At 38.0% G+C, this 282,498-nt stretch overlaps 22 protein-coding genes, 1 long non-coding RNA gene, 2 other non-coding genes and 10 pseudogenes across 45 annotated transcripts; 22 read left to right on the top strand and 13 right to left on the bottom strand.

Annotated features, from left to right (window-relative positions):
- Positions 1-4,592: 4,592 nt before the first annotated feature.
- Positions 4,593-8,234, top strand: LOC125194442 (uncharacterized). 5 transcript variants are annotated; one of them, XM_048092659.2, is made up of 4 exons: positions 4,597-4,891; positions 5,224-5,267; positions 6,478-7,506; positions 7,629-8,234. In XM_048092659.2, the coding sequence occupies exons 3-4, from the start codon at positions 6,988-6,990 to the stop codon at positions 7,839-7,841; spliced, it is 732 nt and encodes a 243-aa protein (XP_047948616.1). In that variant the 5' UTR covers positions 4,597-4,891; positions 5,224-5,267; positions 6,478-6,987; the 3' UTR covers positions 7,842-8,234. The 5 variants fall into 5 exon arrangements, 3 of the variants coding, with proteins under 3 accessions (XP_088913743.1, XP_047948616.1, XP_047948614.1); XM_048092657.2 differs by having other exon boundaries at positions 4,600-4,891; positions 6,467-7,506; XR_007171757.2 differs by having other exon boundaries at positions 4,608-4,891; positions 6,467-7,315.
- A 3,285-nt stretch (positions 8,235-11,519) lies between these two features.
- On the top strand, positions 11,520-13,815 carry LOC125194440 (uncharacterized). Its single transcript, XM_048092655.2, has 5 exons — positions 11,520-11,922; positions 11,991-12,028; positions 12,352-12,613; positions 13,005-13,180; positions 13,248-13,815. Exons 1-5 carry the CDS (start codon positions 11,602-11,604, stop codon positions 13,594-13,596), a joined length of 1,146 nt encoding a protein of 381 aa, XP_047948612.1. The 5' UTR covers positions 11,520-11,601; the 3' UTR covers positions 13,597-13,815.
- A 13,752-nt stretch (positions 13,816-27,567) lies between these two features.
- Positions 27,568-27,674, top strand: LOC148927145 (small nucleolar RNA R71). Its single transcript, XR_016129717.1, has one exon. It is a non-coding gene; the product is annotated as a small nucleolar RNA R71 (small nucleolar RNA).
- A 14,416-nt stretch (positions 27,675-42,090) lies between these two features.
- Positions 42,091-42,197, bottom strand: LOC148927146 (small nucleolar RNA R71). Its single transcript, XR_016129718.1, has one exon. It is a non-coding gene; the product is annotated as a small nucleolar RNA R71 (small nucleolar RNA).
- A 14,705-nt stretch (positions 42,198-56,902) lies between these two features.
- On the top strand, positions 56,903-64,656 carry LOC148927147 (lysine-specific demethylase JMJ27-like). 2 transcript variants are annotated; one of them, XM_089057615.1, is made up of 13 exons: positions 56,903-57,747; positions 57,880-57,992; positions 58,240-58,339; positions 58,428-58,581; positions 58,856-58,919; positions 58,999-59,722; positions 60,022-60,360; positions 60,961-61,536; positions 62,459-62,531; positions 62,623-62,708; positions 63,643-63,762; positions 63,998-64,133; positions 64,388-64,656. In XM_089057615.1, exons 1-13 carry the CDS (start codon positions 57,037-57,039, stop codon positions 64,393-64,395), a joined length of 3,204 nt encoding a protein of 1,067 aa, XP_088913741.1. In that variant the 5' UTR covers positions 56,903-57,036; the 3' UTR covers positions 64,396-64,656. The 2 variants fall into 2 exon arrangements, with proteins under 2 accessions (XP_088913741.1, XP_088913742.1); XM_089057616.1 differs by having other exon boundaries at positions 56,904-57,747; positions 64,010-64,133.
- Positions 64,657-65,659: 1,003 nt separating this feature from the next.
- LOC125194439 (protein arginine N-methyltransferase 1.6) lies at positions 65,660-72,568 on the bottom strand. 3 transcript variants are annotated; one of them, XM_048092652.2, is made up of 14 exons: positions 72,262-72,568; positions 71,802-72,036; positions 70,725-70,850; positions 70,349-70,513; positions 70,141-70,259; positions 69,928-70,031; positions 69,450-69,721; positions 68,568-68,804; positions 68,352-68,425; positions 66,783-66,876; positions 66,545-66,694; positions 66,401-66,475; positions 66,221-66,317; positions 65,660-66,078 (listed from the first exon to the last, which is right to left on the bottom strand). In XM_048092652.2, the coding sequence occupies exons 1-14, from the start codon at positions 72,546-72,548 to the stop codon at positions 65,921-65,923; spliced, it is 2,193 nt and encodes a 730-aa protein (XP_047948609.2). In that variant the 5' UTR covers positions 72,549-72,568; the 3' UTR covers positions 65,660-65,920. The 3 variants fall into 3 exon arrangements, with proteins under 3 accessions (XP_047948609.2, XP_047948610.2, XP_047948611.2); XM_048092653.2 differs by having other exon boundaries at positions 71,802-72,031; positions 72,262-72,535; XM_048092654.2 differs by lacking the exon at positions 65,660-66,078 and having other exon boundaries at positions 66,556-66,694.
- Positions 72,569-74,748: 2,180 nt separating this feature from the next.
- On the top strand, positions 74,749-78,626 carry LOC125194443 (putative E3 ubiquitin-protein ligase RF4). Its single transcript, XM_048092663.2, has 4 exons — positions 74,749-74,848; positions 75,091-75,138; positions 76,455-77,592; positions 77,822-78,626. Exons 3-4 carry the CDS (start codon positions 77,164-77,166, stop codon positions 77,840-77,842), a joined length of 450 nt encoding a protein of 149 aa, XP_047948620.1. The 5' UTR covers positions 74,749-74,848; positions 75,091-75,138; positions 76,455-77,163; the 3' UTR covers positions 77,843-78,626.
- Positions 78,627-86,334: 7,708 nt separating this feature from the next.
- Positions 86,335-90,105, top strand: LOC125192853 (putative E3 ubiquitin-protein ligase RF298). Of its 4 annotated transcripts, none has more exons than XM_089069963.1 (4): positions 86,335-86,475; positions 86,700-86,762; positions 87,889-89,230; positions 89,461-90,105. In XM_089069963.1, exon 3 carries the CDS (start codon positions 88,137-88,139, stop codon positions 89,016-89,018), a length of 882 nt encoding a protein of 293 aa, XP_088926089.1. In that variant the 5' UTR covers positions 86,335-86,475; positions 86,700-86,762; positions 87,889-88,136; the 3' UTR covers positions 89,019-89,230; positions 89,461-90,105. The 4 variants fall into 4 exon arrangements, with proteins under 4 accessions (XP_088926089.1, XP_088926087.1, XP_088926088.1 ...); XM_089069961.1 differs by having other exon boundaries at positions 86,335-86,438; XM_089069962.1 differs by having other exon boundaries at positions 86,337-86,438; positions 86,719-86,762.
- A 1,520-nt stretch (positions 90,106-91,625) lies between these two features.
- On the bottom strand, positions 91,626-94,024 carry LOC148927148 (uncharacterized). 3 transcript variants are annotated; one of them, XM_089070273.1, is made up of 5 exons: positions 93,787-94,024; positions 92,805-93,042; positions 92,614-92,734; positions 92,247-92,540; positions 91,626-92,121 (listed from the first exon to the last, which is right to left on the bottom strand). In XM_089070273.1, the coding sequence occupies exons 2-5, from the start codon at positions 93,038-93,040 to the stop codon at positions 91,705-91,707; spliced, it is 1,068 nt and encodes a 355-aa protein (XP_088926399.1). In that variant the 5' UTR covers positions 93,041-93,042; positions 93,787-94,024; the 3' UTR covers positions 91,626-91,704. The 3 variants fall into 3 exon arrangements, with proteins under 3 accessions (XP_088926399.1, XP_088926401.1, XP_088926400.1); XM_089070275.1 differs by having other exon boundaries at positions 91,626-92,118; positions 92,283-92,540; positions 93,787-94,017; XM_089070274.1 differs by having other exon boundaries at positions 92,283-92,540; positions 93,787-94,016.
- A 4,350-nt stretch (positions 94,025-98,374) lies between these two features.
- LOC148927149 (F-box/FBD/LRR-repeat protein At1g51370-like) lies at positions 98,375-99,067 on the top strand. The gene has a single exon (XM_089056501.1). It carries the CDS (start codon positions 98,375-98,377, stop codon positions 99,065-99,067), a length of 693 nt encoding a protein of 230 aa, XP_088912627.1.
- Positions 99,068-99,637: 570 nt separating this feature from the next.
- On the top strand, positions 99,638-102,895 carry LOC148927150 (uncharacterized). Its single transcript, XM_089056502.1, has one exon. It carries the CDS (start codon positions 99,638-99,640, stop codon positions 102,893-102,895), a length of 3,258 nt encoding a protein of 1,085 aa, XP_088912628.1.
- Positions 102,896-109,104: 6,209 nt separating this feature from the next.
- Positions 109,105-111,256, top strand: LOC125196784 (MYB-like transcription factor EOBI). The gene is made up of 3 exons (XM_048095408.2): positions 109,105-109,282; positions 109,832-109,961; positions 110,770-111,256. Exons 1-3 carry the CDS (start codon positions 109,171-109,173, stop codon positions 111,212-111,214), a joined length of 687 nt encoding a protein of 228 aa, XP_047951365.1. The 5' UTR covers positions 109,105-109,170; the 3' UTR covers positions 111,215-111,256.
- A 1,142-nt stretch (positions 111,257-112,398) lies between these two features.
- On the bottom strand, positions 112,399-113,110 carry LOC125193239 (major allergen Pru ar 1 pseudogene; annotated as a pseudogene).
- A 5,359-nt stretch (positions 113,111-118,469) lies between these two features.
- LOC125193234 (putative folate-biopterin transporter 9, chloroplastic) lies at positions 118,470-121,605 on the bottom strand. 2 transcript variants are annotated; one of them, XM_048090996.2, is made up of 2 exons: positions 120,869-121,605; positions 118,470-120,171 (listed from the first exon to the last, which is right to left on the bottom strand). In XM_048090996.2, the coding sequence occupies exons 1-2, from the start codon at positions 121,353-121,355 to the stop codon at positions 119,015-119,017; spliced, it is 1,644 nt and encodes a 547-aa protein (XP_047946953.1). In that variant the 5' UTR covers positions 121,356-121,605; the 3' UTR covers positions 118,470-119,014. The 2 variants fall into 2 exon arrangements, with proteins under 2 accessions (XP_047946953.1, XP_047946954.2); XM_048090997.2 differs by having other exon boundaries at positions 118,470-120,160; positions 120,869-121,059.
- A 1,701-nt stretch (positions 121,606-123,306) lies between these two features.
- LOC125193232 (P-loop containing nucleoside triphosphate hydrolases superfamily protein) lies at positions 123,307-130,772 on the top strand. Its single transcript, XM_048090994.2, has 15 exons — positions 123,307-123,579; positions 123,937-124,248; positions 124,923-125,101; positions 125,182-125,376; positions 125,549-125,725; positions 126,229-126,608; positions 126,767-126,947; positions 127,839-127,961; positions 128,047-128,163; positions 128,659-128,763; positions 129,036-129,176; positions 129,312-129,377; positions 129,898-130,056; positions 130,155-130,236; positions 130,337-130,772. Exons 1-15 carry the CDS (start codon positions 123,396-123,398, stop codon positions 130,390-130,392), a joined length of 2,457 nt encoding a protein of 818 aa, XP_047946951.1. The 5' UTR covers positions 123,307-123,395; the 3' UTR covers positions 130,393-130,772.
- Positions 130,773-131,229: 457 nt separating this feature from the next.
- On the bottom strand, positions 131,230-133,733 carry LOC125193233 (pectinesterase-like). The gene is made up of 2 exons (XM_048090995.2): positions 132,649-133,733; positions 131,230-132,183 (listed from the first exon to the last, which is right to left on the bottom strand). Exons 1-2 carry the CDS (start codon positions 133,691-133,693, stop codon positions 131,489-131,491), a joined length of 1,740 nt encoding a protein of 579 aa, XP_047946952.1. The 5' UTR covers positions 133,694-133,733; the 3' UTR covers positions 131,230-131,488.
- Positions 133,734-135,925: 2,192 nt separating this feature from the next.
- On the top strand, positions 135,926-136,774 carry LOC125194541 (zeatin O-glucosyltransferase-like). Its single transcript, XM_089056503.1, has one exon. It carries the CDS (start codon positions 135,926-135,928, stop codon positions 136,772-136,774), a length of 849 nt encoding a protein of 282 aa, XP_088912629.1.
- Positions 136,238-137,365, top strand: LOC148927151 (zeatin O-xylosyltransferase-like). Its single transcript, XM_089057803.1, has one exon. It carries the CDS (start codon positions 136,774-136,776, stop codon positions 137,278-137,280), a length of 507 nt encoding a protein of 168 aa, XP_088913929.1. The 5' UTR covers positions 136,238-136,773; the 3' UTR covers positions 137,281-137,365.
- Positions 137,366-142,584: 5,219 nt separating this feature from the next.
- LOC125194542 (putative disease resistance protein At1g58390) lies at positions 142,585-143,208 on the bottom strand. The gene has a single exon (XM_048092802.1). It carries the CDS (start codon positions 143,206-143,208, stop codon positions 142,585-142,587), a length of 624 nt encoding a protein of 207 aa, XP_047948759.1.
- A 6,452-nt stretch (positions 143,209-149,660) lies between these two features.
- Positions 149,661-150,379, top strand: LOC125193236 (major allergen Pru ar 1 pseudogene; annotated as a pseudogene).
- A 2,274-nt stretch (positions 150,380-152,653) lies between these two features.
- Positions 152,654-153,395, top strand: LOC125193235 (major allergen Pru ar 1 pseudogene; annotated as a pseudogene).
- Positions 153,396-156,566: 3,171 nt separating this feature from the next.
- On the bottom strand, positions 156,567-160,547 carry LOC125193231 (putative late blight resistance protein homolog R1A-10). Of its 5 annotated transcripts, none has more exons than XM_089057336.1 (4): positions 157,992-160,547; positions 157,771-157,882; positions 157,583-157,643; positions 156,567-157,486 (listed from the first exon to the last, which is right to left on the bottom strand). In XM_089057336.1, exon 1 carries the CDS (start codon positions 160,538-160,540, stop codon positions 157,994-157,996), a length of 2,547 nt encoding a protein of 848 aa, XP_088913462.1. In that variant the 5' UTR covers positions 160,541-160,547; the 3' UTR covers positions 156,567-157,486; positions 157,583-157,643; positions 157,771-157,882; positions 157,992-157,993. The 5 variants fall into 5 exon arrangements, with proteins under 5 accessions (XP_088913462.1, XP_088913459.1, XP_047946950.1 ...); XM_089057333.1 differs by having other exon boundaries at positions 156,567-157,497; XM_048090993.2 differs by lacking the exon at positions 157,583-157,643 and having other exon boundaries at positions 156,567-157,232.
- Positions 156,874-157,514, top strand: LOC125193238 (major allergen Pru ar 1 pseudogene; annotated as a pseudogene).
- A 7,320-nt stretch (positions 160,548-167,867) lies between the features above and the next one.
- LOC125191883 (major allergen Pru ar 1 pseudogene) lies at positions 167,868-168,546 on the top strand (annotated as a pseudogene).
- A 4,903-nt stretch (positions 168,547-173,449) lies between these two features.
- Positions 173,450-174,146, top strand: LOC125191882 (major allergen Pru ar 1-like). Its single transcript, XM_048089309.2, has one exon. The coding sequence runs from the start codon at positions 173,521-173,523 to the stop codon at positions 173,995-173,997; it is 477 nt and encodes a 158-aa protein (XP_047945266.1). The 5' UTR covers positions 173,450-173,520; the 3' UTR covers positions 173,998-174,146.
- Positions 174,147-174,663: 517 nt separating this feature from the next.
- Positions 174,664-191,617, bottom strand: LOC148927152 (uncharacterized; annotated as a pseudogene).
- A 7,467-nt stretch (positions 191,618-199,084) lies between these two features.
- Positions 199,085-199,780, top strand: LOC125196478 (major allergen Pru ar 1 pseudogene; annotated as a pseudogene).
- Positions 199,781-201,560: 1,780 nt separating this feature from the next.
- On the top strand, positions 201,561-202,226 carry LOC125196436 (major allergen Pru ar 1 pseudogene; annotated as a pseudogene).
- Positions 202,227-205,754: 3,528 nt separating this feature from the next.
- Positions 205,755-206,406, top strand: LOC125193453 (major allergen Pru ar 1 pseudogene; annotated as a pseudogene).
- Positions 206,407-216,640: 10,234 nt separating this feature from the next.
- On the bottom strand, positions 216,641-237,718 carry LOC125193533 (uncharacterized). 2 transcript variants are annotated; one of them, XR_016128844.1, is made up of 6 exons: positions 237,495-237,718; positions 235,627-235,694; positions 225,271-228,511; positions 221,780-225,195; positions 219,143-219,224; positions 216,641-216,878 (listed from the first exon to the last, which is right to left on the bottom strand). XR_016128844.1 is itself a non-coding variant. In XM_048091354.2 (5 exons), the coding sequence occupies exons 3-4, from the start codon at positions 228,498-228,500 to the stop codon at positions 221,796-221,798; spliced, it is 6,630 nt and encodes a 2,209-aa protein (XP_047947311.2). In that variant the 5' UTR covers positions 228,501-228,511; positions 235,627-235,694; positions 237,495-237,718; the 3' UTR covers positions 218,985-219,224; positions 221,780-221,795. The 2 variants fall into 2 exon arrangements, 1 of the variants encoding a protein (XP_047947311.2); XM_048091354.2 differs by lacking the exon at positions 216,641-216,878 and having other exon boundaries at positions 218,985-219,224.
- On the bottom strand, positions 229,790-230,366 carry LOC125194544 (uncharacterized). Its single transcript, XM_048092804.1, has 2 exons — positions 230,349-230,366; positions 229,790-230,248 (listed from the first exon to the last, which is right to left on the bottom strand). The coding sequence occupies exons 1-2, from the start codon at positions 230,364-230,366 to the stop codon at positions 229,790-229,792; spliced, it is 477 nt and encodes a 158-aa protein (XP_047948761.1).
- Positions 237,719-248,693: 10,975 nt separating the features above from the next.
- On the top strand, positions 248,694-258,880 carry LOC125193428 (uncharacterized). 2 transcript variants are annotated; one of them, XM_089056414.1, is made up of 4 exons: positions 248,730-249,015; positions 249,092-249,164; positions 250,182-250,244; positions 250,702-258,880. In XM_089056414.1, the coding sequence occupies exon 4, from the start codon at positions 251,200-251,202 to the stop codon at positions 253,306-253,308; it is 2,109 nt and encodes a 702-aa protein (XP_088912540.1). In that variant the 5' UTR covers positions 248,730-249,015; positions 249,092-249,164; positions 250,182-250,244; positions 250,702-251,199; the 3' UTR covers positions 253,309-258,880. The 2 variants fall into 2 exon arrangements, with proteins under 2 accessions (XP_088912541.1, XP_088912540.1); XM_089056415.1 differs by lacking the exon at positions 250,182-250,244 and having other exon boundaries at positions 248,694-249,015.
- On the bottom strand, positions 248,814-249,816 carry LOC148927153 (uncharacterized). Its single transcript, XR_016128863.1, has 2 exons — positions 249,438-249,816; positions 248,814-249,356 (listed from the first exon to the last, which is right to left on the bottom strand). It is a non-coding gene; the product is annotated as an uncharacterized LOC148927153 (long non-coding RNA).
- A 14,512-nt stretch (positions 258,881-273,392) lies between the features above and the next one.
- On the bottom strand, positions 273,393-279,334 carry LOC125191682 (putative disease resistance protein RGA4). 2 transcript variants are annotated; one of them, XM_048089086.2, is made up of 3 exons: positions 279,175-279,334; positions 274,955-278,360; positions 273,393-273,879 (listed from the first exon to the last, which is right to left on the bottom strand). In XM_048089086.2, the coding sequence occupies exon 2, from the start codon at positions 278,351-278,353 to the stop codon at positions 274,973-274,975; it is 3,381 nt and encodes a 1,126-aa protein (XP_047945043.1). In that variant the 5' UTR covers positions 278,354-278,360; positions 279,175-279,334; the 3' UTR covers positions 273,393-273,879; positions 274,955-274,972. The 2 variants fall into 2 exon arrangements, with proteins under 2 accessions (XP_047945043.1, XP_047945042.1); XM_048089085.2 differs by lacking the exon at positions 273,393-273,879 and having other exon boundaries at positions 274,757-278,360.
- On the top strand, positions 273,521-273,943 carry LOC125194545 (major allergen Pru ar 1 pseudogene; annotated as a pseudogene).
- Positions 279,335-282,498: the final 3,164 nt, after the last annotated feature.

Here is a 282,498-nt window from a genome sequence, read left to right on the forward strand (position 1 = left end):
TTTTAGTGCTGATGACGTGGCAGGGAGAGAGAGTGGCTGGCCTAAGAGCATCCGCAACGGTACATAGGCCAGCAATAGGCTAGCCATTCTCTCCCCTGCCACGTCAGCAACACTAAAAAATCCACCTGCCACATCAGATTTAGGCCAGCCATAGGCCAGCCGCAATAAAAATAATTCAAAATATACTACATTTACGGAATTAAAATTACGATTAAATTATGGAATTAAATTTACGAGACATATACATTCATTAATTGCATTTAAAAAAGGTACATAGATAAAAAAAAAATTACATTTAAAAAGGTACATAATAAAGAAAAAAAACTATCGCCGTGCAATCCTCCGTGCCCACAACTCTTCAATTATATCCTTTTGGAGTTGAATATGAGCATCCACTTGGCGCATGTTGGCAAATTCCTTGAGGCGGCCGGCTTCATCGAGAGGTACCCCCTGTCGTACACTAGGGGTGGCCGTTCCGTGGCTTGGACCGGCTTCATCGTCATTGACCCAACTAGTCAGTTGTACGCCTTCGTCTTCGACGATCATGTTGTGCAGGATAATGCAGGCGTACATTATCTGGGAAACGCATCCGACATCCCACAAACGCGTTGGACCCTTAATTGCCGCCCATCGAGACTGGAGCACACCAAATGCGCGCTCCACGTCCTTGCGCGCCGACTCCTGTCGTTCCGCAAAGTAGGCCTTCTTTTCATCACTTGTTTGTCTGATCGTCTTCACAAAGACCGGCCACCGAGGGTATATCCCATCCGCCAAGTAGTAGCCCATATCATGCCGGTTGCCGTTGACCACAAATGAGACGGCTGGACCGACGCCCTGGTACTTCTCGTTGAAGAGGGGAGACGAGTTCAGGACGTTGAGGTCGTTGTTCGACCCGGCTACCCCAAAATACGCATGCCAGATCCACAGCCGGTAATCAGCTACGGCCTCGAGGATTATCGTGGGATTCTTTGACTTGTAGCCGGTCGTGTAGGCCCCCTTCCAGCCAGTCGGACAGTTATTCCACTCCCAATGCATACAATCTATGCTGCCTAACATCCCGGGGAACCCATGCTTCTCCCCGTGCATCTGCATCAAATTCTGACAATCTTCGGGAGTAGGGCTTTGAAGGTACTGCTCACCGAAAACGTTTATCACGCCCCCACAGAAATTCTTCAGACATTTCAGGGCTGTCGACTCACCGATGTGGAGGTACTCATCCCACATGTCTGCCGCGCCTCCGTAGGCCAACTGCCTGATTGCCGTCGTGCACTTTTGAATAGGGGTGTGGCCGGGTCTGCCAGCCGCATCGTGCCTGAAGCGGAAACACAGATATTGACGCTCTAATGCCCCAACGATGCGCATAAACAACTCCCTGCGCATTCTAAAACGCCGCTGGAACATGTTGGCGGGAAACCGCGGGTTCTCTGAAAAGTAGTCGTCGTAGCTGATGTGCAGCTACGTGATCCCGATCAATCACTGCTCGGCGGTGGACAACTCGTGGAGGGCGAGGTATCGCCTGCTGTTCCACCCTACGCATGTACCGCTCCATCTCGCGGTTCATGTAGGCATTCATAGCCTCGTTCATCCTCCGTTCGTACTCCTCAGCATCCCCACCACTACCACCACTACCACCACCACTACCACCACCGCTACCACCCGCGTTACTCATCGCGCGATGATGCTCTTGTACAGAAAGTTAGAGAGAGAGAAAACTCGTTAAAACAAGTGGTGCAAATGAAAATAAAACGAAAATCGCGTTTATATAGGTTTGTAAAAAAAAAACACAAAAATCGGCGCTGGCCGATCGGCTAGCGCATCGGCCAGCGCCCACCAATCGGCCAGCCCACGCCGATCGGCCAGCCCACGTCGATCGGCTCGCCGGTTAGCCGCTTGCCGCCTCTAATGGTTCGGCCAGCCGATCGGCTAGCGCGAAAAATCGACTAGCCGGTCGTTAGCCGACCATTGCGGATGCTCTAAAGCCATTGGAGATGCTTAAAAAACTCATAAATAATTTATATGTATATATAAATGAATTTAATCCAAAACGATAAAAACATTACGTAATTTAGATCTATAAATTCATATAGAATGAGTACAAATAAAACATGGGATGATTTAGTGCTGTTGGGCCCACATAATTCAAATTCTAAGCAACTGTTCAATAATAAAGAAATTAAGCCGCGTTTTCACTGTTGAGCAATTTTGTTTTAAGTAATTATTTTTCTTTTCGTTATGAGGCGACTAAAATGGCCCAACAAACTTGGGGGAATTATAATGAGAGGGGTACTATTAATGGCTTATTGCCTTCAATTCCGGGTTTGAGAATCGATGCAGTTACAAATACCAAAAAATTTGGAAGAAAATATTAAAGCCTAGTCTTGCGTTGAGCAGGGCCCAACATTACCTCCAGGGCTACCAAGAATTATATCTTGTACACTAATCATCGATAAGGGGAGATTAGTCGATAAGGGGAGTGTTATATTGCTAATTTAATACTTAATTGCTAACTACGACTAAATAATAATCATTAGATATTTAAATTAAGGGCCTAGATCATCAACCACGAAATTTCAATACGATCAACAAAAAATGTCAATAAAACCATTGGATTAATTCCATAAAATATCAATATGGGTATTAATGTCAATTAACTACATGTTTAGTTATAACTAACTTTTAAAAGAAATCTCAAAACGTTAAATTCATATAACATATATCAAATTAAAGATAATTTTATAAGGATTCCAACGATATCATACATGCATATGTTCCGACGTCAAAATTTGGAAAAAAATTCAAAATTTTTTCAATTTTTTCGAAAGCAGAAATGTCAACATACTATATAAAATATGTCAATATAATACATGTAGAATGTGAATATAAGCAATGGGTTAACATTCTTAAAGCATTGTGTTGACATTCTCAAAGCATTGTGTTGATATTTCCGAAACACTATATTGACATTTTCATCTAAAACCCTAATTTGGCGTTTTTTTTTATCTTTTTTGATTTTATTAATAAAAACGAAAATTACACGTAGCAAATTGTAGACCACACGTTTTCTAAAATCTTATGGCCTTAAATTAGTTGTAGTTAGCAATTAAGTGATGAGTTAGCAACTGATCACTCCCCTCATTCATAAATACTCATAAATTACTTTAAATCTTGCCATAACCTGAAAGAAAAGCAGGTTCTAATAATTAAACAAACTATACGATGTGACAAATGTAACAATTTGAACCAAACATCAAACACAATTCCAAGAATCAAAGAAAAATCCACCACTAAATACAAATTCACCACACACTGCACACTTCTTCGTGGAAAATTTTGAATAAATGAAAAGCATGAAATTCCATATTTAATTTCAACGACCTGATACTTGTGGCATGTGATGTGTGACGTACGCCGTGGGACGTTGAATGTGTGCGTGTGGATATGCATTATGGACTTAAATTTTGACAATTGGTCTTTGGATATTCATTTGGCTTTATTTGTATCCAACTTAATCTTTTGGACCACAATAATTGATCAATTAAAAATGACGCAATTTATGCATTGAGGCCATACATGCACGAATGGTTGTCTTGGTGCATCTTTCCGGAACGACCAACAACGTCACCATCAGTCCATGTATGTCACCCCAAAGTATGTTACATTAGTTACGAAGAGGGGACATTATTTATACTGGTAACTCCTACATTTTTTAAATCTGCATCACTACACACTATTTTCGGCATGCTCTTCCTATAATGAACTACACCTATAAATATTGTAGTCATTTCATGCATTCATCACAACAGATATTGCATAACATACGAAAACTCGACATCCATTTCATAATCAAAGGCGTGATTCTGGTTCATCCAAATAGCCAGAGCTCGTTTGGTCAGCGATGTTGCTGCAAATGAAATGAAAGTTATTTCATCTCTGGAGATGACACACCTGAGCCGAGAGCACTACATAGGCGTATCTCATCTTGTAGAAAGATAACTCCTTGTCTCAGCTAATTTTACAATTATTTATTTTTACTTTGTTTATAGTAATTTTTAATATAGTAGCTGTTTAATTTTACCTTTGTTGTCTTCTAATTTCTTTCGAGGTTGTAGTGCGCTCAATAGTTTTTATTTCTATATTGAGTTTTTCAACCATCTTCATTAATCGAGTTTACATTATGTGAATATGCTCTGAGATTGATTTAGTATGCAATGCAGGATGGGGTAAGATTAAGACTAATTAATATTGAATTTTATGTTTTTATTTGGTTTATAAGGTTATGTCCGAGATAATTTTAGTTGTTTTTTTTACTCCAATATAAGAGGTTGGATTGATAAGATTAATTATATTTATTTTGCAAAAATTAAAAAATAATTAAAATTGATTAATTTTAATTATGTACGTGTGACCAAAATATTACACTACTCTATCAATCAATTGGATAGCATAACTATTATACTATATTGCTTGGTTAACATGTATCGATAACCATTAGACTTTTTTAAAGAGTTTATCTTCATTTTTTTAATATTGAAAATTGAATAAAAACAGAAAGTTTTTAGGCAAATTGAAATTACGCTCTTCAATTAACAAAAACAACTCGTCGCAGATGCAAAAACCAAAATTTCACTCCATAAATTCCCCAGATTCCACACCCCAAAAATTCCCCAACCCCAAATGCAAACACCAAAATTTCCCAACCCCAAGAACAAAATGTCGACATCATCCACATCCACAACGGCAGTTAGCAAAGGTAGGAGAAGCCAGACAAGTTTAGTCGCAGGCACCGCTTCTTCTCTGCTTCTTCAGATAGATTCTTCAGAGAGAGAGAGAAGAAACTGACAGCTCAGAAAAGAATGCGTTTGATCCACCACTTTGCAATTCACACCATTTTGTGCGTGGCCGTTTCAACTTATTAGCATTTCAATTTGATGTTCATTGCACCGACTTTATTAATTATCGTATTCGTAAATTCTTGAAAAATAGTCAGATTCCTAAACCCTAATTATTGTCTTCATTCATGTTGTTCTTGTTGTTGTTCATGCGGGTTTTCGAGCTTTCACATTTTTTCCCTTCTGTGTGTTCTTGTTTTGAGTTGGTTTTGGTATGCTTTGTTGATGATTTTGCTTAATTAAGTGAGCTTCTGTTTGATTAAGAATCATTTTATTTTTTGTCTCTTGTTTAATTTCAGCGTGTTTCTGACTTTGGTTTGTTCGACTATTTCAGTGAAGGGAGTTTATGAAAAGGTTCAGTTCGTCGAAGCTTTGCAGGTAGCTTCATTCTTGATGGTCATTAAAGATTTTATTTGGTAATTTATGTGTGGAAAAATTATGAATATTTGTTGTTGCTGTTGGTTCTATTAAAAAGTTATGTCATATCTTGTTTCAACTTTGACCTGGATGATGAAGTCATCATGGTTTTTTGAATTAAGTAGAGAACAATTTTCATTTACACATTCCTCTTATGTTTGATTTTCCTTTTTTAAAACTTATTTGGATGTCGTACAACCGTTACATAGATACACATTTGCCGTGTTGCGTGGATACAAATTAGTCAGTTTTTGGCAGGGTTTCATAGATATACATTTGTCATGCTGCTTGGTTACAAGTTAGTCGGGTTTTGGGGTTGAATAGATATACATTTGTCATGTTCTGGTGGTACAAATTAGTCAGTTATTTGGTGGGCTTACATAGATATGCATTTGTCGTGTTGCCTGGATACAAATTAGTTGGTTTTTTTGGTGTGGTAACATAGATACACATTTGATCCTTACTTCCGTAGCGTGGATAAAAGTTAGTTGTGATTTTTGGTGGGGTTTTATAGTTACACATTTGGCATGATGCATTAACACATTTGTTTCTTTTGGACGTGGACATACATCGGTCGTGTTGCAGAGATACAACTGATTTGTTCTTTTGTTTTTGGCTAGGGGAAGGAGTGCATAAATGCACATTTGAGTTGTTGTGCAGATATAGATAGATGTTCTTTTTTTTTTTTGAACGACTTATTTAATCCAGGGAATATGACAAATGGTGCCTCCAAACAAAAGAAGGAATGACTAATCTCTATCTTTGCAACACGACAAATGTGTATTGAAGTCATGGTTGTATTGTATTCAAGAATTTGTTTGACACGCTGTTCATCTTCTTTTAATCTTGCTAACTAAGCGACACGTCTATTAGTTTTGTCCCAGCATCAATTTGTGAAATCTAATTCGATCTAACCCCAGTTACTGTAATTCAGAATAAATTTGAATAGGTTCAGTTTACTGGCATGTTCAATTCATCATTTATTGCTAAATCTAACCTGGATTTAATGATGGTTTTGCCATAATATTTTCTATATTGATCAAGATAGATAGGAATTTGCTTCCTAGATTAAATAGAATACCTTGTTTTTATAATAAACTTTCTTATAAGTATTTTTCATATGCCCCTATTACTGTTATTACATTGACCATTCACATCAGGAAACTTTAAGGTGTTGGACCTGACGGATGTTGTCGTGCGAGTAAGCCTCACGAGTCAAAATTGAAGTGGTAGTAACAGCAGTGGTGTCTGTGCAATGGCAGAGTCTCAGCTCTTTTGGTTAAAGAGAAGGGTAGAAATAGAAGGAATTTTGTATCCGATGTCACAAATTAATTGGGTTCAATAATGGAGTGGTCTGAAGACACTATGAAGGATCAGGACAAAGAAGAACTACAAGGGTCCGATTGGGATAATCTTGTGGCCTGTCATATTGAAGAACTATTGACAAAAAATTTAAGTGCAACATTGTGCAGTGCAGTGAAGAAGATTGTTGAAAGTGGGTACACTAAAGAAGTTGCAGAGAGGGCCATTTTATATAGCAGCCTGTTCAATGGTAGTAAAGACACTGTATTCAATGTTGCCGACAGTGCTTTGACTATACTAAGGAGGGAAAAGGAGATGAGGATTGCAATGAAGTTTCCTGTATTTGAGAGGTTGCAGAGCCTAGTATACACTACTGAAGATGATTTGTGTGCTTCGAGAGGTTAGGCCTTCCTTGAGTGTAAAAGAAGCGATGTGGCGCCTATTAATAAGTGATTTGAACCTCGTGAATGCATGTGTAGCTTCCAATGGGAATACCATGGATGAGAAAGCAGTGGGTAATAGGAAAGGCTTATCAGTTACTTCCAAGAAAGATATGCTTCGACTGAAGCCGTTTCCAAGTGAGAAGAATTATGTATGTCATATGTCAAAGGCAGATTTTATGGCCAAATTTACTAACATTGCGATGAAGGGAGTAGTTCATTCCAAATCACCGACTCGTGCTGGAACTAGTACCTCTGCTTCAGAAGGTATACAACATTCTTCTTGCAATTCGCCTTACCCTTTACCTCCCGATGGTGGTTTGAAGGGCGGAGCCGATGTTTCTGATGCTCCTGATGCTAACGATTATTACTCTCCAATCCGGTTCGACGAAACTGTTTTTTTTTCTGTATCAATTAGTTTAGCAGTGTATAAACATCTTGCCCCTAATGGAATTAAAGTAAGTTCAGTTTCCAAACTACGCACACACACGCACATTCTTATGTCTGTGTTTGTGTTTACATTAATAAAATCATAATCCGGGATTGATGTACACAAGTTTTTACTTTTTTACCATTTCAGGCTTTGTGGAAGCAGGAGGAGAAGGAGAAAACAAAAGCTCAAAATAAAATTGATTCCTTGAGGAGGAAGCTAGAGGAAGAAGAGGCTGCGATGAAAATAGAAGCAGAAAACATAAAGCAAGCAGCTGAAAAGGAGATGCAGAAATGCGCAGAAGACGTTAAGAGGCTTCAGGAAATGGTCATGGAGCTGTGGAGTCTGAAAATTCGAAGATAGCAGCTTTCAACATGGGCTTCCCGGAATCACAGCTTCCTAATGCGACGAAAAGGTTGGCCGTCTTTCACGACAACTTCAGTGAGGCTCCAGATGTGAAACCAGAGAGGGAGTGTGTCATGTGCTTGTCAAACGAGATCGTTGTGGTTTTCATCCCATGTGCACATCAGGTTCTTTGCGCTCAGTGCAACATGATCCATGAGAAGCAAGGGATGGCAGACTGCTCTTCTTGCAGGACGGCCATCAAAAAGCGTGTCTCTGTTAGTTATCGGCCTGATTAGCACCTCAATTGGTTGCAGTTGATGCCCATTTTTTGCGTTTAATACAAACTACAGTTTGAAAGAGTTTAACTCAGAAAAAGGTTTAGAATTCATGGATCAGAGAAAGGTTTACCAAGTAATTTGCACACAGGGGCACTAAAATGCGCATCCAGGCACTAAAACGCACACCAGCACTTATTCTTCTTCTTCTTCTTTTTTTATTTTTTTTTTATTTTTTAATTTGTGTCTCAAATCTGTATGAAAATCACACCTTAAAAGAATTAATACTAAAATGGGATAAGAGGTGTTTCAACTTTTAAAGTTTGTTCATTTTCATATATTTATAAATAACAAACTGCACAATATTTTCATTTATTGCCTTCAATTATATTTATGCTTAAAAAACTCCCAGATAAAATTTCAAAATAGATTCTACTAAAACACAAAACGACGTCGTGGCACAACAGCTCCCACTCCCTTTAAATAGTAGCCACCCTTCTTCTCTTTCTTCAGAGAGACTGGGTCGTGGCACAACAACTCCCACTCCCTTTAAATAGGACCCACCCTTCTTCTCTTCTTCAAAGAAATTCTTTAGAGAGACTGACAGCTTAGAAATCTCAAAAGGGGTCCGTTTGATCCATTACTTTGCAATTCACACCATTTTGTGAGTGCAATTTTTAGATTATTAGCATTTCAATTTTAATGTTCATTGCACCAACTTTATTAATTAGCACCTCAATTGGTTGCAGCGTTTAATACAAACCGCAGTTTAGAATTCAAGAATAAAAAAAAGGTTCAGAATTCATGAATGAAATTAGGGGAGATGATTTAACAAGTATTATGCACACGCAAGCACTAATACGCACACACAAGCATTGCACATGCAAGCACGTGCACACGCAGGCACAAATACGCATACACAGGTTGAAAGGGTTTTAGAATTCATGAATCAGAGAAAGGTTTAGGATTCTGGTATGTGAAAAGTTTTAGAATTCATGAATCATTGAAAGGTTTACCAAGTAATTTGCACATAGGGGCACTAAAAACGCACACGCTGGCACTTTTTTTTTTTTTTTTTTTATTGTCTCAAATCTGTATGAAAATCGCACCTTTAAAAGAATTATACTGAAATGGGATAAGAGGTTTTTCAACTTTTAAAGTTTGTTCATTTTCATATATTTATAAATAACAAACTGCACAATAATTTCATTTATTGCCTTCAGTTAAATTTATGCGTAAAAAACTCCCAAATAAAATTTCAAAATAGATTCTATAATATAATAAAAAGCAGAACGACGTCGTGTATTGACACAGCTCCAATCCCACTTAAATAGCAGACATCGTTGCTTCTCTTCTTCTTCTTCTTCTTCTTCAGAGAGAGAGTGAGAAGGTACTGAAAGCTCAGAAAATAGGGTGCGTTCGATCCATCACTTGGCAATTCACACCATTTTGTGAGTTCCCGTTTCAACTCATTAGCATTTTAATTTTGATGTTCATTGCACCAACTTTATTAATTAGCACTTCAATTGGTTGCAGTTAATGCCCCTTCTTTAGTATAAACTGCAATTTAGAATTTATGAATAAAAAAAGGTCCAGAATTCTTGAATGAAATTAGGGGAGATGGTTTACCAATTACCAAGTAATATGCACACGCAAGCACTAATACGCGCACACAAGCACTAATATGCTCACGTAGGCACAAATACGCACACACAAGCACTAATATGCACACGCAGGCACAAATACGCATACACAAGCACATGCACACACAGACACAAATACGCAGACGCTGGCACTTCTTGATTTTTTGTATGTCAAAGCAGTATAAAAATCTCTCCTTTAAAACTTATTGTCTTTAGTACAAACTGCAGTTTAGAATTTATGAATAAAAAAAGGTTCAGAATTCATGAATGAAATTAGGGGAGATGGTTTATAATATCATGTGATAAACTGAAAAAACATTAATTTTTAATAAAGAAAATACCCCCTCTGCCCCATAAAAGATGTCACACTTTACTTTTTAGTTTGTCCCACTAAAAATGTCATATTTCCATTTTTAAAAAAAGTTCTCACATTAATATAAATATTAAACTTTCTCTCTCCACTTAACTTACAAAACAAAACCTTCTAAAATTTTGAAGGCGTTAATGGTAGCCTAGTTCTTGCTTTTTATCTTCATTTTTCATTTACCATGTCAGTATTTTATCGTCTAGCCTATACACCTGTAATAGTCTGGACTATAGCTCAGACTATACACCCGCCCTATCCCCAATTTTCCACTACACTATTTTTATCTTTTAAAAATATTAATGTTGTTAAATAAAATAAAATATCAAAATAACACAAATTAAGAATGATATGTATAATGACTTTTAGAGACAAATTGAGTTATACGGTAAAAGTGAAAATGAGTTAGTGGAATAGTGAGGTCTCATTATCAAAAATAGTAAAAGTGCAAGGTAACAAATTTTTAGAGACAAACAAAAATAGAAATAACTGACAAATTTTCAGGGATAGTAATAATTAGACCTATAAACCTTCTCGTGGCGCAAATCCTGGTTGAATTATATAGTACTCCTAATTTTAGATAGAATGAACTACAAAAATGGACCTTGGACTATGGGTTTATCTCGCCCAAGTCCTTGGACTTTAAAAATATTATCAGATATCCCTGTGCTAATGGTTTATTTCGCAATTGGTCCTTTTAGCTATTTTTCATCCGAAAATGCCATTTTGAGCATTTAGACAATTTCGTCTTTTCACATTTTAACTGTTTCAATATGATATTATTTCAATGATATACTAAATCTGATATTATTTCAAAATGATGATCTTCTTCTCTTTGCCATTCTTCACTTTTTTTATTTATTTTAATATTAGATTTAATTTTATAAAATTAAATTATAATAAAATTATTTTTAATTTAAATTATTAATTTATGTCTTATCTATTTACAACCCCCGAAATCTATGATATTGTCATTTTGAATCTATTTTCTATATTTCATACCTCAAATTAAAGCTTTTGTTGGGATATTTAAAACAAGATGTATAACGAAGACAAGAAAATAAAATAGAAAGATAAAAACGAGATGAGAGAGAAGTGACAGATAAAACGGTTTGCCACAACATCATTCCGATCCGCTTGGCTCTCCCAATTCAACCACATTTTTCTCCTATTTCCAATTCATTTCCACAACATCATTAATTTTGCTTTAAATTTGTAGCACTTTTATATTTAATATATTATTAATTTAATTAAATTAAATCTAAAAAAATTATAATACATGAAATAAATTTTAATTTCTCTCAATATATGACAACTTATCAATTAATTAACTAAATAAAAACCTAAATTAGCCCATCTCAAATATATTGGCCCATAAATTTATAGTCCTTCTATTTAATAGGGTTAAGCTTCCTCACGACATTCTTCTTCTACATCCACCTATCTTCGTCACTCTCAATCTGTTTAAGCAAAAAGGAAAAAAAAGAAAAAAAAAAATGAAGAACATACCACAATGGAGGGCCGATCGACGCCCCATTTGGACGTCCCGTTTCCTGCTATGGTGGGGCGATGGAGGCCGATGGGGAAGGTCCTCCCATCGGCCCTCCGTTGCTAATGCTCTCATTTCTTCCCGACCGAGAGAGATGCTCCATAGCTCTGTGGCGATTACATTCCCAAAATTAACACGTTCTTTCCAATCTACTTCCACTTTCGATTTCAATAGGTTGAAGATGGATGATAACCACGCCCAATTGCAAACCGCTCTTCTCACCTACCACAAGAAGTTCCCCTTCTCCATTTTTCAACCCTTTCTCCGAGTATAATTTTTTTTTTTCACCCCCAATCAATCGCGCCTTTTATTCATAGCTGTTTTTTTGCTCTGTAGGTTGATCTGGTCTCCACGTTTCATATTGCTGATAAGGAGTAAGTTTTTTTGAATTTCAATTAAATTTTCAGTGCACAGTTGTTCAAATTTCAAGCCTGCCTTTTAACTCAATTGTCAAATATGAGCATGAGGCTTCACCATTTTCTTCCACTTTATTGAACTATTCTACATTGTTTTGTGTTTGCAGTTTAATTTTATTAGTACCTAAATGTAAACCCATTTCTGGAGATAAATTTTGGGCGTGTTTATGTAATCATTGAATCTAATTCTGAAATTGGGGATTTAAATATGATGTATGAAAGGGATGAATGAGTAAAATCAGATATGCACATAAGAAACTCTAGACTAAATGTTTTTGTAGGTACTTTGCAACCCTACAGAAAGAACTCGAGGGATATGATTGTGTTCTTTATGAGATGGTTGCTAGCAGAAGTTGTCTAAAAAACAGCCCTGGACCTGGGAAGCAACTTAGGAGCTCGAAACCGGGATTTTGCATTACTGGATTCATTCAACGCCTAATAGCAAAGTTGCTTAGGCTTCACTGTCAATTTGATTGTCTTGACTACCAGGCAGATAATTGGTATCATGCTGATCTTGACAATGAAACTTTTGAATTGCTTCAGGTATAATTCTATCCTAATATCATCCTCAAGTAAATTGTATTGCTCGCAACCTTCATCATTCAATACAATAATAGCAATAGCTACTTGTTGCCAATAATTTTTCGAGTAAATTATTACTGCCGGAGTGTGGAAGTAGGTTTCGTTGTACGCTGAAAGAGTTTAGTAAATTGTATTGCTTTTGCTATGCATTTTTTCGTTTGGCTTTTCTGACGAGAACAGAATGATAACCCTTTGTTCTTCTACAATAAGATCAGATTTTGCAAGACATTGTTTCAGCACTTGGGAAAATACTTCCTTAAAACACTTAAATAGACATTTTCTTTGTTGTCTTTCCTATTTATCATAAAAGTATTCATGTAGTGATTTGTAGTCTTTTACCTGACTGAATCAGCTTGAAAAAGGTGAAACCTTGTTCACAGTGGCCAGAGATGAGTACAAAAAAGCTAAGGTGCAGCCTGTTTGTGCAGATATCAGAAACCAATCAGAATATCCAGAATCAGAAGGCTTGTCCAGGCTCGATTTCTGTGCAGCAATGAAATTATACATAGCAAAGATGCAGACATCTGAGTAATCCTAATTGAACACTAATCATAATTAATATACAAGTTTTTGCATCTAAGTCTTCTGTTTATAGGTTTGCACAGGTAACAACTGATGTGAAAGACACATCTGTGCTCGTCGGCGAGAGGAACAGAGCTGCAACAGAGGCGCTACGGAGAGCCATTGATGGAGGCAACAAGAAGATTGCGATCCTGTACGGTGTAGGGCACATGCCGGACTTGGGACGAAGGCTGCGGGAGGAGTTCGATCTCGTCCCTTCACAGTTGCAGTGGATAACGGCGTGGTCCATAAAGAATAGGAATCTCACAAGCAGCTCCTTTCAGTGGCCCTTAAATAGATACTCCCTCCGTTTTTTTATAGTTGAGGCAAAACTTTTCGGCGCTGAGTTTAAGAAAATGATGTTGAGTGTGTTAAATAAATAGATAAAAAAAAAAATAAGAGAGAGAATAAAGTAAGAGAGAGTAACGTAGAAAGTGGGTAAAGTAGAGAGAATAAAGGAAGAGAGAGTAAAGTAAGAAAGAGAAAAAAGTTACTTAATATGTCCAACTACCCACTAACACTACGGTAACTACTATTTTAATCTTTTCTTACTGTACCATATCATTCTTCTCATTTATCCTACTTTACTAATTTTGTCTTAATTCACGTGTTATACCCATTGTCCATATTTTATTGGGACAGGGGGAGTATTAGTTACTATCTTGGTATAGTTTTGTTTTCTCATTTGATCCGTCTATTAAAATTAGACTTTATTAATTCATGGGAAATAAATCGTTCTAATGAGGTGAATTTTGTTTTCATTATATATATTTCAATCACATGATGCATAATATGGTCATAAATGACATAAACAACCCTTATTCAAAAAGCAGCTACACGTGTATCTCTCCTACCATCGTGTATACCCTTCCTCTCTATGGCGGTTGACTCATCTGGCTAATCAAGGTTGTCTTCTCATTTAATTGTATGCGTGTGTTTGATTATCCAAAAAATCCTTTGCTATTAACAAGTATGTATGTGTCTAATTTTCAGACCTCTTTATATAGACCTCGTTGATTTTCTAATAATTTTCCTATCTAGGCATTTGTGTACTTGATTTTCAGTTATCTTTGTATAGAAGTTGTTGTTGGTTTTCTAATAATGCTCCCATCTAGGCAATTTTTTTACGCTAAATTGGTTATGTTTGTGTGTAATTTTGACCGCGTGAGATTGAATTAAATTGTTTGTCTAACAGGCAGTATATTGTAATATTTTCACACTGATGTTTTTAATGATGTTTTTAATGTATTTGTATTATTCTAAGTTGTGTAATTTTATATTTACTATATAGTATAAATGTTATATATAATTATATTAATTAATAAATCTTACTTATTATATTATTTATTTTAATTTAAGCTATTGGCAAAGTGTTGTGAGGTTATTGTGTAATTTAAAATAAATATATAGGAATCATAAAAAAATATAAAACGTAAGTGAGTGGAGAGTAAGAGCATCCGCAATGGTCGGCTAGCGACCGGCTAGCCGATTCGTAGCGCTAGCCGATTCGTAGCGCTAGCCGATCGGCTAGCCGAACCATTGCAATCGGCGAGCGGATCGGCGTGGGCTGGCCGATCGCTCGTCGCTGGCCGAAGCGCTAGCCGATCGGCTAGCCGCCATTGTGGAGGCCCGATCGGCCAGCGCCGATTTTCGATTTTTTTTTATTTTAAAAAATCATATATAAACGCGATTTTCGTTTCATTTTCATTTGCACCACTTGTTTTAACGAGTTTTCTCTCTCTCTAACTTTCTGTACAAGAGCATCATCGAGCGATGGATCACAACAACGAGTCCAGTCCGGTGGGATCTGGACAGGGGGCAGATGGGCACGGGGTTTAACATCCCTTGGAATCAGATGATGGGGATGATGGCTGGTGCGCCGGGGGGGGGGCGATGGGGGGGAACCAGGGGGGTATGCCGGGGGTATGCCGTGGGGGATGCCGGGCGGCGGGCAGTCAGCGCCCGGGTGGGGGGGTATGCCCCAGATGCAGCAGCAGATGATGGGGATGATGTGGCAGGGGGGGATGCCGCACGGTATGCATCCCGGGATGCCGGGGGGGGGGGGGGGGGGTGCAGGGGTCACCGGGAGGGGACGCGGTATATCGGCCCTCGCTTGATTTTTTGACGGCTTCGTCTCACACGTCGACCCCGGTGGAGACGCAATTCTCTGGCGATGACCTTCTGTCATTGCATGATATGGGGATCGATCTCGGGGACGATGATACTCCCGTTCCAGCAACGCCGGCCGCGCCGAAGAAGAAGACGAGGGGAAAGGGGAAGGGCAAGGCGGTCGGCGAGTCATCGCAGCCCGCTGCCACTGGCCGAAGGAAGTGGACGGAGGATGAGTAAACCGGGGTGGCCAAGGGGTGGTTGGAGGTGTGCGACGATCCGCTGGTTGCGAACAACCAGCGGGTCGTCAACATGTGGGCGAAGATCAGAGCTGCCTATAAGGGGCACTGCCCGCACGGGAAGGACTTCAGCAACGAGGAGGTCCGGAAGGGGTGGGAGCGCACCAGGGCCGTGGTGGGCCGTTTTGCGAATTTGTACGCCAACGCCCTCCGTCAGCTCAGAAGTGGGCAGACTGAGGACGACGCCCGGAGGATAGCCGCGAGTCAGTTCCCCTTGGAGGGGAAGTATAAGGAGTTCACCTTCTGGGAGTGCTTCTTGTTGTTGAAGGACTCCGAGAAGTTCCGGGCGGGGTGCGACGCTGGGTGGCCGAAAAAGCAGCGACTGAACTATAGCGGCGACTACAGCGGCAGCAGCGGCGGATCCCACGACCTCCCCCCGGATGCTGAGGAGTTTCCATCCCCTCCTTCATTTACTGGTCGCCCCCGCCCGGTTGGACAGAAGCGGGCTGCGAGGGGCGGATCCCCCCTATCGCCCCGTGAGGTCCAGTCCTCCGCCCTCCCAGCCGCCCCACTCGAGTACACTCTCCATTCGCGTAACCAAACGCGGGCTCAGATGCTACAGGTCTTCCGAGAGTGGAAGAACGCCACTGACCCCACGGAGAAGAGGTTTCTTCACGAGATGCTCGAGAGCATGCGTGCTGATTTAGAGATCGCGAGGTCACGGCTGGGGGGTTCCGACGTGGGCTCAGATACCACGGGTGGCGACAGCGGCGGCGGCGGCGACGACGAGGACGACGGCGACGGCGATGAGGAGTAGAGAGTGGCGGGGCTCGTGTGTTGAAGCCCTTTTTTTTAAAAAAAAAATCATGTACTTTTTTTAAAAAATCTTTGTACTTTTTTTTAATAGAATGGATTATTTTTCCCGTATATGTGTCGTAAATTTAATTCTGTATTTTAATCGTAATTTTAATTCCGTAAATGTAGTATATTTTGAATTATTTTTATTGCGGCTGGCCTATGGCTGGCCTAAATCTGATGTGGCAGGTGGTTTTTTTAGTGTTGCTGACGTGGCATGGGAGAGAATGGTTGGCCTATGGCTGGCCTAAGCACCATTGCGGATGCTCTAATGTTACTCTTTCGTGTGCCATTTACGTCCACATGAGTTTGAAGTATTATAAATACATGGAGCGAAATCATTTTTTGATATGACATTTACACCAAGTGGATTATGATTAGGCCTGCTTATTCGGCCGGTTCCGGTTCTAACCGGACCGGTTGACCGGTTAACCGGTTTTAAATTTTCATAAATTCAAGAATCGAAACCGGAACCGGAACCGATCGGTTCCGGTTTGGAACCGGCCGGTTAAGAACCGGTCGATTCCGGTTCTGAACCGGAACCGATGTGTAATTTTAATCCGAATTTATTTATAATTTTAAATAGTTCAATACTAAAAAAATAATAATCCAACATCTAGAATTATAACAAATAATACCTAAAAATTAAAATAAATACACAAAATACAAACCAACAATACAATAATATTCATATATGGATAAGAGTGATGCCAAGTGAGGTTGGGTCGAACTAGTTTATGTTAGCAATTTTTTACTAATACAAAAATAGGAGTTCTAAACTTTAGCAATTTTTTTTAAAAAAATGAGTTTTAAAATTGAATTTCATTTTCCCTTTTTTGGCTAAACATAGTATTCATTGGAATTTCCAATACTAATTGATATTGTTGTGACTATTTGGTTTATACCGGAACACTTAATAAATTATTCACAAATATGTTAAAATCGTATGTTAAATGAATTGTTACATAAATTTGTAATAAATATATCATATGAAATGATATTGTATTTGTATAAGTTCTTTTGAAAACTAAAAACAAACTTATGATGTTCTACTCATTGTAGTTAGTTCATAAAAAATGGATTAGGGAAATAATTATAGATTCAAAGTATCACAGATTAAACATTTAAATCTAAAAATCACTCAATGTTTCAAACTATTTTACTTTAATTCAAAATTAATTCAATAAATTAGATTTTTTAGTATATTAAATTATAAAAAAATAAAATTGAATTATAATCCGGTTCCCGGTTAGGAACCGGTCGGTTCCGGTTCCTCAATTAACCGGTCGGTTCCGGTTCCGATTCCAGTTAACCGAGAACCGGAGAACCGTTTAAGCACCCCTAATTATGATTCTATTATGATTCTATAAGTGGTTGGAGATCTCAAAATTTTTGAAAACAAAGTTTCCAACCAAACACCTAATTTTATTTTTTCACTTAATCTAAAATCAAATTTATAAAACAAAAGTACAAGAGCATCCACATTCGTGCTCTTTAGCAATAGCACGGATGTGGGCCCGGACCCACTTTTACTCCCTGCTCTTAGGTAGTACAGCATCTACATCCATGCTCTTCTGCAAGAACAAACTCAAGAGTCCCAACATTCTATTATTCAATTTAAATACTTCAATTACTAAAAACATTTCTACAATATAAAAATATATAAAAATATAATACATAATTAAATCCTAAAAAATAAAAATTACATAATTAAAATCCTAAAAAATAAAAATACATAATTAAAATCCTAGAAAATAAAAAAATACATAATTAAAATCCTACAAATTAAAAATTACATAATTAAAGACTAAAAAATAACCCGGTGGAAGACTAGTCCTTTATCCCCAATGTTCTTCGGAGATCCCATATCATTGCCACATGTGTTGCAAGTTGGCTGGGAGTCATGTTAGACCTATCGGCCGCATTGAGTTGACCCAAGAGGGTCCACAACGAGTTGGTCGGGGGTTGAGGTGGCACAAAGGGAGCGGGATCAGGGGCGGATGGAGTCGGGGTGCAACGGCGGTTGGCCGTCGCCTTCTTTCTTCTTTGCGATCGGCGGGAACTGCTTGGGCCAGCGTTGGGGCTACCCAAGTTAGTTCCGACAAGCTGGGTAGCCACCTCATCGGAGGCGTCCTCGGATAGGGCTACCGACCTCAACCGTTTGCTGGAGGAGGATACTACGCCTCCCTTATACTTCGGATGATGGCATGACTCTTGCCAACAACTGGGGTACTTGAACGGTTTCAAGTTCAAGGATTGGTAGGTCGCCAAGGCAGCACTGATGATGTCGAGCTCGCTCTTGCCGCTGCCCGCCATCCGCTCTTCCTGGAGGTAATACCCCTGGAACTTTTGGATTTCGTCGCTGGCTCTGATATGGCATTGCGCACCATACTCTCATTGCGCATGATGGTTCCAGCCGGCCGATATTCATTGTACCGACGAGAGACGCGCCACCAAAAACTATCCCCGGTTTGGTTCGTGCCTACCTCGGGATCTTTGGAGATGATCAAATAGGCTTTGAATAACACATCCATCTCCGCCGGAGTGTACGGGGTTCGGGTGCCACAAGGAGGAGGAGTAGGAGTAGGAATATGAGCAGTTTAAGTGCTGCCCGATCCGGGTTCGGGTGTCCACCCGCATCGACGGAATCTTGGTCGTCCACCGGGTAAGGCCGGTAGCCACCCGAAACTTGAGAACCTTGGGTTTGAGGAGGGGCCGAGAATTGCGTTTCTGGACTAGGGAATGGCTCGGAGCCGAACCAATCATGGTTCCAACCGCGGGAGCCGGAGGGGTGCCGAACATTTTTTTTATAGAGTGAAAGATTGAGAATTGATGAGAGAATTTAGATGAGAATTGTGTAGTGTGGTATGACATTTTTGGTGTGGAAGTGGGGGTATTTATAGATGAAAAATGTGAATTTTGGGGAAAAAAATTGAAAAATATTAAAAGTGGGAAGAAAACGGATATAATTTTTTGGGAAGTGGGAAAATATTTTTTTTAAGAGTAAAGGTCCATTTTGGTCCTTAACATATGACGATTTTTTGATTTTGGTCCATAACATTATCTTTTGAATTATTTGGTCCTTAACAAATAAAAATCGATCACATTTGGTCCGAAATGGACGGAAATGGTTAAATCTAACGGTCAATGAATATTACTTGAATTTTGACCTGATTAATATTCAATTAACTATTTTTTTTATTTTTACAAATCAATTAATATTCAGCAATAGAGAGGAGAGCGGTCAATCACGACGCCGATTTCAGGTTTTTGCACGATTGCATTTCCGATCTCTTCGCGGATCGGTTGAGATTGGACATGGAGATGTTGAAATTGGGGAAATTGAACTGAATTAGCCTCGCCGCAAAATGGTTCCCCTCTCTGTATTTGTCGTTTGACAGAATCACACTGCTGTGTGAGACCATAGCGAAGAAGGTGTTTCCGGTGGCGGAGTTTCCGGCTTATGAAAGCGTGGAGGAGACGTATTATGCGTATAGAGTGAGGGATCGGCTGATGAAGGAGGTGCTTGTGCCACTACGGAAGGCGTTGCAGCTGTCGGAGGATGAACACGGCGGCGAAGTGGCGGAGCTGCAGTGGAGGAGAATGTGTGCCGGAGATTGTGTTTTGGAATCTCAGGGATTCGAGGGCGCGGTGCCGGCGAACCAGAAAGGGGTGGTGTACTGCCGTAGTTGATTGAATATTAATAAATAAACAGTTAATTGAATATTAATCCGGTCAAAATTCAATTAATATTAGTTGACCGTTAGATTTAACCATTTCCATCCAATTCGGACCAAATGTGATCGATTTTTATTTGTTAAAGACCAAATAATTCAAAAGATAATGTTATGGACCAAAATCAAAAAATCGACATATGTTAAGGACCAAAAAGGACCTTTACTCTTTTTTTAATTATTTTTGATTTTTTAAATTAAAAACGAATTAAAAAAAATGCTGAAAATGCCAACGGCTATGCCGTTGGCCAATCCTGTCGCGCCACATCAGTGTGCTCGCTGGCACGGACGTGCTCGATGCATCGAGCAGCGCCGTGCCAGCGGCGAGAGTGCAGAAGAAGAACCCTCACCCACTCTTCAACGTTTGTCTTTCATTTTCATCATCATCGATTTCTCTCTCCTCACCCACTTTTGCTTCCCTTTGATTCAACCAGCAGAAGAAGAACCCTCACCCACTCTCTCAACCTTTTCGATTCAACCTAGTAGAAAGAAAAAATCCTCACCCAATTTCTCGTCTCTGCAGTTCAATCCAGCAGAAAGAAGAACAAAACCTCACCGACTTTCTCATTCATTTGATTCAACCCAGAAGAAGAAGAACTTAGATTCAATTGATTCCGGTGAAATTGATATCCCCAAAAATAAGAGGCTAATAATTTCTTCTTTTTTTATTGTTTTCAGTTTTTGTTAACTTTCTTTTAACCATTCACAAATTTGTCTTCATTGAATTCACTTGACGAAAAGAACTTGGATTCAAATGAATTCTGGCAAATTTTATCTTCATTGTTGCTTAAATCAATATTTCTGCCATTGAAGCGAATTTGTTTTTTCTTCTCTTTTTATCTGAATCAATTCTCGACGATGGTATAAAAAATTTTAATTGCACCAATATCAATGGAAATAGGCAAGAGTGGGAATAAGAAATTTTTTGTGGGTTTTACTTCTCTGCAATTTTGAGATTTCTTCAATTTTAGGAGAACTGAGAAATTGGAAGTATGTTTTGTGGAATTTCAATTTAGAGTAAAAATTCATGGAGAGGGAACTGCAACAGATGTTGATGTAGAATTAGATTTGCGGAAGGAAGAACAAAAGAAGGAAGAAAAAGAAGGAGAGAGAGAGAGAGAATTAGTAGTGTCGCTCACGCTGGCGCTCAAATTGAGCGGAACATTTCTCTTAAACTAAAAATCAAACGCAATTCCAAAAATTAAACAAAAATCCCACCATTGAATACAAGTTCACTACATACTTCTTCGTGGCACAATTTTTGAACAAGAGCATCAAACAAAAGCATGAAATTCTTCATTTAATTTCAACAACATGATACTTGTGACACGTGATATGTGACGTATGTCCTGCGTTGTTGCCCATGGAACGTGGAATGTACGTCGTGTGACTGGAAACATGCATTGTGGACTTAGATTTTGACAATTAATCTTTGGGTTGTTCTTTGTTATTTGTTCGAACTCAACTTAATTCTATTGGACCACAATAACACACCGATTAGAAATGACATAATTTCTGCATTGGGCTCATGCATGCTGAAGAGGACACAACTAGTGTGTGGGTAGTTGATGCACTTTTTATTTGCACTATAAATACCTGCAAGTATACAGAGTAGGTATAGTATAGCAAAAGGTTAGTACCGGGTATCGAACACGGGGAAGATGTACACAAAGTGTCTATCTTCTACTAGAACTCAATTACTATCTGGAGAAGCAAGAATTATTGGAAACTTTTTGAAAACAGTAAATATTAAAAACAGTAAACAACTAAGAACAAGCAAATCACGGAGAGGAAAGTATAGAGATAAGGGGAATTCCAGGGATGTGCTTTCACTTTTATGGTTATACAAATTCCAAACTACAATACCCTAGCACAGTTAATACTTTGAAAGGACGAGTCACCTAGCTTATGCTCATGCGATACAAACGTTGATTACTAACATTAGGGTTGTCAATCCTAACACGTAACTCCAAAAAGCTCCTAAGACCCTTGAAAAGTCCTCACTCTCAATTAACAGTGCCGTTTTAAAGGAAGCTAACTGTAGTGTCTACTAAGTGGATCTAACTCGCTAGAACTCTGTCACAGTTATGAAGCAAGTTGTATTGAATCATACATAATTGTGTCACTCAATTATGAAGCATCCTGATTGACTTAGGAAGAAACAAAGTAAAAACAAAACGGATATTAAATAGAAAACGGAATTGTATAACCAAAGTTGCTACTAACACATCCCTAGAATCCTATGAGTTTAGTTACACATGACTGAATAAACTAAAAACATAGATTGAAGGGAAAGCAATTTGAACATAAAACTAAAGCAAATAAAACCCGTAGGTTGAATCCTTGTCGTTCTTGATGTTCTTGAAATCCTTCTTCAACTCCTTGCACAATTGAAGTACTCTAGCTTTTGATCTCTATGAATGTGTTCTTGTTGTGTGTCGGAAAAAAAAACTCTTTTTGATAAAGCTTGAGGTCCTATTTATAGGGGAAGATTATTCCTCATCATAGAAGGAAAAGATCTTCAAAATTTGGTAAATCTTGGAGCAAATCTAGGGCTGGTCGGATTCGCCGCCTTTCTCCGGCGGGCCGCCGCACCTTGGCCGGCGGTCGCCGCGTTGGAGTCCAGAGACTCTGACCCTTCGGTGGCGGACCGCCACATGTCCTCCGGCGGTCGCCGGGCGAGACTCTTCTCCTAGCGTAAATTTCCGAGGCGGGCCGCCACATAGCTCTGACCGCCGGGCGCCGGCGGTCACCGTACAACTTCGCGGCGGTCGCTGGTCGCCGTCTGACTCCAGATTTCCAGACTATGCGTTTTTACTCCCCCTTTTCAGCTCAAATATGCACATTTCTCACAAAACACGTCAAAATACCAAAATGTATAGAATATGCAAATAATGGACATGTATAGTGATTTTGATGACAAAAACGGACCAAATAATGGCCTTAAAACAGTGCAAAATCCGGGCGTATCAACTCCCCCAAACTTACATTTTTGTTTGTCCTCGAACAAAACACTAAAGACACAAGAATAGACGCACGGAATACACAAAGACTAGACGTCATAATTGCCTCAAAAGATGAAAGAATAGATTAAGCATGGATTAACACAATCAAATCAAGCAAGGCTTAATAGTGCACTTTCATTACTAACTCGTGGAACACCTTGAATTCAAGCACTCACATGTGGCAAACTTCCAAAGATGGGAAGTGTTCTTTCTCTCACTCTCAAAGTGTATAAGGGTAAAGTGTAAATCACTCAAATCATGCATCATGCAAAGTTTACCATAGGCTTGCTCAAAGTCTAATCCCTCCTCTACTCAATGTGATTAAGCATCAAAAGTCCGAAAGGTCTTTCTTTTCGGTTGTAACGTAGGCTCTTTGGTAGGTGAGGAATATTTGGCTAAAAAGTGACTCAAATATAAAAATATCCCAAGTAGAGTTAAGATGACTCCACTTTTCTAAAACTTAAGGCACTTCTAACACTTTATTTTTCTCCTTCAACTTACTTTCAATCCTTCGTTTTTTTTTTCACAACCTTTCACACATATTTTCTTTCTTTCTTCTTCTTTTCTTTCTTTTTTTTTTCTTTTACACATCCTTTCTTTTTTTTCCTAAGATCAAGCACATATTTGGAATTTTTCTCAAAATTTCACAACTTGTACTTTCTTAATATTAAGCACACTACTTTTTATACTTTCCTCCTTATCTCTCCAATTCCTTTACAAAAGAAGATAACAAAAACTATACTAACCCAAGGAATTGTCCCCCCATTTATTTTGGCTTCCAAAGAAAAGGCTTAAAGGCTCAAAATTGGCTCCAAAGGAAAAATTTGAGAGGGTCGAAAATTTTGGATATAAAAGTAGCTAAGAAAAGACGGCCTAACATCCTCTTAAATCAACTTAAACACTATGTAAACTTAGGCAGACTAGGAGCAAGTTGTAGAAACATATACATGCATACAGATAAATCACACAAGAAAGAATTTAAGGCTCAAATCTCACAAGGTAGAAGCACGATTCATATTCATTGTCCTCTTCGGGGTTGGGGTCGAAGCAATGGAAGATCCCACTAAGCTCTTCCATGGTGAGCGAGTGCCAACGGTTCCCTAGGCGGAAATCGATGCTAAGTGGAAAATTTTGGCGGCGATCCTTAGTAACCCTTAGCGAGCTTAGGAACTCGAGAGTATACTTTCGAAACGATGGCCACTTCCTTTGGAACATGTAGACAAGGCCATTCCCATCACCCACGTCGCACAACTTCCAAAAATCCTCCATGATCCCCAAAGTTTGGAGAGGGAAATCGTGGGGATATCTAGAAGGTGCCGTTTCTCGGGCCGACACTTTCTTCCACATAGCCTTTTGCTCTTCCGTGGCAAGGCTAATGCCATAATTCTTCGCATTCTCCGGTTTCCCTTTTGATCCCATTATCCTACAAAAGAAATTACACTCTTAAAAGAGCATCAACAAGTGGGAGATCAAAAGTTCCCCCAAACTTGCATTCAACCAAGTAAAAATGAAGAGAAAAGAACTTATATGCAAGCTTGGGTACAATAGCATCCTAATTTCTAGCATAATAACATGTTAAGCAAAATCAACAAAATTAGGACACAAAAAATCATCCCCCAACGTGAATTCATCCCCCATGCAGAGACGTATCAACTAAATATCCATAAGAACCAACAATCTCTACAAAATCACAAATATTGCAATTCATGGAAATAATAATAGCCTCACAATGCTATGAACATGATTGCTACTTTTAAACTCTAAACCAAGAGAGAATCATCATTCACAACTTAATAATCACCAATCAAGCAAAATTTAAACCATAGAATTCAAAAATTCATACACATAGTCATCCCCCATCATGAATTAAGAGATTCTACCGAACAATTCACCCAAAATAAAGCACAATCCATGGAAGAAGTAAAGCAAAACTCAGAAATTGAGTTAGGATTCATACCTTTTTGTGGAGAGAATTTGTAGAAGAAGAGCTCTAAACTTGGAGAGAATTGAGAGAATGATAGTGTGGGTGTGTGAATTTGGTGATTTATATAAGTGGGGGTTGTGTGCAAGGAAGGAATTTGAGAAGGAATGTGAAAAGGAATGGAAAACATACCTTTTATGGCTCACTCCCGTCTCTGGACTGCGTGTGGCGACCGCCGCGTCTCTCGTGGTGGGCCGCCACACGGGCCTTCGTAAACAGCAATCCTGGCGGGCCGCCGCGGCCCATGCAGCGGTTACTCTGGCCCGCCCTAAGCCCGATCCTTCCTGCACATGTTAACACACGTGTGGCGACCGCCGTGCTTTAAGTGCGGCGACCGCCACCCGTAAATTTTTTTTTTTTTTTTTTTTAACATAAAAAAACGAGAAGAATAAAAAAAATAAAAAAATAAAAAGAAAATTGGGTTGCCTCCCAATAAGCGCTTTTGTTAAAGTCGTTAGCTCGACTTGAAGTGGCCCACTAGTTGGGCGGATCAATAACTCGAGTGTTGAAAATTGGCATAGGGAGCAACTTGGTCCCTAGCTTCTTCCACCATTTGTACTTCCCCTCTTTGGTTTTGATGACGTATATCTCGGGGTCCTCTTTGGGTGTTTTCTTTCTCTTCTGTTTCTTCTTCTGTGGAGCAGATGTAAAAGAATTAGCATCGCCCTTTTTAGAAGAGTGTCTTACCTCTTTGACAATGTAGATAGTGGAGGTAGAAGGATCCTCCGCTTCAAAGGGATCTTTGGGCTTGGTCAAGTCGGTAGCCATGACTGCTCTGCACTGTTGTTCCATTTTTGCCCGCTTTGCCTCCTCAAATTTTAGCATCTCGCGCTCGATCTTATAGGTGGATTGACTATGATTATCTCTGATTGTAATCTCGCCACGACCTACATCAATCAAAGCTTTGCAAGTGGCAAGAAAATCTCGCCCTAAGATTAGAGGGACGTTCTTGTCTACTTTCATGTCAAGCACAATAAAGTCGGCGGGAAAAATAAAATCATCAACCTTAACTAGGACATCCTCAATCATACCTACAGTCTTGATAGACGAGTTATCTGCCAACCTGAGTGTTACGTCTGAAGATTTGAGTGGCCCAATGTTGAGCTTTTCGTAGTACTTCAGTGGCATGAGATTGATGGACGATCCTAAGTCGCACAGTGCTTTGTCAACCTTCCCTTCTCCAATTCGGCACCTAATGATGAACTGGCCCGGATCTCTTTGCTTCACTGCCCGTTCCTTTTGGATGATCTCGCTGCAATGATGCGGTAGCTTAAGGTCGGCTTTAGTCGGCTTTTTCTTCCTCATTACCGCCTCCCTTAGTAGCTTTGCATACTTTGGTATTTCCTGCAACGATTCAACAAGAGGAATGTTAGTATGGACCTTGCAAAACATGTTAAGGAAATGCTTGAACTGCTCTTCAAGCTTGAACTTCCTCTTTGGCTGAAAAGGGAGTACAATCTCGTTGTGCCGCACAAGCTCCTGCTTAGTGGACGATTCTGCCTTCTCTGTGGCGGGCCGCTGCGGGGTGTGCGGCGGTCCGCCGGCGACTGGGCAGTCCTGCCTGGTTGGTGTCTCTGCCGTCTCAGTGGCGGGCCGCTGCGGGGTCTGCGGCGGTCCGCCGGCATCTGGGCAGTCCCCAGATTTCTGCTTTGCCACCCATTTCTTGTTAATATCATCCACTCTTGCTGCTGCCTTTGCTCTATCCTCATCTAACTTCTTCTGAATTTGCTCCATTTGAGTGGTAATATTGGTTACAGCTGCCGAGATTGTGTTCATTCCTTGCTCGAGGTTGTTTATCCTTGCTTCGACCACTCCGATCTTGGTGTCATTAATCTTCCTATCTTGCGTAATTACTTCCAAGATCTTCGTGATTCCTTGTTCATACTTGTCTTCCTTCTTCATCGGCTCAACCACTCCTCCTTTGCTAACATTAAATCCTGCAAGGGGTTGCAAGTAATTATTGTTAGAATAAGAAAGATTTGGGTGCGGACGGTTCCCATTATAATTATTGAAATTGCCGCCCCCCTGATTAGGGCGATAATTGTTATTGTAGTTTCTGGGACCGCCTCCTTGCACATAGTTTATTTCTTCCACAGTTGATATGGCAGTTTCGGGTGCATTGACTGCCACTATGGAAGTTGCCGGAATTGGATCTTCCTTCCTCGAGATGTCCATTTGATCAATCCTGACTCTAAGTTCTGCTAACTCCTTAGCAAAAGAACTTTCTTCGGCCTCTTCTATGGCTGCTACTCTTCTCGTGGCATGCCTTTCCTTAGACCACCCCCGACTGTTGGTGGCGAACTCCTCGATCACCGCCATGGCATCCTCTCCTGTCTTTCTTAGAAATCCCCCATTTGCCCCTGAATCAAGCATAGCACATATTTTCTCGTTAAATCCATTATAGAGGATTCCTACCTGATGGTCTATGGAAAAACCATGGTTTGGGCACTTTCGAAGAAGAGCTTTGAAACGAGCAAATGCCTCATAGAGGGGCTCGTCATGGCCTTGTGTGAACTGAAAGATCTCACTTTTGAGCTTCAAAATAGTGCCTGGCGGGTAGTATTTGTCGAGGAAGGTAGCTACGATGTCCTTCCATGTGGAGACCTTTTCTGGTGGCATACACTCAAACCACTCCTTAGCAGAATCAATCAATGAGAATGGAAAAAGTCTTACCCGTATGGCATCGTCGTCGACACCATTTAATTTCAGAGTGTTTGCGATTTCCACGAATTTGGAGAGATGGCGGTTAGCATCTTCAGTCGCCCTACCTGCAAAAGGAGTTTGCTCGACCCTTTGGATAAGGGGCATGCGTAACTCAAAATTGTTAGCATCAATACGAGGGCCGTTAGGAAAAGTGATCATATTCCCATGATTGAACATGTTCATCACAGGTAATGTTTCTCTGTTCTTCTTTTCCATGGCTTCTCGGGCTGCTCTCTCCGCATCTCTCTCATCCATCAGCAACTTCACCATCTCCTGCAGCTTCTCAATATCTGTTCGGTCACCCATTGTTCCTGATCCTTTTTCACTTCTTATTATTCTACGAGTTCTTTCAAGTTCTAAATCAAGCGGCTCTAAGATGTACTTCCCAGAACGCGTTCGCATACAAAACCTGCAAGACTCGAAATAAAAAAAATAAATAAATAAATAAAACAAAAAGCAATAAAAATCCAAAGTAGTAAAATTATCGTTTGAAGATATCACTCCAAAGTGAATTGTCTTCCCCGGCAACGGCGCCAAAAACTTGATGCACTTTTTATTTGCACTATAAATACCTGCAAGTATACAGAGTAGGTATAGTATAGCAAAAGGTTAGTACCGGGTATCGAACACGGGGAAGATGTACACAAAGTGTCTATCTTCTACTAGAACTCAATTACTATCTGGAGAAGCAAGAATTATTGGAAACTTTTTGAAAACAGTAAATATTAAAAACAGTAAACAACTAAGAACAAGCAAATCACGGAGAGGAAAGTATAGAGATAAGGGGAATTCCAGGGATGTGCTTTCACTTTTATGGTTATACAAATTCCAAACTACAATACCCTAGCACAGTTAATACTTTGAAAGGACGAGTCACCTAGCTTATGCTTATGCGATACAAACGTTGATTACTAACATTAGGGTTGTCAATCCTAACACGTAACTCCAAAAAGCTCCTAAGACCCTTGAAAAGTCCTCACTCTCAATTAACAGTGCCGTTTTAAAGGAAGCTAACTGTAGTGTCTACTAAGTGGATCTAACTCGCTAGAACTCTGTCACAGTTATGAAGCAAGTTGTATTGAATCATACATAATTGTGTCACTCAATTATGAAGCATCCTGATTGACTTAGGGAAGAAACAAAGTAAAAACAAAACGGATATTAAATAGAAAACGGAATTGTATAACCAAAGTTGCTACTAACACATCCCTAGAATCCTATGAGTTTAGTTACACATGACTGAATAAACTAAAAACATAGATTGAAGGGAAAGCAATTTGAACATAAAACTAAAGCAAATAAAACCCGTAGGTTGAATCCTTGTCGTTCTTGATGTTCTTGAAATCCTTCTTCAACTCCTTGCACAATTGAAGTACTCTAGCTTTTGATCTCTATGAATGTGTTCTTGTTGTGTGTCGGAAAAAAAAACTCTTTTTGATAAAGCTTGAGGTCCTATTTATAGGGGAAGATTATTCCTCATCATAGAAGGAAAAGATCTTCAAAATTTGGTAAATCTTGGAGCAAATCTAGGGCTGGTCGGATTCGCCGCCTTTCTCCGGCGGGCCGCCGCACCTTGGCCGGCGGTCGCCGCGTTGGAGTCCAGAGACTCTGACCCTTCGGTGGCGGACCGCCACATGTCCTCCGGCGGTCGCTTGGCGAGACTCTTCTCCTAGCGTAAATTTCCGAGGCGGGCCGCCACATAGCTCTGACCGCCGGGCGCCGGCGGTCGCCGTACAACTTCGCGGCGGTCGCTGGTCGCCGTCTGACTCCAGATTTCCAGACTATGCGTTTTTACTCCCCCTTTTCGGCTCAAATATGCACATTTCTCACAAAACACGTCAAAATACCAAAATGTATAGAATATGCAAATAATGGACATGTAGAGTGATTTTGATGACAAAAACGGACCAAATAATGGCCTTAAAACAGTGCAAAATCCGGGCGTATCAGTAGTCACTGTGTGCACAGAAAGAAATAACAGGTTTCCTAGGTCCAGCAAATCCGCTAGATCACACGGTCTAAGAACTCGCTGGTCGTTGGAAAATCCTGGTCGTCGGACACACAGAGCACTTCTTCAAAAAACCCTCAACCACTTTACTAAAACCTAGCACAGGGAAGTAGGGATCGATCCCACAGAGATGGATGTGTAATAATCATGATCAAGGATTTGGGAATTGTTTTTGGGTTGGCTGCTGCCACGCATTTTTTGGGTTGAGGAAATTAAACTTAAACTTGGGATTTTAAACTGCTATGCTAACAGCTAGATCTAGGCGAAACAACAAAAGCATGCACGTAAACTAGAACCGAAACAATAACTAGATCTGAGAAACTATCCTAATTACCTAGATCTGGGAAATAAACTGACGGTGGGGACCATAACTGAAAAAGCAGAGTACGGACGAAAAGCTGGAAAAACAACTAAGGTACTAACTAACAGCGACATCATCTTCTCCAACCAATTTTGCATAAAAACTCAGAAGAAACAGTATGAGCGAAATCGGAACAGAGCAGACTGGATTTCAACGATTAAATGAAGAACAATTAAGAACTAAACAGATCTACGGACGCTAGACGAAGTAAAAACAGAAAGTAATTAGAAAACTCAAGACCTATGCATAACTCGACTTTCCCTGTTCAAATCCAACCTCGGACGCTAAATCCACTCCGGATCCAAGCATCCGACACAAACTCCAGCCAAAAGAAAACATTCCATAACTTCAGATTCAACCAACAACCTCCGATCAACAACAACACCGCAGATCTACAGCCGACTTCCCAGATCGAGCACCAAAATGACAGAAACAGAGATCAACATGCAACTCACCGAAATAAAAACTCTTAACAGCAGGATCAACGTAGATCAACACGAAATAACACAAATATAACGAAAACTAAGAAATGCATAGATAATCAGTAACATCAACAGCCAATTCGACTTCCAAAAGTGAAGTTCGAACGAAATAGAGTGCAAAAGAACTGAAAGTAAATACTCCCTCCGTCCCAATAAATATGAAACATTTGGTTTCCAGCACGAGATTTTATGCAGTGTTGTTTTGTGAGTTAATGAAGAGAGAGTAAAGTAAGAGAGAGGGAAAAGTAGAGAGAGTGATGATTCCATTTTAGGAAACGTTTCATTTTAGTGGGACAACCCGAAAAGGAAAACGTTGCATTTGTAATGGGACAGAGGGAGTAGATTGTATCTTCGCCCTCACGCGGACGGTGTTACGACGGAATTTCTCTGAAGAATTGACCCCTTAGAACCTAAAACTACCCCAGAACTCCCATTTCCCAAGTGTGTGTGTTGTGTGTGAGCTAAGAGTGAAAAAGTGGTATCTCTTGTGTGTTGCATGCTCCTCTATTTATAGGCATTGAAGTGGGGCCCAGCGAGGTATAGATAGACTTTGTTGCCCTCAGCTATTGACTCCCTTCTTCTAGCCTTCTTTTCCTTGAGTTCTGCTCACTTCTCCTTCATTCCTTCGCTAGACTGTTTCCTCCAGCATCTCCTGGATCTAGCGATTCTGTCACACACCTGGCTTAGAAACTGTGTTAGACCCAGCAAAATATAGTGTTTTTCACTATATAACCGATGCATGAAATTAGTCTTATCAAACTGTTCACACTTAAACCATACTTGTCCTCAAGTATAAAGACAAGAAAAAGAATAAGGCGAATTTCAAGCAAGGTTATCCCCTGACCGACTCTTTAGACTCTAGACAGTCTCCTAGACCTAGACACAATTTGAAACTAAACACTTAAAGAAAAACATACAAACACATAAACACATAAACAAATATGCATGAGCTAGCTTCAACTTTTAGGCAACCGTCCCCACAAGATTAAGGTCAATCCAACAGACTGCATTCCTCCAAATAGGCCATTTCCCTTCCTCTACCTAGCCAATCTGTCAGTTCGTCAAGATAGCCTTTTACTTACCCAATTATTGGATTCACTCGATCACTCATTCCTCACCAGGGATGTTAGGATCGATTCTCTCTTAAGTTATTGTTACACCACTGAAGCGTCGGGTTATGAGAGTTTTCTCCTTTTTTCCTGGGTCAGGTTATTATTGTTCCTGCCCTTTAAACAACTTCCCCCTGGACTTCGTCCAGCTTATACCTCCTTTTTTTTCTCATATATATATTTTTTATTTTCTTCCCCTTTTTTTCCTCTTTTTTTTTTTTTTTTTTTTTTTTTTTTTTCTCTGGACTTCGTCCAGCTTATTCCTCCATTTTCCTCTTCCCTCTTCTGGACTTCGTCCAGCTTATAACACCTTACCCTGGACTTCGTCCAGCTTATACGTTCATAACCCAATCCCCCTATTTTTCTTTTTCACAACTCTTCTCCCTAAGCATTCAGTGGCGGCCCTTTAACATGTGTTAGCTCGAAGTTATTTAAGGCTTATAACTCGCTATTATAGTAGGGCTTCACAACTAAGTAAGTAAAGACATCCTCTATCGTTCTCGCTTCACTCAGATTGACTTGGCTTATTAAAGGAAAATACTTCTAAGTTGAAATACCTCTTATTTTCAATTACTTTCACTAAGGGGATCATGCCGTATTATATTTATACTCACTGGCTCATGCGACACAATAAAACTAGACCTAAAGACTCTTATTATGCGGACAAATACATGCATTGACTCCTCTCCCCCTCCCACTTCACTCAAGCTTGTCCCCAAGCCATCGTCGTGAAGGGGGGAAACAGAGAGATCAATGCAACAAACAACAACAGTTAATACATAAAAAAAACTTCTCACACTTAGACCAAACATTGGGCTAAGTGGGAGAAAACACAACAAAACAGAAATTACAAACTTCTCACACTTAGACCAAGCAGTGGGCTAAGTGGGAGAAAACACAGACAAATACATATCACAAATAGGCAACAAAAACAAAAACAGATAACTGAAAGCAAAAAAAAATAAAAGTTACTTGGTCATGGGGGGTGATTCACTTCTGGGGCTGGCTCCCTCGAGAGCCAGACTGGGGTGGGATTCCGGGTCGAGTCATCTTCACTTTTTTCTTCACCGGCTGCTCCGGCTCTTCTTCTTCCTGTTCTGGCTGGTCGGGTATTGGCTTCTTCATCAGAGACTTTGATTTTGTTGGGACTAACACTTGCTTGGGAACGGGTGGGGAGCTTGAGCGTTTGTTGTGATCGCTTGACGGAAGGACTGCTCTGGACGGGCTGCTTGACCTCGCTGCTGGACCCAGGAGTTACCTTCGACTGGGTCAAGGGGAGTGTCTTCTGCAACCACTTCAACATCTTCATTGAAAGCTCCACCGCCTCCGTCATCCGCTTATTTTGTTTGGCAGACTTTACCGGCAAATCTGCAATATTGCCCCTCAGGGTCTTCACTTCCTCCCGGCTTCCGTTCAATTCCTTCCTAATCCCCCCAAGTTCCTTCACCATTTCCTTCCTCATCAATTGCATCTCCTTTCTCGTATCCTGGACATCCTTACGCAGGTCTTCAACATCTTCACTTGGCATGGCCTCCTCAGCTTCTCCAGTCTCCGCTTTTACCTTGTCTCCTATCGAGTAGAAGAAGGTCTTGGCGCCATGAGCTTGGAGCAACCCCTTGTTGAAAAAATAATCAGCGCTGAAAATCTCCGGGGGTTCGCACATGACTACCAAAGGAGCGGTTTTGACAATCTTCATTTTGATGTTCCGTTGGAGGTAGGCGCCAAGGAGGTGGCAGGTATACATATGACGCGCAGGGTTGCTCGCCATTTAGTGGCATGCTTGAGCCAGCCAATAACCTAGGTGCACTTTCACGCCCTTCGCCATGCACCAAGTGAAGTAAAGGTCGGTAGTTGTAAGAGCTGAATTTGCGGTCCCATCAAGTTGTAGCTGATAAACGTCTGAGCAAAGCGGAGGATTCGGTCTTCGATGTGAGAGGCTTTGGAGTAGCTGGACTTAAACGTTCCTGCCTTGGAGTGGATGATCAGTTCCCATGCTGTTTGCACTTTGAAACCTGGCGTATTCTTCGGCACACCGATCATCCTATCATTCCATATCCCCTCATCATCCTCGGCTTGGGTGAACAACCTCATTTTCAAAGACCACTCCCGGATGCTCATCTCATGTTCTTCATTAAAAAGCCTGAAAGTTATGGAGTCCGCGTCAAGAGATCAGTGGTGTTTTTCAATCAAAAAGTGGAGAAAAACTCCCTTGCTAAGTCCACCGGCACCCTCTCCCGGCTGTGCTTCAGTAACCACTCAAATCCGATCGAATAGATACAAGCGCGGAAGTCCTCGTCACATGCAATCATTTTAAGCTCTCTGGGGCTATACTGCTTCCCAGGCTTAGCCATCTTCCCGGCGCTACATCTTTCCTTGTACACCGTGGTCCTTTTCTGATCGTCGAACTGCCTCTTCGCCTCTAGCAGCTCCTTAGTCAGCCAAACTTCCGGCCGTCCTGGAATAAACTCTTCTACAGCTTCTTCAGATTCATAGTCGGGTTCATTGGTAGGCTCGTCTTGTTCCTCGGCAGAGGGATCTTCGGTCACTGGGGAAAGGGTCTCCTCAACCTCCTTGGCGGAGGGAGCTTTCCTTGACCGGGTAGATGAGGTCGCCGCTGCCTTTCCTTTTCTCGCCCTCTCCATGGCCAGGCGACGTTCCTCTGCTTCCGTAGCATCAGGAACTAAGTCATCAACTTCGTCGAGCAGACTCCTCCTGGTTCGTCTCCTCTCTGCCCTCTTGTCTATCTGGGGTTCGTCTTCCTCCTGATCATCCACCAGGTCCAAAATCAAGTTCAGCCCTCCCTCAGCGGGCTCCGGTACTCCAGTCGCATGTAGATTTGTTTCTTCCATCATTTTTTCCGGGGTTTCCCCCTCATCATCCACCATCGGGGTTGCCCCCTCAATATAAATGGGGTTTTCCCCCCTGACATCACTTGGGGTTGCCCCCTCTTCCATGGGTTCAGGGGTCGCACCCCTGAAATCAGTTGGGGTCTCATCCCCAGTTTCCATAGCGGTTTCCCCCTCAGTTACCTCTTCCACAACAGGGGTTTCCCCCTCAACAGTACTCACCACAACAGGGGTTTCCCCCTCCACAACGTCATCTATAACAGGGGTTTCCCCCTCACCATCTTCCTTACCCTCAGAACTAGGGTTTTCGTCACCTTGCTGCTTGGTCTCCACCTCTGCTCCGCTGTTCGTCTACCCACCATCCTCCGGCCGTTCGTGCACTGGCTCTTCTTTTTTCGCCTCCCGTGAAGCGGTTTCTGCATGTTGAGATCCAGAGTCTCGAGGCCCCTCTTCATGGAGAACTGCCGGTTGTGCCGCCGAATCCGCCGAAATCGTCAGTGATGGTATGACCGCCACGGATGTCATTAGGCTACGGAGAACAGAGCGTATACTTCTTTTGCTTTCTCGACGCTCCCCAATTTCTGCGTCAATTCTGCCAACAGGGCTGCGTCGTACACCGTTTGCTGCGAACTTCCGGTGAGTTGGGTTGAATCCATTACTGCAGATCTGAAATTAGACAAAAACTGGGTCGAATTTTGGTTAGGGTTTGTGTTCTAGAGAGAGAACGAAAGTAGAGAGAAGAGAGAGTAATTTCGGGTTTTTTTTCGTCGATTGGGATTATTGGAGAGAGAGGCGACTGTTGCCTTTTCTGATGAAAAGATGGTGCGGTTGCAGGCGTGATGTAAGCAACCGTACAACTCCCACAAATATCGACCAGATTTTGAAATTCAAATTATCTCCATCCCTCCTTGACTTCTTCCTCCAGGTTTCCTTCCTCTAGCTGATTTCCCTGACCATGACCCTATAAAAAAAAATTTGAAGACGTCAAACTCCTAGGTCAAGGTTAGAATGTAAGGCATCAGTTCCCTTCGGAGTCTGGTGCTTTGAAAATATTTTTGGAAGATTTTAAATTGTATATACTCCATTTTTTTTGGATTTTCTTTAGTTAGCAAAGCAATTAAACTATTTACACATTCCCTTTGAGTATCCTTGAGATCCCTTGGTTCAGCACATATTTTCAAAAATGTCAACCATTTACCTGACCCAGGAATTCATCGAGAATACCTCCTCGTCCGTCTAGGCGATAGTAGAGAGTGCGTGTAGTGGAACTTCATCCACCACACACAGCTCAGAATTATCCCTATAGACTTTCACTCTATGACCATTAACAAGAAAAGGGACAGAGTTAGAGGCACTTCCCTGGATCTCCATTGCTCCGTTTGCGCGGCGGCCGACGATGGTATATGGGCCGATCCATTTAGACTTCAATTACTCTGGCATCAGCTTGAGCCGGGATTGGAAAAGGAGCACCTTCTGTCCCACATGAAGTTCCTTGACCCGGAGATTCTTGTCATGCCATAACTTAGTCCTTTCTTTGTACCACATGGCAGACTCAAATGACTCCAGCCTAAGTTCCTCCAGTTCTTGTAACTGTAACTTCCTCTCTTCTTCGCAAGCTGTAGGTTTCATGTTCAACTCTTTCACTGCCCAGTACGCCTTGTGCTCAATACCCACAGGTAAGTGGCACATCTTGCCAAATACAAGCCTGTAAGGCGACATTCCAATAGACGTTTTAAAAGCAGTTCTGTAGGCCCACAATGCGTCACCGAGCCTCTTGCTCCAGTCCTTCCTTGACGGATTAACTGTCATCTCCAATATCGCCTTGATCTCGCGATTAGAAATCTCTGCTTGGCCATTAGACTGAGGGTGGTACGGAGTCGACACTCTATGGTGAACACCATATTTCTTCATCAGAGGCTCGATGGTACGATTACAGAAATGAGTTCCTTGATCTGAGACGATGGCTCGGGGAACTCCATATCTGTTGAAAATGTTGGCCTTCAGAAATTTTGCCACCTCCTTTGATTCACATGTTGTGGTGGCCTTAGCTTCTATCCACTTAGACACATAGTCTACTGCAACCAATATATAAGTGTTTCCACAGGATGATGGGAACAGACCCATGAAGTCCATTCCCCATACATCGAAAATTTCGCACACGATCACCGGGACCTGAGGCATCTCGTCCCTCCTTGAAATTCTCCCTGTCTGTTGGCATCTCTCGCAACACTGGCAAAACTCAAAGGCATCCTTATTTAATGTCGGCCAATAAAAACCGCTGTCCAGAACCTTCCTTGCTGTCTTCCTTAGTCCAAAGTGACCTCCACATGCCAAAGTGTGGCAATGAATTATCACATCTTTTTGTTCCCATTCGGGAATGCAGCGTCTAATCACTTGATCTGAGCATATTTTCCACAGGTAGGGATCGTCCCAAAAGTAATATTTGGCTTCGCTTTTAATTTTTATCCTCTGGGCCCGGGAAACTTCGTCTGAGCTTGGCACCTCTCCCGTGACCAAGTAGTTGGCTAAGTCAGCAAACCACGGTTCTGCGTTAAGTGTGCGCTTCCCTTTATCAGATTCCCCTAGACCGGTTAAAGCCAAAATTGCTTCCCAGCCAATTGGTCTAGGAAATTTCTCCAGAAAGTACAAATGCTCTTCGGGGAAGACATCGGGTATGACCTCTTCTGTTTCCCCTTGATATATTATGCTCAAGTGATCGGCTACTCTATTCTCCGTTCCTCTTTTGTATTTCCCAATCAAACTCCTGCAAAAGCAACACCCAACGGATTAACATCGGCTTAGACTCTTTCTTAGTCAGTAAGTACTTTATTGTTGCGTGATCCGTGAAGACTATAACCCTCGACCCAAGAAGGTAGGGTCGGAATTTTTCAAATGAGTATACGACAACCAATATTTCCTTCTCCGTGGTGTCATAATTCTTCTGAGCCTGATTCAACGTCTTGGAAGCATAGAACATCACATAACTTTTTCCATCAATCTTCTATCCTAGGACAGCTCCCACAGCAAAATCACTCGCGTCGCACATTATCTCAAAAGGGTGATTCCAGTCTGGCGCCCTGATAATTAGTGCTGATACAAGTCTGTCCTTGAGCAACTGGAATGCCTTCTTGCATCCTTCGTCAAAGACGAATTCCACATCATTGTGCAACAAATGAGTGAGTGGTTGCGCGATTTTCGCGAAATCCTTGATAAACCTCCTATAAAACCCTGCGTGACCTAGGAAGCCTCTAACCTCTTTCTGGTTCGTAGGGAATGGTAGCTTTGATATCACATCTACCTTTGCTTTGTCTACTTGTATTCCTCTCTCAGAAACCACGTGACCCAGGACAATGCCTTCGGTCACCATGAAGTGACATTTTTCGAAATTCAATACTAAATGCTTCTCTTGGCATCTCTTAAACACTAGATCAAAAGGGAAACTGGAGAATGCAAAGAACTTTGGCATTAGCCTTGCCACGGAAGAGCAAAAGGCTATGTGGAAGAAAGTGTCGGCCCGAGAAACGGCACCTTCTAGATATCCCCACGATTTCCCTCTCCAAACTTTGGGGATCATGGAGGATTTTTGGAAGTTGTGCGACGTGGGTGATGGGAATGGCCTCGTCTACATGTTCCAAAGGAAGTGGCCATCGTTTCGAAAGTATACTCTCGAGTTCCTCAGCTCGCTAAAGGTTACTAAGGATCGCCGCCAAAATTATTGACGTGCCAAACTTTGAACGCTGGAAAGCATCTTTGACGTGCGGCGACCGCCGAACAGCTGCGGCGACCGCCGAACAGCTGCGGCGGACCGCCACCTGGGCACAATTTTCCAGCGCGATTTTTCGAAATTCTTCGAATTTTCGCCCTGCTCAACCTCTACGCGAAATTTTTCAGGGTACGTTTTTTTTTTTCAGTAGTATACTCACGTCCCTACCGACTCTACAAACTTATTTTACACTTTGTTGTAAATAAGTTTGGGGGGATGAAGTGGTGGACCGTGAGTTTAGGGTTTTCTTTTTGTTGTTAGTTTGTTTTTGCTTTAATTTTCCAAAAACCCGTAGGAGATTTTTTGTGTTCTAAAAATGTTTTCTTGAATCCATGTCATGAACATAACATGAAGAACTTAGAAACACGCATGCTTAGGGACACATTAGACCGAGTTGCCAATGATATTATATTCCATCTATGTTTAAGTGTGGCTTAACATTTTGATATGATGGTTAGGTGAAAAGGTGCATAATTAGTGAATTGCTTGTTCGCCTTGAATCGTGATTTTACCTTGTGAGATTTGAGCCTTAAATTCTTTCTTGTGTGATTTATCTGTATGCATGTATATGTTTCTAGAACTTGCTCCTAGTCTGCCTAAGTTTACATAGTGTTTAAGTTGATTTAGGAGGATGTTAGGCCGTCTTTTCTTAGCTACTTTTATATCCAAAATTTTCGACCCTCTCAAATTTTTCCTTTGGAGCCAATTTTGAGCCTTTAAGCCTTTTATTTGGAAGCCAAAATAAATGGGGGGACAATTCCTTGGGTTAGTATAGTTTTTGTTATCTTCTTTTGTAAAGGAATTGGAGAGATAAGGAGGAAAGTATAAAAAGTAGTGTGCTTAATATTAAGAAAGTACAAGTTGTGAAATTGAGAAAAACTCTAAATATGTGCTTGATCTTAGGAAAAAAAAAAAGAAAGGATGTGTAAAAAAAAAAAAAAAAAAAAAAAGAAGAAAAAAAAAAAAAAAAATGTGTGAAAGGTTGTGAAAAGAAAATAAAATCAAAGGATTGAAAGTAAATTGAAGGAGAAAAATAAAGTGTTAGAAGTGCCTTAAGTTTTAGAAAAGTGGAGTCATCTTAACTCTACTTGGGATATTTTTATATTTGAGTCACTTTTTAGCCAAATATTCCTCACCTACCAAAGAGCCTACGTTACAACCGAAAAGAAAGACCTTTCGGACTTTTGATGCTTAATCACATTGAGTAGAGGAGGGATTAGACTTTGAGCAAGCCTATGGTAAACTTTGCATGATGCATGATTTGAGTGATTTACACTTTACCTTTATACACTTTGAGAGTGAGAGAAAGAACACTTCCCATCTTTGGAAGTTTGCCACATGTGAGTGCTTGAATTCAAGGTGTTCCACGAGTTAGTAATGAAAGTGCACTATTAAGCCTTGCTTGATTTGATTGTGTTAATCCATGCTTAATCTATTCTTTCATCTTTTGAGGCAATTATGACGTCTAGTCCTTGTGCATTCCGTGCGTCTATTCTTGTGTCTTTAGTGTTTTGTTCGAGGACAAACAAAAATGTAAGTTTGGGGGAGTTGATACGCCCGGATTTTGCACTGTTTTAAGACCATTATTTGGTCCGTTTTTGTTATCAAAATCACTCTACATGTCCATTATTTGCATATTCTATACATTTTGGTATTTTGACGTGTTTTGTGAGAAATGTGCATATTTGAGCCGAAAAGGGGAGTAAAAACGCATAGTCTGCAAATCTGGAGTCAGACGGCGACCAGCGACCGCCGCGAAGTTGTACGGCGACCGCCGGCGCCCGGCGGTCAGAGCTATGTGGCGGCCCGCCTCGGAAATTTACGCTAGGAGAAGAGTCTCGCCCGGCGACCGCCGGAGGACATGTGGCGGTCCGCCACCGAAGGGTCAGAGTCTCTGGACTCCAACGCGGCGACCGCCGGCCAAGGTGCGGCGGCCCGCCGGAGAAAGGCGGCGAATCCGACCAACCCTAGATTTGCTCCAAGATTTACCAAACTTTGAAGATCTTTTCCTTCTAGGATGAGGAATAATCTTCCCCTATAAATAGGACCTCAAGCTTCATCAAAAGGAGTTTTCACACAACAAGAACATTCATAGAGAAAGAGAGTGACTACTTGCAACATTCATAGAGATCAAAAGCTAGAGTACTTCAATTGTGCAAGGAGTTGGAGAAGGATTTCAAGAACATCAAGAACGGCAAGGATTCAACCTACGGGTTTTATTTGCTTTAGTTTTATGTTCAAATTGTTTTCCCTTCAATCTATGTTTTTAGTTTATTCAGTCATGTGTAACTAAACTCATAGGATTCTAGGGATGTGTTAGTAGCAACTTTGGTTATACAATTCCGTTTTCTATTTAATATCCGTTTTGTTTTTACTTTGTTTCTTCCCTAAATTAATCATGATGCTTCATAATTGAGTGACACAATTATGTATGATTCAATACAACTTGCTTCATAACTGTGACAGAGTTCTAGCGAGTTAGATCCACTTAGTAGACACTACAGTTAGCTTCCTTTAAAACGGCACTGTTAATTGAGAGTGAGGACTTTTCAAGGGTCTTAGGAGCTTTTTGGAGTTACGTGTTAGGATTGACAACCCTAATGTTAGTAATCAATGTTTGTATCGCATGAGCATAAGCTAGGTGACTCGTCCTTTCAAAGTATTAACTGTGCTAGGGTATTGTAGTTTGGAATTTGTATAACCATAAAAGTGAAAGCACATCCCTGGAATTCCCCTTATCTCTATACTTTTCTCTCCGTGATTTGCTTGCATTTAGTTGTTTACTGTTTTTAATATTTACTGTTTTCAAAATTTTCCAAAAATTCTTGTTTCTCCAGATAGTAATTGAGTTCTAGTAGAAGATAGACACTTTGTGTATATCTTCCCCGTGTTCGATACCCGGTACTAACCTTTTGCTATACTATACCTACTCTGTATACTTGCAGGTATTTATAGTGCAAATAAAAAGTGCATCATGTTTTTGGCGCCGTTGCCGGGGAAGACAATTCACTTTGGAGTGATATCTTCAAACGATAATTTTACTACTTTGGATTTTTATTGCTTTTTGTTTTATTTATTTATTTTTTTTTTTTATTTCGAGTCTTGCAGGTTTTGTATGCGAACGCGTTCTGGGAAGTACATCTTAGAGCCGCTTGATTTAGAACTTGAAAGAACTCGTAGAATAATAAGAAGTGAAAAAGGATCAGGAACAATGGGTGACCGAACAGATATTGAGAAGCTGCAGGAGATGGTGAAGTTGCTGATGGATGAGAGAGATGCGGAGAGAGCAGCCCGAGAAGCCATGGAAAAGAAGAACAGAGAAACATTACCTGTGATGAACATGTTCAATCATGGGAATATGATCACTTTTCCTAACGGCCCTCGTATTGATGCTAACAATTTTGAGTTACGCATGCCCCTTATCCAAAGGGTCGAGCAAACTCCTTTTGCAGGTAGGGCGACTGAAGATGCTAACCGCCATCTCTCCAAATTCGTGGAAATCGCAAACACTTTGAAATTAAATGGTGTCGACGACGATGCCATACGGGTAAGACTTTTTCCATTCTCATTGATTGATTCTGCTAAGGAGTGGTTTGAGTGTATGCCACCAGAAAAGGTCTCCACATGGAAGGACATCGTAGCTACCTTCCTCGACAAATACTACCCGCCAGGCACTATTTTGAAGCTCAAAAGTGAGATCTTTCAGTTCACACAAGGCCATGACGAGCCCCTCTATGAGGCATTTGCTCGTTTCAAAGCTCTTCTTCGAAAGTGCCCAAACCATGGTTTTTCCATAGACCATCAGGTAGGAATCCTCTATAATGGATTTAACGAGAAAATATGTGCTATGCTTGATTCAGGGGCAAATGGGGGATTTCTAAGAAAGACAGGAGAGGATGCCATGGCGGTGATCGAGGAGTTCGCCACCAACAGTCGGGGGTGGTCTAAGGAAAGGCATGCCACGAGAAGAGTAGCAGCCATAGAAGAGGCCGAAGAAAGTTCTTTTGCTAAGGAGTTAGCAGAACTTAGAGTCAGGATTGATCAAATGGACATCTCGAGGAAGGAAGATCCAATTCCGGCAACTTCCATAGTGGCAGTCAATGCACCCGAAATTGCCATATCAACTGTGGAAGAAATAAACTACGTGCAAGGAGGCGGTCCCAGAAACTACAATAACAATTATCGCCCTAATCAGGGGGGCGGCAATTTCAATAATTATAATGGGAACCGTCCGCACCCAAATCTTTCTTATTCTAACAATAATTACTTGCAACCCCCTGCAGGATTTAATGTTAGCAAAGGAGGAGTGGTTGAGCCGATGAAGAAGGAAGACAAGTATGAACAAGGAATCACGAAGATCTTGGAAGTAATTACACAAGATAGGAAGATTAATGACACCAAGATCGGAGTGGTCGAAGCAAGGATAAACAACCTCGAGCAAGGAATGAACACAATCTCGGCAGCTGTAACCAATATTACCACTCAAATGGAGCAAATTCAGAAGAAGTTAGATGAGGATAGAGCAAAGGCAGCAGCAAGAGTGGATGATATTAACAAGAAATGGGTGGCAAAGCAGAAATCTGGGGACTGCCCAGATGCCGGCGGACCGCCGCAGACCCCGCAGCGGCCCGCCACTGAGACGGCAGAGACACCAACCAGGCAGGACTGCCCAGTCGCCGGCGGACCGCCGCACACCCCGCAGCGGCCCGCCACAGAGAAGGCAGAATCGTCCACTAAGCAGGAGCTTGTGCGGCACAACGGGATTGTACTCCCTTTTCAGCCAAAGAGGAAGTTCAAGCTTGAAGAGCAGTTCAAGCATTTCCTTAACATGTTTTGCAAGGTCCATACTAACATTCCTCTTGTTGAATCGTTGCAGGAAATACCAAAGTATGCAAAGCTACTAAGGGAGGCGGTAATGAGGAAGAAAAAGCCGACTAAAGCCGACCTTAAGCTACCGCATCATTGCAGCGAGATCATCCAAAAGGAACGGGCAGTGAAGCAAAGAGATCCGGGCCAGTTCATCATTAGGTGCCGAATTGGAGAAGGGAAGGTTGACAAAGCACTGTGCGACTTAGGATCGTCCATCAATCTCATGCCACTGAAGTACTACGAAAAGCTCAACATCGGGCCACTCAAATCTTCAGATGTAACACTCAGGTTGGCCGATAACTCGTCCATCAAGACTGTAGGTATGATTGAGGATGTCTTAGTTAAAGTTGATGATTTTATTTTTCCTGCCGACTTTATTGTGCTTGACATAAAGTAGACAAGAACGTCCCTCTAATCTTAGGGAGAGATTTTCTTGCCACTTGCAAAGCTTTGATTGATGTAGGTCGTGGCGAGATCACAATCAGTGATAATCATGGTCAATCCACCTATAAGATCGAGAGCGAGATGCTAAAGTTTGAGGAGGCAAAGCGGGCAAAAATGGAACAACAGTGCAGAGCAGTCATGGCTACCGACTTGACCAAGTCCAAAGATCCCTTTGAAGCGGAGGATCCTTCTACCTCCACTATCTACATTGTCAAAGAGGTAAGACACTCTTCTAAAAAGGGTGATGCTAATTCTTCTACATCTGCTCCACAGAAGAAGAAACAGAAAAGAAAGAAAACACCCAAAGAGGACCCCGAGATATACGTCATCAAAACCAAAGAGGGGAAGTACAAGTGGTGGAAGAAGCTAGGGACCAAATTGCTCCCTATGCCAATTTTCAACACTCGAGTTATTGATCCGCCCAACTAGTGGGCCACTTCAAGTCGAGCTAACGACTTTAACAAAAGCGCTTATTGGGAGGCAACCCAATTTTCTTTTATTTTTTTTATTTTCTCGTTTTTTTTTATGTTCTGTTAAAAAAAAAAAAAAAAAAAAAAAAAAAAAAAAAAAAAAAAAAATTGGTGGCGGTCGCCGCACTTAAAGCACGGCGGTCGCCACACGTGTGTTAACATGTGCAGGAAGAATCGGGCCTAGGGCAGGCTTAGGGCGGGCCAGAGTAACCGCTGCACGGGCCGCGGCGGCCCGCCAGGAGTGCTGTTTACGAAGGCCCATGTGGCGGCCCGCCACGAGAGACGCGGCGGTCGCCACACGCAGTCCAGAGACGGGATTTCCACCATAAAAGGTATGTTTTCCATTCCTTTTCACATTCCTTCTCAAATTCCTTCCTTGCACACAACCCCCACCTATATAAATCACCAAATTCACACACCCACACTATCATTCTCTCAATTCTCTCAAAGTCTAGAGCTCTTCTTCTACAAATTCTCTCCACAAAAAGGTATGAATCCTAACTCAATTTCTGGGTTTTTCTTTACTTCTTCCATGGATTGTGCTTTATTTTGGGTGAATTGTTCGGTAGAATCTCTTAATTCATGATGGGGGATGATTATGTGTATGAATTTTTGAATTCTATGGTTTAAAATTTGTTTGGTTGGTGATTATTAAGTTGTGAATGATGATTCTCTCTTGGTTTTTAGAGTTTAAAAATAGCAATCATGTTCATAGCATTGTGAGGCTATTATTACTTCCATGAATTGCAATATTTGTGATTTTGTAGAGATTGTTGGTTTTTATGGATATTTGGTTGATACGTCTCTGCATGGGGGATGAATTCACGTTGGGGGATGATTTTTGTGTCCTAATTTGGTTGTTTTTGCTTAAAATGTTATTATGCTAAAAATTGGGATGCTATTTTACCCAAGCTTGCATATAAGTTCTTATCTCTTGATTTTTACTTGGTTGAATGCAAGTTTGGGGGAACTTTTGATCTCTTACTTGTTGATGCTCTTTTAAGAGTGTAATTTCTTTTGTAGGATAATGGGATCAAAAGGGAAACCGGAGAATGCAAAGAACTTTGGCATTAGCCTTGCCACGGAAGAGCAAAAGGCTATGTGGAAGAAAGTGTCGGCCCGAGAAACGGCACCTTCTAGATATCCCCACGATTTCCCTCTCCAAACTTTGGGGATCATGGAGGATTTTTGGAAGTTGTGCGACGTGGGTGATGGGAATGGCCTCGTCTACATGTTCCAAAGGAAGTGGCCATCGTTTCGAAAGTATACTCTCGAGTTCCTCAGCTCGCTAAAGGTTACTAAGGATCGCCGCCAAAATTATTGACGTGCCAAACTTTGAACGCTGGAAAGCATCTTTGACGTGCGGCGACCGCCGAACAGCTGCGGCGGACCGCCACCTGGGCACAATTTTCCAGCGCGATTTTTCGAAATTCTTCGAATTTTCACCCCGCTCAACCTCTACGCGAAATTTTTCAGGGTACGTTTTTTTTTTTCAGTAGTATACTCACGTCCCTACCGACTCTACAAACTTATTTTACACTTTGTTGTAAATAAGTTTGGGGGGATGAAGTGGTGGACCGTGAGTTTAGGGTTTTCTTTTTGTTGTTAGTTTGTTTTTGCTTTAATTTTCCAAAAACCCGTAGGAGATTTTTTGTGTTCTAAAAATGTTTTCTTGAATCCATGTCATGAACATAACATGAAGAACTTAAAAACAAGCATGCTTAGGGACACATTAGACCGAGTTGCCAATGATATTATATTCCATCTATGTTTAAGTGTGCCTTAACATTTTGATATGATGGTTAGGTGAAAAGGTGCATAATTAGTGAATTGCTTGTTCGCCTTGAATCGTGATTTTACCTTGTGAGATTTGAGCCTTAAATTCTTTCTTGTGTGATTTATCTGTATGCATGTATATGTTTCTAGAACTTGCTCCTAGTCTGCCTAAGTTTACATAGTATTTAAGTTGATTTAGGAGGATGTTAGGCCGTCTTTTCTTAGCTACTTTTATATCCAAAATTTTCGACCCTCTCAAATTTTTCCTTTGGAGCCAATTTTGAGCCTTTAAGCCTTTTATTTGGAAGCCAAAATAAATGGGGGGACAATTCCTTGGGTTAGTATAGTTTTTGTTATCTTCTTTTGTAAAGGAATTGGAGAGATAAGGAGGAAAGTATAAAAAGTAGTGTGCTTAATATTAAGAAAGTACAAGTTGTGAAATTGAGAAAAACTCTAAATATGTGCTTGATCTTAGGAAAAAAAAAAGAAAGAATGTGTAAAAAAAAAAAAAAAAAAAAAAAGAAGAAAAAAAAAAAGAAAAAAAATGTGTGAAAGGTTGTGAAAAGAAAATAAAATCAAAGGATTGAAAGTAAATTGAAGGAGAAAAATAAAGTGTTAGAAGTGCCTTAAGTTTTAGAAAAGTGGAGTCATCTTAACTCTACTTGGGATATTTTTATATTTGAGTCACTTTTTAGCCAAATATTCCTCACCTACCAAAGAGCCTACGTTACAACCGAAAAGAAAGACCTTTCGGACTTTTGATGCTTAATCACATTGAGTAGAGGAGGGATTAGACTTTGAGCAAGCCTATGGTAAACTTTGCATGATGCATGATTTGAGTGATTTACACTTTACCTTTATACACTTTGAGAGTGAGAGAAAGAACACTTCCCATCTTTGGAAGTTTGCCACATGTGAGTGCTTGAATTCAAGGTGTTCCACGAGTTAGTAATGAAAGTGCACTATTAAGCCTTGCTTGATTTGATTGTGTTAATCCATGCTTAATCTATTCTTTCATCTTTTGAGGCAATTATGACGTCTAGTCCTTGTGCATTCCGTGCGTCTATTCTTGTGTCTTTAGTGTTTTGTTCGAGGACAAACAAAAATGTAAGTTTGGGGGAGTTGATACGCCCGGATTTTGCACTGTTTTAAGGCCATTATTTGGTCCGTTTTTGTTATCAAAATCACTCTACATGTCCATTATTTGCATATTCTATACATTTTGGTATTTTGACGTGTTTTGTGAGAAATGTGCATATTTGAGCCGAAAAGGGGAGTAAAAACGCATAGTCTGCAAATCTGGAGTCAGACGGCGACCAGCGACCGCCGCGAAGTTGTACGGCGACCGCCGGCGCCCGGCGGTCAGAGCTATGTGGCGGCCCGCCTCGGAAATTTACGCTAGGAGAAGAGTCTCGCCCGGCGACCGCCGGAGGACATGTGGCGGTCCGCCACCGAAGGGTCAGAGTCTCTGGACTCCAACGCGGCGACCGCCGGCCAAGGTGCGGCGGCCCGCCGGAGAAAGGCGGCGAATCCGACCAACCCTAGATTTGCTCCAAGATTTACCAAACTTTGAAGATCTTTTCCTTCTAGGATGAGGAATAATCTTCCCCTATAAATAGGACCTCAAGCTTCATCAAAAGGAGTTTTCACACAACAAGAACATTCATAGAGAAAGAGAGTGACTACTTGCAACATTCATAGAGATCAAAAGCTAGAGTACTTCAATTGTGCAAGGAGTTGGAGAAGGATTTCAAGAACATCAAGAACGACAAGGATTCAACCTACGGGTTTTATTTGCTTTAGTTTTATGTTCAAATTGTTTTCCCTTCAATCTATGTTTTTAGTTTATTCAGTCATGTGTAACTAAACTCATAGGATTCTAGGGATGTGTTAGTAGCAACTTTGGTTATACAATTCCGTTTTCTATTTAATATCCGTTTTGTTTTTACTTTGTTTCTTCCCTAAGTTAATCATGATGCTTCATAATTGAGTGACACAATTATGTATGATTCAATACAACTTGCTTCATAACTGTGACAGAGTTCTAGCGAGTTAGATCCACTTAGTAGACACTACAGTTAGCTTCCTTTAAAACGGCACTGTTAATTGAGAGTGAGGACTTTTCAAGGGTCTTAGGAGCTTTTTGGAGTTACGTGTTAGGATTGACAACCCTAATGTTAGTAATCAACGTTTGTATCGCATGAGCATAAGCTAGGTGACTCGTCCTTTCAAAGTATTAACTGTGCTAGGGTATTGTAGTTTGGAATTTGTATAACCATAAAAGTGAAAGCACATCCCTGGAATTCCCCTTATCTCTATACTTTTCTCTCCGTGATTTGCTTGCATTTAGTTGTTTACTGTTTTTAATATTTACTGTTTTCAAAATTTTCCAAAAATTCTTGTTTCTCCAGATAGTAATTGAGTTCTAGTAGAAGATAGACACTTTGTGTACATCTTCCCCGTGTTCGATACCCGGTACTAACCTTTTGCTATACTATACCTACTCTGTATACTTGCAGGTATTTATAGTGCAAATAAAAAGTGCATCATGTATCCATCAAGGATATAAAAATATTGCTTGCCAGCCAATCTTTCTAGCATCTGATCAATGAAAGGTAGGGGAAAGTGATCCTTCTTTGTGGCCTCGTTCAGCTTCCTGTAATCGATACACATCCTCCAACCCGTCACCAGCCTAGTGGGCACCAGCTCGTTCTTTTCATTCTTAACAACCTGTATTCCAGACTTTTTAGGTACCATATGGACAGGACTGACCCACTCGCGGTCCGGAATGGAGTAGATGATCCCTAAAGCAATCAATTTTAACACCTCCTTTAGGACTTCCTCTCGCATGTTCGGATTCAGTTTTCGTTGTGCATCTCGATGAGCTTTCGCACCTTCTTCTAGACGAATGTGGTGCATACAAAGATTTGGACTGATTCCTACCAAATCCGAGAGAGTCCACCCTATTGCTTTCTTGTTTCTTTTGATGACTTCCAACAACCCCTTCTCCTGCTCCTTGGTCAGGTTACTGTTGACTATTACTGGGAATGTCTCATTCTCCTCCAAGTAAGCATACTTGAGGCCTGGCGTAAGTGTCTTCAGTTCCTTCTTTGTTCCATTCGTCTCCTGGGGCAAGGGATTTTTTTCTGCAATATCTGGTAATGCCTCCTTCCCAGACCCAGGAGAATTCTCCAGACTAGCCACGTGAGCTGATCCCTTTGATTTGGCTGACTCGGGACTTCTGCAACACTCCATGATGGCCTCCGTGAGTTCCTCATCTGTCAACTTCGTTGTGTTCATTGCTGCACACCATCCTACAACTTCTCTGTCAATTGAATGGCTCAACTCCGAGTTGTCAATTTGTTCTTGTATCAATTCCGTCTCAAGATTTTCTTGGACCAGGGGGTTAATAACATCAATAGCATACAGATTCTCAACATCTAAAGGCCTTTTCATCCCCTCATCTATGCTAAAATTTAACTTTTTTTTACATTGCAATATGACTTATGAGACTTTAACAAAATTTGGAAGTAAATTACAACCTCTTCTATTGTGACAAAATTTTGAAGTAAATTTCAATTTCTTCTATTGGGACAAAATTTGAAAGTAAATTACAATTTCTTCTATTGTTAATTAAAAATATAATAAAAATTAAAATTATTTATGGTTTTAACTTTTAACTTGTTATCTATTTTATTATTATTATTATTATTATTATTATTATTATTATTATTATTATTATTATTATACTCATATTTACAAGTAATACATATATTTTTTAGGCTCTTTAATAGACTTAAACTTTAAATGATCTAAAATTTGAAAATCTTTCTCTAATAATAAGTGAAAGGTTATCTTATTTTTAAAATAGCAGTATTGCTTAAGCACTTGTTAACTTTGAGAGATCTTATTTATAAAAATATATTTAGAAAATTTATTGAATTTGAGATATTATAAATATAAGTAACTGATAGTACACATATTAAAATAGACTTTTTTGACATTACAAATTTGCAATATGAGACTTTGACAAAATTTGGAAGTAAATTACGGATTCTTCTATTGTGACAAAGTTTAAAAGTAAATTACAATTTCTTTTATTATTAATTAAAAATATAATTGAAATTAAAATTGTTTATGGTTTTAACTTTTAACTTTTCATATACTATTATAATAATAATAATAATAATACTACTACTAATAATAATAATAATAATAGTAATAATAATAATAATAATAATAATAATTATTATTATTATTATTATTATTGTTATTATTATTATTATTATTATTATTATTATTATTATTATTATTATTATTATTATTATTATTATTATACTCCTATTTACAAGTAATACATAAATTGTTTAGGCACTTTAAAAGACATAAACTTTACATGATCTATAATTTAAAAACTTTTCTCCAATAATAAGTGAAGGGTTATTCTATATTTAACATAGTAATGCTTAAGCACTTTATTGACCTCGAGATATAAATTTATAAGTATAATACTATAATTGCTAGTGACATAAATTAAAATGGATTTTTTTGACATTACAATACGAGACTTTGACAAAATTTAGATATAAATTACAAGTTCTTCCATTGTGACAAAGTTTGAAAGTAAATTATAATTTCTTCTAGTATTAAATAAACATATAATTGAAATTAAAATTGAATTTAATTCGGTTATTGGTTATAACCGACGGGTATCGGTTATAACCGATAACCGACTTAGAGCAAAAACGTATAACCGGTACCGAACCGACAACCGTAAATATCGGTTATTGGTTAACCGATAACCGACCGGTTTCAGTTCGTTTCTCGGTTAACCGATTAACCGAAAACCATTTACCCACCCCTAATTGAGATTGCTTTCATACAATGCAATGGAATATTGCGAATGTTTGAATGCCAAGAAACCCCGCCAAATACACGGCTTTTCTTGTCTTCCTAATTTTAATGATTTTACATTAATTTAAGAGTATGACTATTTTAACATTTTTGTTCAGAACATTATCTTTCAAATTATTTGATCCGAATAAATGAAAATTGATCGGATTTGGTCTATTTGAGATTAGCATTTCTAATTAATATATTAATTACTTTGTAAACAATAAGTCCAGCTTTTTTTAACCGCAAACGTCATCTTCTTCTTACATTTCTTAGATATGAAAATGAAACCTCACACTCCAAATTGAAATTTGCAAACATTGGAGATTCAAATACTTGGCAGCCACAGCAAAGGCTTGGCAGTGATTGCTCTGTATCCCTCCAATAGTAATAATGCAATCAGTACCCTGCGCCACCACCTCAGCCAGCAAGAATTCGAATTTCCTGACCTAGTTGCCATTCAATTGCATTCCTGAATGATCATCGCAGAACAACAAATTTCAAGCATCAGAAAACATACTCTAAATAATCTCATCTAGAATAAAAATCGCCAAACAAGAGCCAAGAGGTCAAATATATCCACCGCCAAATTGAAATCTGCAAATATTGGATTCTAATGTACAAACATTTGACGGAACCGGTCAAACTTCATCTTCTTCTTTCATTACCATGGTCACCCCATGGCTGCTGCCGCCATAACCACTGCCTCCGTAGCCACCGCCGCCTCCGCCACCGCTGCCGGAGGCTGAGCCTCGTTGACAGTGATGCTGCAGCCGTCCAATTCCTGGTTGTTTCAATTTGGAGTGTGAGATTTCAGATCTAAGAAATAGAAGAAAGAAGATGAAGTGTGCTGGAATTATTATTTACAATAATATGAAAAAATAAAGGTCAATTTTGGTCCTAAACATATGGTCAATATACGAATTTGGTTCAAAACATTCATTTTTTGAAAAAGGGTCCGTAATAAAGTGTTTTATTGACCGGATTAGCCATTTTTTATTACTGTAGCTAATTTTTTATTTTTTTAAAATATCTAAAATATTTGTAAAATAGAAAACCCTTAAATAAAAACATGAAAAACATGAACTTGGTCCAAAACCCGTCGGACTTGTCGGATTTGGAGAGGTCGCATTGTTGCAGGAGTTCCGGCGACAACGACGGCCCATCCACGAGACGAAGCTGTCACTGTCAATCTCAGTTGCTGTTTCCGATAAAGCAATTGAACTTCGATTTTGAATTTTGAAAATCTTGAATGTAAGCCCTTGAATCTATATTCTTGAATTCCGACAATGTTGAAATGCATATTAAAGTTCTGAAACTGGATTTGAAACATCTACATAGCATTATGAACTACAATTTCGTCAAAGATGAAGTAGAAAAATAGAACAATATACAGTCAAACTAGTCCAACATATTCATTATCAATATCAAATACGTCCTGAACATTTACAATAATTAGATGACTAATAATCCGATATTAAGCTAATCGAGTCAAAATTTTGCTAATTGACGGTGGACCATAAAAAATTGACGGAACCGCTAAAAATGGACTGTATCGACATAAATTTCATTTGTTATGGACCTATTTCTCAAAAAGTGAATGTCTTGGACCAAATTCATATATTGGTAATATGTTTAGGACCAAAATTGACCTTTACTCTATTAAATATAAAAGTACTAATCTAGTCAAATGTCATTTAATTGGAGTTAACTGTAAAAAGATAAACGGTGTAAAAAATGTACCAAATCCGGTCCGTTTTCATTTGTTTAGGACTCAATAATTCAAAAGATAATATTCTTGACCAAAATCGTAAAATCGTCATATGTTTATGATCACCTTTGACCTTTGCTCTTAATTTAAACAAATGTGAAAACATACCATCTTCACGAATGTACAAGTTGTTTTAGCCTTATCCATGAAGTCATATTTTTTTTATGGGTAGTGATTTGGAGACATAATGTTTTTATGCCATACTATTTTTATACATTTTTTTAGAGTAAAGGTCAATTTTGATACTAAACATATGACCAAAATAGGAACTTGGTTTAAAACATTCACTTTTTGAAAAACATGTCCATAACAAATGAAAATGTGGCTGAAGTAGTCCTTTTTATGACAGTTCTGTCAAAAAATTAATGGTCAACGCTAGTTGCACGGTGGCATGACCGTTAGTTTTTTAACAGAACCGTCAAAAAAGGATCACTGCGACAAGGATTTCATTTGTTATGAACATATTTTTCAAAAAGTGAATATTTTGGACAAAATTCATATTCTGGTCATATGTTATTGACCTTTACTTTTTTTTCAATTTTTATTTAATTTTATTAATATGCCCTAATATTGTTTTTATACACTTCTTTGGAAAGTGAGATCAAATCCAAGCTATTGCAAAAATTAGTTGTTTGCTTTGTGATTTAATTGTCTATAAATTTATATGTTTTATTTGACTCTCTTAACTAAGACCTTTGATCTTGATGATTTATTTGACTTTTTTTTTTACCTTTGATCTTGAATGGTTTCTTTATCATCTTACTGAGAGTACTAGAGCTTTAACGAGTGCAGTGCAGGTGCGGTATGATATCACGCGATCTAACAGGTCCAAAGGATTTGACTAGACTTCTAAGGCTAGAAAACCGTGGAACTATCAGAAAGGGGTCGTTGGATGCACTCTTTTCCCTCAAAACATAAACCCACTATACTACAACTAGCACAGGGAAGTAAAGGATCGATCCCACGAGGATGAAGGTGCTACGAAACTGCATTTGAGGATGTTTTGGAAAAAAGGGGTTGGCTGCTGCCACGCAAATTATGGGTTGAGTACTAAAACTATTGGGTTTGAGAGACTTAAACTACTTTACTCTACCTACTGGGTCTAAGAAACAAGAACGTACGGAACATGCATGACTTTAAGAAATAAAATATTTGAGAATTAAAAAAAAAACTGGAGTTAAGTAACTAGGCAGACTTTCCTAATTTAGACAAACAAAGGAGAAACAAACAGTGGGGACCAATTTCCTTAAACGACCAGGGTCTGGAAAAGCAGCTGAAAAGCAGAAGTACATGCAGAAAAGTAAAAGGTCTTGCAGAAAGGTGCTAGCATAAAGCAGATCTGATTCTAACTACCACCAAACATCATCTTCTTCAGGAATCAAATGAGAATAACAGAGAAAACAGAGCATTTAACATCATGAAAACAGAGTAGATTTCGGATCCAAACTAAAAACGAGAAATTAAAGTCGCAACTAACAGACCTACGCTACTGGACCTAAGAAATGGAGAAACAGAACGTAAATAGCCATGATCATGCAGAAACGTAAACAGAAACACCAGATCTGCCAAACTCCAACTCAAATCCAACATAACTCAACAAATCCAAACAACTCCATACAAAAATCCACAGCCTCCAGCAACCAATAAACAAATCTCAGCTCCGAATATTCCAACAATAATTCAACAACGCAAAATAAAAACAACCGAACAAGCTCGACCGAACAAAATCCAACAAAAGCAAAGGTAAACTTCCATAAATGCAGAGATAGGTTCAAATCCAGTAGATCCAAGTCAACAACTAAGAGTTACGAAACTAAAACGAACGAGTACTTAAAACCGAAAACAAACTAAACAAAGCAAAATAAATATTGTTTCTTCGCCTTCACAAGGCGGTGTTACACAACAGCAAAATAACGACGATGAACCACCACGGTAGCCGGAATCACCCCATCTCCAAGTGCGCAGCAAGTGAAATGAGAATTTTTGAAGTGTGGAGCTAAGGAAATGGAACTAGAGCCTTCAAAAGTGAGCGAGGAGCCTTTTTTGTTCTTCAAGGTTTAGCTCTTTATATAGGTGAGGCTCTGATCCCTAGGGCATCCTCTGGTAATTTGACGCTTTTGCCCTTGAATAAGACTCTTAAAAAGGAATCTGCTCATGCTCTATTCTGTTCCTGCCGCCAGCTTCTAATTCTCCCAGGTCCGGGCGACGACTTCTGATTTTCACTTCAATTCCATATCTTTTGCATTTGCCTGGTCAGGTAACAGCAACTCCTGGGTCCGGCAGATTTACTACGCACCTGAACTTATATAACGCACATTAGCGCCCCAAATGCACAGATTTTTACTCTAAACCGATGCATGAAACGAGCCTTATCACTTACTTTCCAAATTGTATTCACAAGTTAAATAAATTTTATTTTTAGATATTTAAGTAAACATGATCTACCAACATTTGAATCCTTCTATGGTTAACATGCTCAAGTCTTAGGTGCCATAAATATGTTTTATTCATCGAATCAGAAGGTGTTTTTCTTTTATGAGAAATATTCAATATTGCTTTTGTTCATCACAAAATTGAGCTTGAACTATTGATAGCTAGTCGTCAAACTCTGAAGGTCAATTGCTACTTGGGACTCGGGATAGATGGTTCCTCCCAAAACTATCTCATCATCTCGAGGACATGGTCCCTCACAGACGTGCCTTCTTTCATAACCTTAGTCATGATATTCGAAAGGCTAAAAACTTATCCCCTCAATTTCGAGTACCAGAAAGATTATTGAGATTGTTGATAGTATCTCGGTAGCGATGTTCATGCTCTATGTTGATATTGAATTATAGTTGACATAGAAGCCAACATGCAACAGTTCGATATTGTGATGGCCTTACACCACGCCCTATAATTTTCTTTATTTGTTGCAAAAGCATTTGCATCAGGCTCGGATGGACAATGAATAGTAAGCACATATTTGTACTCTTTAGCAGTTAAAACAATAGTTTCTAAACATGAGGAAAATATCATACTCCTTCCGTCCCACAAAAATATGGACAATTTAAAAAGCAGGGGCCTAATGCATAATTAGTAAAGTAAGTGAGAGGAGGGAAAGAGTAGTTAAAGTAGTGTTAGTAGATAATAAACTCACATTATTATTAGTGTTTAATGAGTTATAATGGTGAGTATAGTGGTATAAGTTGTAAATAAAATGATGTACTCCATATGAGTAATGATTTAGGACAACTTTCCATAAATGGAAATACATATATTTTCATAGGACGGACGAAAATGAAAAAAATGCACGTATGTTTATTGGACAAAGGGAATATTTAGTACTATTTGGGTGTAAAATCCAGGAAAATATCATACTCTTCTTTAATGAAGTATTTAATTAATAAATATTGATAGAGTCAAAAAATTTAATTGAAAGAATCATTATATTAACAAATCTTTTGCATATATCAACAAATCATTGTTTAAAGTCTGCGCTATTGATCATCACTATATATCCTATAAATATATTTTTAATATTTAATTGAATAAAATTAATGTATTAACAGATTTTTATCATGTTTCTCTGATAATATTCTTTGGGAAGAAAAATGTATCATTAATGCTAGCTTGCCCAACTCATCTCTCTTTCATAATTATATTTCAAATATTAATTAAGTAGAATTTTATTCAGAGATTTTTTTCCTTATATTCTGCTTTAGGAAGACAAATGTATCATTCATGCTAATTTGCCAACATATAAACAATAAATTAAATAGTTCATTACTTCATGGAGTAGCATATAGGAGTAGTATTCATTTGGGATTTTTGGTTCCGGTATTTCAGTATTAAACAAACATACGGCATTTAATAGAATTCATTATAATAATATTAAAAACATTTATTGAAATTATAAAATAGCTAAAATAAGAAATTAACAAATCTACGTAGGGAAGACGGGTATGATGCATTGGAAATATAATTATTGCCAATTGCAGCTTTTTCTTGGATGAAGCAGATTTCGTTTTTGTAAATCAATTTAAATAATGCTTTTCTATAGCTTCTAATCACAAAATATAGGTTCTGTTTTCCATGTTGGTATAAAATTTTTTTAGTATATGCTTGAAGTTAAGAAAATAATTATAGTGCATGCTCATAAAAGTACTAAGTCAAAGTTTTCGTGTATTTTATAACCGTTCCCGCCAAAACAGCAATTAGTGGCAATTTTATTATTTTTAAGACAACTCTCACTTTATATAATGATAGATAGATGATAGATTAATTTCTATTGTTGTCCTAGCCGCCTATAGTGAGTCGACTTGAGAAATTCCAGAGTTACTTTTAGGAGGGAAAACTCCCAACTCGTTTGGTTTCTCTCTATGGAGACTGTCTCCAGATATTAGAAATTTGTTGATCTTGTAATATGGAAAGCGACGAAGTGAAGGTTGAAGAAGCTCAAGTTTCAATGTCGAAAGACGAAGCGATTTTGGTCGAAATCAGCGGTGAAATCGATACCCTAAAAGAGGAGCAATCGCTTACTGAAAATTTCAATGTCAGGAAGCGAGGTCGGCTTGAAGATAAGAATCAAGGTTTTGGGGAAAGTGTCGTCAAAATTGGAGGATCAGAGCGACGGATGGTAACTCACGTGAGACGCGGTAGGGTGAAGAGAGAGAAAGGGCAAGAGGGTTTGGATATGAATGAGAATCGCTACGATGTTTCTTCTTCTTCTTATGCAGAGTGTAGTAGAGGGGAAAAGCTGGAATTAGGGGATAATGTAGCTGAAAAGGAAGAGGGGAATGATTCGGAGAAGGAAAGGAGCAAGGTAGAGGGTGAAGGGTGGTGCTTGGGGGTTAGACAGGCAAGGGTAAAGGCTATGGAGAAGATAACAACTGTGTTGAATGTCACTGATGATGGGTTATCAAATAGAGGGAAGAAGAAGGGGATTCACAGAAAGATGAATAACAATGGAACTTCACTTGAAGATAACGAAGTCGGAGCTGAAATAGCCCAAATGGAGGATGAGAAGACTAAGCCAAGAAGGAGTATGCGTTGTAAAGGCAAGGGGAAGGGTGAAGGAGAAGAGCTAAATGAGAGTGTTGCGAAGACCAGAGTTGGACGGAAAATGGATGATAATGTAGGCTGAGTTTTCCGAGTCCCTGTGTTAATTTCCCTTCAGTTGTGATTGGTGTGTGTACAAATGTCAAAGGCTTGTTTTGGCTATAAGGTTTTACTTTTAAGCAGTCATTTTGTTGCATTTCTGTTACAGGGGTTTCTGGAATCAACGATGTGTCACCAATGTCAGAGAAATGACAAAGGAGATATAGTTCGGTGCACTAGATGTAAGACGAAGCGGTATTGCATTCACTGTATAAAGACCTGGTATGCTGATGTTATTCTTATATAAGCATATACTGCTCCTTGCTGGCTTATTGCATTTGTTAAAGATTGCATCACCAAAGTTTACATATATCATTAATTGGAATACTATCATTTGGGTGAAGATAAATAGCATACTAATGCTATTTGACACAACTTTGGAACACTATCTTTTGAGAAAGGTAGTTAGCATACTATTTTTCTTTGATAAGAGGCCATTCTACAATCTTCATTTACCTTTGTTTCATAGGTACCCTGACATGCCAGCTGAAGCTTTTGCAGAGGCCTGTCCTGTTTGTCAACTGAACTGCAATTGCAAATCGTGTTTACGCATGGAAGTTCCTATTGAAGTTTGTGTCTAATTGTTCTCTGATATTTGTTTCTTTTATTCTTTCTTTTGTCATCTTTCTTATGCTTCAATGCACTTTCTGCTTGTAGACTGCTGCCAAGATTAAGGAGAAGTCGAACTTCACAGTTGGTGATGAGCAGAAGATTCAGTATTCTAAGTACATGATAAAAGTTCTCCTTCCATTTATTGAACAGATTAACAAAGAACAAATGATAGAGAGAGAACTCGAGGCTAAGATTCAAGGTTTTTAATCTTTATATTTTTCTTCCTTGAGATCTTTTAGATGCTGTAACTTTGTGAGGAATAAAAATTCCTGTTTCCTGAAGTATGTTGGATGCTCGTTGTATGAGCTCTTAGTGATAATATTTATCTGATGCTTTTTTGGAAGAATGGTGAGTTTTGTAGATTATATTCACAGGATATGCTCAAATTTGATATTGCTCTATTACATCATAAAGAAGGTAATTAAAGCTTGTAGTTGCTTCATACTAGATTTAACATTTTATTGGTTTTGCAGGAGTATCAGTTTCAGACACTAAAATCATTGAAACAGCAATGGGTGCAGATGAGCGAATTTATTGGTATGTTTTGGGAAGACTCTTAATCATGTTATAGCTTCCAATAATTTCTAAGTGGTTCAGTTTGTCCATGATGATGCAGTGACAACTGTCGAACTTCTATTGTTGACTACCACAGAAGCTGTCCACGGTGCTCCTATGACCTTTGCCTTACTTGTTGTCGAGAACTTAGGGATGGGCACTTGCAGGGAGGTGAAAAAGGACCATCTTTTAAATATGTCGACTATGGGTTTGATTATCTGCATGGTGGAGACAAGAGTGTTCAGGCTTCGACAATGGAGAATAAGTTGGATGATAATCCGTATTCTCCATCACAATGGAAATTAGAGGAAAATGATGTCATTTTGTGTCCCCCTAAAACCAAGGGAGGTTGTGGTGAAGAAATTTTGGTATTGAATTGCTTGTTACCTGATGATTATGTCTTAAAATTACTTGTGGAAGCCAAAAAAATATTTGATGCGCCCAAAATTGAATATGCCCCTGAATGTCTCGGGAGAAGCTGTTCCTGTTCAAAAAATGGAGATGATTTCATGACCCCAAAGACATGTAAAGCAGCCTCGCGAGAAGATTCTAGTGACAACTATTTATACACTCCGTCAGCTGTAGACATTGAGCATGGGGATCTAAAACATTTCCAGTGGCATTGGTCAAAGGGTGAGCCAGTAATAGTGAGCAATGTACTGGAAACCACCCTTGGCTTGAGTTGGGAACCTATGGTTATGTGGCGTGCCTTCCGACAGGTTAAAAACCTTGACCACGATACACTTCTCGATGTGACTGCTATTACATGCCTCGATTGGTGTGAGGTATGTTATGTCTTCTGCTGCAATTTAAAACAAGAATAATTTGATAATAACAGCATTGTTGATATAAATGCAGCATTTCTGTATGTTACTTCTGTCAGTTCCTTAATGTATGTTGATTTCATTTCAGTTTTTTTATCTGTATAATTTTCTACTATTAATTATTAAACCTTATCTATCTGTTTGGTGTGGGCTGGTATTTCTTAAAGTTGCTCTGAATGGCAATAAAATTATTATTTATGTGCTTTATTGATGGATGATTGAGTGGCTTGTCTTTTTTCTTTATTATTTGTTACTTGTAGGTGGATGTGAATGTTCGCCAATTTTTCAATGGGTATTCGGACGCATATAAGTCACAATTTGATGATAAGGGGTGGCCTCAAATACTAAAACTGAAAGACTGGCCTCCATCTACTTTATTTGAGAAGTTGTTGCCTCGCCATGGCCTTGAATTTATAAGCTGCTTACCGTTTAAAGAGTATACACATCCTGAAGATGGACACTTAAATCTTGTAACTAAGCTTCCTTCACAGTCTATTAAACCTGATATGGGGCCAAAAACCTACATAGCTTATGGATTTAGCGAAGAGCTAGGGCGTGGAGATTCTGTAACAAAGCTTCATTGTGATATGTCTGATGCGGTATGTGCTCACTTTTCTTATATCAGTAGCTTGAGTTTTCAGATCATAGTTTTGATCTTAGGCCTGTAGCTTATTCTCCTCTCTCCATTTTGCCCACTTGAGCAATTGTATAAATAGTTTTCTTTCTGTTTGCCTGCTATTATTCGGATCATCTTTTTCCTACTTCTGATTGACATTAAAGGCATGAATTTATGAGTCATACAGTGTTATTAAGAGTTACAATGATAGCACAACATACTCCCTCTGTCCCATAAAAATAGACTACTTTTGCCATTTTGGTCCATCCCATAAAAATAGGTAATTCTATTTTTAGTAACCTTTTCTCTCTAATGAGGTGCCCATTCTCCACTAATACTCCCATCACTTTTTCTTCCTATCTTTCTCCTACTTTACCAATTGTGCATAAAACACGTGCCATTCTAAGATGGGCTATTTTTATGGGACGGAAGGAGTAATATATAATTGACCTTGTTCAAAACAATTTAAATTGCTTCAAGATGTTTGTTGTTATGCTGTATACTTGATATTTGATGGAACACCTGATTATTCCATATTGTGCTAAACTTTGCCTACATCTGTGCTTAATTTCATGCACATTAGGTTAATGTCTTGACACATATAAAAGGAGTTTCAATTAAACCTAAGGATCTTGATAAAATCAAAAAAGTCAAAGCAGACCATGCCGCTCAAGATCAAATGGAGATTTTTGGAGTTGTTCATATGGAAATTGATGAAGAAGTGAAAGCCTTGAAAGAGTCTGATCTAGTCAATATGAACAATGTTGACTTGGATGTTGAGCTAGGAGTTTCAAGCATTGTCGAAAATGACATCAAGGATGACAAAGAGAAAAACCCTAAGGAGGTATTAAAGACAAAAGTTTTGAATGCTGACAATGACTGTGAGAAAAACATATATAAACAGAAGTGTGAAGGGAGAGAGTTTCTCACAAAGGATCATCATGTTGTACAACAATTTCACATGGATGTAAACAATCAGATACAACTTTCTGGAGGAAAAGTGGATGTTGGTCTCAATTTGTGTAGTGGTAGTCTTGATGATGCAGAAAGTGGAGCTCTTTGGGACATCTTTAGGAAACAAGATGTTCCTAAACTAGAGGAGTATCTCAAAAGGCACTTCAATGAGTTCAGGCATATCTATGGCAATCTGCTTCCAGAGGTAATTTAAGAAACAAACTTCAATCCAATTTTACTGTATAAAAGTTTGAGGTGATTGAACTAATGATTTTACATTACGTTGTAATGTACTGATTTGCTTCTGTTTAATGGTACTTGAGAAGTTTGATCATTCTGATAATATTTGTGGGGGCAATATTTTCATGTAATTAAAATGAAAGTCAAATTCATCCATGTTGATTATTATTTTTGGATGGATAAAAAGAAGTAATTACAATTGATTATTGCCTCGTCGACATTCTCTCCTTTCCCATGCACTGAGAAATAATATGTTGTAGCACCTTCTGATTGTTTTCAAGATGATGTTTCCTCTACAGTTAGAATTCCATCATATAGTAGTGATGGTTTTAAATTTGTATGTAACTTGTACTGCTCTTATTCCCTTTTTATTAAGTATTTCAAATTTATTGAATGGATGAATTTGTGTTTTCTGGCAATCTGTCTTAAGAACATAAGAAGGAGAGCTAATTTTGTTGCAAACTTGCAATTGCTTGTGGGAGATACTTAATTCTGTGAAAGAAGCAAACTTATGGCAGCGTATTCTCAAGAATTTCCTCCTAACAATGCTATCGCTTTTGTTTTATCAGTAGAATACTTTGGCAAATTGTTGTTTCATTGCTTATCCTCTGAGTAGGCCACTACAATTATGTTAAAATCACATTAATTCAGCTTGTTAGTTACTTGAGGTGGTAAGATAAAACAACTGCATGTATACCGTGTGGCAAGTATATATAAAATTTCTGGTAATGTGTTATGCTGAATGGGAGATAGGTTTGTCTTTAATAGTGTAAACTAAATTTGCTAGCTAGTAGCTTGTTTGTGAAAAATCTTTTGCCAATTCAGCACTTATAAGAATCCGATCGACCACTACGTGATAATCACCTGTGACTGCCTTGTACTTTCAGGTTATCCATCCAATTCATGACCAAACTATTTACTTGACTACAGAGCACAAAAAACGACTTAAGGAGGAATATGGTCTGCCTTTTCATTTTTGAACTTCTTTGCCTTTTTAAATCACCTTATATAGAGGTTTTCTTGGTGTGTTTTGTTTGTGTGTGCTTTATAGGAATTGAACCATGGACATTTATACAGAGGTTAGGAGATGCAGTCATTATACCAGCAGGCTGCCCTCATCAAGTCCGAAATTTAAAGGTACTCTAGTTATCTTTGGTATATTATTTCTTCTGTTGCTGTTTGTATGGTAGTCAAGAAGTCATTAATCTGCCTTGTGACCCTTAAGAAGATAGTTGTAGGTCAGATCCAGAAACTCTAGCTGTTTCAATAATCTTTCTTGTTGTATGAACTTGCTCAGTTGATGAAGTAGTGGAGTGATGAATGTATGGCTAGTTAATTGTATTTAATTTTTGTGATGGAGTACGACCTCACCTTTTTTGCTCGTTTACAAGCTTCCAAACTTTTCCCGTTAATCATATCGCTCATTCAGTGCAAGACCACATGTTTAATGTGCATCAGCACCTTTAATCTAAAGCCTACTATGCATCTTGTAGGGGTAATAGGGTAGTGAGTATAGGATAGGAGACGTGATCAGCTGTGGGAGCATAAAACCAACCCGGTCCTTAATTGACTAGAATGTCTTAGGAATGAGCTGATAAAATCCAAATCAAGTTAGGAGTAGCTCTTGTCATTTTTTTTATCTGTCTGTCCCTTTTTTAATGCTTTTATTTTATTAATTCTTGCTTCCCCATCTTACACCCACTTTTAGTGTTTCTCTTCTTAGGAGGTTTCCATCCAAACTGCCTCCCTTTGGGTTCAACCCCTAATTACTATTTCTGATGTTGTTCTATTGTAGTTTAGGAGTATTTATTATACTTGTTTGTGACTATCTGTGCTTATGTCTTGTACCCTAAAAAATCACATCTCATCTCCCTGCAAGATGCATATCAGCATTTTACAACTTTTAGTTTTGTGTGATGCTTTCTTAGTTTCTTATGTAAATATAATGTCTGTACACAGGATTTTGTGGTGTTATACTTGTAGTGTGTGCCTATGCAGAAGTGTACTTCTCAAATATAAATATACTGGAACTTCCAGAAATGAATTATTTTTCATGTTTTATCTTGTGCAGTCTTGCACTAAAGTCGCGCTTGATTTTGTGTCACCTGAAAATATTCCTTCGTGCTTTCAACTGACTGAAGAGTTTCGTCTGCTTCCCTCGGATCATAGGGCTAAGGAAGACAAGCTTGAGGTTTGATTTCTTTTTTTCCAATTCCCTCAAGTTGTTTTAGCTTCCTGCTTCGGTCTATATCCCATTTTCGGTGTCACTACATGCAAACTAAAATTTTAATTTTTAACACACGTAAATCTGATGCAAGGTAATTCTTTAAAGCAATACCATCTTCTAAGTAATCATGTACATGTGTTGGATCATAGTAGTTTTTCATTGTATTATAAATGATTTTAAGTTATTGATAAAAAGCTAGGCTCGTTTTCAGGTGAAGAAAATGTTAATTCATGCAATGAGGAGCGCTGTGAATGATGTAAACAGAGTCGAATCATCACAACCTGTAAAGAGAGTCAAGTCATCCCGTACTGGTAATAGTCGTCACAAACCTCGTCGTAAGTGTTTCTCTCTTCATCATGTTTGAATTTTTATTTCAATATCAAGAATTTTTGGACCGGCTTGGAAAAGATTCTGGGAATATGTTTGCTTTATACACTGTTTTGGTTATATATCTCTCATCTTTATGTTTCTAGTTTGTCATATTCCTGTATGGCCGCTATATTTTAAAAATGTTATACTGTGTTTATAAAAATTCTGCAACAGTTTGATAATATGTTGCATCTATTGATTTTTATATTGTTGATTTTAGGTAAATAAGTTTGGGAAGCGTATAGTATCCGAAGCGCTTAGTTGGATACTATATTGACCCAACATCCTTTTGTGTGGTGGAGGAAGACTCTTTTTTGGACTCATCAGTCATCAAAGTATATGCTGAGTTTCACTACTAATGTTACCCTTTTTTGTCCACGTTTAACATGGTATAAATTATGTTAGGTTTGCTGATGGAGTCTTCTCACTTGAATGATTGATGATGTTTTGGTATTTACTCATTTGGTTAAGTAATATTTTTGTATATTAGTTGGTGAATAACTGAATATACAGTAGGCAAACGAGTCAAGCCAACTACCCGCCTAATTCTGGGCCCAACTTGCATTGGGCTAAGGCCTGAATTTCCATTGGGCTGTGGGCTGTGGCCCAGCCCAAAACATGTATTATGCCCTAAAAACCTAACTGGCCAAACATATGCCCTAGAAACCGACGCCTCTAGTATCAGTTTAGTGGCAATTATACTATACATATAAAAATATTTGACTTTAGATTGGTGGAAAAAGTTTAGAGTTTTGCATAAATTATATTCCTATAAAAAAAATTTATTAGTATTTTAAATTAATATATTTAGTTTAAATATTTAAAATATAGTTAGTTTTTTTTAACAATCCAAATTTTCGGCAAAATCATAAATAATTAAAGAATTCTTTTCTAAGTCGAATTTCTTTTCGTGTTTTCACACACAACAGCTGAATTATTTCCTTTTTTGACATAAGGAAATACATTTATTCTCCTACTTTACTTTCTCGTATTTTATTTTCTTCATTTCTATATATTTTTCTTTTCTCTTATATTCTCTTTTAAACTTACTTAAAACAATATTTTTTAAATCCGTAAGGGACAGGGAGTACCAATTATGGACTTAAATCTTTTTTAAACTCACCAAATGTCAGCAAAGCAATTTATTTTGCTACTCAACACTGTTAGCTCATACGGAGTATTAAATAAAATATTTGACTCCGTACATCAAATCAAAATGAACGCACCCACTGTCTCATAAAAATGAAAACTTTTAGAATGACAATTATTTAAATACATAAATGATAAAATATGGAATACATAGAAAAGAAAAGAGCTTGAAGTATTATTAGTGGAAAATAAGATCCACCTGATTGCAGAGACAAAGTTATCAAACATAGAAGTAAACTAATTTTATACTAAGATGGACCAAAATAGAAAAGTAGAGAGTATACAAAACAAGACGCAGAAGTAACATAAAATACATTACATCTGAAATGGAAATTCAAGAGAATAGATATAAAGTGCACCATAATATTTCCTTCAATCGTCCATTTTACAATGTATGCAAAAAGGGTAATAGTGTTTGTTGTATGCTCAAAAGAGAGAACCCAATAACACCAATGTACACAACACGTGTAAACAGGCAAAGCAGCCAGTTAACCAGCCGTGTTTTTGAGCACTATGGATCGTATTAAGGTAGACGAACATATCAAAATAAGTCAAGTAAAAAAGGTGAAAATGGTGCTAAAGAGAATTCGAAACACAGCATAATTTAGTCATGCCTTTGATTCCTGAGAAAGGCATGTCTCAGAATGAGCTCACCATTTAAAGGATCAAAGGAAGCTTCAATTTCTGTTGAGGATAAGTCGCCATGCCCAACCTCAACTGGCTCATTCAAAAGCTTCACGCCTTGTTTCCAATGTCTTTTATCTGAAATTTTCAGATAAGCACAGTATAATTTAGTCATTTAATGAAAACTTGTGATTCCTTGACTTGACTATAATTAGCACACGTTGAAGAAACAATAAGATAGGTATAGTTTCATCGACAGTTTCCTCAAAAGAAAACCAACCTGGTCCTGTTGATAGAACAGTGTTGTTCTCCGTATCCATGACATAATCAATCCAGAGGACAAAGCCATGGCACATCCCAGATTCTCTAAATTGAACCTGTAAGAAAATCGATCAAATTGAAGCCCCTAAAACAGCTATGATGATAAATTTTGTCACTACTTCGACAAGTTGGGAAGTACCTTAGTTTTTCCAGAACAGGGGTTCATTGGTCTTGAAAAATCAAACTCCAAGACAGTGGCCATTTTGCTGAGAATCTGGGGTAAAAGTTACAAACAAATAAGGATGCTACTATCAAACTTCGGAAATGACAAACATGAGAATACCTTTGTCTCACCGCACTGCCAAATAAAATAGGGCAGAAAAGGACTGTCTTCTGTAACCGGTAGACCTCCACATGCCCCCAATGTGGTATTTGCGACTGAATTATCAAACCCTTCAATTTCCTTCAGGCAACAACGGCTTTTCCAAAGATCCTACAGAACAAGATGATTGATGGAATCAGCTATCGATATTCTTTGGTACTGAAATCATTCAAGTAAAGCACTCCCGTTACCAACTTACAGGAAGGTACATTGCACAAGCTTTCAACAACCCTCTACAAGGCATTATGAGCACATCTTTAGATAGAATTGGATCAAGTAAAGTTCTTTCCTTCCTACAAAGATCAGAGGTTAGTTATTAGCTCCAATTTTTTGGCCTGTAGAAAGGAAATAAGAATAGATTATTATTGCATTAGCGATTCATGGCATAGTTGCTAGCATAAAGCGCAATAAATTCTACCATTCAGAAATTTAAAAGAAGAAATAGAAAAAATGAGTATATTTCTACACAATTAACACTTGATCAAATACCCAAGCTTGGTTTACAAAGCAGCTCAAAACTGAGATCAAGTTTGATTTTCTATATATCTCTAAATCGGTTACTATTATAGAAGTGTCTTACAATATTTTGACAAACCTATAAAATCATTGCATATTTGATTTCCAATGAGTGTTGGTAACTTAATACTCCCTCTGTCCCAATTAATATGAAACATTTGGTTTCTAGTACGGGTTTTTATGCTGTGTTGTTTTGTGAGTTAATGAAGGGAGAGTATAGTATAAGAGATGTAAAGTAGAAATGTTGTTGCTTCCATTATAGAAACGTTTCATTTTTAATGGGACATCCTGTAAAGGAAAACGTTTCATTTTTTATGAGACAGATGGAGTATAAATTATATTCCTAATTGCATAATAAATCACAAACTTATACAAATTTACAATTTTGACCTCGGTTATCAAATCATTGCTAATAAATACAGTACTCCCGAAAGGGATGTTGGGTGTGTTAAGTAAATAGATAAAAAAAAGTAAGAGAGTGAAAAAGTAGAGAGAATAAAGTAGAAAGTGAATAAAGTAGAGAGAATAAAGTAAGAGAGAGTAAATTAAGAAAGAGAAAAAAGTTACTATGTATGAAAATGAATCAACTACGAGGGAACTTCCCAAAATGGAAAAATGACTCAACTATGAGTGGACAGAGGGAATACAAATATTTTTCATTTTTGCAACTAGGGCTTCTCCAATTTTTCCAGCAATTGGAAAGATGGCGCTGCTGCCAATGTGGACTATATTTTTGCATAATAGTAAATCACAAACTTATACTCCCCCCATCCCATAATAGATGTCACACTTTCCTTTGTATTTTGTCCTATAAAAGATGTCGCATTTCCTTTTTTGGAAAAAACTATCACCCACATTAATATAAATATACTATTTTATCTCACCGCCTAACACACAAAACAACATCTCCTAAAATCCCGTGCCATTACCCAAGTGTGCCATCTATTATGGGACTGAGGGAGTACAATTTGGAATTTCAACTTCACTTTTTAATATTTGAAATCAATTAATCAAACACAAATGTGCAATGTGCGGGATTCCCAAACCTCTAGAATCAACAAACTCAATTATTTTAACTACAACTACTACATGTATTTATTCTCAACAAATATATACAGTTTATAAGATACCTATTACTCTATTAGCAATATATATACTCCAGAAAAATAACTGAACTCGAAAGAAGTGCAGCGAATAAGATTAGAGTTTAGTGCGATCAAATCTATCAAATAAGCCAGATGCTAACACCTACCAAAATCGCAGATTTTGCCAGGGAAGGACATTGTCATTTCCATAATAGAATGGCTCCGCAATGAATAAGTCAATCTGCAGATCAATAGTTACAGCAATGCATCAAGAAAGAGATAAAGTTTACTTAATGTGCAAGATGAAATTGCAGGCACTATAATTAGATCAAGCAATTCTCAACTCCAAAGTGTTATGCCAATTTACAGATCAATAAATTTACCTTTCGATGAGGGGAACCTTGCAGACTCGATAGCAATTCCTTTCTTCTTAGGAACTCTATGCGGTCCATGGTGTAGCTATTAGCTATAGAAGCTTTTTGCAGATACTGCATGCCCTTGTTTCCAAGACCAGGGAATAATGGCATCACTTGTGAAGTCTTGGAAAGATGGGCAACGGCAACTGCCAAGAAGATGCTATCATCTGCAACTAAGCACAAGGGATCTACTTTCTGATGGATCTGAAAATAAAGAAGGGAAAAACAAACAAGAAATGAAAATTAAGGGTACGATAGATAAAACTATAACCAAAATTTGTTTTACCCCCTTCTAACACACTCCAAACAATTACTTCAGAAAACTTATTTTACCCCTTCGTTTGAATGAAACAATATCCATAAGCTACTATTTCTCACACCTATAATTCATATAAAAGAGAAAAAAAAGTTGTGGAGTAACTAAAGGGGGTCTTAATTATTTAGAAAAATAACTGGGTATCGATAAACCAAATATTAAGGATTTTTCAGTCAATAATCCTATATGAGAACTTAATGAAAAAGATAAGAATAAGAGGAAAAAAAGAATCCAGCTAACCATAGGACAACAAACTTGTTTGCTAAACTCATTTAATCTATTATATCATACAGGTAGTTTCCAGGATATCGTGTGTGCCTACTCAAGAAAAAAGAGTGACTACAATGAAGAGGAGAAATCATAGAACACATCGGAACTGAAAGTCTGAAACTAAGAAACAAGAGAACTTTGCTGCAGAATAAACTCGACATCAAACAACATTCACAAGGTAAGCTGTATTCTCTTTTTAGAGGCCGGATTAGGGGAAAACAGTCTTAAATAATATTGCTCCATAAGGAAACAAAAAATCTTACAGCGTTCTTAATGGCATTGAGCATCAAATCTCTCCAACAACTATTTCCATACAAAGCTATTCTTTCAGGCGATAGAAAAAGCTGACCATCTGGAGTATGGAGGTCAAGATCCGCATCTTCTTTCTCATTGCATGAAGTCTTGAAATCATATGAAATGCTGGTTTCAGTATGAGCAGCATGTAACCAAACCTCTTTGTCTTTCGATACAGGTAGACCTGAGCTCGGGATGAACCAAACACATTGTTTCCAATGATCACACCAATCTCCAGAACCTAGGACCGCACAATATACAAAAAATTGGTTCATAGCAGATTTTTCATTTCCTAAAAGTCAAGCGAAATGTATGACGTGTAAAGAAAACCCCTCTACTTCCTGAACTGGTTCCCGATGTTGAGCAAAACCACATTTTAAAGCAATCAAATAAATAATATAGTATCTCGCATGATAGACAGACTAACCGTGTATAGCATTCACTTACTGACAAAGGATGTTTTCAATTCTTTCACATCAGAAGTATATGGTATCCAGTTTGGGCCCGTAGAATAGAATGTTGTTCCTTCACTATCAAGCTGAAGCAACCACCTGAAGGAGGACGAGTTTTTCATAATTGGACCTAGATAATTCTGTTGTGAAAAAGGAAAAAAACATGATAGTATATCAACGACAATGACCTATGAGCTGAATCATGTACCATGAGATGATAGCATGAACTGTACCATCACCCTTAGCCTTTATGTGTAGGTCAGCTTCACGAAAACTATCTGGCCTCCTCCAAAAGTCAAAATCAAAAACTTTGAACGGCTCTGAGAGCTGGATCAGTGTACCAGATTTAGTTGGATGCTTGTCAACTCAAATCACACAGAATAACTAACAATTTATCAAAGAATAATCTTTATTACCAGTTTGATTTCGTCTTTAATTGCATTACAATGCATTGCAAACTGTTGCTTTTTTACAGCTAAAAGGTTGGGCATTCCACTTGGCAGAAGATGAATGCCATCTGATGCTTCTGCCTCTCCATGAACTAAATCATGCATCTCCCGTAAATATGTACACTCAACCAGCTGAACAAATAGAGGAGCTCACAAATGAAACGACTTCATCTAAACAGTTACATGGATCACGCTGTTAAATAAGAGACACAGCATATGAAATAAATAGCTGACATTGATTAGAAGAGAACTATCTTAGAAGAGTGAAACAAAGTCTAAATTAGAAAAATCAGTCAGTTAGGAAACATGTATATTGTTGGGCCAGAGTAGTGTAATCAACTACCTGGCCATAAGTAGTGGCCCGGTAAGGTACGGTTTGTGGATTTTCTACCAATAACTTGTCGTGCGCATGTTGTAAAGTTGGAATTAGCCCTTCACCCAATAATTCCGAGTCTAGGATCTCACTGACCTGCATTCAATGTTTAATATAATCACAGCAACAGGTTAGTGCTAAAAGTACACTCAGAAAATGCTTTTAAGAGTTCTTGCTACAAAGGCCTTTTTACCAACTGATGAGGGTGTAAACTCAAGCATTGTCAAAAAGCATTTTGAGCAAGCAGTATCAAGAAGACACTTAGACATTATTTCACATATGCAGTTCAGATACGAGGAATAAATGCAAGCAGGTCATCCCACATAATAAACTGCAAATGTAAGTACATATGTTGAACACTTCATTAATTTCATTCATTTCGTTAGAGAGGATGAATGCGCCGGTTATTACAATATTTACAAAGCTAAAGAAATGCAGCCAAGCCATTGTAAGTTAATATAATTGAAAAAATTCACATAAGAGATGATAAATGCTTCTTGTGCTTTTGTTTCTGAAGCAATTGCACCACAAACTAGATATGCCATCCTTCCTGCAATCACCATTTTCATCTCTCAAGTGATTGAATATCCTTCGAGAAAGAAATAACAATGTAACCAATCCATTTTTTTTTATCCAATGGTGTTAGCAAAGTTAATAAACTAAGCTCCATCATGTCCAAAAGGATGAAGCTTGCCAAGGTGGCAAGACCATTCAGCATCAGAAAGTAAAGTGAGTAAACAAACGACAGCTAATCCATATGGAGAAATAATGGATAAGTTTGTTAGCTAGTGTTTACATGTGTCTCTTTCTTAATGCTCTAGTAAAATTATTGGTGGGTTAACTAGCTGATTTCCTCCATTTAGGGTAATGTAGCTACTATAAATAGGGATCTTCTTGTTCACACTTCACAGTGTAATGCAAATGCAATGCAGCAACATTTTATTTCTTTTATGTTTCAATCCATCGTTTTAGCTCATTTTCTATCAAAAGTAAATAGCAGTATAATAACAAGATGAGCACACTCCAAATTTGGCAAAAGGTACTCACGAGAATATCAGCACGCGATGGGATATCCAAGCCAACTTCCAACTCATCGGACCTCTTATTTATGAGACGAATTTTCCCCTCCATGGCATTGGCTCGTAAAACCTTTCTCATTAACTTCACCATGGGAAGGTATGACTCGCAAGCTGTCACCATCCCTTTAGAAGTAGAGATCCCATTTGAATCAGAAAGCCCCATAGCTCGAGCTGCCATCATCGACAGCAAACCCGTCCCTGCCCTGATCAAACCACACAGTTACCTAACTCTCAATTACTCAATAATCAGCACAATCATAAAAATTACATGAATATGAAGATTGTTAGCATGGATACAGACTAAAAAAGAGGAAGATTCTGTTAAATTAGGTCAAATTAGGTGAGGCATTTGAAGCTAGAGATAGAGTATTAATGGAATTAGCGCAAGAAAGGTGAAGTTTCTGAGTTGTTGAGAGTAGAAGTAATACCCGATGTCGAGGACGTGGGAGGGTGTAGTGACGGTGTTATCGATGGCGAGACGGTAGGCGGCGTTGCGGCGGGAATCGTTGAGCATGTCGAGGTAAGACGTGGTTGCGAGAAGTGATTTGGGGGTTGTTTGGAGTTGATCATCTTCGTCTTGGATAACGAGCCACTCTGATTTGCCGGTGAGTGGGTCGGTTTGGAGCTGAAACATACGGCCGCAGGCGGCGGAGGTCATTCTTCTTCTGCTGCGGGGAAATGTAAAGAGTAGAGGTTTTAGGATGACTGATAGCATCACTTCATTTTCAAAATTCTTTTAATCCATTAATCAACCTTTTTAAAAGAGTTTCCTGAGTCATACCTACAAAGTCGTAGGAAAAAATAAGAGTTTGATTGACGCCTAAAAGAATCGGCAATGGGACGAATGATGCGGGGACACGCCCGATACTTAGTCGGGCGGTGGCCTTAAGGTCGGGACGATCATCGCAGGCGTTCGGACGATGGTTTTCAGATTTTATTTTACTACCTCTCCACAATAAGATTAAGAGTCACATTTTGTCATTTCGGTATGTCCCACAATAAGAGTCGTATTTCACTTTTACCAAAAATGTAAGTAAGTCTCACATTCCACTAACACATTTCACTCACATTCTATTATAAAACCAATATAAGGGCATCCGCAATGGGGCGTACGATGCATCGTCCGCCACTGCAGCATTGCGGACGATGGGTTACCCATCGTCCGCGCCCGATACATCGTCCGCGGACGATGCGCGGAGGATACCCATCGTCCGCCACTGTGGAGCGACGCGGACGATGGGTCACGGACGATGCGACGCGTTTCCCTTTTTTTTAAAAATTTTTATTAAATTTTCAAAATAGAAGTAAAATACTTAGGTGTCGCTTAGGGCGGGCTATAGTCCGCCCCACTGCAGGTGGAATAGGAGGAGGATAAAATGCTGACGTGGCGGTGCATAGGGCGTCGCTTAGGGCGTTCCATTGTGAATGCTCTAAAAAAGAGTAGTGATTTAGAGACATAATGTCTCTATGACATAATACCCTTATGTATATTTTGATATAATACATTTTATACTATGACTAATTTACTCTAATGCTATTTTAACATCAAATCAATTATCCTTGTCCAAATTCCTACTCTTCTACGCATGATTATGACTCATCAAATTAGGAAATTTAATTAAGTATCCTCAAAATGTCTCAACTTATTTCATGATATGGTAAATGCTTTAGAAAAATATACTACTAAACATTAACTATACAGATTTAAAATATTAAATGAATGAGTGAAAAATATGTAATTAACTAATTTTTTGTTTTTGAGGTTCAATCGTACGTTCTAAAAAAATTAAAGTTTGAAAAATAGAAAACTAAAATAAAAATTGAAATTCTTATAATGAAAATCATAAACTCAATTAGTACTATGATACTATATACTGTATCAAATTTAAATTTGTAACATGATATACTGGATTGAGTTAAGAATTCTAATATTTATTAATATAAAGATAAAATATTAAATATATTGTCCTAAAATACTGAATAGATTAGGGGTGGGTATTCGGTCGGTTCGGTTAACAACCGAACCGACATGTCGGTTAACCGACCCCAAAATTCCATCAAAAAACTAACCTGAACCGAACCGATCTTAATTAACCGACTCGGTTAGAACCGGTTGGTTATTGGTTATAACCGAACTAACCGAATCGGTTAAAATTTAAAATACTTTTTTTCAATAATAAGTGAAGATTATTCTATTTTTTACATACTAATTCTTAAGCACTTTATTAACTTTAAAAGATCTTATTTTTAAAATAATGTTTAGACACTTGACTTTGAGATATTTGATAGTGACACAAATTAAAATTTAACTTTTTTTTACATTGCAATATGACTTATGAGACTTTAACAAAATTTGGAAGTAAATTACAACTTCTTCTATTGTGACAAAATTTTGAAGTAAATTTCAATTTCTTCTATTGGGACAAAATTTGAAAGTAAATTACAATTTCTTCTATTGTTAATTAAAAATATAATAAAAATTAAAATTATTTATGGTTTTAACTTTTAACTTGTTATCTATTTATTTATTATTATTATTATTATTATTATTATTATTATTAATGAAAAGTGATATTAAGTCCAAATTACAAAATTAATCATAATAAAAATAATTTAATTTACAAAAATAATATCTTCTTTATTGAACTAATCAAAAAAATTAATCTTAATATTAGAGTTAAATTGTGTTTCATATTCAAAGTTTGTTCATTTTCATAGTATTTATAAATAACACACTGCACTACACTATATAATTTTATTTATTGTCTTCAATTAAATTTTATGAGTAAAAAATCCCAAATAATATTTCAAAATAGATTCTACTAAGATGCAGAACGACGTCGTGTATTGGCACAGTAGCGCCAACTCCCTTTAAATAGCAGACAGTACACCGCTTCTACTCTTCTTCTTCCGAAAGATTCTTCACAGAGAGAAAGTGAGAAGATACTTCACTTGGAAATTCACACAAACTTGGAATTAGGGTTCGATCTATCACTTTGCAATTCACACAATTTTGTGAGTGCCATTTTCAACTTGTTAGCATTTCAATTTGGATATTTATTGCGCCAACTTTATTAATCATCGTCTTGGTTAATTGTTGTTGTTCATGCGTGTTTTCGAGCTTTTAAATTTTTCCATTCCGTCTGCTCTTGTTTTGATTTGGTTTTGGTGTGCTTTGTTGATGATTTTGCTTGGTTAAGTGGGCTTCTGTTTGATTAAGAATCATTTTATTTAAAATCTGTGTATTTCTGATCTAGGCAGTGAAAGGAGTTTATGAAAAGGTGAAGTTCGTCGAAGCTTTGCAGGTAGCTTCATTCTTGATTGTCATTATAAATTTTATTTATCATGAACTGTTGGTAATTTATGTGTGGAAAAATTATGAATATTTGTTGCTTGTTGGTTCTATTAAAAAGTTATGTCATAGTACCTTGTTTTCAACTTTTCCTTGGATGATGAAGTAAGCATAATTGTTTTTTGAATTAAGTAGAGAACAATTTTATATATACATTCCTCTTATGTTTGATTTCGATTTTTCCTTTTTTTATAACTTATTTGGATGTCGTACAACCGTTACATAGATACACTTTTGTCGTGTTCCGTGGATACAGATTAGTCGTTTTTTTCCGGTGGGGATACATAGATAAACATTTGTTGTGTTGCGTAGATACAAATGGAGTACTTGGTTTTTGGTGGGGTTACATATACATACATTTGTCGTGTTGCCTGGATACAAATTAGTCGGGTTTTGGGGTTACATAGATATATATTTTTGTTCTGTGAGTACAAATTAGTAAGTTATTTGGCGGGGATACATAGATACACATTTGTCGCGTTGCATGGATACAAATTAGTCGGTTTTTTTGGTGAGGTAACATAGATACACATTTGTTCTGTATTTCCGTTGCGCGGATAAAACTTATGGCTGTTTTTTGGTGGGGTTAAATCGATACAAATTTATCATGAATTCATGATGCATTAACACACTTGTTGTGTTGCATGTATAAGGATTAGTCGTTCATCTTTTGGACGTGGACATCGGTCGTGTGCATAGATATAGATGAATTATTCTTTTGTTTTTGGCTGGGGGAGGGGTGCATAAATGCACATTTGACGTGTTTTACAAATACTGATAGATGTTGTTTTGTGAAGACTTAAATACTCAATGCAACACGAAAGATGGGGTCCTCCCAAACAAAAGAAGGAATGAAAAATCTCTATCTTTGCAACGCGACAAATATGTTTAAGTCATGGTGAATTGTATTTATGAATCTGTTTGACACACTGTTCATCTTCTTATAATCATGCTAACTAAACTGGCACTTCTATTAGTTCTGTCCCATCATCAATTGTGAAATTTAATGCGATATAACCCCAGTTACTGTAATTCAGAATAAATTTGAATAGCTTCTGTTGCTGGAATTGTCAATTGATCATTTATTGCTTAATCTGACCTAGATTTTATGATGATTGCTGATGATTTTTATCCATAATATTTTCTCTATTGATCAAGATAGATTGTAATTTGCTTCATGGATTAAATCGAATACCTTTTTTTTTTACAATAAACTTCCTTTTATATGTCATAAGCTCCTATTACTGATATTACAATGAACATCTACAGCAGGAAACTTTTAGATATCGGAGCTGACGGAACTTTTAGGTCTAAATTGAAGTGGCATTGACAGTAGTGGTGATTGTGCAGTGGTGGAGTCTCAGATCTTTTGTTAAACAAAAGGGTAGAAATTGAAGGAAATTTGTATCTGATTTCTCGCTGAAGCATCAATTGCGTCTCTGGCTGTATTAAGGAAATAGAAGGAATCTGTATCTGATTTTACAAATTATTTGGGTTCCATAATGGAGTGGTCTGAAGACACTATTAAGAAGCAGGACAAAGAAGAACTTCGAGGGTCCGGCTGGGATAATCCCGTGGCCTGTCATATTGAGGAACTTTTGACAAAAAGTTTAAGTTCAACATTGTGCAGTGCAACAAAGAAGATTGTTGAAAGTGGGTACACTAGAGGAGTTGCTGAGACGGCCATTTTATATACCAGCCTGTTCAATGGTAGTAAAGACACTGCATTCAATGTTGTCGACGGTGCTTTCACCATACTAAAGAGGGAAAAGGTGATGAGTTTTGCATTGAAGTTTACTGTATTTGAGAGGTTGCAGAGCCTAGTAGACTACACATTACTTGAGATGATTTGTGTGCTTCGGGTGGTTAGGCCTTCCTTGAGCGTATCAGAAGCAATGTGGCGCCTATTAATTAGTAATTTGAGCCTCGTGCATGCATGTGTAGCGGATGGAGGCACTGTGCGTGGTTCTTGTAGGTCATGCAAGTTGCACAGAGGCTTGGGAAGGACCGGGCAGAGTTGAAAATGTTTAGGAAAGAGAAAGAAGAGGAGAAATTGAAGAAGGAAAAACAAGCTTTGGTGGATAGTACCATAAAGCAGCTGTCGGAAATGGAGTACTCCATGACCAATGCTACGGGTCAGATTCAGGTGGATAATTGCACCATCGCTCGCCTTAAGGAGGAGAATGCTCTGTTGATGAATGACATGGAGGTTGCTAAGATGCAGGCGATGAGGGTGGCCGATAACCTGCATTCCGCTATGGAAAGAGAGCAGGAAACCCTCAGGAAAATGCAGTCATTGGATGCAGAAAAGCCCATTATCCAAGACCAACTCACGGATGTCAAACACCAGATAACTGCACTCAACAATCGACTAGAAAAAGCTAGAGGCCTCAAGGATCAGTTCAAGGTATGGCATAAATTGTTTTTTTTTTCTTTCTGTATCAATTTGTTTAGCAGTGTATAAACATCTTGCCTCTTATGTAGAGTGAGTTCAGTTTCCAAACTATGCACACACACGGCACACACACACACATGCACACACACTCACAATACTTATGTCTTTGTGTTTGTGTTGACATTAATAAATCATAATCCGGGATTAATGTACAAAAGTTTTTACCTTTCTACCATTTCAGGCTTTGTGGAAGCTGGAGTAGAAGGAGGAAACAAAAGCTCAAAATAAAATTGATTCCTTGTGGAGGAAACTAGAGGAAGAAGAGGTTGCGATGAAAATAGAAGCAGAAAACATAAAGCAAGCAGCCGAAAAGGAGATGTAGAAATGCACAGAAGACATCAAGAAGCTTAAGAAAATGGTCATGGAGCTGAGTCTTGAGTCTGAAAAGTCGATGATAGAAACAGTCAACATGGGCTTCCCGGGATCACGGCTTCCTAACGCGATGGAAAGGTTTGCCGTCTTTCAGGACAACTTCAATGAGGCTCCAGATGTGAAACCAGAGAGGGAGTGCGTCATTTGCTTGTCAAACGAGATCGCTGTGGTTTTCATCCCGTGTGCACATCAGGTTCTTTTCGCTTAGTGCAATGTGATCCATGAGAAGCAAGGGATGACAGACTGCCCTTCTTGCAGGACGGCCATCCAAAAGCGCGTCTCTGTTAGTTATCGGCCTGATTAACACCTCAATTGGTTGCAGTTGATGCCCCTTTATTGCGTTAAATACAAACTACAGTTTGAAAGAATTCAACTCAGAAAAAGGTTTAGGATTCTGGTATCTGAAAGGGTTTAGAATGCATAAATCATAGAAAAGTTTACCAAGTAATTTGCATACAGGGGCACTAAAATGCGCATACAGGCACTAAAACGCACACGCTGGCACTTATTTTTTATTAATTTTATTTATTTATTTTATGTCTCAAATCTGTATGAAAATCACACCTTAAAAGAATTAATACTAAAATGGGATAAGAGGTGTTTCAACTTTTAAAGTTTGTTTATTTTCATATATTTATAAATATCAAACTGCACAATATTTTCATTTATTGCCTTCAATTAAATTTATGCTTAAAAAACTCCATATAAAATTTTAAAATAGATTCTACTAAAATGCAGTACGACTTCGTGGCACAACAACTCCCACTCCCTTTAAACTGCAGACACCCTTCTTCTCTACTTCAAAGAGATTCTTCAGAGAGACAGCTCAGAAAATATCAAAAGGGGGTGCGTTTAATCCATTACTTTGCAATTCACATCATTTTGTGAGTGTCATTTTCAACTTATTAGCATTTCAATTTTAATGTTCATTGCACCAACTTTATTAATTAGCACCTCAATTGGTTGCAGTGTTTAGTACAAAGTACACACTGCAGTTTAGAATTCAAGAATAAAAAAAAAGGTTCAGAATTATATTCATGAATGAAATTAGGGGAGATGGTTTTCCAAGTATTATGCACACGCAAGCACTAATACACACACACAAGCACTAATATGCACACGCAAGCACGTGCACACTCCGGCACAAATATGCACACACAAGCACATGCATACACATGCACAAATACGCAGACACTGGCATTTCTTAATTTTTTTGTATGCCAAATCTGTATAAAAATCTCTCCTTTAAAAGAATTAATAGTGAAATGGGATAAAAGGTGCTTGAATTGGCATCATTAAATATTTATAATAATTTTGTCGTTGGTGATCATTTATATAATCAAATTACAGAAGAAAAACAATTTTAGAAATATTTAGGGTTTGTCTGGAAATGAAATCTATAGAATGATTTCCGCACATAATTGAATCATGGTAGTCGGTAGCGTTCCTTTCTTTTTCTAAATTGGGCGTTTGTAAGTACATATTAGTTACTATCTTCGTATACGAAAATTAGTCTTGTTTTTTCATTTGATCCGTCCATTAAAATTAGACTTTATTAATTCATGGTAAATATATCTTTCTAATGAGGTGAGTTTCATTTTCACTATTAATATTTCAATTAATAGTGAGATGGTTTCCCAAGTATTATGCATGCGCAAGCACTAATACGCACACACAAGGACTAATATGCACACGCAAGCACATGCACACACAAACACAAATATGCATACACAAGCACATGCATACGCAGGCATAAATACGCACACACAAGCACAAATACGCAGACGCTGGCACTTCTTGATTTTTTTTATGTCAAATCTGTATAAAAATCTCTGCTTTAAAAGAATTAATAGTGAATGTGATAAGAAGTGCTTGAATTGGCATCATTAAATATTTATAATAATTTTGTCGTTGGTGATCATTTATATAATCAAATTACAAAAGAAAAGCAATTTTAGAAATATTTAGGGTTTGTCTGGAAATGAAATCTATAGAATGATTTCCGCACATAATTGAATCATGGTAGTCGGTAGCGTTCCTTTCTTTTTCTAAATTGGGCGTTTGTAAGTACATATTAGTTACTATCTTCGTATACGAAAATTAGTCTTGTTTTTTCATTTGATCCGTCTATTAAAATTAGACTTTATTAATTCATGGTAAATATATCTTTCTAATGAGGCGAGTTTCAGTTTCACTATAAATAATTCAATTATATATGGATGCATAATATAGCAAGTATGAGTATGCGTCTAATTTTCAGTCGTCTTTGTATAGACCTTGTTGATTTTCTAATAATTTTCCTATCTAGGGATTTGTGTGCTTGATTTTCAGTCATCTTTGTATAGAAGATGTTAGGTTTTCTAATAATTCTCCCATCTAGGCATTTAATTTTTACGCTAAATTGGTTATGTTTGTGTGTAATTTTGACCACGTGAGATGGAATGAAATTGTTTGTCTAATAGGTAGTACGTTGTTATATTTTCATACTCGTATTTTTAATGTATTTGTATTATTCTAAGTTGTGTAATTTTACATTTAATATATACTCCCTCCGTCCCGCTTAAGATGACACGTTTTCCTTTTTAGTTTGTCCCAACTAAGATGACACATTTCCTTTTTTGGTAACTTTCTCTCTCCAATTAATACACTCAACCACTTTTTCTCACTCCTATTAAAATATTCATCTTTCTTTATCTCTCTACTTTAATACTTACATTCACCTTCTCTCTCTCCAATTAAACACTTTAACCAATAACTCCTAAAATCCTGTGCCGACTAAGCAATGTGTCATTTTAGCCGGGACGGAGGGAGTAATAAATGTTCTATATAATTATATTAATTAATAAATCTTACTATTATATTATTTATTTTAATTTAAGCTATTGGCAAAGTGTTGTGAGGTTAGTGTGTAATTTAGAATAAATATATAAGAATCATAAAAAATAATAAAAAGTAAGTGAGTGGAGAATAATGTTACTGTTTGATATGCCATTTACATCCACGTGAGTTCGAATTATTATAAATGGATGTAGCGAAATCATTTTTTGATATGACATTTACACAAAGTGGATTAGAGCATCCGCAACGCTGCCTCGTTGCGGCCTCGGTCTCGTCTCGACGAGACGAGACGGCATCGAGACAGCGTTGCGGCTCCCGTCTCGTCTCGACGAGACGAGATATCTCAACGCCCGACGCGTCCCGGCGAGGCAAGCCTCGAGCTGGCGAGACACGTGCCCGGCGCCACGTGGCGCGCGCGGGCTGCTGGCGTGACGCCCACTCGCCGACCCGCGAGTGGGCGTTGGATTTATGACGTCATAATTCAATTTTTTTAAAAAAAAAATCAGATTTTTCAAAAAAAAAATTAAAATTAAAATAAAAAACGGTAATATGACCGTTGAATGGCCATATTTTTAATTTTAATTTTAATTTTTTTTTTATATTCTATATATACTCTTCTCCATTCTCCATTTTACACACAAACACACATCTATTCTCTCATCTCTCTTTCTTTCCTCTCCAATCACTTCTATAAAATCATTCCTTTATTTTTTTATTCTCCCAAATTTAATCAATTATGGATCAATTTGAGCAAATGCGTCGAATAATGGAAAAATCGCTAGAAGAAGATCGACGTAGGGAGGAGGAAGCCGCCGCGCCTCCTAGGCGACGCTGGACATACATCCACCGTAACCGGGTGGAAGCTGCCGCAAGGTTGGAACGTGATTACTTCAGTCCGAACCCGGTGTGGGGAGATATCTACTTCCGTCGCCGTTTCCGTATGTCACGCCCGCTATTTTTGCATATCGCGAATACATTGGCGGCACGGGAAGAGTTCTTCAGAGAAGGGTTCGACGCTGTTGGCCGTCCTAGCCACACGACGCTCCAGAAATGTACTGCGGCGATCCGTCAGCTTGCTACTGGACAAACGGCGGATGCGTTCAACGAATACCTGCACGTCGGAGAATCCACTGGGCGACTTTATTTGTTGAACTTCTGCAAAGGCGTCCGGGCAGCCTTCACCGCCGAATTTCTGAAGAAGCCAACCACCGCAAATAGTCAGTTTCTGCTCCGTCTTCACGAACAAGTGCACGGATTCCCCGGATGCTCGGGAGTGTCGATTGCATGCATCGGCAATGGAAGAATTGCCCTGTGGCGTTGAAGGAGTCATACACGAGCGGCCACAAAGGCACCCACCCCACCGTTATACTCGAGGCCGTCGCCGACTACCGGCTATGGATTTGGCATGCGTATTTCGGGGTCCCCGGCTCGAACAATGACATCAACGTGCTCAACAACTCCGACCTCTTCGCTGAAGTTCTGAATGGTAAAGCGCCGGCCATCAACTTCGTCGCTAACAATCGCCAGTATAAAATGGGGTACTATCTTGCCGACGACATCTATCCGAAGTGGCCAACCTTCGTGAAGACGTTCAACAGGCCTACGGACGAAAAGCAGTCTCTTTTGGCGCAGAAGCAAGAGTCTGCTCGCAAGGATGTGGAGAGAGCGTTCGGGGTTCTCCAAGCTCGATGGAACATTATCAAAGCCCCGGCTTGACAGTGGTTTATGGAGAATATGGTCGACATCATGTATACGTGCATAATCTTGCACAACATGATTGTCGCCGACGAAGGACCTGAGGCGGGAAATTGGTTCGACCCTGAAACCCCCGGAAGCTCAACCGCGAGTAGTCCGCCTCGAACGGGAGTGCATCCGTCTTTGCAAGAGCGGTTGTCTATTCGGGCAAGGACACGTGATTCTACCGCCCACGCCCAACTCCAGGAGGATCTAATGGAGCACATTTGGGCAAAATTTGGCAACCATTAGATGATCGTCACTAGAGAACTCCTTCTTCTGCTTCTTTGCCTCCATTTTTTTTTATTTGAGTTTAAGTGTGCAATTTGTAATTTCTAGTTTTTTAATTATGTCTTTTTTATTTTTTTAGGTATTTTAAATTGTAATTTTATTTTATTTATAATGAAGTGTGTTTTTTATTAATTGAATTTGTTGGAATTAAAAATAAAAAATGAAATCGAATGAATAGTTAAGAGATGGTTAAGAGATGGAGGGATGCAGGTGCTGTCTCTTAGTTAAGAGATGAGTTGAAAAGTACAGTGGGGCCCATGAATAGTGAAGAGATGAGACGGTTAAGAGACAGATAAGAGATAGCGTTGCGGATGGCCTTATGATTCTACAAGTGGTTGGAGATGCCAAAATTTTTGAAAACAAAGTTTCCAACCAAACACTTAAAAAAAAACTTTTTTTCACTTGATCTAAAATCAAATTTATAAAACAAAAGTATTAGTAAATAGTACGGATTATAAAATCTAATGGAAATTAGTCAACTAAAATCAATTTACTATTAATTCGTATTCTGTCCGTCTCTCATTAATTGACAATATTTGACTTGACATGGGTTTTAAGAAAATATAGTGGAAAGTGGGTGGAAAAGGTTGAGAATGTGAGTCCTACTTTTATATATTAATTCTATAATAAAATATTAGTGGATTGAGTTAGAGCATCCACAATAGTGGACTAGAGCGCGGACTAGCTAGTCAACAGACTAGCCGCTAGTCCACTATTGCGACCGGCTAGCGGTTGACGGACTAGCGCGACGGATGACCTCTCGTCCATCGGATATGGCGCTAGTCAGCTATTGTGGGATCCCGACGGACTAGCGATTTTTTGATTTTTTTTTCAAAACTCTATATATGCAGGTTGTTGCAGTTCATTTTCCCCGTATTCGTGTCGAAATTATGTATGTTTTTTTTTAATTATGTAAGTTTTTTTTAAAATTTATATAAAATAGTTGAATTTTCCCAATATTCGTGTTGAAATTTTAATTCCGTATTTGTATGAATTTGTGATTTTGTTTGTTGGGATGTCCTAGAGTCCTAGTTCTAGTCCACTATTGTGCACTGGATGTCCTAGTGATGTGACAGTGCAGTGGCTAGTCCTAATGACATGGCAGAAAGTGTTTTTGGCTAATCCTAGTGCTAGTCCGTCGGCTAGTCCAATCTATTGAATGTGTGGTCTTAATAAAAGTAAGGTTGCCAATTAATTGAGTACAGACAAAAAAAGGAAATTAATGTCAATTAATAAGGGACGAAGGGAGTAATAACGATTATCTAGGTAAATACTATTAGTACGTATTACTCCATCCGTCCTAGATTAAGAGTCACTTTTTGCCATAAAAGTCCGTCTCAGTTTAAGAGTCACTTTTAAAATTTTCCATATCTGGTCATACAATTTTACCCCATTATTCATCAAAATTACATATATAAAAATGTCATTATCTACATTAAAATAAATCAAAACAAAAATCAAAAGTCAAAAGGGACCCACCTTCAACCAACTCCACCATCTTACTTCATTTATTACACACTTCAACTATTTCTTAAAATCCGAGTCATAACAATAAGTGACTCCAAATGTGGGACGGGGGGAGTATTTCACTATTTACATCGATTTATTTTCTTGGTTTTTTGAGATGTCCAACCAAATACGTAAGGTCTAACTATAATTTTGTATGCAAGGAAGATAATTACAATGGAATTATCTAGAATAAGGAATTAAAATAGAAAATTGAATAATGAGAAAAGTATAGAAAAACATCAAGAAACCGGAAAGAAAGATTAAGAGGAATTGTGAAAAAAAAAACTAACTATTAATCCAATAACTCAACTTCATTATCCTGGATTTCAACTCTTAGGTCCAAATTATTATTAATAATTTTGGGATTATTTTTGGTATTTGCATCACTGAAAGCAATTGTGGCATGTTATTTTTCTAAGATGGAGTGAGTAGTTATTTTTAAGTAGGTTATTTTCAGTTAACTAATTAACTGCTCAGTTATAAACGTTCAATAAATAGGTTAACCGATTACTAATCTGTATTAGTCACACTTCCTAATTTTGGAGAATTTCTTTATCAATTAACTAACAAAACGGTTCGTTGATTAGCAGAATCGGCCAGTTAATGAACTCTAATTAAATTAACCCATTCGTCGTCATAATTGTAACAAAATAGAAGAAAGTGAACAAGATTTGCTGAAAATTTAGATCTATTAATCCAAAACAATTTCATCATACAATTCTGTAATAACTAAACAAATTATATAATTTAAACTAAAAATCAAACACAATAAAATCAAACAAAAATCCCACCACTGAATACAAGTTCACCACATACTTCTTCGTGGCACAATTTTAAACAAATGAAAAACATGAAATTCTACATTTAATTCTAACAACATGATACTTGTGACATGTGACGTGTGACGTACGTCGTGCATTTTTGCCCATAGAATGTGGAATGTACGTTGTGTGACTGGAAACATGCATTGTGGACTTAGATTTTGACGATTAGTCTTTGGGTTGTTCTTTGATCTATTTGTTCGAACTCAACTTAATTATGTTGGACCACAATAGCACACCGATTAGAAATGACATAATTTATGCATGGGGTTCATGCATGCATATATGGTTGTCTAGGTGAGTCTCTCTGAATGACCAACAACGCCAACAATAGTCCAAGTCCGTTACCTAGAAGAAGTGCAATAATAATAATAATAATAATAATAATAATAATAATAATAGTAATAGTAATAGTAATAGTAATAGTAATAATAGTAGTAATAGTAATAATAATAATAATAATAATAATAATAATAATAATAATAATAATAATAATAATAATAATAATAATAATTCATTTTTATTAGGATTTGATGTGCATAAACTAAATAGAAAGCAATATTAGTATCATCAAATACAGGAAATGAAATATCATTCAACTCTAATAATATTAAAATGATTTATAATTTTGAAAAATTCAAGAAATAAGAAATTATTTTTCTAAGTTAAATCATTCTATTATGATTAATTTTTATAATTTGGTTTAATATTATTTTTCATTTCAAAACTTTATTTTCAAAATAATTTATACAAGTATAAATAGTTGTGAAGATAAAATTTTTAATGAAAAGTGATATTAAATCCAAATTACAAAACTAATCATAATAAATTAATTTAATTTACAAAAACAATATTTTCTTTATTAAACTAATCAAAAAAATTAATCTTAATATTAGAGTTAAATTGTGTTTCATATTCAAAGTTTGTTCATTTTCATAGTATTTATAAATAACACACTGCACTACACTATATAATTTTATTTATTGTCTTCAATTAAATTTATGAGTAAAAAATCCCAAATAATATTTTAAAATTGATTGTATTAAAATGCAGAACGACGTCGTGTATTGGCACAGCAGCCCCAACTCCCTTTAAATAGCAGACAGTACACCCTTCTTCTCCTCTTCTTCCGAAAGATTCTTCACAAAGAGAAAGTGAGAAGATACTTCACTTGGAAATTCACACCAACTTGGAAATAGGGTTCGATCCATCACTTGGAATTCACACCATTTTGTGAGTGCCATCTTCAACTTTACTAATCATCGTCTTGGTAAATTCCTGAAAAATAGTCAGATTCTTCGTCTTCGTTCCTGATGTTGTTGTTGTTCATGCGTGTTTTCGAGATTTTACATTTTCTCCCTTCTGTGTGTTCTTGTTTGGAGTTGGTTTTGGTATGCTTTGTTGATGATTTTGCTTAATTAAGTGAGCTTCTGTTTGATTAAGAATCATTTTATCTTTTGTCTCTTATTTAATTTCCGTGTGTTTCTGATCTAGGTTTGTTCGACTGTTTCAGTGAAAGGAGTTTATGAAAAGGTTGAGTTCGTCGAAGCTTTGCAGGTACCTTCATTCTTGATTGTCATTATAAATTTTATTTATCATCAACTGATTGTTGGTAATTTATGTGTGGAAAAATTATGAATATTTGTTGTTTGTTGGTTCTATTAAAAAGTTATGTCATATCTTGTTTTCAACTTTGACCTGGATGATGAAGTTATCATAATTGTTTTCTGAATTAAGTAGAAAACAATTTTCATTTATACTTCCTCTTATGTTTGAATTCGATTTTCCTTTTTTGATAACTTATTTGGGTGTCATACAACCGTTACATAGATACACTTTTTTCGTGTTGCGTGGATATGGATTAGTCGTTTTTCTGGTGGGGTTACGTAGATATACATCTGTAGTGTTGCCTGGATACAAATTAGTCGGTTTTTTTGATGTTGTAACATAGATACACATTTGTTCTGTACTTTCGTTGCGTGGATAAAGCTTAAAGTTGTTTTTTGGTGGGGTTACATAGCTACATATTTGTCATGATGCATTAACACATTTGTTGTGTTGCATGTATACAGATTAGTCGTTCATCTTTTGGACGTGGATAGAGATCGGTCGTGTGCATAGATATAGATGAAATGTTCTTTTGTTTTTGGTTGGGGGGAAGGGGTGCATAAATGCACATCTGATGTGTTTCGTAGATACTGATAGATGTTTTGTGAACAACTTAAATACTCAATGCAACATGACAAATGGGTGCCTTCCAAACAAAAGAAGGAATGAATAATCTCTATCTTTGCAACGCGACAAATTTGTTAAGTCATGGTTGTATTGTATTAACGAATCTGTTTGACACACTGTTCATCTTCTAATAATCATCCTAACTAAGCGGGCACGTCTATTAGTTTTGTCCCAGCATCAATTTATGAAATTTAATGTGATCTAACCCCAGTTACTGTAATTTGAATATCATCAATTTGTTGGCATGTTCAATTGATCATATATTGCTTAATCTGGCCTGGATTTAAATGATGATTGCTGATGATTTTTATCCATAATATTTTCTCTATTGATCAAGATAGATTGGAATTTGCTTCATGGATGAAATCGAATACCTTTTTTTACAATAAACTTCCTTTTATATGTCATAAGCTCCTATTACTGATATTACAATGACCATTTATGGCAGGAAACTTTAAGGTATCGGAGCTGACGGAACTTGTCGTGTGAGTAAGACACACGAGTCGAAATTGAAGTGGCATTGACAGTAGTGGTGATTGTGCAGTGGCGGAGTCTCAGATCTTTTGTTAAGCAGAAGGGTAGAAATTGAAGGAAATTTGTATCTGATTTGTCGCTGAAGCATCAATTGCTTCTTTGGCTGTATTAAGGAAATAGAAGGAATCTGTATCTGATTTCACAAATTAATTGGGTTCCATAATGGAGTGGTCAAAAGACACTATTAAGAAGCACGACAAAGAACTCCGAGGGTTCGACTGGGATAATCCCGTGGCCTGTCATATTGAGGAACTATTGACAAAACATTTAAGTGCGATATTGTGCAGTTCAGTGAAGAAGATTGTTGAAAGTGGGTACACTAAAGAAGTTGCTGAGAGGGCCATTTTATATAGCAGCCTCTTCAAAGGTAGTAAAGACATTGCATTCAATGTTGTCGACCGTGCTTTGACTATACTAAAGAGGGAAAGGGAGATGAGTATTGCAATGAAGTTTCCTGTATTTGAGAGGTTGCAGAGCCTAGTAGACTACACATTACTGGAGATGATTTGTGTGCTTCGAGAGGTTAGGCCTTCCTTGAGCGCATCAGAAGCGATGTGGCGCCTATTAATTAGTGATTTGAGCCTCGTGCATGCATGTGTAGCGGATCGAGGCACTGTGCGTGGTTCTTGTAGCCAGGAAGCTTCTGGAGACAGCCAAACACTTCCCCAGGCTAAGGATTATTTCTCTTCAATCCGGTTCGATGAAACTATGCAGGAGTGCATCATTGAAGATATTAAAGATGAAGCCATTCGGATACTAGTCCCCCACAAGTGCAAGATAGAGAAGGAGATCCAAGGATGGACTGAGTGGGCTAACGAGAAGGTCATGCAAGCTGCACAGAGGCTTGGGAAGGACCGGGCAGAGTTGAAAATGTTTATGCAAAAGAAAGAAGAGAAGGAGAAATTGAAGGAGGAAAAACAAGCTTTGGTGGATAGTACCATAAAGCAGCTGTCGGAAATGGAGTACGCCATGACCAATGCTACTGGTCAGATTCAGGTGGATAACTGCACTATCGCTCGCCTAAAGGAGGAGATGATCTGTTGATGAATGATATGGAAGCCGCTAAGTTGCAGGCGATGAGGGTGGCTACTAACTTGCATTCCGCTACGGAAAGAGAGCAGGGGACCCTTAGGGAAATGCAGTCATTGGATGCAGAAAGGGCCATCATCCAAGACCAACTCACAGATCTCAAACACCAAATAACTGCACTCAACAATCGACTAGAAAAAGCTAGAGGCCGCAAGGATCAGTTCAAGGTATGGCATAAATTGTTTTTTTTTTCTCTTTGTATCAATTAGTTTAGCAGTGTATAAAATATTGCCTCTGATGGAATTAGAGTAAGTTCAGTTTACAAACTATGCACACAGAGCACGCACACGCACATGCACACACACTCACAATACTTATGTCTTTGTGTTTGTGTTGACATTAATAAATCATAATCCGGGATTGATGTACACAAGTTTGTACCTTTCTACCATTTTAGGCTTTGTGGAAGCAGGAGGAGATGGAGAACACAATAACCCAAAAGAAAATTGATTCCTTGAGGAGGAGACTAGAGGAAGAAGAGGCTGCGATAAAAATAGAAGCTGAAAGCATAAAGCAAGCAGCCGAAAAGGAGATGCAGAAATGCACAGAAGACATCAAGAGGCTTCAGAAAATGGTCATGGAGCTTAGTCTTGAGTCTGAAAAGCCGATGATAGCAGCATTCAACATGGGCTTCCCGGGATCGGGATCACGGCTTCCTAATGCAACGGAAAGGTTGGCAGTCTTTCAGGGCAACTTCAATGAGGCTCCAGATGTGAAACCAGAGAGGGAGAGCGTCATGTGCTTGTCAAACGAGATCGCTGTGGTTTTCATCCCGTGTGCACATCAGGTTCTTTGCGCTAAGTGCAATGTGATCCATGAGAAGCGAGGGATGACAGACTGCCCTTCTTGCAGGACGGCCATCCAAAAGCGTGTCTCTGTTAGTTATCGCCCTGAATAGCACCTCAATTGGTTGCAGTTGGTGCCCCTTTATTGCGTTTAATACAAACTGCAGTTTAAAATGGTACTAGAACTTTGAAAAAATTTAAGAATTCAAGAATCAAAAAGAGGTTACGAATTCATGAATCAGAGAAAGATTTACCAAGTAATGTGCACACAGGGGCACTAAAAGAGGCACACAGGCACTAAAACGCACACGCTGACAATTTTTTTTTAATTGTCAAATCTGTATGAAAATCACCCCTTTAAAAGAATTAATACTGAAATGGGATAAGAGTTGAGCATCCTATGAATTGGCATCATTAAATTAAACAAAAAGTTTATGTAAAGCCCAATTTGTTAAAATGTTGTATATCAAAATACTGGATTAGATTAATGGTCTTCAGTTATTGTTGCATCTTTTTGATACTTTCGTCGAATAATGGATTATTGGCAAAATAATGGATTAGATTAAATAGTATAATACGTATTATTTCACTATTTTCATCGAATTAATTTCTTGGTTTTATGAGATTTCCAAATACTAGAGTTTATATACTTTTTGATGCAATGCAAATAATTACAATGGAAATATCTAGAGTAAGGAATTAAAATAGAAAAGAAATTATGAGAAAAGTATAGGAAAAATACCGAGAAATTGGAGAGAAATATCAAGACGAATCGTGGCAAAAAACTAGCGAAGGAACTAAGCAAGCTTACAATCATGAATCCAACATCCAATATCTCAACTTCATAATCTATTAATCCATGATCCATTGCCTAATATCCATGACAAAAAAAAATCCACTGCAAAAAACAGCAATTTTACACGGACTATTATTATGTCGGTGAACAGTATTAACGGCGGAATGAAGTTAGACGGAGGAGGAGGGTGTCGAAACGAAAATGAAACTAGACGGAGAATGAGGGTGACGAAACGAAGGGAAAAGAAGTTGGTGTCAGGGGTATGCGTGACCACGGGACCCATAGGTTCACCTCCCGTTGAATGGGTTGTTTGGACACGTGACATAATTAAACATGTGGTTCAAGAATGTAATGTTTACATGATCAAATCAGCATATAATGTTTGCTATAGCACTTGCACTACTTGCTCATGAGGACCAAATTTGCTTAACTGTTTGGTAAAACGAGAGATACCAAGCACTTTTCGAACACCAAAAGTGTTTTGTATTGCCTCGTCGGAATATTTTCAAGTACTTTGGATTTAAAGCGAAACATTTCCGAGCACTACGTTGTACTCAGATCATTCGAGCAGCTCTAGCTGCTCGCAATTTACAAACAATACTTTGTGCAATATCCGAGCACCCCTATGTGGGTTATGTTGAGTTGTGACCTACATGTGTTTATCGCATGGCCCATGTTATGTCCACGAGCATGCTGATGCTCAGAATTGTGGGAATTTTTTTAATATAGTTATTATTATTTTTTAATTATAGCTACGTCATATTTCTTTTTAGGTTGTGCCACAAGCTTTGAGTCATTTCATTTTTTTTTGGCAAAAAACAATACATTTCTTCACACTTACTTTATTATCTCTTCGTCTCTTTATCTTTCTCATTTCTACTTTACCCTTACTTAACTCACTTAAAACAATTTTTTTTAAATCCCGTGCATAAAAGAATCGTCTCTACTGTAGAGGGACGAAGGGAGTACTAAATAAAAGAGTAAACAAAATTTAAATGTTCTTAAACAAAATAAAACAAAATTATTTTACAATTCATTTGAGTTCAGAATGCTTGGGAGACTATTTCTGTCCTATAATTTGTTGGCACTGTTCATTTAGACTCTTCATTTCCTCCATCAATGCTGCTCTTTGCTTATCAGACTCCGCGTACACTTTTGCAATTTCCTCCTGCAACTTGAGTTCCATCTCGTTTGCCACCTGCTCTCGAGCTTCTCGTGCTTTTTGCTCGAAGAGCTCATCAATCTTGATAGGCTCGATGTTGGTTGTGCCCACAGATGCGGACGAGGTGGTAGCAGATGAGGAGTGTGTGCTCTTTGCCTGTCCAGTGCTAGAAATCTTCATTCTCTTCTTCGCATTCCCATAAAGTTCCATGAAAATGGCATAATGATCTGGGTTCTCTATCCCTTGAGTTCGCAGTTCTTCAGCCCTTGCCATAACATCATCCTTCAAACAATAAGAGCGCTTCCCGTTATTCTGCTGAAAAAAACATTAAAAAGGAGTCAAAAATCAAGAAAAGTAGAATAAATTAATCAAAAAAATATAATCAATAACAACTCAGAAAATGAAACAAAGTTGTTAGGCAAATGAAACAGAGGTGTTACTGTGTCTTCCATAGGCCTTCTCCTACCCTGGTCTACCTTTTTATAATATGCCAAGCACGTCTCACAAGTCGGATCATGCGTCTTGCAAGCGTCATTGTAAGCCTTCCACAAGGCATCGTTATACGCCTTCCAAGCGTCAGTATAAGCCTTCCACAAGGCATCCGTGAAGTAGGCCGGTTTCTTCTTCCCCCGTTTCTTCAATTTGTTGATGTAGTCACGGTACTTAACTTTACATTTTTCAACAAAAGCTTTCTTGTACAGGTCTTGATCATAACCCTCCGTATTAACTCGTTTCTACAAAATAATAGAAAAATATTAATTAATCTAGAACTCCATAATTGGGTGCAAATATAAAATGAACAATTACCTTAAACTCTTCCCAATAAATATTCATGTATTCATCAGAAAGATCTTTGTGGCCTATCGGGTCAACTATCTTCTTGAAAGCATCATTACATATGTCGGATACATCGGAGGAAGGAACCAACCTGCAATCAATGGATAGTTATTAACTTCAAAAACAATATGAAAAATGTAAAATATTATACAATCACTTACTTTTCACCCTTGAGCTTTATCATTTTACGGCCATGTTCATCCTCCATACACGGTAAAGTGTAAAAATCATCTTCATCCCATTCACTCCAATCAAAAGAAGAATCTGCTGTATCTTCCTCTTCTATATTATGATTATTATCAGGTAACAATATCATTCGGAACATCTCCAGGACACACCGTGGCAAAGAGTCATCAGAAGGTGAAGTTGTGCTTCCTGTAGATGCTTCTTGAGACATATCTACAAAGTAGACAAAGCACAAAAATAAACATCAATTTGCCATTAGCCTTGACAACTATCAACTCATGACAAAACAAAACAGAATTCCAACTCATACCAAATGGAGTATAACAAAATAACATGTAATTAATGGCACATAAACTGTCTTCAGCATTAGGTATAGTCATAGACAAAGTATTTTGGTAACTACTTGAGTTTAGAACTAGTATCAAACCACCAGTTCAGTTAAATGGTAGAAATGGATGCCCACAAACTCGATGTGATGTGCCACAGAATGAAAACAAAAGGAAAATCAACAAATTCCCAAAAGTGCAGGATAATTTCATCATCATTTTTATGCTGGCTGGCTCGTCTCTTTCATTAGGTTAGTGTTGTTATTTAGTGATGCTTCTGGAGAGTTAAAGACTCTAAAACTCGCTTAAAATGCATTTTCAAATGTCCACTTGTCTAATTAAACAAAGTTGTTTGTCAAGCTTCTTCCCGCATCAAATGCAAGAGGTATATCGATCTAAAATAAGTACACCTAATCAACATTCCTCTACGCTTTCCCGAGCAGAAGCTGTAAATCTCGCATTTATCCAATCTACACATCCAACTCATAAACACCAACATCAGGTCTCTAATAGCATAACTCAAACATTAAGCAAAACAATGCATCCCAATTTGCACCAAAATTAAACGAAATCGAAACATAATTCGTCAAAGCAAAATCAAAATCAAAATCAAATGAGAAAGGGATTGCACCTTAGAAATAGAGAGACCGGCAGCGCGGGGAGGCTCTCGGTGGCGGTGGCGGTGGCGGTGGCGAGAGAGACCGACTGTGGCGCGAGAGAATGGGGGATATCGAGGGAGGGAGATCGGCGCTGGAGAGAGAGGAGTGAAAGAATAATTGCCCTAATCTGCACTATTTAGAAGAGTTACATAACGATAAACAACACTGCTCGCAAACATATGCTCGGAAATTATTTTGAGAAATAATCATATTGGTGCAGTTAGCTCTTTAATGTTAATTCGATTATTATTTCGAATTTAGGCTTCACGAACTAATTCTTCAAAATAAAACACTCATAAACAGAATTCATCTACATATATAAGTATAATAAAATTAATAAAATAATCTAAATAATTAAGCGTTACCACTTTTTGGCTTTTTGCTATCACTAGGTATAAAGCGCTCTTTTTCATCTACTATATACTATATACTCGTTTTCCCATTTTATTCCGTCGAGTCCCAATTCACTTTTATCAATAACTAGTATTAACACCCGTGCTATGCACGGGTCATATAATTTTCTCAAGTGAATATGAATTTGAAATAATTAACAAAATAAGAATATTATTATATGTACACTTCATAAAAAAAAATAAGAATGTGCTTCTCTCATTCTACTCTAAAGGAAGTATTTCCTATTCGACGTGTGATTTTATATATTTTTATTTTATGAGTTGAGTGAATAAAAAATAATACTCCGTCCATCCCAGTCCAAGTGATACGTTTCATTTTTGGATTTGTCTTGGAAAAATGATAATAAATACTTAAAGTGGAGATATAGTAATAAGACATCAAAAAAGAGGAAATGTCACTTATAATGGGACAAAGAGAGTACAATCTAAAACTTTATTTTAGTTATAAAACTTTCAAGAATTAAAAAAATAAAAAAAAAATTGTTAACTATTAAACTTTTTTTTATCATTATATACACTTTATAAAAAAAGAAGAATGATCCTCTAGTCGTAATCCAAACAAAAAGATTTCCTATTCGAAACAAAATTTAATATTCCCATTATCCCATTCTAAGTGGGGCATTTCTGTTCCTACACAAAATTTTATGTAGTGTTGTTTTGTTAGTTAAGTTCAAAAGAGATGACAAAAGTAGAGAAAGTGGTATTTTTATCTTTAGAAAATGTGTTATTTAGAATGAGGCATCATAGAATGGGAAATTGTTCACTTAGAATGAGACGGAGAAATAATAATACATTTTGTTTGCTCGATTTTCAATTAATAAATAGGCGTAATTCATAAGTTATTGGGAACAAAGACATACATTTTCATATGAAATATTTTTATTAGAATTACTATGATTAAGTTGTTCTAACTCATTATTATCAGCATTATCTATAAAATAGGACAATCTAAACTTCCAACAACTTCACCTACAATACAAAATGGAATTTCATTACTTTTTTCTCTTCGTCGTTCATACTTTACCAATTTTTCTCTTCTTCTCTCTTATTTTACCATTTTTTCTCTTCCTCTTACTTTACCAAATTGTGTATTAAAACCCATGCCGTTTCAAATGTTTCTATTTTTAAAAAACATAGGGATAAACACAATGACTAATAAAATTGAAATTGGCCCTACACATTATTAACCCAAATTTGATTAACTTAAGATTAAACTAATTCACTTAAATCGGACAATTCAAATACATTAGGATTTATTAATACTATATAGTACTACATACACCATATAAATACATTTTCCTCTCCATTTCAAGCGTCGTCTCCACCGACGACACCCTAAACATGCTCTGTTTTCACGAATAGAGTGAAAAGGCGACGGCGACGGCGACAACGATATCACACACTCAGTCGGCGGTGACTCAAACGCACTCTCAGTCGGCGGCTGCGTGTTCCACTCCAGTTGCTCAACCATGAATTTCTTATTTTTTCATTTTTCGGCGACGGCGTCATCAACGAAAAGGTATCCGACTCCGTTCTAAACCGTGAAATCCCATAGATCGACCAAATCCATCCCCTACTAACACAGAAACCCAAAAGTCTAATTAATAAAGCTAAATCAAGAATGACACAGAAACTCAAGAGTCTAATTAATAAAGCTAAATCAAGAGTCTAATGGTCAATCCAAGAATCTTGAAGTGTTTTACCTTCTTTATTCAATGTTTTAATAAAGTGTAAGAGATGTTTCACATCCCTATAGTTAATAAGCAAGTCTAGAAAGTTTCCAATACTTGGAGGGATGTTCCAAGTTTGCCTATATTTAGGCTACGATTTACATATTGAAGGAGAAACTTGATAATATATTATAATTTGAGCTATTTGCTTGTTTGAGAAAAGGATTCTTCTTATTTCTTTGCTCTATATTCGTAGGTGGATTCCTAGTGAATTGAGAGTGTTTCTTTTGAGAAGAGGATTCTTCTTATTTCTTTGCTCTGTATTCTTAGGTGAATTCCTAATGAATTGAGAGTGTTTCTTTTGAGTGATTTCTATATCATATCCTACTTCACCATATATTTCCCGGTGTCACCTACAGCATACAACTACAACAGAGGCACCATTAGGATTTCTTCCGAACCCTAGCAAAAATATGAGGAAATTACCTCAATCTTCCGAAAAAGGTAACGGCTTCTTGCACTTGCGTTCATTAATCAGCACAAATCCCCTAATTCTAAATCAAATTTTTAAAAAGTTTTCTCAAGACGTTTTTTATATTAACAATGCATTTTCCTAATTCAGTATTCAGTGTGCTGCTTGAGTGGCTATATATTCGAAAACTTTAGGATGTGTGAAATAACACTACTAAACGGTGATTTCTAAATACTTAAATCACACAGTTCTCTTAATTGTAGAAATTGGACAGTGCCTCTACCTAAAGAAAAAATGAGAATGTAAAGAAGATGCTATCAGAAACTCACATGATGCCACCACGGGCCAGAATCATGTTATGGTTTCTCCCTTAACTACTTCAATCAGAAGAAGACTCTCTTGTTTCCGCTACTGGCCAACCATCAGGTAATGGTTGTTCCTTCCTGGTGTCCTTAGCAATCCTGGCCTGAGTTTTAACGGTGATAACTGATAACCATTAATATTTCCTTATGAAATGGAGATTGGTGAATAAATACCTCTAATATGGTGTTTTTTGTTTTCATTTGAGCAGTTAGTGTACAAACAGTGCTTGTTTGGAAGTGGTAATTATAAAGAACCGAAAGTTCCTTGGTAAGTCAATTTGGACATTGGTTTTCTAAATTTTTAAAATAAATCTTCACCATTTTAAATATTGATCATACCTGCAGCAGTCTTTCCAAGATTCAATACTGCACTTGTCTCAAGATATAATTTTTGTTGTTTTTCTTATTTTTTATTCTATATCCCACCCCAATTCATTATACCGTTTGTAGATTTACAGAATTTTTCTTAAATACAGTGTCATGTATGCCATCTCTTTAACCAAACAACAATATTTTAAATTTTTAAAAATATTTCATGTGCCCACTGCTGAAGATATTATAGAACATTTTTTGGAAATATTTCAATTTCACTCTTTCCAATATTCAATAGTGCACACTTAGCTCAAGATTTAATTTTTGCTACAGAATTTAGTTAACCTCGATAATAAAAAAGCTTTTGGCATTTGGGTGGAAGATTCAAGGAGATGCTTGTTTTTGCCTTTTTCACATCTTTTTATCGGCATTCATCTTGCAGGAATACCTAAGAGAAGAAAAGAAACCCTATTAAGAGACAAAAGCAGTGGATGAATTAGAAGAATTCTCGATTTTCAATTATTAGTTATTATTATTATTATTATTATTATTATTATTATTATTATTATTATTGTATTGTATAATTGTGATGTACTACTATAATGTGTAAGTAGTTCTAAAATTCGGTAACAAAAATAGGCCTAAAAAAAGAAAACAGGCAAATATAGGCCTAGAAAAGAGAAAATAGGCCGCAACTCAAGAAATTATTTTTTTCCCCAATTGAATTGTAAAACACTCACGCGCCCTAATAAGTGTGTTAGACTAAAAATCTGCCAAAAGAGATCTTAACATAAGCTTTAAAAAAAGATAACATAAGATTCTACATTAAATCATGATGTTTCCCGCCAAAACATGCCTCAATGGCATTCTTGTGATTTTTAATACAATTCTCCCTTTATATTAGTATAGATAAGGTTCCCCTTCTTCCATTAACTCATTCTATTCACATTTCATTTAAAAACTACATTTATTCCACTAACTTTTTTCCTGCCATTTTTCTTAACCTTTCTTAAAATCCTCTAATAAATAAATGGGACTCTAAAAATATCGCTTGGGATCACCTACTACTTATCCACTACACCCCTCACAAACATAAAATATGATGATGGGTCCATTATTTATGTTTGTGAGGGATGAAGTAGGGGATGGTACAGGAAAAGTAGTAGGTGATCGGGACCGACGGAGGGAGTAATCTTTATCTTAATCTAAGATTATTCGTTTGATGATGTATATCCATATCAAAATTCGATTTGTTTCGAGATTTGGAGGTATAACCCTAAACTCATCATAATAAAACTGAAAATTGATCTATGGTTTGTAAATGTATTGAGATGGAAGAATTAGAGAAGTGTGTTGTTGATCGATTTAGCGAACTACCAGACTCGTTAATCGTTGAAATTCTTTCACTGACGCAGCTAAAAGATGCCGTCGCCACAAGTCTTCTCTCCAAACGTTGGAAAAACCTATGGACCACCATCACCATCCCCTCCCTCGACCTCTCCCAGCAACACTCAAACTCTCTCGCACATTGGAAAGGTCCCAACATTCTCAGATTCAACCTACATGTCTATTTCTGGTCCGCCGATGGTAGCGATGAGTCGCTTTCTTGGATGCGCCAATTTAATCGGAAGCTGCCTTGGACGGACGATGCTAGCGATCTCGATTCGTGGCTGCTTTTCGCCATCGAAAAGCAAGTGCAAGAGCTATATATCTCTACCTATACTCCCCCATGCAAACACTTTCACCGATACTCGGCACCCCCGCCTCTGTATTCATGTTCCACCATCACGAAACTATCCCTTCGCGATTGTGATCTCGAGATTCAGGACAATGTGGAATGGGGACACCTCAAGAGCTTATCATATTATGAGAAGAAAAATTGCATGAGTTCAGAAGCCATGAACAAAATTCTCTTGGGGTCTCCTATGTTGGAAGAGTTATTTTTGGACATTTGTGTGATTAGAGGAAACTTCGATATCCGGTCTTCTAGTCTGAAGACGCTTGTAGTCGGGGATGGTTTGTGATAGGGGACTCAACGACACTGTAATACAGGACGAGGAGAACATGCTGCATGGGCAGCCCGAACCTCCTGCAACAACCAATGCCGAGGTAGCTACGCAACTCAAAAAGCACACCGCAAAGGCGAAAGAGGTGCAGCAGCCAAAGAAGGATCGTCCCAGAAGGAATGCCCCCAAACCGACTCGCTACCGTGACTTCACGCCACATTAGAGATAGCAGATCTTTTATTATTTGTTGCTTTATTTAATTTCCCTATTTTTGGATATTTTTGTTTAGAATATTATTATTAAATCTTTTCGGGTTTTCTTCTTGATTCTTTCCCGAATCGTAGAGTCGAATCAAGCAGGGTCCGGACTCTATATATAGAGTCCATTAGAGAGTCAAAATTATCGAGAATCAAGAAATAAAAATATCTTCTTCTCGAAACCATGTGTTTGGAATCCTAGTTGCTGCTAGGGTTTGTGTTTTTCTGTTATAATTTGTGTGCTCTTGAATCGGTAGAATTGAAGTTCTATCAATTGGTGCTCTCATTGAGCTCTCTTCTCCCGACCACGATTTTCAACCCGCCACCACCTATGGCTACGCCGGGCACAAAAAACGGCGACACCACACCACCACCGCCACACAACTACACCAACGAGGAGCTTGCCCAGATGATATTTGATACGAATGGTCGTTACGCCGGTCAGGACAAAAAGTTGATGTCAATTCAGTTTGATCTTGAATCGTTTGCCCGCAGACAAGAAGCTTCAACTAAGAAGCTGGAGGATAGCCTTGCCTTTCTCATAGAGGCAAGCCACAATCGTTCGAAAGAACCACCCGACCCCGCGGGTTTCAATCTAGCCACCCGCGGCTGGCGACTTCCGCCTTCGCTGACGACACCACCGCGAGGCGTTGAACTGGAGCCTCTCCCACGAGTCAAACCCGAGGCACCCCGGTTTAATGGAGAGAACGCGCCTGATTGGATCCGGAAAATTCAGCGCTACTACAATCACCACTACACACCGCTTAAGGATCGCCTTTACCTGACATCGTATCTGTTCGACCATCCGGCGTCAAGCTGGCTTACTTATTGGGAGGACAACTGCAAACACAAGACGTGGGACGACTTCCTCATGGCAGTTAAACATCATTTTGACCCGGATTTGTATGTTGACTATGTGGGTCGCCTTGCCGAGCTCCGCCAAACATCTTCGGTGGATGCTTACCAAACTGAATTTGAGGACATCATGCAGAAAACAACCAATGTGGGCTCTGACACCCTTATTTCATTATTTATTGCGGGGTTACATGACTCTATCAAACAAGAACTGCTCACAAATAGGCCACCATCGCTGGACGCAGCTTTCGCCTTGGCACAAAGACTGGCTGCTTGTCAATCTCTACCGTCTGCGACGCGACAGCCGTGGCATGACCGCGACAGCAGACCCAAGACTACACCGGCGCTGGTTGTCACCAACCCGACCCCACAGCCGCGTACAGAGCAGAAAACAGGGTCTCTTGGTCGCTTTGACAACAAGCAGCGACCAAACTACCCAGTCATACGTATCTCCGCAGCTGAGCGCGCAGAGAAGGCACGTCGAAATGAATGTTATTGGTGTCCGGAGAAATATTCTCGCGAGCACGTCTGCAGCAAGAAATTTTATGCCCTCATGGGAGCGGACGACGAAGATGACTGGATTGATGATGAGAATGGGATACCGGAGGATGACGGCGAGACTATGGTTATCACGGGTGACGTGTCTACTATTCATGTCATTAGTCCAAAAATCCGACCCCGCGCAATTCGTCTGAAGGGCAGAATTAATGATTCGGCGGTTTCTATACTGATTGATGGCGGCAGTACCCACAATTTCATCCAACCCGCCGTCGCGGAAAAGCTAAGTCTTCCTCTTCATGAGATTAAACCTTTTCGTGTTTTTGTGGGTAATGGTGAATTCCTTCGTTGCTCTCACGCTTGCTTGCACACTCCAATTACAATGCAGGGCTATACATTTGAGATCGACCTTTTTATCTTGCAAGTAAAGGGGCCGGACATCATACTGGGTGTGCAGTGGCTTCAGGAACTTGGTGATGTCACCAAGAATTATCGCCATTTGACGATGAAATTTGATGTAGGAAACAGACCGATATTGCTTCAAGGCGAGGGAGCTGAATCGAGGCCTATCTCCTATAACAACTTGTTCTCCCTTGTCGGCCAAGAATCAGATTGTGAGCTCTTCGAACTGGTCTCGGTTGCCCCAGAGCAGACTGCTGCCGAACCAGCCTGCCCACCGCTGTCGACCGACCCTGCCCTGGCATCGGTGCTAGCTAAGTTCCAGGTAGTGTTCTCCATGCCGACGGGCCTTCCGCCGTCCCGCCGCTGGGATCACAGGATCCATCTGCCGCATAATTCCAAGCCGGTGAATGTCCGTCCATACCGCTATCCGTATTTTCAAAAGACGGAAATAGAGCGCCAGGTTCAAGAGATGCTTTCTCAGGGTGTAATTCAGCCCAGTACGAGTCCCTTTTCATCTCCTGTGTTATTGGTCCGGAAGAAAGACGGCTCCTTTCGGTTTTGCGTCGACTATAGAGCACTTAATGCAGCCACAACGCCCGATCACTTTCCCATTCCGACGGCGGACGAACTCTTTGATGAATTGAGTAGGGCCCGAATTTTTTCTAAGCTGGATTTGCGATCGGGATATCATCAAATCAGGATGCACATTGACGACGTGCACAAAACTGCTTTCCGCACGCATGATGGACACTTTGAGTTCCTGGTGATGCCTTTCGGATTAACAAACGCTCCATCAACCTTTCAAGCAGCTATGAATAGCATCTTCCGGCCGTTCCTCCGCCAGTTTGTTATAGTATTCTTCGATGACATCCTGGTTTATAGTGCCTCGGTGGCTGACCACTCCCTTCATCTGGAGCAGGTATTACATACGCTCTCTATCAACAGTTTTTATGTGAAGCAATCAAAATGTTCCTTTGGTGTTGATAAGATCGATTATTTGGGACATATAATATCCGCGGGTGAGCTGCAAGCTGATCCTTCTAAGTTGGAAGCAATGACATCCTGGCCCACTCCATCCACAGTGAGGCAATTGCGTGGATTTTTGGGTTTGACAGGGTATTACAGACGTTTTGTGAAGAATTATTCCATTATCGCAGCCCCCCTTACTGACTTGCTTAAGAAGGAAGCATTCACTTGGTCTCCGCTGGCCGAGGCCAGTTTTCTTGAGCTGAAATCTGCGATGAGTGCTGCCCCCGTGCTCCACCTCCCAGATTTCGAATTACTATTTGTTATCGAGACGGATGCCTCGGATTTTGGAATTGGGGCTGTCCTCTTGCAGAATGGGCACCCCCTGGCATATTTCAGCAAGAAATTGGGGCCGCGCCGTCGAGTTTCCTCAACATATCACAAGGAACTCTACGCAATTGTGGAGTCGGTACAAAAGTGGCGGCAGTATCTCCTCGGTAGGGAATTTATCATTCGAAGTGACCAACGCAGTTTAAAGGAGTTACTTTCGCAGGTTGTACAGACACCGGATCAGCAGTTCTATATTCGAAAGCTCATGGGTTTTAAATTCTCTATCGAGTATAAGTCCGGAGCGTCCAATAGGGTGGCTGATGCCCTATCTCGCAGGGACCCGGATGATGTCAGGGAGGATGCGAAACTGTTCCTCACCTTTGCTCGCCCGGTTCCCTTGGTTTTGGCCATTATTCGCCGTGAAAATTCGGCGCTGCCAGATCTGGTCGCACTACATGAAGCTGTCGCAAACCGGCGAGCTCCGGCCCATATCTCCGTGGCGGATGGGCTGTTGTATTTCAAGACAGGCTGTTGTTGAGCCGTGATACAGCTGTTCGAAATGATATTCTGGAAGAATCACATGGTTCCAAATCTGCTGGACACCCGGGTGAAAAACGGACTTTCTCACGTGTTGCTTCTTCTTTTTTCTGGCCAGGTATGCGCGCTGATGTACGTCGTTTTGTTGCTGCCTGCCCTGTTTGTCAGGTGACTAAATATGTGACAGATAGACCATCCGGCTTGATTCAGCCACTCCCTATTCCGGACTCGGTATGGTCTGCAGCGTCAATGGACTTTATTGTGGGTTTGCCCAATTCCCACGGATACACTGCCATTATGGTCGTCGTCGACCGCCTCTCTAAGTATGCTCATTTCGGCCCCTTGCCCACGGGTTTTGATGCTCCTAAAGTTGCCCGCTTATTCGTTAGTACTGTAGTGAAGCTGCACGGTTTCCCTGATAAGCTCCTTACCGACAGGGACCCCATATTTGTTAGTGACTTCTGGAAAGAGCTTTTGACTATGAGCGGAACGAAGCTCCAATGCACTACAGCTTATCATCCACAAACGGATGGCCAGTCGGAGGTGACGAACCGTACTTTGGAGCAGTATTTACGTGCTTTCACGTTTGAGCAGCCGAAGAAATGGTATGATTATCTTCCTTGGGCAGAATTGGCTATGAATTGTAGCGTGAATATTAGCATTGGGATGTCCCCGTTCAAAGCCTTGTACGGACGTGACCCACCTAATTTGTTCGCGTCGCCAGTCTTGCCTGCAGAGAATGCAGCTGTGGTGGAAAGCTTGGGTGAGCGCACGGTTCTGTTGCGCACCTTGAAGTCGAACTTGCTGGCTGCCCAGCGAAAAATGGCGGAATATGCTAATAAACACCGCAAGCATGTTGAGTTTAATGTGGGTGATGATGTCCTGCTGCGCTTGCAGCCGTACCGCCAGGTTTCTATGGGCAGACCAATGTCTGCTAAATTGGCAAGACGATATTATGGTCCATTCAAGATCGTTGAGCGTATTGGCGCGGTTGCCTACCGCCTACAACTTCCACTTGAGAGTAGGATCCATGATGTCTTTCATGTTTCTCTACTCAAGCCATTTATTCCTCCACTGTCAGATTCGGTACATTCTCAACTTCCACAGTCTTTCAAGAATCACCGCCCGGTCGATGTTCCGATTCGTGCAACTGATGAGCGTATAGTTCTGGCCCGCGGGCTGCCCCAGCATCAATGGTTAGTGCATTGGTCCGAAAATGCAGACATGCCTTCTTGGGAGTCGAAGGATGATTTGTTACCCCACTTTCCGTCTCTTCGCCTTGAGGACAAGGCTGTGCTTATGGAGGGGGGAGTTGATAGGGGACTCAACGACACTGTAATACAGGACGAGGAGAACATGCTGCATGGGCAGCCCGAACCTCCTGCAACAACCAATGCCGAGGTAGCTACGCAACTCAAAAAGCACACCGCAAAGGCGAAAGAGGTGCAGCAGCCAAAGAAGGATCGTCCCAGAAGGAATGCCCCCAAACCGACTCGCTACCGTGACTTCACGCCACATTAGAGATAGCAGATCTTTTATTATTTGTTGCTTTATTTAATTTCCCTATTTTTGGATATTTTTGTTTAGAATATTATTATTAAATCTTTTCGGGTTTTCTTCTTGATTCTTTCCCGAATCGTAGAGTCGAATCAAGCAGGGTCCGGACTCTATATATAGAGTCCATTAGAGAGTCAAAATTATCGAGAATCAAGAAATAAAAATATCTTCTTCTCGAAACCGTGTGTTTGGAATCCTAGTTGCTGCTAGGGTTTGTGTTTTTCTGTTATAATTTGTGTGCTCTTGAATCGGTAGAATTGAAGTTCTATCAGTTTGTGTGGTCCTCGTATTTGGGTGAAGAAGGGGCTTCTAAACATTTGGGCTCCTAATCTCTTGAATCTACATCTCTCGGCATCGTTTTGGAAAGGTGGAGGTTGTGTTTTGAATGTACCATCTTTGAGTAATGCAAGTTTTTGTTTGAAATACTATGAACATGTCTCGTTAAAATTCGATACCATTTTTCAAGTTTCGAAAAGCCTCTGCCATGTTGACAAGGTCACGTTAACCAGATTCTGCGTTGAGGTTTGTTCCATTGTTTGTTTGATTGTTATTGTTTTTGATCATTTGCAAGAAGAATTCTAAGTCGTGGTAACTTGCAGTTCCTTCTGGAGATGAAGAATAAAGATATGGCTGTGCCGTCGTCTAATGCTAAGTTTTTGCAGCTCAATGATGTGAAAGATGCTAAAGACATGCTCTATCTTGTTGAGATGATGTTTCCTAAGGTGGAGACCTTATATCTTCATGTTGGCTATAAGGTTGGTTAATTCTCCTCTTCTTCTTCTTCTTCTTCGGATTATCGGTTGATGCATTTACTTGAACTAAACATTGTAGAGCGATGAGAGTGGCGAAGAGTCTAATTTCCCGAATCCGCCTCTGCTCCATCTAAAGAGAGTTGAGATTAATAGGTCGATACGCGACGTCTCAACAATTCCAGTTATACAAGTTCTTTTGAGAAATGGCGTTGTGCTTGAAAAGATGGTTATTCGATTTATTCAATCGTGTAACGATGGAGGCAAACCTCTGAAACCAGAGATGTTCAGTTTGGCAGAGGAGAAGGTGATGAGCATGCACAAATCATCCCCCACAGCTCAAGTGATTATAAGACAAATTTGATAACAAATGTTTTTTTTTTTTTTAGGATTTAATATATTGGGCATTGAGCCATATGTCTCAGTGTTACTGATTGATTGTACAGTAGTAATTTATTGGCTTTGTTAAAATTGTGGAGTTTTCTTTGCTGATAGCTTTGGTAATAATCAATTGGTATTTTGGTTATTGGATGATATAGTTTGATAAGCCAACCAACCATTCTAGCAGAAAGATGTATTTAGGTGTGAACTTTTTAGTAGTCATGAATTTGGTTAGATGATAATTACAAAAGAATATGGAAGTGCATGCCAAAGGACAAAGGTACTAGTCAAAGATACTTGGAAATTCAAAGTAGCTACTCCATTCAGTTTCAGATTATTTTTTACCTAACTATTGCATTTCATGGAGGTCATCATACTATGGCATTTGGCATGACATTTGAAATGACACGAGTTTTAATAAATAAGAGGGACAAAAATGGAAAAAAGTCTCTACTAATCTACTTTATAGGACGGAAGGAGTATTACTTATTTAACATCGTCATAATTCTGGTATATATTATCATTAGGAAAAATTGCGGATAAATGTAATTGCTGTTGGATTTGCAATCATTTGAATTTGGGATGGATTTGTAAAAGAAGTTCCTAAAAGAGTTAAATGGGACACTTTTTATTTGGCCTTTCTGTAATAGGAAAAAACAGTACAAACAATAACATCTTGTGGCTTAGTGGTATCAAGCCATTGTGGGATATAGTTGCCCTGGGATCACCTAGTGTCAACATTCATTTCAGTATTACTTTAACATATTTTTGGTTTTCTTAATTTACATATTTTAGTCGATGGTAGGTTCTGAACTCGAGTCTCAGTTTCGTCGTACAAAGGGCTCCTCTCCATTGAATTATTAACTTTAGAAAGAAAAATAACTATACACGGACGTACATAATAATCTGAAAAAACACCAGTAATATGACGTATTTAAACACGCCAATAAGATTGACATTTTCCCAATTTATAGAAAGCAAAAAAAAATCTCTTCCTTGGAATTTTTTTTCCAAACTCATCCAAAATTTGAATTTTTCCTCATCTTAGAACAGTATTATTATCGAGATTCAGGGCTGGGTAGGTACGATATATCTTGCCGAAATCACAATGCCGTATACTTTACCGTAAATTCGGTATGCGAAAAAAACAATACCTTTACCTTACCAAAAATTTCAGTATACCTTATTTTCAGTATGAAGAATTTTCATACCAATACCGTGATATGCCGTACCGAAATTCGGTATATCGTACTTTTGTTGTATACCTAACTTTCGACATCAATAAAAATAAAATATTCGAGTTTTTATAATGTTATTTATAATTTAAAAAATATATTAAATATATTTTATTCATAATTATGTTTGTATTTCACCATAGATTTTATAATTTAAAATTTAAAAATATATAAAATATTTTTATACATAATTATATTTATATTTCACGTTATATACCTTAATTTATGGTATATACGTACCGAATTTCGGTATGTCAAAATCACGGTATACGAATTTTAAGTAATTTTTTGGTACAATAAAGACGATATTTCGATATTTTTATATTTTTCCCTGGTCCTAGTCAAGAAGACTCACGTGAATAGACAAAATAGAATAAATATCACTTTTGTTTATAATAATGAAATAAAATAGAGAAACTCGACCAAATAAATTCTACCATATCTTTAGGAATCTCACTGATAACATAAACTAAAGACTTTCATATCACAAGAGATTTGATCAAACTACTAATTTAAAGTCTAGAAGCCCACAATAAGACCTTTTGCACGAGTCCATTATAACTTCCTTTTTATAATGGCTACATTAAACACAAAGACATTGTTAGAAAAGAGAGAAATAATATAGAAAATCCCTAGTTGTTGCACTAATAGTAGTGTATATCATAAATTGTTATGAGATTCAGTTGATTCGACAACGTGGATGTCGTGATCATAAAGCTATTAATGTTTCTAGAGAAGCCAGACCTGCCCGTTGGCATCCCTCAAACATTCCATAATCTCAATTAATTAAGAAATTATGTGGTTAAAATATTACTATATGATCTTCATCTTATCCTAATCTACTTTGAAATGACATCTTAAAATAACTAAAATTAAAATATTTTCAAGGGGGTTGCATTGAATCAGATACAGTAATATATATCGCTAATCCATTTGATTCGGCAAGTAAAATTAATTAACTCTCAAGTTTTAGCAAATTTCAAATCAATCATGTATTACAAATAACTGAAAATATCTCATTCATACAACTATATATAAATGACTATGTTATCACTTTTGGATCGCAATAATTTTAAGCACATAAAAGAAATATTGATCCGAACTAGGCTGAAAATAAGAAAAAATAGTTTGCTAGAAATAATGGAAAAGAATTACGCATCATTTTCCATCAAATATAAGGCACGCCTGATGACATTATTTCTTCTCCTTGAAAAAGATGTGATGAATTTTCAATTTTGTAGCACTCATTTTTGCCCTTTGGAATGACGCAAAAAGCTACTACAATTGATTCAATCTCCACTTAGATAAATTTGAAACTAGTATCATGGCACCTGTCTGCTAATGTGACGTACTAAGAACATATATTTAAAGACTTAAACACCCATAATAAGCACAAAAAGAATCTTATTTAATCTAGCACCAAGGTGATAATATCCACACCTGTTGAGATGTCATTGGCTATTCAGTGGTTTTCAAGAATAAATTATTGCCCACCAAACTCGAGATCCATTAGTCCACACAGCTTTCCATAATCTCGTATTCATATATTTCTCTATTATAAAATACTATATAGATAGATAGATATTAATTATGTCATGTTGGACACTCATTATACTAAGGAAAATATATTAAACAAAGTTATAAGACTTGATAGGGAATACTTTTAAAGACTAAAAAAACTATACTCCTATATAACTATAGAGAAGCGATATATATATTACACGACTACACGAGCACTTGCTTGAGCACCTCTTACATTAATTCATAAGCATTTAATACCTTAACAAATATCATTATTAGTTTTATAAAAATTAAAATTAGATTTGTTGTTGTACTTTTAATTTCAAATAAATCAATAAAAAAGACAATCTAACATCTTTAAGTAATACTCTTTATAATAATAATTTTAAAGGTATTATTGAAGTTAAAATTGATTAAACTACTCCATCCAAATTGTCAAGGAAACTATTTCAAATCCAACGTAGAGGCTACGTAGATTCAAAGTTTCAAACGATCTTTACACTATTTTTACGGTCATCAATCCAAATTAAGAGTTACTACTACTACTACTACTATATGAGATATTATTGATAAAATTTATACTATGGCGCATTAGTTAATTTATTGATGCTAGATGGGCCAGTAAGGTTGATCTTTATCTTATGTCAAGATAGGTATCCTAAGTGTTTGATAATGACATTAAGATAGATGATTTGATTAAGTCATACTGCACTATAAAGGCCAATATAAATATGCAGCAAACACAAACACCTTTAGCCAAGGAATTAACTAGACAACATACACACACACACACACACACACATAAGAGAGAGAGAGAGAGAGGCTGATGAGTGATGGAAGAGGAGTGGAGAAAAGGAGCTTGGACTGCTGAAGAAGACAGATTGCTTGTTGAGTACGTGAACTTGCATGGTGACGGCAAATGGAACGCTATCGCTACGCTTGCAGGTTAGGTTATTCATCGATCGATTTTATAAATTCTATCAAACATATTATTCACAAATCATATGGAGTATGTAAGAAGATCATTTTCCATCTCAACATATTATTCATTGATCGATTTTATAAATTCTATCAAACATATTATTCACAAATCATATGGAGTATGTAAGAAGATCATTTTCCATCTCAAAATTACAAATTTCTTATTTTAAAATACCCTCTTTAGAAGGTGTTTTGCTGAGCATCAGCAATTCAGCATAGTATTCCTTAAGTCGGTTTGTAAGTAATTTAGTGTATAAGTTTTGTAACAGTTAAGTTCATGAGCTCCAACTATTATTTTACATATACTAATCTTCATTTTATAAAAATTAATCTAGTATGCATGGTTGTTTTCAATATACAATCTTTCCAATTTCCTCTCTTTAATTAGTGTTATTTCCTTCTAACTATATAGCTTGCAGTTTTATTTAATTTAGAAAAAAAATTAAGTGAATATCTATCATCAATCAATAAAAATCATTTATTATCTAAATTTTCTCACTATTTGGAGAACAGGATTAAAAAGAAATGGGAAGAGTTGCAGATTAAGATGGGTGAATTACTTGCGGCCCGATCTCAAGAGGGGTCGAATAACCCCTTATGAAGAGAGCGTCATCCTTGAACTACATGCTAGATGGGGTAACAGGTAATATTCCCTTCGCCCCTTGTTACCTGTTTTACTTTTCAATTTTGAGACATCTCATATCTAAATATTTAATTTTATTTTTACTAATTTTTAAAAATTAATTTCACACTTTATTAACCCATTTCACACATATTTTATTTAAATTTAATACTCTATGTATAAAAGTATCATTCTATTAAAATTTTCATCTACTTTTCTCTTTATATTTTTCAAATTTTTTGTTAGAGTTAAAGTCGACAAGAAATATTATTTTTTGTTTTATTTGACAATGTAATGTGAAAAGGCATTATTCTTCTTACATGCACCCATTTACTATTTATATTTCATCATCAATCACTCAATAATTTCTCTCTTTCCTAGTAAGTTTGATGCAGCATGTCTTACTTAGACTAGACCAATTGTTTAAATATTATTCCTAATTTATCCAAAAAAATATTACAAATGTCTTATTTAAGGTCCATAAAGGGTATATATACCTTTTTCCTTTTAACATAATTTCATATTCCGCTTTATATCTTAGCGCACTAACACACCTCTTAATTTTACATACAAAAAAACCACGTCTTCTCTAAATAGTGATATTCTTAATAAACGCTTTAATCGCTAAAAAATATACATCCAACTACTATTTGGCTATTTGCATAAAACGTATACTAATCAACATTGTATACTTTCGTGGAAGGTTGAAGTACATTTTAATCTAAAAACATAAAACTACTCATTAATTTTTACATAGAAATTAATTTGATTAGAGATGCATATATGTACATACCACTTACACCTACAAATTTCAAAATTATGAATACAGGTGGTCAACAATTGCTAGAAGTTTACCCGGAAGGACTGATAATGAAATCAAGAACTACTGGAGAACACACTTCAAGAAAAAAGGCAAACTCCCGTCCCGAAATTCTGAAAAGTTGCGGGCTCGCCTTCTTAAAAGACAACAATTTCAACAAGAACAACGGCGTCAACAAGAAGAAACAGACATGAAACATATTATGCCGTTGTTTTATGAAAACGTCAATAATCTATCAACCTTTGATGAATCGGGCCATGAACTTGTAAAAACGAACCCACTAGCTGAGCAAGAAGTCCTGCCTCATGAGACCCCAAACGATTTGAGCATATGGGATGGCTTGTGGAGCATGGCTGATCTTCACGGATATAGTAGCACAAATAGAGCTATTTATCAGCACACTTTGCCGTCACATTTAGTTTTGAGCTCTTTTGGTACAAGTTTTCATGTTTGAAATAAAAAAATCAATGAAAATCAAAGAAGGTTTTCGACTTAATTATGAAATATTGTATGGTTGTTTTTGGTCAATTTTGCGATTCTTGATGTGTAACAATTTCGATTAACTGTTGAGAAATTTATTATTTTATTGGTCTAACAGACATCATAATCCTGATGGTGAAGTCACTAGCCATATTGAAAGAGTAACAGGCTCTTTCATTTTACATCCTTTAGCAAATCAATTGAGTTAAAAAAAATGTTAACGCACTTAACTTAAATTTTACTTGAAGTGATATATGTATCACTCATTAGGCGTGCATATTCTCCACATTCAAGCTATAGTTAATTTGCAAAAGAAATGGTTGTTTAGTTACATCATGTATTTGAGATTTATTATTATTTAAATGCATTTAAATATTGACTTTATTCCAATAAAGTGCATATAAAATAATAAAACGGATAAGTTTAAAGCATTGTTAGTCCTTTCACACTCTTATAAATTTTCACTATGTTGAAAGTAAGGGTACCTTACAAAGAACAGGGTATAGTACTATAGTTGGCGGATTATTGATTCTGAGGTAGCTAATACCATGCCATTTGGACTTCTAGTTCACTTAATTAGTCTCTAAACCTCGACAATCCAATGTTCATGGATTAGCCATTGTTCATAGAGAAGGTTTTGTTACAACTACCTCTTTATTAAGAGTCAATAACTACTTATATGTTCTCTCACTGTCCCACAAATTACTCTCTATCAGCCATCTTACGAAACAGTTGAAATATACGATTGTACCTTAAAACTTTGTTTCCCTAATTTAGTGCAATATCAACCTATTCATAATGCATTTGAAATGTGTTTTTTAGAAAAAAGTTACAGACAGACGTTTAAACCCAATGACATTACGACAAATTCTATATTTTACGTAGTCTAATGTTTGAGGCCTGCACCCATTCTTGGTGGCCAAAATTTCAAGTAGTTTGTCATAATTTTTTGTTGATAATATTACTCACATGATTTGTTTATGATATGTATAGAGATTATTATTTGCTATGCATACCTTAATTTACATTACCTTAAATAATCTATTCCACATTAATTTTTCCTTTCATCATCTTTTTGCTTCTTTGTGCTGCTCATATATTGTGAAACAGTTCAATAAGTAGAATTGCAGACATAACGTTAGTTGGTTGGCAACTCGACATAGTTTTGGTAGAAAAAAAAAGAACACTTTAATTTGATGAGAAGAATACCACAAAATGCATGTTATTGGAAAATACAAAGTTGAAGAAACAAAGAAACAAAATCACACAAAACAATAGTTTTCAACTTTCAAGCATGTAGGGGTGTGTGTAATTGAAGCTTTTAGGCATTAGGATTGGCAAGGAGGTAAGCTTCAATGGCCTTGAACATAGCCATGGCCTTCTCTTTTCCTTCCTTGATCTTCTCCTCACTAATCTCAGCATCACCCTTTGTGTTGTAGATGCTTCTGTTCTTACAAATGCTCCCTCCATCTTCGGTTGGGACGATCTTGACATGATAAGTAACGGATTCAATAACTCCTCCAAGAACATCGCCCTCGATTATGCTGTAACTGTGGGTCAAGTTCTCCTTGTCGATAGCATCCACACGGTGCTTGACACTCTTGTACTGACTCCCTTCGCCAAAATGGATAAGCTTGATGGTCCCAACGCCACCGTCCCCTTCCAAGATCTCGACGCTCTTGATTGCCTGAGGCATGATCTTGGGGACGAGGGTGTCAACATCGAGCACCACGGCCTTAAAAATCTTTGCGGCCGAGATGGAGGAAGGGATCTCAATATCGTAAGTGATAGCACCCATGATTAGTTGAAGTAAAAATGAGAAAACGGAGTTATAAGTAGGAGGATATGTGTAATGGTTGTAAATGTGGCTAAGTGAGATGGGAAAATGAGAGAATATGAGCTCCCTATTTATAGCATAGAATCGAATGTTCTGTTTCTTAATTGTGTGACCTTGTGTGTGTAACCAAGTAGTTGAATAAAAAAGTCTACTCTTTCTTTTTGGTCGAGAGTGTGAAACTAGTGCGCATGGCATTCCTATATTGACGAGTCATCGCATAGTTGCCAGTGAATTTCATATTTGTTTCTTTAATTTCAATTTTGTGGTGCGATCAATTGTGATGTTACAATTTATTATTGTTTGGTACAGATTCCATACGTTATAAATTAATTATACATCTTGGCTACATTGTGTATGCTAAGAACGTTAACCATTTTATATACATTCAAATGGGAAGGGCATGACTTCACATTAAGAATCCATTCCTACATATGCATCATCTAAAAAGTCCTATTACTTTATTCTAATAGTTCATCCAATTGCATCTTACTTATTACTCCATTCGTCCACGATTACATGTCATTCTTTTTGGCGATTCAACTACTTTCAAGCTTACGTAAGATTTGTAAAATTCGTAGGAACAATATTATCCTTACACACTGAGACGCAATTTTATAAAATAATAAAATTACATCTATATCAATTAGCACTGCACAAAGATACGAAGAATAAAATTCTATCAATTAGCAAATAAGTCTCATTAATTTATGAGACAGTTTATTAATAGTACTTCCTCTGTTCACAAAAAATAGTCTCATTTATGGACGACACGAGTTTTAATTATAGTTTTGGTAAAGTAAAAAAGAAGGAGAAAAAATAGGTAAAGTAAGAGAGATGTGGAAAAAAAAATATGTGAAGTATGGAGAGAGAAGAAAAAGTGAGTAAAGTATGAGAGAAGGAGTTTCCATTTATAGAAATGAGACTATTTTTTTTGGACATCCCAAAATGGTAAAATGAGACTATTTTTCATGGACTGAGGGAAGTAGCTATTTAAATTATAAAGTTTGGTCAAATTCTAGTTCGTCCCATAAAGTTTAAAATTGGAATATTGTGAACTACAATATCAATTTTTTCTCAATTTCCCTATCTATATACAAAATGATATCTTTAAATTATATTTAAAATTATGAGTTTCATTAAATGAGAATTTTTTCGTTTATTTTCTTTTAATTTCTTGTTTTCTTTTTCTATTTTAATGGAAAATGCCATTTTAAATATCATACAATTTGTATATAAAAGGGAAAATAAAATCATAAAAGAAACTTTATGATTTAATATACTCCCTCTGTCTCTAATAATTTGTTACCATTTGACTCGGCATGGGTGAAAACTTCTTCGAAACGCGTTTTTAAAAAGATAAATTAGAATCGCAAACTGGTGAAGTAGAATGACTGGACCAAATTGATTAGGCAGACTCTGTAGACCTATCCAGGGGCGGAGCCATGCTGGGGCCAGGGGCCCCTGAGCCTCTCAACCATTTTAACTTTTCGTATATATAATATCTGTATACAACCATATTCAAATATTTATCTAGCTCAGCTGGTTTCTAGATTCCCCTTTTATGTGTGCCCGAGTTCAAAACTCTCCATGCATAGAATTGCTATTGCTTTTTTACCTTTTTATATATCTCTTTTTATGTTTAATTCCCTTTTATGTTATACTATTATATTTATTCTCTTTCATTTCAAAATTTAAAAGCATACATATATAACAAAAAAAAAATTGTTTAATCTCATAAATACAATAACATATACTAATACTATCATTTACTTTTTTTTTCATTCTGAAATCTTAGCTACACGTATCCATGAATAAAAAATACTCCCTCCGTCCCATTTTTGGAGTTCCGGTTTACTACTTTTGGGTGTCTCACTTTAGGAGTTCCGGTTAGAATATTCCATAGTTGGTAATAGGCCCCACATTCCACTCATCTTTTGCCACTCACATTGTATTATAAAACTAATATATAAAAGTAGCATTCAACTATTTTTTTCCCCCAACTTTCCTATATATTTATTAAAATCGGTGTCGAACTCAACCGGGACTCCTAAAGTGGGACGAAGGGAGTATTTTTTATCCCGTAACTATGTAAATAAAAGTATATTACTAGCATCGTTAATTTTTATCTATAGGTTTTGTTGATTTTCTCACAACTTGTAATTTTATATAATGAATTTACACACTCTAATATTTATTATCTTTACAATTTAAGAAAATAATTAATTCACATTGACTTTGTCTCCACATGTGTTAAGAGTTTCCATTTTTATGTTCTAATTATTTTCACCAAGTGTTTATAGTTTTTGTCCATGTTTTAATTATTTTCAGTATTCATATGTTCCTGTTAACGATCTCTTTCGTTGCTTATGTAGCTTTGCTACGTCGACTTCTGACAATATTGATATTGACATTAAATAAACTGAACAATTATTTATCAGAAATTTAGGCCCCATTCATAAAATCTTAGCTCCTCCACTGCCTAGAATTGATAATCGTAGAATTTGACGAGATAATAAATAGAATATCGAATAAACCATTGTAATATAAAAATAGAGAGTGCACTTTCTAATCGAATCTAGTGATAGGCAACTATAAATAACAAAAGAAGGCCCAACTAAAGTAATGAGACGGAAGATTTATAGGCAAGTATGCATAACTAATAAAAGAAGACCCGGGCCCAAATAATAGTATTCCCTCCGTCCCATAAAAGATATCATACTTATAGTACGATACAAAATTTTAGGAGGTTTTATTTTATGTGTTAAATGGAGAAAGAAAATATAATTTTTATATTCATGTGAGAGAATTTTTTTCAAAAAGAAAAATGTGACATCTTTTGTAGAACAAACTAAAAAGGAAAGTGTGACATCTTTTGTGGGACGGAAGGACTAGTTTGTTCATAAAATTTCATCCCTAGATGAGTTATCACCCCTACCAAACATGCTAAAGAAAAGGCCACAGAGTTCTTCATTTTGCAGTTGCATAATTGCATTCTGCAAGTAGGATGGACAGAAGCTTTGTGTTAGGGTGCGGATGTCGGAGGGTCAAGGGTCGGCCTACTCCGCCCGGCCCCACCTACCTTAGCCAGCCAACTGATTATGTACTAGTGTATTTATTGGGTACTTGTCCGTCATTTATTATCTCATTTTGACTCACTACGAATATTAAGAATTTTTTACCTTGTGAAGAAAAATAAGAAAAGAAATTAGTGAAACGTGGACTCTACTTTTATAATTGGTTTTATAATATAATATAAGTGTAACATTTAGCTGAATGGCGTGCTCCATTTATTAATAGTATGAAAAAAGTAAATGAGATTTTTTATCGCAAATATTTCATAATGACAAAATAAGACATTTTTCCGTAGACATTGAAAATGTTAAGTAAATTAAATTCTTGTGGCATGCTGAGGTGACTGCACACCAATAAAACAACTATTTATTTTATATATTTAACATGTTCTCATACATGTATTTTCGAAGTATGTAGATTATAGCAATACAGTTAAAAGTAACAAGTTTATATTGGCATATAAAATGACATCCTCTAGTAAGTTGTAATTTGTGGAAAAATTTGGACCCCTTATTTAGGAGTCGTGGGCTCGTCACTTATTACAAACTCCTCCTCACTAAACTACAACTGGTTTAGTTTGTAATTACCTACATATTGTGTTCCACTTGTCACGCAAATTCCGGCTTAGGTTTTATGGTTCGAAAAATATTGACTATATAGAATTTGAATTTAATAGTATTACCGATTAAATATATATATTCACAGAGTAATGTGATAGTGAAAATGACATAATTGTAACAACGGTGTACTATGATCCACCTGGTGAATTTTAGTTGAATGGTCCCAACTTCCAAATCCCATTTGATTCTGTTCCCCAAAATATGGCTGCACGGAACCTTCTAGAGAAAGATGATCTAACAGTCTTCACTTTTAGCATAACCAATTAACCACATTAAAAGAGCCTTTGCTAGCAATTCAAATTTTAATCCACATAGTTTTATGTTTTTGCTGTAATTTGATTATTTTAACCTACTTTTATAATCTACGCGACTTAGGAAATTAATGAATTTTGTCGATTAACAAATTTTGTTAATTAATGAATCGAATATGTAGTTCATTTGATATTGCTATTCAGTATTCAAATGGATGATGTGAAAAATAGTCAATAATTCTGAACTTTGATTTGACACAACTTACATCATTACAATAATTCTGATTAATGTTTTTCCATGACTATATCATGTTATTACTAAGTAAGAGTAAAGTATATGTAAATTCTTAAACTTTCGTTAATTCAAGTTTTGCATATCAATTTTAAAATATGTTCGTAAATTATTGAACTATTGATTTGTTCTGATTTTACATTCAATCGAGATTCTAGTACTGACATAATTTGATATAGTAACTTGCATACATGTTACTATGGGATATCAACCAAACGGCGTCATGTTTTAGACAATGAAACAAGTCAACAACATCATACTATTTTTCTAAATTAAATTTTTTTTCTTGAATTAGGATTGATAATAAGCCATATTAGAGTTAAAATCTTTATTAATTAAAAATCAGAATAAATTAATTGCTTAGTAATTTATAGGCTAATTTTAAATTTGACATACTATAAAATTAGAATTTGACAAAAATTTAGTATAATTTATAGCAAAAAAACCTATAAAATGATGAAAAATCAAATTCAAAACAAAATTATCTAAGAAACCCCGACTCACTTTCAGTATACTGATAGTGCCAATTTTCACTTTTCAGCCACAACCCTATCTACATGTGTTTGGTTTTTGAAAAATACTCCAATCTTTTCGTTTTCATTTATAACTTCCCATTGCAAATAAAATCTGTTCATTAATTGAAGATGCCATCATCACTTTCAGTATCCAAACATAATGTCGAACATTAGTTATCCGTCTTATTCACACACATCACACTCATTAAAATTTTAGACATACAAATAACATCTTTAAAAACATATCACTGAAATGTTGTCTTTGCATGATATTTTTAGCTTCAAATAACCTTTATTACATCATTACAGTCCCACCAATTAAAATTTGGAACCACAACCATATATTATTCCCTTTGCCACATGCATTTTTACAGCTTTAATTGCTAGTAAATATATGTGCACCAGAAATTCAATCTTCAATAACAAAATTGGAAGCCTACCAAAACTGCAAATGCTGATAAATTACTATTTTAAGATCTTCAACTATAATCATCTGAAATTTGTTATTACTACTATATCTTTCAACAACTTGAAGCAAGAGCATATAATTCGCATCAACTTCTACCTTTATGCATATTGCAGCTGTATTACCAAATACTACAACAAAAAAGCTAATTCTAGCAAGTAGCAACCAAGACAAGATTTAGTACTACTTCAAATCGAACCAAATCTCATTATTATTGACATATGCAACTAAACATGCTACCAAGTTACAATACTACAATGCCTTTTTCCCGAATATTTGAACAACGACCCTCGAGCAGCGAGGGGGTTCACGTGTTGCCATGGTAGGTGGATTTCGCATGCAGAAGATTCTCCTCACCTTGCAGCATTTTGAATCATAGCTACATGACAAAGTTGGCACGTCGAGGGTGGGGTTGTGAAGCAGAAGCCAAACCAACCATGTGGAGAATTCTAGAAGTGGTCCATGCAAATTTGGAGTTGCCATTTTAAGCATCCATACATCTCAAGCTTTGATGGCTTCTAGCCCTTGTGGTGAAACCATGCTGCCTCAGTTAGTTACTCTCCCCACCAACCGACTGTTGCGTGCCAGCGCCTTTAGTTGCAATAAACGCGAGAATCAATTAAGTGATCTCGCCCTTATTGCATACCAAGACACCATTCACAGACCTAATTCTGTAAATTCCATTGCTTTTACTAAGTCGAAAATACGTGAGATTAGATTTTCACCTTTGTAGGTCAGATTCTCTTTCACGGCGATAGGAGTACATAGGATCGTACGAGACTCTTCCCACTCTCCTAGTTCTTCGGGTTTTTTTACTTCTACCTTTCTTGACATTCTTCTCGGTAGGATCTTGTGATGTAGTTACACATCCAATCCACCGGAGTGGAAGTAAAGCCGCCAGAAACTGCACCATGATTCCTAAAGGGAGGTTGGAGTAATCACCGGATGTTATACCAAGAAACGAGGCTAGACCAACGCCTAAGAACCCGCTGAATATGGACGACAGACACAGAGCAGAAGCCACGAAAGACAACAAAGAACCTTCACATCCTGATGGAGCTAAACTTGCAAACAGCATATAGAATGGCAATAGCTTAAACTGTGCAATAACCTCTGCAAGACCCGAGAAACACAGAGCAAATACCTCATTCGAGATCCCAAGTTGGATGTTTATCTGCTTGACTAGCACCATATCAAGTAGCAGAGAAAACGCATATGAGATCTGCATAATGCTGGCCAACTTCCTCATAGGAATATTCTTACCGAATCGATCATAGAGAATAGTAAACGAAAGAAGCATCAATTGACCAGTTACTTTTGACATTCCAATAACTGAGGAGTCAAGATTCAGACATTGAGTCTGGTAGCAAAATATCGAGCCTGACAGAGCTGGGATTAGCAAGATTGAAGAAACAATCCAAATCAGAGAGTGTGATACACTCTCATCCTTGATTGCTACCATAAGATCAGAGTACTGTCTCTTGATGATCTGTGGGATTGATTCCCTCACAGGATTGTAGTTTGATGGTTGAGGTAAACCGAATGATTCCTCTCTTGCTTTCAAACATACAGTGAGTTGGAGCACAAGAATAGCAGCAAAAGCTAGAAACATTGATTTAGTCTGCAGTGCTTTCACCAAGAAAATGCCTCCGAGTAAATTTCCCAAAACCCCACCTACAGCTGAGGCCATGACTGCATAAGATTGGAGCCCCGATACTTTGTTGTATTGGCCATACTCCGCAATGAGTGCATCTTTTGCAACCTCTGCAATCGAAGCTCCAAAATTAGTCACAAGCACGCATGCCATGAGGGGTATAAAAGCTTTACTAGCTGCTGGGATTAATGCCAACGAGCCCCAAGATAGCGCCTGCAATACCACTGAAGAGATATATAGAAAATCAGTTTCATTCATGGCTGGTCAGTTCGTAGATACAATATAGTAAACCTGCTTCAGGTCATAAATCAAAATCAAATGCTTATAGGAACCACTCCACTGAGAAACACATATTAACAACACGATTACGCATAGGACCTATGTTTGGGTCATGTCGTATATTTTGGGATGAGCATTAAACACACGATTTATTTCATGAAACATTATAAAAAGGCCTTGTAAAACTCCAGATCCTAATTGTGGCCTTTGTTTCAACCACAGTGAGAATAAGATAAACAATGCAAATTATGGAGAGATGAATTATAAAGCAGCAATTTTGCTTGCTCCATACTGCAGAGGTCAGATTGGAACAGACAATATCTTTAAATAACAGCAAAGTAAAAATTTAAGAACTTAGCACACTGAAACTCCCATTTAGGTGGTCCTTAAAAAAAGAAACTCGGACACGCACACATACTCACAAAGAAAGAAACAGGCTAAGAGATAAGCCCATATCAACTGAATAATGAAGCTGCAATAAAGCCAAAAACATTCACAAGAAACCAAATCCCATTGACATAGTAACACAGTAAACTCATAAGGCTAACTAAACACAGAACAAGAACAACTACTTAAGCAAGTAAACTAATAAATCAGAATTGCACGCATCAACTAATAAACAATCTAGATTTGGAGTTTTACCTCCAATGGAAACGTAAGGAATCCTATGAGCACCACCAATGTAGAGAGCATCAGACAAGATCCCATAAAAGGGCTTCGCCACCATAGGCAGATTGCCCATGTTCTGCACAATCTGCAATGTCGAGGGATTCATATTGAGATTATGGGCCATGTGAAAGTTGAGCGCCAGCCACGGGAATCCCCTGAAACCATTCACATAGTAACCAAGCGCGCACAGGATCATCATCTCCTGATGCAGAAACCCCTTCTTCCCATCCAAGATCAGTTTTTTCTCGGATTGTTTGCTGATAAGAGAGATTTGCTCATCTGGGGTGATGATGATTGGCTTCAGAGCTCTTCGCCTGCTGTATTCCTTCATGGTGCTCTTGGGGCTCTGCTGCTGAGAACAGAGGATTCTTGATGTTGGAGAGAATAAAGCTTGGTTTTTTATATGTGATTTGGTGCCCAGCTTCGGTGGGAGCAATGGAATTCTACTGCAAATCAACATGATTGAATGAATCACTTCAGAAAATCTCCGAAATTTGGTGAGATTCTCTGAAGGTTTTGTTCAAGTAAGGAAATGAATGTTCATGGCGATGGAATTTATATGGTGGTAACAAGGAAGAGATTTGAGTTGAGGAGGAATCCAGAAGAGTATAGGAAGAGCAAAAATGGAATTAATTGATTTAATTATGAATTAGGTTGGGGGTTAGTTGTGATTCCCGAAGAGAGGGAGAGTGTGAAGAAGAGGTTTCCAGCTGATGATGATGTTTTCGTTGTGATATAAATTAAAGTTCAATTTGGATTTTGTGATATGGAGATTTTAAGGGACCAAAAGCAAGCATATGGTGACGCATGGCAATTTGAATGCATCAACGACCACTAAGTTAAACTGAGTGAGAGTGTGAGATCAATCAAATAAGTTAATTAAATTTATATTTATTTATTAAAAATAGTAAATTGAAATGAGATCTCTATAAAAGTGAAAATGGAAATATGTGACATGCAATGATCATAAATTATTTATTTTAAATTGACAAAACACATTCTTAACTCCTCATATTCTTATCACAATTTTTGTTAGTTCCTTGCATAATTTCCATAAGATCCTTATACACTTTTTTTTTGTTATAGGAGGTCTTTATATTTTTTTCATATAGTAACTTTTATTATATTCTTGTACAGCTTATATGATTTTTTTGTCACGATTTTGGATGCATATGCAAAAAAGAAAAAACTTAAAAAGAATATATAAACAGTCTGGTCTTCAACAATTTGTTTTCATTGAGAAATATTACATTCGGTCATAAAAAATAGTCTCAATTTTCAATTTCGAAGTGTCTACAAAAAATAGTTTCAAAAAAATGAAAAGTTTCTCTCAAATTACCATTCTATCCATTTTTTTTCCATTCTCTCTCGTACTTACCTACTTTAGGCCAACAACGAAAAACATGCCTTGGAGCTCGTGACAGAAGATGCAGTGAGAGACAAAGTTGCCAAAGCTGATGAAGACAGGCACCCGGGAAATCCATGTCAAGAAATTCCCTAGTTGATCACCCCTCTGGTACCGGACATGAGTTAGGGTTACGGCTTTCAAATAATTCGTTTATCGAAATTGAAAAAACAAATAAGATCTTGACTTGAGTGTGGGCAAGGAAATTCTATAGAGAGAATAGAAGAGTGTGTTAAGGGTGAACTTCTCTTAACGTGATTTTTCAGAGACGAAGGTTGTCGTTGGTGGAATTATCACGACAGTTGCGGGCTTGCCCCGACAATCACACCAAACTAGGGTTTTGCAAAAGGAAAAAACGCAGGAAAATAAAAGAATAATTCTTGCATATGAAAGATAGCAAATCCCTTTTTTATATCTAAGGACCTTAGGGTTAATTCGACTCTACAATTCGATTCGGGAAAGAATTAATAAAGTAATTGCGAAAAGTAGCAACGCTCGACACATTGTTTAATAATATTATGCTTTTACATAAGGAAATAAAATACTAAAAAAAACTAAAATAAATACGCAAAAATAAGTTAACTTTACTAACTAACATAGTCACCATAACGGTCCGACGGATGTGCCTATCTCCGAGGTCTCATACTCACACTTGCAGCCTCCGGCTTCAATAACTCCTTGACCCTCATCTCGAAGACAAGCTGCTATTCCTTCATTATTGGAAAATGAAATTTCTATTTGTGAATGCAAAGTATTAAATGAAAGAGAATAAGAGATGAATATTTTAGTGAAAAAGAGAACATTTTAGTGAAAAAATAGAGAATATACCTGGGAGTATATGGGACATACTTAAAAAGAAAATTGAATCAAAACATATTCAAGATTTTCGGCGCGATATTGATTATTTAATGAGTTAGGGTCGGATTCAGTTTAAAAACCTAGTTCGGGTACGGTTCGGGTCGGGTCGTCGGCCCATATATTCTGAAGCAGAAAATCGAACAAAACAACCCTCAAAATTTCTGCCGCAAAAAGGAACCCAATTTCACGAATAGGAAAACGTCTCATTGATTCCATTTCACGTTTCACAGTGCAAAAATGGCGTCGGAGTCTGCCGAGAGGAAGAAAGCTTATCGGAAGTTGAAGAAGCGAGCTCGAAGTGAGATGGACCAGCAGCTCGAACGGCTGGAGTCGCTGCCCTGGAGCTCTTCGCTTCCAGCGAGTAATGGCGACGGCGACGATGACCTCTCCCTCTTCATCGGATCCAACGAACTAGAAGGAGGTAATTTTCTGATTAATTATATTATCTGTGTACAATTAGTTTAGTTCTAAGCCGAAGTAATGTGATTTTTTGAATGCTACAGCTTTCGTTTGCTGGTAGAATTGATAGGTAGATATGAGGTCAAGAGTACTTCTTTTTTTTAATCTTAGGTTAATTTTTTTTGTTATGTAACAGTACTTCAAAAGTTGATGGTTTCACAATCATACAAATTGTGAAATTTCTTCTTGATTTTGTCTTAGGTTAATGTTTGGAGGTGAACACAAGTTTTTGTTTGAGGTTCTTTTAATAATTTTCTTATATAGGAACTTGTAATTGGTGAGTTTTGGCTCGGGGCTAAATTAATGTCCTTGGTTGCAGGATTTCTTACTCTTGAAGAGATTGATGAAGCAGAGTATGGGTTGGAAATTCCCAATGTTAAGGTTGAAACCAAGAGAAAAGATTTAAAAGGAAAAAAAGAATCAAAGAGAAGTAAGCTAAAGGAAGGGGATGCTGATGACAGCTTGGATGCTGATAGTTATGGTGAATGTAGTGATAAGGATGAAGAAAGCAAAGAAGGTGATAAGAAGAAGAAGCAGAAAAAGAAGAAAAAGGAGGGGAAGAAAAAGAAAAAAGATAATCAGAAGAATGACGAGACAGATAAAGCACAGGAAAATGCAGAGACGGCTACTGGTTTGTTTTCACTATGATTGTGCAATGCTTATTGTAGTATTGTAGAGTTGGGGGATTTTTTGGGTCTCATGAAGAAGGATTGGACTAAGCTTTGGGGAATCACATATGCTATATCTTGGTGATACATGAGACTATTCGGATCTACTTTATGAATGTTGTTAAAAATTAAGTAGTTGGTGTTTGACTTTCTGGCGATAAATTTCACTAATTTAAATCCCGATATCCGTATACAAAGTTTCCCTCTACTGAATTTACTACCTCCAATATGGTTCCTTTCAAAGATTTCACTGCGACAACTAACAAGTATAAAGATATTAGGTTCCATGTTGTGAGATGCCCGGCCTTGGTTTTTCGTGCATCACAATTGGTCTTTGTTTCCTAGTTGCTACATTTTGGTTATCATTTTCTGGGTATTGGGTTGAACTCTCTAATCTTTTTTCCATGTATGTGCATGAAACTAATTTCGCTTGATGATATTATTAGCAATTTAATTTCTTTTTAACTTTTATCATGAAAGAGTTGAGGTACTTGTCCAATATCTTGACTAATGAATAATGATTGCCATATTGTTCGGATGGATTTGTCAGAAGGAGTCAGTTTTAGCTGCTAGTATTGTGGGACATGTCATTGTGAGTCTTTAGAATTGCTTCCTCTAAATAAGAAATTGCTTTCAGCTAGTGATGCAAAGGACAATTGCGATGTTGAAGAGGAATTAATTGATGAAGACGAATATTATTCATGGAATGAGTTGAGACTTCATCCCATGATTATGAAATCAATATACAGGCTCAAGTTTAAGGAGCCCACTCCAATACAAAAGGCTTGCATTCCAGCTGCTGCTCATCAAGGGAAGGTTGATTTTTCTAATTAGGTTGGCATTGAATTGGATGATGGCAACTATGCATTGTACTGATGACTTAGTTGTCTTGACAGGATGTAATTGGTGCTGCTGAGACAGGATCGGGTAAAACACTTGCCTTTGGGTTACCCATCTTACAGCGTCTTCTGGAAGAACGAGAAAAGGCTGAGAGGCTCATGGTCGAAAAAGCAGATGGCAGTGATGGGATTGCTCCACAAGGGGTTCTACGTGCTCTCATTGTTACCCCTACGAGGGAGCTTGCACTCCAGGTTCTCAATACTTCTTTGCTTTGATGATTTCTCTATACTCTGCTAAATAGCTACTTGAGTAGCAAGAGGAATATTGTAAAATTCTAACCTCAAGCACTGCTCGTTCAGTCTGTAGCTTATTGAAGGTTACATGGTTATATTTTACAATAATACAATGTGTCCCTTATTGAAGGTGACAGATCATCTCAAGGCAGTTGCGTTAGGCACCAATGTTAAGGTAGTTCCTATTGTTGGTGGCATGTCAACTGAGAAACAGGAAAGACTTCTGAGAGGAAGGCCTGAAATTGTTGTTGGAACACCTGGCAGACTGTGGGAACTTATGTCAGGTGGAGAACTGCACCTTGTGGAGGTAAGACTAAAAATAAGAGGCTGCGGTTGTTATGTAAATTGTTGTATAGGTCTCATTAGAATTTCTTCAATCTCCTATAGCAAAAAAGGCAGAAGCTTATTATTAGTTTGCCTTGTCACTTAGCAGTCCCCAGTTTCTTTTGACAAGTGTATTCATTTTCTCATTTAAGCTGTTTGATGTTTTTATTAACTTGATTGGGTGATAATATATAACAACTAGATATAAAATTGGCGAAGTCCTTGTTTCAATCTTTTCTTATGAAATGAATGTTCTGCTTGCTTTAAAACAATCTGACGCATCTGGTACTTTTTGTGTTATGTCCTTTATATAAAACAACTAAATACTGGTCGTAATAAGGATTTTAATTGATCAACCGTTCGATCTTGATCATTATATCAGAAGGTTGATGCGGTTGTGTATTCAGTTTGGGACTTTTTATGCCTACATTTCCACGATGTTTAGCGCGATGGTTCATAAACGTATACTTTTTTTTATTATTGCAGATGCACTGCTTGTCATTTTTTGTGCTAGATGAGGCCGACCGCATGATTGAAGCTGGTCATTTCCGCGAGTTACAGTCCATCATTGACATGCTTCCAATGGGCAAGGAACCAACAGAGAGCCAGCCCGATAATACACAAAACTGTGTGACTCTTGCAAACCTTCCTAGGAAGAAAAGACAAACCTTTGTGTTTTCTGCAACTCTAGCATTATCAGCTGATTTCCGTAAGAAGTTGAAGCATGGATCTTTGCGTGCAAAAAAAGATGATCTTAGTTCATTTGAGACCCTTTCACAGAGAGCTGGAATGAGACCTAACACTGCTATAGTGGATCTAACTAGCTCTTCAATTTTAGCAAACAAGCTTGTGGAATCAATTATTGAGTACGTTTTTCCGCCATATATCTCTATATAATCAGATCCTTGTGCTAACCATGCTTCGTGTAGTTCCATTAATTGCTGAATTCTAGTCCTCTTTCACATTTCCAAGTTTTAATGGACTAAGTTAATACACTGAGAGTCCCTTGTGTATTGAATTGCAGGTGTCAAGAAGATGAAAAGGATGCCTATTTGTATTATATATTAAGCATTCATGGACAGGGCCGTGCAATTGTCTTTTGCACCTCCATTGCAGCTCTGCGCCGCATTTCTTCCATATTGCGTATCCTCAACTTAGATATCTGGACCCTTCATTCAGAAATGCAGCAGAGGGCACGTCTGAAGGTTTGAATATTCGATCTTGTGCTTTTCTAATTGGTTTCATATCCTATTCCTAGCTGTGCTATCATATTCTTGTAGGGAATATTATGCCATATATTGTTTTTTTTCGTTTCTCTTTCCAAGTCTTTGGTCTATCAAAAAAATTCATGCATATTGCACTTTCAGGGTTTTTTAATTGTAGAAATATAAGTACGGTGTACCAACGAAGGCATATAATTTGTCCTTTTAATTTTTATTGTGGCATATGCTGAGGACTGTCGTTTGGGGTGAGTTCGATAGCTTCAGGTGGATGTAATGTACAATCCGTACACTAAGAAACAAGGAAAGGTCAATGATTGCCGATTTGACGTCCAAATATTGACTTAATATGTTATACCAGTTTGACATCCAAGTTCCTCATGTTTACCCTCAATTTTGGGAATTTAGAACTCAATATTGTGCTATCTTTTATGTTATGTCCATCTCTTTGGGACAAGGTTATGAACAACAGACTTAATTTGGCTAGAGTTTAAATGTAGGGAACAATGTTCTTTGAGTTGATAAAATGTTTTTAAAATATTTGTGAAGTACTGGAAATACGTTCTACTTCATAGTTAAATGATTTAAGCATTATTTTGTTGTGGTTGATCGTGGTATTCAACGGCATAGTGTGATTTGATTGAAGCATTGATAGCGCTTGCACAATAAATTTAAATTAGATAGGGTGTTATTTCTCCCAAGCTTATGGTTAACATTAGTCTCTTTTGGAGAAATAAGACCAAAATTTACCTTTTTATTTCTTGCCAATGCTGATACTTCCATTCTCAACCTGCATATATGGTTATTATCCGAGAATCAACCTATTTTCTTTGACGCCTCACTTTTGTTTGCTTTTTGTGCTTTTGCCCAATGCAGTCGATAGATCGTTTCCGTGCAGATGAACATGGCGTTCTTGTTGCTACAGATGCTGCAGCACGAGGGCTTGACATTCCTGGTGTCCGGACTGTGGTTCATTACCAGCTTCCACTTTCGGCCGAAGTAATTCTTGCCATTATTAAAACTTTTGGTGCTTTCTAATATCTGAGATTTGTAGTTTTTAAGCAGGATAAGTTTACTGCTGTAGGTATACGTCCATAGATGTGGAAGAACAGCTAGAGCCTCTACCGATGGTTGTAGCATTGCTCTAATATCACCGAACGATGCATCAAAATTTGCATCTTTGTGCAGATCCTTTTCAAAGGTAAAACATTGTTAGATTTTGTTGTAGCAGGGACACAAATTGATATTTTTAACCATGTACCACCGGTGTACCAAGTCCTAATGAGGTTTATGTGCATTTTAAGTATGTAAAGTTTCTAGACCTCCTAAAGTTAGTGTAAAGTGTACATTGTTAAATGTTAACATGGTGATGCTCCTTTACTCATGCATGTACACTTACCCTAAGCCTTAAACCCTCTTGATTTGATATTTGATGATGACATTCCTCTTTATCTTTACATATGTTCTTTTTTATGGCTTTGTTATGTAGAATGTATGAGATTGTGAACAGATTCTATTCAAAATTTTAAATAGAATTTTTGTCTGTTTGTACTTAGTCAAGTGAGCCACGACTCTTGGATTTCCATTTACAGTAAACTTTCTAAATTTTATATGTATAGTAATAAAGAAATATATTTACCTATACATATTCATTTAATGGTTGAATAAGTGATGATTTCATTGGCTTGTTATCCAGGAAAGTTTCCAGCGGTTCCCTGTTGAGGTCTCATGCATGCCAGAGATTACAAAGCAATCATCTCTTGCACATCAAATAGACAAGATTGTCAGAAAGGGTTCCCAGGTAATGAGAACTGCATTCTGTTACAATATTTCTTCTGAACTGTCCACTGAAACCTTTTACTTTTCCGACCCCTATAGTCCTGATCATTGAATGTCTCCTGAAATTTCATTTGGATCCCATTCATTGTTTACATATAAAATGTCTTTGAATCGTGTTACTTATTAACCCCTTAGCATAGGTTTTGTCTTCTGCTATGACATAGTCCTGATTTAATTGTTCATATTACGCTGTATGTTGACATTTTTTTATTGTCATGAACTTCAATTCATCAGGAAAAGGCTGAGAGAAGTTGGTTGGAGCGAAATGCTGAATCAGTTGAATTGATTTTGGATGATAATGATAGTGAGGAGGACAGAGTGAAGAAATATCGGCAAAACAAAGCCCAATCAAATAAGTTGAAGCAGTTGCAACAGGTGTGGATTTAGTGAAGAAGTGTTCTCAATTGTTTGATCTACACGCATCTGAACTCTGAGCAAAGCAGATGAAATTCGTATGAATTATACGGAGTATTTGCTTATTAAGACATGTCTTGACCTTTAAAATTGCAGGAGCTCAACACACTACTTTCCAGACCATTACAACCCAGAACATTTTCAAAGCGCTTTGTGACTGGGGTAAGCATATGTCAATTTTAAATTGTTTGATGGGACATTAGTAATTAGTGCATGCACACTCTCACTTCACTCACTTCCTAGAGCATGTTGTAAACGGTTTGTGCGTGTGGAACATATTAAAGAATGTAGTACCTTTTTCCTTTTGTTCTCATTTACCTCTATCCTCGACCGGCTTATGTCAGTAATAGTATAATGTACAGTGAGTTTTCAGATTCAGTATTTAAGTTTCCTGACCTCACTCTGCCAGATATAGGTTGCATGCCTTTGGCGGTTTTTGCAGCCGTGTAAGTATGTAATGACTTCTGTGGAAAAGTCAGCCAAAAGAAAATTAGGATTTCATCTATGCTTGATTAACATTTCAGTGATAAACTTTGTTGTATTAGGACATGCTGCCTGCCTGCCTGCCGTATATCTATAGTATTTCCACTTGTCACGTCTCTCAAGAAATCATCGTTTACGATTATTACCTTATGGTTGAAACCTGCTTCTAATTATCCGAGCTGATTTCAAACCTTTCCAGTCTGGTGTTTCGTCGCTGCTTCAACATCAATTTGAAGAAATTGCAAAGAGAAAACCAGAGGATGCAAATGATTTAGGTCCGAATAAAAGGAGAAGGTTGGTCGTTATAGGCCAAAATTGCGTAGAACCACTTCAGGCATTGCGCAGTGCAAGTAATGAGGTAATGCTAAAAATTTTCCACCTCCATTCCCATCTCGAGCAATAAATCACTACACTTTCTCTTGCTGCACTCATGTTTGTTTCTTACCGTCTTCTCAGCCACACTTGGATCTCAAAGCAATTGCAGAAAAGCAGAGAAATTCAAACGACTTGAGAAGGAAGAGGAAAGAGATGAAAAAACGTATTATCACTCATCCTTTCTTCATTGTTAATATTCAATCTTCGACTTGCATGTTGGTTTCCTTGACTAGAGTCTCTTATGCGTTCTGCTCTGTAACCAGGTTTGCACGAGCAAAGACGAAAGCAACGTAAACAACTTAAGAAAGGACAAGATTAGCTTTACTTAATCAAGGAAAATGCAAGCTAGATGATACCTAACCTACGGGTAAAATTGATGTATCAATTCTAGTTCATTTTTGTTAGATGCAAGGGCTGCTCCTATGGCCAACACTTGCACAAAATCCTCTAGATTCCTTTTCATCTTCATCTTCATCTTCATCTTCATCTTCATCTTCATCTTCATCTTCAACAAACAGAAGTCGTGATTGCAAGGGAAAACACCAAAATAGGATGAATTGTAATCTAGTTCAATACCTATACAGTTCTTGGAACTTTTAATTCGTACTCCATTTAGTTTGGTGTGCTTTTCTTGATTATACTGTACAAGCTTGGTATACCCTTGTTATGTATCTCAGTTTTCTATTTCGGTCTGTTCCATATTATTTGTACTCCATCACTTTATTTTGACCTCTTTTAGTAATAAACTTCACATTCTATTGAATCAATCTTACTCACATTTTATTATAAAATTAAATTTAAAAAGTAGAATTCACATTCCACTAATTTTTTCAATCCACTTTTTATGACAATACGTTTCTTAAAATTTCTATTGTGTTAAAATAGGACACGTATGACGTATTGGAGGACGGAGGGAGCGTATTTTAACCAAAAAAAGAAAAAGAAGAAATGACTTATTTTAGGTGTGATTAAATATTAATCATACCTAAAAATGATTATGGTGAGATATAAGGGTTACTGTATTGTGTAGCTATGGAATAATAAAGCATACGGATGATCAATCGTTAACCTAAAAAAAATATAATACCGCTCTATTAGATTGATGAATTATAAATAATTATAAAAACTAACGGAGATATTTCATCCAAAACAAAAATTTCAATAATAAAAAATGGATATCATATCATTGCAAAATTTTTAAATACATTTGACACCATCATTATCTAATGAGGACCTTCAATAAAAAGATGTCCATAAGATTTTACTACCACTAATTTAATTTTAAACTAACAAAAAAAAAAAAATATAACTGGGGCGGAATATCCATCGCCTCCAACGTATCACTAAACAAAAAACAAAAACAATTTAGTTTATCTCAACATCCAGAAATGAAGAAGACAGACAGCAAGTGCCACTTATTTGGGCGGCAGCATCCCAGGTTCATACGGAACCCCAGTCTTCTTGATCCAATCATCATAAACGAACACCTTCTGAGCCGTGAATCCCGCCGCTATCTCCGCCGTCATCTTCTTAATACCCTTCCACTTCACCCGCTTCGACAGGTCAGCCCCGGGTCCCGTGTTGGCCCACTCCCCGTAGTACAGCGTGTTCAGCGCGAATGTCCCCATCCACGGGGACCAACCCGTGGGCTGGATGCACGCGTCGATGTTGGCCTGCATGATGATCGTCCTCGAGAACTCCTTCCACGGCCGCCCGAGGAAGGCCTCGTGGGGCGGGTTGGCCTCGGTGAAGGCCTTCTCGGGCACGATGGAGCCGCCCTGGATCACGATCACGCCGTCGCCCTTCTTGTCCTTGCGCCCCTGCGCGGTCACCATGCACGCCTGGTTCGGGAGGGGCTTGCGCACTACGATCTCGCAGTTTTGGAGGATGGTCTTGGCGTCGCCGAAGATGAAGTCGATGGTGCCGCTGATGCGGCAGTCGCGGTAGAATTGCTTGTAGCTGTGGGAGTAGAGGGTGTCTTGGAAGCCGTCGAGGTGGACGTTTTGGAACACGCCCATGTCCCCGTTGATTCGCAGTGCCACGGCCTGGCTCTCGGGGGCCGTGTTCTCCACCGCTATGTCCTTCGCCATGAAGCTTTCCCCGGTCACGGCTGCGCGAAAAATGGTTAGATTTTGCATAATAACTAACAATTTTGTTTAAGGGCCAGACATCCTCGTTGGTCACGCGGATTCATTTGTTAGATCGCCATTCTGATTTGCTGAGTTTCTCAATGGAAACACTTATTTATAGACAAAACATAATAACAGTCAATCATGCTCATTTGGCCTATAAATTTCACATTTGTTGCCATACACTGATCAATGTAAGACACTAGAATTTATAACAATTAATTTGTATAGGGCTAACGTCCTCATTGATCAGAACTGATTCATTTGTTAGACTGCCATTCTGATTAGTTGATTCTCTTAATGAAAACACCAATGATATAGATCAAACATAATAATTGCCAATCATGCTTATTTGGCCTATAAATCTCCCATCTATTATATTAAACAATCCATATGAGTCCATAATTCATCATGCATTAATAAGAAGTAGAGAGGATAATACTCACTTAGAGTTGCAGACTGGAAGGTGGGTGTCCCTCCCTTCACACACTTGTCACCGGTGATCCTCGTCTTATCCGGCCCTTCTCCGACGATCGCAACGTTGTTCATGCCCTTCGGCACCACCACATACTCCTTATACAGCCCGGCCTTCACGAAAATCAAAAACGGCTTGGCACTCTTAAGAGGCACCGTTCCCAGCGCCTCGCTAATAGTCTTGAACTGCCCGCTCCCGTCCTGCGCCACCGTCGCATCCGGCTTCAACGCCGCCGGCCCAGCCGACATCAGCCTCCTCGCGTGCATGTCCACGAACTCCGGAATCTCCTCATCACCGCTAAACAGCGCCCTCTTTTCTCCACCACCAGTAAGTCCCTTAATCCCCTCCGCGATCTTTCCGAAATCAATCGACGAAACGAACTTTTGCAATTGAGAAATCATCGCAAGACCGTTACTCAAAAGCTCGCCCGAGGTCTTCAACAGATCCCTCACCTTCGCGCCCGTTTCACCTGTGGTGTTGTCGAACGCGTCGATGCAGGTCTCCTTGTGCGCAATGGTGGCGCTGAGCCAGTTCCTGAGGTCGGCGATGTTGTTTTTGAGCTTCCCGGAGTCGAGCTGATCGACCTTCTCGAACGATCTCCTGAGATCGTCGACGGCGATGTTGAGCACTTCCTCGCACACGGCTAGAGCCTTCCCGGTCATGGGGTCGGACTGGACGGTCTTGTAGGCTTCGGAGTTCTTGATGGAGCCCTCGAGCTCGGTTATGGCGGCGTCGAAGGCAGCCTTGATGTAGTCCTTAGGCTGAGTGCCGTTGGCCTTCTCGAGACTCTTGTGGCACGTCTCCTTGTAGTCGGTGCTCGCGCAGAATTTGGACGCCGTTCCTGACTCGTCTCCGCCCTCTTTTTTCTCGCCCTCCTTTTTGTCTTCTTTGGGGGCCTCCTTTTTTTCTTCCTTTGGGGGGTCCTCGGCGGCGTTGGCAGCGGAGATCATGAACGCCGCGAGGAGGAGGAAGGCGAGGGCGGCCGCGGCCGTGAACTTATTCCTTGTGTCAGCCATCTATTATTGTTTTATTTACCAGAGCTCAATGTTTGTTTGGCTCTGAGCGCTTATTGATTTTGGGAAGGCGAGAGGGGGTTATATATAGTTTTGGAGATGTTGGTGTGGTTGTTTTTGCTTCTAAATTTAGGAGCTCATGGGAAGGAGGAACGGTTGGAATTGTGTGATAAAGAGTGATGCATGCAAATTCAAGGGCTTCAAAAGTTTTCACCACGTAGGATATAGTCATTTATTTTTGCATGGTAGAGATAAGTTCATCTGGTTAAAAAGGAATGAACAATCAACTAGGCCTGAATTAGATTAATTGTTTTTTATATACACAATTTATTAATTCTATATTGAAAGGTAATTTCGTTTGTAATTTTGCATTCACTGTTAAATTGGTGTATATGAATTTTTGGACAGTCCAATTCGGTTCGGAATCAATTTTGTAAAAATTCAGATTTTCGGATCGGCTTGAAGCGTAATCCAAATGTTTACCCCTACACTAGCTTTGCCGGTGGTGAATAATGTTTTTAATTAATTTTATACTTCCTCTGTCCACCATTTAAAGAGCTATTTTGACTCAGCACGGATTTCAAGAAATTACTACCTCCGTCCTTCAAATATTAACACACTTTGACCCAACACGAGTTTTAAGAAATATAATGAAAAGTGAGTTGAAAAAGTTGGTGGGATGTGAGTCCTACTTTTAAAGTATTTGTTTTATAATAAAATGTGAGTAAGAATAAGTTAGTGGAATATGAGGTCTACTACCAAAAATGATAAAAAAGTGAAGTGTGTCAAACTTTTAGGGACGGACCGAAATGGTAAACCGTGTCAAACTTTCAGGGACGGAGGTAGTATTTGACTTTGTAAAAAAAGTAAAAGGAGAAAGTGAGTGGAATGTGAGACCCATTTAAAGCATTAGTTTTATATTGGATTGTGGGTAAGAAGTTGGAGGGATGTGGGGTCCGCATATTAAAAATTGAATAAAATAAATGGTTCTGTAAATCGTGGACCAACTAAAATGTTCATTAGGTCCTCGTACAATTTTTTCGTTTTAGTAGGTCCTTATACTTTGATTATAACTTTTATTAGGTCCTTATATAATTTTTTATTTTAAGATATTCTTTTACTTTTATCTTAGATAATAATTTATATTTAATTAAATTTAATGAACCTTTTAATTTTATTATTTAACTTATCTTATGATTATAAATATTCAGGGAAACGTATTTTTCAATATAAATCTAAATAATCAATTGAAAATTCGGATAGTTATTCTAAAAAAAAGCTTCGATTTTAATTTTCAATCATCACGATTAATCTTTTTATTATTATCTACAACTCATTGAGATTATTGGATAACAAGATGATATTATCTTTATAGATTATGCTAAGTTAAATAATGGAATATTAAAAAGTTCATTAAGTTTAATTAAATTTAGATTATTATCCAAAATAAATGTAAAAAATCTCTAAAATAAAAGATTGTACAGAGACCTAATGAAAGTTATGACAAAAGTATAAGGACCTACTAAAACGAAAAATTGTATGAGAACCTGATAAAAATATTGTGAAAAGTATATGGACATTAAAATGAAAAAATTGTACAAGGACCAAATGAACATTTTGACTAAAGTATAAGGACCTAAGAATGTATTTTGCCTTCTTTAAATTGCGGACAGAGGAAGAGGAAGTACATATGTATTGGATTGACTACACATATGTATTGGATTGAATATGTCATTAATTTATGGTTTATCCGTCTCTTTACAAAATTTGAATATGAAATTGCGAGATTAAAAAAATTATCCCTCGTCTTATCTAAACTAAATTTGTTTTATTTTGAGCTTAAAATATACTACTCCTACTTAGTGCACACCGTCACATTAATACACGTCGCTCCACCATTCATTTACTCCACATCACAAAACCCTCCCCGTTCCCACGAAAAATGGCCTAATTTCTTAAACCCCTAGTTTTGTTCAAATCCGTTGTGCTCCCCAGCTTTCTGATATATCCGTTTGACTAAATCATCAACGCCACCAAAAAAATACACCTCTCTACTTATGGAGCAAGATAGAATTACACCTCTCTCTCTCAACTTATGCAGCAAGAAAAAAAATACTACTGCCAACTTACGGAGCAAGAAATAATATTTCTCTATAAATAAGGGGTAATGTTATCGCCACTCATCACATAAGCAACAACAAACAAAAAAAAAAACACACACAAAACAATCCTTCAATGAGTGATGAGAAACAATCTCCGGTGGCGGTGGTGGCCGTGCCACATCTATCCCAAAGCCACCTAAACCAAATGCTGCAGCTGGCATGCCTCATCTCCTCCGCCGGCCTCCCCGTCTACTACGTCTCCACCGCCCTCCACAACCGCCAAGTCAAATCCCGCAGCGCCACCTTCCTAACCCCTCACGACATGGCCAGCATCCACTTCCACGACATCCCCACTCCCCCCATCCCCTCCCTCCCTCCCGACCCCAACTCCCGCTACCCCTCCCACCTCAAGCCCGTCGCCGAGGCCGCCCTCTCCCTCCGCGCCCCCTTCGCCTCCTTCCTCCGCCAAACCGCCCCCAAATTCACCCGCCTCGTCGTCGTCCACGACCCTTGGATGTCGCACGTGGTCCAGGACATCGCTCACATCCACAACGCCGAATCCTACCAATTCGTCTGCATCTCCGCCTTCTCCTCCATCGCCTACCAATGCGAGATGCTAGGGCTGCCCTTCCCTCTCCCGCATCCTACACCGTTGCCTGCTTTCAATATGAGCGACGGAGCGAAGAAATTCGCTGCTCTGCAAGCGGAGTCGTATGAGCTCAGGTCCGGGACGATCCTCAACACATCGAAATCGATCGAAGCTGCTTACATCGAGGTTATAGAAAAATCTGAGATTAGTAAAAACAAGCTCGCCTGGACAATTTGCCCTAATTCCACATCACAATCAAGCTCGCACGACGAATTCCGCCATGAATGCCTGCAGTGGCTGGATAAGCAGAAACCGAGATCCGTGATCTTCGTCTCTTTTGGAATACGGTTACTTTATCCGACGAGGAGACAATTGAGCTTGCTCAGGGGCTAATGCAGAGCGGGGTGAAGTTCCTGTTGGTGCTGAGAGATGCGGATAAATGCGACGTGTTCGATGGCGACGTGAGGAGGGCGGAGCTGCCGGAGGGGTTTGGGGAGAGAGATGATCAGGGATTTGTGGTGAGGGAGTGGGCCCCGCAGCCGCAGATCCTGGCGCATCCGGCGATCGGGGGGTTTATGAGCCACTGCGGGTGGAATTCGTGCGTGGAGAGCATCACGGCGGGGGTGGCGATCGCGGCGTGGCCGATGCACTCCGATCAGCCCACAAACGCGGCGCTGGTTGCGGATATTTTGAAGACGGGGATTGTGGTGATGGAGTGGAAGGACAGAGAGGAAGTGGTGAGAGCGGGGAAGATTGAGAGTGTGGTGAGGAGATTGATGGCGTCGGAGGAAGGGGAGCGGATCAGGAAGAAGGCGGAGGAGCTCGGGGCCGCCGTGAGGGAGGCGGCCGGGGAATTACGGGTTCAGCTGGATTCCTTCGTTGCTCATATCACCAGATAGAATGTTATTTTTCCAGTACCTATTTAATTTTATTATTATTCCTCTATTAATATTTCAATAAACAGTTTAGTTGATTAAGAATTTATTCGAAATGGTTGATTGTCCCGTAGTCCAGTTCTAGATTAAAATCCGTGTCATTTACAATATGTTCTATTTTTCAAACAGTGAGGGAGTATGTTTTTAAAATCCATCTATAAAAATATAATAATAATAGTCACAAAAGATTAATTAGTACTCCGTATTTGTAATAGATTTCTGAGCCTATATATAAAGTTGAAGAAAAGACTCGGCCTAAATACTTTTAGTTAAGAAATTAAATCTATATTGTTTCTAATTGTATAAATTATCCTAATGGATTTGCTTGTTGCAATCTGTCAGAGATTGTGTTGTTGGGAGAAGATATCAGGAGAATAGGGAGAATCCCATATCGGGTTTGCATTTGTTATTATATAAATCAGAAAAAAGGAAACATTTGGGATAAAATTAGAACATGTCAAAAAACAAAGGCTAAGAAAAAAGGAATTGTTAATAAGAGAAAAAAAATAGAAAAATTTAAAGTTTATATGTTTAAATTGAAAAGTAGAAGTTCAAGAGAAAATAACAAAATATTGAAACACCTTCTGACAAGGGAAAGTGTTTTTTACTAAAAAAAGAAATTCTAGTACTATGAAACGCCTAGAGTGAAAAGATGACGACGGAGTACGTACCAACCTGCAAAACTAAATTCTTGTGTATCGCACGAATATTACACTAGTTACACTCTAAAATACCATTTTTTTTTAATAAAGCAGGTTGGTACGTACTAGGATTCTAGGACAAAATTAATGCTAATTTATCCAAAAATATTTTATTAATCAGTTGCAGCCATTTTCTTAGGATATCAATTATTATTAATACGAGAGTACATAAGCAAAATCAAGAAAGTTTTATCATCAATTGAGCTAATAAATGCAAATAAGCAAGTGTTGGGAGCCTTCACTAGGAATCAAAGTTTGGTTGGACCATAAAGTTATCATCTGAAAAAGAAATAGCACAAGGTTAAGATCGTATATGGAATAGCATTTAGTTATATATGATGTAGAATGTATGCTCACAAATTGATTATCTTTGCTTCGACCACTTATGGTTTGTAGACATAATCCATATTAATGTCCTTCTTGACAAATGACCCATAATCTTCTTCATTTACTCTCTCCATGAATTCTCTTGGCATCTTGGTTATTCTCATCGATCGAAGAGTGGAGAAGAATCTCAAACCATATGGAACCTTCTCCAAATTGAGGCACTCGCGGATAACCAACTTAGTAAGTTTTGGCATTGCTCTTTCTTCAATCTCCCATATCTTTAAATTGTGCAACTCGTCTAAGTTTAGCTCCTTGAGTTGTGGGAATGAATTTGAAGGGAAAATTAATGTTTCTGACACCTCCATTCTGCTGAGATGTTGCAACATGGGATACTTGCCAAATTCTAGCACGTCTACCTTAACCTCGCATTCTATAAGCACCAACTCTACTAAATTTTGACACATCCTTTGTTTGTAGGATGGGAAACTGCCACTCATATTGCATCCCGTCATGCAAAAATCAATCAACGAAGGAGACATCAACCCATCATTTAAAAACTTCATATCTTCCTCTGAAGTTAGATCACACGAATCAGCACAAATACGAGTTTCACGTAATTGGCTATTTTTGTTTCCCGATATAATTGACATGCTATCCCCATCGAAAACTCTAACACGTAATATCCGCAATGAGAACGGTCTTACTTGTGGTCTCATCTAATGTCTCCAGCTCCTGTAGCCCATCTAATCTTAGTTTCTCCCCCCAATCACTTCTATGTCTTGATATGGGAGAAACAAATGCTCTAGTCTTTTCATCTTCCAAATTACATTTGACAATCTAATATAAATCCAACATGATACTCGCAAATCTAAGGTCTGCAAATATGGCATGCTGAATACAGACTTTGGTAGCTCTCCCACATTAGACAACTTCATACTCAAATATCTTAAATGAATTAGTCCACCCACCATGCTTGGTAATTTTTCCCCTTCAAACATACAACCTTCTACCACACATATCCTCAAATATTGCGACATCTTAAAGTCAATTGTACTCTCTTTGAAGTCAATCATACCATAAGACTTTTGGAGAAGCATAAAAGATCTCATCCCTTTAACTTCCTCTAGCCCATCTATACTTGACACGGTACCCCCGAAGTCACAACTGATGGCTAATCTGGATACGGAACCGCCAATGGAGGGAGGTATTACTAACCTTCTTTGAGTTGGTGAAAGAATGTCGGTCAAATATTTAGAAGCATCAATTCACTTTAAAAACTTTTCTTTTTCAGCTTCCGCTTTAGAAGAGCATAAATCATGCATTAAATCATGAAGCCTACACCAATCAAACTTGTCAAGTGGAGAGTAGATCTCAGGTCCATGGAGTTGAACCATACACCTCATACCAAGCTCAGTTAAATATCTTTGGGCCACATCTCTTAGAGACTTGTTAGGCCCTTTATCTTGGTAAGAAATGAATCCTTCTGCCATCCACAATAGATACAATCTGTCCGTCTCAATCTTTTCATCCTCAGGGAAACATGCTAAATAGAGAAAACATGGTTTCAAGTAATAAGGTAAGGCATCATAACTCAACTCAAGCACTTGTTTTACACTTGTGTATTCTTCAACACCTTCTCCATGCGTCAAATATGATTCCATATTCTCCTTTACCTTTAACCATTTTGGTAAATTGTGTTCTTTTTGGTGCAAAATCCCTCCAATAACACAAATTGATAGCGGTAACCCTTCACATTTCGATACAATTACTCTTCCAATATCTTCAAATGATAAAAACTCCGGATGTACTGCCACAATATACAGAATAATACCCCCTCCGTCCACAAAAATTCGTCCCGGTTTGACCGGGCACCGGTTTTAAGAAATGTAATAGAAAGTGAGTTGAAAAAGTTAGTGGATTGTGGGTCCTACTTTTAAAGTATTAGTTTTATAATAAAATGTGAGTAGGAATGAGTTAGTGGAATATGAGGTCCACTACCAAAAATGGTAAAAGTGAAATAAGACAAATTTTGGGGGACGGACGGAAATGGAAAACTGTGACAAATTTTCGTGGACGGAGGGAGTATTAGGCATATATTTAGCTTATTCTTAGAAGAAACAAAATAACAATAAAACGTAAAAGTTAATAGTGGGAAAGAAATTGGGACTCGAGAAGAATGACAAGATACGTGTGTTGCATACTGTCGAGGTGTGTTAGAAGTAAGAAGAATAGGTTAGGATGTTCTTGAATGGTGACTCTAGCTTATAGGGGTGTTGGCAGATTTCACGTCTCTAGGATGCACACAAGTGTGGAGGTGCCTCGTAAAACCATGAATGTGCTAATGCCAAGTACTTGAGTCGACAATACAAGGAAGATATGAGGCTCTGCCCTGGATGACAGTTGGTCAGTTCATCGAGAAGGTGCAATGTGAAATGGAGATAACAATTTCTTCGAGAAAGGCGAAGCGTGCTATGGCACATGCACGGAAACTGATTACAAGGCTGAGATTCTAAGGGCTACGACAAATTCAAGACTATCAACATTGTCTATGAACTATGAGGCATGCAAGACTTCATTCAAATGCAATTGCAGGCGCATCATAGGTTTGGATGGGTGCCACCTTAAGCCACCTTAAGGGACAAGCGAAGGACATATTGCTCACTGCCTTTGGATTTGGATTAGACCCGAAAGATTAGATTTTTCCGTTCGCTTTTGCTGTTGTAGGGATCGAGAACACTGACACGTGGAGCTGGTTTAAAGGTTGTTGGTACTGACGTGGAAATCATGAATTCGAGCATGTGGACCTTCATCTCGTATAGACAGAACGTAAGAAAATATCATAACTACTATTTCATTCATTTGGCATTTGTAAATGTAGTTGTGCAATGAATACTCATTTATATTGTTGGCAGGCCTTACTAATACTCGTTTATACTCTCACAAAGTAATTAAAGCTTCCCCCTTGTCAGTTTGCCTTGGCTGGTGACAATACGAAGTGACACAATCTTCTTGCAATTGAAAAAAACATAACTAAATCGGGGGTCATGGTTGTCGCGGTCGTCGCTGGAGTCCCTGCTGCACTTCGATCGCTCCATATCCGACGGGATTTTGATTTTTGCGAAGAAGAGAAATTACGGTTCTTGGTTTTTGCAGAAAGAGATGGAGAAAGGAGAAATAAATATGAAGAGAAGACAATCGCGTTTTTATTGTAGCAATAATTTCATTTTTAATTTACATTATCTTCTATTTGAGAATTTAAAAAGATAATTGTAAAAATTAGCTATACTAGTTAAAATCTCCTTATCTAGTAAAAAAATCGCTAATCGGCCGTTGATCGTCAGTTTTTGACAGAACCGTAAAAAAGGACCACTACGATTTCGTTTGTTTGAGAGTCAATTTCAAAAAAATGAATATTTTGGACCAACTTCATATTTAGGTCATATGTTAAAGACCAAAGAGGGATTTAGTCTAGTACTTCATTCGTCCCACTTAAGATGACACACTTTCCTTTTTAGTTTGTTCCAAATAAGATGAGACATTTCTATTTTTAGAAACTTTCTCTCTTCAATTAATTCACCGAGCCATTTTTTTTCTCCTCAATTAAATAATCAACACTCTTTCTCTCTCCATTTAATACCTACCCACATTTCTCTCTCTATTTAATACTACTTACTTTTTCTCTATCCAATTAAACACAATAACTAATAACTTCTAAAATTTCGTACCGATTAAAGAAATGTGTCAGCTCAGAAGGAACGCAGAGAATAAAAAATATAGTTAACTATACACCCTTAAGTTCATAATTTATCTGACCTAAGTTTTAAATTCCTAGGAAAAGCTACTTTTAACTAAAGACTCTATTTCTAACCGAATAATACAAAGAAAACATCCACTAGCCAAACATATTCTGAAAATGCTATATATTTAGATAGAAAAGCTCTAAATATGCAGCAAAATTACACGACGAAAACATGGACAAAGAAGAGAGTTAAATTTCTGACCTGGAGATAAATTAGCTTTCTTTTGAAGTAAAGTCCAACCTTCATCTTCTGTTAGAAATTCCAGCTTGTGAGGTTCAGGATGTTGACAAGCAATGCTCTCGGAACGAGTGGTGAGAATCACATTACATTTCACCGAAAAAGCTTTTTTTATGATCAACCAATCATCATTATTCCAAATATCATCAATCACCACCAAACATTTCCTTTCCTTGGAAAAACTTTGAATTCTTGTCACCAACTCAGCGATCTTCCAAGCCTTCAATCTCATTTTGTTTGACACTACTATCAAGTTGTTTCAAAATATTGACGAAAACGGCCTTAGGTTGAAACTGTTGGGTGATGCAAACCCATGCCCGAGCATAAGATTGGAGGTCTGTGTGGTTATAAACCTTTCTGGTGAGAGTAGTTTTTCCGAGACCACCCATCCCATATATCTTCACTACTCTCCTTGTGGAATCATCCTTTACCTTTGACACCAAAATCTCGATGTCTTTCTCCATCCCCACAAAATCATGCTCATCCTCATCAGCATACTCCTGTCTCAACTGATGCTGCCGCTCATCTTCCTTCTGGGAAAGAGATGAGCTTCCTTGTCCCAACTCGGACTCTAACTTGTTAGTGAGGTCGGCCAGGGTAGATAATATGTTGCGAGCCTCGTTTCCAACTTCGTGGATACTGCAACACTCACCAATTATGCAAATGTATCTTTGAAATTTTTCCTTGAGGCTCTTCTGCCCCCTTTTGGATTGAACCTCGACGTCGTACGTCTCAAGCAGATTCTCAGCTTTGAAAGCCAAATCTTGGAGTTGAGATATGTAAAGCTTTAGAGTTGGAGAATCACGTCTCTCTCTATCTGCTTTCATCAACAACGCGTGGATATGCTTCTCAGATTGCCTTTTACTTTCTCAACATCAGCGCCCACACTAAGCAAAAACTTAGTCTCTCAAACCAGCAAATCACGAAGTGTTTCAAGAAACACATTTGCAAGAGATTCTGCCATTCTACTATTTTCTTTTTCTTTTTTTTAATCTTCTTTTGAGTAAATTAGATCAGTTTACGTTTTGTGTTATCTATACAAGTGCAATATAAAGAACCACACACATTCACAATGTGACAGCTGGCCATGATTATCCTTATGTGATTCAAAACAGCAAGTCCCTTTCTCAATTACTCCCTCCGTCCCATTAAATATGCAACATTTGTTTTTCGGCATGAGATTTTATATAATATTGTTTTGTGAGTTAATGAAGAGAGAGTAAAGTAAGAGAGAAAAAAAAGCAGAGAAAGTATTGTTTCCATTTTTAGAAACGTTTCATTTTTAACGAGACAGATCAAAAAGAAAAACGTTTCATTTCTCATTGGACAGAGGGAGTATTAAAGTGAAACGTTGGAATGCTATTTTCGTTGTCGATCTTTTCTTTTCAGTTATCTTTGAAAAACTCCAATAATAGTGCTTTCTCAATGGAATCCAATGTAGTCGAACCCAATACACACACGGGGTGCACTATGGTAGGCTAATATTGAATCTGCTTTTAAATCTAAGGAGTTCATTGGGTAGGTTGTCGTTTTAATTTGAATTATCATTTTAGTATAAACACGTGTGTATAAAGAAATGTTATGCTATAACTTTACGTGCAATATAGCCACGCTAGAGTTATTTCATTTGTTTTATACATATTTTTTGTTTTAATACCTCAAACATTACTATTAATGATGTTAATTTTACAGATCGCATAAAGTTATCAATTTTTTCCCATAACTTCGAATAAATGAGTAAAATAATGAATTGAGCTTTGATTTTAAGATAATTTATAAAATTAACGATATAAACAAAATATTTAAGGTATTCCTAATACATAATTTATTTTTTGAAACTAATATTACCTCTGTTTCTTCATAGTTGAGTCATTTTTCCATTTTGAAAAGTTTCTTCATAGTTGAGTCATTTCTATATATGATAACTTTTTCTCTTTCCTACTTTACTCTCTCTTACTTTATTCTCGCTACTTTATTCACTTTATACTTTATTCTCTCTACCTTTTCCTCTCTCTTACTTTTTTATCTATTTATTTAACACACCCAACATTCATTTCTAGAGTGAACTACATAAATGGTACCTGACCTTTCACTTTCGCACATAAATGGTACCTGATATTTATTTTATATCGTTTTTGGTACCTATAAATCACATTTTTGGTACCTGATGCAATTTTCTTCCCAAAATGCCCTTTAAACAAATACTCCCTCCGTCTCGCTTAAAATGACACATTTTCCTTTTTAATTTGTCCCAACTTAGATGACACATTTCCTTTTTTGGTAACTTTCTCTCTCCAATTAATACACTCAACCAAGTTTTCTCACTCCTATTAAAATATCCATCTTCCTTTATCTCTCTACTTTAATAATTACACCCACATTCTCTCTCTCTCTCTCCAATTAAACACTTTAACCAATAACTCCTAAAATCTCGTGTCGGCTAAGCAATGTGTCATCTTAGCCGGGACGGAGGGAGTATATTTTTCCATTTATGTTATAGAGGGAATTTTGGGCATACATAAAATTAGTACCAAAAGTGATATTATAATATCTTCTCCTCACTCTTTATACTATTATTACTCCCTCTGTCCCAGATAATTTGGAACACTTTGACCCGGCACGGATTTTAAGAAATCTAATGGAAAATAAGTTGAAAAAGTTGGTGGGATGTGGGTCCTACTTTTAAAGTATTAGTTTTATAATAAAATGTGAGTAGGAATGAGTTAATGGAATATGAGGTCCACTACCAAAAATGGTAAAAGTGAAGTGAGACAAATTATGTGGGACGGTCCGAAATGGAATACTGGATCGAATTATCTGGGACGGAGGGAGTATTAATCAATATTAATATATTATTATTTTGATATTATAAATTAATAATTAATTAAATTTTAATATCATTCAAATATACTACTTAAATATAATTATAATTATAATTATATTTAATTATTATAGTAATATTAATACTAAACTGATAGTAATTAATAAGAATTGTAGTATAATTATATAAATTATGAATCACGTAATATTATGAATCAATATAGCCTTAATAAAAATTTAACATTGTGTAATTGTATTCATAATGATATAAAAAGTTGAATATTTTTAGTTTGGTGTTTCAACCTTAAAATGGGAATAAAATAATTTAATAAAAAATATTCAATTGATTTAATCACTTTAAATAATTAATTTAATTAGGTATTTGTTTTTTATTTATATTATGAATGCAATTAAATGTATGTATAAAATGCTAAAAAGAAACAAGAAAAGAAGAGTAAAGAAAAAAGAAGGAAGAAGAAACATAAACTAAGGAGAAAAAAGAAAAAAAGAAAGGAAAATAAAATACTAAAATGAAAAAAGAAAATGAAGAAAAAAGAAAGAATAAGAAACTAAAGAAGAAAAAGAGAAATAATAAAAGAAGAAAAAATAATCACATATCTATTTAATTGAAATTTCTAAAAATATCCTCATGAAAAAAAACCACATGTTTGGTACCTAGGGTTCTTTTTGTCATAGGGTATCAAAAACGATACTCCCTCCGTCCCCCATTAAGAGTCACACTTTTCCATTTCGGTCCGTCCCCAATTAAGAGTCACACTTCATTTTTACCATAAATAGTAAGTAGGTCCCACATTCCACTAACCCAATTCTCTCACATTTTATTATAAAACCAATATAAAAAAATGGGTCCCACATTCCACTAACTTTTTCAACCAACTTTTCTTTATATTTCTTAAAACCCGTGTCCGATCAAAGAGTGACTCCTAATAGGGGACGGAGGGAGTATAAAATAAAGATCAGGTACCATTTATATAGTTCACTCTCAATTCTAAAAGTTCGTGCCGAAAAGTTCCGCCTCAACTATGAAGAAACGGAAGAAGTATTATTTAAGAAACTGAGATTTCTTTGGTATCTCTCCTGATGCCTATGGAGCACTAATCCGGATATGGGCTCGACCTCCTTCGTGAATTGTTTTGGTTGCATAACTCCCAAAATATCATTCCAATTATAAGAACAAATCGAAGACAAAATCAAGTGTTTCACAATGAGGAGTACTAATTTTTCTAAAAATAAAATATTTTAAAAAAAATACTATTCCCTCCGTCCCACATAATTTAGGACACTTTGACCCGATATGAATTTTAATAAATTTAATGGAAAGTGAGTTGAAAAAGTTAGTGGGATGTGAGTCCTACTTTTAAAGTATTAATTTTATAATAAAATATGAGTAATGAGTTAGTGAATATGAGATCCACTACTAAAAATGGTAAAAATAAAGTGTATCAAATTATGTGGGATGACCTAAAATGAAATATTGGGTCAAATTATGTGGGACGGGAGTAGTAGGAGTATCAATCAGTTGCACCCATTAATTTCCTAGGAAATCACCAAACCTTGTTCGCGCCATCCGGCTGGCCGGCCAACGCCAATATCTATCTCTCTCTCTCCTCTTTCTATTTTTATCACTCTGTCTCTGCAAAACCAAACTTGGAAAAAGAATGTCGACTTGCATTCTCTCCCTCAAAACACTCACATCTCACACCACCCTCCTCCGCCGCCGCTACTGCCACGCCGCCACCGCACCTCCACCGCCGACGCAGCATCTCCAGATGCTCGGCCAATCCCAACTCCAAAACGTCGTCGTATTGGAGAGCCACTTCACCCCTCCCACCACGAAACACGAGATCGACCACAGCCCCCGCCTCGGCACGGGCTTCTTCCTCCACCCCACCCTCCTCGCCACCTCCATCCACGCCGTCGCCCGCCTCTCCCCCTCTGATCACCGCGCCCACATCGCCCGAACCCTCGCCTTCACCCACCGCGGCGCCGTCATGCTCACCACCCCCCTCGCCCTTAGTTTCTCCGGGGGCATCGCCCTGCTCCAGGTTTTGGAGCAGAGTGATGAAGCCCCGCAAGTCTGCAGCCGCGGCTGCAGACTGGCAGACTCGCCGCCGCAGAAGGACGCTGTCCTTCTGGCGGTGGCGAGGCACCAGAGCCTGGGGCTGGCGATGATGGTGGGGAACGCGAGGGGGGAGAGGGGCGTGGGGGCGAGGGCGCCGTGGCCGTTGGACGACGGGGCGGGGTGGATCGAGCACGGGTGGTTCGGGGTGGGGATCGGGGATCCTGAGCCGGGGAGGTGTGGGGAGCTGAGGGAGGTGTCGGTGTCGAAGATTATGGGGAGTCCGTGGTTTAATATGGAGGGAGAGGTCGTTGGCGTTGCGTCGTGGGAGGTGAAGGATGAGGCGGATCGATTCTCTGTGGGTTTTGCCGCGCCGGCGTCGAGTGTTAGAGCGGTGGCGGAGTATGTGGAGACAAAAGGAAGGGAAGATCCGATTGTGATGGATAGTTGGGTCGATGGTCATGTCTATTATGGACAAGATCATTGTTAACGATTTATTGTGTTTCTTCCCCTATTTAGTTGCTATTTAGCTCGACATTTTTAAAAACTGAATTACTATAAATTATGAAATTTGGAATGATCTCGTATGTGTCTTTGAAACACATGGAAATGTTACGTGTGTTTAGGATCGGCTTTCAAATCGTCACATATTTCAACGAAAGAAGACTATGATACTTGTAAAAATTGCAAACTTTAATTTATAATTTAGTTTTTAAGTAGTGTGGATAGCTTTTAAGAAGTGTGGAAAGGACCAAAAGTTGCAAAATGGATCTTGAACCTCGTTTAGCTTCATCGCAGATTCTCCAATAAATGCAACGAGGTCTACATCACCTCTTCTCGTTCCGTCGAGGTTGTTTGTTAGTAAGGATTCTATCTAAGAAGTTAATTTGATTATTTGATATTTTAATTAGACAGAGAGTAATTATAATCTTAAAATTGAAAAGTGTAATTTTGGAATTACGAAACATATTCAATTATAATACTAATAACTATATGATGGTAAGATTAATTATGTTTTTATTTTATCACCGATTAATAATATTATGAAAATCTTAATACAATTATTAAAATTATGAATCATAATATTATTATGTTCTCAATTGGTAACTTATTATACAAATTTGAATATAGATATTAAAATTATCGATATATGGTTATTATCATTTTATCAATTTAATTAAAGAAATCTCACTTCCATTATTATGTCAATTAGATAAGTAAACGTGGAATCATATTCATAGGATAATCAACTTCAACAAAAATTACTCTGATGACTAACAAATGGCCCTATTCTAAAATTAAGTTAAACTAATTGGGCTGGATACGTATTATGATTTCTCAATGTGTATGGCCCAATATTTTAATATTTTTTATCTGACAAATAACTTAGGTCCAAATATATTCATAATTATTCACAACTAATGTCCTAAAATGAAATAACTTTCAGATATTCATATATTGATTCTAATTTCTAAATACTATCGGCAAAATTCAGGTGAAAAAAGGAATTATATTTAATAAAACATCTTCTTCCTTTGATTTAACGACCGACTTCTGCTTTCACCGATTTCTTCGATTTTCAGGTGATTAATTTTGCAATTATATTTGAGAATTTCACATTGAATTTTGCCTGGGCATTAAATTCCTGTACACGCACGTGTGAATTATTGTTTCTGTTCCATAATTGCATAAATTATGTGAATTTTCAAAACCCTAATTGAACCCTTATTGAAGATCGATTATCTAAGATGTTTTATCATTTCAGAGATTACGGGTTGCAGCTTTGAAGATCAAACATCTTTTTGAAGATTTTAACAGTGATTCTGACCAAAAAAGTTAACTTTGCAGGTACCCTTTTCTCTAATAGTGACCACATGTGGAAGAGTGACCAAAAACTTAAAATATGGAGTAATATAAGTTGGAACCAAATGTGGTAAGGATGGCGAAAAACAATGCAAACTGATAATAATGAAATAAGTTGATGAGCCTAAAATCTAAATAAGAAATTATTCAAATAAAGTAGTAATTGCCTTTCTAGATAAGGTTGACTATATAATAATCGTACGTACATGAAGGAATGGACTCGTAATGTGAAGTCATGCCCTTCACATGTAATTACTATACTAAACCTAGAAAATTAATGTAAGGAACGAAGATGAAATTATACTGCAACTTGCGAGGACTAGTCAATATTGGAACGCCATGCACACTTGTTTCACACTCGCCACCAAAAAAAAATAAGTAAACTTTTGTTAGTATTCAACAACTTTGGCTACGTACACACACAAGGCCACACAATTAGGAAAATAAAAAGTGAACCTTATAATTCGATTCTATATTATAAATAGGGAGCTCATATTCTCTCATTTTCCCATCTCATTACACAAACTGCATCCTACTTATAACTTCACTTTTCTCATTTTACTTCAGCAGTTCAGCTAATCATGGGTGCCATCACTTACGATATTGAGATCCCTTCCTCCATCTCGGCCGCAAAGATTTTTAAGGCCGTGGTGCTCGATGTTGACACCCTCGTCCCCAAGATTATGCCTCAGGCAATCAAGAACGTCGAGATCTTGGAAGGAGATGGTGGCGCTGGGACCATCAAGCTTATCCATTTTGGCGAAGGGAGTCAGTACAAGAGCGTGAAGCACCGTGTGGATGCTATCGATAAGGAGAACTTGACCCACAATTACAGCATAATCGAGGGAGATGTTCTTGGAGGAGTGATTGAATCCGTTACTTATCATGTGAAGATCGTCCCAACTGAAGATGGGGGGAGCATTTGTAAGAACAGAAGCATCTACAACACAAAGGGTGATGCTGAGATTAGTGAGGAGAAGATCAAAGAAGGAAAAGAGAAGGCCATGGCTATGTTCAAGGCCATTGAGGCTTACCTCCTTGCCAATCCTGATGCCTAAAACCTCCAATTATACACACCCATGAGCCATGCATGCTTGAAAACTATTGTTTTGTGTGATTTTGTTTCTTGTTTCTTCGGCTTTGCATTTCCAATAACATGTATTTTCGATGTTTTCTTCTAATCAAAGGGTTCTTTGTTTTTCTATATCAATACATTGTGGACGAGATTAATGTTATTTCTTCTCATTTAGCATTAGTATTTCAATAAATAGTTTAGTTGATTAATGGCATGTTTGGTAGGGGTGATAACTTATCTAGGGATGAAATTTTATGAACAAAAATGACGTGATAACTCATCTAGGGATGGAATTTTATGACTCATCTAGGGATGAAATTCCATCCCTAGATGAGTTATCACCCCTACCAAATATGCCATAAGTATTTGTTCGAAAATCGAAATGGTTGATTGGCCCATAGTCGAGTTTGAGCCCGGGACGAGTCGAGTCTGAGCCCACTAGTTTTATAAAATCAATCAATAAATATAAAAAGCCATGATAAAATTAGAATTCGTAATCGCACTATGAGCCCAAAAATACAAAAGACTCGGCCTTAATACTTTCAGTGAAGAAATTGAATATAAACTGTTTTTAAGGGTCATAATTGAGAATTGACATGCATTTTCAGCTACTCATCCAAAATATTTTTGAAATGTCAACTGCAAGTAGATTATGTCAATTCGAGGTAGTATCGTTAATACCCTGCACATCAAATGTCAATAGTCTGCACATCAAATGTCAACAATTTATAGTTGACATTATATGTGTATAGTTGACATGGACTGTAAACACAGTTGACATTATGTGTAGTTGACATGAATTGTATATGTAGTTGACATTATATGTGTGTAGTTGACAAAAAAAATTATAATTTTTTTTTTAAAAGTTATTTTTTTAAAAAAATATTAATTAATCTTAAAATATTTTTCTATGTGGCAAATTTTGGACCACTCATTAATAAAAATGTGGGACTAATAAAACTAGAAAATCTCAATTGGTCACGACCCTTGTTTCTAATATATACATTTAACTAAAATTCTGAAATTTTTATAATTGATTGTATATAATTTAATTCAATTTTAATTTATTATCACAAACAACATTAATGTATTATAGTAATATTTATGGGTTTATTAAATTTGTAATTATTTTGACCAAGTATAAATTTGTAATAATTACATTCCTATATATATTTATATTATTTTTATGTTATATAAATGTTCTTAAATTTTTTAAAATCTCAATTAAGCTAAAAAATCTCAGCCTAGGTACCTAGTGACAAAAACAATTAAGGGTCACTGTTATATCATATGAATATAATTCACAATTTTAATTTTTTTAAAGATTACATTGATTAGTTATTAATTTAATATGAAATAATAATAATAATTATTATTATATAGTATTATATGATTCATAATTTAAATAATTATATTATAATTATTTATTAATTACTGATATTATATCAATAATATTATTATAATAATTAAATAAAATTATAATAATAATTATAATTAAGTATATTTGAATGGCATTTAAAAATAAATTAATTAGTAAAATCAAAATAATAATATTAGTATTGATTAATAATAATAGTATAAAGAGTGAGGAGAACGAGAAGATATTATAATATTATTTTTTGTACTAGATTTGTATATGCCCAAATTATCCTCTAGGACACAAATGAAAAATGTATTTATTTAAAGGTCATTTTGGTGTAAAAATTGCATCAGATACCAAAAATATGATATATAGATACCAAAAATAATATAAATAAAGACCATGTACCATTTATGTGTGAAAGTAAAAGATCAATCGTACCATTTATGTATTTCAATTTTTTTTAAGATGCAGGTTAGGTACGCACTAGGAGTCTAGGACAATCATATACGAATACGAATACTTAATACTTTTATTTAAAATTGAAAGTGGGAAGAGTGACCAAAAACTTTATGGAGTACGTTGTAACCAAATTATATGTAATTATGTATGGTAAGGACGGCGGAAAACAATGACAAATTGATAATAATGAAATAAGTTGTTGAGCCTAAAATCTAAATAAGAAAATGCTGGCTGAACTACTTAAATCATAATCATAAATTAATTGCATTTCTAGATGAGGTTGACTATAATCGTGCGTATATGAGCATAAAGTTAAGTCATGCCCTTCACATGTACACAAAACCTAGAAACTTACTGTAGAATATAATTAAGGAACGATGATGAAACTCTACTGCAACTTGCGAAGACTAGTCAACATTGGAACGCCATGCACACTTATTTTGTTTCACACTCTCCACCAAAAAGAAAGAGTAAACTTTGTTAATTGTTATAGTAGTATTCAACAACTTTGGCTACGTACACACACAAGCCCGCACAATTAACAAAATAAAAAGTGAACCTTCGATTCTATGCTATATATAGACGCTTGGATTCTCACATCTTCCCATCTCACACTAAGCCACATTTACAACATTACACAAATCTTCTCTCCCTATTTATAACTCCATTTTTCTCATTTTACTTCAGCTAATCATGGGTGCCATCACTTACGATATTGAGATCCCTTCCTCCATCTCGGCCGCAAAGATTTTTAAGGCCGTGGTGCTCGATGTTGACACCCTCGTCCCCAAGATTATGCCTCAGGCAATCAAGAACGTCGAGATCTTGGAAGGGGATGGTGGTGCTGGGACCATCAAGCTTATCCATTTTGGCGAAGGGAGTCAGTACAAGAGCGTGAAGCACCGTGTGGATGCTATCGATAAGGAGAACTTGACCCACAGTTACAGCATAATCGAGGGAGATGTTCTTGGAGGAGTGATTGAATCCGTTACTTATCATGTGAAGATCGTCCCAACTGAAGATGGAGGGAGCATTTGTAAGAACAGAAGCATCTACAACACAAAGGGTGATGCTGAGATTAGTGAGGAGAAGATCAAAGAAGGAAAAGAGAAGGCCATGGCTATGTTCAAGGCCATTGAGGCTTACCTACTTGCCAATCCTGACGCCTAAAAGCTTCAATTATACACAGCCATGCTTGCTTGAAAACTATTGTTTTGTGTGATTTTGTTTCTTGTTTCTTCGACTTTGCATTTCCAATAACATTTATTTTCGATGTTTTCTTCTAATCAAAGGGTTCTTTGTTTTTGTATATCAATACAACGTCAATGAGATTAATGTTATTTCTAATTTTTTACTTATTGAGCATTAGATGGCACTAGGGCTGACAATTTTTGACACGACACGATAACACGACACGAACCGGCACGAAATTAATGGGTTTGGATCAGAGTTTATCGTGTTCGTGTCCTTATCGGGTCGACCCATTAAGGACACGAAAATTTCGTGTCGTGTTCGTGTCGTGTTCGTGTCGGGTTCGTGTTATCGTTAACAATGCGTGTTCGTGTCGTGTTCGTATCCGTTAACACATAATATTTTAATATTATTATTCTTATTAACACATAATATTTTAATATATTATTCTTATTATTTTCATTCTTCAATACTTATTTTCGTGTCATTAATGGGTTCGTGTCGTGTTCGTATCGTGTTGAGCCGAAACGGTTCGTGTCGTTAATGGGTTCGTGTCGTGTTAGTGTCGTGTTCGTGTCTGAGAGTAGCGGGTCGTGTTCGTGTTCGTGTTTGAGAGTACCCGACACGCACGATTTGCCACCCCTAGATGGCACGTTATATAATTGTGCAATAAAATGTCTATCGATCAGCGAATATCTATCTCATTAATTTCCATAAAGTTAGTAGTAATAGCTATTTAAATCCCTAAGTTTGGTCAAAGTTGGATTCATCCTATAAAATTTAAAATTTAGATATTAAATCATAAATTTTCAATTTTTTTCAATTGTCCCTTTTATATACTCCCTCCGTTCCATAGTAACAGATGCGTTTCGTTTTTAGCACTCATTTTAAAAAAATAATAATAAATAGTTAGAGTGGAGAAAGAGTAAAGTAAGAGAGAGAATATTGTAGATAAAACTCTTCACTACATTATTGTCTCTATTACTTTACTATTTCTCTACTCTAACTATTTATTATCATTTTTTCTATACGAGAGCTCAATATTGAACCCCTCTATTACTGTGGAACGGAGGGAGTACAAAATGTATGATATTCAAATTGACATTTTTAATTAAAATAAGAACAAAAAGTAATAAAAAGAAAATAAAAGAAAAATACTTATTTTAATAAACTCATATTTTTGAATATCATTCAAAGACAACATTTTATATATTGATAGGAAAATTAAGAAAAAATGATATTTCATAATTTAATATTCCAATTTTAAACTTCTTCAGACGGACTTAATCGAATTTGACCGAACCTTATAATTTAAATAGCGAGTATTAATAAACCTCTCATATATTAATGGGACATATTTTCTAATTGATGGACATTTTGTTTCTTGGTATCTTATGTAGTGCTAATTGATGTATAGGTGACAATGTTACTTCATAAAATCGTGTCTTTGTGCGCCATAAATAATCTTGTTCCTAAGAAATTTTTTGTACCAAGCTTACAGAAATGCATTCAAAGCTCTAGCTCTACTGACAAAGAAATGAATTAAATTGAGCTAGCAACAAATTGGATATCTTGAACACAAGAATTAGACAAATTTGAAAATGTGTCCATATTTCGATAATCTAGATTTGGACAAGTAGGCATGATGACTTTAATTAATTGATCTCCTAATACCCCTTTGATCAACTTAGAATTAATTAAAAATCAAGTTAGACATTTATTAAAAAGACTCATTCCATATCTTATTTTGATCCCTAACTAAACTTATTACACCATTAGTTTGCTACGAGGAGTCCTATTTTTTTTCCAATACGAATTTTAAGAAATATTAAGAAAAGTGAGTAGAAAAAATTAGTAGAATATAATCCTATATATACATATTAGTTTTAAATAAAACGTGAGTGATATAAATTAGTGGAATGAATAAACCCATATTACCATTTATAGTAAAAATGAACTTAGACTCCTATTTATGGATAGACTAAAAAAAAGAAAAACTAAACTCTCCTGTTCGATGTCCACAAACTAAAAAAAAACAAAACAAAACTAACTCTCCTAATCAAGGACAAAGGAGGTAGAATATTATAAATATATAGAGAAATGAAAATCAAATCACAATACAGGCTATCATCATATATTTCGCTCCATAATTTGGAGAATTTTGAATTATCCTTTGCTCTCTATCACCGCGATATTTTACCCTTTCCTAGATTAAAGGTTTGATTAATCTATTAGTCACTCAATATTCAAAATTTGAGTAACGACTGATAGAATGATTTGAGGTTTAGATTTATCAGTGGAGTAACGAGAGTTGCAAGCCATCGTCTAAAAAAAAGTGAAATTACAATCAAGAGCTATATTTTGGCCCATACTCCCTAGGAGCATGCTTAATTATTTTAGATATGCTATTCGTCTATTTGTATTCTAGTCAAATTTTAATTTTGTGAATTGACACGTAAATTTTCAGAAGTTATTTTATAAGATCCATGAGAATTGCATGCATGCTCAATTCTCAAATATCATTAATTTATTTCACTAACCTTTGCTATTAACATATATTCTTCAAACTTGAATTGCCAAAAAGTATAACGTGTAATCACCGTGAACGGAGTACTCCCTCCGTCCTTGAAAAGTATGGATTATTACCTTTTTAGTCCGTTTCTTAAGAAGTACTCCCTCCGTCCACGAAAATTCGTCCCGGTTTGACCGGGCACGGGTTTTAAGAAATGTAATGGAAAGTGAGTTGAAAAAGTTGGTGGGATGTGGGTCCTACTTTTAAAGTATTAGTTTTATAATAAAATGTGAGTAAGAATGAGTTAGTGGAATATGGGGTCCACTACCAAAAATGGTAAAAGTGAAATGGGACAAATTTTGGGGGACGGACGGAAATGGAAAACTGGGACAAATTTTCGTGGACGGAGGGAGTATAAACTTTCTAATTCTGGAAACTCATTTCTCTCTAATGAGGTGAAACCCAATAATACGTTAAAAACTTTTTCTTTCTATTTCTTTTTTACTTTTCTAATTATCCATTAAAATTCATGCCGAACCAAATGTTCACACTCTTTGGAAACGGCTGAAGTATTATGCAATTGGATGAACTATTAAAATAAAGTAATAGTAGGAGTATTTGACATTCTAGATGATGTTGACTATGATCGCATATGAAGGAATGAATTCATAATGTGAAGCCATGCCCTTCCTATTTGAATGTATATAAAATAATTAACGTTCTTAGCATACACAGTGTAGCCAAGCTGTATAAATAATGTATAATGTATAATGTATGGAATCTGTACCTACCAAACAATAGTAATAAATTGTAACATCACAATAGATCGCTCCAAAAATATCAAATTAAAGAAATGAATAAGAAATTCTACAGCAACTATGCGAAGACTGGTCAATATAGGCACGCCATGCCCATTAATTTAACACTATCGACCAAAAGAAAAGCGTAGACATTTTTATTCAACTACTCCTTACACACATAAGCCCACATTATTAAGAAAGAGAACCTTCGATTCTATGCTATAAATAGGGAGCTCATATTCTCTCATTTTCTCATCTCACTAAGCCACATTACACAAATCTTCCTACTTAATTATAACTTCACTTTTCTCATTTTACTTCAACTAATCATGGGTGCTATCACTTACGATATTGAGATCCCTTCCTCCATCTTGGCCGCAAAGATTTTTAAGGCCGTGGTGCTCGATGTTGACACCCTCGTCCCCAAGATCATGCCTCAGGCAATCAAGAACGTCGAGATCTTGGAAGGGGATGGTGGCGCTGGGACCATCAAGCTTATCCATTTTGGCGAAGGGAGTCAGTACAAGAGCGTGAAGCACCGTGTGGATGCAATCGACAAGGAGAACTTGACCCACAGTTACAGCATAATCGAGGGCGATGTTCTTGGAGATGTTATTGAATCCGTTACTTATCATGTGAAGATCGTCCCAACTGAAGATGGAGGGAGCATTTGCAAGAACAGAAGCATCTACAACACAAAGGGTGATGCTGAGATTAGTGAGGAAAAGATCAAGGAAGGAAAAGAGAAGGCCATGGCTATGTTCAAGGCCATTGAGGCTTACCTCCAAGCCAATCCTGATGCCTAAAAGCTTCAATTATACACACCCCTACATGCTTGAAAGCTATTGTTTTGTGTGATTTTGTTTCTTTGTTTCTTCGACTTTGTATTTTCCAATAACATGCATTTTTGTTGTATTCTTCTCATCAAAGTGTTCCTTTTTCCTATATAAAAACTACATCAAGTTGTCAACCAACTAGCGTTATTTCTACTTATTCAAAAAGATCATTGAAAGTACAGTACACATTGTACTCACTCACCGGATAGATCAACGATATTGGCATTGAGGTTCCAATACATTATAAAACATGAATCCAAACTCTAAATAAAACCATAGTCAGCAATGCTAGTATTTATCTTTGTATCATTCTATGAAATAAGTTACTGTATTAAATGTGGCAGACATCATTTGAGGTTTTAGTTTTATGTGATATTACGAAGCTCTAACCTGGCCTAGCGAGGACTGAACTCATATCATTCCCCTGTTCTTAGTTGCAATTCATGGAACACCACTGGGCACTTGGTGCATTGACTTCTCTTTCTGCCATTTTCTCTAACACCTGAAACGTCACAATAAATTGCAGACCTAACTTAATAATGATTTGTATGCAAATACATGATCAGCAGCAGTGAATCTTTTCCATCCACAAAAACCTGGGAAGAGCATACCATTAACGATTCATGCAACGAACTTGAAAGGTATCATTTCCCCATTCTTTTTGCTCCTCCAGAATCTTCCTGGCCAACTCCATGAGCGACTCTCTCACTATTCCCTTCACCTCAATCAGTTCAAGTGTTGGAATTTCTCCAATGCCTTCGGGAACTTCAGAGAGATCCCAACAGTCATCGAGCACTAGATACTTGAGCATTGGGAAATGGCTACTTTCAGTTATCCAATGCTTGAGACCAGACTGTTCTATCAACAGAAATTCCAGCTGAGGGAACTCTCCTTCAGTTGTTTCCCACGTGTCGCCTTTGCAAGCCCAGTAGGTTAGTTTGAGCACCCGAAGATTTGGCAATGAACCAACAACAGTCAGGTCCTCCCAAGGAAGAGGCACGCGACTTAAAGTCAGCTTTTTCAGCGTCCTCGGAAAAGTGAACATGTCCCTGTGGAAAATTTCATCGCTCAAAGATGAACGAAGTTTCAAATCTTCGAGTTGATGCAGAATTACCAAATTGTTCAGGAAACTTTGGCTCGGACGATAATCAGAACAATCGATTTCCAATTTCTTTAGATTTGGGATCATTCTCAAAATCCTTTCACTACACATGGCATGTGAAACTAAAGAAAGTGTTTGGAGGTTTTCTAGACTAGAAGTTATTCTTTCTTCTGGATCAGGTAACCGTCCATAGAAGACAAGATGTCTTAATTGAGACAAGGTCCAGATTTCGTGTGGCAAATTGATCCAACGAGCTTTGAAACGTCTCCATGCATTCATTGAATGAAGTGATAAAGTTTGAAGATTATGAAGCTTAGAAATGGCTGCAGGTATCCTTCCAAGATAGTATATAGAAAGGTATACTAGGTTTAACAGGTCAAATAGTTCATCTGGTAGTGATCTCACATAAACATTCCCTACGTCCAATACCCTCAGCAATCCAAATCTTTCCAACATATTTGTTACGGATTTTACATGGAAGCACATAATTGTATGGATGGTTAAGCTATCTATTTTAGAAAGATATGGTAAACCCGAAGGAGAAACACTTACACGACGCTGATTTTCTCTGATTGCAAGAGGAAAATACCTCCTATCTTGCCAACAGCTAAAATCCAAAAAGAACTTCCCTTCATGTGCTTTTCTTACACACAAATCTCGCATTAGATCATGGAGGCTGCAACTTTTAATCTCACCATCAAACTTCCTCCTGTTAACCAAAACAAGATTTCGTCTCACGAGATCCTCCAGACACTCTTTTGCCTCTTCTTCTAAGCTTTTGGATCCATCGGGACGACTCACAAAGTTCTCAGCTACCCATAATAGTATGAGTTTTGAGGCACGGATCTCATGATCTTCAGGAAACATTCCCATGTACAAGAAACATGGCCTCAGATAATGAGGCAAGTGAGTGTAACTCAGAGACAATATACTCTCAAACTGTCCCTTTGAAGTAACAGCTGATCTTACGTCTTCTGCAATAGCCTTCCACGAAGCTGGATCCTCTCCGACTGTGGATAGCACCCCTGCAACAACAACAACTGCAAGAGGCAGTCCTCTACAGTTCCTTGCAATCTCCTCCACAATGCTCTCCAATTCCAAAGGACAATCTTGGTGACCAAACACCTTCTTCCGGAGCAGATGACAACTTTGATTTTCATCCATTAAACGCATCTCGTGAAGAGGGCTACAAGGGTCAGGATAAGCAGCAACATCGGTTAGTCTCGTGGTTAAAACGACTCGACTTCCATTACCATCATCGGGAAGTATAGCTCTTATCTCATCCCAAGCCTCCACACTCCAAATATCATCCATTATGATGAGATACCGTCTACATTTCAAGATTTTAAACACCTTTTCCCCAACCAATCCACCCAATCTCTCATTGTCAAATTCTTTCATGGAAGCTAAGAGCTCAGAAAGAATCACATCTGCACTATAATCCTGTGATATCGTAACCCAAACACGAATATCAAAATGCTGCCGGGTCAGTGGATCATCATAAACAAGTTTTGCAAGAGTGGTCTTGCCTATACCACCCATACCACAAATAGGGATAACTTGTAAATTGGGCGATTCTTCACACAATCGAGACTTAATTGCTATCAAATCTTCATGTAAACCAACCATAGAGTCGATAGATTGCAAACCTGCCGCAGAAGAAGACGCACCATTACCAATTTGCACTGCAGCTTTGGTTGTGGCAGCTTTATTCTGCTTCATGTTCCTCACCTCCACACTGATTGAATTAGTCAGCTCCATTATCATTTTCACTTGGCGTTTCAATTTGGATTTTCCTGCTAAAGCGGCACAGCACTGCGGTTGATTTTCCTCCGATATGATAGATACAATAACGTGTTCTGCTTCGCGCGCAGCTTGCTTGATACGATCATACAAATTGCTGGGCGTCTCATCGGGGAATTCTTCGAGAAACTGTTTCAAGGAAATGAATGGCTCATAGATGGATCTAATTTGGTGTTTTTTGTTATCAGAAACGGGATGAAGGAAGATGATTTCTGCAGTGGTTTGGGCAAGAGAATGAACGGCTGCATATGCCATTTTTGAGTTGATGATCAAAAAATTGAGAATTACAACTTCAACTTCGAATTTGGAACATAATTTTTATTAGAAATGAGTCACTCACCTCTTAGGCTAGGATCATCACTAAGTCGATGTGGGACAAGATATTAGAATTTTAACACGCCCCTCACGTATGGGCCGGAATGACACATCGGACTTCCATCACGTGGGTAGACAAGAGAACAGATAAAGAGAATAAATCCATCATCGACTTGGGCCCTACTCTGATAACATATTAGAAATGGGCCACTCACCCCTTAAAAGGCCTCATAAGGGGGAGGGTTATCCACACTTATATAGAGAAGCTAGGATCATCACCAAGCCGATGTGGAACAAGATATTAGAATTTTAACAATTTTCACGTGTGTGGGGTCGAAGTCGTTCCAAGAAATCAAACGCTAGTAAATGCGTTCACTTTTCAAAATACTTCACATAAACATTTTTATATTTCCCCGTGCCATAAAAGATACGTGCACTTTCCATTTCCATCCGTCCTATAAAAATATATACATTTCATTTTGAAAAATTTATATCAATTTAATAATATAGGTTTCATTATATATAAATACTACTTCAATTACCATTCTCCTTCTCTCTCTTATTTTACCATATAATTCTTCTCACTCCCTCTTATTTTATCAATTTTGTCTTAGTTCCATTGCACCTATTTTATGAGACAGAGGGAGTAAAAATTTTTGTACCTGTGTAACTGAAAATGTAGTGATTAAATTATAATTTATGTACTCTCTCGTCTCATATCGTCCCATAGTAAATGTCACACTTGGGAGATCGCACGAGATTTTGGGAGATGTTTTTTTTTTGTTAAGTGGTGAGAGAAAATATAATTTTATAATTGATGTAAGAGAGAACTTTTCTAAAAGAGGAAATATAACATCTTTTGTAGAACAAACTAAAAAGAAAAATGTAACATCTACTATAGGACGTAGGGAGTAGTATCTTTTAATGTTGAAAACAAAAATCATGGAAATTTATAGGTGAAATTAAAATGAAAACAACGAAGATGAAATATTCTACTGTAACTTGCGAAGGCTGGTCAATATTGGAACGCCAAACACACCACTCTCCACCAGAAAGAAGAGTGGACTTTGTTATCAACAATTATGGCTACACACACAAGCCCACATTTTCTACAGTTAACAACTGAACCTTCGATTTTATGCTATAAATAGGGAGCTCGGATTCTCACATTTTCCCATCTCACTTAGCCACATTTACAACCATATTATACTCTCACACAAATCTTCCTACTTAATTACAACTACATTTTTCTCATTTTACTTCAACCAATCATGGGTGCCATCACTTACGACATTGAGATCCCTTCCTCCATCTCGGCAGCAAAGCTTTTTAAGGCCGTGGTGCTCGATGTTGACACCCTCGTCCCCAAGATCATGCCTCAGGCAATCAAGAACGTCGAGATCTTGGAAGGGGATGGTGGCGTTGGGACTATCAAGCTTATCCATTTTGGCGAAGGGAGTCAATACAAGAGCGTGAAGCACCGTGTGGATGCTATCGATAAAGAGAACTTGACCCACAGTTACAGCATAATTGATGGTGATGTTCTTGGAGGAGTTATTGAATCCATTACATATCATGTGAAGATCGTTCCAACTGAAGATGGAGGGAGCATTTGTAAGAACAGAAGCATCTACAACACAAAGGGTGATGCCGCAGAGCCCCACTATCTCCATGCAGTATTTGAACTTCTGGGCTGGTAATGGTTTTGTCATCATGTCTGCTGCGTTGTGTTCAGTGGATATCTTCAACATCCTGACCTCCCCCTTTTGCACCTCGTCTCTCACAAAATGAAGCTTCACGTCTAAATGTTTACTTCTCTCGTGAAAAACCTGATGCTTGGCTAGAGCCAAAGCGCTACTGCTGTCGCAGAAGATGTCTACCCTACTCTGCTTCTCACCAAAATCTTCCAAGATGCCTTTGATCCATTTAGCTTCCTTAACTGCTTTTGTAGTAGCAATATACTCGGCTTTTGTTGTGGATAGAGCTACTACACGTTGCACGTTGCAGACCGGACTTCCAACTTACTCCAGTTCCAAACAAATTGAAAACATAACCTGTTTGGGATCTTCGATTGTGTCTGTTTGAGGCAGTCCGAATCACAAAAGCCAATAAAAGCTCCACCTTGCTGATCATCCCTTGCTCCGTAGACCAAACCATACTTGAATGCACCATTAAGATATCTGATAAGCCATAAACCGACTAGTGACACTAATAGCTTGTGCCAAATCCGGCCTAGTACACAACATGGTGTACATTATGCTGCCTATGATATTTGCAGGGAATCCTACTTAACTCCTCTCTTACTGCATCACTTTTAGGCCTTTGATCCATGCTGAGAGTGAAATGTGAGGCTAAGGGAGTACTTACTTCCTTTGACTCATTCATCTGATATTTCAAAAGCAACTTCTGAACATAATCAGATTGAACCAGCCTCAACTCTCTCTGGCTTCTATTTCTGATTATATCCATCCCAAGTATTCTTCTTGCCTCCCCCAAATCTTTCATCTCAAACTTTGGTTGCAATTCTAATTTCAGCTTCATCACCCCATCCCTGTCTGAAGCAACCACTAACATGTCATCTACTTACATGAGAAGAAAAGCTACAACAACTCCCCTTCTCTCCCTTATGTATACACAACTGTTGAAATCAGATTTCCTGAAACCCATAGCAGTAATGTGTTCATCAAACTTGATGTACCACTGCCTACTACTTTGTTTCAATCCATAGAGACTTTTCATTAATAAGCAAACAATTCCTTCACTGCTTGCTACTTCAAAACCCTCTGGTTGACGCATGTTGATGGTTTCTTCACGGTTTTACCATCAAGTTGGTGTAAAACCCAATCATACTTTGCAACTAAGGCCAGCAGCAAAATTCTGATGGATGTATGCTTGACCACAGGTGAGAAAACTTCACGAAGTCCACTCCTTCTTGAGTAAAGCCTCTAGCTACAAGCCTTGCTTTGAACTGTCTGCCCCACTTCAATCTTCTTCTTAAAAATCCATTTGCAGCTAATTATCTTATGAGTGAGTGGATTCTTAACCATGATCCAAGTCCCATTCTTCAGCAGGCTCTCTATTTCTTCTCTCATGGCTCTCAACCATTCTCAGCATTCTTTACTGTTCATAGCCTCTGAGTAGTTTGATGGCTCAGAGTGCTCAATGATTTCTGCCACACAAAGAGCAAAGAAGTTCATTTCATAATCACTGAACCAGGAAGGCTTCTTAGGTACCCTTCTAACTCTATCTCTGGTGAGCTTGTATCCACTATTTTGTGGTGGTTCTGGATCAGCTGAACTCTCCTCAACCTCACTATTCTCAGAAGCTCCACCTCCATTAGTGACTCCACCTGTCTCAGAAACATCTTCCATCTGTTCAGCTGAACTGCCACATGCTCCATCTTCTTCATGGTCTTGAATGACAACAGTCATGTGGCCTTGCCTCAATTGGTCGTCAGTTCTCAGATATGGCATATTCTCTTCATCAAAAACCACATCACGGCTAATGATGACCTTCTGATTATCCTTCTCAGTGCACCACAACCTATATCCTTTAACACCATGTTGATACCCAATCATCACACACTTCATAGCTCTAGGATCCAACTCCCTTGTTTGCAGTGAGCATATGCCATGCAGCCAAAAACTTTAGATCCTTGTAGCTGCTGTCTCTACCATACCACATTGAGTTGGGGATTTCACGGCCTATGGCAGAAGATGGTGAATTGTTGATCAACACAGTAGCATTACACAGCCTCTACCCAGAAGCCCTTGGATAAACCAGATGACGACAACATATGCCTTACCCTTTCCAAAAGGGTCATGTTCATTCTCTCAACCACCCCATTCTATTGTGGATTGGTTGGGACTGTCCATTGCCATTGATTGCCATGCTCCTTGCAGAATTCCTCAAACTCTGCATTGATAAATTCCAAGCCGTTGTCTGTCCTTAAGCATTTGAGAGTCTCCCCTGTCTTAAGTTGCATCTCCAATAGCCACTCCTTAAACTTCTGGAAGGCTTGTGATTTATCTTTCAAAATATAAATCCAGACTTTCCTTGAATAGTCATCGATGATGGATAGAAAGTATCTTCCACCACCCATATAGATGGTTTGAGCAGGTCCCCACAAATCTGAGTGGGCATAATCCATAATATGCTTGAAAGAGTGAGTGCATGTGCTATAAGGAAGTTTCTTACTCTTTCCCATAACAAAATGTTTACAAACACTTGGCCTTGTTGGGCTAACAACCTGGATAACACCTTTCTTGATCAGCTCTTTCATACCAGTCTCACCAATGTGCCCAAGCCTCCTATGTCATTTCTCAAATCTTGCCTTCTCTACAACATTTAAAGAGCCAACAACAGCTTCTGTGCATTCAGGTAGTAGAGGCTATTCTTTCTCTTAGCCCTCATCACATCAATACCATCCTTTGACACTACCATTTTCCCTTTTCAGAAATAATCTTGAAGCCTTTAAATTTCAGAATCCCAACTGATATAAGGGTTCCTTTTAATGTCAGGCATGTACCTGACCTTGGTGATAATCTTGATTGCTCCAGTGTCTGTCTTTAGCTTGATGTCTCCAATTCCTTTTGACAACACATACTTGATCATTCCCGAGCATGACAGAACCAGTCGCCTCCTGAAAATCTTCAAACCACTCTCTACATGAACAAATATGAAAACTACATCCGGAATCCATGATCAAAGCCCTCTCTATTTCCTTGCAAAACACATTCAAGACTTGTGCTGGTTCTGCTTCGAGAGCCAAATTGGATTGATTCTGGGTTCCTCCCACTGTTTCTTCTTCCAAGAAAAATAATCCTTCTTCAAATATCCAGGTTTCTTGCAATAATGACAACTTCTAGTCTCCTTTGCACCATCAATGGATGGTTTCTGTTGTGATTTGAAACCACCTGCTGCCTTCTTCTTTTCCCCTTAGCCCTTTACATTTAGAGCCTGATTGTTCCCCTCTATGGGAGCAGTAGAGGATTTCTCCAGCTCCTTCGGACGCAAAGCACACTGGACTTCTTCATAGGATATTCCAGACTCTGCATTTCGGCCAAAGAGCATGGCGTTCTTGAGGTGCTGATATGCCTTTGGAAGAGCATTAAGAAGAAGAATTGTCTTATCTTCATTGTTCATTGGACCGTCGGCATTCTCCAAATCGTTGAGGTTCTTGCTGAAATCATCGATTTGCTCCGCAAAGGACCAATCCTCAAGAATCTTATAGGAGAATAACCGCTGCTTCATGTATAGCCTATTAGCAAGAGATTTAGTCATATATAGACTTTCTAGTTTTACCCAGACTCCATAGGCCGTGGTTTCTTTCGAAACCTCACGTAAAACCTTGTCGGTCAGGTTGAGGACGATGGCACTATGAGCCTTTTTGCACATCTCTTTCTTCTTCTTTGTATCAACTTCATCGATCTCTTCTTTCCCCTGCTCCTTCGCTTCGCTTCGCTGAATCGCATCCTTGAGACCTTGCTGGATCAGAAATGCCCTCATCTTGATCTGTCAGAGACCAAAATCATTTTTAACCGAGAATTTCTCGGCCTCATATCTCTTCGTCGCCATCATTAAAAGTTCCGATTCCCGCAGACGGCGCCACTTGTTATGAATCGGCGATGGAAACATAACTCAAGAACAACAAGAAACAACACACAAGGATTTAACGTGGTTCGATCGAATGATCTACGTCCACGGGCGAAGAACAGATGTGATCCTTTATTGACGATGATTTACAGTGATTACAAAACAAGAGAGCTCAACAACTCGATTATGAATCTCACACCTCTAATCTAACTTTCCTCTCCAAAGTTAATCAAGTGAAGATACCCTAATAAAAAATGTTGAATCTTATGAGAAGAAATACACGTGAATAATGTGAGTGCAGTTGAGCTTTCACACTTATATACCGATGTGGCAGCTCATCTCCTCAGTGGTCCCAGCTCGAAGCGCGCTTCAACAAACAGTTTCCTTTCTCGAATTAGCCGTTGCACTTGAATTCCAGCGTTGATCCGGATGATCAACATCGGATGGCTCAGATGAATGGTTACTGTTTATAAAAAAATTATTAAAATAATAAAACAAAAAAAGAAATAAAAAGAAAATAAAAGAAAAAACATATTTTAATGAATATGACAACATTTTGTATGTAGATAGGAAAATTGAGAAAAATTGATACTACATCCATCCAAAAAAAAAGATTAATTTTATCATTTTGGGGTGTCCACCAAAATTAGACCAATTTTAAATATGAAGAGTGTTAAACAAATACTCCACTAACCATACACATCATTCTAAATGTGAACCATACAATCCATTAACACTACTTCACCATTTTTTCCCTCCATCTCTCTTACTTTACCGATTGCACATTAAAAATTTATAACTTTTCTTTGTTTTTTTACGGGTGTTATATTTCATAATATAATATTCCAATACCAAAGTATCTTTTAGTACTATTTTATATAGGCTATTTGTCTATCTGTATTCTAGTCAGATTTATATTTTGTGAATCAACATGTAAATTTTCAAAAATTATTTTATACTAAGATCCTTGGGAAATAGAGATCCTCAACCTCAATATATCTTCGGCAGTAAACATGCTCAAATATCATTAACTTATTTTACTCAATTTTCATTGTTGACCAATAGTAATACTTACTGCTATTTAAAGTGAAATCTGAAATCTATATTTTACTAACTTTTTCACTGTATTCTTCAAACTTGAATCGCCAAAAAGCACGAAGTATAATTGAAGACAAACGTAGTAATAAATAAGATGCAATTGGATGCACTATGGGCGTAGCATAGTTGGTAACGGAGGAGCAGATCTTGCTGCTATGTAATAGCAGTATATGACATTCTAGATGATGTTGCATATGAAGAAATGGATGAACAATTATGTGAAGTCATGCCCTCCCCATTTGAATGTATATAAAATGGTTAACGTTCTTAGCATACACAATGTAGCCAAGCTGTATTAGTATTAATTTATAACGTATGGAATCTGTACCAAACAATAATAAATTGTAACATCACAATTCATCGCACCACAAAATTGAAATTAAAGAAACAAATATGAAATTCATTGGCAACTATGCGATACCTCGTCAATATAGGAACGCCATGCGCACCAGTTTCACACTCTCGACCAAAAAGAAAGAGTAGACTTTTTTACAAGCCCACCCAATTAAGATATGCTATAAATAAGGACTTCATTTTCTCTCATTTTCCCATCTCACTGAGCCACATTTACACTGAGCCACATTTTCTCCTACTTATAACTCCTTTGCTCATATTACTTCAACCAAGCATGGGTGCCACCACTTACGACATTGAGATCCCTTCCTCCATCTCGGCCGCAAAGATTTTTAAGGCCGTGGTGCTTGATGTTGACACCCTCGTCCCCAAGATCATGCCACAGGCAATCAAGAACGTTGAGATCTTGGAAGGGGACGGTGGCGTTGGGACCATCAAGCTTATTCATTTTGGCGAAGGAAGTCAGTACAAGAGTGTCAAGCACCGTGTGGATGCGATCGACAAGGAGAATTTGACCCATAGTTACAGCATAATCGAGGGCGATGTTCTTGGAGGAGTTATTGAATCCGTTACCTATCATGTGAAGATCGTCCCAACTGAAGATGGAGGAAGCATTTGTAAGAACAGAAGCATCTATAACACAAAGGGTGATGCTGAGATTAGTGAGGAGAAGATTAAGGAAGGAAAAGAGAAGGCCATGGCTATGTTCAAGGCCATTGAAGCTTACCTCCTTGCCAGTCCAGATGCCTAAAACCTCCAATAATACACAGCTATGAGCCATGCATGCATGAAAACTGTTGTTTTGTGTGATTTTATTTCTTTGTTTCTTCAACTTTGTATTTTCCAATAACATGCATTTTTGTTGTATGCTTTTCATCAAATTAAAGTGTTTTTTTTTTTCTACCAAAACTATGTCGAGTTGCCAACCAACTAACGTTATTTCTACAATTCTACTTATTGAACTGTTTCACATCATATGAGCAGCACATAGAAACAAAAAGATGATGAAAGGGACCGGAAAAGTAATGTGGAATAGATTATTTAGGGTAATGTAAATTAAGATATGCACAGCATAGCAAATACTAATAATCTCTAGGCATATCATAAACAATACATGTGAGTAATATCATCAACAGAAAATGGCAAACTACTTGAAATTTTGGCCACCAAGAATGGGTGCAGGCCTCAAACGTTAGAATAGGGAGAATATAGAATTTGTGATAATATCATTGGATTCAAAACGTATGACTATAACTTTTTTCCAAAATACACATTTCGAGGGACATGATTGCAAATTGGTAACATTTGGACCTGACTGTAAATCTTGCACCTCTTGTTGTGATAAACGTTTAACACATGGAGTGGTTGTAAATTGGGTATATGGAAAAGAAAAAATAAACCTTTAAAATTTGATCAAATTTTAGTCCATCTCGTAATTTCAAAAATCATCAATTATATCATAACATTGACATTTTTCTTAATTTTCTCATAGTCAATGATTTTGGGGAGATTATATATGCTTTTGGCAAACGAGAAATATCACTTGAACAAAATATTCGGCTATTTAAACATGCCATTTAGTAAAATTAGTCTAATATGTTGATACGCTTGGATTTTGCACCATTTTAAGGCCATTATTTGGTCCGTTTTTTATGTCAAAGTCACTCTACACGTCCATTATTTTCATATTTTGTCTATTTTGGTATTTTGATGTGTTTTGTGAGAAATGTGCATAATTGAGCCGAAAAAGGGAGCCAAAACGCGAAGTCTAGAAATCTGGAGTCAGACGGCGCCCGGCGGGCAGAGCAATGCAGAGAAGATACACTTGGAAGAGAAGTCTCGCCCGGCGACCGCCGGAAGCCATGCGGCGGTCCGCCGCCGGAAAAAACAGACTCTGGACTCCAACGCGGCGACCCACAGGAGAAAGGCGGCGAATCCGAGATGCCCTAGATTTGCTCCAAGATTTACCATATTTTGAAGATCTTTTCCTTCTACAAGAAGGAATGGCTTTCCCCTATAAATTAGACCCCAAGCTTCATTAAAAAGAGAGAGCTTCTAATTGCAAAATAATTCGTAGAGATCAAAAGGTAGAGTACTTCATTTGTGCAAGGAGTTGGAGAAGGATTTCAAGAACATCAAGAACGACAAGGATTCAACCTACAGGTTTTATTTGGTTTAGTTTTATGTTCTAATTGTCTTCCCTTCAATCTATGTGTTTAGCTTATTTCATTATATGTAACTAAACTCATAGGATTCTAGGGATGTGTTAGTAACGACTTTGGTTATACAATTCATTTTTCTATTTAATATCCGTTTTGTTTTTACTTTGTTTCTTCCATAAGTAATTCTGATGCTGCATGATTGAGTGACACAATCGTGTATGATTTAATATAGCTTGCTTCATAACTGTGAGAGAGTTCTAGCGAGTTAGATCTGAAGGAACTGGCAGCGGAAGCGTTGCCTCAAATTATCATAATTTAATAATTATTAATCGAACAAATAAATCACATAATAATGAGATCTATTTAGCATATTGTTTAGACAAAATCTATTCGCGTAATTCTCACATGTATCATGATCATAACTTGAATTAATCATGCTTTAAGAATATTGAAACCTAAAACATGCTTTTCTACGGAGCATAAATAATACCTAATTAATTCTCCAAAGAATTGATGATGGCTAGGGACTTCTCCACGTGATGCTTTGAATATTAGACCACGGATCTTCTCTCTGGTTCCCGAACTGTACTCCAATATCAGTGTGCTGATCTCACCGGAATACTAGGACTTAAATAAAGAAGACAGAAGAAATCCTACTCCTAAGAGGAGAGAAATTCGAACTCCTCTATGTAGAGGGGAGACGAAAATTTTGGGTAATAATAATTATGATTTCTGTCTCCTTTATTCTCCTATTTATATTAAGTTCTTTTTGGGCCCAGACAGGGATCTATGAAAGGTTTTGGATATGGGCTCATCCAATTTACTTTTTACTAATTAAATTGAACCCACAATTTAATATAAGCTTTAATTGGAATATTACGAGCAGCCACTATAGAAGTAATATTGAACTCTCCCCATCCAAATCCGAAATTATAAGTAATCCGCGTTTCCGTTTTAACTTGCATTTCCCGCGCTTAAGATAAAAAATGTCTATTAATTAATTCATGTCTGCTATGTACTTAATTAATTAACTTCTTATTAATTCCAAGAGTGGACTTAGCATGAAACACTTATTTATTATTCATAGAGTAATCACAGTCCAACTAGCTAGGTTGCGAATAATAAAACCTTGTTTCGCGCTCTTCTTGAGGACATTATCAAACGAGTCTCACCTCGCGCACGATTCAATATAATAGCAATCCTAGCACCGCTACATATTAATCACCACTACCCAATATATTAGGATTATTGGGTTACGAAAAATCCGCACCATTTGATAAGTCAAAGTAATGCATAATCAATACCGTATGCTCAATGCTAACCTACATTGATTAAGAAAAAAATATTTATCAAGACCTCGCCTTTCAGTAGATAGCCCAAGGAGTCAAGGACAAGTCTTGCTGTTAGATCCGTTCAGTGCTATACCACACTAATGTCATCTTATTTCAGTAAGGCTTAGAAATTTGCGGACTGACATTGCAACCTTTCACGATGGATAGTCTAATTCCATCTAGGTTGTGAAATTCTTCTTTTTCTTTGTTTAGGACTGACCGTGTTACCTTAAAGTGGACACCGCTCACAACTGGTCTACTAAAACAAAGACTTAGACTTTGTTAAGTTAACTTATACATTTAAACATGCATTAACATCCATTAAATGTAAAACATAACAACATTATGACAAAAATAATCTGTTTTATTCCTTGAAAAATAAAATAAGAGTTTTACAGTATTCAATCACTCGAAACGTGATTTCTAGTATACAAACTCTAACAAGATCCACTTAGTAGACGCTACGGTTAGCTTCCCCTAAAACGACATTGTTAATTGAGAGTGAGGACTTTTCAAGGGTCTTAGGAGCTATTTGGAGTTACGTGTTAGGATTGACAACCCTAATCTTGTAATCAACGTTTGCATCGCATGAGCATAAGCTAGGTGACTCGTCCTATCGAAGTAATAACTGTGCTAGGGTATTGTAGTTTGGAATTTGTATAACCATAACTGTGAACGCACATCCATGGAATTCCCTTATCTCTATCGATTGTCTCTGTATTTTATTTGCATCTAGTTGTTAATTGCTTTTAATTGTTTTTAGCTTTCAAAAGTTTTCAAAATTCTCTTGTTCTTCCAGATAGTAATTGAGTCTTAGTAGGAGATAGACACTTTGTGTTTGCCTTCCCCGTGTTCGATATCCCGGTACTGACCTTTAGCTATACTATATATACTCTGTATACTTGCAAGTTTATTTAGTGCTAATAAAAAGTGCATCATAATTTTTACACATGTACACATTACGTTGATAAATTTATAAACTGATAATTTTTTATTTTTTTTTCCTGTGGGGCAATTGAGAAAAATATCAAAGTTATGATATAATTGACCAATTTAAAATACTACGGGATAGACAAGAATTTAACCAATTATTATTATTTTTTTGGGGGGCTTTCTTTCCCTTGTAAATTCAATCGAATTTGTAATTTAAATTAAAGAGCTAGAGATTGTTTGGAGAAAAATATCAAAGTTATGATATAATTGACCAATTTAAAATATTATGGGATAGACAAGAATTTAACCAATTATTATTATTTTTTCGGGGGGCTTTCTTTCCCTTGTAAATTCAATCGAATTTGTAATTTAAATTAAAGAGCTAGAGATTGTTTGAAAAAAAGTACATGAACAAGTATAAAAGTTGAAAACTAAAAGTAAAATAGCTGATAATATGTAGTACGGAGTAGGAACTTAAACACTTACCCCCTGTCTCCAAAAAATAGTAAATATATAGCATATTTTTATCATTTTGATCTATCACCTAAATTAATTCACTTTCATTTTTCTATCTATTTTATTTTATCAATTTCGCATTAAAATTCATACCGTTTCCCATTGTGTAATTATAAGCTGACAAAAGAAGTATATACTCCCTCCGGTTCCCATTAAATATCCTCTATTGACCGGTGCAAGTTTTAAAAAATTGTTTACCTTTGTGAAGGAAAATGGATAAAACAATTTAGTGGAATGTGAGTCTTACTTTTATATAATAGTTTTATAATAAAATGTGAGTAAAAATAAGTTAGTGAAATATGAGGTCCACTACTAAAAATGATAAAAGTGAAATAGGATATTTATTGAGGATCGTTCAGTTAAGGAATTATAGGATATTTAATAGGAATCTGAGGGAGTATTAAATTTTGAAACAAAGTATTGAAAGGACTGGGTGAAAACATTTGAAAATAATTATAAAAAGTTGATATATGGCCTAAAACCTATGATAACAACCAAATCGGATGAAATGAATCATTTAAAGAAACAATAAAGTTGATGAAATTCTAGATGAAGTTGACTTGTAATCATTGTATGAAGAACTTGGCATATAATGAAGTCATGCTTCACACATTTAGTAAGTTATATACGACTTTCATTATATGCCATCATGGGTTCATAATGTAGGGAATCTGTACCAAATACAAAAAAAAAAAATTATAGTCGGTGGTGGTGGTTAATATACAGAAATCTAATAAAATAGCATGTGAAGAGTTGACCTTTTGTTCAACGAATTGGGCTGGATTCCCACACAATAAAAAATGAGAACCTTCGATTATATGCTATAAATAGGCAACTCATTCTCCCATCTAATTAAGCCATATTTACAACCATTACACATATCTTCCAACTTATAACCCCCTTTAATTTTCTCATATTACTTCAACTAATCATGGGTGCCATCACTTACGATACCGAGATCCCTTCCTCCATCTCAGCCGCAAAGATTTTTAAGGCCGCGGTGCTTGATGTCGACACCCTCGTCCCCAAGATCATGCCTCAGGCAATCAAGAATGTCGAGATCTTGGAAGGGGATGGTGGCGTTGGGACCATAAAGCTTATCCATTTTGGCGAAGGGAGTCAGTATAAGAGCGTGAAGCACCGTGTGGATGCCATCGACAAGGAGAACTTGACCCACAGTTACAGCATTGTTGAGGGCGATGTTCTTGGAGAAGCTATTGAATCCATTACTTATCATGTGAAGATAGTCCCGACTGAAGATGGAGGAAGCATTTGTAAGAAAAGAAGCATCTACAACACAAAGGGTGATGCTGAGATTAGTGAGGAGAAGATCAAGGAAGGGAAAGAGTCTGCCAGTGCTATGTTCAAGGCCATTGAGGCTTACCTCCTTGCCAATCCAGACGCCTAAACCCTACAATATTGATATTACCTTGTTTGAATACTATGCATGTTTGTTTGTGTAATTTCTAGTTTTTTTCGACTTTGACTTTTCCAATTAATAACCGGAATTATCATTGTATTCTTCTCATCAAAGGAATCTTATTATGTATTGCTCTATTCCAAAACTATGTCAAAACTGAACCATGTCTTATTGCATAACTAAAGGTCAAATAGCAATCTCAGGATTGCAATATCAAACAAATAGGATTGATGTCGCTGAAAAATTATCCAAATGAAGCAATATAAAATCAGTTGACAGAAAATATTTGGTGTTTCATTTATCTACTCTACAAAACCTTACAAAAAACAAATTATATGAAAAGAATTCAGATGTAGAATGAGAATCCTAAAAACGACTTAATATCTATTCTCTCAACGACTTATTGATTCACTTTCTTGTACTAAAAAACAATCTAGAATAATATCTATCCTTCATCTTCTTCAACGATTAATCCATGTAGAAATACATAGCGAAAATGCTGCAAATGCAAACCTGCTTAAGACAGTTAATACACAGGGTTAACGGGACGAACTCATCTCATATAGCAAAATGAAAAAATATCCCCCTAAAAATATCCCCCTAACTCTTTTTGAGCAAAAATACAAGAAAAGATTATACTTACGAGCATGAGAACTAACGCTGGTGACCATTAACATAGATGAGGGTGCGATTAAAGATCTTGTGCATCTCATATTCCATCTGTAATTCTGGACAATCATGAATGTGCAACTCCTGTAAATCAATGAGGCTCTTCATTGAAGGAAGACCCCTCAAGTTTGTACAATCATATAGGCTCAAGCTTGTTAGAGACGAGAGATTTCCAAACCATTCTGGCAATGCTTTTCCTCCAAAATTCTCCAACGCTAAACTATAAAGAGCAGTGAGATTTCCAATCGAGTCAGGCAAACTTTCCCACATTTCTGTTCCTGACAATGTTAGCTCACCAAGTGAAGATCGGCAGTTTTGCAATGTGCCATCAACTGTCGATTGAATGGCCATACTAGTCTCTTTTGACCACTCCCTACTGACTTCAATCTCCAATTTACGCAATCTGTGAAAAGGCCAACTCTTGACACTAGAAGTGGACATGAATTTAGGGACACCAACAATGCTAAGTTGTTTTAGGAAAGGTGATGCTGTCAAGCAATCAAGAAACCTAGGTAGATTCTGAAGGCTCCTTAGTTCCACCAGAGACACTTTCTTGAGCAAAGGCGCCAATGGCTCCACCACTGCCATCAGCTCTTGGCATTCCCAGATATCCAAACAACGGAGGTGTGAATCTTGCGACGCAATGAACACGAACACGAAAGAAGACAACGATATAACGTGGTTTGGCGTAAGCCTACGTCCACGGGCAAATGAAGAACTTCTTCACTAATCGATCAAAACAAGATTACAGTGTGGATCTCAAAAGCAAAACAAGAACAAAGAGATAACTAAGCTAACACAGCCATATTCTCCATCAACTATAGAACACTCTGTTTCACTCTTGTGTCTCTTCTTCTCACGGAATGAATTGAGTGAAGTAACTGTTGATCTCAGCTCTTATATGTGAGCTAACAGCCTCGGCTCCCAGGTCTACCTCCGAACCTCAGGTCAGTTGCAAACTAGCCGTTGCAACTAATATTTGAAACCGATCCAGCTCACTCAACCGACTTGCCCTTTTTCAATTGCTAAGATGATGATTTGTTCTACCATATACTTAACAATTCTCCACCTTGGTTGATCAAATCAGCTCTAACCATTCTCATCTGCCAAACACCCCAGATTACTGACTGCTCAATCCCACCAGCCCCAAGCAATATTTGAACTTGGGTGCTGGGAGAGCTTTGGTTAACATATCAGCCGCGTTTTCCTCTGTGCTGACCTTCTGCACCTTCACCTTCCCCTTATCTATCTCATCTCTAATGAAATGGAGCCTCACATCAATGTAACATCCCGAATTTTCAAACCCTAATTTTAGAGCCCTAAAATTTATTATTGATGACGTGGGAGATGTGAATTATTTGATAAATGAATTTATTGCATGAGTTTCCTTGACCGAGAAGTTTGAAAAGTCAAAATTTTTGACTAGGTGATGTGGCATGTGATTTATTAAATTATGAGGTGAATTAATTGTTTAAGGGTGAGTGAGAATATTAGAGAAAATTTCCATAAATACTAGCCATTTTCGACCCCCTTGATTTTTGAAGAAGAAATTCTATTTTTCCGGATTTAATTTAATTCTTGGGATATTTATCCAAATTAAATCCAAGACCCAATTATTCCTTATTTTAAAGAGGAAAAATCGCCCCCCCCCCCTTATTTCTTGGTGATTTTCGAAAATCACCTATTTTGGGAAGGAAAGAATTATTTTATTTTTAGTTGATCCCTTATTTGATTTCCTTCCATACCTAGAATTAAAATATTCTACCAAATCTTTCCATACCTCAAGAGATCTTGCCATATCTTATTTTAGTTAATATTCAAAATCCATGCCTTATTTAAAAAGGCTACTACACGCCTATTTCAATTCCAAGTTGGGAGAATTCTTATTTTTTTTATTTTTCTCTGTGATATTTTATTCTACTCCGTAAAATATACCAAAACAAAATCTTGGCTAATTGGGAGCCATATATTTCGAAAATTTCATGCCTCGATACCCTAGTCTATTTTTGTTAATTCTTCTTCCCTACTTCACAATAATTATTTATTTAATTGTGGAGAATAAAATCTTACCAAATATTCTATTCTATTTACCTAAAGATCTTGTTGAGCACTATAAATAAGAGGAACCCCTAACCCTAGCCTCCATAATTTTTGCCCCCCTCCCTTCTCCACTCTCTCCAATATTTTGTCATCTTTTGAAGAAGAATTGAAGTTTGATCCAAGAATTTTGAAGAACCAAGTCTATTACTTAATTTCTACCGTTCGTTTTTCTCATAAGGTATTTTTATATTCATCTTCTTCGTTTCTACTCGATTCCTTTTTTTTCTAACCGATTAATCGATATTCTTGAACCCTCATGCATCTTGTTGAGTGAAAATGGGGTAAAGGGGATATGGAAATATGTATACATGTGTGTGGCGTGTGTGTGTGCGTGTCGTGTGTGTGTGTGTTGTGTTTGTGTGGTGTGTGTTTGATGGCTAAATACTCTTGTGTGACATATGTTGATGTTAGATCTAGAATTGAGATGCGAATGGAACTTATGCGATGAACATGATCTTGATTGATTAATGATGCTAAAATAGATCGGTGGGAAAAGGGAAAAGCGTTGAGACATGCATGAGTTAGGAGTTTGTATTGAATCTGATTTGTGATATGTGCCTATGTGATTAAAAAGGTGAAACCTCAGTTGCGAAACCGGATAACAAAGGAAAGAACATACTTGAAACCTAAGCAGTCGAGGTGGGCTTTATCTTAAACTCTTTTATGTGCAAATTTATGAATGTGGAGAAATAAGGGTGGTTTAACTGTTATGCCATGCCTATGTCTGTTTTGTTGTGATATTGTGCGCCTGATGCCCAGTTTGAGAGTTCGCTCCATTGGGCTATAGGGCTATGGATATGTTTAAACGAATTCGGGTCTGAGTACGGGCCGCAAACCCTACCAGGCTGTGTACACGAGGGGATCGGGAGCCGTCCTTGCTAGTCGGCCGGTCTCGTGAGCGAAAAGTGTGGCCACACTTTCGTCGCACCATGGAAAGATTGTGATTGTGATTGTGGAAATTGATGAGAAAAGTGGGGAGTTGTTTGACTGGCCAGTCTATGGAAAATATATTTTGTGATACTCGTGATATTCTCTTATAACTGCTTAAAACCCGAGTTCACTATGGTACGGGTGGCATAACTTATAAAACATTTTGGTAACGAGTTCACTGAGTATTTCAAAATACTCAGCCCTGCATGTGTTTTCCTTATGTGCAGGTTGAACGATGACGAGCGGTGGCGGGTGTTGAGCATGATAATTAATTAAGATGGATGTTTTGAACTTCAAGCGTAGTTGTGTCTTCATACATAGCTGCTCTTTCTCTTGGTCGTTTTCCGCTGAAATTACTTTGAAACACTTATGATTATTTTGGATATTTTGCACTCTCCTTTCGGTTTAGAGGCCTTAGACTATCTTGTGGTTTTTATCTTGGAAACTATGTCTTTCTCTTGAGATTCTTGATCGTAATTTATGATACCATTCTTTTACTTATTTAAGCTTCTAGGTTAAGTTGTTGCTTTAAATGCTTTGATAGTTCCTTTAAATATTGTGGTCAAATCTCTTTAAATAAAAATCCTAGCCTATGTTGAATTCTTAAAGTCCGTTTTGGTAGCAGTCGCCGCATTTATTGTACCATAGGAAGGCGGGCTGTTACATCAATGTGCTTCGTTCTTTCATGAAAGACTTGGTGCTTCGTCAGGCATATATCACTGTTACTATCGCAAAATATGGTAACACATGCCTGCTCAAAACCAAACTCTTCTACCATTCCTTTCAGCCAATAGCTCTCCTAAACTGCCTCAGTTAAGGCAATATACTCTGCTTCAGTAGTCGAGAGGGCAACCACCGATTGTAGAGTGGACTTCCAACATATTGCAGCACCAAAAAAATTGAAGATCTGAGATTTTCTACTATCCAAATTTGAAGCGAAATCTGAATCGCAGTAACCAATCAGAGCATCTCCTTCATTGTTCTTCTTGGCTCTAAACAAAATTCCAAGCCCCTCAGTTCCCTTCAAGTACCTTAATATCCATTTAAGAGCTAGCCAATGCTCTCTTCCCGGATAAGCCATGTACCTGCTGACTACACTGATTGCATGAGCCACATCGGGTCTAGTACACACCATAGAGTACCTAATACTGCCAACTACATTTGAATAAGGAATCTGATTCATTTCCCTTTCTTCTTCAATACTTTTGGGACACTGATCTTTTGAAAGTCTGAAATGTTGAGGCATTGGAGTTGAAGTTTCCTTGCTTTTCTCAATCTGGAACTTCTTTACAACCTTTCTGATATAATCTCCTTGAGATAACCACAACAGCTGTCTGCTCCTTGCTCCTGTCTCTAGCAATGTCCATTCCTAGAATTCGTTTTACCTGACCCAAATCCTTTACTTCAAAAGCCTTTTTCAGTTCTGATTTCACCTTCTCAACCTCTGACTTCTTGGGCCCAGCCAAAAACATATCATCCACATATAAAAGTAAATATGTGACTGATTCTGTACCCTTATTCCTCACATAAACGCACCTGTCAAATTTGCATCTGCTGAAACCAATCTGTTCCATATGCTCGTCGAATCTGATATACCATTGCCTACTACTTTGCTTCAAGCCGTAGATGCTCTTCTTAAGTAAGCACACCATCTGACCAAATTTCTTATTCACAAAGCCTTCAGGTTGACAGATATAGATCATTTCCTCAAGTTTCCCATGTAAAAAGGAAGTTTTCACATCCAACTGATCCAATTCCCAACCATTTTGGTTCACAGCTGCCATCAAAATTCGATTGGAGCTATGCTTAACTACTGGGGAATAAACCTCATTATAATCTACACCTTCCGGCTGATTGAAACCTCTAGCTACGAGCCTTGTCTTAAATCTGATTTTTGATCCGGTTGCTGTAGTCTCCACCTTTTTCTTGAAAACCCATTTGCAGGTTATAGCTTTCTGATCACTTGGTGCATCTACTAGTATCCAAGTGCCATTTTTCATAAGAGAATCCATCTCCTCATTCATTGTAACCAGCCACTGCACTTTCTCCTTGCTCAACATTGCCTCTTTATAATTTGCCGGCTCTATGTACTCAATGTTCTCTGCCACACAGAGAGCAGACAATATGCACTCAGAATCACTATACCTTGAAGACGGTTTAGGAATTCTTCTAGCTCTATCTTTGACCAACATATAGTCATTTGTTGCTGCACTGGTCTCTGCTTCACTTTCCATGTTGGGTACATGATCAATCAAATTTTCTAGCTCCACATCAGCTGCTTGTGAGACATTATTCTCACTTGAGGCCATATCCTCTCTAAGCTCCACCTGAACACTTGTATCAGCAGTAATGCTACTGGATTTTTCTTTCTGTTTCTCAAGGAAGACATTCTTGTTTCTTCAAAAATAACATCCCAGCTAATTAACAACTTCTGATTTCCTGGCTCCAAGCACCACAGTCTGAAACCCTTCACCCCCTTGGGATAGCCCAACATTACACACCTAAGTGCCCTTGGTTCCAGCTTGCTCTGCCTCACATGGGCATATGCCATGCAACCAAAAGGTCTGAGAGTTGAATAGTCTCCGGGCTTCCCATACCATTTGGAGTCTGGTGTCTCATGTTCCACAGCTGAAGATGGACTCTTGTTTATCAATCTGGCTGCTGTAACTGCTGCTTCTCCCCAGAAAGACGTTGGCATTCTTGAGCTGAACAACATGCATCTAACTCTTTCCAAAATCGTTTTGTTCATCCTTTCTGCCACGCCATTTTGTTGTGGATTGCTTGGCACTGTCTTGTGCCTTTTGATGCCTCTATCTTTACAGAACTCTTCAAATTCCTTATTGAGAAACTCTAACCCGTTGTCGGTCCTCAAGCATCTCAATGATCTACCCTTTTCCTTCTCAACATCCTTACACCATTGCTTAAAATTAATGAAGGCATCTGATTTTTCTTTTAAAACGTAAATCCACAGCTTTCTGGAATAGTCATCTATTATAGATAGAAAATACCTTGCACCTCCCGTTGTAGATGGCTTTGCTGGTCCCAGAGATCCGCATGAGCATAATCCAATGGTGAGCTTGAAACATGTTTTCCTTTAGGAAATGGTAACTTCTTACTTTTTTCCCAATATGCATTCCTCACATGTTTGCATCTGTTCCTGGCCATCTGTAACAGCTATCAGCCCCTTCTTTGCTAGCTCTTTGATGCCACTTTCACTGGCCATCTGTAACAGTTATCAGCCCCTTCTTTGCTAGCTCTTTGATGCCACTTTCACTGAGGTGCCCAAGCCTGATGTGCCATTGCTTCATGCTCATAGCTTGTACCACATTTACTGACCCATTAACTGCCTTTGCTGTCAGGTAGTACAAGTTGTTACTTCTAAGTGCAATCATAACAACTCTGCTCTCTTTAGATATCTTCATAGCTCCACTGCCTGAACTTGATGTATAGCCTTTCTTCTCCAACATACAAAGAGAAATAAGGTTTCTCTTGACCTCTGGGATGTATCTCACACCAGTCAACACTTTAATGCTCCCATCATCCAGCTTAAGGTTTACACTCCCAACTCCTCTGATTTTGCAAACCTCATTGTTGCCTAGAAGAACTGATCCTTCTCCCTCTGCCAGTTCTTGATACCACTCCTTCACCGGGCAAACATGAAAGCTACAACCCAAATCAACAATCCAAGAACTCCTATCATCCCCCTCCATCACATTTAGGATTTCAGGAACATCAGTGGCCTCCACACAATCAATTGTGTGTGATTCCTTTTCTTCCTTAGCTTGTTTTTTCTTCCATGAGAAACAATTTTTCTTGAGATGGCCCGGCTTCTTGCAATAGTGACAAGACCGAGTCTTCTTCTCCTTTGATTCATTCCCAGTCTTGGCTGACTAGTCTTGGCTGACTGTTGATTAGGCTTTTGGAATCCATCCTTTTGCTTGAAAGGCTTTTTCCCCTTTGAGAATTTGACATTCAAAACCTCCGCATTCTAATCAGCAGAACCCCCATTTCTGATTTAGGCACTGCAACTCCTTGCATTTCAAAGCTGACTGCACTTCTTCGAGAGAAATTGTAGCCACTCTAACATAAAGCATGACGTCCTTCAATTGATCATACGTTCTTGGCAACGCATTGAGGAGGATGATCGCTTTGTCCTCGTCATTCAACTTGACATCAATATTCTCAAGATCATCGATGATCTTGTTAAATTCCTCCAACTGCTCACCGATCCCCTTTTCCTCCACAAACTGGTAAGAATACAACCTTTGTTTCATGTAAAACCTGTTTGCGAGAGACTTCGTCATGTAGATCAATTCAAGCTTCGTCCATACACCCGCAGCGGTGGTCTGCTTGGCTACTTCGCGCAGCACTTTGTCTCCCAAATTGAGAATTATTGCGCTGTGAGCGCGCTCCGCAATCTATACTCTCTTGGCCTTCTCCTTCGGATCTTCGATTTCCCCTTTTGGATCTGCTTCGTGTTTGAGCGCATCGCCTTTGAGTGCATCGGCTAATCCGTGCTGCACCAACATCGCACGCATCTTGAGCCTCCATAGCCCAAAATCGTTCTTCCCAGAGAACTTTTCCGCCTCAAATCGTGAAATCGCCATCGGTCGCAGAACTGTCTCTTTCTTGGTCTCTCAATTCTCACAGACGGCGCCACGTTGTGAATCTTGCGACGCAATGAACACGAACACGAAAGAAGACAACGATATAGCGTGGTTCGGCGTAAGCCTACGTCCACAGGCAAATGAGGAACTTCTTCACTAATCGATCAAAACACGATTACAGTGTGGATCTCAAAAGCAAAACAAGAACAAAGAGATAACTAAGCTAACACAGCCATATTCTCCATCAACTATAGAACACTCTGTTTCACTCTTGTGTCTCTTCTTCTCACGGAATGAATTGAGTGAAGTAACTGTTGATCTCAGCTCTTATATGTGAGCTAACAGCCTCGGCTCCCAAGTCTACCTCCGAACCTCAGGTCAGTTGCAAACTAGCCGTTGCAACTAATATTTGAAACCGATCCAGCTCACTCAACCGACTTGCCCTTTTTCAATTGCTAAGATGATGATTTGTTCTACCATATACTTAACAGGAGGGAAGTTAAATTCCCCCCACCACTTGGGTTCCCTATAGACTTCAGATTTCGACAGCCTCTAATAGTAATCTGCTCCAGAGACCATCTGGTAATTCTCCCAACTTGAAGCAATGCCTTATTGTTATGACAAATGAGAAAATTGTGAATCGAGAAACAAAAGAACGTAAATAGAGACAGAATTTACGTGGTTCACCAACGTTGTGTTGGCTACGTCCACGGGCAAGAACGGAGAACCAATTGTATTATGACTGCGGTTTTCAGATACAGATTGTATCTGTCAGATCACAGAATTATGAATTATGTGCTCTACTCCCATACATATAGACACATAAGAGACAGACTGGGCCTAGGAAACATAATCCTATCCCAATTAGGAAACCTAATCCTATACAAATTCAAGGCACACTAACAAATCTTCACCTTGACTTGAATTCTCCCTTGCAGACGCATCATCATTACACCAGACGAACAAACTTCTCCATTCTTGCCTCAGATTTGCCCTCCACGGGCAACTAACAGCTCATGACATTAAGCAAGTTGACTCAACTTATTTTAACACAAGTGATACCGGCAAGTGTACGAGGCTAGTGTAGCAATTAGCAAGCAAGAGTATCGTGTCCCACAGAGACAAATTCGTATCAACTTAACTACCACGAACAAACGTTGACTACTATCTAGAGAATCGGGAAAGGTTTGGTTGTTTTCTAACACTACGAAAAGCATATAATGAGCAAATAAACAAATAAAATCTAGTAAACACGGAGTGAAAAGATAATATGGAGGAAATTGTAGAACTCAAGGATCCGATGCACAATTCCAAGCTCTTATCCAATCAAATTGTCTTACCTTTTGGTGTCTCTAGAGTTACTAAGTCGACCACAATTATAGATTAAACCCCCTCCCGAGGTGAGAAACCTGCAGATTAGGTGCTAGAATTGAAGTCCCCGTCTAATCCTAAAACCCCTAACTCCCAAAAGCTCGATTAGGTCAAAGACCTCACTTAAAACCTCAACTCTCCCGAGTTTTATTGCATTAAGGTGTGAATTATTCTTATTTCCAAATTAATTATTTCATCTCTCGATTAATCTAGTTAATCCTACACACAAGCAATTGAAAGGAATAAACTCAAGAATAATCAAATAACTTCAAGAGCAAGACAAGAACAAAATTAATTGGATAAAAACTATGAAATTAGTGCATCTTCACCAAGAATTCTACAAAAAGATGTTTAGCTACTCATGTTCTTCACAAAAACCATGTTTGAAACAAAAGATTCTATGAAATACATGGAGAAAAGATTAAGATACTCCTATGAGAATGAATCTATGGAATGGCAACTTCAATCTTCCAATTGGAAGTCTTCAATCTTCAATTCTCTCTCTCAAAGTGTTCTTTGGGGGGTGTGTATGAGTGATGGAGGCGGTGAGTGTTGAATGATATGAACCCTAGGCGTTTTTCCTTTAATCTCCCATAAAAAATCACGTTTTTGGCAAGAGAATACGCCAAAATAGCGTACCCGGCCGGGTGGAATTATAAAGAGCAAAATTTACCCGGCCGGGTGGTCATTTTCGACCACTTTCTGACCCTTTTCTCACAGAATCGTTGTACCCAGCCGGGTGAATTTATAGTGTAATAATTCACCCGGCCGCGTGAAAGTTTCTGGACAGCGCAGTGTTCTTGTAACGGCCATAACTTCTTCTACCGAACTCCGATTGAGGTGTGCAAGATACCCACGCGAAGATCTTTCGAAGACGAAGAGATTGATATGCATTAGGGGCTGATTGGACTTCAAAGTCTCCAGTAAATATTGTCTCAAACCAAGGCTACTGCACATCCACATATTTTGTACCTTTTCTACACATTCTTAATAAAATGGTCAACATACCAACATAATAGAGAAGTAGATATAAACATGTCCAATAATAGACAAAATATGATCAAATTCATACATAGCCACCCTCTAAAACCATGTAAAATCCAAGTATGTCATAAGTCTAAACAATGTTGGAACTTGTTCTGCGGGACCCGACTTGGTGAACATATCAGCAAGATTATCAGCAGTACCTACTTTCTTCACCTCAATTCTCTTCTCATCTCTTAGAAAATGATACCTCACATCAATATGCTTAGTCCTCTCATGATGGACTTGATCCTTGGCTAAACAAATAGCGCTCTGACAGTCACATAAAACAACAACTTGATCTTGATGTAAACCAAGATCACCAACTAGCCCTTGCAACCATATTCTCTCTTTAGCAGCTTCTGTCAACACCATATACTCTGCTTCAGTAGTAGACAAAGTAACTGCAGCTTGCAAAGTTGCTTTTCAACTAACAACAGAACCACTAAGAGTGAAAACATAACCGGTCATAGATCTTCTACTATCGACATCTCCAGCGTAGTCAGAATTAGAATAATCAGTCACTAAACAGTGAGTACCACCTCCATAAATGAGACCAATATCAGACGTACCTCTCAAGTAACGAAAGATCCTCTTCACAGCCTGCCAGTGCTCCTTTCCAGGATTTCCCATGAACCTGCTAACAACGCTGACAGCATGTGCAATATCTGGCCTAGTACAGACCATGGCGTACATCAAACTCCCTACTGCGTTAGAGTACGGGACTCGAGACATGTACTCCTCCTCAACTTCAGATTTCAGTGCAAGATCAGATGACAAATGAATGTTTGTGGCACTTGGAGTATCAATAGCCTTAGATGCGGACATGCTAAATCTCGACAAAATCTTCTCAACGTAGCTCTTCTATGACAGAGAAAGTTTATTCTTTTTTCTATCACTAGAAATCTCCATGCCCAAAATTTTCTTCGCAACACTCAAATCCTTCATATCAAACTCAGCACTAAGATGAGCTTTCAACTTCTGTACTTCAAACTTCGACTTCGCAGTTATGAGCATATCATCCACATATAGAACAAGATAGACCATAGAACCATCATCAGCTTTGTTGTGATACACACAACAATCATACGGATTCCTGTTGAATCCCAGCTTGATCATGTAGCTGTCAAAACTCTTATACCACTGCCTCGGAGACTGCTTTAGTCCATACAAGGACTTCTTCAACTTGCACACATAATCCTCCTTGCCCGGAACCACAAATCCCCCTGGCTGAGTTATGTAGATATCCTCCTCAAGAAATCCGTGTAGGAAAGCCGTCTTCACATCTAGTTGCTCAAGCTCCAAATCATAATGTGCAACTATCGCAAGTAACACTCTAATGGAAGAGTGTCTGACCAGTGGTGAGAAAATCTCATTATAGTCAACCCCCTCCTTCTACGTGAACCCTCTTGTAACTAGACGAGCCTTGTATCTAATGCCCTCATCTAGTGTAGTGCCTTCCTTCTTCTTGAAAATCCATTTGCAAGTGACAATATTTCTTCCCTTAGCCCGTGGAACCAATTCCCAAGTCAAGTTCTTCAAAAGTGATTCTATCTCTTCTTCCATTGCAGCGAGTAATTTGGCACGCTCACTGCGCGAAACAGCTTCCTTGTAGGTAGGTGGTTCATCTGCCGAAGGCTCATCTTCGACCTCATTGGCAACCTGCAATGTATATGCCATCATATCCTCAAAACCATACCTCAACGGAGGCTTCACATCTGTCCTCCTGGCTCTGTCAGTAGCGATGCTTCTCTGACGAGCTTGTGGATGAACATCCGAACTAGAAGTATCAGCGGCTTCAGCAGTAGTGTGTTGATCTTCTCCACCTTGGAGTTGTGATTCACTCACATCGTGAGTGACTTGCAGCTCCACCTATTCATCAACACCATCCAAATCCTCTGTAGCAATAGACTTCACAATAGAGTTAAGCATAGAATTTTCATCAAACATCACGTTCCAACTGAGAATAATTCTACCCTCTGAAGATGACCAAATTCTGTACCCCTTAACTCCATCTCCATAACCAACAAATACTCCCTTCTTAGCTCTTGGATCCAATTTACCTTCACTCACATGATAGTAAACAGTACACCCAAAAACTCTCAACATAAAGTAATCTGCAGGTGAATCAGACCATACCTCGTAGGGTGTCTTGCAGTCAATGCTAGTGTGAGGTCCACAGTTGATCAGATAACAAGCCGTGTTTATTGCCTCTGCCCAAAACTTCCTAGTCAAACCGGCTTGGAAGAGCATGCATCTTGCTCTCTCCAACAACGTCTGATTCATGCGTTCTGCCACACCATTCTGCTGTGGTGTATGTCTAACGGTGTGATGGCGAACGATCCCTTCACTCCTACAGAACTCATCCAACCCAGATGAACAAAATTCCAGACCGTTATCTGTTCTTAATCGCTCTATCTTCTTCCCATTCCGGTTTTCAATTAGAGTCTTCCACTCTTTGAATTTCTTGAATGCCTCACCTTTATGTTTCATCATAAACACCCAAGTCATTCTCGAGTAGTTATCAATCATCGACATAAAATACTTGTGTCCTTCAATAGACTCAACACGTGAGGAACCCCAACAATCCATATTAATGTAGTCAAGTGTCCCCTTCGTTCGATGAACACCCTTCTTTGGAAACTTGCTGCGATGAAGCTTCCCCAACACACAGTGTTCGCAGAAATCAAGTTTCTGCACCTTATGGCCGGAAAGAAAATCACGATTTGACATGATTCTCATGCCATGTTCTCCCATATGACCGAACCTCATATGCCACAGCTTGGTCATATCCTTGGTTGCAACCTCGGAGGATGCAGTATCAACAGAATTTGCCACGATGGAACCTCTCAGAACATACAAGGTACCCCGTTTCAAAGCTGTCAAAACCACCTTCGAACCTTTCAAAATACGTATTACTCCACCTTCACCTTTGAAACTGAACCCCTTACTATCAAATGTACTCAAGGATATTAGATTCTTCGTCATCTGTGGAACATGCTAACATCGTTCAAGGTACAAAAGACCCCATCATGAGTCCTAATCCTGATTGAGCCGATGCCAACCACCTTGCAGACAACACTATTGGCCATAGTAACATTGCCTCCATCTGTCTGCTCATAAGTGTTGAAATACTCCCTGCGAGGACAGAGATGATATGACGCTCCAGAATCCAAAATTCACACATCATTATAGTGTGACTGTTCATCCGCAACCAAGGCCAATTCTTCTTCCGAATTTGTGTCATCGGCTTCTGCCACAGTCGAACCGTTAGCACCTTTCTTCTTGCCCAATTTCTTCTTTATCCTTGGACAATCAGCCTTCCAATGCGATGGTTCTTTACAATATCTGCAGATGTCATCTGGCTTAGGGCCTTTAGGACCTTTTGAACCTTTTAAGTTATGCTTCTTTAGTCCGAATTTCTTTTGTCCTTTACCCGTAACGGATAATCCTGGTGGCAGATCTTTTGCGGCTGAACTCGTTGGCTGTTGACGATAACATCCTCCAACGAAAGAGTTTCCTTGCCAGTCATAAAAGACTCAACAAAATTTTCGTAAGATTCAGGCAGAGACACAAGCAAAATTAAAGAAGCATCCTCGTCTTCTACTTTAACTTCAACATTACGCAAATCTAGCAAAATTTTATTCAAATTTTCCAGATGATCCCGAAGGGGCGTACCTTCCAGCATGCGTAACCGAAATAAATGTTGCTTCAAGAGCAACTTATTGGTTAGAGACTTCGTCATGTATAGACTCTCCAACTTCGCCCAAAGAGCAGCAGTCGTCTCCTGATCCGCAACTTCGATGATAACATCGTCAGACAGGCTCGACATGATGGTCGAGTGGGCCTTTTCGTCTAAGGTTGTCCACTCGACATGATGGTCGAGTGGGCCTTATTATCCTCAGTAGCCTTCTTTGTTTTCAGCGGCTCCCATCAGCAGAGATCGCATCTTGATCTGCCATAAACCAAAACTATTTCTCTCGGTGAATTTGTCAATCTTCATGTTCAGAGCAGACATCTCGATTTACCAGACAAAACCCTCGCAGCGGAATTCAAAATCCTAGTTCGAAAACCAAGGCTCTAGATACCAGTTTGTTATGACAAATAGGGCAATTGTGAATCGAGAAACAAAAGAACGTAAATAGACACAGAATTTACGTGGTTCACCAACGTTGTGTTGGCTACGTCCACAGGCAAGAACGAATAACAAATTGTATTATGACTGCGGTTTTCAGATACAGATTGGATCTGTCAGATCACAGAGTTATGTGCTCTACTCCCATATATATAGACACACAAAAGACAGACTAGACCTAGGAAACATAATCCTATCCCAATTAGGAAACTTAATCCTATACAAATTCAAGGCATACTAACACTTATATCGAACTCCGAGAGATTATGAGTGTCACGGAATAACCAGTTTGGGAGACATTCCAATTCGTAGCAGTGGCCAATCTTCAAGCATTGAAGGCGAGGAAATACCTTCACTTCATTGGCAAATTCTATTTGTGTCCACTTGCTCAGTTCAGCCATATGTAACAGTAAGATGCTTTCAAGTGCTGGAAAGATGATTCCGGCACCATTCCCTGTCCCGTAGAATGAAGAATTTATCAACCTCACATTGCTCAATCCCCACAAACTAAGAGATTTGAGATTTGGCAAGTGCCCCAGTGTTGGGATTTCTTCACATTCATGGAAGCTACTTAATGTGATCTCAGTCAATCTGTCAAGCCCTATCAAAGACCTTTCAACTGCCATCTTTTGAGTCCATAATGGAAACCTTTTGCCTTTGAATCCTGCAATCTTTAACCTCTCTAGATCTGGTTGAGGTTCGAGAGCTTCCAATACAGCCCCATCATTTCTTTTTTTCTTTTGTTGGAGAGGCTCATCATTTCTTCCACCTTTTCCATTTTCACCCCATTCTAACTGCAAGGAGATTAAGTTTTTCTTATCAGACAATTTGGCTTTCTTCGCGTCTTCACTGTCCAGTACCTTTTACAGATTCTCAAGGGATAGTCATTCGAGATTGTTTAAACTCCCCAACTCTTCAATCTTGTATCCTTTATGCTCGCCCACTCTAAAATTGAGTGCCTGCAGATTAGTTAATCTCCCTATCTCGGCAGGCAACTTTACACTATTATGAATATAAAGATGTCGTATACTAATCAAGTACTAAACGTACTTGGCAGTTCCCTCAGAGATCTTGTAAATGCATGTAATATTTGCAAGTGACGGAGTTCACAAATCCAGTCTGGCAAATTTTCAATTTGGGTTCTTGAAACATTAAGATTCCTCAAATATATCAACTTACTAATGGGACTCGGCAACTTTGTAATTTTATCACAGTCGAGAGTAAGGACGTGCAAGGATTTGAAACCTGAGAAGATGGTGGTATCAATAATTTCACCTTGGAAGATCAACGTACGCAATTTTTTTTTGTTGCTCTACCATTTAAATCACCATCACCATCTCCATGAAACAAATATCGAATTTGATTGGTGTCTTCAGGTTCAGGAAAACCTTTCTCAGAACTGACAAGGTCATGCACAAGATAGGGCATCACACAACTTTCAACATTTCCGTAAGTATCTCTCTCAGCAACTACCAATAAAGAGTCGTGTAGAAGAACATTGAATAAATTGTTCCCAAAGACTCCATGTCATTTCTTTGATAATGTTGGAGAAATCCTTCAGCCATCCATAGCTCAACCAACTCCTGCCTCACAATTTTATGACCTTTTGGAAAAATTGAACAATACGAAACACACTTCTTCATTATAGGTGATGACAAACTATCGAGATTGAATTCCAAAAAATCTAACATAAAATATCTCTCAACATCTGGAAACCATTTCTTTTCGACTGACATCCAATCTTGCCCCCGCAACATTCCCCCGACTATGTTGGTAGTTAACGGCAAACCTTGACATATTTTTGCAATCTTTGTTCCGATGATCTCAAATCTTGATGGCACATCTCCTTTTCCAAAAGAATTTTCTTTAATTATGGACCAACGATCTTCATCTGATAAGACATTCAAGAGATGATTACGAAGAGGCTTCACTAACGAAACAACTTCTAGATCCCTGGTAGTGATGATAATGACGTTCCCCTTGGTAGAAGTACTTCCAGATATGGAATTGATAAATTTTTCCCATTTCGTAGCATCATGAGTCCAAACATCATCAAGAACAAGAAGAAACGTTTTAGCCTTCAAAGCTTGTCGAAGCTCTCTGAGGATACTTTTCTCAGTCTCAGTACCATCAGTGGTTTCTGAAGTTAATGCTGAAATGATTGATTTAAAAACCACGAGTGGATCAAAAATTCGAGAAACATGAACCCAAATACGTGATCCAAATTGAGCCTTGAGATTTTCATGATTGAAAACATTCCTAGTCAATGTTGTTTTTCCCACCCCATCCTTCCCCACAATTGTAAGGATGGAGAACTTCCTTTCTTGTGGGATCTGGATGTGGATCTGGTCAACTAACATACACAGATCATCATCTCTTCCTATAAAGAGCGGATCATAAGTGATTGAAGCATTCAAAGCAGCCGCAGGTGCATTAACAGCTAGGCTTTGAAGGCCAACTCGGGTTGCCTTTGGTTCATAGAATCAAAAGCCATGTTGATTTGTTTAATTCTAGGAGCTAATTTTTTTGGACGTGAAATGAGTTTCTGGTGGAGAAGATGAAACATGATTTCATCCAAAATATTATTAGCATCAAAAGCCACAGCTTCAAGATCTCTTAACCAGAGGTTGACAGCTTCCTGGGTCTTATTCAAGTACTTCTTCTGGGCATTATTCAAGTAAGCCTGAATCATGAGCAAAGTCCTATGCAGCTGTTCCTTGATAGCATTCATCAGTTTTTGAACCAAGATTTCAATGGACGCCGCACAAGTCATGATTTAGCTGACAAACACAAATGATTGTTGGTCTTTTTTTCTCTTTGAATCGAATGCGAAAAAGAAACGGATCTTAACCGGGACACAAGGAGTACTATTCAATGATTGTATGATAAGTGTAATTCCCTTATCAAGATGCTGGAAACGATAAAAGAGATAAAAGAGAAGTTCGGGGAGGCGGAATCCCGAACAACTGAAACTTTAAACAAAGTACTAAAATAAAACATAATGAAAAATTCACATTCATACTGAAAGCACCAAACAAAGTACTAAAATAAAGCATAAAGAATCATTCATTCATTTTATGAAAAGAATAACAATGACACCTATTTATAATGCTAAATGTCCTAACTTAAGAATAAGAAAATATCCTTATAAACATATATGAAAAAAGATATGAGAAATCACTAATTAACTAATTAATAAAGATATAGGATCTTCATAGATATATGAACATATCATTGTATCACCTAAATTATGATACGTACCCATAAAACTACAATAAACTAAGAGGTCACAATTTAACTAATTAGCAATTTCCACAGTAATCACATAAACAACTCCTGAAGGTTTTCCCTTTCCTCGCAATTTTTGATTTAGGAATGCACATAAATGGGTGTATACAGACAAGAAACAATACAATCAACAAAAATAAAATTAAAATGGAAATAAAGTTGGGAAATACATGTAGCACTTACAGGAGAGCTGTGTGTGCAAGCATGTTCTGCGTTCACTAAATTGTGCTGTGTTATTGAGTGATTTTATAATCAATATTCTCTCTTTTTTTATAGGGCGTATCGTTTTTAGTGTTTAATGATGGTATATACTGGTATAGGTTGTAAAATAAATTGATGTATACGGTAATGAGTTTGATAGAACTTTCTATAAAGATGGAGTGAGTATTCCTAATTCGAATTTCAAGCTAGAAAATTTAAGCTCATATTCTGGGAATGGGTTGATATGGAAAATCCATTTCATAAATGGGCCATTTTTTTCACACACTACGTTTAATTACGTATTCTGAGAATGGGATAAAATATTTAATAAGACAAAATAATTAAGATTTTTGAAAAAGATTTCATGTTTGGTTGCCAGGATTTTGTCTGGGAAAGTAATCTGGTTCCTTATATTTTAAATTTCCGTGTTTGTTTCAATTTTTAATCAGGCTGGGAAAGTAATCAAAATCCCAGAACAAGGAAGGTTAGTACAACATTCCAGGATTTAGAATCCTAGCTTTTCTTAGGTATTCTCTTTCCGAGTTTTAGGATTCTTACATATTTAATGTAATATATTATTATTATTATTATTATTATTATTATTATTATTATTATTATTTTAATATTAATATTATTATTATTATTATTATTATTACAACTATTATTATTATTATTAATATTATTATTAAATAGAACATTTTAAAAATAATTTAAAATTATAAATCATATTTTTAATTTCAGTATAATAAATATTTATAATTAAATTTATCGTAATTATAACTGTATTATTATAATATTATTATCATAATAGTAATTAATAATTTATTAAATAATTAAAATATAATTATAATATAAATGATATAATAATAAAAATAAAAATAAATAATTATCATCATTGTCTTATAAATTAATAATTAATCAATAAAATCATAGTAAAATTTAAATTATAAAATTTATTTAATTATAATAATAATAATAATAATAATAATAATATTTATTATGATAATCATTTATAATTATAATACTCCATGTAACTATAAAGACAATTATATTATTATATATTATGATGGATGATCCATATTTAAACTATCATCATAATAATAAATATAATAATATAATTATTATCATTTGTAATTATAAAAAAAATAATAAGTACCCTATTTTTAGTTTGGTGTTTAAATCAAATATAAAATTTTAAATCTTAATATTTTCCAAACACTGGAAAGTAAAGTTATTAGGAATCATATTCCCGGGATTCATTTTCTCGGGAATCATTTTCCTTTCCAACTTTACTTTCCCCCCAACCAAACATGGTAGGAGATTTGTAGGGATTGGCATGAGTTTTATACAATAAAAAATAATATAGTTTGAAGGAAATAATATAGTTTGAAGGAAATATTTAATAAGGCAAAACAATGGAGTATATGAAAAAAATTTAATAAATTTATAGTGATTAGAACCGTGATTAACGTGATTTTTGTACATTTATAACAAATTTAGTATAGAAGATTTGTCTATATAACCGTAATTTTCTTCAAAATATGAGCATTAGTTTATAGGAAATAATATATTTTTAAGGAAATATTTAATAAGGAAAAACAATGGAGTATAAAAAAGATTTAGGAGATTTGTAGTGATTTTTATTAGAACCGTGATTAACGTGATTTTTATACATTTATACTAAAATATACAATAGAAGAATATATTTGTCTATAAAGCCGTAATTTTCATCGAAATAAGAGCATTAGTTTGTAGGAAATATATATATTTTTTTGGCAAATACGAAGAATATCCATCGGCCGATACTCCTATGAAAAAGATTTAGGAGACTTATTAAGATTGTAGCGTAAATTTCACAATTTTATTTCTTTATTCGTCATTTATATTTAAGAGTGAACTGCATGAAATACCCCTAACATTTGCGGTTGTTGCAGCAGTGACCCCTAAAAAAAATACCATCATACGGGTCTAACATTTCATACAATCACAAATCAAGTAAATTTAGTCATTTTTCGGACCAAAATGCCCAAATGGCTTGAAGGGCAAATTAGTCTCATAACCCTCCAAACCTGCACCCACCTGCCCCCTACTCTGCAGCAACCTACACTACATGAAGTGAGTTGTCAAATCTGCAGATTTTGTTTCCACTTTCGAATGATTAGTAGCCGAGAATATATTTTCTGCTCTCTCTCTTTTGATTCCACTTAATCTCACTTGTTCTTCCCTTCCATTTCGTTTTCTTCTTCTTTCGTCGTCTTCTCAGCCACAACGCATCCCCATCCATCCCTACCCTAACTGTAGTAAGTGTGATGTGCTTCTTTTGAGTTTTTGTATTATGAAATGTATGAGATTTCCCCTTTATGCGTCTCAACTGGCAACGCGAATTAGGGGTTTAGGTTTAATCAATTTATGGTTTTAGGGTTACAGTGTTATGAAAATTTTTGGGGATTTCATTTGAGAGATAAATAGGAATTTTTTATTGTTTTTTTTAGCATATAATTTATATAAATTTTGCAAATCTGTTTTGAATTTTGGCAAGTTGGGCAAGCCGATTTATTATGAATCTAGGGTTACTGCCGTATGCAAATTTTTGGGGATTTCTATGAATTTTGCACTTGCGGTTCTAAATTATATTCATGCCTAATTTAAAGGTTGTATTTTTGAATTCAATTAAGGTCAGGTTCATGCCAGATATTATTATACCTCTGGCACGCATGCATGGACGTCTCCTTGTATCACAACTTCAACTGATACATCATTGTCTTCAACATCAACCACAACAGAGTCGGGTTGGGCTCCTTTTTCACTACTACATGAATCAAAAGCGTCCATCAAATTCTTAGCAGCCTCCTCTACCATCAATTTCTTAGCGGCAGCAGTCGCATCATCCTTTTTCCATTGCCGATGGGCTTCTTTTAAACTCTCGGTAAGATATTGTTCGAACTCAATATCCCGTGGGTACCACTCAATCATCAATGGCTTCCCCTTTCCCTCATCATGCTGCTCCCTATTCCTTTTCCGTTTAGGAGGCCTTGGCACAACTAGATCAGGTTCCTCTATCTCTTCAATGATCACTCCGGATTTTTGGCAAGCTTTACGATATTTGAGATACTCCTCCGCTTCTTCCTTCCGCTGCTTCAGTATGGCGGCCGCCCGCGTAGTCTCCACGACGTAAATGTGAACTAGCTTTCTGCTAGTAGCCGCCACTTGGAGAAAACCAGTTAGATGTGGTTCCTCAATAAGGGGCATCAACGGGCCTCCTATGTCAATGCTCATACACTCATCACTGTACTTTGGATGGCAGTAATAAAATTCACAAACAGTCTTCATATCATACTTCAACTTGAGCACCATAATTGAGAGATCCAAGAAGTCAGAGCGGGTTATGTTGCAAAAGTCCAAGAATGTCAAGAAACCCCCACAACTCTTCTTCTGTTTATTGATTTCGCAGATTGCACCCCGGTGGTGTAAAGCAACCGAGAACCTCTCGGGATAGTCCTCTGTAAGGGTTTAAGGAGTTAACAACCAAAAAATTCAAAATTAAAGCATGAACCTCTGTTAGGGTTTAGGGTTACGGAGTTCAAATAAAAAAATATATTTCAAAATTAAACCAATTTCACCAAATGCCACGATATCAAAACAAATTCCCAAAATTTTCTTTTTCGGAACCCTAAATCACAGCTTAAATCCAGTGAACGAGTTGTGAAATTTTAGAAGAAAACTTACTGTATTCTGTTTCTGGGACAAAGAAATCCAACTTAGGATCTCGGATGTCCCATGTCTATGGGTCTACGTCGACTATCATAGGTTTCGGTAGCGGTGCACTGCTAGATTGTGTTTTTCGCTGTGAGCGACTCTGGGAGGACAACGCTCCAGAGGTACCACCTCGCTTCCGAGAGGACGACGCTCCAGAGGAACCACCTCGGTTCCGTTTCGGCGGCATGATGAAATCGGCTAGATGAAAACGACGACTCAAATGGAACGAAAATGGGTTGAAAGAAATGGAGAAAATGGAGTGAAATGGAGTAGAGAGAGAAGAGAGCGCAAAATAAATTGGAAATGTGATTTGGAGGGAAGATTAATTTTACAAATATTTCAATGCAAGTCTTGGTACATGTGGCGTGTAGGAGGCGAACCGATGATCACACTCTTGCATTTTTTAGGGAGAGAGAGGATGGAAAATATGACATTGTGTGTCATATCATGCCTAGTGTGTCAGCAGCAACAGTGCATGTTGCAGTGCATGCAGAGACGGCGTCAAAGCAATATGCGTAAGTGACGAGAATGCCCTTTAAGGGCCTGAGGGCGTTTTGGTTCGAAAAAACTTGATTTGTGATTGTATGAAATGTTAGACCCGTATGATGGTATTTTTTTTGTTAGGAGTCACTGGTGTAACAACCGCAAATGTTAGGGGTATTTCATCCAGTTCACTCTATATTTAAATAAGGTAATACTATAAAATAAATACTATCACCAAATCAATCTAATATTATATGAAAATAAATATCATCAAATCAAATCCTGATATTTTATTTTATATTATCTTATTGAATAATATATTTATATTATCTTAGTATAGAATATTTGTCCATATTATCTTATTACGATTATAGCGTATATTTCACAATTTTATTTCTTTATTCTTCATTTATATATGCAATAAGGTATAAAATAAATACTATCATCAAATCAAATCTAATATTATATGAAAATACATAATGTATATCCCAAACTTTTAGAAGACTAGAATTTGAATTAGTGGTTTTATACCTGCTTTAATTAATTAGATTAGTATTGGTTTAAAACTTTCTATTTTCAGAATTAGCCTAAATTTTTTAATTATTTTTTTCCAGTAACAATTTAATGTTAGTATTATTAATCCGGTTGTTATATCTATTAGTATTACAATAAGTAGTTTAGTTGACTATGAATTTGTTCGAAATGTTTGATTGGCCCATAGTCGAGTTTGAGCCCACTAGGGATGAGTCGAGTTTGAGCCCACTAGGTTTATAGAATCAACCAATCAATCAATCAATATAAATAGCCATGAAAAGATTGGAATTCGTAATTGTAATATGAGCCCAAATGTATAAAAGAGTCGGCCTAAATACTTTTACTGAAGAAATTGAATATAAGCTGTTTTTAATATATACATTTAATTAAAATTCTAAACTTTCTATAATTGATTTTATATAATTTAATTCAATTTTTGATTAATTATCACAAACAATATTAGTGTATTATACTACTTTCACGTTCCGTAGTGGTAAAATCATTTTGCTATTTTTGTACGTTCAATATTAGTGAAGTCATTTCCTTTTTATTTAGCAAAAGTCAACACATTTATCTTCTCTTACTTTCCTCTCTCTTCATCTCTCTACCTTTTTCATTTCTTACTTTATTCTTTTAACTCATTTAACACAATTTTTCTAAAATCGTCTATGAAAAAGAAACGTTTCCACTACTGTTAAAGGGAGGGAGTATTATTTATGATTATTGTTGCGTTAGTGTGCAAACTAATTTATAGTAATAACTAATAACTTTCAATTCTGTGTAATAATATTATCAACATAAAGATATAATTATATCAATACAACATGTAAATTTAAATATCAACACAAAGACATAATTTTATCAACACAAGAATATTGAAAAATTTATGTCTTTGTGTTGATATTTTTAACATATAAAATTGATATTAGTTATTACTCCCTCAGTCCCACAAAAGATGTCACACTCATGGGATGACACGAGATTCTAGGAGGTTTTGTTTTGTGTGTTAGATGGAGAGAGAAAATATAATTTTTATATTAATGTGAGAGAACTTTTTCCAAAAACGAAAATGTGACATCTTTTGTGAGACGAAGGGAGTAGTTATTATTGTAAATAAATTAGTATTTGATCACACACCTATATTTATTTATATTATTTTTATGATATAAATGTTGTTTAATTTTTAAAAAATTTATAGTCATACGGGTGTTACGCTAATTTATTCTAAAATATCATACTCCCTCCGTATATGAAAAGTATTGACTGTTTTTTTTAGTCCGTCCCAAAAAAGTATGAACATTCTAATTTTGGAAACTTCTTTTTTTCTAATAAGGTGTGATCCATTTTCACTAATAATATTTTAAAAACTTTTTCTTTCTATCTCTTTCTTACTTTTTAATTTTGCATTAAAATTCGTGTTAAACCAAATGTTCATATTTTTTAGGTAGAGATGAATTTTTTTTTTAAGATGCTGGTTGGTACGCACTAGGAGTCTACATAGGGCATATAATAACTTTTATTTAAATTTGAAAATGGGAAGAGTGACCAAAAACTTAAAATATGGAGTACTTTATATAATTTGAAAGGTAAGGGCGGGCGGAAAACAATGACAATTTGATAATAATGAAATAATTAGTTGTTGAGCCTTTAAATCGAAATATGAAAAGGTTGGCTGAACTACTTAAATTTAAATTACTAATTGCATTTCTAGATGAGGTTGACTATAATCGTGCGTATGTTAAGTCATGAACGAAGATGAAACTCTACTGCAACTTGCGAAGACTAGTCAACATTAATGGAACGCCATGCACACTGGTTTCACACTCTCCACCAAAAAGAAAGAGTAAACTTTGTTAACTGTTGATTCGACAACTTTGGCTACGTACACACACAAGCCCACCCAATTAAGAAAGATAACCTTTGATTCTGTGCTATAAATAGGGACCTAATATTCTCTCATTTTCCCATCTCACTAAGCCACATTTACAACCATTACATAAATCTTCTCTTCCTACTTTTACTTCACTTTTCTCATTTTACTTCAACTAATCATGGGTGCTATCACTTACGACATTGAGATCCCTTCCTCCATCTCGGCCGCAAAGATTTTTAAGGCCGTGGTGCTCGATGTTGACACCCTCGTCCCCAAGATCATGCCTCAGGCAATCAAGAACGTAGAGATCTTGGAAGGGGACGGTGGCGTTGGGACCATCAAGCTTATCCATTTTGGCGAAGGGAGTCAATACAAGAGCGTCAAGCACCGTGTGGATGCGATCGACAAGGAGAACTTGACCCACAGTTACAGCATAATCGAGGGCGATGTTCTTGGAGGAGTTATTGAATCCGTTACTTATCATGTGAAGATCGTCCCAACTGAAGATGGAGGAAGCATTTGCAAAAACAGAAGCATCTACAACACAAAGGGTGATGCTGAGATTAGTGAGGAGAAGATCAAGGAAGGAAAAGGGAAGGCCATGGCTATGTTCAAGGCCATTGAGGCTTACCTCCTTGCCAACCCTGATGCCTAAAACCTCCAATTATACACACCCATGAGCCATGCATGCTTGAAAACTATTGTTTTGTGTGATTTTGTTTCTTGTTTCTTCGACTTTGCATTTCCAATAACATGTATTTTCGATGTTTTCTTCTAATCAAAGGGTTCTTTGTTTTTCTATATCAAAACTAAGTCAACGAGATTAATGTTATCTCCTCTTAATGAGCATTCATTGGAACGTTGCATGCACCTTAGGGCCGGTTATATAATTGTGAAATAAAATGTTAATGGATCAGCAAATATATCTCATTAATTTATTTAAGGATAATAGCTATTTAAATTCATGAAGTTCGGTCAAAATCCATAGTTCATCCTATGAATTTTAAAATTAGTACTTCATCCGTTCCTGAAAATTTGTCACTTATTTCTATTTTCGTCCGTCTCTAAAAATTTGTCACCTTTCAGTTTTCAATTTTTGACATTGGGGTCCATATTCTACTAATTCATTTCCACTCACATTTTACTCTAGAACTAATACTCCCTCCGTCCGTCATTAGGAGTCCCGATTGATCATTTAATACATCCGGTGTCCCAATTCACTTTTACCATAAATGGTAGGTTGACCTCACTTTCCACCAATGCATTCTCCTCACATTTTATTATATAATTAATATATAAAAATGGGTCTCACATTCCACTATCTTTTTTCCACTCACTTTTCTTTGTATTTCATAAAACTCGTGTAGAACTCAAATGAGACTCCTAATAACGGATGTAGGAAGTATATAAAAATAGGACCCAAAAACCACTAACTTTTTTAACTCACTTTTTATTACATTTCTTAAAACTCATGCCGGGTCAAATGGTGACTTAGAGACGGAGGGAGTATATTAAATCATAAAGTTTCTTTTATGATTTAAATTGTCCCTTTTATATACAAAAGGTATGATATTTAAAATGGCATTTTCCATTAAAATAGAAAGAGAAAAAAGAAATTAAAAGAAAATAAACGAAAAAATTATCATTTAATGTAACTCATAATTTTAAATATAATTTAAAGATATAATTTTGTATATAGATAGGGAAATTGAGAAAAAATTGACACTGTAGTTCACAATATTTCAAGTTTAAACTTTACGAGACGAACCAGAATTTGACCAAATTTTATAATTTAAATAGCTATCCCCGAGTCCAAAAAATAGTCTCATTTTGGAATGTAAAAAAAAATAGTCTCATTTCTATAAATGAAAACTATTTCTCTCATACTTTACTCACTTTTTCTCCTATCTCTCATACTTCACATATTTTTTCTCCACATATCTCTTACTTTATCTACTTTTTCTCATTTTCTCTTATTTTACCAAATTTCTCATTAAAACTCGTGTCATCCACAAATGAAACTATTTTTTTTTTTACGGATGGAGTACTATTAATAAACGTCTCATAAATTAATGACTTATTTGCTAACTGATAAAATTTTATTCATGGTATCTTGTGCAGTGCCGATTGAATGAACTATTAAAACAAAGTAATAGGAGTATGACATTCTAGATGAGTTGCATATGAAGGAATGAATTCGTAATGTCATGAAGCCATGCCCTTCCCATTTGAATGTATATAAAATGGTTAACGTTCTTAGCATACACAATGTAGCCAAGATGTATAATTAATTATAACTTAAGGAATCTGTACCAAACAATAATAAATTGTAACATCACAATTGTTCGCACCACAAAATTGAAATTAAAGAAACAAATATGAAATGCACTGGCAACTATGCGATGTCTCGTCAATATAGGAATGCCATGCGCACTAGTTTCACACTCTCGACCAAAAAAGAAAGAGTGGACTTTTTTATTCAACTACTTGGTTACACACACATGGCCACACAACTAAGAAACAGAACATTCGATTCTATGCTATAAATAGGGAGCTCATATTCTCTCATTTTCCCATCTCACTAAGCCACATTTACAACCATTACACATATCCTCCTACTTATAACTCCGTTTTCTCATTTTTACTTCAACTAATCATGGGTGCTATCACTTACGATATTGAGATCCCTTCCTCCATCTCGGCCGCAAAGATTTTTAAGGCCGTGGTGCTCGATGTTGACACCCTCGTCCCCAAGATCATGCCTCAGGCAATCAAGAGCGTCGAGATCTTGGAAGGGGACGGTGGCGTTGGGACCATCAAGCTTATCCATTTTGGCGAAGGGAGTCAGTACAAGAGTGTCAAGCACCGTGTGGATGCTATCGACAAGGAGAACTTGACCCACAGTTACAGCATAATCGAGGGCGATGTTCTTGGAGGAGTTATTGAATCCGTTACTTATCATGTCAAGATCGTCCCAACCGAAGATGGAGGGAGCATTTGTAAGAACAGAAGCATCTACAACACAAAGGGTGATGCTGAGATTAGTGAGGAGAAGATCAAGGAAGGAAAAGAGAAGGCCATGGCTATGTTCAAGGCCATTGAAGCTTACCTTCTTGCCAATCCTAATGCCTAAAAGCTTCAATTACACACACCCCTACATGCTTGAAATTTGAAAAACTATTGTTGTGTGATTTTGTTTCTTTGTTTCTTCAACTTTGTATTTTCCAATAACATGCATTTTGTGGTATTCTTCTCATCAAATTAAAGTGTTCTTTTTTTTTCTACCAAAACTATGTCGAGTTGCCAACCAACTAACGTTATGTCTGCAATTCTACTTATTGAACTGTTTCACAACATATGAGCAGTACAAAGAAGCAAAAAGATGATGAAAGGAAAAATTAATGTGGAATAGATTATTTAAGGTAATGTAAATTAAGGTATGCATAGCAAATAATAATCTCTATACATATCATCAACAAATCATGTGAGTAATATTATCAACAAAAAATTATGACAAACTACTTGAAATTTTGGCCACCAAGAATGGGTGTTGGCCTCAAACATTAGACTACGTAAAATATAGAATTTGTCGTAATGTCATTGGGTCTAAACGTCTGTCTGTAACTTTTTTCTAAAAAACACATTTCAAATGCATTATGAATAGGTTGATATTGCACTAAATTAGGGAAACAAAGTTTAAGGTACAATCGTATATTTCAACTGTTTCGTAAGATGGCTGATAGAGAGTAATTTGTGAGACAGTGAGAACATATAAGTAGTTATTGACTCTTAATAAAGAGGTAGCTGTAACAAAACCTTCTCTATGAACAATGGCTAATCCATGAACATTGGATTGTCGAGGTTTAGAGACTAATTAAGTGAACTAGAGGTCCAAATGGCATGGTATTAGCTACCTCAGAATCGATAATCCACCAACTATAGTACTATACCTAGTTTCACACACTCCTTAAGTATTGCTTGTATAAAATACATCATTAATAGCTTGAAATAAATTCGTGTAAACTATAAGGTAAGAATCATAAGTGCAAAATTTTCAAAGCCTAATTAAAGGTGTGGTTGGAATTTTCCCAACTTCAAGGGGGTATGATTGCAACTAGGGGTGGGAATACGGGTATCCGTGGATATTCGACCCGAAAAAACCGGGTACCCAAACCCGAAAATCATCTAAATGTCTATCCAAAACCTGACCCGATATATTTTCGGGTACTCCAATACCCGCTCGGGTATCCATATCCGACGTATCGGGTACCCAAATACCCGACTCTTTACATGTGTTTATAACTAATAAAAATAATTCAAATTATATATATTAATATAAATATAGAAATATTTAAATTGACTAATATCTTAAATGTTGCATTTATTTTGTAGTATAAAACTATTAAAAAAAATGGGTCACTTTTATTTTAAAGTATATGATTATATTTATGTGGATTGATTATGCAATATGTAAGTAAAATACAATACAAGTTACGTATTTAATTAAACGGTAGAAGCAACCAATAATATAATTCAAAAGTCAAAATAATTAACTAAAGTATAAAAACCATATGAGTTGGTTATGCCATATGTAAAAACTGAGTTTGGAGAAGTCGTGATCCAGAGTAAGAGAGATTGACTTATTTATATAAGTTTAGAGAAAGTTAACCTAGTAAGTTATAATTAGTAAATAAATTAGCCCAGCTCTTGAAGCGTAAAATGACTAAACCTAATTTAAAAAATGCTTTAAATAATAAATTGGATATTCGGGTAATATCCGATACTCATTCGGGTTATCCAATACCCGATTTATCTTAAATTTCAATACTCAATCCCATACTCAATCCCATAAAATTGGATATTGACTATCCAATACCCGGCGGATATCAGATCGGGTACGGGTAAACCCAATACCCGATATTCATATTCCCACCCCTAATTGCAACTTAGTAACTATTGAAGGACCTGATTGTAATTCTTGTAGAAGTGAAAGAACCTCTTGTAGTGATAACGTTAACACACGGAGTGGTTGTAATAAATTGGCTAAATGGCAAAAAAACCATGAAGTTTGGTCAGATTTGGGTCAATCCTACAACTTAAAAAAATTGCCAATTATATAATAACGTTGACATTATTTTTTTTAATTTTCTCGTAGTCAATGGTTTGGGGGAAATTATGTATGCTTTTGGCAAACGAAAAATATCACGTGAACAAAACATTTGGTTCTTTAAACGTCATTGAATACAATATGTACACATTATGTTGATAAATTTAGAAACGTAGAACGATGATTTTTTTTTTTGCTAAGGATAATTGAGAAAAATATCAAAGTTATAATATAATTGGCCAATTTTAAAAATTGCGGGATAAACCAGAATTTAACCGAACTTGACTTTTTTTTTTTGTTTTCTTTCCCTTGTAAATTCAATCGAATTAGTGATTTAAATTAAAGAACTAGAGATTGTTTGAGAAAAAGTAGATCAACAAGTATAAAAAGTTATTAAAAACTAAAAGTAAAATAACAGATAATATTTCGTACGGAGTAGAAACTAAATATCCTCTATGTCTCCGAAAAATAGTCTATCTATATTTTTGTCCGTCTGCTAACATTAGTTTACTTTCATTTTTAGTAGTAATCTTTTCTTTCTATCTCTATTTTACTGATAGGCGCTGAGTCCTATCGGCGATGGAGCACCTGTTTTGGAACGTGAAGAATTGGCAGAAAAAAAAGGAACGGCGGAAATATGAATTGCAAGGAGTAGGGTTTCGAGGAAAAGAATTTTATTTCTTATTTCTCGATGACTCGATCTATGGGAAATCTATAGTATTTATAGACTATAGAATTCCCCCTACTTGATTCGGACGTACAACTCGGGAAAGAATCAAGAAGAAAACCCGAGAAGATTGACTCAAATCTATTCTAAATATAAGTTTGGTAATTATGGAAATAAAAACAAAATAAAGATAATTCTTCAAGATATGCTTCCAGCTCTAATAAGTGACGAAATCTCCATACTTCGCGGGCCTGGGCGCCCAACGCTTTGGTCGATCATTCCTTCCCTGAGCTCTGTTTCTTTCTCTGCTTCTTCGTCCATCACTCTCCTCGTTGCTCAGTTCTTCTGCATGTTCTGCACTTGTGCTATCTTGTGTTATGGTCGGGTCTCTATCATTTACTTTATTTATTTTATATTAAAACTTGTATTGTTTTCATATTCTGTAATTATAAGATAACGGAAGAAGTATATATTAAAATTTGAAACAAAGTATGGAAAGGACGTGTCGAAAACATTGAAAATAATTTTTAAAAGTTGATATATGGGCCTAAAAACTATGATCATAACGAAAACAATCGGATGAAATGAATCGTTTAAAGAAACAATAAAGTTGATGAAATTCTAGATGAAGTTGACCAATAATCATTGTATGAAGAACTTGACACATATTGAAGTCATGCCGGCCCTTAACACATTTAGTAAGCTATATACGACTTTCACACATCAATATACAAACGGAGAAAGTTCCTATTGCACATATTGACAAGTTGTATAATTTTTAATGTAGGGAATCTGTATAAACAAAAAAATTTATAGTCGGTGGTGGTGGTTAATATTATTAAATCTAATAAAATACTATGGAAATCTATTGTTAGCATGTGAAGAGTAGACCTTTTTGTTCAACGAATTGGGCTGGATTCCCACACAATAAAAAAAATGAGAACCTTCGATTATATGCTATAAATATGCAACTCAGCTTCTCTCATTCTCCCATCTAATTAAGCCACATATCTTCCAACTTATAACCCCCTTTAATTTTCTCATTTTACTTCAACTAATCATGGGTGCCATCACTTACGATACCGAGATCCCTTCCTCCATCTCGGCCGCAAAGATTTTTAAGGCCGTGGTGCTTGATGTCGACACCCTCATCCCCAAGATCATGCCTCAGGCAATCAAGAACGTCGAGATCTTGGAAGGGGATGGTGGCGTTGGGACTATCAAGCTTATCCATTTTGGCGAAGGGAGTCAATACAAGAGCGTGAAGCACCGTGTGGATGCCATCGACAAGGAGAACTTGACCCACAGTTACAGCATAGTTGAGGGTGATGTTCTTGGAGAAGCTATTGAATCCATTACTTATCACGTGAAGATCGTCCCGACTGAAGATGGAGGAAGCATTTGTAAGAAAAGAAGCATCTACAACACAAAGGGTGATGCTGAGATTAGTGAGGAGAAGATCAAGGAAGGGAAAGAGTCTGCCAGTGCTATGTTCAAGGCCATTGAGGCTTACCTCCTTGCCAATCCAGAAGCCTAAACCCTTCATACAACCCTTGTTTTAAAACTATGTTCCTTTGTGTAATTTCTTGTTTTTTACTGAGTGTAAGTTCTCATATTAATAATCTGAATTATCATTGTATTCTTCTCTATCAATCAGCCCTTCTTTGTCATTTACTGTATACTACTACTATATTGGAGTATCAATTGCAGAAGCAATTTATTGGCTCATTTATTTGCTTCAAGAGCTTTGGCCTTTTATTTGGCCAAGACTATTTAAATTCCAATACATTTATGTGGTACTTGAATGACAAGCTTTCAAGTACCATCCTTTTTCCTAAACAGACATTTAGTTACACAACAGATTTACTAAGCATTCTTCTCTAAAGTTCTCCTTGCATGTTTGTTTGCTCAATTTCCGAAACTCCATCAAATTCGACAGTGCCTAGCAGCAGAGGTCGCATAAGGAAATCGTGAATAGTAACTTGGCATACACAATTAATGAATGAAAACAAAGACAACAAACAAATATGATATTGGTTATCTATCACATTTTACACTTGTTCTTTATACATAAATTGTTATGCAAATGTTCCTATCAATGATCCAAATCACCTAAGAAAAATAGTATCTTCTTTTTTGGGTCGTCTCATTATAATTAAGTAATTTTTCTTTTTAGTAAATTTTAACACACATAATCCCTCTTACTTCACTATAGTCTTTTCTTTACATTATTCTCTCTCTTAATTTACTCTCCCTCCACTGTAAATTAATACTTTAAATGAGACTCAGATTCCACTCATTTTCCTCATTTACTTTTCTTCACAAATCAAACAAATTCTTAAAACTTTTGTCGAGTCAAAATGACACTTTAAATGATGGACGGAGAGAATATGTTTTTTCATCCATCCCAGCCAAAGGCAGACCCACCATAGGGTATGGGTGGCCCTTGGAACCCCTACCCATTTTAGATCTTCCTATAAGGAGTGTCTATTCATACTTAATTGGTTTACTAGTTGTGAACCTAGATGTCATAGGATGTATGGTATTGAACATTTGTTGTGTTTCGTAGATTTTGTTGTTATTATGGATTTTCTCAAAGCAAGACAACTAAATAGGTTCATTTATCCATTAATTTATTTACGGTCTTTTTATTTTTTTCATAGTAATAAATTTTTGAAAGCTAAATTAATTTATTTGTTAGTGCTTATTCATTTGTCTGATTCTTAAAGTTAATTCATTAGCTGTTAAATAATTCATTTATATTTTTACACTAGTAATTTTATATAATTTCGTTTATTTTTTTATTTATATAAATATTGCTATTGTATCATGTTAATAAATTTAATTTTAAAGTTATGCTATATATTTAAAAACATATTCTTCAATTATTTTGACATTGACATTGTCATATTATGTATTTTAATTTATATTGCTAATTTTTAAATTACTTCTCTCTCAATATCCATCTCTCTCTTTGTACTGTCATGTTGTGATTGTTTCGCGTTATTGATATTAAAAATATGCAACAATTTTTAACATTAGCTTGGACCGCCAATATTATAATCCTGCGTCCGCCAGTGATCTCTGCTTATACGACCAATACGAGTGAGAGCAACACAAGCTTCTAGTTCTACTTTTTTTTAAACACCTTAGTGGTGGAGGGTTCGTGGGTCCCTCATCCCTTTATATCATCAACTACAATCTTACATTCTGCCCAAAAGTGGCTTACAAAACAAGGCTAGAGTAAGGAGGTGGCATGATCTAGATAGAAATTCTCGGCACCCCCATACTCTTGCCCGACCAAGTCAAGTTGGGTCTTCATTTTCCTCTGCTGACCGTCTGATATTTGGGATGTTGAGTCTATCCATACGGGCCATGGCCTTCACAAAAGGCGGGGCCGTTTCATGCTCGAACTCAAACCGTTGTTCTTGCCTTCCCCCTTGTTTAGCGAGATAATCCGCGATCCTATTACCCTCCCTATGAATATGCGTGATTTTGTATTGGAAATCCCTGAGCCTATTCCTGATCTTCGTCAACACATGTCGATGGTCCGCAGCCCCTCGTCTCCCTGTTTCGATCAGGCTGACCACTTCTTGTGCGTCAACCTCTATCCAATTATTTCCCCAAGACCTCTAACCAGCTCAAGTCCTCGAAGCACACCTTTAAGTTCAGCTTCAACACCGGATTTTGCAAAGAAGTGATCTACAAATCCCTTTAGAATCATTCCTTAATCATTTCGAATGACTCCTCCTCCACCCGCCATAAAGGTCACTCCTGCGAAGGCCCCATCGGTGTTAATCTTTACGCAGCCCGATTGCGGAAGTTGCCACCAAACCACTCGTGATTGAGGCGCCCTATTCACCTTTGGCTGCGGGAGGTTAAAGGTAACGTTAGGGGCCGATCCTTTCCATTGTGCCCCTTGTATCTTCCTTGCTAGGTTCGCCCATTGTAGATGATTTTGAACTCGTTCAATTACATTGCCGCTGCTGAAAATAGCACCTCTACGAATGATGTTATTTCTCTCGGTCCATATGAACCAGAGAATCAAACAAGGGATGAGGATATTGACATGCTCTTTTGTTGTTTGCATCGCATTTGATTTCCACCACCGGATTCTTAGCTCCATATTCGTCATATCCATCGGGAATTCTGGAGCATCCGGGAATCAATTAGCAAAGTACCTCCATTTTTTGTTGTTGTGGCTCCTTGAATAAACAGATGCTCTCTTGTCTCTTCACTTGAGTTCTTACAGCACCTGCATTTCGAGGCAAGGTGAATGTTTCTCCACTGTAATTTTGCATCCATCGGGACCCTATTAGCCAAGAGTCTCCAAATGAAGATTGACATAGACGGCGATAAGGCAGGGCTCCATATAAGCCGAAAGATCTCCATCTTTTCCTGTTGATGTCTAATAATCTCCCATGCCGACGAGGTAGAGAAGTCTCCATGTGCTGTAGAATTCCATCTCGCGGTGTCTTTACCCTCTCCATCAATCGGTACTTCTATAATTTTCTCCACCAGATCGTTCGGCGCTCCGAGGGGCACTAGTGTTGCTCTGATTTTTGTCTCATCCCATTTGTTGCAGTCCACAGTTCGCGGACATGTTTACGCGGCAGACTCACCTCCGGTTGTCCCATGCCTCTGATTGGCCGGTCATTCAACCAGATGTCATCCCAGAGTTATGCGGCCCCATCCCCGATAGACCACCTCATGTGCAGGTGTGTCGTTGCTCTGGCCCGGATCATGCGTCTCCAAGTGGGACTGCTTCTTTTCAGGGGTTTCACCTCTGAGGGGGGGCGGTATATGACAATACTTTTTAAACATAAACTCTGCCCATAGCGACTGTCTTTCCCTGAGTCTCCACCACAATTTCATGCTAAACGCCTTCGCCATGTCTCTTAATCGTCTGATGCCTAATCCTCCCTCATCAATGGGGTGGCAAATTTGCTCCCATGAAATTCAATGTGTACTTCTGATGTCATTATTTGAACCCCAGAAAAATCTCGCAATTATGCTCTCCATCTGTTTCATCACCTGAAAGACGTGGAGAGGAATGGCTCCCAACGTACTTTTGATGAGTGTTAGCCGCCCACCGAAGGAGAGGTATTTATGGGACCATGAATGAATTCTCTTCGAGATCTTGTCTCTTAAGAACATGAACATTGACGTCTTTTTGATGCCTCGGAAGATAGGAACTCCCAGATACTCAAACGAAAGGCTTCCTTGTTGAAATCCACTTGCTCTCGTTACTCTCCGTCCCCAACTTCTGTATTTGTCATCCAAGTAGAAGTTGCTCTTACCCATGTTGACTTTTTGTCCGGATGTAGACGCATAGTGGTCGATACATTGGCTGAGTTTGCGAAGGGATGTTCGGCTGGCCTTTGTGAACACAATGATATCATCCGCATATGCAAGATGCAAGATCCCTGGGGTGCGTCTAGCTGTACTAAATTCCACCTCCTTGTCTCCGATGATGGTCTCGTCCAACATTCTTGAGAAGTATTCCGCCGCAAGCACGAACAACGCTGGTGATAATGGATCCCCTTGACGTAGTCCTCTCGCAGATTTGAAGAAACCTCCCGGTGTTCCATTGATGAGAACGGAGAACCAATTTGAGTTGATGCTTCTCTCAATGAGTCCGATCCATTTTCTACTGAAGCCCATTCTTTCCACTATTTTGAGCAAGAAAGGCCATTGTACTCTGTCGTAAGCCTTCGCCATATCAAGCTTTATTGCAAAATTCGGAGATGGGAAGCCCTTGCCCAGGTCTTGTATCATCTCTTGCTCCAGAAGGACATTGTCGCTAAGGAGACGTCCCTGCACAAATCCGCTCTGATTTGGAGATGTTACTAATGGCATGATCGGGGCGAGTCTACTTGCCAGAATTTTGGAGATGATTTTGTTTGAGACGTTGCATAGACTAATCGGTCTGTATTCCGCCCAGGTAGTCGGCCTATCCTTCTTAGGCAGGAGGACGATCATTGTTGATGTGAAGCTACGGGGCATATAGGCACCACCGAAGTAATCTTCCACATCTGATGTGACATCCCCTCCAACAATGTCCCAGCAGGATTGGTAAAATAAGGCGTTAAACCCATCTGGTCCCGGAGCGCTGTTTGCCGAGATGTTAAAAACAACTTTCTTCACTTCCATGTGTGTTGGAGTACAACATAATAACTCCATGTCAACCTTAGGGGGTAGAGGTTTGATCAAGTCAAGATTAGGTTCCTCAAGGTCCCCCTCATCTCCAGTAAGTAAGGAGTGAAAGAAGTTTGCTGCCGAAGATCTAATACTCTCTTCCTTAGTAATGATCGCACTACCGTCTTTGATTTCATGGATTCTTACTTTGGTTCGCTTTTGGCGCACCCATCCTTGGAAATATTTCGTATTTCTTTCCCCCTCGGCAACCCATTTAATGGATGTTTTTTGTCTCCAGAAATCCTCTTCCATTTTTAGTGTGAGTAAGAGGTGTGTCGTTGCTTTATTGTTTAGACATCTGTTCTCCGGGGTGGGGTTGTCCTCATAGTTTTGTTGCGCCTCTGTCGCCTTCATCTCTGCAATTTCGATGTTGGAAAAAAGGTTTCCAAAGGTGTTTCTATTCCATTCCTTAAGCCGCTTCTTAACTCTTGCAAGTTTTAAGTGCAGTCTTCTCATACCCCTTAGCTCCGTTTCTTCTTCCCATACCCTCTTTACTTCTGTGACGAATGTAGGATGTCTCACCCACATATTCTGGAACCGAAAGGAGGATTTTGTGGTAGCTTTGTTGTCATTGCATCTGATTAACAGAGGACCATGATCAGATCCAATTCTAGGCAGGTTAGTGACCCTTGTGTTGGGGAAGATTGAGGCCCAACCCTCGCCCAGAAGCGCTCTGTCGAGTCTGAAATAATTCTCCTCTTGCCCAGGTGAATTGAGCTCCATCGCTCCCGGGATCCAAAAGTTGACAATCGCTGATTGCTTCAGCAAACTCGCTCATTTCTTTCCTCTTAATCCTGCTGCAGGGAGTGTTACCTCGGCGCTCTTCTTAAGAAACGAAGATGTTAAAGTCTCCCCCTATCATCCATGGGATGCCGTCCAAATTCCAGCAATATCCCTCATTGATCTCCACAGTTGTTGTCTCCCTCCACCCGAGCATTTACCATAGACTGCTGATAAAAAGAAGGGAGCCTTAAACTCCTTTGATTTGATTTGTACGTGAAGAATTTGTTCTGTATCGATATAGCATTCTACTTTCCATTCCCTCTCCGTAAGAATCCAAATTTGGTTGTTGATGTTCGCAGCTTTAAACTCAAGCCTCAGTCGTTTGCAAATTTCAGGCCTAGGTGGGACCAAAGGCTCTATAATTGCAACAAGTGACAGTTTTGTTGGAACATATATACTAAAAAGCATTTTACGAGTTTTTGAATTTGATAAATTGCTTGTATATTGTAAACACTCTTCATTTAATGAGAATAATAAATGTTTTCTTCACACTGTGTATTTTACTTTAATGGGTATTGACCGTATTTAATTATATATTAAATTATATAATTAAAACGCCGGAAAGTAAAATCAGTCTAAGTCTTCTACATTGAAGGTTGGGTCGTGGAACAGGTCATCAGAGTAGGTGGCCCAACCGGTACCTTGTAGAAGTAAAACTTTTTCACAACCTAGATAGGCTTTGGCTACCTATCGTGAAAGGTTGCAGTGTCCATCCGAAAGTCGTCTTTACCTTGAGAATGACTAGTGACACTGGTGTGGTATAGCATTGAATGGATCTAAAGTATAGACACGTCTTTGTTGCTATCTACTGTAAGACGATGTCTTGGAGATTTAATATTTCCTAATCTTTGTAATAATATAGGACACACGTTATTTAATCATACGCTGCTTTGACTTATCAATAGGTGCGGGTTTTTCGTAACCCAATATTCCTGATATCTTGTGTAGTAGTAATTAATAACTAGAATGATGTCAGTTTTATTATTACATTGAATCGTGTACCTGCGTGGTTTGACTATATCCCCAAGAGGTGTTCGAGAGAAGTTCTATTATTCGGAAACCCGGCCGGTTTGGATTTAATCCAAGAATAAATAGAAAAGAAAAAGTATATTTTTAATATACATCTCGTACTAGACAAACTCTTGGAAATAAAGATATTAATTAATTTAAAGTCTATAGCAGACTACAAATTAATTAATGGATATAGAAAGTCTTAGACACGGGAAATAATATATTAAAGAGGTTAACCCGGATTGCTTGTAATCACAGATTGGATGGGCGGTCAATATTTCTTCTATAGTGGCACAATAAATATTCCATTTGCCTTATATTAAATTATGGGTTATAATTTAATTAGTAAAGAAGGTCCAATGGGGGAGGCCCAATCCAAGCCCCATAGATCCCTAACCTAGCCCATCATAAACTCTATAAATAAGAATGTAAGGAGATGAGACAAAGGGAATCACAAAAACCCTAGCCTCCACACTTGGCTTTCTTGTCTTCTCCTTCAAGATTCTTATAATTTCTAAGAGATTCCTCCCACAAGGAATTTAGATCTATAGAGTTAAGGGTCATAGGTTAGAAGATCTTTGGTCTTGCATTCACAATCAAACTTCAAGATCTACACGTGGAGAAGTAGCAAGCCACTTCGATTCTTTGGAGAATCATTGTTGTAAGTATTCAATAACATAATTTAATTTAAATTATGTGATTAATTGCGCAATTATATGTTTCTACATGTTCAAGCATGAAATTGAATCGACCCACATAATCACCTAAATAGATTCTTATGTGGATTTATTTAATTTGCATTTTCTGTTGCGATTATCCCCAACAAGTTTGTGTGACTTAATTAATCGGTTTAGGATACGTTGAGTGCTTGCGTTGGCTAGGCCTCTAGCATTCCAAAACATGAACTGGCTTATCATCATTGGGGAGTAACGTTGTGTGAGGCGGACTGCCCCCTTTCCTTCATCTGCTCATCATTTTTTCCATCCGATATGGGGAGCATGCTAAACGCACCTTCTGGTGGCCTTGTGCCATCCTCTTGATCTAGCAGCATGGTGTTAGGTTCCTCCTCCTCCTCATACCCTTCTTCTATGTCATTCATTTCAAACCTTCCGTCTTCGAGCTGCTTATAGTAGCTTGGTTTCACGAATGTTTTCCATGCTTCATCAAGCCTCCCCGAATACGAAGTCATTTCCTGCTTTTGGTTGGATTTCTGTGGGTCACTGAGATGGAGAACTCTAGCTTGGTTGTCCTGTGGTTTGGCAGCAAATCGTTGCTGTCCGATATCCCCGGTTGAGTTTATCCTAGGCAACCCGCTATTGTTCATTTTCGGGTGACTTTGCTTAGGTCCCCTCCTTCTCCTCTGTTTTTGGAATTCGTCTTCATCCACCTCCCTCTGCCTCTCCGCTCCATGGCTCGGTTTATTGTGTTCCTTTCTTCTATCATTGCTCCAATATTGTCTCTCATTACTAGCCGAAGCCTCATGATGATCTTGATTAGGTACCTCTGTTTGCAATTTTTGGTGTGTTTCTATCTTCCCCAAGTCATTTTCTCCTGCCACTGGTTGATAACGGCTTTGTTGTTGTGTCCCGGCTGAGTTGTTGTGTCTAGGTGTGTGGTAGTTCCTCTTCATCGGTCTTTCCCTTTGACCGTTGGCATAACATGCCGAGCTAGAGTGTCCAACGTGGTGGCACTCCCTGCAAAACAGTGGTATCTTATCCCATATCACCTTCTGAACCACTTCCCTTCCCATAATGTCAACTATAAATTCCTCCGTAGGCGGCTTTGAGATGTCTATTTCCACACATATCCTGGCGAATGATAATCTTGTTTGGGAAGCCGTTGCATGGTCGACTTAGAAAGGATTTCCTAGCATTCCGCCTATCGCGAATAGAGCTGATTTTTCAAAAAGATGTATAGGCAGCCCCACTAGATTGCACCATACTGCTGCGATTGGAGTTTCGAAATAAGGGTTGAATTTCGGCGACCAACGGAACACTCTCATCGGATGTCTATCCACATACCAAACCGGCATACCATTCTGCCCCACTAACAACTTCGCGTAGTCCGTTGCATCCTCCACTTGATGTATTGATGTATTTCCATGAGACACCTCCAATAAATTTCATATTACTCAGGCATTTCTGTATTTGGTGAGACGAAGGAATAGAATGTGAGAACTTACCAATAATTGTGTGTCCCATCCTTTCAACTAGAAATTGTGTGTCTTCACCGGAGAAGTAGATCGATGGTTTCCCCTCAACGAGACTCACATATCCAATCTTCTTGATTTTATCTGGTTGGAAGGTGACTGGCTCATTCATTTTAGGCACAGCTTCTCCCCGTTTGAGCACAGCTGCCATAGAAGGTTTTATGTCGGAGGTCCCTGTACCATCCCTCTATGGTTTTGGCCGGCCCTCCGTCTCGCCCAAGGTCCGGGGGTGCTCAATATTATTCCCATTTAAGTTCCCTAACTCTCCTTTCCGTGGGAGCCCCTCCCCTGTTCTTTCTTCTTGCCTTTTTCCTCCATGGGCGTTCTCAAAATTTCTCATAAGTTTCTTTGATCTGCCGGCGATTAGAGGGGGGAATTGTTCATCGAAGAGGGTTTGAGAGACGCTATTATCACTCCTTTTCGCATCTTCATGAAGCCCCTCTTGTATCCTTTCTCCTTCTTCAATGAGAACTATATTATCAACCTGCTGCCCCGTAATAGCTAAGTGTGCAAAATGTACCACTAGGGACAAACTTTGCTCCAGCTCTCCTACTCTATCGTTGGAAGGACCTTGTAGGTCAATGTACTTTTCAGCCTCCGTCAGTTCATGTTCCTCCGGTAGAACTTCTGGTGACGGCTCTATCATTGTCTGCACCGGTGCCTGGGCCTCTTCACCGTGTTCTACTAAGTTCGCCTCCGATTTCTGCAACTCTTCCTTTGATGAGTTATTCCCCATCTTCATCTCCTCCCCGGTAAGCTCCACCTGCTTGGTGTCCAGGGTCATATCAAAGTGACTCTTCTTTCTAGCAACCCTTTCCTCTGGAAGGGGCGACATTGGCACCAAATTAGAGTTTCTGCATCTTTTCTTGCCATCCTTGAACACCACCGGCGATATGGGCTTTGACGTCCGGAGCTTGACTCCCATCTTTTTCTTTTGTTGTTTCTTTGTTTTCGCCTTCGCCATGAAGGTAATGACCGTGCTTTCCTTTTCCCGTGAAGCTGTTACTTCATTTTCCATTGTGGGCGGTGTGACCGCCGTTACCGGAGTATCCGGTGGAGTATCGGCCGTGGCCGGCGTAGTCATGGAGGAACCAAGATAACTGGACCTCGGACAGAACTGTGTTTGGTCTATCCTTCTCACTAACTAAGCTTCTAGTTCTACTTCTAAATTGCATGAGACTCATGCGTGACTAAAGATCTGATTTTACACTTATTAGTTATTACACACAATATTGACTCTTCACCTGTATCTAGGTCCTGGTCCCGGCTACATGATAGTACTAAAGCAGTGAAATCAATTTATCAAGAATCCAAACACACGGATGTTATAATATTTAAAAAAAACAATCATACCAAAAGTTCCGAAGAGGGATGTAGTCGATGATGTCCCCAAAAGGAGTTGATGATCTATATCATACAATCTTGTGACAATTGGCTGAAAACGTTGAATATTTCTGTGTAGTCCATTCCCTGATCCACGGCTGATTGTTTCAAGAATGAAAATGTAACAGCCCGACATTCTATGGTATAATAAATACGGCGATCGCTACCTAGGCGGACTTAAAGCAACAAGAACATAGGCTAGGGTTTCATTTAAAGGGTTTTGACCAAGGCATTTAATGAACTATTAAAGCAATAAGTCAACGGCTTAATCAAGAAAAATCAATGATGAATAGATATCGTAAATTATGCTCAAAAGACAAGAGTTTAATATAATTCCAAAAACGCATTTTATGTCTCAATATTCTAAACCAAAATGAATAAGTTCAAAAACAAACGATACTAAGTTTCATGTTTCAGCGGAAGCAACCAAGAGAAAAGTGAAGTGATATATGAAGACACAACCCCACTCAATGTTTCAAGACAATCATATTATCATTCAATTTATTTGCTCAACACCGCCAACCGCTCGTCGCCGCTCAACCTGCACATAGAGAAAACACATGCAGGGCTGAGTATTTTAAACATACTCAGTGAACTCATGCCAAAACATTTTTAGTAGATATGTCATCCTTACCATAGTGAACTCGAGTTTGCATTTTTAAAAGAATATCATCGAGTATCACAAAATAATTTCATAGACTGGCCAGTCAAACAATTCCTCCTATTTTCTCAACAATCAACAGTTCCATAGTGCGACGAAAGTGTGGCCACACTATTCGCCCACGAGACCGGCCGACTAGCAAGGACGGCTCCCGATCCCAACTGTGTACACTAGCCTGATAGGGTTTGCGGCCCTACTCAGCCCGAATTCGTTTATATAGCCCTATAGCCTAATGGAGCGGACTCACAAACTAGGCATCAGGCACACAACATAACCAAAACAATCACAAGCATGGCATAACATTTTAATCCACCCTTATAACACCGTAATCAATATTTTGGTAATAAAAGAGTTTAGTGAATAAAGCCCACCTCGACTCCTTAGATCACAAGTACGCTCTTCCTCTTGCTATCACGTCGAGGGCGCAAGTTATCACCTTTAATTTAGGCGTATCACATAAGTCTCAATCATTGATTCAAAAATCATGCATGTTCCCAACGTTTCCCTTTTTCCCATCGATTCGTTTTATATTATCACTCAAAAATCAAGGCATGATTATCATATCACTTTCTATTCGCACCACAACGCCCGATCCATCATCAAAACATGTCACGCATGAGTGTTCCTCAACACATCCACACGCACACACACGAACACACACGCACACACACATGCACATCACCCCATATTCATCAACTGTTTCCCCTTTTTCACTCATTCTATATGCATGAGGGTTCAAGAACACCGATTTATCAGTTAGATGAGAAAGATTAATATAAAAATACCTTTTCTCGATAGAATGAATGGTAGAAACAAAGTAGAAGCCTTGATTCTTCAAAAATTCTTGAGTTTCAACTTGAATTCTTCTCATAAGATGAAGAAATCTTAGAGAAAAGTAGAAGAAAATTGAGAGAGAGTGGGAGAGAGTGGAGGCGTGTATTTGGGGGAGTGGGAGGCGTGTATTTGGGATCTAGGGTTAGGTTTTTGTCTCTTATTTATAGAGTGCAACATATAATCTCATAATTAAATAAATAAAAAGATTTGAGGAGATATGGGAGGAGAGTGGCGTTAATATTGGTGAGAAATAAGGGGGTTTCGAATTTTTATGCTATTTATTAGCATATGATTTAATTTGGATATTTCACGGAGTAGAATAAAATATCATGGAGCAGTATAAAAATAATAATCCTCCCCAAATAATTAGGAAGTGGCGTTAACTATTGATTCCTCCATAAGGAATCAATTTCAAATATTAATTAAAATAGGATATGACAAGATCTCCTTAGATATGGTAAGATATGCTATGATATTTGAATTTATTCATGGAAAAGAATAAATAAGGGATCAAATAATATAATAAAATAATCCCTTCTACCATAAATAGGAGATTTTTGAAAATCTCCATGTGTAGGCATAGAAGTCGAAAATTTCATGGAGGAAATAAGGAATAATCGGACTTTGGATTTAATTTGGATAAATATCCCAAGCGAATAATTAAATTCACGAAAAATAGAATTCATTTCCAATAAATAGAAGTGGTCGAAAATTCCAATTAAATAATGATGCTCCTATTTAATCTCACTCATCCCTTAGGAAATAATTCACCATAATATTATTCTACCCCGCATCAAAATATTTACACAATCGCATCACAAAATCCACCATTTTTAATTCCATCTCATATTTACAACACATTGACCTTTCAACGGCTACGTCATATTTTCCACAATATTGACTATTCAATAGCCACGTTATATAATCAACAAGTTTGACTATTCAACTCAAACTCAACTCCAAATCGCAATTAGGTCACAGAGAATCATGCAATAAATCGCTCATCATTTAATCCACATACTTCATAGCATTAAAAGCATTTAATGCAAAAAATTTATATCTCAAAAATTAAGGTTCGAAAAAGTGGGGTGTTATAGAAAACATACGCAGATTCAGCCTGTTTCACAAGGTTAGCTTGATTTAACAATCTAATTATAATTGAATGAAAACATTCAGTTAATTATCTAGCTCCACAATACTCCGATCTTATATTTAGCATTGAAAATTTGAAGTAAAACGCTTTTTTGTACAATTAAACAAATTAGAATGGTCTTCTAGTGCAGTTAATATTTACGCACCAATAAACTAACCTGGCCTTTCTTCCACAGTGAATTTGTTATCATTATATGAGTGAAAACAATACTAGTCTTGATAATTTCTGACTTGATCTTCCTGCATCAATTCAAGCAATAATTATCATTAGGCTCCATTTGGTACACGGAATTGGAATTGGAATGAATTATTGATCAAATTCTATGGAATTGAATTGGAAGGAATTGAAGTCTAATTTAATTCTAAAGTCCTATGTTTGGTAAAATAAAGTAATTGATATGAAATAGAACTTAAAAAATTTGTGCACACGCACTATATACAAAATACACACACTTTATACAAAATACACATACTATACACACAGACACAAAAAATACACACTTCACAATCTAAACACGCTACACACATTACATACACACTATACACACACTCTGTGCACACCATATACACACAGCACAATATACACGCACTACACACATTTTAAAAAAAATACATATACTCACACAATGTACATAGACTACACACATTATATACTATAAAATACACCCACTTCACACACTGCAGACTCTTGACTATACACATGGTACACACAAAATACACACACTATGCACATTACATACAAAATACACACACTACACACACCATACACAAAATACACACATTCCATACCCTGCACACAATATACACGCACTGCACACATTTTACAAAAATACACACAATGCACACAATATACATAGACTACACACATTATATACAAAATACAGACAATACATACACACTATGCACAAACTAAAATTTCAAATGTGGTTTAGTTTTTCAGTTTTTTGGTTAGTTCAGTTTAAACTTTTTCAAAAATTTCAATTTTTCGAGGCGGTTTGGTTCGCATAAAAAAATTAAAAACTGAAAAAAATTTCAAGAATTGGATGCTTGAGATGTGTGAAATGTTGAGTGTGTGAAATGTGTGTAGTGTGTGTTGTGTGTGGAATGTGTGTAGTGTGTGTACCGTGTGTGAAACATGTATAATGTGTGTAATTTGTGTAGTTTGTGTAGTGTGTGAAATGTGTGAAGTATGTGTAGTGTGTGAAGTGCGTGTAGTGTGAAATGCATGTAGTGTGTGGAATTTGTGTAATGTGTGTAGAGTGTGTGAAGTGTGTGTAGTGTGTGAAATGCATGTAGTGTGTGAAATTTGTGTAATGTGCGTAGAGTGTGTGAAGTGTGTGTAGTGTGTGAAATGCATGTAGTGTGAAATGCATGCAGTATTTGTGTAATGTGTGAAGTGTGTGAAATTTGTGTAACGTGTGTAGAGTGTGTGAAGTGTGTGTAGTGTGTGAAATGCGTGTAGTGTGAAATGTGTGTAGTGCGAAATGCATGTAGTATTTGTGTAATGTGTGAAGTGTGTGAAATGTGTGTAGTATGAAATGCATGTAGTGTATGAAATTTGTGTAATGTGTGTAGTGTCTGAACTGCATGTAGTGTGTGTATTGTGTGTGAAATGTGTGTAGTGTGTGAAATGCGTGTAGTGTGTATAGTGTGCAATATGTGTAGTTTGTGTAGTGTGTGAAATATGTGTAGTTTGTGTAGTGTGTGAAGTGCGTGTAGTGAGTGAAATGCGTATAGTGTGAAATGCATGTAGCGTGTGAAATTTGTGTAATTTGTGTAGTGTGTGTGTGAAGTGTGTGAAATGTGTGAAATGCATGAAGTGTGTGAAATTTGTGTAGCTCAAATGTGTGTAGTGTGGAATGCATATAGTGTGTGACATATGTGTAGTGTGTGTAGTATGTGAAGTATGTGAAATGTATCTAGTGTGTGAAGTGTGTGTAATGTGTGAAGTGTATGTAATGTGTGAAGTGTATGTTGTGGATATATAGTGAAAATATTGGATATATAGTGAAAACATTTAATCTTATAACTATTTGGAATTCTAATTTTCTACCTTTGATATGTTCAAATTGTGGAATTGAAAGATTTGAATTAATTCCAAATCTAATACTTTTGTGGTACCAAACATTGAATTTGGAGTTGAAGGCTCCAATTCTCGGCATGTGATTTGGAATTAGATCTTTAAATGTTTGGAACTTTAAATTCTAAATCCTCTCAATTTGAAGAGTTTTTCATAAAATATTCACAACTTCAGTTTTTTTTCCATAAAATTTCCTTCACTTTTATGTGTTCTCCCCAAAAACTTTGGCAATTTTAAACTCGGGAGATGGAAATTGATTCATCTAGCTAGCGAGATGAATCAATTTTTTGTCACTGAATTTTACATAACCAGATATTTTATGACAAATTTTTAAAGTTCATGACATCCTCAAGGATAATCATATTGAAAGTTGATGATTTTTAGTAGATAGAGAAAGTTGGGGACATTTTCTACTATACATAAAAAGGTAGGGATATTTTAAGTAAAAACAATTGAAAGTGGATACTTTTTTAATTGAAACAAGACATGTTTAGAGAAATTGAAAATTTAGGTACTACTAATAAAGAGAAAAAGAAGATTAAGGAATTCTCTAGTGACACAAATCAAACTTACTCTTTTCTTTACAATGTAAGGGCATAAACTGATGTCAGTTTGTAATTTCGAATATTTTTCATAAAGCAGGTATTATTTGGATTTTTTAAATCAATATATTTACCCAAATGTGATAAGCAGGAAATAAAATAGTTTTACTTACAATTTGAGCAGGAGCTCTAAAGCTGGTGACCATTAACGTAGGTGATGCAGCGATGGAAAATCTTGTGCCCCTCATTTTCCATCCGTATTTTCGGACAATTGCTAATGTGGAACTCCTGCAACTCCGTGAGAAGCTTCATCGATGGCAGATGCCTTAACTTTGGAAAAATAGATAGACATAACCTTTTTAGACATGAGAGATCCCCAAACCATTCAGGCAAATCAAAAACTCCAAAATTCTCCAACTCCAAACTATAAAGAGCAGTGAGACGTTCAATTGATCCAGGAACTTTCCAATTATACAGCCCTGTCAACTTTAGCTCACCGAGTGACGAGCGGCAGTTTTGCAACATGTTATCGACTGTCTCCTCAACTGCTACACTTGAACAGTACTCCATAGTTAAATCAATCTCTAATTTTCGCAATCTCTGGAAAGGCCAATTCTTAATAAGAGTATTGGATGTGAATTTATAAGGTATGCCAACAATGGTTAGTTGAGCTAGCGAATGTGAGTTTGCCAAGCAATCAAGAAACATGGGTAGATGCTCTAGGCTCTTTAGTTCCGACATAGATACTTTCTTGAGCGAAGGCCCCTGTGGCTCTACCATTGCCGTCAGCTTTTGGCAATCACGAATCTCCAAACTACAAAGGGAATTTAAGCTCCCTCCGCTCTCTGGATTTACTATCCACTCCAGATTTTGACAACCTTTTACAGTCAACGACTTTAGATGGTCTAGGATGTGTAGACCATCAGGAAATCTACTCAACATGGAGCAATGCCTTATATCCAGTTCTTTGAGTCCACCAGCCTTAAGGAAGAACTGAGATGGGAGACGTTCCAATTTGTTGCACCAGTAGATTTTCAAGGATACAAGGCTTGGAAATACCTCCACTCCCTTGCCAAAATCTTGTATCTCTTTCAGCTCAGCCATATCTGTCACTAAGAGGGTTTCGAGTGCTGGAAAGCTTATTACAGCTCCATCAATATTACCGTAGAATGACGAATTTATGGACGTCACATTGCTCAATCTCCACAAACTAAGCGTTTTGAGCTTTTTCAACTGCCCCAGCTCCGGGATATCTTGACATCCTTGGCAGCCACTGAGTGTTATCTCAATTAGCATGTCAAACCCTGTCAATTTTTGAGCCCATGGTGGAAAACGTTCGCCTTTAAATCCTGCAATCTTTAACATCTGCAAGCCTGGGTGAGGTTTGAGGTCTTCCAACACAGCCGCATCATTTATTTCTTTCTTTTTATCGAGAGGATCATCATCATTTTTTTCACCTTCTCTATTTTCATCCCATTCTAACGTCAAGGAAAGTAAGTTTTCCTTCTCAGATAATTTTGCTTTCTTGGCTTCTACACTGTTATGTACCTTTTCCAGGTTCTCAATGTATAGTTGTTTGAGATTGTTCAAACTTCCCAACTCTTCAATTGTGTATCCCTTCTGCTCGCTCACTCTAAACATCAGCTCTTGCAGATGATTTAATCTCCCAATCTCGGAAGGCAAATCTACGCCACGGCAGAGATAAAGATGTCGTAACCTAATCAAGTACGTCAACGTACTTGGCAGTTCTCTCAAAGATTCTGTAGATGCATTCAAGGTTTGCAAGTAGTGGAATTCAGAAATCCAGTCTGGCAAATATTCAATTCTTGTTCTTGAAACATTAAGATTTCTCAAATGTTTCAACTCGCGAATGGAACTCGGCAACTCTCTAACCCGGTCACAGTCAATAGTAAGAGCATGAAGAGATTTGTAACTCCCGAACATGGTGATATCTTCACAGAACATGGTGATATCGTCACCTCGGAAGATTAACGTACGCATCAAATATATTACAGAACTTGCATCATCTTTATCCGCATCTTCACAAAATAAGTCATGTGCAGATTTTAAAACAGCACTTGCGAGATTACGCACAAGATCATGCATCATATAACTCAAAACATTTCCATTGGCATCTCTCTCTGCAACTTGAAGTAATGAATAGTGTAGAAGCACATTTAAAAACATTTCGCCCACAGACTCCATGTCAACTCTTTCATTTGGTTCAATGCCAACTCTTTCATTTGGGTCAAGAAACCCTTCTGCCATCCATAATTCAATCAGCTCATTCTTCACAATTTTGCAACCTTTAGGAAAAATTGAACAATATGCTAAGCACATCTTGAGTGATACCGAAGGCAAACTATCAAAACCCAGTTTCAATATATTTGAGATATTCCCAGCTTCCTTACTATCTGAATGCCAATTTTCTGTGACTGATGACCACTCTTGTTTTGATTTATGGTGAAGCACTCCGCCAAATATATTGGCAGCTAACGGCAAACCTTGACATCTTTTTGCAATTTCTGTTCCATCGATCTCATGTCCTGATTGAACACCTCCATTTTGAAATGCTTTTGATTTGATTATTGACCAACAATTTTCAATGGATAAGCCTTCCAAATGATAATGGTAAAATGGCTTCACTGATAAAGCAACTTCTTCTTTCTTTGTAGTGATGATAATTGCATTTCCCCGTGTAGAAGATACTCTCGATATTGAATTTATAAATTTTTCCAATTGTGGAACATCTTCAATGCAAATATCATCAAGAACAAGAAGATAAGTTTTTGCCTTCAAAACTTGTTGGAGCTTCTTGAGGATACTTTCCTCGGTCTCAACTCCACCAATTTTTGTTTCAGACGTCAACGTTGAAAGGATATTTTTGAAAAGCATGATTGGACTGGAAACTCTAGAAACAAGGACCCAAAGATGCGATCCAAATCGAGCCTTGATATCTTCATGGTTAAATATTTTCCTGGTCAACGTTTCTTTTCCCACACCAGCCACCCCATGAATCGCAAGGATGGAGAATATGGCTTTTCCCGGGATATCGGTGGTCAGCTTCTCAACTAGTTTTTCCACAGTATCATCCCTTCCCTCAAAGATTGGATCGAGAGTCAATGAATTAGTTTCAAAGAAAGCACGAGGAAGAGGAGGAGCAGGAGCAGGAGCAATGTCAAGCAACTTTGCACTAAAGATCATTAGGTTGAAATAATGGTTGATTTGTTTAATCTTCAAAGTTATATCTCGTCGGCGGTTAAAGCGAATGCAGTATGAGATGCATGATAGGAACTTATCCTTGGCCCTGGGCTTCTTCAATTTCCTCACTTCATAATGATAGTCGAGTTCATTTAAAACCTTATCAGCTTCGAAAGCCACAGCTTGAACCGTCGTCAACCAGACCTTGACAGGCTGTTCGCCAATGGACTTGTTCTGGGCGTCATTCAAGTAACTCTGAGCAATGCTCAAAACACCCTGCAGCTGTTGGACATCTCCAATGGAAGAGCGGTCTTCCTTTAAAGTGTTGCCAAGGCTCTTAAAAATAAATTCAACAGCAGCAGAAGACATACCTCCATCAACAATTTCACTGAATCAGAGAAATAAATGCGTGTCATTAAAGCAGAGAGTATGATGTAACAAAGAAGAAACAATTAATACTTACTTAGTACAAGGTTCAATCCAACGGTTATCAAGCTTGATGGTGAGATGGGGAGCGTTGCACCACGCAGATCCAATTCGTAATTCCGGACAATTGTTAATATATAAATGTCGTAATTTAGTGAGGCGCTCTAATGTCTCCCGGGAAAGCAGGCGCTTCAACTTGCTGCAACTAGATAGATTTAACTGCACTAGAGACACGAGGTTTCCAAACCATTCAGGCAATTCTTCAATTCCTAGCTTCTGCAAGTCTAACTTAGAAAGACCAGTGAGACGTTCGATTGATTTTGGCACCGTCTCCCAAATTTGCTGTCCTACTAAGCATAACCGAGTGAGTGAGTTGCAATTTCCTTGTAAGATAGCATCCACCTTCTGTTCAATGTCAGGACTTTTCTCCTCACTAACATCTAAATGTAACTTTTGCAAGCTGCCAAAATGCCAATCCTTAAACTCACAACCATTCATGAATTGAGGAACGCATCCGATTTCCAATTTTCTAAGACGAGCTGATTTTGCGAGGCAGCCAACAAGCATTGGTAGATTCTTTAGGCTTTGTAGTTCAGACATTTTTAATATCTCAAGCGACGGCACCCACGACTCCAACATTTTACAAGGCAATTCCATCAGCTCTATGCACTCTACAATCCTCAGCACACGGAGGATACATTGTCCTTCTCTGACATCTGGATTGCCGATCATCGTCATCTTTTCACAATTTGTTATATACAACTCCTCCAGAGAATGAAGCATTTCTAGTCCATCAGGTAATTTTTTCAATTCGGAGCATCCGGTTATCTCCAACTTTGAGAGATTCTGATTCTTACGGAATAACCAATCTGGGAGACTTCGTAATCTCTTTAAATCTCGTATGTAGAACGACATTAAATTACTGAACGGAGACTCTATCGACACCACCTTCTCCAATTTTATCAAAGAAAGAGATTTGAGATTTTTCAAGTGTTCCAGCTTTGGGATTTCCCTACATTCTGAGCATGATGAGAGTGTTAACTGTGTCAAGTTCTCAAGTGGCCCATCCCGTACAGCCATCTCCCTAGTCCATGATGGAAATCGATTGCCTTTGAATCCTACAATCCCTAACTTCTTCAGGTTTGAATGAGGTTGGAGGCCTTCCAACACATTCTCGTCATTTATTTGCCCTTCTCTTTCTAAACTCCAACTCAACACCAGTTCAGATAAGTTTTGCTTCCGATGTATATTTGCTTTTGCTGCTTCTTCCTTGTTACGCACCTTTTCCAAATTAGAAATATGTACTTCTCCTTTGAGATTGTTCAAACTCTTCAACTCTTCAATTTGATAGCCCTTGTTTTCACCCACTGCAAAGTACCTTAGTGTTCGGAGATTAGTTAATCTCCCCATATCAGCTGGTAACTTTACACATCGGAGAACATAAAGATGCCTCAAGTTAATCAAGCACTTCATCGAACTTGGCAGTTTCCACAAATATTCTGTTTCTGCTCTTAGTGTTTGCAAGTTATAGAGTTCACCAATCCACTCTGGCAATTGTTTAATCGATGACTTTGAGATATTAAGATTTCTCAAATGTATCAATTTCATAATTGAACTGGGCAACTCTTTAGCTCTTGCAAGTCTAAGATTACGCAGACTTGTATAGTCTACAAGCATCTTATCAGAAATTTCACCTTCCAAGAATAATGTGCGCAAATGCTTTGCCACTTGTTTCTGTATAGGACTTGATTCTTGTCGGATCATCATGTATCTCACTGGGAGCAACCCATCTTCACCATTACGAGAACCTAATAGTATATAAGATGCTAGATCATGCATCGAATGGTGCATCACAAAACTTTCCACATTTCCATTTTCATCTCTCTCTGCTTGAAGCATTAAGTTTTGTACAAGTTCATTTAAAAGCATTTCTCCTGTAGACTCCATGTCATCTCCTTCATTTGGTTGTAGAAATCCTTCTGCCATCCATAGCTCAATCAGTTCCTCCTTCACAATTTTAAAATCATATGGAAAAATTGAACAGTATGCGAAGCACGTCTTCATTGATGATTGTGACAAGTTCTCCAACCTCAATCCATATATGTCTAACATACACTCCCACTCATCTTTCAAGCCCGCAATCAGCTCCCAGCGCTCTTGAGATTTACCACAAAGCATTCCCCCAACTAAATTAGCGGCTGATGGACAACCCCCACATATTGGTGCAATCTTTCTTCCCGTCGTCTCAAAACCTGATGGCACATCTGAATTTCCAAAAGCTATGGATTTGATTATGGACCAGCATTCATCCCCTGATAAGACATTTAATGGATGAATGTGAACGGGGCTAACCATATCAGCAACCTTTCTATTTTTGGTAGTGATGATAATGATGTTTCCTTTCATAGAAGTAACTTCCTTGATCCAATTTACAAACTCATTCCATCTCGGAACATCTTCAACACAGACACTATCAAGTACTAGAAGACAAGCTTTTCCTTTGATAGCTTGTTGAAGCCTTTTTAGAATGTCATCCCTACTCTCAACTTGATCACAAGTAAATGTGGCAAGGATTTTCTTGAGTAGATCGATTGGTTCAAAAGCAATACCAACATCCACCCAAATGCGTAATTCGCCAAATTGAGCCTTGATGCTTTCATGATTGAAGAGTTTTCTAGCAAACATTGTTCTTCCGACCCCCGCCTTGCCCTGAATTGCAAGGACAGAGAACACCCGCCCCTCTGAGGTGCTGGTGATGAGCAGCTCAGCTAACTTGAGCATATCTTCATCTCTACCAACTAAAACACCATCAGCAGAAAGAGAATCAGTTTGAGACAGAGTAGGCACCTTCCCAAGGCCAATTTTGTTTGCCTCATTCTTAAAGGATTCCAACCCGTCATTGATTTCATTGATAATAAGGGCACCTTTTTCATTGGATGAGAAATATGTAAGTACTTTAGCCTGGTTGGTGGGAAGTTTGAAACTGTAGGTTTCTTTGAGAAGATGATATTTGAGTTCATCCACAGAATTGTCAGCAACCAACACCTTAGTTCCAAGCTCCTTCAGCCAGTGTTTGACAGCTCCACCAATGGGGATTGTCTGCATCTCTATGTCTTTTAAGACGTTCTGGACAGTTTCCAGATTCCCGCTTAGCTTTGCTGCATTCTTGTGCAGACCAAAGATTGGTGACAACTCCTTCGAGACTTTGATCATGTTTTCAATTGCAACATTAATGAAGGCGGCAGCGGCGGCGGCTTCTACTTCCATTCTCCTGTGCACTGCCGAGACAAATCGAGATTTTAGAAACACAAATACTGCGAAACTAGTCAAGTTTACAACTTTAGCAAATTAAATTAGCTTAAGTATTCACAATTAGCGATATGATGCGGTGGGACATTTCACGATAAGAGCCACATTTCACTTTTACTATAAATGACAAGTAGACCTCACATTCCACCAACCAATTTTACTTACATTTCATTATAAAACTATATAAGTGGGACAGTATTATATATTCCCTCTGTCCCAATTTCATTGTCATTCTTGTAGTGGGCACGAGTTTTAAGAAATGTAAAGAAAAGTTGGTTGGAAAAGTTATAAAATGGGAGACCCACTTTTTTATATTAGTTTTATAATAACATGTGAGTGAAGTGAATTAGTGGAATGTGCAACCTACTTACCATTTATGGTAAAAATAAAGTGTGTTAATTAGATAGGAACGGACCGAAATAAAAAAGAATGATAATTAAGTGGGGATGAAGGAATATAAAATAATAAAATATAATTGCATACAATATCTTGCCTTCTAATAAAGGATTCATTTTTCTTGGATCGGATGAATATTTATTTATGTAAATTAATGTGACCTGCATGGGAAGTGAGTGGATTGATGCAGAAAAGAAAAATGGACATGTTTACTGTATATGGTTGACACTTCATAGGAGGACATCCATGGTATATGTTGTGATTCAATTGAAATTTGAATGTCCAACGACAGAATTGGCACTAGTGGTGTAGATTCACCGGATTCGGTCTAGATTTAAAAATTAAATCAACTCACTTGCTAAGTACGGTGTAAATTACAAATCTTGCTACACTCCGTCCCACGAGAATATACTCTCTTTTTTCTTTAGTCCGTCTTATAAGAATATGTATTTTGAAATTTCGAAAACTCTTTTCTATCTAGGAGCATTCACAATGGGGCGTCCTATAGTCCTCCATGTCAGCATTTTATCCTCCTGCTCATTCACCTGCAGTGGAGCACCTTATAGCCCGCCCCATAGTCTGCCCTATAGCATTTTATTTATCTTTTGTATTTATTTTACTTTTTATGAATATTTGAATATAACAAAATTGTAATTTAACACTACAAAAAAAAAACTTTACTTTATTGAAAGTCGAAAGAGTACAATACGAAATAACTTTAAAGAGCAACAATTTCAATGGCGATTAAGTGCCCAAATTTCTTCAACCATGTCGAACATGAGCCGGGCATGGTCTTGTTGGTTGCGCATTGAGGCCTGTGCCGCTAGAACCTCATTGTAGCCCATCGGTGATCATCGAACGTGATGCGGGGTTGCCGCACAGGAGCTAGGTCCAACTTCCTCATCGCCCCAATCGGTGACTCCAGTACCTTCGTCTTCGATTATCATGTTATCCAAGATGATGCACGGATACATGAGTGCCCAAATTTCTTCAACCATGTCGGACCTGAGTCGAGCATGGTCTTGTTGGTTGCGCATTGAGGCCTGTGCCGCTAGAACCTCATTGTAGCACATCGGTAACCATCGAACGTGATGCAGGGTCATTGTACAGGAGCTAAGTCCAACTTCCCCATCGCCCCAATTGGTGACTCCAGCACCTTCGTCTTCGACTATCATATTATCCAAGATGATGGACAGATACATGACATGGGCGATGACTTCCTTGTACCAGAAACGCACTGGACCTTTCACTATTACCCAACGCGCTTGGAGCACACCAAATGCCCGCTCCACATCCTTCCGCGCAGCCTCCTGCCATTGTGAAAATAATGCTCTCTTTCGATTCGTTGGGAAGCTGATCGTCTACAGAAAAACAGGCCACCCCGGGTACATGTCATCTGTCAAGTAGTACCCCATATGATGCTGGCATCTATTTGCAGTGAACTCGATGGTTGGGTCGTTGCCACTGCATTGCTCGATGAAAGGGTATGATGTGTTCAGGACGTTGATGTCGTTGTTCGATCCCGCACACCGAATTAAGCATGCCAGATCCAGAGTCGATAGTCAACGATGGCTTCGAGGATTATCGTCGGGTGGCAGCTCTTTAATCCACTAGTAAAATTGGCCTCTTCACGCCGTTAGACAGTTCTTCCACTCCCGATGCAATCTATGCTCCCTAGCATTTCAGGAAAGTCGTGCACCCTCTCGTGCATGTTCATTAGGGTCTGGCAATCATCAACGGTCGGCCTTCGCAAATATGTGTTGCGGAAAGCGTCCACAACTCCCTTGCAAAATTTCTTAAGGCACTCTCAGCCAGTTGTCTCCTCAACGTCAATACTGGTCGAACATATCCGTTGTGGTGCCTTAGGCCAACTGCCGGAGCGCAACTGTGCACTTAGTTCGGGTCTGACGATGCCATAAGGCCGATACTGGAAGTATGTATCACGTGCCTCCAACATATGAACAATGCGGAGAAAAGATCTGGCTGCATTCTAAATCGGCAGTAAAAAACCGTCGAGCCCCACCGTGGTTCATCGGCTAAATAGTCTGCAAACCGATGTTAGTGAGCTACGTCATGCTCGCGGGGGACAAAGGTCCGACATTAGATTGGCCTCTGGATCTGCTCCACCTGTTCACGCTCACGCTACATTTCGTCCAAGCAATCTGCCGCATTCTCATGAATGCAATCGACTAAGACCCGAGAATGCCCTCTGAGGTACTCCAATCGTTGATGGGATTCATTTTTAAAGAGTGAAAGAGAATGTAGATGGAAAAAAAGATTGGTGTGAAAAATGGAACGAGAAATGAGGTATATATTATTAAGAAAATATTAAAAAATCAAAAAAAAATGAAAACACGTCGCATCATTTGTGCCTGTCATCCGCGTCCCCCGCAATGTGGCGGACGATAGGCCAGATGATGCGTAATCCGAGGCCATCGTCCGCGGAGGAAGGGTCCACCTTCGTCTACCGTGGATCGTCTGCCCCATTACGGATGCTCTAATAAGGTGAGACTCATTCTCCACTAATAACACTTTAATTACTTTTTTCTCTAATAAGGTGAGACTCATTCTCGAGCTCGTGTCCGAGTCCGCGGACTTGGATCTTGACAATTGGTCTTTAAGTGGTCTTTGGACTGTTCTTTGGGCATGGTCATGGGCCTGGGTGCTTGGGCTTGACCAAGGCTAGTCTAATTCTTTTTAGACCACCAACGTTTCCACGTCAGCGAGTCAAGCGGGATGACACCTCGTCAGTATGACACCTCGTCAAGCGGGATCCCAAAACGTCTGTCCAGGATCAACCTCTCTAGCTCCTGTAACGGTTTGAAATGCTTGGTGGTTACAACCTCGCAATAATGACAGCCATCAAGGTTGTGTTGACCCTTGTAGTGGATTGAGCCTATAAATAAGTTAGTCATTCCATGCATTCCACACACCACACTCAAACATTTTGCATGCATAAGCTCCTTCTCTCTTTGTGCACTATCCTTCATAAGCTCAGTCCTCACCTCCATCCAGTTCGTCGGAGCTCTGCTGATAGCGGTGTTGCTTCATCCGAGACGAAGTCATTTTATCTTTGGGGACGGCACGCCAATCCGAGAGCACTACCTGAGTGTATTTCGTCTTGCAGAAAGAGGCCTCCTCGACCCGGCTTATTATTACATTAACAATTTACTGTTTCGAATTTGTCATTGTAATTTCGTTTCAATTTTCATTATGTATTTCCTCTTTTGGATTGTATTACTCCCGATTTATCTATTTTAATCCAAAAACCAAAATGTAATTGCAAATAATCTACTACCTATAATAATCAAATTGAAGGAGTGAGGTCTCATATTAAATATTATTTCAAATTGAGTTCATTATCATCGATAGATTGACTATTGTGAGTATGGATATCCATCAATCTACTACCTATAGTAATCAAATTGAAGGAGTGAGGTCTCATTTTAAATATTATTTCAAATTGAGTTTATTATCATTGATAGATTGAGTATTGTGAGTATGGATATCCATCTCTCTCGAAATATGCGAGTTGATCAAATAACCTGCTAAAGTTACACGGTTGAATTAAAAATTTGTAACCCAATAAAAGTCGGTTTGCACCCATTAGCCCATAACTTGAGGATATGACCTGGTACTCAATGGGCTAGTATAGTGGGTTGGCATATGTACTATTCTTGCATAATTCCTCGTCACCTTGCTATTTTGATCCATTCCATAATAAGAATCACAATTTTTTTTATAATAGATGATAAATAGGTTTCACATTCCACTAACCTACTTTACTTATATTTTATTATAAAACTAATATAAAAAAATAGATTTTATATTCCACAAACTTTTGCAACCCAATATTCTTTACAGTTTTTAAAATCCGTGCTCACAATAAGAGTGGCTCCTATTATGGAACAGAAGGAGTATATTATTTCTTCTTATTTGACTACTAACTCAACACGTGATCATAATAAAATAAATAATTAAATAAGTGATTGCAATTATATTCTATTGTGAAACTCTATTTTTGTTGTAAAGTTTATACTACCAAAGAATATTATTTCCTCATTCCCATAAAATAGATTAATCCACAATCTACTAAAAATACTTCCAGTACTTCCACTATTTTTCCCTCTCTCTTTGTTACTTTTTCTATTTCTTACTTACTTTACCAATTGGACATTAAAACTTATGTCATATATAAGTTTGTCTATTTTTTGGGAACGAGAGAATATATTTTAATATTGTACTTAGTCTTTAATACTTTCTTCGTCCCAAGGTAGTTGGGGCATTTTTCTAGGCACAAGATTTAAGAAAATTGATATGGTAAGGTTAAAGTAGAGAGAGTAAAATAAGAGAGAATAAAAGAATAAGAGAAATGAAGAGAGAGTTAAGTATGAGAAAGGATAACAGTTTTTGCAAAAAAAAAAAAAAAAAAAAACTCAACTACCTTGGACAAAAAAATACAACTTAACTATCTTGGGCAAAGGAATAATAATGAAAGAGTAAAATGACTACAAGCTCAAAGTAAATTCCCTAAATTAGAGCTCAATATATTCTCGATGTAGAAGAAGAATGTAAGTAGGGATGTCAATTGGGCTAACTCATTCGGGTTCAGGCCAACCCACCTGGATTACCGGGCTATTTGGGTGCAGGCTATTCGGATTATGAATTTTTCTGGTCATATATTTTCGACCCTACCCCTAACCCTCTGGATTTAGGGCTAACCTACGGCTATTCGGGCCTCAAAACTTTGAAAAATAATCTCTTATATCAAAAAAAATTTCTATAAAATGATTTTAAATTTTGGATATTTTTTTCGATTCTTACTTTTAGAATCCTATAAAATCTTCAAATTTTATAGTTTTCTTGAAGAATAGTTGGAGAGAAGCATTTCATCTCGATCAATTACAATACAAACAAAGATAAATTAAAATTAAATCCATCAATTTGAATTAAAGTTTGTGTTCGTGTCATTATTTTGACATTGTACTAACCGACTAATATTACCGGCCTATTCGGGCTGACCTACGGGTTTCGGGTTGGATTGAAATCCCTAAATGTAAGTGTATATTTTAGAATCATTTCCATAGAAATTTTGTTTCTATAAGGCCAAACTATTATTGAATCAATTATCATTGGTTTTATGTTATGTAATTTTGGACTTTTTGGAATATTTTAGACATTGCATTTTATGTTTGTCATAATTAATATCTTAATTTTTGTAGTTGTTATAAATATAGGGTCTTTAAAAAAATACTACATTCCTTTATTAGCTTTTAGCCTGATTATGCTTAAGTTTAGACTTTAGAATTGGAAATTTGTGATCCGACAACATTTCAGCTCAATGCAATAGCCGGTTAGCCGCAATTAAATTTTAGCTAACCAACATATGATGGGTTAACTTGATTGGCTCTAATTATGAGTAAATGAGTAAGGCTCCTATTAATTACAAAATTTATGAGTTGGCCGAAACAAAATCGTGACAAGTTTTTCGTGGTGATAAAAATAGCAAAATGACAAAAGAATAATAAACCAGTTTACTCAAAGCTGATATAAAAGCAAAAGAAAATTATGAAGCAAGATAAACTAAACGATGTCCCTATCTCTTCATTTTTTTCCAGGTTTTGGAAGATTTAAAATAACATAATTGATGCATTCTACTATTTGTTTATATCATTGGATAAGATGCATGGATGCTCAATATAGACTTAATCCCGTTTTATTTCCAGCTAAGTGATATAAATAAAGAAATTCAATTGATTAGAACTGATCAAAATATTAGTTATCATATCATGCAAATATTCTTTACTCATCTAGTCCGATCAAATTAAAGGGTGTTCGTTTTGTTCGATATGGGTAGAGCTAAGAATTAATTGTAGACCAGATTTACTGATGGTTTATGGTTTTCATTGTTGTCTAAATTAACCAAGAAATGCACTGATTGATTTTTTAAATTTTTATTGAATTGATCAGGTGTGTTGTATGACCGTAATACCTCCAATTTAAGCCTAATTTATTAGGGGAACACCAATATCAGAGCGGTAAATTAGGAATTTGAGGCTACTCAATGTAGGAATAAAAACCACCCGAAAGATGAGATTTGTTTTAGGGGTATTCCACCTCCAAACAGCGTGGGCCTAGTTTTACAACTTGGGCCAAATTTCTTATCATTTCTATGAACTTGAACCACACCTAATATATTTCCTAAAATTTTGACTTATAAAACACATATATATGTTATGTATATTTGAGAGGAATGATATGCTATATACGTTATGTGAGCTTCTTATGTGAGCATAATTTTCGTTTGAGGCATGTTTAGTATTGTTCGTTTCGATTTATATATTTAGTTTGATTATAATACAGCAAAAAATGTTATTGGAAATTTTAATTTCATTAAAATCAAAGCTTGAAATGCTCAATTTTTCTATAATTTCAAATAAATAAATAAAATAACAAATCAAGCTTTCATTTTTATTAATTTTATAAAATTAAAATTTTCAATTACATTTTTTATTGTTTTTGAATCAAACTAAATATATAAATAAAAACCAATAGTATTAAACATGCGTCAAATGAGAGTGATACTCATATAAGGAGCTCACATTATCATTCCTAGTACATATAATGCAACAAATAATGAATCAACTGAAAAATAAAAATTGAAATGAAGTGGGAAAATATCACTTACAGCCAAAGGTATAAACGAACCACGAAGAGAAAGGATAAGATTGCCAACTCTGATGCCAAGAGAAGTCGCTAAATATATAGGAATAAATTTCAATGAATAAACATGCATTCAACGGTTTTTATTAAAATTGGAAAATGCATATTCTTATGCGACGAACTTAAAAAAATTTGCATATTCTTATAGGACGGAGGAAATATATTGCAATGTATAGCATTTATGTCCTACTTGATACTTGTATATATTATTTGTAAATAAAATGTGAGTCAAATGAATTAGTGGAATATGGAACCCTATTAACACTTACCGAGACTTGTATTCGTGGAACAAAGGGAGTAATAGTAGTAGTATTTTTATTTAATTTAAAACTAATTGTCAAAAGTACACCAAATTTGACTCTATTTTTGGATTTCGATGTTATGTACTCCCCCCGTTCACCAATAGGAGTCCCGTTTTGTCACTTTAGTCCGTCCTCCTGGTTCACTTTTACCATAAATTGTAATAGGGTCTCACCTTTCACTAACTTTTTTCACTCGCATTTCATTTAAAACTAATATACAAGTGGGACCCATATTCCACAAACTTTTTTCCATCCATTTTTTTTAACAATTTTTAAAATCCATGTCGCCAAGAAATGAGACTCTTAACGGCGTACGGAGGGAGTAAGTGATATTAATAGTACAACTGTTTTTCAATTTGTAGAAACAAAATTATGGATTACTCTTATGTCCACTAATAAATTTTTTAATTATTTTTTTAGGTAATGGATCTTATGTTTCATTAACTTTATCTTAATCGTATTTTATTATAAAATTAAAATATAAAAGTAGGGTTTATTACCCCCCCCCCGTCCCACATTAAGATTAAGAGTCACATTTTACTATTTCGGTCTGTCCCATAATAAGAGTCACATTCCACTTTTATCATAAATGGTAAGTAGGTTTCACATTCTACTAACTCATTTCTCCCACATTCTATTATAAAATCAATATAAAAAAATGAACTTCATATTCCACTAACTTTACTAACTCAATATTCTTTACATCTCTTAAAACTCTTGCCTACCACAAATACGAATCCTACTATGGGACGGAGTGAGTATAAAACTACTCTCACCATCCCATAATAAGAGTCATGTTTTACTATTTTGGTCCGTCCCATAATAAGAGTTTTATTTCACTTTTACCATAAATAGTAAGTAGGCTCCACGTTCCACCAACTTATTCCAGTCACATTTTATTATAAAACTAATACTATATATAAATGAGACACGTATTCTACTAACTTATTCAACCTACTTTTCTTTTTACATTTAAAACCCGTTTCATAACTAAATAGGCCTCATAGACTCATATTCTACTAACTTATTCAATTCACTTTTCTTTAGATTTCTTAAAACCAATATCATAACTAAATAGGACTCTTATTCCTTATTCTAGGATAGAGGGATACATTTCTTAAAATTCGTGTCGGATCCAAACTCCCCTTGTATTGGTGGACGGATAAGTAATTTTTTTTTTTTTTTTGAGGAGTTTAAAATGATGTGTCATTATATTCTTAATAAATCTTCAAAGACATTAAAATACTCCTACGTAGAGACCGAGATCTTTAAAGAGGTGATTACATCCTAACTTCACAAAATGGAAGTAGTATAAAACTAGTTAGTAGTTTCCATTTAGTCAGATCCAAGGAATGTAGCACTAATTAAATGGACTATGTTGAGAAAGATACATATGATAATTCATTTTCAATTTTGTTTCTTTGTGTTCTATTCTTGACTTCAAATTTGATCAAGGAGACTGACATAGCTAAAACTTTGGTTTAGGAAAGCACATAAAATACATAACAAGGGGGATACTGATCTCTCTTACCGGTGTTTAATAAAGGCCGGATTGAAGCGCCAAGAGACGAGAGGATATGATTGCCAGAGAAGTCTATGTGGATGTAGTTGTCAAGATGGACGATTTATGTTATTAGTTCGGCCATTGATCTGTCGACACGTATCTTGAACTCTCAACCCACCCAAGTTCTATGGATCCGTACCAGTCACAGTTACTATGTCTCACTGTTCATGTTTGGCTTGCCACCTAATTACTAGTACCAAACTGGCACTATTGTGTGGACATGGCTGGTAGACAAGCAACAAAAACAGTTGTCCAGTTATTCAGCGGACTTGTCTACCGACACAAATCATAATATTTTATTAATTATTGATATATTTTTGTTCAATTCGAATAAAAATTATCATACAATTATAATTAGAAAAAAAACACACTTTAACATAAAAAAAAATTAAAGTGTGTAAATGTGTGTGAATGAGAGTGAAACGGAAGTGAAATAAGGAGTATTTTAAAAAAAAACTGTAAAAAAAATAAAAAAATAAAAAAAAGGTGTCCACTGTCGCGGCTCCTCGGGCCCTGATGCTATAGGGAGCCGCGTCCTCCATTCCACCGCCCCGTCCCCGCCAAGTGGCTGGCGCGCCCGCGTCCTCCACCCCCTGCCCCGTCCGCCCTCGTCCTCCACTATAGGGAGGTGCGGCCGCGCCACCTCCCTTGGCGGCCACTGTGTCCTTCATAGTGGACACTCTTACTCTATAATGTTATTCGAGTTTCAACTCGAGTTTGACTCATGTATGTAAATGGTACTTCCTCCGTCCCACAAAAGATGTCACACTTGTGGGACGGCACAAGATTTTAGGAGGTTTTGTTTTTTGTGTTAAATGGAGATAGAAAATATAATTTTTATATTCATGTGAGAGAGAACTTTTACCAAAAAGGGAAATGTGACATCTTTTGTGGGACAAACTAAAAAGGAAAGTGTGACATCTTTTGTGGGACGGAGGGAGTACTATTAAAGCTCTATGCTTCTTGAATCGAACATCAACAAAAAATATTCTTCTTTCATTTATAGAAATTATTTCACAATATATTTAGTTTAACTATATCAAAATTTTAAACTAAGAAACTAGTACTCCCTCTATCCGCAAATAAAAGTCTCGTTTTTCTATTTTGGTCTGTTTAGGAATCTAGTTCATGATTATTATAAATGGTAATTAAATAGGCCTCATATACCACTAATTCATTCTACTTACATATCATTTAAAACTAATATATACAAGTGAGACCTTTATTTTACTAATTTTCTTTCACCTGCATTTTTTAATATTTCTTAAAACTTATGCCGGAATGTAACGAGACTCCTACAGTCCTACTAGGAAATAGTAATAAGCAGTTAAAGCCACAGCTTTAAGCGCTTTTCAAGGAATACTCTGCGTTTAACATTCTTCAATAATTTGGTATAGATAAAATGCTTGGGTAGATAAAATGCTTTTAATGTTGACAGTAAGCAATGCAAAAGAGATGTCAATTCCTGCTTGGACACCAAAATTAAATATCTGTACGCTAACAAAAGGTACAACAGTTGGCAACAATACATTAAATGACGTTAAATGCTTCAGATTTAATTGAAATTATTAAGTTCAAGTTCGATTATTTTTATATTTCCTCCATCCCATGCTCTCGGTCTTAGTCCTAAGAGTGTCCACAATAGAGTGACACAGTCACTAATTCGTCTAAGGCATAGCCATAAAAACTTTTTCAGTCCAATAATAATCATGCCATAGCCACAAATCATATTCTCTCCATCTCAGTTCAAGTGATTGATTTCTTTTTTGCCGTTGTTTTGCAGACACAATAATAAATAGTTAAAATAGAGAGAGAGTAAAGTAACAGATAGAATAATATAGAAGAGAGTTGTATATATATTATTCTATTAACTATTTTACTTTATCTCCATTTTAATTATATATCATCATTTTCCTCAAACACGTGCCGAAAAGCAGTCTATCATTTGAGATGGGACAGAGGAAGTGTTCTTTTATCAATTGATATATTTTAATTAGATTAGAATAAAAATTATTGGACGATAAAATAATTAGAAAAAACACATAATTTAGCTAAAAAATTAAAACCAAATCTTGGTTATATTATAAAAAGGGGAAAATTAAACAACGAAAATTATGGACATCACACAAACAACACCGCCTCGCATATCACGATGCGCCCACTCCCCTACGTGCCCGGATCTCTTCAACCAAATCAACCTGGGGTTGGGTATGTGTTGTTTCCCTACACATATCGGCGAACCGTTGGAGCAAGTATCCATTACTATGTGGTCCACCCATCTGCAGGGGCGCGGTGGCAACACCGTGACTTGAACTAGCACTATCGTCTGATGCCCACCGCTCTGCAGCAAATCCTTCAAAATCTATTATCATGTTATGCAATATGATACATGCATACATGATATCGGCGATATCGTTTTTGTGCCAAACTCGTGTCGTGCACTGTATAATTCCCCATTGCGCTTGGAGCACACCAAAAGCTCGATCAACATCCTTCTAGCACCCTCTTGACGTTGCACGAAATAGGATTTCTTCGTACCAATCGGATCTCGGATTTTCTTGACAAATACGAACCAACGAGGGTATATCCCATCGGCTAAATAGTACTCCCTCCGTCCCATAAAAGTTGAGACAAAACTTTTGGGCACGGAGGTTAAGAATTTATATTAAATAAATAGAAGAGATGAAAAAAGTAGGAAAGATAAGATAGAGTAAAGTAAATGATGGAATAAAAAAAGAGTGATTAGATGTTTTGTCTTTTGTTAAAAAAAGGAAATGAGTCAACTTTGTTGGGACGGACTAAAAAGGAATACGACTCAACTTTTTTGGGACGGTGTTGTGATTTTTAGGGTTCAATTTAAGTACACAAAATAAGTTATAAATCCCTAAAAATACTACTTCTGCAAGTATACAGACGCGCAATGTAGTATAAAAGGTGTCGAACCCACAAGGAGGAGATTAATTGCTAAAACTATTAAATCTAACTAAAAAGCGATAAATTTGTAATTTTATAAGTTTGGACAAACGACTCAAACAGAAAGATCGAGAAAGTTAACTTGAGATTAACACAATAAAGGGAAAGAACTACTCCTAATTTGGTTCGGGTTGTTTTTTCACATGACTTCTATTTCCTAATTATTTTTCCAATGCTTTTAGGGATCGTGTTGATTTTTCCCTCGATCGCAGCTGATCACTGATCGAGGAATTGTACACCTAGGATAGGCTGATCAGGTCTCCTAGGCTCTACTCACCAACCCCTCACTCCTAAAGTCGCATAGTAAGCTCGGGATTAGCTTCTAACACAATTCAACACAAAGGATCCACCCCCGGTTTATCACCTAATCGGTTCTAACTCGAAGGTTCCTTATCTTTGTTTGTTCCTTATTCTAAGTTAAAGAGACATTAGAATTAAGGCAATTTCCAAATTAAGTTTACATGCTCAACTCAACAAGGATAAGAATAATCACCAAAGATAAAAATAATCACCAAAGATAAGAACTAAAAAGCAAAGAAAATCATAAAAATTCAAATAAAGAAGTTCATGTTCAACAACCCTACTACAAATTAGGAGTAATTCCAAGCTCTAGCCACCCGTGGTGGTCACCATAACAAGGAAACAAGCTAAAGATACCATGGGGGACAAGGCTTGGGTTGATGAAGCTTCAATCTTGCTCTTCTTCTTCAAGTGTGGCTTCCAAGCTCCAAATCTCTCTCCAAAATCGTTCCAGCCGCCAAAAGTCGCATAGGAAGTCGTGCCCTAGCTTTTTATATAGTTTGGGCTGAAAAAATAGGCCCAGTCAACTTTGCCCGACCGGGCGTTTTTTAGGGCAGAAATCGCGCGGCCGGGCGTTTTTTCACTGCACTGCGCAGTTTTTGTAAAACAGCCATATCTTCTTCATCTAGACTCCGATTGAGGCGTGCGAGATATCCACGCTAAGCTCTTTCGAAGGTGAATGCAATGGTGGACTTGTAGAAGCATTTGAAATTGATCTTTAAGGGCTAATTACTGTTCAGATTCGGACCATGTTTTCTTTCTCCGCTCTCTCTTATAGTTTGGTCTTTTGTCCTACAATATATCAAAATGAGTCCATTTTTCATCTTAAAAAGTGCATTAAGATAATGCAATAAAGGACTACAATTTGATTCACATCAGACGGAGGGAGTAGGTCATGTTGTACTGCGTGCCGTTGGCCACGAATCTAATCTCCGGACACTCACCCTGATACTCGTCATTGAAGAGATGCGACGACTACAAAACGTTGATGTCATTGTTCGACCTTGCGACACCGAAATGCGCATGCCAAATCCGCAACCGGTAGTCAGCAACGACTTCAAGGATCATCGAGGTGTGTTGCTTTTGAATCCAGTAGTGAACAACGCTTTCCAAGCCACCGGGCAGTTCCTCCACTCCCAGTGCATGCAATCGATGATGTCCATCATCCTCGGAAAATCGTGCACCCTCCCGTGCATATCTAGTAGTATCTAACAGTCCTCGGCGGTTGGCTTTCGTAGATACTCTAGACCTTCCTCATCGCAAACGCGGCTCGCACCTTTCCTCCCCACCCCGCCGCAGCGGCCTTACTATTGTGGACACTTAGAGTGTCCACAATAGAGTGGAATAGCCACGATTCTGCCAAGGCATGGCCACATAAACTCTTTCACAGCAAAAAAAACTTGTCCAGCCCAATACCAGTCACGCCACAGCCACAAATCATATTTTATCAATTGTTGGTATATTTTAATTGGAATGGAACAAAATTAATTGGAAAAAAATAAATAGAGTGGAATGGTATGAAAATAATGATTTGGGAATAGATATTTTATAGATAATTTTTTTTTAAAATAAACAAAATAAAATAAAAAATAAAAAATTAGGAGGCGGCACCAGCGCGGCTCCCTTCCGGCGTGCAATAGGCTCCGCCGCCACCTCCCTGTCCACGCCGCAAATGCCGCTTTTGCCCGTCCACCCCCCTCCCCCACCGCGCCGCCCTCCCGTCCAGCAGGCTCCGCTGCCCAGCTATTGTGGACACTCTAAGAGCATACATAAGGGGGTGGACGATAGCCCGCCCAGTACATCGTCGCTATTGCAGGTGCGTGGACGATGGGTATCCCAGTCTCGGCGGATGATGAGTTGTTTTTCGCATCCTCTGGCCTACGTCCGCCCATTGCGGGGGTGCTGACGATAGGTCCGGACGATGGGCACGAGTTTTCCTTTTATAAAAAAAATATTTTCTTATCTATGAATTTACCTCAATTCTCATTCCATTTTTCACACCAATCTTTCTTTCCCATCTGAATTCTCTCCACACTCTATCAAAATGAATCTCGATGATGACTGGAGTACTATGGAGGGAATTACTCAGGCCTTATTTAATTGCATTCATGAGGCAGCGGCCGACTGATTGGCCGAAATGGAGCGTGAGCGTTAACAGCCAGAGCAGGTCGCGAGGCCAATCCAACGTCGGACCTTTGTCTCCTGCGAGCATGACTGATATGCTTGGATTTTGCACTGTTTTAAAACCTTTATTTGGTTTGTTTTTAATGACAAAATCACAATTCATGTCCATATTTTGCATATTTTCTCTATTTTGGTATTTTGGCGTGTTTTGTGACATATGTGCATATTTGAGCCTAAAAAGACAGGAAAAGGTCGAAGTTGAAAATCTGGAGCGTTTCTGAAGTCTAGCGGTCCGCCGCAACATGCGAAGCGACCGCTGGAGCCTAGCGACCGCTACACCAATAGCGGTCCGCTTCGGAGAAAGTTGAGCTGAAATCGAGAAGACGTCCAGCGACCGCTGGAGAGTGAGTAGCGACCGCTACCAGATCTTCTGAAGCTATAGGATTAATTCCAGCGACCGCTGTCTAAGAGTCAGAAGCTACGGATCATTATGCAGCGACCGCTAGCCAAGGTGCAGCGGCCCGCTGCGAAAACGCGGCGCATAGATTTGACCTACTTATTCCCCAAGATTTACCAAACTTAGCCATTCTTACCTTGTTATGATAGGATTCGAAATTTCCCCTATAAATACCCCCTCAAACTTCTTCATTTAGATCTTCTTTTTGCCTCATAATTCTAGAGCATAAAATTGAGAGAGTTTTTCATTGTGCAAGAGGTTGAAGACAGAATCAAGAGAAGATCAAGGCTACAAGAATTCTACCTTTGTGTTTTATTGTTTTGGTTCTTATGTTCACTTTGTTTTTCCTTCATTCTATGTTTTTAGGTTATTCAATCATGTGTTTAGCTTATTTCATTATGTGTAACTAAACTCATAGGATTCTAGGGATGTATTAGTCACGACTTTGGTTATACAATTCCTTTTTTCTATTTAATATCCGTTTTGTTTTTACTTCATTTCTTCCCTAAGTTGTTCCGTAATTCTTCATGCTTGAGTGACACATTCGATGAAGATTTAATATAACTTGCTACATAATCATGAGAGGAGGTTGGCGAGTTAGATCCACTTAGTAGACACTACAATTAGCTTCCTTTAAAATGTCACTGTTAATTGAGAGTGAGGACTTTTCAATGGTCTTAATAAGGAGCTTTTAGGAGTTACGACCTAGGATTGACAACCCTAGCGTTAGTAATCTACGCTTGTACCGCATGGGCATAACTTGTGTGACTCGTTCTATCGAAGTATAAACTATGTCAGGGTATTGTAGTTGGAACTTGTATAACCATAACTGTGGACGCACATCCCTAGAATTCTCTTATCTCTCATATTTTTACCTCTTTAATTTGTTGCAATTAGTTGTTTAATGCTTTCAAGTGTTCTCGTTTCCAAAACTTTTCCAAAATCTTTGTTTTTCCAAATAGTGAAAGAAGCTTAGTAGAAGGTAGACAATTTGTGATTCTATTCCCCGTGTTCGATATCCCAGTACTGACCTTTAGCTATACTAGATTTACTCTGAATACTTGCATGTTTATTTTTTTTAGTACTAATAAAAAGTGCATCAATGACGTAGCTCACCAACGTCTGTCCTCAGACTATTTAGTCAATGAACCACGCTAAACCAAACGGTTTTTCAGCGCCGATTTAGAATGCAACAAGATCTTTTACTCCCAAAACCTTGCACGCCCCATCCAGGCCCCAACTGTTATATTACACTATTCACAACTACAATCTATTTTACTCGTAAAATAGAAAACGTTGAACAAATTAAAACACAGAAAATTCATTGTTCAGTCAAAAATTAAAAATTATAAACCTAGAAATTAAAAATTACAAGTCCTAAAAATTAAAATATTACAAGTTCTAGAAATTAAAATAGAGATACAATAGAGAGAGAAATTGTTTGAAAAAGGGATGAACAAAGGGTATATAAAATAGGCAACATTTTATAATTAACCTTCCATAACCCTAGGTCGGACTGCAACTAGGCGTTTCCCGGGAGCATGCAACACTGGGTGATAAGTCGTATTCTAAGCCTTGGTTACTGGTCAGTATGTCGTGAAATGCATGTATTATCTGCAAAACAGTTACTTAAGTGTGCAGGATTAAAGGATCCAAGTCAGTAGGAGACGATTCAGGTGACGCAAGTGAAAAGGGCGCCAGAAGGGTGCGATACTGACCAGGATGCATGCCAGAGAAAAGGCTTGAGATGGAGAAGGAGGATAGCTGGGATGATCATTGACAAGGGCAAAAAGGTCAAAACGCGGGAGAAGTCTACCCTAAAAGCAAGGGCAAGCCTCCCTATAAAAGAAGCCACTTGGAGAGAGAGAAGGAGTTCGGATAGACGCCTCCTAAGAGTTCGGTTCGAAGTTCTCGGTTCTCAACACACTTAGTAGAATTCTCTCTAGAAGATCAGTTCCTTCAGCATTATCCCGCCTCTCGTTCCTCGCCACAGCCATGGTCACTTGACGTCGAAGATTTTTCCGGAGAAGTCATCAGTCCGTCGTTCCAGCCAGTTATCGTAGCAGTGTAGTAGTATTATCGCCCGTAGTGGCACAAACAATCTTAATCGCTTTCCTAGTTTAAAGTTTACTTGTTTTCATCGTTAGTTATTTGCAAACACTCATCGCTGTGCTCTTTTGAAGTACTTTGTTATTTTCCAACTTTTACATTATGAAGTTTCTATTTCACATGTCACTTTGGTTCGAGTTTGCTTCATTCTGCCTAGGAAAGTTAGATTTAGTTATTGCTTTCAATTTCTAAGTGTTTTCTTATCGGGAGTTGTTGATTCAAAGTTGTAGCTATGTTTAGTCAAGTTTTCATGCATGAGTTTCTTTTCTGCGCCGTGATTACCACCTTGCATGTCAGTCAGTAGAAGTAAAGTTGCAGTTTTACTGTGTAATTTAAGTTTGAGCATTTAAATCGATGGATCTTAAGTTTGAATTTGTGAATCTGAAGTTCAGTCATGGAGTTTGTGTTTATCTGAATTCTGTTAATACTTGGTGAAGAAGAAAACGTCAAAATCAACTTTAGTTTGAAGCACTTTACTTTTAAGTTACTTTTGTTTTTGTTCCCTACTTTTCAGATGTACTGCCCAGACCTGTCAGAGAACCACCCAGCCACCAAATATGCCTTGTAGTCTAAATTTCCCCTTTTAGTAACTGTCTACTTTTCATATGCCTCTGAGACACATTGTCCCCTATTTTCACGAACACTCCCACATGTCTGTTATTTTCACGCCTACTAGTCAGTAGAGTACCACCTTTATTTCCTGTCTAGGTAAAATCTCAACCCAAGCGTGGTAGCTAACCAAAACACCCAGGAAAGTCACTGCAGTTATCAAAACGTGTCCATCCTCGTGGGAATCGACCCTTACCTCCATTATACTAATCAGTAGAAGTGGGTTGAGGAAACTTGTTTGAAGCCAGGTCCCGGTTATCGTACCAACGACTCAGCTGGGTCGGGAATCTCTTCCTGATCAGTTGGATACACTCCAAATTACATACGAAAACCATCACAACACTCGAAAGAGTGGGGAAACCACTTGGTCCGTCAAAATGGCGCCGTTGCCGGGGATGGATAGCGTTCATACCTGTTATTGTGTGTGATCTTTTTGGTGTACATACTGTTTATAATTTTTCTTTTCTTTTTGTTTTCAGTTTATGAGAAGTGGCTCGGCTCCTGGCCAGTGGAGACCAAGGATACTTCCCCGAGGAACAATACTCGTTACCACTCGTTCTGTCCTGCCGACAGCACTGTCCGACCTAGGCACGAGTAGCGACGAAGAAAAGGAGGAGCTAGAGTACCAACTTCCGGAGCCTCCCCCCAACCAGTAAGAACACTAGTGAGAATGGCTGACCAGGGTGAGGACGATCCCGAGCTCGCAACACTTACCGCGCACGCCGGCGGAGATCCTCCACAAGCCATAGTGGTTACCCCAGGCCAAACCGCCTGTGATGTGAAACCCCACGTTATCGCAATCTTACCGACGTACTGTGGGAAGAGCTACGAGGGACCATACGAATTCTTAAATGAGTTCTGCAAAATCTGTAAGGCACAGAGGCGGCCAGCAGGAGCGAGCGAGGATGATTACAGACTGAAAGCCCTACCTTTTGTCCTGAAGGGAGAGGCCAACACTTGGTTCATGCGCCTGCCAGCCGACTGTATCAATACATGGGCTGATTTCAAGTCAGTTTTCCTAGCCGAGTTTTTCCCGTCTTCAAAGACAAGTGCATTGAAGAGGAAAATATCGTGCATAAGGCAAGAATATGATGAAACTCTGAGTGAATACTGGGAGAAAGTACATGAGCCTTTTGGAGTCATGCCCCAACCATCGCATGAAGGAGACAGAGGTGCACCACACCTTCTATGAAGGAATGAACAAGGAAACCAAGGATCTGGCGAATTCGTCACCTGGAGGCGATTTCACCCAGTTGAGAGTAAGTGAAGCCAAGAAGGTGTTATGTAAGCTGTTGAATGCAAAGAAGACGTACGACAACGCGAGAGATGGGTACAGCAGAGAAAGGGTAGCAAGTGCTTCGGCTACTGACCAGGAGGAACGGATGGATTTGAAGATGGAGGAATTAAAGAAGGAGTTTCTGACTGCAATCAAGCAAAACACTCCACCACCTTCTCCAACTGGAGGCCAAGAAGCCCCAGCACTACCATATGATCAGCCGGACAACTCGCTGGATGTGGAGCAAGCAAATGCCGCAGGATACTACAATTCCAACGGAAATTGGATTCCGGGAAAACAAAGAGATGCACCGTGGAGGGACCACCAAAATTTCCGATGGGGGAGATGGAAATCAGAATCAGAACCAAAATCAGGCTCCAAATCAACCCAACCCCCAACCGAACCAATATCCCAACCGTGGCCCAACAAACCCTGACTACCAGTCTAACTGGGTAGGAAGAAACCAGCATCCTCAGAACCAAAACTCTCAAAACCAGAACCCGAACCCTACCTATGTGCCACCCCATCAGCGAAACTCCCAAAACCAAAACCAGAACCAAAACCAAAACCAGAACCAATTTAACCCAGGGCCTCAACATAACACCCACCACCAAAACCAAAGTCAATACCAGCACAACCACGACCAGTATAACCCTCCTGCCCAGCATAACCAGTACCCACCGAACCAAAACCAGCAAAATTTCTCAGGCCACCAGTCAAACCCGCCACCTCAGTATAACCAGCACCAGAGCTCGAACCAATTCCATTACCCAAACAGGTCGAGGAGGTCTATGGAGGACATGATGGGGGAGATGCTTGCCTCGCAGCAAAGCATTAAAAATGACTTGCAGTCCACTAATGAAACAATGCAAGGAATGCAAAGTGCCCAGAAGGAACATAGGTCAAATATGGACATGATGAACAGGCAGTTGGCCCAACTCGCTAACTCGGTGGGCGAAATGAAAGGGAACTCAGGGAAACTCCCATCTACAATCCATGTACCTGAAAAGGCAAATGTGAGCAAAATTACTGTAACACCCGTCTTTTTAGTACCCTTTTTCGATTAATTTTGTTTTGAGAACGAGCGATTGATAGACCTTAAATAAGATGTTGTCTTTGTTTCGAGTGGATGTGAATGAAATTAATGAATGTTTGAATCGTTGTTGGGCAATCGTGTGGTGAAAGTAGTCGGCGAGTTTGACGTGAGAATCATTAATGAGAAAATTAAGCGTTCGTCTAAGTACTTGGAACAACACCAAAGTACTAAAATAATAAAACACCACAATTAAATCTAAGCACTAAATTTCATATATTTTTGGGCCTATTACTTTTGTCTATTATTATTATTATTCTCTCCTATGCTATTTATCCTAATTCAATTGGGATACTTTTAATATAGCCATTTATTCAAAATCCCTAATTATTTCCTGCAGTCAAATACTCAGTCAAAAACAATTCTTTCTTCTGATCCTATTCTACACGTTTTCCTCTTCAAAAAAAAAACCCCCACTCCCTAATATCTCTCCAACAAACAATCAAATCTCTACAAAGTTGTTATATATCTTTTTTTCCCCCACCTCAGCTATTATCAACTGTGTTCCACAAATTCCAGAGCAGTTTCTCCTCTCTTCCGCAAAAAGGTAATCTCTTTTCAGTTCAAATCTGTGTATACCATTCCTGGATTATTAAATCCATAGTACCACTTTCTCGTCACAGTTTAGAGGAAGATCGAGCAGTTGCGAACCCAATTTCTCCCTGCAAATCCAAATTTTTCTCCATTGCTATCAAGGTATACACTATCCTCCTCAATTCAACACTATAGATTCATACATTCACTTTAGTTCACTGGCCGAATCTGGAATAATTTATTTTGAAATTTTCTGCAACTTGTTGAAGAATAATCCCTTTGAAAGCTTCGATCTTTAAAGCTGTAGAAGTAACCTCTTGGTTCTCTTGAGTTTTAATTCATAAATTCCAATTCCTGCCCATAAATATTTGAGACGAACCACTAAAAATTTATAATAAAAGTTTGGATTGGGAAAGAGTGGAGAGGAAAACTTACCGGTTAGGAAAAGCGGCGCTGCCGATGGAGGGGCTGACCGCCTGGAGCGGCGACGGATAGCGGCAGTGTGTGAACGGAAACAGCAGACCGAGGGAGAGAGAATCCGATTTGGTGAAGAATAGTGATAGAGCTGCTGCGTTGAGATAGAGAGAGAGAGAAAACGTGAGACTAAGAGAGAGTGGTGTAGTCTGAGAAGTAGTGAACGAAAGAGTTTGCTGATTTTGATTTTGAGGAAAAAGAAGAAAGAAAAAAAAAACGTATAGTGTGGGCATGTACTGATTCCTTTTTCTTAACTCTTGTTTAATAGTTGGGCCACCTTAGTGTTAGGATCTGGATTACTTTACTCATTTAAAACTTTGGGCCTTAGTAAATAAGTGAGTGTGGAAAAGGTATTAAATTACAGATTTTCTTTTATTCTCTAGTTGTTAAATGGGACTGACCAAATATTAATTTGTGGGTCGGCCTTTTATTGTTTGGAACCTATGTGATGGAATTTAATATGTTTGGCCTATATTCTTCTAGTGATGATCGAGATGTCCAGTATGTCGGAGACCTTTGTGTTTAATAGATTTTGGGCAGTTTACTTGGCAATGGTTAAATTCAGAAAAATAATGACCTTTATATTTATATTCTTTTTATGAAAGAAAGGTGGATAATTTGAGCACACACCTAGGAGCATGCATTGTCTTTAAATTAAATTATTTAGCAAAGCCTGATTTTTGCATATCATGTTATTTCGAAAAGGGTGAAATTTTGCACGTTGTTGAGGTTGGGACAGGAAGTTGGTGGAGGAGTTAAGCTTTTGAGGTGGGCTTTCGTTTTAAATAAGGACTATGTCCTAAATACTATTTTTATGTGAAATGAGGTGAAAATTGTTTGTCTTGCCATGTTTTGTGTTTGAATGAACCTATCTGAAGTGGCTATGCCATGTATGTTTAATCGAATTCGGGTCCCAGTAGGGCCGCAAACCCTGCTCGGACTAGTGTACACCCAGTAGATCGTGCGCTATCTCTTTGGAGTTGGCCGGTCTAGTGACTTGGTTCGTGGCCACGTTCCTTGTCATGTATGTTCAGATATGGTGATGGTGATGTGGATGGAAAATGGTTGCAACCGAATCTTATGTGAAAAATGATTTTAGTGACTTGGGTTCTTTTCAATTAAAACCCCCAAGATCACTCGTTATGGCTTGACAAACTGATTTGGCATGTGTCCACTGAGTGCATCAAGTACTCAGCCCTGCATATTTGTTTTTCTTAATGTGCAGATTGAGCGACGACGAGCGTGGAGGATGTTGAGCAGAATTCATGGATTATTTATGGTTGGCTTAATATTGTTGGATATGTCGTGTCTTCATACTCGGCATTTTCCGTGTCTTGAACGCTTCCGCTAAGTGTCTTTTCTTTAAAATCGTTTTAGTATTGAGAACCTAACTCTTTTCAAAAGTGTCTACTTTCTAGTCTTTATTTCTTAGAATTGGTACTTTGTTGAATTGATACTATGTTGTTTTCTAAGTTATTTTAAGTATTTAAATATTTTGGTCAAAGATGTGTGTTTCCCCCTTTCTTCCCCGCTTCTTTAATCATCCCCTAGTCGCGATCAACCGTGTTTTCTATCCTTAGAAAATACGGGCGTGACAATTACACTGCGGTCCGGGACAGCCTATAATGGACCTCAGTTCAAGAACCCTGTTGGGGAGTCTAGTAGAGAAGAGGTGCTGAGCGACATCATCCCAGCGGAAGAGCTCACGAGGCCTCTGCCTCAGATGGAGGATCCGTTTTTTCTAAACGAGGAGCCTACCGTGGAAGGAAAGAAGGGAGAAACACAACCTGGAAATGAGCAGCCGGGAGGAGTAATGCCCACATCGGAACCTCAAACCCAGGAGAAGCCAAAGGGAATTCCACAAGGACTGACTGGAGAGGCTAAGGGAGAAAAACCGTTTCCATATCGGTTTGTGACGAAGAGGAAGAAAGAAAACCCTGTGGATTTCATGTCGATCTTTGGGAAGCTGGATGTCACCATACCATTCCTCCAAGCTGTGAGACTGCCCCCTCTGGGGAAGTTTATAAAGGAGTTCATAGCCGGGAAGGCCCAGGAGGATGGAAAAATCATGGTGGAAGGAATAGCATCAACCATTGTACAGGAGAAGCTACCACTCAAGAGAGCCGACCCAGGTATGTTTACCCTACCCATAACAATTGGGGATGTGAAAATCGAGCATGCAATGTGTGATCTAGGAGCATCTATCAATGTTATGCCGTTATCCATTTATAATCGGTTAAAAGGGGTAAAATTGTCGAATACTAGGGTGTTGATCCAACTGGCTGATAGGTCATGTATCAATCCTGAGGGTGTGTTAGAAAATGTATTGGTCAGTATACAGAACTTTACTTATCCCGCTGATTTTTATGTCATTAAAATGAGTGAACCAGAAGCTAGAGAGTCTAGCGGGATATTGTTAGGAAGACCATTTTTAAGAACGGCTAAAACAATTGTGGATATGGCCGAGGGAACAATATGCATTGACTTTAATGGTGAGAAATTTGTCTTTGACATCAATGAAGCCATGAAAAAACCAATAGATTCTGAAAATCTATTTTATGTTGATGTAATTGACCCCTTAGTCCAAGAATTTCTTGAGACCGAATTATTGCAGGAAAAGCTCCAAGCCTTGGATGTGTATGCCCAGGTTGATGTGGAAGCAGCTGCATGGTGTGATCTGATCAGTAGCCGGGGGTTGACTGACGAAGAGATCGAAGAAGCAATTACGGAATTCTGTCAGAAGTCAGAACTAGCAGGATCCGTAGGGGCCGTTGTGCCGGCCCGGATGGAGGAAAAATCAGATGCTGAACAAGAGCAAGAGGAGGATTCAAAGAAGAACCCTTTACCTACAGACACACTGCCCCCGCAAGTGGAGTTGAAAAAGTTGCCAGCGAATCTTAAGTATGCCTACCTAGGGGAGGAAGACTCATTCCCTGTAATCATCAATAGCGGGCTGACTGAAGAGCAAGAGGCAAGAGTACTAACTGTGCTGGGCAAAAACAAGAAGGCTATTGGATGGAGCCTTACGGACCTGGTAGGTATAAGCCCGGATGTCTGCATGCACCACATTAGGCTGGAGGATGGAGCCAAGGCGCATAGAGATTCCCAAAGAAAGGTGAACCCAAACATGCGAGAAGAGATACTGAAGGAAATCTTGAAGTTGCTCTCACTGGGCATTATATATTCAGTACCAGATAGTGAATGGGTTAGCCCAATCCATATGGTCCCCAAGAAGTCAGGGATCCAGGTGATTAAGAATAAGAGAAATGAGCTAGTGCCCACCAGACTAGTTACCGGGTGGCGAATGTGCATAGATTACCGGAAGCTGAACAATGCAACCAGGAAGGACCATTTTCCCCTGCCATTCATCGATCAAATGCTGGAGCGACTGGCTGGGAGGAAGTACTTCTGCTTTTTGGATGGGTACAGTGGTTACTTTCAAATCTATGTGGACCCGGAGGACCAGGATAAGACCACGTTCACTTGTCCGTTTGGAACCTATGCGTATAGGCGTATGCCATTTGGTCTATGCAACGCCCCCGGTACTTTCCAACGGTGCATGATGAGCATATTCTCGGATTTGATTGAAGATTGTATAGAGATCTTTATGGATGATTTCACTGTCTATGGAGACTCTTTCGACTCGTGCTTGCAACATTTGGATGTGGTACTTGAAAGGTGTCAAGCAAAGAGTCTGGTTTTAAATTTTGAGAAATGCCATTTCATGGTTACAGAAGGAGTTGTTTTAGGACACGTGGTGTCAGAAAAGGGGATCCAGGTGGATCAAGCTAAAGTGGATGTCATATCCAAACTACCATTCCCTGCTGATTAGAAAGGAATAAGAGGTTTCCTTGGCCATGCTGGATTTTGTCGAAGATTTATCAAGGATTTCGCCAAGATTGCCCAACCTCTCACCAGGCTTCTCCAGAACGAGGTGGAGTTCGTCTTCGATGAGCATTGCAAGGCTGCCTTCAACCTCCTTAAGGAAAAATTGATTTCTACACCGATCATTCAGGCTCCTGACTGGGATCACCCCTTCGAGGTGATGTGCGATGCTAGCGACTATGCAGTGGGGGCCGTACTGGGACAGAAGATTGAAGGAAAAAGGTATGTGATATTCTATGCATCCAAGACCTTGAATCAAGCCCAACGGAATTATGACACCACCGAAAAGGAGATGTTAGCGGTTGTCTATTCCTTCGAAAAGTTCAGGCAGTACCTACTGGGATCAAGAGTCATCGTCTATAATGATCATGCGGCAATCAAGTATCTCATTGCGAAGAAGGAGTCAAAGCCCCGACTGATCAGATGGGTGCTGCTTTTACAAGAATTCGACTGAGAGGTAGAAGACAAAAAGGGAGTTGAAAACAAGGTAGCGGACCACTTGAGCAGAATAATACAAGAAGGGAACAGTGAAGATGTGAGGGATCGATTCCCAGAAGAGCATTTATGTGAAGTGATTTTCTCCGCTAGGAAGATTGATTGGGAAGAAGTGATGAGACTTACTGGTCAGGACGCAACAACCAAGAGCAAGGAGAAAGAGGGACAGGAACCCTGGTATGCGGACTTGGCAAACTACCTAGTAACGGGAGAGCTACCAAGGGTGCCAAACGTGACAAAGGCTCAAAGGATGAAGATAAAGAGCGAAGCAAAGTATTATTTCTGGGACGACCCATACTTGTGGAAGGCAGGAACAGACCCATACTTGTGGAAGGCATGTGGAGGACATTTCGGGCCAAGAAAGACTGCCAGGAAAGTGCTAGATATCGGATTCTACTGGCCGACCCTAAATAGAGATGCATACGAGTTCTGCAAAGGCTGTGACCATTGCCAACTGACCGGTGGGATCTCCGCAAGGGATGAAATGCCGCAAGTTCCAGTAATAGTTTGTGAGGTGTTCGACATCTGGGGTATGGACTTCATGGGTCCTTTTCCCTCATCTTATGGGAACTCCTACATCCTGGTGGCAGTTGACTACGTATCTAAATGGATAGAAACCAAAGCCACAAGCACTTGTGAATCTAAGGAAGTCACCAAGTTCCTCAAGAGTCATATATTCAGCCGATTTGGAATACCAAGGGCAATCATCTCCGATCAAGGCACTCACTTCTGCAACCGAACGTTTGAAGCATTGATGAAGAAGTACGGAGTTCATCACCGCCTATCCAGTCCTTACCACCCTCAAGCCAACGGGCAAGCAGAGATCTTAAACAGGGAAATAAAGAGCATTTTAGAGAGAGACGGTCAACCCCTCCAGGAAAGATTGGAGCACAAGGTTGGAAGATGCTCTGTGGGCATATCGCACAGCATACAAAACTCCTATCGGGATGTCCCCCTATCGCATCGTCTTTGGGAAAATGTGTCTGTTGCCAGTAGGAATTGAACACCGAGCATACTAGGCCGTACAACAGGTTAATGTGGATGCTAAGGCCTGTGAAGAGGAAAGGAAGCTACAACTACAGGAGCTGGAAGAACTCAGATTGGAATCATTCGACTCAGTCATGTGGTACAAGGAGAAAACAAAGATGTGGCACGACAAAAATCTGAGAACCAAGGATCTCCAAGTTGGTCAGAAAGTACTACTCTTCCCGTCAAGATTGAAGCTAATGCCTGGGAAGCTCAAATCCAAATGGGCAGGACCTTACATTATCACTGCATTACGTGCTAATGGAGCGGTCGAGATTTCAGGGAGTATCCCTAACTCTGAACCTTTTGTCGTTAATGGACATAGATTAATATATAGGGAAAATGAAGAGATATATGTAGTGGAAGAAATTCCACTACACTCTAATGGCATCTAAATGACCAGTAAAAAAAAAGGGGGGGGATTTGGAGTTTCACCTGGTCAACATCATATAATCTGAACTTACTGACCTGGTAAAACTTCAAATACCCTTAGCAATGATGTAAATATTGTAAATATTTAGTAAATTAACTTAGTTTAAAAAAGGAAAACAGAAAAAAGATTTTCGGATTTTAAATATTAATTCAAAGCCCGTACTGATCAGAGGATACTATTTGGGTGAAACTCTGAATTGTATTAAAAGAGCCATTTAATTTCTTATTTTCTAATTCTAGCAAACTGAGAAAAAGGGGGATGAGTAAAGTTTGAAATTTTGGGGTGTTGCAGCTTTGCAGGCGAGTGCAGAAGCTGGGAGGCGCGTGAAGCAAGGACGTGACAAGCAACGTCCAATCAGCTGCCAGCAAGCGCAACCGCCTTCCACACGAAGCGTCTCGACCGGGCGACCGTTTACAATCGGTCAAAACCCTCAACTACCTGCCCCTCTATAAAACACCCCACCGCCTACTCCCCTTCACTTTACAAACTCTTACCTGCATTCTCTCATCCTCAACTACCCACCCCACTCCGAAAACCACCACCCACTATAGAAACTACCGCAAACCACCACCGGTACAGTCATGGCAAAGCGAAAGGCAACAAACAACCCAGCAGCTACCACCGGCGAAGCCCTGTCAGAAGTCCAAGCAACAGCCGAGTCACAGCCACCGCCGACGACACAAATTCCGGCGATGGTTCCGTTAGATGCACTGGCGGCGTTTCTAAAGCAACAAGACCCCAACAGAGAATGGACAACAACCCTAGCCGGATTTAGCCTAACCGGAGGAATGCCGACGACATCAAACCCTACCCCAACTGAACCCACAGAAAACCTACCCACCGCCAACCCCAAGAACCTCAATTCCGACATCCGAACAGATTTCTACAACAGTAACAGCACAATCAGAGCCCTCCCACCCTTATCCCATGCACCAACAAACAGAGCCGTTCGACGTCAGCCCTCTTTCCGCCTATCAAGATCCCAACTGGGGAGAAACAAAAGAGAAGGAGATTCGGGAGAGAGCAAGCGTGAGCGAAAACGAGGAAACAGAAAGGATAATGGCCACTGAGGCCAAAATCGATGAAGCAGAGAGGGAGGGGATAGATCTGAACACAATGGACAAGAAGCAAGGGTTAATGACGGAAGATGAATTCCAAGCGGTTTTGGGCAAGGGGGATAGGATCGTGGTAAACCCTGAAGGGGTGGCTGAGGTACTGGACCTCGCATCCCAGACAGTAGGGAAGGGGGAAGCAACAAAGGAAGCAGAAAGGTCGGAAGGGATAGTCCACCAATCAGTAGAAGAGAAGACAGCCGAACAACTTGAGGAGGAGAGACAAGAGCCAGTAACACATCAAGAGGAAGCCTCAGTGGTAACTAAACCGAAACCCGTAAAGAGGAGGCTAGTGTTGAAAAACGACCCCAAGGCAAAAAGGCAGAAACTCCAAAGAGTGTCACAGCGATGCTTAGGAAAGTGGACGTCCAACAAGGAAGGAGCAAACACAGCAGCAGATGCAGTGGAGGTTTCGAGTGAAGACGAGAAGACTACTCCTACAAAACATGGGGAGGAGCCCTCGAATACTAGCCAGGAGGACAACCAAATGGCAACAAGGACAGTATCAGCAACGCCGACTGACCAGGAGGAGAATACTGACAAGGTGACTGAGGGTCTGGACCTCGCATCAGAGTCAGTAGGTCGGGAGGAGGCAGCAAGAAGTGATACTAGTACCCGCGTGGTGACCAAGCCTACCACCCAGGAGGACGTTTCAACACAAGCCGACGAGGAAGCAGAGGCAATGGAAATCGAAGAAACCAAGTACATTCAAGAAAGGAAGAGGAAGGGGAAAGCCCCTGTCAAGAAGAAACAAGTCATGAAGAAACAGCGCACTGCCAATGCAAGCATATGATCAGAGAGCCGGAAGAGAAAGAGAGATCAAGCGACACCGACTACACTTCCAGCGAGGAGTCTGACTCGGAGAGTGATATCTCTCTGGAAGGAGAAGAATATCATGAGCAGCAGCTCCCCGACAACCACCTTGAACTAGTCCATCCTCCGGTAGAGAGGATCGTGTACCGGCGGTGGAGGGTAACGCTCACTGATGAGCTTATGGAGGACATGAAGCACTACGACACCAAAAAGCTTCAAGATGCATTTGACGACAAGGATGACAGTAGCAAGCAAGTCAAATGCGGAAAGGTACTCCACATACCCTCTTTGGATGAGTTGTCTGTTCGTGATTCCTTCCTGGCCAGTATGGAAGCATTGGGTTTTGAATGGCTGTTAGAGAATAGGGACCCAGAGATATCTGTGAGATTAGCAAAGGAGTTCTTCACCACGTTTAGGTTCCAACTCACTACGGACCTAGACGAGGTGTCAATTTCCTTTAGGATATTCGGTGGAGAACTGTACATGAGTCTGATAGAGTGGACTGTGCGACTGGGTATATGTAGCCTGGAGGAGGCTATAGGACCAGACTGGAGAAGTCGTGAAAGGGGGGTACCGAGGCGACATATAGAATTTGAGCCCCAGGAAGCCTGGGAGGAGCTAACCAACCCGGATGCTGGCCAGTTTGCCTCTACTAAATCCAGATCCACCCACTTCAACAACTCCATGCTAAGATTAGTGCAGCTCTACTTAGGATATAACCTACTGGGGCAGAGCAACTCCGCTGCAAGAACGTCCATGACCGAATTGTACTTGGTATGGTGCGGTAAGCGTGGAAGAAAACTGCACTTGAGATTTTGGACAGCCTACCAATGCCACCTGATAGCCACCTACCCAGCCAGAAACTTGTCGCTCTGCCACATACAAGGAGCCTTCGTGTGCAACAACATCATCATAACAGAGGCAGAAGACCTGTCTCTAATGTACATGGTCGACGCTCCTGGCCTGTTTGATATACCCTTCTTCGTCCGCACCAACTTGGTATACTACAGAGAAGGAGTACCCCAGTTCTACCAAATGGGAGAAGCCCCTAGAGGAAGGGCACAACAAGGGCAGGAGGTGCAAGCTATCCAGCTCGACCAAGCACAGAGGCTGAGGCAAGAAAACCTGGAGCGGGCAGTGACTGAGCTGGCTGAGGAGAATAGACAATCGCGGGCAGAGATGGCGAAGCTGACAGCCCTAATGGAGAGCATCCTAAAGGAGTTGGCAAGAGGAAAAGCAAGCATTGGAGCTGGAACAAGCAGACATGGAGGACAGGAAGAAGAACCCACCGGACCTGAGGAAGAAGAAGGCAATGGACAACAGAAGAATGATGAAACCCAACCCGGACCTACTGAAGAAGAACCAACGGACCCACCTGCACAGAACCCTGCACCAAGAAGGAGCAGGAGGAACATCTGACCGAACCACTCCCAACTGACCAGTTAGTTTTCTTTTTAATTTTTAAGTTTTTTTTTCTTTTGTTTATGTTTTCGTACTTTTAGTAAATAGTTAGAATTATGTGTTTTAATTGTGAGTAAACCCCATTCATAACACTTAGCCTATTTAATAGTCTAAGTGTGAGAAGTAAAGGGTTTGCTCCTTTGGTGCATGTATGTTTATTATGTTTTTCTTTGTGTTTTGTCGTGGGCATGTTACCTCACACTTAGCCTACTGCGTGACTCAATTTATTTTTAACACAAGTATACCCGCAAGTGTACGGGGCTAATGTAGCAAATAGTAAGCAAAGAGTATCGTATCCACAGAGACAATGAGTGTCAACCTAATTACCACGAACCAACCTCAACTACTATTTAGATGAATCAGAATTTTGGTTTTTCTAAATCTATTTAAAAGTAAGGTAAAAACAATTAAAAACAACTAGAGAACTAAAAGCAAATAAGAAAATGGATGTAGATCAAGGATGAGAAGGGTAGAATCCTACGGGATCGATAACAACTATCCTATGCTCAACTAATTTCCAAACTATGCCAACAAAGGGTCTCAAGGGTTATTAAGCTATCACTAAGGTAAAACTATATCTTTTCTCAAAGCATATAATTTGTAGATTGCTACCTAGAACCGAAGTCTCCTTCCTAGAACTAAGGCAACAACTCCTAATAGCTCCTAAGATACTTAGCTTCATTCAAAGGCTCAAATCTCTCGATTATATTGGCAAAGACGTCAATTTCTTCTCTTTCAAATTAAACTACTCACTTCTCAGTTCTTGTAGTAAAATCCACATGCATTTATAAGGTGATCAGTCAAATAAATGTATAAGCACAGAAGAAATCAAAATAACCACATGAGCCAAGGCATAGAAAAAGGAAATCAATTAAACATAAGAATCATTGTATCTCCCCCGTAGAACTCTACGAAGGATTTAGCTACTCATGTTCAACACAAAAGTCAAAGAGGTATTCAAAGAAATAATCTAAAACATTGATTGAATAAGAATAAAACTAAAAGTATAAACTCCTAGAATTGGATTGGGCGGATTGGAGGTCTCGTCTTCAATCTTCCGATGAATACTCGTCCTCTGCTCGTTCTTCTCTTCTTTCTAGGTGAAAAAATAGTATTTTTGGGGTAGGAGACGTGTAAGTTGTGTTTGGAGGCGTTTCCTAGGCATATATATACCTAGGGTTGACTTTGGGCCCAAAATAAGCTGTCCGACGAAGCTGGCGGGTCGCCAGGTTGGGTGTGCGTCGAAGCTGGCGAGTCGCCAGCTGCTTGCGGCGTTTTTTTCGTGTTTTGCTGGCGGGTCGCCAGCTATGTCACTGCTCTGCGCAATCTTGGTAAAACGGCCATAACTTCTTCTACCGAACTCCAATTGAGACGTTTAAGATATCCACGCGAAGCTATTTCGAAGACGAAGAGAATGGTATGCATTACATGCAAATCAGACTTCAAAATCTCCAGATAAGCTGTCTCGAACATTGAGCAGCTGCACATCCACATATTTTATACATTTTTCTACACATTCTTCACAAAATGGTCAAAATACCAACATAATAGAGAAGTAAGTATAACCATGTCTCAAAGTACACAATATATGATCAAAACCAAGTAAAACTACCCTCTAAAGTCATGTAAAATCCAAGTGAATCACTGCGTAGTCTAAGTGTGAGGAGTTTATATGTTTATATTCCATGTCTGTAAATATTTTGCTCTGCTTTGTTTATAAATCTAGGTATATATCTGAAACTCTCCCACTTAGCCTATTGCATAGTCTAAGTGTGAGAAGTTTTTAGATATAATATGTGTTTGTTATGAGAGTGTGTCTGTCATACTAGCCATTCCCAATTTTCACTTCACAGCCCCTATCTGAGGCAGACACTTGTGAAGTGAGAGGGGGGAGCAAATGGCCAGTATGACATGTATATATTTAGTTTTTTTTTTAGGTTTGTTTAGGTCTAGGAATTATGTGTTATGTTTTATGAATGGGCTTAAAATTCAACTGCCTCGAACTGACGGTGAGGGGAATTGAGGGAGATAAGGCATGCCGAAAAACAGAAACCACCCCCTGCAGTAACCCCTAGTCAGTATAGATGATGCAAGTATGAAGGAAAAACCCATCCCTTAGGTCAGACACGAAAGCCCTCTTAAAAGGTGAGTTAGAAACCCCAAAGTGGAACTACTTTCCACTAAATACTCAAAAAGAAGAGAGGCTACCACATGATGTCTAGGGCAAGGTGACCGCGTGTAGCAAACCCTGAAGGCAGTAGGAAACCCCCTTGAAAAAAAAAAGAGAGATGGAAAAGAAAAAAGAAAAACCTACCCTTAGAACCTCATTTTCTAGCCTAATTTATACCCCGAAATAACCCATCAGCCACTGGAACTGTGTGCGTGCAAGGCATGAGGCAAGGAAGCAACTGCCCAGGAGGACATACAAAAGGAACCGGCTGTAGAAAAGAAAAACAAAGAAAGAAGGAGAAAATCGATCTGAAGTTTCCAGATCCAAAAAAAAAAAAAAAAACTAGAAGAAGGAATAAGGGTGGCAAAGCCACAGAAAGGAAAATTGAAGAAAATGGTCGCAGATACTTGACCATAAAAAGAGAAAGGAGGAAGAAGGAATAAGGGTGGCGAAGCCACAAAGAAGCTACTGATCAGTTGGAAGCCAATGTCAGAAATTGTCCAGCCGAAGAAGAAGCCCTAGCCAGAAGCCCGAATGCACACAGTTCTCCTTCATCAAATAAGTAGTTAGTTTTTGAACCCTAGAGCCTTAGGGACAACTACCCCAAACACTACAAACCACTAGCCCCATTACAAGCCTTAAAGACCTTCAGGAGCTGCATGTGAGATCTGAGTCCGAAACATCTGTGGTTTAGCATTGAGAGAAAACACTAACATCCCCTGTGAGGAATGAGTGACTGAGTGAACCTAGTGTTTGGCCTAGAATTGGGTGATCCTGACAAGCAGATATACTGACCGGGGAAGAAAAGGGGGGCGACAGAAGTTCAAGGCTGCCTAAGGCCGGATTGCACCTGATCTCGAGGGGAAGGGTGGTTGAAAATATAGCATGTTCTATGTGTTTAAGTTAACTATATGTGTTATGTGTTTGTGTCGTTATTTTGTTTTCTTTTCTTTTGCGTCAGAGTCTTGAGTCTAGTTAGGTAGAGTCGGTCAGGGGGAGTAACCAGGCTCGAATTCGACTTATTTCTTTTTGTTTGTCTTCACGCTTGAGGACAAGCATGTGGTAAGTGTGAGCAGTTTGATAAGTCGTATTCAAGCCTTGGTTACTGGCCAGTATGTCGTGAAATGCATGTATTATCTGCAAAATAGTTGCTTAAGTGTGCAGGATTAAAGGATCCAAGTCAGTAGGAGACGATTCAGGTGACGCAAGTGAAAAGGGCGCCAGAAGGGTGCGATACTGACCAGGATGCATGCCAGAGAAAAGGCTCGAGATGGAGAAGGAGGATAGCTGGGATGATCATTGACAAGGGCAAAAAGGTCAAAACGCGGGAAAAGTCTACCCTAAAAGCAAGGGCAAGCCTCCCTATAAAAGAAGCCACTTGGAGAGAGAGAAGGAGTTCGGATAGACGCCTCCTAAGAGTTCTGTTCGAAGTTCTCGGTTCTCAACACACTTAGTAGAATTCTGTCTAGAAGATCAGTTCCTTCAGCATTATCCCGCCTCTCGTTCCTCGCCACAGCCATGGTCACTTGACGTCGAAAAGTTTTCCGGAGAAGTCATCAGTCCGTCGTTCCAGCCAGTTATCGTAGCAGTGTAGTAGTATCATCGCCCGGAGTGGCACAAACAATCTTAATCGCTTTCCTAGTTTAAAGTTTACTTGTTTTCATCGTTAGTTATTTGCAAACACTCATCGCTGTGCTCTTTTGAAGTACTTTGTTATTTTCCTACTTTTACATTATGAAGTTTCTATTTCGCATGTCTCTTTGGTTCGAGTTTGCTTCATTCTGCCTAGGAAAGTTAGATTTAGTTTTTGCTTTCAATTTCTAAGTGTTTTCTTATCGGGAGTTGTTGATTCAAAGTTGTAGCTATGTTTAGTCAAGTTTTCGTGCATGAGTTTCTTTTCTGCGCCGTGATTACCACCTTGCATGTCAGTCAGTAGAAGTAAAGTTGCAGTTTCACTGTGTAATTTAAGTTTGAGCATTTAAATCGATGGATCTTAAGTTTGAATTTGTGAATCTGAAGTTCAGTCATGGAGTTTGTGTTTATCTGAATTCTGTTAATACTTGGTGAAGAAGAAAACGTCAAAGTCAACTTTAGTTTGAAGCACTTTACTTTTAAGTTACTTTTGTTTTTGTTCCCTACTTTTCAGATGTACTGCCCAGACCTGTCAGAGAACCACCCAGCCACCAAATATGCCTTGTAGTCTAAATTTCCCCTTTTAGTAACTGTCTATTTCATATGCCTCTGAGACACATTGTCCCCTATTTTCACGAACACTCCCACATGTCTGTTATTTTCACGCCTACTAGTCAGTAGAGTACTACCTTTATTTCCTGTCTAGGTAAAATCTCAACCCAAGCGTGGTAGCTAACCAAAACACCCAGGAAAGTCACCGCAGTTATCAAAACGTGTCCATCCTCGTGGGAATCGACCCTTACCTCCATTATACTAATCAGTAGAAGTGGGTTGAGGAAACTTGTTTGAAGCCAGGTCCCGGTTATCGTACCAACGACTCAGCTGGGTCGGGAATCTCTTCCTGATCAGTTGGATACACTCCAAATTACATACGAAAACCATCACAACACTCGAAAGAGTGGGGAAACAACTTGGTCCGTCACTGGGCCAGGACGCAACCGGGTGTGGGCCCGGGACTCTGCTCCGTCACCAGGCGCAGCCTGAGCCACGTTTCCCTCGCCTCTAACGCACTAGGCCCGCAGGTCGGGACCCAGGTATAGTCTGGCCCGTGGCGTTAAGGATGCTTTAAGTATTAGGCATTTCTATTTTTGCAATGTGCCATCAACTGTCAATCGAATGGTCGTACTAGTCTCTTTTGACCACTCCCTATTGACTTCGACCTCCAATTTTTGCAATCTGTGGAAAGGCCAACTCTTGACGCTGGAAGTGGACATGAATTTAGAGACACCAACAATGCTAAGGGGGTGTTTGGTAGGGGTAGATAAGGCAAGATAGTTAAGTTATCAACTATAAATGGGCGTTTGGTAGCCTAGATAAAATATAAGTGTGGCACGTGTTAAATAGTCCGCCCATTCAAAGCAAGCAAAAAATAGCTATCTCATTATGATAAATAATCAGGGAAAAAAGGTGTGATTATGTATCTATCTCTTCAAATTTATGCTCTTGACTTTAATAGCCCTCCCTCAAACTCCTCTCTCCCCATGTACTGCTATTATTCCTTTCCCACCACAAACCCCCCTCCCCTCATCACCTGCTGCAATTCCGCCCACAACCCCACCCCACACCACCGGCTCTATTGCTATTCCTCCCCCTGTCCCCCCCCTCCCCTCTCCCGCTACTCCTATTTCTCTCTCTATTGCTGTTATTTACTCCATCTGTCCCATTAAAAATGAAACGTTTACTAAAATGGAAACAACTTTCTCTCTATTTTTTTATCTCTCTTATTTTACTCTCTCTACATTAACTCACAAAATAACACTACATAAAATTCCGTGCCGATTTCCAAATGTTTCATTTTAAGTGGGACGTAGGGATTATTTTATAGTACTAATTTATCAAGTTTGCTATGGTTAAATTTTTCTTAAGGCTAAAATTATTAATTATGTTATAAGTAAATTCAATTAAGAAAAAATAAATATAAGAAGGGCGTACATTGTTTTTCACACATATAATCAAATCATCTCATTTCATATCTTATGCTATCAAACACTAGGTAAAATTGTGTTATCTTATAAAATTAAGGTAAATCATCTCACTTTGAGTTATCACATGTTAAGACATATAGCCTACCAAACACCCCCTAAGTTGTTTTAGGAAAGGTGATGTTGTCAAGCAATCAAGAAACTTAGTATATTCTGAAGGCTCTTTAGTTCCACCACATACACTTTCTTGAGCAAAGGCACCGATGGCTCCACCACTATCATCAACTCTTAGCATTCACCGATCTTCAAACTATACGGAGGGAAGTTAAATTTCCGCAACCAATTGAATTCCTTATCTGCTCCAGAGAATCGAGGGCTTGTAAACCATCTGGTAATTCTCTCAACTTGGGGCAATGCCTTGAATCCAATTCCGAGAGACTATGAGTGTTGCAGAATAACCAGTTTGGGAGACATTCCAATTTGTAACAGTGGTACATTTTCAAGGATTGAAGGCGAGGAAATGCCTTCACTTCACTGGCAAATTCTATTTGTGTCCACTCACTCAGTTCAGCCATTTTTAACAATGAGATACTTTCAAGTGTTGGAAAGATGATTTCGGCACCATTCCCTGTCTGTCCCGTAGAATGAAGAATTTATCAACCTCACATTGCTCAATCTCCTCAAACAAAGAGATTTGAGAATCGGCAAGTGCCAGTGTTTGTATTTATTCACATTCTTGGCAGCTACTTAATGTGATCTTAGTCAATCTGTCAAGCCCTATCAAAGACCCTTCAACTGCCATCTTCTGAGTCCATAGTGGAAACATTTTACCTTCGAATCCCGCAATCTTTAACCTCTCTTGATCAGGTTGAGGTTCGAGGGCTTCCAATGCAACCTCATCATTTCTTTCTTCCTTTTCTTGGAGAGGCTCATCCTTTCTTCCACCTTCTCCATTTTCACCTCATTATGAACTGCAGAGAGATTAAGTTTTGGCTTTCTTCCCGTCTTTACTGTCTATTACCTTTTCCTGATTCTCAATGGATAGTCGTTTGAGATTGTCCAAATTCCCCAACTCTTCAATCTTGCATCCTTTCTACTTGCCCACTCTAAAATTGAGTGCTTATTAGTTAATCTCCCAATCTTAAAATCATATGTTATTGTAAAGAAAATAAAGATAATAACAAAATTAACTCTGTATTATAACAATATTATTAACCAAAAGCAAGTGTCACTTATAAAAAAATAAAAAAATATTCTGTTGTTTAAGGAACTTAAGAACATATGTTATTGTAAAGAAATAAAAAAAATATAGTAAAAAATTATCAGTTTTTAAAATAACATATTTGTTGTTAACAAAACAACAAAAATAACAAAAGTAAGTGCTTGTAAAGGCAACTTCACACCGCTCTGAATATAAAGATGCCGCAAACTAATCAAGTACTTAAACGTACATGGTAGTTCCCTGAGAGATCTTGTAAATGCATGTAATGTTTGCAAGTGATGGAGTTCACAAATCAAATGAGGCAAATTTTCAATTTGTGTTCTTAAAATATTAAGATTCCTCAAATATATCAACGTACTAATGGAACTTGGCAACTTTGTAACTTTATCACAGTCGAGAGTAAGGACATGCAAAGATTTAAAACCTTAAAAGATGGTAGTATCAGTAATTTCACCTTGGAAGATCAATTGCGCAAATATTTTTCCGTAGTTCTACCATTTAAATCACCATCACCATCTCCATGAAACCAATATCGAACTTGATTAGTGTCTTCTGTCGAACCTTCAACAGAACTTACGAGGCCATAGATAAGATCGTGCATCATACAACTTTCAACATTTCCGTAAGTATCTCTCTCAGCAACTACCAATAAAGAGTTGTGTAGAAGAACATTGAATAAATTGTTCCCAACACACTCCATGTCATTTCTTTAATCAAGTTGGAGAAATCCTTCAGCCATCTATAGCTCTATCAACTCCTGCCTCACAATTTATGACCTTTTGAAAAAATTGAACAGTACATTACACACTTCTTCAGTATAGGTGATGATTATCAAGGGTGATATCCAAAAAATTTAACATAAAATACCTCTTACCATCTGGAAACCATTTCTTTTCGAATGACATCCAATCTTGTCCCCGCAACATTCCCCCAACTATGATGGCAGTTAATGACAAACCTTGACATATTTTTGCAATCTTTGTTCCAATGATCTCAAATCTTGACGGCACATCTCCTTTTTTTAAAAGACTTTTTCTTATTATGGACCAACAATCTTCATCAAATAAGACATTCAAGAGATGATTATCCTTGGTAGTGATGATAATAACATTTCAACTGAAAGTGGAAAATGCAGTTCAGAGCTTCAAATACTCGGATATATCTTAGTGGAAACTTGCACGTGCAAGTTGAAGGAATTGGGCATTTGTGGGAAACTAAGCTTATTCTCCTCAAACAATCGAGAGATCCACTCCTCTCATAAAAAAAGGCCTAGTTTTCCACGATTGCCCAATTTCTTAAAATTGCACATGCAAATTTTCACTAAGATATATCCGAGTGTTTGTAGCTCTGAACCAGTGTTTTAAAAACTGGACCCGACCGGCAGGTCGGACCGGTTTGGCTGCGAACCAGTCACCGGTTAAATCGATTTTTTTTAAATCTGCAGTTTTTTTATCAAAGTAGTGATGATAATAACATTTCAACTGAAAGTGGCAAATGCAGTTTAGAGCTTCAAATACTCGGATATATCTTAGTGGTAGTTTCCCACAAATGCTCAATTTCTTAAAATTGTACGTGCAAATTTCCACTAAGATATATCTTTCTTAAAATTGTAGCCCTGAACCAGTGTTTTAAACACTGAACCGGACTGGTTTGGCTGCGAACTGGTGACCGGTTAAATCAGTTTTTTTTAAATCTGCAGTTTTTTATCAAAGTAGTGATGATAATAACATTTCAACTGAAAAATGGCAAACTAGTGTTTTAAAAACTGGATCGGACCGGCCGGTCGGACCGGTTAAAAAGACTAACTCTTTCACCACTACACCACATTCATTTCTATGCTAGGAGTAATACTTTGATTATTCATATATTCAACAATTTCTACTTTATTCAATATTTGATCCTATGATTTATAAACTAATTAATTAACCATATTTCGATAAATTAATTAGTTAACTATAATATGCAACGTTATAATATATATTTAATTATTTTTGTTATTTAATAAATTTTCATAGGAGTAATATTTTATTGGGGTAACTGCTTTTAAAGTCACCAACTTTCCATGAATTCCGGTTTTTCCCATGAACTTTAAAAAGTTCGTGTAATGTCACGTACTTTATTGTCGGTTGTCATTTTCTCATGTCAGGTTTTCCGGTCTGATTCAAACTATTCGTTTCCTATTAAGACAATGTCCAAATTCTTTTATCTTACTATCGTTATCTTCGTCTTTGAAATAGCTTCGCGTGGGTACCTTATACGCCTCAATCGGAACTCGGATGAAGAAGTTATGGTCATTATGATAGTACAAGGTCGCACAAAGGTCGCAACCTTCATCAAATGGCCATAACTTCTTCATCCGAGTTCCGATTAAGGCGCACAAAGGTACTCCATTTCATTGGTGGGCCGGGCCGAGTCCAGGCTGAGCTGGGTCGGCCCGACCCATTTGACATCTCTAGTCTTACCTTATATAAAGAGAAAGAAGTTTCCAAAAATGAGAATTAATATTTTTATTTTTAGTAAACAATAAAAAATGAAATATTTGTCAGATTTGATTACGAGAATATATTATATGTTCCAAGCTAGGGAACATATGCAATTGACATCTTGTTAGAATCCTTATGAAATTTCCTTTAATTTGATACTCCCTCCGTCTCGGATAATTCGGGCCATTTTGACCGGGCACGGGTTTTAAGAATTGTAATGAAAAGTGGGTTGAAAAAGTTAGTGGAATGTGGGTCCTACCTTTATATATTAGCTTTATAATAAAATGTGAGTAGGAATGAGTTAGTGGAATATGAGGTCCACTACTAAAAATGGTAAAAGTAAAGTGGGACAAATTATGTGGGACAGACCGAAATGGAAAACTAGGACGAATTATCTGGGATGGAGGGAGTACGTTCTTTACGAAAAAAATAATTTAAATCGAAAGAATTACGTAATTTAAAGTTTTAAGATGATTTTTTAGCAGAAAGAAAGTGGGTTGGTTTTAACTACCAAGTGTAAGAATTGATATTAATACCCCTTAAATTTATTTAATACTAATTTTTTTTATTTAAAATATAATCTTTACATTATTTCAACCACTAAATCTCCTAATCTAATAACTAAAATTTAGTCTAAATTTGGGATTATTAATTAGTTAGAAATTTTGATCACAACTCAATCACTTTATATTGTGATTAATAAATCCACCATAATTAAATATTATCATAATATTATATGATGAGTGTATTAATTACGTAACTAATACAGTGAGTGATGTTCATTTCTAGCTTATTCCAACCGCGAAATGGTTTCATGTTAAATAGTGTAGTTAAATTTAAAGTTATACTAATTCAATTCACATATGAATGTCTGTCTTCAAATCTATGTTTGACGATGAATACAACAGTAGTTTGTGGATTACTAAAACGAATGGTGCGTAAGGAGTAAGGCTATTCAGATGTGGTGTCTAGTTCGGTATTGAAAATTAGGTCGACATTGAATACAATAAGGTTATTTTCAACTAAATACAAGGTTCTACACATTTCTCAACCCACAAAATTTATACCGCTCGTCTGACTGTATCTTTTTGCAATGACTTAATCACAATAAGCCTATTTCAGGCATTCATGCTAAAGCTACTCATAATTGTTGGATAACAGGAAAGATGGCACAAAAATGAAAACAGCAGAAACCACATCAAAAGATGAGAACACAAGCTACCAATTCTCTTCTTACCGCATAGCAAACATCCCCCTCAACATCGGTCCATGGGAACATTCGGTTCTGTTGAATTACTCCCGCTATAAACCACTTCTTTGGTCACCAGAAGGAAGAGGCATCGCAGCAAACAGAATCTTGAATTGAGTTTACCCTGGCTTGTGTGATTGAAATTAGAGATGTTGTCATCAAGTAAGGCTGCCTCACTCTTCTTGACTTTCCAATTTGGAAATGTGTCTTCGCATCCTTCTAAAATGAGCTTTCCAACTGATAACAGCTTATAGATGACACCGGAAATTTATCAGGCACGTACTCAAACAGACACCACTTGATTGACATCAGGGCTAGTATCTTCAATATCACCGACATCATCTTCACTCGAAGTCTTTGCGATCATCCCCTGCATTTCTTGCTCCAAATCATAGACCTTGTCACTCATACCCTCCTTTCTATAAGCATCCATCATTATGGAGTAGGTTGTCGAATCTGGTCGGCATAACTTATCCTTCATTCTCTTGAAAACTCTCTCCATCTCCATCAGATCCTGTGCCTTGGTGCAAGCATGCAACACTGCATTGAAGAAAGAGGTATTCTCAGGTATCTCCAATCTCCCCGCCAACTGAACAGTGCTGATAACCTTATGAAAGAGGCCGGCATTGGCATACCCTCGGATGAGACAGCAAAAGGTCTTGGTGTCCGCCCTAATACCTTCAGTACACATTTGATCAAACGTGTACTCCATGTGCTTTGCATCACCAACATCAGAAAATGCCTCAATCACATTGTTATAAGTTGAGGTTGTCCAAGGAAATGAAAGCCTGCGCATGTGCTCCATCACGGACGACATCTTATCATACATCCTCTTATTTTTTGTGGACGGAGGGAGTAGTAAACAGAATTTAGTATATATACACAAAGTTCACCCATGAGAATTTGGTAAAGCTTCAACCATTCATTCTGAAGAAGTAATTTTAGCCCCTTTGAACCAAATCATATCACAATTCGTTGACGAACATCTCAAAATCAAATAAGATTAGATAGAGCAGCAGGAGAGTTCCGAGATGTAGACGTTTTTTTCAGCTCTGGGATTAAGGTGAAAGAGAGAGAGATTGGGAGTGAGCAATCGTACTAATTCTATTAAGATGGACTGACTTAGGCTGTATAAATGTTTGGGCCAACTAGTGTAGAATTGGAAGGGATAAATTCTGAAGTTTTAGCTGGAGTTTACTTCAGTGATTGGGCTGATTAAACAAAGAGAAAGAGGAAGCTGGAGTTTTAAATAAACATGTGCTGACTGACTAAATAAGTATTGATCATTGATTTATCATGCACGCTATATAAGAAAGAGGAAGGAAATACTACAAATGGGATGGGCTTTTATTTTATAAAGAACGAATTATTTTTCAGGTAGGACTTCTGTTACTCAGTATATATAGTACTCCCGCCGTTCCAGAGAAGTTGACATACTTTGAAAATGGCACGGGATTTTAGGAGGTTTTGTTTTGTGTGTTAAATGGAGAGAAAATATAACTTTTATATTCACGTGAGAGAGAACTTTTTCCATAAAGGACAATGTGACATCTTTTGTAGGACAAACTAAAAAGGAAAGTGTGTCATCTTTTGTGGGACGGAGGGAGTATGTTTTTGGGCTTTCTACTTTTATTCCAAAAAAATGATATATGTTCAACAGTTCAAGTGTATGTTTTATTGTGACCTCAAGTACTATGTTTTAATCAGAAAATACAATTACGAAGGTTATGTCATATCATGTTTTGTTTTGAGATATATCTATATATTTGTCTAGCAAGGGAGGGTGGGGAGCATCCCTAATCACGCTAGTGTAGACCTATGGTTAATCTGGCGTCATCCTTCGAGTTGGCCAATCCAATGACTTGGAATGTGACCACATTTCTTATTCATGTATGGTTAATCGAATTCGGGTCCCGGTAAAGAGAGCGTAGCTGCTCAAACTAGTGTACACCAAAGACCGTGAGTCATCAAGCAGGTTGGCCGGTCATTGTGACCATGGAGGGTGGCCACTTTTTCGAAACTAGAAAGACCAAACATGGTACTTTCTAAAAGGACTTTAAGATCAATCAAATGTTTACTAAATGGTTTTAGTGTACTTGGACTTTTTAAAAATAAAACCTCGAGCTCATTTAGTAATGGCTTGACATAACAATTTTTTTTTATTATATGAGAATATATTTTAGCATGTATCTACTGAGTACGTGCAAAATACAAAGTTCGTGAACCATTTAGGTAGTTCACTCTTTTTAAAATGAACTAATATAAAGTTAGTGTTTTCTAAAAATGACAGTTTATTACAGTTCTTCATTAGTTTTATTTTGATCACAATCCTATTAACATATTTGGGAAGCAATGATTATCTTCTTGGACACTAGCATGATATTATCTGGTTCATACATTGTTGTTCACATACACAAACATATTGATAAACTCGTAGTTTAGCAAGTGTTTTGGATGGTTTACAGTGCTTAATTGAGTATATTGTAGTACATTACTTTAGTTTTCATCCATGATCCCTTAGTTAGAGTGCTCTGATAAGTTTGTCGAGTTTTTGTAGTCAAAACAGGTGGAAACGGACGAAATGACAGCCAAAAGATCAAGCCAGGCGTTTTCACACAACTAGCCGGGCGTTTTGCCACCTAGGCCGGGCGAATTATCTGTCCCCGGGCGTTTTTCCCTCTGAAATCGCCCGGGCCGGGCGTTTTGCCTCTCAGACCGGGCGAATCCACTGTCCCCGGGCGTTTTTCCCTCTGAAAACGGCTGGGCCGGGCGTTTTGTTGCTTAGATATCGCCCGGCCGGGCGATTTGCTCGTCTGCAGCTGAATTTCTATTTTTCGCCCCGGGTATAAATAGGACCTAGGGTTCGACTCTAGGACATATTCCACACGCCCCAGAAGCAGTTTCCACCTTTTGAGAGCAGATTGAAGCGTCAAAGAGTCCGATTCATCAACAAGTTTGAAGACGAAGACGATTTGCCCATTGAATTCACCCTTGGGAGTATCTGTATTAGTTTACTATGTTCAAATCTCTTTCTATGGATTTCTCTTGTGAATTTGCTTTGGATATGAGTAGCTAAATTATTTGTAGAGTTTTGGTGAAGACTACAATGAATGCTTTGGATTAATTCAAGGACTTCTGATTACCTTTGCTCTTGTGATTTCTTTGTTTCGTTCTTGTGCCTTTTCAATTCAATTGTTTAGCTACCAATTGGGTTTGTTGTCCTAGTTTGAGTAATCGAGAGATACCCAATTAGGATTGTTAAAAGAATGAACAACACCTAGATAATTTGCATTCGAGAGAAGGAATTCTAGAGTGAGGGCTTGAGCCTTTTGTTTTAAGGAGTTAATTGTGACGTATTAGAAGGAGACTTCAATATTAATAATTAATCAACTGGTTAAGTGCACTCGAGAGAGGGCTTAGCCTAGACTAGCGGCTTTCCTAGTAATCCTAGAGACTTCAATTGGGTAATCGAAGTTGTTGAGTTGTTCACATCGTGTTCGTTGTAGTTGGATCCAAGACTCTATCTCGTTCTATTATTGAAACTCGTCTTTTGTTGCATACTTGTGTCTTGTTTATGTTCATTTGTTTTTCAAAAATCAAAACCAACTCTTCCGGATTTTCTAGATAGTAGTCAAAATTAGTTCGTGGTACTTGAGCTGTACAATTTGTCTTCGTGGATACGATACTCACACTTGTTTATTGCTACACTAGCCCCGTACACTTGCGGGTATTTCTCGTGTTTAAAATAATTCGAGTCACATATCCCATCGATAAAGCAAAATCAGTGATCAGTTCATTACAAAAACTACATAATCGCAATGCTGTAAATGAAATGGCAATCCAAAAAATTGATGAAGTAAACTTGTGCTCTCAAGAGTTTCAAATCCTCTTACCTATTGATAATTACGATTATCAAACCATTGTGCTTCTTAGAAAGTACTAGTGTATGCACATTGTATAAAAAAACACAGAAAAGGTTCATGAACTGAAGAAAAAAAAGATTCACATAACATCACTGAAAAATCATCTCATTAAGCCATACTTAAAACCATTACACAATTCTTCCAACTTATAACTAATCATGGGTGTCATTACTTATGATACAGAGATCCCTTCCTCCATCTCGGCATCAAAGATTTTTAAGGCCGTGGTGCTTGATGTTGGCCCCCTTGTCACCAAGATCATGCCTCAGGACATCAAGATAGTCGAGATGTTGGAAGGGGATGGTGGTGTTGGGATCATCAAGGTTATTCACTTTGGCGAAGGGAGACAGTATAAGAGCGTGAAGCACCGTGTGGATGCCATCGACAAGGAGAACTTGACCCACACTGACAGCATTGTTGAGGGCGATGTTCTTGGAGAAGCTATTGAATCCATAACTTATCATGTGAAGATCGTCGCGACTGAAGATGGAGGAAGCATTTGTAAGAAAAGAAGCATCTACAACACAAAGGTCGATCAAAGATCAGTTAATTGCAAAAACTACATAATCGCAATGCTATAAATGGTTCTAATTAGGGGTGGGTCGATACGATATATCGTATCGAAAACGTTGTATCGTGTATCGTATCAAAAATATCGATATGAAAGAATTTCATATCGTTATCGTATCGAAAGTTTCGATATATCGAACTTTCGATATAAAAAAATTTCATATCGTTATCGTATCGATATTTCGATATATCGTACCGAAATTCGATATATCGTTAAATATCGATATATATCGAAAATTTCGATATATATCGAAAATAAAATATCGATATATATCGAAAATATCGATATATCGAAAATTTTCGATATAAAACGATATATTGCGATATAAGGAAATTCATATCGTTATCGTATCGAAAATTACGATATATCGAAAATTCGATAATTTTTCGATATTTTTCAATACGATACGAGCGATATATCATTTTTTCGGTATTTTTCCCCGGCCCTAGTTCTAATCACAAGTGAAATGGCAATCCCAAAAATTAATGAAGTAAGCTTGTGCTCTCAGCTGTTACAAATCCTCTCACCCATTGATGATTATATATATGATTATCAATGCATTGTGCTTCTTAATTAGAAAGTAGTTGTCTTATATACACCGTACAAAACCAAAACACAGAAAAAAGTTTCATGCACTGCAAAAAAAAAAAGATCTACAGAACACTGAAAAATTGTCTCAAAAACCAATATAAATCAATTGGCAGAAATTGTTTTGGCGTTCCATTTTTCTACACTACAAAAAGAGCAGATCATGTGAGAAGAATTCAGATGTAGAATGAAGATCCTATTAGAGTAGAATAATATCTATTCTTTCAGTCTAACCTTATGAAAATGCTGCAAATACAACGATTAATCCATGCCAAATACAAGCTTGCACAAGAGAGTTAATACACATGGTTAACGGGACGAACTCATCTAACATAGCAAAACGAAAAAATATCCCACTAAATAATACTCCCTCTGTCCATTAAAGTGTAAAAGTGTCTTTTTGAACAAAAAAACAAGAAAAGATTATACTTACAAGTTACAACCAAGAGAACTAAAGCTGGTGACCATTAATGTAGATGAGGGTGCGATTCAAGATCTTGTGCCTCTCAGATTCAATCCGTAATCCTGGACAATCGCGAATATGCAACTCCTGTAAATCGATGAAGCTCTGCAGTGAGGGAAGGCACCTCAAGTTTGTACAATCAGATAGGCACAAGCTTGTTAGAGACGAGAGATTTCCAAACCATTCCGGCAATGTTTCTCCTCCAAAATCCTCCAATTCTAAACTATAAAGAGCAGTGAGATGTCTAATTGAGTCGGGCAAACTTTTCCACATTTCTAGCCCTGTCAAAGTTAACTCACCAAGTGAAGTTCGGCAGTTTCGCAATATGCCATCAACTGTCAATCGAATGGCCTGACTAGTCTCCTTGTTAACATCGATCTCCAATTTTTGCAATCGTTTAAAAGGCCAGCTCTCAACACTAGAAGTGGACATGGATTTAGGGACACCAACAATGCTTAGTTGTTCGAGCAGAGGTGATGCTGCCAAGCAATCAAGAAACCCATGTAGATTCTCAAGGCTCTTTAGTTCCACCACAGACACTTTCTTGAGCCAAGGGGCTGATGGCTCCACCACTTTTGTCAGCTCTTGACAGTCACAAATCTCCAAACTGCGGAGGGAAGTTAAGCTCCTCTCACTACTTGGAGTCACTATGGACTTCAGATTTCGACAGCCTCTTATAGTAATCTGCTCCAGAGAATTGAGGGCGTGTAGACCATCTGGTAACTCTCTCAACTTGGGGCAATGCCTTATATCCAACTCCGAGAGACAATGAGTGTTACAGAATAACCAGTTTGGGAGACATTCCAATTTGTAACAGTGGTACATCTTCAAGGATTGAAGACGGGGAAATACCTTCACTTCATTGGCAAATTCTATTTGTGTCCACTCGCTCAGCTCAGCCATATTTAACAGTAACATACTTTCAAGTGCTGGAAAGATGACTCTGATGCCATTCCCAGTCCCGTAGAATGAAGAATTTATCAACCTCACATTGCTCAATCTCCTTAAACTGAGAGTTTTGAGATTAGGCAAGTGGCCAAGTGAGGGGATTTCTTCACATTCTTGGCAGCTACTTAGCGTGATCTCAGTCAACCTGTCAAGCCTTATCGAAAACTCTTCATCAACAGCCATCTTCTGAGTCCATGATGGAAATATTTTTCCTTTGAATCCTGCAATCTTTAACCTCTCTAGATCTGGTTGAGGTTCGAGGGCTTCCAACACAGCCTTATCCTTTCTTTCTTTGTTTTCTTTAGGAAGTTCATTAGTTCTTTCACCTTGTCCATTTTCACCCCATTCTAACTCCAATGATATTAAGTTTTGCTTCTCAGATAATTTGGCTTTCTTTGCGTCTTCGCCATCGGGTACTTTTTCCAGATTCTCAATGGATAGTCGTTTGAGATTGTCCAAACTCCCCAACTCTTCAATCTTGTATCCTTTCTGCTCGCCCACTCTAAAATTGAGTGCTTGCAAATTAGTTAGTCTCCCAATCTCGGAAGGTAGATCTACATCACTCTGAATATAAAGATGGCGTAAACTAATCAAGTCTTTAAACGTACTTGGCAGTTCCCTTAGAGATCTTGTCAATGCATGTAATGTTTGCAAGCGGTGGAGTTCAGAAATCTGATCTGGCAAACTTTCAATTCGTGTTCTTGAAATATTAAGATTCCTCAAATATATCAATTCACTAATGGAACTCGACAACTTTGTAAGTTTATCACAGGCAAGAATGAGGACATGCAAAGATTTGAAACCTGAGAAGATGGCGGTATCAGTAATTTCACCTTGGAAGATCAATGTACGCAAGTATTTTGCTGTTTCTCTACCATTTAAATCACCATCACCATCTCCATGAAACAAATATCGAACTTGATTGGTGTCTTCAGGGGAAACTCTAACAGAACTGACATGGTCATGCACAAGATAGGGCATCACACAACTTTCAACATTTCCATGATTATCTCTCTCCGCAACTACCAATAAAGAGTTGTGTAGAAGAACATTGAATAAATTGTTCCCAACAGACTCCATGTCATTTCTTTGATCATGTAGGAGAAATCCTTCAGCCATCCATAGCTCAATCAACTCCTGCTTCACAAATTTATAACCTTTTGGAAAAATTGAACAATATGTGATGCACTTCTTCAGTGAAGGTGGTGACAAACTATCTAGGACGAATTTCAAATAATTTGACCGAATTTCATCTCTCCCAACATATGGAAACCATTTCTGTTCGACTGACATCCAATCTTGTCCCCGCAGCAATCCCCCAACTATGTTGGCATTTAACGGCAAACCTTGACATATTCTTGCAATCTTTGTTCCGACGATCTCAAATCTTGACGGCACTTCTCCTTTTCCAAAAGTCTTTGCTTTGATTATATACCAACAATCTTCATCTGATAAGACATTCAAGGGATGAATAAGAGAATTTAACGATGGAGCAACTTCTCTATCATTGCTAGTGATGATAATGGCATTTCCTCTAGTGGAAGTAACTTCTGATATGGAATTTATAATTTTTTTCCATTTCAGAATATCTCCATTCCAAACGTCATCAAGAACAAGAAGGTATGTCTTAGCTTTAAAAGCTTGTTGAAGCTTTTTTAGGATAGTTTCCTCGGTCTCAATTCCATCAGTGCTTTCTAAAGTCAACGTTGAAAGGATTGACTTAAAAACCATGAGTGGATCAAAAGATTGAGAAACATGAACCCAAATACGTGATCCAAATTGAGCCTTGATATTTTCATGATTGAAAACATTCCTAGTCAAGGTTGTTTTTCCAACCCCATTACTCCCTACAATTGTAAGGATTGAGAACGTCTCTTCTTGTGGGATCTGGATCAGCTTATAAACTAACTTTAGCACATCATCATCTCTTCCAGTGAAGATTGAATCACAAGTGAACGAATCAATGTTAAATGAAGCAGCAGTAGGTGCATTCACAGCTACGCTTTGAAGGCCACTACGGGCTGCCCTTTGGTTCATAGAGTCAAAATCCTTATTGATTTGTTTGATTCTAGGAGCCATATTTTGTGGACGTGAAATGTGATTCAGGAATGATAGTACCTTATCCTTATCCATGGGTGCCTTCATTTTATGGAGTTTGTTGTGTAGAAGATGATAGGTGATTTCATCCAAAACACTATCAGCATTGAAAGCCATTTCCTCGAGTTCTTTCAACCATGTGTTGACAGCTTCCTGGATCATGAAGCAATCCTTCTGGACATAATTCAAGTAACCCTGAATCATGACCAAAGTTATGTGCAGCTGTTGGGCTTCTTCATCCAGAACTCGTATTACAGACAGCTCTTCCTTGAAAGCAGTCATCAGTTTTTGAACCAGGATTTCAATGGACGCAGCAGAAGACATGATTAAGCTGAGAAACAGAAATATTTGTAAATGAGTAAAACTATTTTGTTTTTGTAAATGTATAAAATTTGTCTCACCCAAATTATGACAAATAATTATTCAAAACTCTATTATTCATTATGAGGTCACACAAGCTACTCACTCCGTCCACGAAAAATAGTCCCATTTTATTATTTTGGTCTCCCATATTTTTTTTCATTTTTTATCTTTCTCTCTTACTTTTTCTCTTTTCTGCTCCTACTTTTTCTTCCACCTCTCTTACTTTACCTATTTCTCAATTAAACTTGTGCCGCTGAAAAATAAGACTATTTTTCATGGACGAAGTGAGTATAATTTTACTGCATATACAAGAATTGAAAAAACAGTTGCTCCCTCCGTCCCAACTGGGTTAATCGTATTCCTTTGTGATGTCTTAACTAAGTTATGTCATTTCATTTCATTTTTTGACAAAAAATAAAACATCCAATTGTTTTTACTTTATTCCATTACCTACTTTACTCTCTCCTTTATCTGTTTTACTTTATTAATCCCTCCTACTATTCAACACAATTTCTGAATTTCTGTGCTCAAAAGTTTTGGTTCAACATAGTGGGACGTAGGGAGCGTATTTTTGCCATTTCCAGAAACTATATTAACAGCAATATGAAAAGAAACCATACATATTCAATTAATCTTGCACAATTCATTTATCACTCGGAACAATAAATTAAGTGAAAATCGAAACAAGTTAGTTTCCATCTACTACTAAATTTAGTAAAATGAAAGCACATAATATGCATAAAGAACAGTACAAAGTAAATAACAGTGGAAATAAAACTTACAGGTGGATATGCTGTAGGATGTCGCGCCAATTGAACTCAATGATTCTGATCTCAATTCTTCGTGCTGTGTTTGTGAGTGATACCTAGATCTGTTTCACTTTTATTCAATCTAGATCTATTCTAATATTAAAATCTTTGTTGAGAGCGACTACATCAAGTCAACTCTCCCGACGGTTCTGTACGCCAGCACGAAAATTACAGTTCTCCGATGTTTTCTGATTTAAATATCTCATATTTAACGAACGAGTTTTAAGAAATTGTTTAACTTAAAAAACTAAAATGGATAGAAAAGCTAATGGAATGTGGTACCTATATTTATATTTTGATTTTATAGGGAGTGATGAATTGTTAATTCATCATTTAATTGCTAACTATAATTAATTTAAGGTCATAGGATTTTAGAAAACGTGTACGTGGTTTACAATTTGCCACGTGTAATTTTCTTTTTTATTAATAAAATAAAAGAGATAAAAAAAAACTTCAAATTAGGATTTTGGATGAAAATGTTAATATAGTATTTCGAAAATATCAACACAATGCTTTGAGAATATCAACACAATGCTTTAAGAATGTCAACTCATTACTTATATTGACATTCTACATGTATTATATTGACATATTTTATATAGTATGCTGTCATTTCTGCTGTACGAAAAAATTAAAAATTTTCAAATTGTTTTTCAAATTTTGACGTCGGAACATATGCATGTAGGATATCGTTGGAATCCTTATGAAATTATCTTTAATTTGATTTTGTTCCTTATTTTATTGTAATTTTAGGTGAGGCGAACGGCTTTAAAGATGACAAATTATTTTACATATGAGTTATGTTGAAGAGTGACGAACTGTGAAGAATTGAATGTTTTAGTTTATAATGATGAGGTTGATTTTAATTTTAAAGTTAATGCAGTGAATAAAGAAGTTTTAAAAATGATGAGTAATTATCCACTGTGTTTAATTCTTTATTGTGTTTAATTCTTTATCTTCCTACTCCATGATTTAATGTTTAAACATTATATTATACTCCCTCCGTCCACGAATAGGAGCCTCATTTCTATTCGGCACGAGTTTTAAGAAATGTTAAGAAAAGTGGGTGGGAGAAAGTTAGTGGAATAGGGGTCCCACTTGTATATATTAGTTTTATATGATATGTGAGTGGAATGAGATAGTGGAATGTGAGGTCTCTTTACCATTTATGGTAATTATGAACCGGGACTCCTATTTGTGGACGGACCAAAATGGAAAAACGAGACTCCTATTCGTGGACGGAGGGAGTATAATTTATTTCAAATTTATTATGCTTCGATGTTGATTTGCATAAAATTTTTATTCTCATATTACTAAAATTTTTACTCATATTATTCATTATTAATATTGATTCTAATATTATTTAATTAATTTAGAATTGAAAATTGAGCGTTTTAAAAATATATTAATCTGAGCACAGGCGTGATACTAGTTAACAATAAAAGGAAACTAACTAATAAAAGAAAACTTAATAAAATATAACTAATTAATTGGAGATTAAAATATTTAGAAAAAAATCACAAAGTTTCCTGCTCCGCATCATGCTCTTCCACCGGGGTGAGAACTCGACCTCGAGTTCTCATGAAATCCTCGATCCGGGTACTGGGGCCCGACATCTGGTCTATATGCCGTCAAATCTACCACATTGAATGTGGAGGATATATTATAGTCCTTTGGTAAATCAACTACACATGCATTATCATTAATGCGTCGAAGGACTTTGAAGGGACCAATCTTCTTGGGACGTAACTTGTTGTAAGTCCATGTGGGAATGCGTTCGCGCCTAAGGAAGACCATCACTTCCTCTCCCTCTGCAAAAGACCTTGAGTTTCCTGTGTTGATCAGCTGCAGTTTTGTAACGTTGGTTCGATTTCTGCAGTTTATGTGTAACATCTTCGCGCACCGCCACTGCCCTCTCAGCGAAGTCATCAGCTGCATGTCTCTGCCCAACACTGACTAGCAGCAAATCTGTTGTCATTGCTGGCAGCTTAGTCTACACGACTTCAAAAGGTGCATGCCCAGTCGAAGAGTGAATGACACTATTGTACGCAAACTCTGCTTGGTCCAACGTTGCATCCCATTGGCGAGGTTTTTCCTGACATATAGCTCGAAGCATGTTCCCTAAAATTAAGGGATGAATCAAACCTCTTCCAAAGACGCCTCCAAAAATTACTCAAGAAACGTGTGTCCCGATCTGAAGTAATGGACTTGGGAATGCTGTGCAGTCTCACAATCTCCCGAAAGAACAATGCAGCCACTGCATCCGCATCATTCGTCTTGCGACATGCCAAAAAGTGAGCCATTTTACTGAAACGGTCGACCACTACACATAGAATCCATTACTCTTTGTGTTCTCGAAAGCCCCAAAATAAAGTCCATCGAGAGATCCTCCCATATATTTTCTGGTATTGGCAATGGAGTGTACAACCACGAAAGTACCACCCGAGTGACATCTCGCCTAAGTTGAGGCCAAAAGAATTTTTCTCGGATTGCATCAACTGCTTTATCCCTTCCAAAATGCACTGCTAGTCCACTAGAATGCATATCGTAAATGATTTTATCCCGCAATGAAACCCGAGGCACACAAAGCTGGTTTGCTTTCATTAAGAACCCATCATGAATGTGATAATCTGATTGTCCCTCTCCTCTCCGGCACTTCTCCCAAATGTTGCCAAAATCCTCATCCCTACGTAACAATCTTTCAAAACGTCGAAGCCCTCAATTTCCTAGCCAAGGACCATGAGTAAATTATGCCGTCGACTGAGCGCATCAGCCACAATGTTTTGTGCACCAGACTTATGCATCAGTCGGAAAGGGAACTTTTGAATAAATTGACACCATCGTGCGTGCTTGTCCACGCTGATCCTCCTTTGACTATTAATAAATTTTAAAGCCTCATGGTCTGAATATAAGATGAACTCTTTCCCCACCAAGTAGTGCTCCCAAGTTTTAAGCGCCCGAACAATTGCATAAAACTCTTTATCAAGTGCTCCACCTTGCACGCACTTCATTGAATTTCTCATTGAAATAACAGATTGGTCGTTTCTCTTGCGACAAAACTGCACCTGAGCCTACTCCGCCTGCGTCACAATCCACCTCAAACACTCAGTCAAATCTGGTAAGGCAAAAACAGGTGCAGTACATAGCTTTTCTTTGAGCATTTCGAAGCTCTCCTGCGCGGAATCTAACCAAAAAATTTACCTTGCTTCAAGCAGTCCGTGAGTGGTACTGCGATGCTGCCAAAATGGTGAATGAACGGCCGCTAAAAGGTGGCTAAACCATGAAAACTGCGAACTT

This window comes from Salvia hispanica, chromosome 4 (assembly GCF_029641045.1).
Source record: "Salvia hispanica isolate PSC_SH4W2 chromosome 4, Shi_PSC_v1, whole genome shotgun sequence".
In the NCBI taxonomy this organism is placed as follows: Eukaryota; Viridiplantae; Streptophyta; class Magnoliopsida; order Lamiales; family Lamiaceae; genus Salvia; species Salvia hispanica.

Bases quoted from the DNA above. Each gene is read 5' to 3' on its own strand.
- LOC125193233 (XM_048090995.2), bottom strand. From the start codon at position 133,693: ATGGCTGACACAAGGAATAAGTTCACGGCCGCGGCCGCCCTCGCCTTC. The intron at 132,184-132,648 runs GTGAGTATTATC...TTTTTCGCGCAG, and splicing joins CTTCCAGTCTGCAACTCTAA to CCGTGACCGGGGAAAGCTTC.
- LOC125193231 (XM_048090993.2), bottom strand. From the start codon at position 160,540: ATGGCATATGCAGCCGTTCATTCTCTTGCCCAAACCACTGCAGAAATC.
- LOC125194443 (XM_048092663.2), top strand. From the start codon at position 77,164: ATGCAAGTTGCACAGAGGCTTGGGAAGGACCGGGCAGAGTTGAAAATG. The intron at 77,593-77,821 runs GTATGGCATAAA...CTACCATTTCAG, and splicing joins GCCTCAAGGATCAGTTCAAG to GCTTTGTGGAAGCTGGAGTA.
- LOC125194440 (XM_048092655.2), top strand. From the start codon at position 11,602: ATGAAGAACATACCACAATGGAGGGCCGATCGACGCCCCATTTGGACG. The intron at 12,614-13,004 runs GTATAATTCTAT...TGACTGAATCAG, and splicing joins AAACTTTTGAATTGCTTCAG to CTTGAAAAAGGTGAAACCTT. The intron at 13,181-13,247 runs GTAATCCTAATT...TTCTGTTTATAG, and splicing joins GCAAAGATGCAGACATCTGA to GTTTGCACAGGTAACAACTG.
- LOC125192853 (XM_089069963.1), top strand. From the start codon at position 88,137: ATGGAGTGGTCAAAAGACACTATTAAGAAGCACGACAAAGAACTCCGA.
- LOC125194442 (XM_089057617.1), top strand. From the start codon at position 6,988: ATGATTTGTGTGCTTCGAGAGGTTAGGCCTTCCTTGAGTGTAAAAGAA. The intron at 7,507-7,628 runs GTAAGTTCAGTT...TTACCATTTCAG, and splicing joins TTGCCCCTAATGGAATTAAA to GCTTTGTGGAAGCAGGAGGA.
- LOC125191882 (XM_048089309.2), top strand. From the start codon at position 173,521: ATGGGTGCCATCACTTACGATACCGAGATCCCTTCCTCCATCTCAGCC.
- LOC125193232 (XM_048090994.2), top strand. From the start codon at position 123,396: ATGGCGTCGGAGTCTGCCGAGAGGAAGAAAGCTTATCGGAAGTTGAAG. The intron at 125,726-126,228 runs GTAAGACTAAAA...TTATTATTGCAG, and splicing joins GAGAACTGCACCTTGTGGAG to ATGCACTGCTTGTCATTTTT. The intron at 130,057-130,154 runs GTAATGCTAAAA...CCGTCTTCTCAG, and splicing joins TGCGCAGTGCAAGTAATGAG to CCACACTTGGATCTCAAAGC.
- LOC125193234 (XM_048090996.2), bottom strand. From the start codon at position 121,355: ATGTTGATTTGCAGTAGAATTCCATTGCTCCCACCGAAGCTGGGCACC. The intron at 120,172-120,868 runs GTAAAACTCCAA...ATATCTCTTCAG, and splicing joins TCCTTACGTTTCCATTGGAG to TGGTATTGCAGGCGCTATCT.
- LOC148927151 (XM_089057803.1), top strand. From the start codon at position 136,774: ATGCAGAGCGGGGTGAAGTTCCTGTTGGTGCTGAGAGATGCGGATAAA.
- LOC148927150 (XM_089056502.1), top strand. From the start codon at position 99,638: ATGGCTACGCCGGGCACAAAAAACGGCGACACCACACCACCACCGCCA.
- LOC148927147 (XM_089057615.1), top strand. From the start codon at position 57,037: ATGGAAAGCGACGAAGTGAAGGTTGAAGAAGCTCAAGTTTCAATGTCG. The intron at 57,748-57,879 runs GTAGGCTGAGTT...TTTCTGTTACAG, and splicing joins GACGGAAAATGGATGATAAT to GGGTTTCTGGAATCAACGAT. The intron at 58,582-58,855 runs GTTTTTAATCTT...TTGGTTTTGCAG, and splicing joins ACTCGAGGCTAAGATTCAAG to GAGTATCAGTTTCAGACACT.
- LOC125196784 (XM_048095408.2), top strand. From the start codon at position 109,171: ATGGAAGAGGAGTGGAGAAAAGGAGCTTGGACTGCTGAAGAAGACAGA. The intron at 109,283-109,831 runs GTTAGGTTATTC...TTTGGAGAACAG, and splicing joins CGCTATCGCTACGCTTGCAG to GATTAAAAAGAAATGGGAAG. The intron at 109,962-110,769 runs GTAATATTCCCT...TTATGAATACAG, and splicing joins CATGCTAGATGGGGTAACAG to GTGGTCAACAATTGCTAGAA.
- LOC125191682 (XM_048089086.2), bottom strand. From the start codon at position 278,353: ATGTCTTCTGCTGCGTCCATTGAAATCCTGGTTCAAAAACTGATGACT.
- LOC125193533 (XM_048091354.2), bottom strand. From the start codon at position 228,500: ATGGAAGTAGAAGCCGCCGCCGCTGCCGCCTTCATTAATGTTGCAATT. The intron at 225,196-225,270 runs GTAAGTATTAAT...TCTCTGATTCAG, and splicing joins TGGATTGAACCTTGTACTAA to TGAAATTGTTGATGGAGGTA.
- LOC148927149 (XM_089056501.1), top strand. From the start codon at position 98,375: ATGGAAGAATTAGAGAAGTGTGTTGTTGATCGATTTAGCGAACTACCA.
- LOC125194542 (XM_048092802.1), bottom strand. From the start codon at position 143,208: ATGAAAGCAGATAGAGAGAGACGTGATTCTCCAACTCTAAAGCTTTAC.
- LOC125194439 (XM_048092652.2), bottom strand. From the start codon at position 72,548: ATGCTATCAGTCATCCTAAAACCTCTACTCTTTACATTTCCCCGCAGC. The intron at 72,037-72,261 runs GTATTACTTCTA...TGGTTTGATCAG, and splicing joins TCCCACGTCCTCGACATCGG to GGCAGGGACGGGTTTGCTGT. The intron at 66,695-66,782 runs GTAAGTTGGTAA...CTTGTTCTGTAG, and splicing joins CTTGTGCAATGTACCTTCCT to GATCTTTGGAAAAGCCGTTG.
- LOC125193428 (XM_089056415.1), top strand. From the start codon at position 251,200: ATGGAGGATCCGTTTTTTCTAAACGAGGAGCCTACCGTGGAAGGAAAG.
- LOC125194541 (XM_089056503.1), top strand. From the start codon at position 135,926: ATGAGTGATGAGAAACAATCTCCGGTGGCGGTGGTGGCCGTGCCACAT.
- LOC148927148 (XM_089070273.1), bottom strand. From the start codon at position 93,040: ATGTCTCAAGAAGCATCTACAGGAAGCACAACTTCACCTTCTGATGAC. The intron at 92,735-92,804 runs GTAAGTGATTGT...CATTGATTGCAG, and splicing joins ATAAAGCTCAAGGGTGAAAA to GTTGGTTCCTTCCTCCGATG. The intron at 92,122-92,246 runs GTAACACCTCTG...TGTTTTTTTCAG, and splicing joins GAAGGCCTATGGAAGACACA to CAGAATAACGGGAAGCGCTC.